This window comes from Phyllostomus hastatus, unplaced genomic scaffold (assembly GCF_019186645.2).
Source record: "Phyllostomus hastatus isolate PE091 unplaced genomic scaffold, TTU_PhHast_1.1 phas_contig_36, whole genome shotgun sequence".
NCBI lineage: Eukaryota > Metazoa > Chordata > Mammalia > Chiroptera > Phyllostomidae > Phyllostomus > Phyllostomus hastatus.
In genome coordinates this window covers 4,477,877-4,709,433 of record NW_025333862.1, presented here as the reverse complement: position 1 = coordinate 4,709,433, position 231,557 = coordinate 4,477,877, and the positions used below count along the sequence as shown (strand labels likewise).

Genomic DNA, 231,557 nt, shown 5'->3' with positions numbered 1-231,557 from the left:
CCCTGGGCCACCAGGAAAAGGAACAGGTGGGTCCCAGAGCAAACGAAGCCTGAAACATTGCTGGGAGCAAAGCTGGCGAAACTGCAGCCGGCCCGCTCCAGGTGCAGCACGAGAAGGCAGGCTCTTTGGGAAAGACCAAGATGCTGGAAACCAAATAGAAGGCAGCAGGAAAAGAGGAAGAGCAAAAATGAGATGGATTGACTGCACCACAGAGGCCACAGGCGTGTGTCTGCAGGAGCTGAGCAGGGCTGCTAAGAACAGGACTCTGTGGACGTCACTCACTCACAGGGTCACCACGAGCCAGAGTTGACTTGATGGCACATACATAACCAAAACGAATTGTGCCAGACAATTTGGACATCTCAGTTAATCCCCAGACAGGTCCTCGATGTTGTCCTCACTTCATAGATGAGGAAGCGGGGCTCGGACAGGTGAAGTGACTAGTGAGCCACTTGGATAAGCCGGTCAGCGCACACTCCAGAGCCCACGCTCTTGACCACCGCAGCAGCACAGACGGCCGTGAAAGGCAGGTCAGGAAGTTTGGAAGTTATGTTGAATACAATTTAGGTCCACTGAGACTTTTTAATAAAAAAAAGTAACATTGTTAAAATTTAAAATCTGTGTTTTAGGAATATTTGTATGTGAGAGAAAGGTAGAAAATGTTCTCATTGGTTAATCTTAGGTGGGTGGTTTATAGATATTTATTGTATTATTTATTCTCAATGTCATTTTTTTGTATACAAGAACTTCATGATTTTTTAAATTAGAGAAAAATATATTCTTGGGGTTTTGTGGAAGTGGAGTGTGTGGACTGTTAAAGAACTCTGAGAGGGCCACAGAGACCAGGGCAGTGGGGATGAGGAGAGCTAGATGCATTCAGAAGATGAGGCTGACACCCAGGTTTCTTCTGGCTGGATGGTGGGGCTAGAGGGTCTCTGGGATAAAGTGGGAAGTAGAATTCTCCTATCGAGATGCAGCAGAGGCAGTTGTCCCTCTGGATTTGAAGCTCACTAAGCTGGGGGGTAGCTTTGGGGAGGCCCTGGGGAGAAAGGGAGTGTGTTGTGAGAAGAAGCCTAACAGTAGACCCTTGAGGAACTGAAAAGATGGGCAGAGACAAAGTAACCTGGGGCCAGAGAGGCCGGAGGGGCAGTGAGACAATCAGGAGTTTATGTTCCCTTGGAAGCGAAGGAAGGAGTAGTTGTAGGAAGTCCGTGCAGCATCTCTATCCCATTAGAGTCCCTTTCTAACACCTACTCTTCTTTCTCCGTCATCTGGTCCCAGTCCCTGTCTGTTAACTTCATGTATACCCTCAGCCTCCCTCAACTACATGAAGGGAAACACAGTATGAAGCTGCAAGGAGACCTCCTTCCCCCGCCTGCCAGCAGCAGCAGGGCCTCTGGTGGCCTGAGACTGGACTGGGGGTGGGAGGTGAGAGAGCAGGCGAGGCATGGGCCAGGGCTTTCCTGCAGAGCGAGGTCCTCAGTGAGTGTGGAACTGAACCATCTTCTTGCTGTTTCCTCTGCATTTTTCTACCCTTAAATTCTGCTACTTGAATAGACTTTCTACATGCCTCCTGGTAATGAGGTTCTTTTTCAATTTGTTATTATTTCTGTAACTATCTGAATTTAGGGAATTTATAATTGTTCTGACTATAAAATAATACATACTCATTGTAGGAAATTTGAAAAAGGCAGGAAATTACTAAGAAAATGAAATCCACCCATCATTCCACCATCATTATTCACATCTTGCTATATTTCATTCCATTTTTTATATGTACCTATGTGTGTTACAAAGTTTTTGGAAGTGCATAATAATCAGCATGTATTATGTAGGGTGGGCTATACTACCACAGCAAAGGTGACTCAAAACTTCCATGGCTTACCACATCAGGTGTTTATTTGCTGCTAATGAAGCAGTGTGGGCCATTATTCAGGTTGGCAGGTCAGCCCTACTCTGGAAAGCCATTCACAGACCTGATCTCCTTCCTTTTGTGGCTCCACTGTCTCCTAGAGCCTTGTCATTGTTCTGCCCAGTTCTCACAAAAGGGAAAGAGGACACAAAAAGGCATACCTACACTTTTTAAAAGTTAAATTTATTGGGGTGACATTGGTTAATAAGATCATGTAGGTGGCACATCTCCTCTTAGAAAGCCCTGCTCAAACGCCACTTCTGCTCAAGGTCCATTGGTGGTAACTTAGCCACATGTTCCCACCTAACACCAGGGGAAGCTGGGAAATGCAGTCCAGCTTGGCTGCAATCTCATTTCTGGTAAAAGAGAATGGTGGACAGCTTGGGGCTTGGTCAATGCATCCTGTGATGCTTGCATCCTGCAATGCTTGCATCCTGCATCCTGTGGCAATTTTCATAGGTTCCCTAAGCTCCCCCCATCTACACTGTTCACTGTAAATGCCTTGCTCACCCCCACATTACTTTACACTGGCATTCACACTCCTTGGCTTGTGCTGTTCCAGTGCTCAGAGCTCCTTTACTGGTCCCCCTCCCCCTAAGCGGACTTGAGTGTTTCTCCTCTCACATATTGCACTGTGATGACTACAGATGACTCAGTTGACTCACCAGCTGTACCAGGGCATCATATGACCTAAACCTCATGTCAATAAATTTTGGTGTTGAGTTCTGTTGCACAATAGGTACTCTGCTTGTGTTTCAGGAATCAGTAGAAGGAGAGAGTGTTGGCACTGACCAGCATTGCAGGGGCATCAGGAAAGGCAAGCCCCAAACATCCACTTGAGGACGCAGGCATGTAAAGTTAAAGGGCTGGGGAAGTAGTCCGACTCAGAGTGCAGGCCAGGGGAGGTCACCCTAATCAAGTGCTAGCCAAAGGGAACTCCTGATGGATCATTTTTAAGGAGTGTTGGTGTGACAATTATTTAGACAGTAACACAAAGACATTAGAGGAAACTAAGAGAGAGAAAGACTCTGAAACACCATGAGAAAGTAGTCAACAGGCTTCCCAATCTCTACCCATTAACTATACAGGCCCCTCCTCCACCGGGCCCTGCTCCACAGTCCTCCCTCTGAAATTGAGGGTGGTAACATTTGTACAAACTTGCTTCCCTGGACCTTAGAACCTGTGGTGCTGCGGGTTCCATGACTCAGAGGTTTCACAGTGGAATGGGGAGAGGGGGTTGAAGAGAGTTTGGGTTTTAGAAGATGTCGATACAGTAAATAAACACTGATTTGTTGTTCCACTTATTCACGCATTCATTGGTTGCTTCTTGTGTGTATCGTGACTGGGGATCAAACCTGCAACCTTGGGGTGTGGGGATGACGCTCTAACCAACTGAGCTAACCAGCTGGGGCTACATGTAGTATTTTTATAAAAGATATACTTATGTCCTTATAAGTTGTAAGAATTATAAGAGGGTCACAACTCAATAATAAGAGAAAAAAATGGGCAAAAGGTTTGAATGGATGGTTCACAAAAGAAGATACAAATGATCAATGAGCACCTGAAAACAGGCTTGACATGGTGCGTATGAGGCAAGCAGTCTCCCCACATAATTCTGGCAGAATTATGTGAAATTGTATAGTCACTTTTGTCATTGGCTATCAACCAGAAGACCCTAATTTTTCTCGATACCTGAACCAGGTCATGAGCTATTGCCTGCTTATAGGAACTAAAAAGGACCCCAGGACACAAAATGCAGAGGGCAGAGTACAAAGACCAAGATGAAGATGGAGTATCGTGTGCAGAAAGGATCATGTTCAAATGAGCCAAGTGCAAATAAAGAATACGCATGCCTAGAAGTATTTAATCACTCCACAGCCCAGCCTATAGATACAGAAAGTTCCTCCCAGTTGGGGAAAAGGTGCCATTAGAGTATGAGCTCACCCTTCCCCATTCCTTTATCTGAGAATGAAGTTCCCCAGAGAGATGCAAATGAAAACCACAATCAGATATCACCTTACCCCTGTCAGAATGGCTATCACCAATAAATCAACAAACAGCAAGTGTTGGTAAATTAACAAACGAGTGTTGGTGAGAAAAGGGAACCCTCATGCATGGTTGGTGGGAATGCAGACTGCTGCAGCCACTGTGGAAAACAGTATGGAGGTTCCTCAAAAAATTAAAAATGAAACTGCCTTATGACTCAGCAATTCCACCTCTGGGAATTTATCCAAAGAAACCCAAAACACTAATTCAAAAGAATATAATCCCTCCTATGTTCATTGCAGCATTGGGAAGCAGCCCAGATGTCCACCAGATGAGTGGATTAAAAAGCTGTGGTACATTTACACAATGGAATACTACTCAGCCATAAAAAAGGAAATTTTACCTTTTGAAATAGCATGGATGGACCTGGAGAGTATTACGCTATGTGAAATAAGCCAGCCAGAGAAAGACAAATATCATATGCTTTCACTTACATATGGAATCTAATGAACAAAATAAACTAAAAAACAGAATAGAAACAGACTCATACAGAGAACAGACTAAGAGCTGTCAGCGGGTTGGGGGGTGGGCTGGGTGCCAAAGGTGAAAGAATTAAGGGGAAAGAAACCTCATAGGCACAGACAACAGTATGGTGATTACTAGAGGGAAAGGGGGAGGTAGAAGAGGGTAAAAGGCAGGTAAATGGTGGTGGAGGAGCCTTGACTTTGGGTGGTGAACACAATATAATATACAGATGATATGCTATAGAATTTTACACTTTACAGATTTTATGTATTTATTTTTTAGAGAGGGGGAAGGGAGGGAAAAAGAGAGGGATAAAGAGAGGGAGAGAAACATCCATGTGAGAGAGAAATATTGATCCGTTTCCTCTCTTATGTGCCCCAACCAGGGACCAAACCCATAAGCAGGCATGTGCCCTGACCAGGAATCAAACCAAGTAACTTCCACCTTTCAGGACGACACCTAACTAACTGAGCCACACCAGTAAGGGCTAGGATTGCACATTTTAAACCCATGTGATTTTGCTAACTAATTTCACCCCAATAAATGCAATACAAATTAAAAAAAAAGAATAAAGTTTCTAAGTTCAGTCTGGTTCTGTTGGCAAGAACAGCTCCAGGCAGAAGGCCTGGGTTCCCAGCCCAGAAGGGTTGGTGACACTTTAGAAAAAAGTTGGTCAGTTTTTCAGAGACATACATTTACCATACAACCAAAAATTCTACTTCTACTTCCGACCAAGATAGAGGTGTAGGTAGACACACTGTGCCTCCTTGCACAACCAAAATAAGGACAACAACAATTTAGAAATAAAATAACAATCAGAACTGACAGAAAATTGAACTATATGAAAGTCCGACAACCAAGGAGTTAAAATAGACATATTCATCCAGACCAGTAGGTGGGGAGGAGTCGGATGGCCAGGTGGAGAGGGGTTGAGGCACAAAAAGTGGTGGCACCGGGCATGCAAGGTACCCCAGGCACGCAAGATGGCAGTAGTCAGACCCTGGGCACGCAGGCGGCTGGCAGACCCCAGGTGCAGGGTGGCAACAGGCAGACCCAGTAAGGCGGCAATTGTGAAGCGAGGCACGGCACACAAGGTGACTGGCTGACCAGGTCCCACATTCACATACAGATAAACCGGGAGAAACTGGGGAGCGAGACAGACCACGCAACCCAGGGCTCCAGCTTGGGGAAATAAAGCCTCAAAACACTGATTGAAAACACCTGTGGGGGTTGAGGTGCTGGGAGAGGCTCCCAGCCTCACAGGAGAGTTCATTGGAGAGACCCACAGGGTCCTGGAATGTACACAAACCCATCCACATGGAAATCAGCACCAGAAGGGCCCAGTTTGCTTGGGGGAAGTGGCGGAAGGGACTGAAAGCTGACAGAGAGCGGAGCAAGCACCATTGTTCCCTCTTGGACCCCACCCCCTCATATAACATCACAATGCAGCAATGTGGGTTGCCTTGCCCTGGTGAACACCTAAGGCTTCACTCCTCACTACATAACAAGTGCGACCAAAAAAAAAAAAAAGGCCCAAACAAAAGAACAGATCAAAGCTCCACAGCAAATACAACTAAGTGATGAACAGATAGCCAGCCTATCAGATGCACAGTTCAAAACACAGGTAATCAGGATGCTCACAGAATTGGTTGATTTTGGTTGCAAATTAGATAAGAAGATGAAGGCTACAATAAATGAAATGAAGGATAATGCACAGGGAACCAATAGTGATGGGAAGAAAACTGGGACTCAAATCAATGGAGTGGACCAGAAGGAAAAAAGAAACAACCAAACAAAAAAGAATGAAAAAATGAGAATTCAAAAAAATGAGGAGAGACTTAGGAACTTCCAGGACATCTTTAAATGTTCCAACATTTGAATTATAGGGGTACCAGAAGGGGAAGAGGAAGAGCAACAAGTGGAAAAGTTATTTGAACAAATAATAAAGGAGAACTCCCCCAATTTGGCAAAGGAAATAGACTTTCAGGAAGTCCAGGAAGCTCAGAGAGTCCCAAAGAAGTTGGGCCCAAGGAGGAACACATAAAGGCACATCATAATTACATTAGCCAAGGTAAAAATGAAGGAGAGAATCCTAGAAGCAGCAAGAGATAAGGAGACAGTTACCTACAAAGGAATTCCCATCAGACTGTCAGCTGATTTCTCAAAAGAGACCTTACAGGCAAGAAGGGGCTGGAAAGAAGTATTCCAAGCCATGAAAGGCAAGGATCTACATCCCAGATTGCTCTATCCAGCAAAGCTTTCATTTAGAATGGAAGGGTAGATAAAGTGCTTCTCAGATAAGGTCAAGTTAAAGGAGTTCATCATCACCAAACCCTTATTTTATGAAATGTTAAAGGGATTTATCTAAGAAAAAGAAGATAAAAAACACATATAGTAAAATGACAGCAAATTCACAATTATTAACAACTACACCTAAAACAAAAACAAAAACAAACTAAGCAAACAACTAGAACAGGAACAGAACCACAGAAATGGAGATCACATGGAGGGTTAGCAACAGGGGAGTGGGAGGAGGAGAGAGGGGGGAAAGGTACAGAGAATAAGTAGCATAGATGGTAGGTAGAATATAGATGGGGAGGGCAAGAATAGTAATGGGAAATGTAGAAGCTAAAGAACTTATGACACATGGACTTGAACTAAAGGGGGGAATGTGGGTGGGAGAGGGTGTGCAGGGTAGAGGGGAATGAAGAGGGGAAAATGGGACAACTGTAATAGCATAATCAATAAAATATATTTAAAAAAATTCTACTTCTAGGTATTTAACTAAGAGAAATAAAAATACATCCACACAAAGATTGTATAGGGATGTTCCTAGCAATTTTATTCATAGTAGCTCCAACCTGAAAACAAACTAAATGCACACCAAATGGTAAGTGGGTAAAGATATCGCACTCTCTACATACTGGAATACTACTCAGCAGTAATAAGGGTGAACTGTTGATATGCACAATGTGATTTTCAATCTCAAAAATACTATGTTGAGCAAAAGAAGTCAAACATAAAAGATTGTGTTCTTTTATGATTCCATTTACATGAAATTCTATTACACCCAAAACTAATGTAGAGTGACAGAAAGATCCGTCACTTCTCGGTGTGGGTGGCTGGGGAGGGGGTGGATCTGGGAGGGGGCTGACCGAGGGGCAGCTCTGTGGGGGGACAGAACTGCTCCACATCTTCACCGCAGCACTAGAGCTTACTTGGGTGTGTTCGTTTGTCAGAACTCACCCAGTTATTAAAAAGATGGCATTTTACTATATGTAAAGTATACTTCAATAAGGCTGATTAATTGAATTTTTAAAAATATGAGAGTGCCCTGGCCAGTGTGGATCAGTTGGTTGGAGCACTGTCTTGCAAGCCAAGAAGGCTGCGGGTTCGATTCCTGGTCAGGGCACATGCCCAGGTTGCAAGTTCGATCCCTGGTCGGGGAGCATACGGGAGGCAGCCGGTTGATGTTTCCCTCTGTCTCTCTCTCTATCAAAGCAATGAAATAAAATCCTTGGGTGAGGATAAAATATATATACATGAGAGAGAGAGAAAAGAGAATAGCTGCAACTAAATTCTAAGTGCAAAATGAGATCAAAACAATAGATGGAAGGGCTAATCTTAGATAAAACGAGATCTACTTTTTCCTTTGAGCTTTACCTGGAAGACAGTGAGAGTGCAGGAGAACAGTAGAGAGACTCCTGGAGTAGAGAGACTCCTGGGAGTACGCGTTGGGGTGGGGAGTAGTGGAGGCGGAGCAGGAAGTCTCAGGGCCACAGTGAAACGTAACCTTGTGACCGCCACAGCCGGATAGCTCCATCTCCCGGAGGAAGATGGTAATGGCCTGCATTATTTTTTGGTTGTAAAGGTTGACCAGATGGATTTCGAAGGTGCTCCAAGGACACTACATAGGAACGCAGGAGTTCATGTTGTTAAGCTGGGCTTACTTCATTAGCCCACATTATATTTGCATAAATCCATTTCCTAGCTGCGGGGAAGCCTATGGCCCTGCGAGCCAGCGGGCGTGTTGGCGGCCTCAGGAAGCCTCTGACCGGATGTCGTTGTGCCGCAGGAGCTGCAAGGGTTCCTTGTTGTTCCTGCCTTGGGTCTCAAGGAGGAGAAAGCCCAGGAAGTCTCACACGTGTTGTTTGGAATTATTGTGACAGCCAAGAAATTGGGCTGGTGTCAAAAGAAACCACAGTGGCTGTTTCCCTTTTGTTATATTTTTAAAAGCAATTTTGATCTTTCAAGCCCTGTGAAAATAAAAAATTTACTAAATACACCTCTGTGGGGCTGTGCTGACTCAAGTGCCTATCTTGTCTCTGATCTCACAGTGTTACAGAACAGACCCCGGGAGGGGGTGGTGAACGATATACTAATACCGAATGGACCCCTCCTTGTGCTCCGGGGGTGCCCCCTTGTACTTTGTTCACCTTGCCTGCCACTAGGGAAAGGTGTCTTTTAATGCCAGAAATTGGTAAAAAGGAAAGGAATTATTTATTAAAAAAGTTATATAGACTGAGAGTAATGACTTAATGTCTTCATAAAAATACTAAAGTCCTTTAGGATAACCACAAATGCACACAGTCCTTCCTTTTCCCTCTGCCCAGTCTGGGGTACCGTATTTCAGGAAAAGAAGTAGGAGTCCGTGGCTCAGGTAGCTTCTTGGTTCTCAGCACCATAAGCTGTGTCGCTGCCTCGATCTCCAGTTAATCCAAAACCATGTGGTACCTTCTCATGGCCCACCTGCAAGAATCTGCTCACCTCTTTCCTTCCCAGCAAGGTCTCTCCTGCTTCCTAAGCCTCGTGGCAAAAGGGAGCAACCCAAAGCCTCGTGGTCCCAACCCTCCAGCATGGCTGCCGTGCCTGGGTTTTAATCCCTGTGCCAATCTTCCTCTGCAATCCCATTTCCAACTCTTCCCACAATCAGTCACACCTGCAAGCATTCCCATATTTTTCCAGCCTTTCCTGGTGGCCATAGTAAGTCTAGGCAGGCCTGGCAACATGGTGTGGAGCCAATCACCTACAAGCTGTCATGCAGGTGCTGTAACCAGGGGGAGTTGCCTCCCAGTTACATCCTGGGTGGAAGTCACTCTCATCCCTTTGGCTCAAAGCAAGGCCACAGCTATTTGACATATCCATGAAACCAGTAAAAAGCTATTGATATGTTAAATGGCCATGCCTGAGGTTATTTGAAGAACTGTTGCTACTCTCAGTGGCCCTGCTCCATGTGTCCCATCCCCTAGTTTAAACCTGTGGTGGGGGGGTTGGTGAGGACATCCTGTATTTTTTTAATATTTCCTGGACATCCTGAGTTCTTGACCCCATTACAAATTCCTATTTGGGGTCCCCCTGGCTGCACCCTGTTCTAGAGGATACATTCCTCTTCCCTGGGCCTGTCACCCTCAGCTATCACACCGGTCTCTTCCCAGGTCCCCTCCCCAGGCTTCTAAAAACCTATGGGATAGGGGCAAAGGTTGGCATTCTTTCTGGAGGAGGTAGGGCCAGCCCCTCACCTTGGCACATTTGTCTCATGATTACAAAAGACAGAGCCTGTATTAAGCAAAACAGGTGAATTTGTGGCTTACATGGCACAAATCCAGGGATGGGCTGGCTGTGGCTGTGGCTGGGTTCAGGTCTCAAACCTGTCACAAGGACATGACTTCACTCGACTTTCCATTTGCCTTCCTCTCTGCTGGCTTTGGTCTTTGTGGAAATCTGGAAACAAAAGCTGTGCTCCCAATTCCTCTCAGGTTCTTGCTCCTCTAGTGAAATCCCAGGAAGTTGCTTTTGTTGGTTCCTTTTGGCTTTTAACTGATGATTGTTACTTAGGAAATGCAATATTTTGGCTTGCTTAGGACCTCAACCCAAAACACATGGTCTGAGAGACATGGAAAGAAGGTTTCCCCGAAGCTTTATGGCAGAATAAGTCATCCACAAAAGGAAATGGAGAGTGGGAGGCCAAATAGCTGGGAGCACGAGGCAGGCTCTTCAAGGCTCTGGTTCAGGCTTCCCAGAAGAGGAAGCAAATGTCACTGGATTTCCTAACTCCCACAGGGCCAGACAAAGTGCAGCAGGAGACCTGGTACCTGCTAGCACGTGGAGAGAAGGCTGAAGAATTCCTTAGGGTAGATTTCAAGGTTTTCCATGCTTTGGCGGCAACCTTTGTCTCTACTTCTCTAAATGAGCCCTCTACCTGCTTCATCCAAACTACTGTCATTTGGCATGATATAAAACTCAAGTTAAAATGGCCCAGGCTCTAACCGCAGTCCCACCACTTACTCTGAATAATGGAGCAAGCTTGTGTCATCATCTGTAAGAGGGAGATAATGATCGGACACACCTTACTGGTACTAGGTAAAAGGATGAAGGAAGAATGTTTGTAAATATAAAGTGTGACATCTGCAGGGCTCTTATTCTCCATTTGCCTTCTTCCCCGAAATCCCTTCTCAGCCCTCCTTTGCCTGGTTTGAGGGGTATTCACCCTTTTTAGGCTGCAACACCTGGGCTGCTTTGTCCTCTGGCTTCCTAATGGGTTCGACAGTGGGGTTGGAGTCTTTCTTACCTGCCCGTTCCTGCATCTGTATCATATCTATCACAGTGGCTGTGACCCTTCATGGACTGCTGCTGCTGTCACCTGTCGTCTCCTCCACGACTCTACCTCCCACTTTTTTCTTTGGTGACATGGTTTCTTCCATTGTCTTTTCAGCCCTGGAGAGTGACAACTTGCATGGTGGCTAAGCCCCAAGTTCCTCAGCATCCTTCATTCAGTGTCTTAACCTTGCTTGTACCTCTGCCATATCTCTTCATTAAGCTATCTTTGTCTAACCCATCTGGCATAGGGGGTGTTTCCTGCTGCAACTCTGACTAATACAATAGTTGGTAACAGGAGTGGTCCCAGGAAACAACCTTCCAAATGAGGTTATGGGACCAGGTCTCTCACTTATTTAATGAATGCATAAATGACCTTATTGCTGGGAAAAATGGGATACTAGCAATCTGTGGCATGAAGTAGCATGAAGATATGCAGATTGTCACTAAGAGTGATGGAGGATGGAGAATCAGTGGAAGGCAAGGTTTTAAGTGATCAAGTGGCTGCTGCACTTGATTGCTATGGCAACAGTGATAATTACAATAATTGCAGGACAAGCTGGCTACTTCTGGCTGTGCTCAAGAGTTTATGACAGAGAATTTACAAGAGGGAGGGAGGGAGACAGAGAGTTAGACGGAGGGAGGGAGCGGGGGGAGAGAGAGAGAGAGGCATTGATTGAGGAGCTCTAAAATTTGAACTTCCAACTCAAGACATGATGTAGAACCAGAACCAGAGAAAGAATCCTTATTTCATGTAGCCTCAGAGAAGACAGGGCTTTGGGTCAAGCCTGAAGTCTAACTGTGTGGCTTGAAGTCTAAATGTGTGGCATTTGCAATGTCTGTTAGATGTAGAACTTTTCCAAGTCTCTATGCTAATGTTCGGGTACAGAGGAGTTGGACATTGAGATGGGGATAAGAAAATTTACTGTGACGCAACTAAAACTGAGTGAGATGAACCCCAGTCCTCCTCGAATCTCCCTTGCTGGAGAAAGCAGTCCTTTGCATAAAGACTGTCTTATGATTTCACACAGGGCAGTTGCCTAGCAAGAGGTGTATCTGTTGTCCTCAAGACCTAGCCCCACCTTATCTCATTGCCGCCAGGCCCATAGTGAGAGTTATATCTCGTGATAGTGCGAAGGAAAATTGGAAAGATCTTCTTCAGGAGGAGCTAGTTAAACTCCAAAGGAATTGCAATACCTTTCTATATGTATTGTCAGGAACCCTGGGAACATGCATATGTAAATAGATTCCAAGAGTATTAAGCCAACAAGGACAAAATATAGTTGGACTGGATCAAATTTATCAATATGAGTGAATTCACTAAGGATTCAAAATGTAATACAGTAGTTTAAGCAGCTGGGAGTGACTCTAATAGTTTGCTTGGTTGAGTATTTAAATACTAGTAATATTCATAATATAAGATTATATCTAATAAGGCTGAATATTGCAGAAATTCCCTAGCATATTGTAGGAAGAAACCCAAAGCTTAGGGTGTTGGGAAATTAAAGTGTATCTATTGTATGTAACCTGATTAATCCCTTCTCTAAGGCCCAGAGGGTACTCTTGTCACAAAAACATTTAAAAACTCATCACCAGCATCCTTGAAAAGCTGTGGTGGTGGTCCCATACCTGTCAGAGATGACAGTGGAAGATGCTGCCATTGAACTGGGATCTCTACTCCTAATTGTAAAAATAGGAACCCCCAGTGACAGACTATCAGAGACAAGCTGAGCTCAATTACTCCAACAAGCCACAGGATAGAATGGTTGTCGGATTGCTCTGGCCCACATGGATTTATGGTGGTGGCCTCAAAGGAAAGAAATAGATGTGCATCCTACTACAATATTGCTTGATCTATATCAGCACAATTTCATATAAATATAATAATGTGAGCCATACCTGTGATTTAAAATGTTCTACTATCTACATATTTAAAAAGTAAAAAGAAACTGTGCTAATAATTTTAATAATATATTTTATTTAATTAATATCTAAAGAGTTATCATTTCAACATGTGACCAATACAAAACATTATTAATGTGATATTTTACATTTTTGTACTAGACTTTGAAATCCAGAGGCTATTCTTATTTTGCACATAAGCACATCTCAAGTAATCACAGATGACTAGTAGCTACCACATTAGATACCGTAGCTCCATATATTGGGGAAAGTATTGCTGTGGTGGGTAGAAACCTGGTTCAAAAAGGCAAAGGGGTAGTTCTTACTTTCCCCTCCTATTTTCTGAGATAAGGTAGTTCTTGAACTCAGAAACCTTTGACTGAGGGAGAGGCCAGCTCCCTTTAAGGAAGAAGCCTGAAGTGTGACTGAATGTATATTCTGTAAATTTCTCCCAAGCCTTCCTCAAACATACCAGAAGAGTCATTTGCTAGGGTGACTGGGCACAAGAGAAAGGGAAATGCACAGACTTTGTAGTGCTTACTGGATACTGACTCTGAAGTGGTGCTAATTTCTGGGAACCCTAAAAACTGCCATGGTCCATCAGCCAGAGTAGGGACTCATGAAGAGTTGATGGTAAATGAAATCTTGGCTTATGCTCTCTTACTGTAATTCTAACAGTCCCATGGGTAGACCTAAATGGCAGCTGGGAGCATCCCCTTGTTGGTTCTCTGGTTCACGGAATAAGAACTGCTAGGTAGAGGAAGCTTCTGGAAAGCAAACCATCACCTGTCCTTCTGCCTGCCAGAAGAGTAAACCAAAAGCAGTACGACATGCCTGGGATACTGCAGAGGTTAGAGTCACCACCAAAGTCTTGAAAGATGAAGGATGGTGGTGCCAGTCCAATCCCTCTTGAATAGCTACCTGGTCAGGGAAAGTGTCATGTGGGATGTGGAGAATGACTATGGATTGTGCTCCACTTGATTAGGTAGTTGCTGCTGACTGCAGCTGCTGTTCTGGATGTGGTATCTTTATTAGAACGATGGCACCTGAAAGATTATTATTGACTCGGCAAATTATATTTTTTCTTTATCTTAATTAGCAACAGAGTCTGCTTTCACCTGCCTGGGGCAGTGGTGTACATGCATGGTCTTCAGGGCTGTGTCAGCTTTCCTGCTTTCCTATAACCCAAAAGAGCCCTGAAATCTCACAGAACTTCATTCCAGTCCATTATGTTAAGAACATTATGTCAGTTGAACCTGGTGAGCAGGATGCAGCAAAAACCCTTGAAACATCTGTAAGATACAGGTCTGACAGAGGATAGGAAGAGAAACCTCACAAAATTTGCAAGCTTGACACATTGATGAAATGCCTAGGAATCCAGTGGTCAAGAACATCTTGGGATGATAGTCTTTCTAAAGTTAAAGTTAAATTGTTCCACTTTGCACTGTGTACCACAAAGAAAAAAGCCCAATGTTTGATGGGGCTCTGAATTTTGGAAGGAGTATTTGGGTATTCCACCCTAGCCCATTCATTCAGCAACCCTTTTGCTGCCATTTTCGCTGGGTCCCAGAGCAGCCGAGGACTCTGCATGGAGCCCAGCCTGAGGCACAACTGCTCCACCACTTAGGCCTTCTGACCCCTCAGATTCAATTATACTCGAAGTGTCTGAGCTTTCGATGGAAGGATACCAAAGGATGATGTGACCAGAGCTGTTCACTATGAATAGGGCATTCTCTCATTTACAAAGTCATAAAGTTAGGTGTGTAACATCATTCCATTATTAAATGGAGATACTGTATGTGAAACTAGGCTGGAGTAGTTCTGGGCAGCACAGGGGAATTGACTGACATTCCACTGGATCAACTCCTGCCATTTTGACATCTCCTCCTCAAACCACATAAGTGGTTTCATGAGAACTTCCCTTTGCCAGTTAAGAGAAGGTCAAACTATAGGCCTGGCTTATAGATAAGTCTGTCTGTATATTGGCACCAGCCAGAAGTGGATGGCATTACAGCCCCCTTCAGGGATGGTTCTGAAAGACCGTGATGAAGAAAAACTTTCTGGTGGGAAGAAAGTCAGACAAAATATCCCATATGCTTGGAAAGAAAGCTAGGCCAAAATACAAACCTATGCAGTCTCATGGGCAGTGGCTAAAAGGTTAGTTTCACTGGTCGGGGGCTTGGAAAGATGAAGAGCAGAGGACTGACGTGACAAAGAGACTTGGGAAGAAATATGTGGAGGAAATTCTTGGAATGATCACCAGTGTCATTTGTCCCAGAGGAAGCTTCTAAAAATAAGGTAGACAAGAAGACCCACCCTGTGGCTCTAGTCGTCTTCCTCCCCAGCCACCTTCTCCATGGACCCAAGCATGGAATGGCCATAGCACCAGAAATGGTCACAACAACAGGGATTTCCCTTCACCAAGTTTTCTCTGCTGATCCCACCTCTGAGTGCCCACCTAGCCAATAGCAAAGGACCACACAGAGCTTTGGGAAGGGTATCAGTTCCTTGGGAACTAGCCAATCACCTAATTTTGTTGAATTCTTTTCACTTGAAAGGTGCAGTGCTTTGCTTTCATGGGACTAGATGCATTTCTGTATGCAGATTTACCTTCTCTGCCTGAAACTCTGCTGCCAATGCTACCATCAGTGGAGTTATTGAATCTTTTTCATCATTATGTTGCTTTATACAACATTACCTCTGACAAAGGGACTCATATCAACACAAAACTGTGTAGTAACAGGCTCATGCCTGTGGCATCCAGTGATCCTACCTTGTACCCCATCACCTGAAGGCAGCTGGTCTGATAAAAGAGTAGAGTAGGAAATAGAGGCTCACTTAATACTCTAGCTGAGTGACTACACCCTGAGAAATCGGTGTGTTGTCCTATAGGATGTCAGATATGCTTTAAACCTGTGACCAAACAATGGTGCAATTTCCTTCAAAGCCAAAACATAAAGATCTGAAAACCAAGTGGAAGAGTTGAAATGACATCTCTCACTGGAATACCTAATAAGACATTCCAGAATTTTTTCTTGATGTGCACACACACAGCCATGTTTCCTTTAAGTTGGAAGCTGACATTCCTCCCTGGACTTCTGGGTCCAGAAAAAGAGGTTCCATAACTAGTTAAGACGACTAGTTCTGGTTACCAGGAGGAAATCAGGATGCTGCTCTACCCCAGGATGACTGCCTGTCTTGGGTCCTGTGGGGATTGCCCTAGATAAATGCTGCCTGCCAGGACCTTGCCGATGGCAGAGGGCAACCCCTCCCTGCAGGCCCAGGGAGCACAGGCTGCAGGCCCTGGCTGTGTTCCCTCCTTCCTCTTTCTCTAGCTCTAGTGAGTGAGAAGACAGGGCCTGTGGGGTTCAATCCAGTTCAACAGCATTTATTGGGAAGCTTTTGGAGGTAACAATGCAGCATAACTGACTAACCAGAACATTCACAAAATGAATTGTTCTGGGAAATTGAGTTTCCTAAGTAACTAAGTTTTATTCTGAAAACTCTTGTTAAATGTCTTCCTGAAGTGTCTGGTTCTACTTTCTTCCCACCATCAGCACAGCCTAGTGAGCATGGTTGATGCTTTCTTTGATGAAAAGGGATCTTAAAGGCCCTCAAGGTGATTATTTCCAGAAGACCAAGTCTCAAGGTGATAATGTAGATAAAGAAAGGGAAGGCGATAGGGCTGAATGAACCGCACAGGACAGAAGTTACTTTATCAAAAGATAAATTCCTGATATCAGCTTGATTTGCTATCACTTGTCTTCTGAAAAAGGAGTCCTCAAGGAGCTCTGGGCAGTGGAAAGCTCAGGGACCCGAGGATTTACTGTTGTAATGATAGTGGCTGTTAACCTTTGATGCTGGTGTTTATATGGTGCTGTACATTTTCATGCCTCTTTCATATTCATGCTCTCGTTTGCATCTCACGTAGGCCCTTTGAGGTGGCAAAGGCATGTTTTGTTATTCTCATTGAAAAGTTGGAACAACTGAGGCACACAGAGGTGGTGGCAGAATAGGACACAAATACCTAGAATTGCTGCTCTTTACTTATTTGATCTCTGTTCTGGGATAGTCTCTTAGGCCTGGATAATGGGGAGAAGGCAATACATTTTCATGAATCTCATGGATCTTGAGAAGAAGGAAAAAGGAAGAAAAAACTCAATGTGGTGGTTACATTGCAATGGGAAAGCTGGGCTACAGGAAGACTGGAGGGTCAAGGGATTTTCTCCAAATTTCTGTACATAGAACTAAAAGTGTCACGCTCTTGTCACATGGCCAGAACCCCAAGCAACACAGCATAAGAGCCATTCTCCTCCCATGGTGTCAATCTCCTGCCATTACTCTGACATTCTTGGCCAGGTACCTGGCATCTGCCATGGGGAGAGAGTCAGGAGATACCTCCACATTGGGAGAAGAACTCTGGACAATGAAATATGCCTTTTGCTGCCTATGTCTTCCCCAAGTGGAGGGAAACTGCCTCCACTTGGGCTGACAAAGTGACTCTTCACAGTGGAGCAACTGGGGATGCAAAGAGCATGGGGGTGGTAGTCAGGGACCTGGGTTCAAAGTCTTGGCTGTGCAGCCATGGGCAAATCAAATGAGTTTGCTGTGGCTCAGCTGATTTCTCGTGTATGCAGGAGGGAGAATTATCACGCTGCCTTCAAATTCCAAGACTACTCTGAAAGTAAACGTGATCCTAGGGAGAGAAAGGCATTCTGCACTTCTTAGAAACAGGAGGACTCAACACAGCCCGCTAAGTCCCTCTTAGAGATCTGCTGCCTCAGTGGTCTGCAGTTTCTGAGGTTGCCTTTTCTTCTCCCCAAATTCCTGCTCCTAGTCTGCACGCATGCACTTCTGCCTTGGGCCTAACTGGCATTGAGGATGAGGTGCACGTTAATGTTTAACTGTAATCTGAATGAACACAATGAGCCACATTTTTCTCTGTACATTAGCTTTTTCATCTGTAAAATGGAGAGGAGAAGGTTGAGGCAGGGTAGTCAGTTCTATTAGATGATTTCTAAAGTCCTTTATCTTCATAGTCTAACATAAATGGATTGAAAAAGTCCTTTTCCCTAGAGAGAAACATGTATGTTGAGGACCATGTCTGTGGAAAGCTAAGGACCAGTGGACACAAGGAAGTGGGTAATGTATTTAGGAACAGCAAAGTGTGAAGAGGAGAGACAGGACTGGGATTTCCAAGCAGCTGAGAAAGGGTTGCCCCAGACTGAAGAATGGACTAGGTGCAGGAAATCCTCAGGACTGAGGATTTCATTCAAACAGCGTGGGAACCCAGGTCCCTCAGCACCTGGACTCCAGGCCTCTGTGTATCGCACTGGTGCTGGTCTTTCTGTAAACTGGTAGGCAGGTCATAGGTCAATGCATGGGATCCTTCAGGGTTTCTTAGACTTGAGGAGCCTGGCTTCATCCTGTCTCTGCAGTCCAGTGGAGCCAAGATGCAGAATTGTTGGGAACCACCCTGACTGGTTTCAGGAGCTGTAATCCGCCCCCACCATGGCTAAGGCTGAGTGAGTGAACTTCAGACCATAAGCCACTAAGGAGACAAAGCTTATCTCCCTGGCAGGGGTGCCACCTATGCTCCTTTTACTTCACCCTGCCTGGCCCCCAGTGCTTGATTGCTTAGCCAATGACAGGTAAGGTTTCTCAAGGGAGGGACAACCTAAGACAGGCACGATCATGGGGCCCCCAGGGAAGGACTTAGGGGGCTATAGAAAAAGGGGGTGATGGACCCTCACCCCTGGGCTTTGACATAGCCTGAGTCCTTATTCTGCCTGTAAGAAGTCTCCTAATCTCTTGGCTGCTTTACTTCTCCTGCCTGACTTAAGCCTGAAACAGTGCTGGAGGTGGGTGCAGCCCTGTGCTGGAAAGGGTGGGCTCCCTAGGGCAATCAGGCCTAAGAAAGATACATAAAATCCTATGAAACCTACTTTGCTAATACCTTCAATTTAAATAATAAGGGACCAAGCAGGAAGCGAGTTTGTTCCTCAGCATTTTATGGCCATTTAACTATTTGACGCTGACTCAGAATAGGCCCTCAGATTTCTTTGAATGTTACCTATTGTTTAATCATTTCTGCCTCACAATGATTGATGAGCTTTGCATATACAACCTGTATTTCTATGCAAATTGAATCCAATAAAAGCTTGTAAAGTCTAGGGTTGGGGTGCTCTACTCTTTAGAGAGTGGCTGAGGCACTCTGAGGCTTGCTCTCCCTTTGAGAGAGAAGCCATGCCATCCTTTTTCCTCCACAAGACTCGGTAGTCCTTGTGAATTTGTCTCATAGCTCATCCATAATGCAGTGGACACTGTGGGCAGGTATCCAAGTCACAGAACTGCTGATCTCTTCAGAGTATGGTGAAGGCAGACTCTCACAATGCAGGCAGCCCAGGGTCAGATGCTGAGTTCACAGGGCTGGAGACATTATGCCTGAGCAGGGTGGACAAGAATATCAAGAGTCCATTTGCACAGCCAGCCAAAACAGGCTCAAAGAACAAGTGTAGCTGGTGACCCCATAGGATGTCTGGGGCCCTCTCATTACAAACACCTTTCACAAGTACTTGTCCTAAGGACAAGGCCCTCCACCCAGGGTCTGTCAGGCCCCAGTCTGTTAGTCTGATTTCCTCTGAGGAGGAAGGTGAGAGGTCAAGGAGCCCACATGTCAGGGGACAAAGCCACTCCCTTTCTCTGGGCTCTGTAGTTTCAACAGAAAGCCTGGGTGAGTGAAGACTTCAGCAGGCACAGAGAGGATGAATGGTGAGCCCCTCTGATTCCCAGGAAGAACAAGGCCAGCATTTCTTTCATTTATATTTTATTTTGTTTTTTAAAATCCTTACTCCAGTACATGCTTATTGATTTTAGAATGAGGGGAGAGGCGGGACAGAGAGTGTGAGAAACATCAATGTGAGAGAAAACATCGATTGGCACCTCTCAGGCAACCCAGGCATGTGCCTCAGGTTTGACTGGGAATCAAACCTGAAACCTTTTGGCCTGTGGGACAAACGCTCCTGCCAACTGAGTCACACTGGCCTGCGCAAGGCCAGCGTTTTTAAAAGTGTGAGCCAAGAATCATTCATGTCAGAATAAGATGACACGCTGGTTTAAAAATGCATGTTCCTAAAATCCTCACAACTGCTTCTGAATCTTTGGGGCAACAGGCATTTTTTATTTTTTTATTTTTAAGTATATTTTATTGATCCTGCTATTATGCTTTTCCCAGTTTTTTCCCCTTTGTCCCCCTCTGCCCAGTACCCCTCTTCCCTCCAGCAACCCCCCTTTAGTTCATGTCCATGGGTTGTACATATAAGTTCTTTGGCTTCTCCATTTCCCATACTGTTCTTAATCTCCCTGTATCTATTTTATAACTACCAATTATGCTTCTTATTCCCTGTACCTTTCCTCCCACTCTTCCCCTTCTCCCTCCCAGCTGCCAACCCTCCAAATGATCTCCGTATCTATGGTTCTGTTCCTGTTCTAGTTATTTGCGTAGGTTTTTTGTTTTTTTTTTTAGATTCAGTTGTTGATAGTTGTGAATTTGTTGTCATTTTAATGTTCATAGTTTTGATCTTCTTCTTTTTCTTAGATAAGCCCTATTAACATTTCCTATAATAAGGGTTTGGTGATGATGAACTCCTTGAGCTTTACCTTGTCTGGAAAACACTTTATCTGCCCTTCCATTCTAAGTGATAGCTTTGCTAGAAAGAGTAATCTTGGGTGTTGGTCTTTGTTTTTAGTCACTTTGAATACTTCTTGCCAGCCCTTTCTTGCCTGCAAAGTTTCTTTTGAGAAGTCAGCTGACTGTCTTATGAGAACTCCTTAGTAGGTAACTGTCTCCTTTTCTCTTGCTGCTTTTAAGATTCTCTCCTTATCTTTAACCTTTGGCACTTTAATATGATGTGTCTTGGCATGGTTCTCTTTGAGCCCAACTTCTTGGGGACTCTCTGTGCTTCCTGGACTTGTATATCTATTCCCTTCACCAAATTAGGGAAGTTTTCTTTCATTATTTTTTCAAATAAGTTTTCAATTTCTTCCTCTTCCTCTTTTCCTTTTGACGTCCCTGATTCAGATGTTGGCACATTTGGATATGTCTCAGAGTTTTCTTATTCTCTTGTCATTGTTTTGAATTCTTATTTCTTCATTCTGTTCCTGTTGATTGTTTATTTCTTCCTTGTGTTGATTTGAACCCTGTCTTCCTTCTCTTCACTGTTGGTTCTCTGTGAATTTTTCTTTATTGCATTTAGTGTAGCCTTCATTTCTGCCCTTATGCTTTTGCCATACTCAATGAGTTCTCTGAGCATCCTTATCACCAGCATTTTGAACTCTTCGTCTGATAGGTTGGCTACCTCTGTTTTGATTTGTTCTTTTTCAGGGGTTTTGTTCTGTTCTTTCACTTGGACCATATTTTTTGTCTCCCTGATTTGGCAGCCTTCTTGTGTTTGTTTCTGTGTATTAGGTAGAGCTGCTTTGACTCTCTGTCTTAGTGTACCTGTTAAGATATATGGGGAGGAGCCTTATGTATTCACCAGGATTGGGCTACCCACTTCACCGCTTTGTGGCTCTGTCTGTGGGGGAGGCACTGGAGAGGGAACAATGCTGCTGTCTGGCTGCAGGAGGCTTGCTCGTCACTCTCCCTGTTTCCAGTCACTTCACTCCCTTCCCATATGTGACTGGCGCCCCTCTAACTGCTGCCCTGGTGGTGGTTCCCAGAGTAGGCATCTTTAAAACCAGTGTTTTGAACTCTGCATCTAGTAGAGTGCTTGTCTTCATTTTGTTTAGTTCTTTTTCTGGAGATTTGTTTTGTTCTTTCTTTTGGGACATGTTTGTTTGCCTCCTCATTTTGGCAGCCTCCCTGTGTATGTTTCTATAAATTAAGTAGAGCTGCTATGTCTCCCAGTCCTGGTACAGTGGCCCTATGTAGCAGGTGTTCGGTGGGGTCCAGTGGCAAAACCTCCCAGATGACCCAAGCTGGGCACTCCAGGTGAATCCCCCCCACACACATGTAGGTTGTACACACACTCCTACTGTAGTTGAGCCTTGATTGCTGTTGGCATGTCAGTGGAAGAGATTTACCCTCAGGCTGATCAGTTACAAGGACTGGTTGTAACCACCATGGAGGTTCAGCTGTGCAGGGGCCCATTCCACAGAGCAGGAATTACTTCAGTGGGGCTCTACTGTCTGCTTAGTCTGCCCTTTGAGTGTGTCTACTTGTGGAGGTGGTTGGGTGGTGCTTGGTGTGGTCTTTAGTTGTCTACCAGATGTGCTAGCTCTGGGGCCTCCAAGAGATACAGGTCAAGGTCAGCCCCCAACTCACCCTGAAGCCACCAAGCATGAGCTACAAAGCAATCTGCAGATGGCTGCTACTTGTGCTAGGCTTGGTGGTGCCCAGGAGAGGCCATGCTCTGAATAAAGACTGGATGCTGCTAGTGCTAGGCCTGGGGAAAATTAGCAAGAGGTATGGGGTATGCTGAGGCCAGATGCTTCTTTTTTTTTTTTTTAAGATTTTATTTATTTATTTTTAGAGAAGGAAGGGAGGGAGAAAGAGAGAGAGAGAGAGAAACATCAATGTGTGGTTGCTGGGGGCCATGACCTGCAACCCAGACATGTGCCCTGACTGGGAATCGAACCTGCGACACAGATGCTTCTTTTTTTAAGATATTTTAGGAAACTCTGCAGCATGAGCCAAGATAAGCCATTCATATGGAAAAGCCACTAAAAAGAGCTTGTTGGGGCCCACAAGTTGGGTGGGGTGGGGTCTCAGGGAATCATCAGGGCAGGATTTACATTGTGAGCTGGGTTGATGGAGACTCAGATACAGTGCCTGCCTTCTGGCTTTGTTGGGGGAGGACTCAGAAAAGGAAAAAGGTCTCTGCTAGAACTTTTGTCTAGCAAAAAGCTGTCCCCCAACTATTGCCCCAATGCCAGACAGTTCAGTTATTCCCTGTATATCCCTGGTGCCTTTCAAGCTGCTGTCTCAGCACTGGAGCTCAGAGGGAGTGAGCCCAAATAAGTCTGTGTTCGGGCCCTTGAAGAGAAATTGCCTGGGACTCAAAAGTCCTTCATCTCAGCCACAGTCCCCACTGATTTTTACAGCCAAAAGTTATAGGGCTGTTTCTTCCTGGCACTAGAACCCTGGACTTGGGGGCCTGGTATGGGATTGAGACCCCTCACTCATTAGGGGGACCTCTGCAGCCAAGATATTCTTCCCAATTTTTTTATATCACATGTGGGTATGGTTCCAGCCTCTTCTTCATCTCTGTCCCTCCTACCAGTCTCTATATGGTTTCTTCTAAATTACTAGTTGTAGGACTTCCATTCAGCTAGGTTTCAGGCAGCTCTGACTGAGAGTTGTTCTGTAGGTTAGTTGTAATTTTGATGTGGCTGCGGGAGGATGCATGTATTGCTTTTACCTATGCTGCCATCTTGACCAGAAGTCACATTCATTCTTGTATGAGAGTTGAACTGGGTATAGAATTCTAGGTTGGCAGTTCTTCATCCTAAGCATTTTGTCTTTTCCCCTTTCTCTCTTTCATTACTTTTATGAAATATATGTCTAACTTTCTCATTATATCCTGGTTTTTATTTCTCTATTTTTCAGTGCTGCCTTCTAGGTTATTACCTCAGATCTAGCTTTTTAAAAATTTATTGATGCTCTCCTTGGTCTTGAAAAGGCTACTTATTCAAACTTCTACTAAATTTTTAAGTTTTGACTGTTATATTTTTTATTTCTAGAATTTTCACATGTTCTTTTTGACACATTTTTTGTTATATGGTCTAATTCATATTGTCCTAATGTTGAGTCCTTCTTTAATATTTTAATACTTGAAAGACATTTATTAAAGTTTCTTTCAAGTTGTTTAATTATATCCAGATACTGGGGTGTAAATTCTTTGATTTGATGTATCTGCTACCTTATGGTGAATTGTTTTCATTTGTGATTATAATATTTGACTGTGGGCTTCTCTTCAGTGGTGATTCCTTCCCATAGGATTCCCGTGTACCCTGGGCTGTGAAGGTGTCTCTTCCCACAAGGTATCTTCAGGGCCCCACAGGTTTTAGTAGTTTCTGGCTGGCTTTTATGTTAATTTCTTAGCTGGGGCCCCTGTACCAGGTGAGTAGCAGAAATTTAGAACCCAGGCCTGTCAGATTGGCTTAGGATGCCAGTTTCTTGGGAATGGCTCTTTGTACACCCATGGCCAGTGTGGACATCAAGCTTCCGTCATAAATTTCCAGGGTGGTTGGTGAAGTTTTTCCTATTCTTGTTCCACCGACAGGCTAGCTCTTCATAATCTCTACCTTTATGACAGTTCAGCTTCACTAGACGGGGCCTGCAGCCAAGACTCCTGCCCCAGTCAGGCGTCAGAACTTCAGCCCCCAGCTGATCTGATGATCCTGTAAAGCCATCTTGTGCGGCAGCCACTAACCACTCTGACTTTAAGTCTCCTCTTTATTAATCTAGCATTAGGGATTTCTGTCTTTTAACTTGGAGCTTCGCTATGCTTTTGAATAGTCTTTTATTATATTTTATCCAGCCTTCCCATGTGTTTGCAGGGGCAGGCTGTGGAGGTAGTTCTTTTTTGCTGGCTGGTGCACCACAGCGACCAGAGGGGCCCTGTCCTTGCTTTTACAACACACAGCTCCTTCTTTGGCAGGGGAAGGACTCAATTCATGTTCTATTTTGTCTGATGGCTGTTCAGAGGAATAAAAGCTCAATTCCCATAGAAGTCAGATGATAAAACGACGATTTCTTTCATGAGAGGGAAGGAAGTGAACAGGTTAGAAAAAGCCAAGGGAAGAAACTGGCGAGAGTACCATTTTAAAAAGAATTTCAGGGCGACTTGGGAGAAGTTGGAGATTGGGAATATGAGGCTTGGAGCCCGAAGAAAGAGGCAGAGGTGTGAGGAGATAATTAACATCAGTAATCTGAGCAGAAACCGCATACAAGCTGCATCAGACCTGTGGAAAGACCAGAGGCTGCCTGGAGGTAGGGAAAAAAGATAAACAAGCAAATGTTCGGAGAAAAAAAATTATAACAGTTTTGTTAATGACACAGCATTTACTTTGTCCTATGGAGATTTTATTCCTTTCAGCACTCCTCTAACTAACTGGAGTATTTCAGAGCTTCATGGAACAGTTTCCATGGCACTAGCTAATTAAATGCATGTTTTAAAAAGGAAAACAAGAGGCTGTATCCAGTGTTATATTTCTTTTTTCTGTCACCCCTGCACTAAGTAGTTCAACCGCTGCTCTCATGCTTATTTCAACCAGGTGACGCTGATCATGTGGGAGTCTCTAGAAACCTGTGGGGGTCAAAGAGCCCCCTTCAGTGGTGGAGCGTCACAGACAGGACACTGGAGATGAAAGTCAGTAGGCCTGGGGTCCAGGGTGTCCAACCTTTTAGTATCTCTCTGGGCCCCACTGGCAGAAGAGTTGTCTTAGGCTACACATTAAATACATTGTGACATGTAATCATGAAGAAATCTTATAATGTTTTAAGTAAATTTACGGTTTTCTGTCGGGCCACATTCATAGCCATCCTGAGCCACATGCGGCCCATGGGCTGTGGGTTGCACACCCTTGATGCAATATAAACAAGGGTAAAGGAGGCAGTTTTCTGGCTACTTAATGCTAACAGGGGTGAACTACTCCAGCAGGTGCTGGAATGTCAGCAGAAGGGTGAACCCCATCTCCCTGCCCTCCCATCCCCCACCTGCCAGGCTGTGAGCAGTGGTAATGAGTATGGTCTCTACTGGAGTGAATGACTGTGAATTCTATTCTTACCCAGTTTGTATGACGCCAATCACCACAGAACAAGCAGACTGATTGTGGGAGCTAAATAAATACCCGGGACACAAATATCCTCGGAGAAGGGGTGAGGGGAGGAGAAGGGGAGAGGAGGGTCCTCACCCTCTAGCTTAAAGCAGGCAGAAAAGTTGAAGATGTTTTCTTGGGAATTAAGAGAATGACAGAAGTGTTTGAATCCTGCACTGCAAGGGGTGCGGGTTCAGACTCTGTCAAAGCAGGGAGGAGGGTCTTCTTACTTTTCATGCTGGGGTGCCTTAGGTTGAGCAACGAGCATGATACCTGTATACTAGGGATGCTGAAGGTCAGGGAATGCTGGGACTCTGTCCTGGACCCAGTGAGGGTGATGATAATGATAATGATGATGATAACACTTGCACAGAGCTCACTATTTGCCAGACACTCTTGCCATAAGTACTATTTGCCGTAGGTACTTCACATGTAACTCATTTCATTCTCACAACTGTGCAAGTTAGGTAAACTGAGGCACTTCCCCAGGGTCAAATAGTAAGTGATGGAGTTGGGATTCAAACCATGTCGGAATAATTCAGGTGCCCATGTTCTTAAACTGGAAGCTCTGCTGCATTTATGTATATGTGGAGATACATATCAATATATAATAGTAGAACATGAATGCTAACAATAACTGCTGTTGATCACTTGCTCTATGCCAGGCACTGTACTAATCATTTCAGATATATGATCCCTTAGGCCAACTCCATAAGGGAAGTAGCAATACTACTCCAGTTCTGTAAATGAGACAAGAGAGATTCTAAGTGGTTAAGGAACTGGGAAAATGTTGCCCAGGTAATAAGTGGTAGTGCTGTGTCACCAGCTTGTGCTGGTGGATACCTGTGCTTTTTGTAAACAAAGGGTGATGTGAGAAACCTGTCCAAAGGCCAGGAGAAGAGCTTAGCTGATCTGGCAAAAGGAGGCCCACCTCTGTGTATAATTGTGCACACAACCACATAAATCTGCACTAGTATTTCTCAAGTTACATCTGGAAGAGTATAGAAGGCACCAAGGATGACTCTTTTTTTTTCAGTATTAAAGAATAGTTTTTAGATATATTTTTGAGCAAGTTTCTGCAAACTGAGCCAAATCCCGTCCACATTTGTTTTTGTAAATAAAGCTTTATTATAACATAGCCGCACCCATTCATTTATGTGAGGTTTACAGCTGCTCTCATACCAATATGGTAGAGTTGAGTAGTTACAATAGAAACCATATGGCCCATACACCTGCAATATTTACTATCTGACCTTTTACAAAAATGTTTGCTGCTCTCTACCATAGAGGTAAGAACTAAAGGCACCTACTAGTGGACTGGATGTGGCAAGAGCAGGAAAAGGAAAAATCCAGAGTGACTTTTAGGGTTGGGGGCATGTAACCATTTGTCACCTTTTACTGAATACCATTTATGCATGAAGCAATGTGCTGTTACTCACTGAGGAGTCAGACTTGTGAAGTATAACCTTCTCGGTAAAGCACACACAAACACGAGTGACAGGTGGAAATGAGACTGACATGAGCCTGGGAGGGTGGGCTCAGCACTACATCCATGAAGAATGAAGACAGCGAGGATTTCGTGCTTATTTACTATTGCAGATGCTTCAGCCAATGTCATGGGCTCTTCCCCTTCAGAAGGGCATGAACAATGAAGACGGACCTGACAGATCAGGAAAGGATGGATATGCATGCATTCATCATCAGTTTTGCCAGGCACTGTGCTAAGGGCTGAGGACAAAACAGGCCTGGGCCATTAGCTCATAGAGCTTTCTTGATTCTAACCAGAGGGCAGTAGAGAAGAAAAGGAAAGGAGGAAAATTTGTAGGAAGATGAGGGAGTGCATGTCAGATGGTTTCTATTCTCCCAAAAAAGTAAGAGGCGAAGGATCAGGTGTGAGAGGCTTGAGGCAAGAAGAAAAGCTATCAAAATAGGCAAACATTTTCCCCAGAAAAAAAAACATATTGGAGTGGCCAGGCAGAACTGGGTGCTGGCTGGAGGGCTGAGGTCACGGCTTTTAGGTAAAGCAGGTTCAGCAGTGGGTTTTCTTCCAGCAACACTGAGTTGCCTGAGCAGGCACAGAGATGGCACAGAGATGGACACGTGTGGGGGAGCCGTGTGGGAGGCAGCCTCCAGCAGGGACAGCCATTCGAAATGCGGGACTGTGAAGTCTATTATGAAATGTAAGCATTTGTTAACCGGAGTAAGGTCATGGGTCATGATATTGGAAGTATTGATTAAGTCCGGGTCTGCTGAGTAAAACACCCTGCTTCCTTGTGGAAATCTGAAGACTTTATCTCTCACTGACAGGCTCTAATGATCCCAGTGCAGCTAGGACACTTCAGTTCCAAGAGATGATTAGTGTTGTCAATTAGGCCTGGATACATTGATTTCCTAATTAGCCTTGGTGTGTGCCGTGGTTCTTCCCTTATTAGGCTCTATAAGCAAAGGCCACCCTCTACACAAGCGAAATCCTCGTTCCAGTGAGGACTCAGACCAAATATTTCCTACCTTAAACAATACTTTATCTTGAAAATTATAAATGAACATTGGCTAATTTTCTGCTGTAACAACATGACCTTTTTTGTAAATATAGGTCTACTGTTCTTTTCTCCTCATCTTTCTCCCATGAGTCACAGCCATGGGGCATCAGTGAAGATTTCTGTTTCACCCAAAGACTTGGAAACATTTGTGTAGCAACCTGAATGCAGAGTCCTTGGGATTCCTCCCATCCCCCTTCCCAACCCTCTTCCTGCTAATCTTTTACCGACAGCTCAAGCTTTCTTATTCTCTCTTTTTTTAAAAAGTAAATTGCTTTTATGGACTCTTTCCAACTTAATTTTCATAGATACAACTCTTTTTTTGTTCAGTTTATATAATATTTAATTAAAAGTATGTAATTACAAAAGAGTATGACTGGCGTGAACAGATTTTGGACCAAACACAGCTGGCTGTAGGGAAGCGGAGAACGTGAGGGGAGGGCGAAGGTGCGGAGGACTAGGGAGAGGCCCACCTCTATGGACACCAGCTACGTGCCTTTTCAGAGGGAGGCAGCGGGCTGAGGGGCTTCTGGCCAGACTCCCTCCACACCAAGGAGCCCGAACTCTCAGAGGCCAGGCTGGTGGTTGACTCTACACTGCCCACAGTGGTGCCTCAGTGGTGACAACATGATAAAGTCCTCTCAACAGGCTTGGAGTTGCCCCTTTTCTTGATCATCTTTCAGACTACAAAGGGTCTTCAGCGAGAGAGGGGCTGATTAAGTCTCCATTATACAGGAAGGGCTTTTTCCTTTTGGAGAGAGCCGAGAGTATGCAGTGTCTAGAAACACAGCCTGGGCTGAATGACCAGCTTTTGTCCAGGGGTGCCCTTCAGAGGCTGGTGTGGGTGTGAAGCTGCCCCCTTCCCACCTCTCTCCCCTCCCTGGGCCGAATCAGCTTTCCAGGTGTGGAGCCTGGGGCTCTGCGCCCACCACTTGGGGCCGCAGGGCTCAAGAGAAAGGCTTCCTGCCTCCCTGGCATCCACTGCTCTGAGGGAGGAGACAGGAGAGGGGAGCGTGTGCAGAGGCGTTTGGATGGATGAGTAAGAGACAATCTGGCCTTCATCGCAATTGACCTTGACAGCAGCTGCTACCAGAACTGAAGACCTCACAGACCATGTTACATGTGACCCTGGTATCTATTAAGGGGTTTGGAGACCTGGGAGCTCTGGGTAAAGAGCGGTGGCTGGTTTCTGGCTCCTGTTTTTAGGATTCTGGAGATTCAAACATGCCTTCTGTGAGAGGGGAGGGAACATGGGCCCAAGTGCTGCTTTCCTTTGAAGAGACTGTGGCCCCCCGGTTTCTGCAGCTTGGAGACCCCCAGCTCCATGCAGAAAATTGAGAGATGTCCTGGTGCCATGGAGGCAGCAGGACAGATATAATTCCAGAAGCCAGACATCCGGGATTTGGGAGAATATAGGGATTCAGAGCACTAGTTTTGGAGTCTGGCTGAGTTAGCACCACAGTACCTGTTAGTAGCTGGGTAACCTTGGGCTACTTCTTCTACAGCATACAATTTTGTGCCTGTGCCTCAGGTTCCTCATCATTAAAATGGGGGAAGCCATACTCAGTAGGCAGGAGGAGGAGAAAGCAGCATAAAAACATTTGCACACGTTGGCATGTCGGGGAGCTGCCCAACAACGCTAGCTTCCTGTGGCGTCAGGAGGGCGATGGTGTGGCGGGGAGCAGTGGGAATAGAGGTCAGACCTTTCTCAGAATCCTTCCCACCACGGTCCGTACCTCACTGGGGGTCTAGAAGTCAGATTGGACAACCTCTTCTGCCTCAGTCTCCCTTCCCATACCACCAGAAGGTGCTTTCTGGGGAAGAGCCAATGGACCTTGACAGCAATGCCAGTGTGCAGTTTGGTGCCTCCTGGGCATCAGCACAAACTGGAGGCATTTCTGAGACAACATCAGAGCCAGCTGGCGTTTGGAAATTACTGGGTTAGATCACAGGATCCTCCAGTGGCAACCTAACCCAATGTAATTTTCCGCAGTTGTCTTTAAATTTCTAGAAGCTTGAGGGTGAGGTTCATAAGTCTCCCTCTGATTCTACCTCTGGCCTCCTTCTCAGGCTCCCCAGGGCCTAAACCCTATGTTATGGTTTTAAAATATCCCTGCAAATTCTTTGATCTCTTTTCTTCAAAAGGCAGAGCCTAATTCCCCTCCCCATGACTGTGAGCCAAACTTAATTACTCAGTTCTAAGCAACAGAGCATGGTGGAAGCCGGGCAAGGTGAACCTGAGGCTGGGCCATCCAAGGGACAGCCTCTGCCTGCTCCCTTTCCCCTGACGCTCTCGCTCTGGGGGTGCCAGTTGCCCATGTCTTGAGGACACTCAAGCTTTCCCAGGAGAGGCCCACGGGCAGAGGAGCTGAGGTTTCCGGCCAAGGGCCAGGGCTATCTGACTATCCTATGGGTGAGCCGTTTTAGAAGCAGCTCCTCTGACCCCAGTCAAGCCTTCGGATGCCCGCAGCCCAGCCGACATCTTCGCTGCAACTGCGGGGAGACCTGGAGCCTAGCCTGCCAGGCCAAGTCTCCCCCAGCAGCCTGATCCACAGAATCCACCATGTTGATTGTCTTTGTTTTTATTATGTTGTGATTTTATTATTATTGTGTTATGCCACTAACTTTGGGGGTAAACAGACATGCAGCAAGAGATACCAAATGCACTCCACCTCCCTGAAGTTCAGGGCACCCTGCTTTCGTCATCCTGCCAGTCTGTCCGCGGTCCTGGGTACAGGCAGCAGGGGCTGGCAGGTCAGGAGCAGTGCTCTGAGGACCAACGATTCTGGCTCCTGGAGAGAAACTGGTCTAATCTTGTATCCTGCAAGGAGCTCAGCAGAGAGGCTGCCTCTCCTCCCAGGGTGGGAAGGGTCCTGGGACCCGGAGCATGAGAGCAGAGCTTCTGAAGCAGGTCTGGCTTCCATGAGCGTCTCCATTCGGATGCTCCGCCACCAACCACGGTTGGGATGAACACTGGAATGCACGTTTGAGCCCTTCCTTTCCAGGAGAAACTACCTGGCACACTTCACCCCTTTGCTTGGCACATTCATTTATGAAGAAGAGTAGAGGTTTGTTCAATAACAGTGAGCAGTAAGATAGTTACTTACTGGACTCCTAACCGGAGACCTGGACTCTGCTTCTTCCTCTTCCTCTTCCCCAGATGCTGGTGTTCTCCTTGGTTCTCTCTGCAGTGCGGGCAGGAGTGCAGATAAGCACATTCCTGAACCTGGCACCTTTCATTTTTCAAGGTGACAATTGTAAAGACTGATGAAACTGTTGGAAGAGGAAGCAGAGTGAAAATAGCACCATGAGATGAGATGTGGACAGAGGTTTTCAAAGGTGGCACCTCTTCAGCTTTCTGACTTGCCCTCACCCAACAACCAGTCTGATCCCTGTCCCCAGGCCGACATGATGGGAGACCCTGAATTTGCCTCTTTCCTCACCCCTCTTCTCGCTCTATTTGCGATGCTAAGAGACTTCAAACTCCCCATTGCTCCAAATACCGCCTGTATTCTGATTACTCCCAGAAAATACCTCCAACCCCCGCTCCCAACGGAGGTTTAGATCTCATGCATTTAACCAGCAGTCGGTAGGGCAGCCAGGGATGTCCACAGGTTGGTCCAAGCCTCGTCTTCTGTGACCTCACCCTGAACACCTGTGTTAGAGCTCACCTGCTAGAACTTTCCTATTATTTCCTGGGGTGGTAGCTGTAAGTTGCCAATTAAAATCTTTATTCTTTCTTTCTGTCTTTTTCTTTTCTTTTCTTTTCTTTTCTTTTCTTTTCTTTTCTTTTCTTTTCTTTTCAAGACAACCTAGCTAAAAGATCAGAGTTCCAAGCCTTCTTTGCAACTATATGAGGCCATTTGACCAAGTTCAGGCTAGTGACATATAAGCAGAAGCAATGTATAGGAATTCTGGAGGGTTACTTAAGGAAGTAAACTCAGCTGGAGGAAAGAGCCTTTGTTCTCCTCCCCTTTCTTATTTCTGCTCCCTGGAATTAGAATGTGCTGGCTGGAGTTCCAGCAGCCATTCTGGACCTTGAAGTGACCTTGAGAATAAAAGCCATGTGCTAAAAAAGGTGAAGCAGAAAAATAGAATATTAAAATAGATATGGTATCATTATGCACTAGGCTCTGTCCAAAACACATTTCTTACATAAAATCATTTAATCCTCATTGCAATCCTATGAGATAGGTACTTGTTCTATCCTGTTTTACAGATGAGGAAAGAGAGAGGAAAGGTAACTTTCTCCTAGTCTCATGGCTTGAGAAGGCATTAAAATCCAGACAGTGTGGCTCTTGAGCCCGTGGTCTCAGCAGCCTTGCACGGCCTGGGTTCCCGATGACCGAGGAGCTGCCACGTCAGCCCTGGGGTGCCGAGCCCTGCACTTCTTTAACTCGATTTTACTCATTAAACCCCAAGCTTGCTTAAGCCTCTACTATTTTGAGTTTTCTATTGTTGGCTGCCAAGCCCATGCCTACCTGATACATTCTCCAAATTGATTTCCATGCCTCCAGGCACTTGTTCAGACTGTCCCTTCTGCCTGGAATGGCCTTTCCCTGTACACTCCTCTGCTGGTCTCTGTCTCACACAGAACAACATCACAGTCACTTGTCCAGCCGTGTGTTGCCCAAGTTCCCCTTCTAGAACGTAGGGGACACTCTCCTACTATATTCTGTACCCACAAAACTTAATCTAGTCTGGCGCATAAGTGTTCAACAAATGTTTGTTGAATTTAATCAGATTGGGGGGAAAATCTCCAGTCTTATAAAAAAGCTGGATAAAGTGGTGTGACATCAGATACATTGGGGTGCACGCCTCTCCTCTCCTCCCCCCAGACCAGTGTTGTCAAAAATCTTCTTACTTACTGATTCTTCAACAAAGTTTGTCTTTTAATCCACAGTGAAATAAAACTTATTTTTAATCAGCATTCACTCTATGTTGGGCACTTTATATATTATTTGATTGGCTACAACACTGAGCGGTTTGTTACAGGTGAGGAAACTGAGGCTCAGAGAGGTCAGGCCAAGAATGCTCCCAAGGTCACACAGCTAGTGAGAGACTAATCTGGGTGAACCCAGGACTAGCTTATGTCATGTACTGCTGTTCTCGGAAAGGATAGACCGTTGTTTAAAGCACGTGCCATGGCGTCACCAGCATACTGAGCTGGGGTTCCACAGGCCCCCCTTCTAATCACGCCTCTTACCTTCGGTTGGGTCTCACTTTCCTCAGCTCTAAATTATGGGTAATTTCTAAGGACCTTTCTTTCTCTAATGGTGGATTGTTCTATGACTTAAACTAATAACAATTTAGGTAAGTCAGAGTCTTTAAAAAATTTTTAAGTTTATGTTTATTATTATTTTCTTTTGTTGAAGAGAGTCTTTTATACAGGAAAGTAAAGAGAGCAAGCGATATACAAAGGGAGTACCTGCAGGGCTCTGACTTAAAGGCAGGCTTGGTGTTAATTGTGCCAGCCACTAACCCTGCTCGGCCTGCCTGGATCTCAGAGTCACTAAGCCCATCGCCCCTTCTCACATCATGTCTGACGTGGTCACATGTCCGTGAAAGGACAGTGAAAAGAACATTTGCTGGGAGAAGCCTTGCGGTAAAGCAGAGGCCCTAGGGTGGAGGGGTTTGTCCGGGCTGGATGCTGCAGGCTCCCATGGACCTGTGCGAATTGACATTCACCAGCAAAGCTCCTGCTGCATCAGGAATTCCAGGGAGGCTGTCGCCTTGGGAGTGTGGGCAACGTGTAGTGAGTGTGAACAAGTACAGTGTGTGCTCTTGGCTGGAAAGACCCCTGAGGGCATTCCGAGAGCCGCAGGATGCTAAGTGTGCAAACAGTCTCATCAGATCCTCAGAACTCTGCCAGACTTCCTTGAGCTCCCCACTGCCTGGCCTGGGGACCCACGCAAGCCCATGGCCCTTCTACGCAGAGTCCTGAGTTCAAATCCAGATTGATGCCATCTGTGTGTGAATTTAAAATTACATTTGTTTCTCCCAATTCTATTTATTGCACAAACAGAATTCAATAAATGATTCTTCCACTCTAATATATCAACTCCAGTCTGCCACGCATGACTGATAATAACCAGTACCAAGGTGTGTATGGTACTTTTACAGCTTGTAAATCACTCTCACGTCCATGATCTCATTCGGGCTCCTTCAGCCCTAAGATGGAACAACTGTGTCAAAGCATATGAAGTTGCTGCCATTCAATTGTTTCGACCAACTAGATGGCTCTTTCCCATTATCCAGCTTAATATCTGTGCTCTTGTCCTCATTTTGCCAATGAGGAAACTGAAGCTTCTGCTCGCCACGTGACTTGTCCGTGGTTTTTCAGTACGTGGCAGAGCTGGGACTGGATCCCTAATTCTGATTCCGGACATCTGTAAGTATTTGCCGAGAACCAGGCCCTTGCTGGGTAGAAATACAGCAAGGGGGAAGCATACCCGACTGTCCGCTTGGGCACATGCACAGAACACGGGGAGCGGGAGAGTGCCGCAGAGCACTGAGAGCACACTGGGCGCTCACTCCGCACTGGGTCCGATTCTGCTTTCATATTTCTGCTTCTGTATTATTTACTTATCTATTGTGTCTTATTGTTTATAAACGTAATTACTATTTATTATTATTCATACCTGTATATTAATCTTCACACCAGCGTTGCCCATTTTACAGTCAGGAAAATTGAGGCATACAAAGGCAAAGTCACACGCCCCAGGTTAAGTGATGGAGCCAGGACTGAAGGCCAAGTGGTGTAGCTCCAGAGTCAACAATAGTGGCTGGCCTGAGTCTCCCAGGGGGCACCTAGGCAGCTTTCCTGTAGAAGGTGGTCTCTGAGCTGAGGCCTAGAGAGCAGAATCCTTCTGGGCCCAGGGAAAACCATGTGCAGAAGTACAGGAGCCTGCAAAAGAAGACAGGCTGTTGGAGATCAAGAAACTGATAAGAGATGAGCTTGGATAAATAATGGACAAGGCACGGGTTATATAATGGGCTGATATTTTATCTTGTAAGCAACATGGAGCCATCACAATTCTTGTTAGGGGAATGATATGATCAGATTGGCCTGCTAGAAAAATCACTTGGAGAACAGGGCGGGGAGGCACTGGAAGTGGGAGGGGACTAGAGGCATTGTGGTTTGGGGGTTTGGGTGCACTCACAGATCACTTCTCTAAACCTCCCTGTCCCTAATTCTCTCTGAGTCCTTCCACATGCCTGGCCGTCCGGCCAAACCTTTAGCTACTGCTCCTTAGTCACTGTGGATGCTTATCTCAGGTCCTCTCTTCTCCAGAGAAGAGTGGTCAAATGTACCACTGGAAGTTCTGTCCCTAGGGTGATCTGCCTTCTCGGATGTCCTTCAAGGCTGGCCCTGAGGGTAGTTCTAATGCCACAGCAGTCCCTTCCTGTGTGACGCCCACATAGTCTGCAGAGCTGCCTGTAAATCATACTCCGATTTTCCCTCCACCGTCAGCTGGTCACAGGGAACACCCCGTGAGGTCACAGGTGTGTCCTGAGGTTGGGGCGGCAGTGTAAGAGGAGCAGGCAGGTTGGGAGTGGGAGCCATGGGCAACCTGCTCATGTCTTCAGGCCCAGCTTGGCCCGGTCCCAAGGGTGCTGCTTCCACCTGAGGGCATGGTGGTGCTGGGCACACCCTTCTTGATTTGTTAGTCAGATCATACTCAGTTCCTGATGGACAATGTGGCTTGCATGGTCACTTCATGTCCCCTATCCCGGTGTTCAGTCTATGAGGTCTAGTAGAAAGAGCCGTTTCTCATATGAATAATTCCTGGGCACAGTGGTGACATTATTATTCCGAACCCCAGGGCACCGCTCTGATTGTTCAGTCAGTGCTCTCCAGTGGCTCCACGTGGAACCCTGCTCTACCACAGACATTGATCACCATCAGGTCTGCGAGATGCTGAGAGACACAGGGCAGAGCTGCTTGCTCTGCAACCTGGACTCCTTTTCTTGCTCTAGACCCCTCTTAATGGTGGAAGCTGCTGATGGTTGCAATAATTTCTGCAATTCCTGCATGGCTGTGGGAGGGGCCCAGAGACCACCCCCCAACTTGGTCCTTCCCATGGTAACTGCCCTTCCTCCCTGGAGCAGGAGCCAGGACAGGGGTTCTCACAGTTGCTGAGGTTATCTATTCCAATTGTTTAGTCTGGAACTGAGAAAATAACCAGGAGATGGGCAAAGTGCCATACTGGGTCTATCATGAGATAGACTTGGGTAAGGATCCATTTATCACCCAGACCCCCAAACTGCTCATTGAGCAGTGGATAGAGCAGTGTTCTGGGTCCCTAAGAACTAATGTTATACCAGAGCCACTGTCCAATAATCCTTGAAAAATCTGGGTAATCCCGTTACCTTGATTATTACATAATTGCCCTCCCTTTAGGAAAAAACGTTGTGGCAAGACCTTCTCTCAAGAGTACTTGACCTTCTATTGATCTTCTGTGCACTGATTCAGGAATAGGAAAGAGGTGAGGGGCCATGATCCTCCATTATAACTTAAATCAAGCCTCTATTTGCCAGTCTTGGAGTTTTCGGCAGTTACACAACTAGGCAAAGAGGAGCAAGAAGGGAGAAGGACAAACATCTCCCCTTTTCACTGTGTGAAGTTTCAGTCTCCTGTCTGGCAGGTCATCAAGCCCCTTGTGGGGCAGGTACTAAATGCTGGGCTCTGTCCCATATATGAGCTCTTGAGGGGACCCCACGGACATCTGCACTGCACATTTTCCTGACTCAGACTGACCCTGGCTTCCCTCATTTCCCACCACTCATCATCCCCAGCCAAATGCAATCACACTGGGCTACTAGCAGCCTGGTGGGCAGTCCTTGTGTGGAGTCACTGATAAGACAGTTCGGAGCTCCCTTCTGCTATGTCCGCCCAACCCTTGGGAAACTTGTGGGTCTTCACCATGCCAGATGGTAGGAGTATAGGCTTACTGCCCCCACCCCCACAACTCCCGCGACACACACGCCTTTCCCCACCAACTCTCTGCAAGTCTCCTTTCTGTTGCTCCGAACAGCTGAGAGACATCCAATCAGGATGTAAAATGGGAGTCTTCTCTGCTTCTTTCTTTATAAGTGACTCTCTTACAGGGGTGTCCAACCTTTTGGCATCTCTGGGACACACTGGAAGATGAAGAGTTGTCTTGGGTCACATATTAAATACATTGTGACATGTACTGTATTTTTCAGACCATAAGATGCACCTAGGTTTTAGAGGAGGAAAATAGGGAAAACTATTTTGAAGCAAAAAATGTGGTAAACTATTTAATAATAGAAATACCATAATATTTCACCAATGTAAATATAAACAGAACTCAACAGCAGCATTAACAACCATTATTTCTCCCAAATTTGGGGGTGTGTGTCTTATAGTCCAAAAATATGGTAATCTCAAAAAAATCTCAGAATGTTTTAAGTTACAATTTTGTGTCAGGCCACATTCACAGCCATCCTGGGCTGCATGTGGCCCGCAGCTGCAGGTCGGACACCCTCTCTCCTTTAGCTTCTCATCACGAACACTGCACCCAAAGGCCAGCAGATCTTCCTCAGGCATCGCTGCACACTGTGGGAGCTGGTGGTGGTGCCTACTCCTCAGTATGCCCTGCATGGAGGTGGGCTGATCACTCTGGAGTCAGCATCTTCCATTCTACCCTTTGGCCTTGGCCATTATTCCAGGGCAACAGATCATGTCCCATTAAACATCTTGATAAATATATATTTTTCAGGACCATGGCGGGAAAGAAATATCTTCTGGATCCTCTCTGAGCAAGTGAGTAGGTCTCACATCAACGCATTTCCACATTTCTACACCCTCCCTGCCCTGCTCTACTCATGCCTTCTCTGTGTGCACGGAATTTCTGGCATCTCAACTACATTTCATGGGAAGCAATGTGGAATCCATGCTTCAATCAACCAGACACAGAAGAAGAATTTAGGGTTAGTGACTTAAGCTAAACATTCAGCCTAGAACCTTCAAATTCAGACAATCTAATACTGTATTCCCCTCTCCCTTGGTCTCATTCTCTCGTAATTCATTCTCACATGAATTTCCCAGACTTCTGGTGATTCAAATTAATAATGTCATGTAATACTTTTGGTGTGTAAATTTTCCCCTTCAGAGTTTTATTATATAGTTAGTCCCCACCCCCACCCATCCTGCTGAGACCTGCCTTGAAACATTTTTTCCCCCTGGTGTAGAAATAACAAGGACAGTGACTCCTCCCCTTGCAAGGTAACTCTATAAAGTGGGTCCATGCAGGGACTCTGAACAAGGCAGGAACAGCTACATCAGACAGGGGGAGAGCTACCATTTCTGGCAAGAAAGGCTGAGCAGGGGTGAGAGGTTCAGAGTATTGTGAGTCCACAAAACCTTCTGGTGTATCCTCATTCCAATGGTTGGGGTTCCGTTCTTTACTGGCTAATGATTTTCACATTAGAAATGTAGAAAGCCTGTGATTTTTAACTAAAAATTTGTAGTTGGACCACTCACAGGATCAAACCTGATTGTTTTTTACTATCTCAGTCTGTGACTGGGAGCTCTAAGAAAGCCTTTTAGTACGGTCGTAGAAAGTCCCTGGGTTCCTGTCCATGCCTTGGGCTGAAATTTGTGAGTCTAAGTTCTCCATCTTGTCCTTAAGCTTCCAGGGTTGGCAGAAGCAACCCTGCAGCTACCCCTTCTACCTCGCCTCCCCCCTCCTGTTCTTTAACTCCTCTTCTCCTCACACTACTCCCCTGTCTTAGCTTGGGCTCTCCTATAAGCACACTCAAGACTCAGACTTGGGTGCAGGTTGTTTTTCTGGGGTTTCCTTCAGGAAGCAGATGAGGGAGCAGAGAGACTGAGTCAGGAAAGGGAGAAAAATCAACGAAGGATACATGATTGAGCTGCTAAACGGGATAGATTCACTCCTACTGGGGGTTTTCAGAATTGCCCTAGGAAGGAAAGGAATGGGAACTCTTATTCTCCAGCTCCCATCCCCTTTGGGTTTGCCCTCAAGAATGTTAATTTCCCCCACACTTCAGGGTTGACTGGAGAAAGCCTTGAGGCAGAAAAGCAGAGACAATGGCACGTGCTTGCATGTGATTGTCCCAGATGCAGTGACTCAGGAGGGCAGCATGTGCCTGCCACAGGCACCAAGAGCATCTACTACAGAGGCTCCAGATCCTTGCCTGCAGTAGGCACTTCAGCCCAGGGGCCAATGGTGATAATTTAGGAGCTGTTTTGCCATTTGAGCCACAGGCTACTAGAGTTCCTGGCTGGATTTCCACTGCCTTCAGCTTCAAGCAGGCAGATTACAAATCCCTCATTTCTCTGAAGGTTTGTTCTTTGTCTCCACTTAAGACACCAATTTCTATGTATGTTAGGGTTCCTCATCGTAAACGTCGTGACTGACTTAGACCAATATAATCTGAGAAGGGAGTTTATTGAAAAACACCAGATAGCTAATAAAATTGCTGAGAAGACTGGAGAAGCATGCTCAAGTAACAGGCAGGAGAGAAGGCAGCCAGACCTCAGCCAAGCCAGCCCTCCATTCAGCATTTACTACGGGTCTCCCAGGAATGCTCTACGGGATGCTCTGCTGAGGGCTTGGGTGGACACAGTCAGGAAGAGCTGAACCACTGAGTAAGAGAACAGATAGTTCTCTTGGTCCGGAGTCCTCAGGGATGGAGGCATGCCACCTGGATAGGTGGGGAGAAACCTCTCAGAGTCATAGCCATCAGAAGATACCCTGTACCTGTCATAGCTATGGGTATTGGGAGGAATTCCTTTCTCCTTGTACCTCAAAATACAGGCCTTAATTCCCATCCTCTCATATACTTCTGTTCTAGAGAGGGTTATTAGAAGTAGTAAACTCATTCAGACTGTAAATCTACTTTGCTATGGGGAAAGAAAATCTTTAAAATGTATACACATTAAATCCAGTGGAGTAATTTATAGGTATCCAGACTGATCACTGAATCCAGCTTGGCAACCACACACATCTGCTTCTCACAGGTTTAATTTTTAATGGCTTCTTGCTCCCAGAAGGCCTCCCTCCCCCACACTGTAGTGGGGACTGCAAGAAACTCTAGACCTCAGACTTGAGCACTTGAGTGCTGTCTGCAGGCTCGCTCCTGCCTCAGCCACCAAGACTCATCCTGGCCTCAGTCATGGGAGCTTAAGGAGCCCAGCCTACTTCAGGAGCTCAGGTGTAAGTCACCCAGTCCTGCTCTGAGCGCATGACCCACTCCTCCGGCCTCGTTCGTGTCCAGGTTCTCACCAAGTGCCCCTACCTAGGCCTGACTATCTGCCTCAGAAGCCTGGCAAGGACCCAGGTCCTCCGAAGCCAAGACCCAGCCTTAATCCCATCCATCCTCCCAAGATTCTTAATTTTATCATTCTATCCAGAAAACTTACCCAGAGCCCACCTGCTTCCAGTTCCCCTGGCTCATAGCACTTCCCCACCCCCACTCCTCACCATGGTCCAATAATGCTGGGGTCCTCTCTTTTACCCTTTGATAAGCTTCCCGAAGACCACCACCTACATCATCACCTCTGCCCATCTGCACACACTCAGAGTACACTGCCTGGCTGGATTCCCCCAAAGTCTCTGGCCCACCTTCCCCCAGGGAGTAGGACTGATTGCACTCTTCTGACCACTCCTGGTCTGCCCCCTTCCACTGTTTCCTGAGTTCTAGATTCCCATTTATAACACAGCTTATTTCTTTTCTTGAGCCTGCGTGCTTACAGCCCTAACTAAGTATTCTTTTTTGCTGGTCTCCAGGAGTAAACAATCCACTGATTTCAGGTAACAGCTGCTCTCTCTACGAGAGAGTAGCTTCAATCAAGTTGTTTATTCCTATGAGAAAACTATCTTTTTCTCATCTGTATGTTATTAAATTTTGTTCATTCACTTAATTTATATTTATTGAGCAATGGTACATACCAGGTGCTTAAATGTATAGCAGCAATTAAGGCATGGTTCTTACCCTCAAAGGGTTTACAGTCTAGAGGAATAAAAAGTCCTACATCAAAAAAAGTACAAAGCTACACGGTAAGTGCTATTTTGTTTGAAGCATAAGCAGAATATGATTAACTTTTTAAACTATTTTTATTATTTAAGGAATATTTGGTTAAGATCACACATGCAGAAAAGACCAGAGCTGGATCCTACAAAGGCTTGAAAATACCTAGGTCCCAACCTCCCAGATAGCACCCAGGGGACACAGGTAGAGGAGAAGCTACTGAATGAGGGCAGGCATGGTGTGCAGGAAGCTATGAAGCCCCAGAAGTGGGGGGAAGTGAGAATATTAACTAAGTAAAGATTAGTAAGTCCAGGGCACGTCAATCACCCATTGTTCAACAAATGATCTCTGACAGAGAATCACTCCATATCTTAAAAATGCATTTTCTATTATTAGAAACTATATACCCAAGGGGAAAGTCCAAGGAGTTAAGGAAAAACAAGTCAGTTAGTTCCTGGATGTCTTTAAAGGGAGTACAGGAGGCAGTAAATTGCTGGACCAGGCCAAGGTGATATGCACCATCTTATGTGATACAGACCAGAAAAATTAACAAAGAATAATAGATAAAAGCTGAGCTTCACTAAAATCAAAAATTTCAAAACCCATTCACTTGTTCTTTTTTTAGAATCATAAACATTTAATGAGGTGAAATTTACATAACTTAAAATCAACCATTCAAAAGTCAACAACCCAGTGGCATTTGGTACATTCATGATGTGTTGTCGCCACCCTGTCAACTCACAAAACATTTTCAATGAATGGAATCATGCAATATGTGACTTCTCATGTTTTTTTCACTTAGCATGCTTTTGAAGTTTATCCACATTGTAACATGTATCAGTATTTAATTCCTTTTTATGGATGAAAAATACAAATTATACAGACACACACACATCACAATTTGTTTATCCATCCATTCCACTGATGAACATTTGGTTGTTTGCACTTTTTGGCTGTTGCAAATGGTATTACTATGAATGTGCATGTGTAAATATATGTATGTGTACTGTTTTAAATTCTTTGGGGCATGTACCTAGGAATGGAATTGCAGGGTCACATGGTAACTCCATGTTTTATTTTTTGAAGAATGAACCATTTCTTCTTAACCAGGAACTTACTGTATACCAGCCAAACATGGTAGAGAAAGATGCCAAAAGAACTTCTGAAATTTCATACATGGAGAGATTTAAGCAGATCATCAAACCTAATTCCTTGCCTTCTGGGACACACGCCTAGCCTACCTTTCCCAGTTTCTCTTGCAGCTTGGAGAGATCATGTGTTTATTTCTGCCAGTAGAATATAAGCAGAAGTAACATGTGGCAATCCAGGTCTGGCCCGTGAAGACCACCCACAGGCAACCCTCCATGCTCTTCCTTCTTCTTTAGGCTTGATGAAGACAAGCATATATCAATCTTAGAAACCACATATTGAAGATGGAATAATCAACAGGGGGAAGGAGCCTAGGCTCCAGAATTACCACTTAGAGTAGGGTTGCTGCCAATCATAAATAGTTGCTTTAGATTTTGAGTAAGAAATAAACTTGTATTATGTTGTACCATGAGACTTTATGAGTACTTCATTACAACCACTAGCAGTGCTGTATCCTTGCCCTAAGAGGCAAAAGGGAAGACCACACCTTGCTCAGACAGACCTGATACTTAGGATTAGTGTAATGAACCACAGATTGGGAAGAGTCCAGGAGACCAGGGCAGCTTGAGACTGGTGTGGATTTGAGCCCACAGTCCTTCTGGGTCACACCTAGAGAAAGATCTGGGAATTGGCCTCTGGAAAGCTTAAACAGGACAGCATCTCGACCAGCCTGAACTATGACTGACTGCAGTGCTCTTAAAGGAAGGAGACAAATGAGGATTCCATACCTAGTAAATTGTTTCAATCAGGAAAACTGTGAGTTAAAAAAAAAGTGCTTCTGTGACTAAATAGGCTCAATCTTCCTTAGACTCAGAAATCTGTTAGTGCTCGTCTGTTTTTATGCTTTGTTGCTTTCTTTGATAATTTTCCATCTGTCTTCTCTTAGCTTCTTAAGAAAGTTCTATTTGAAAATTCCAAATCAGACTCAGTCTGAATAGGAATGGCAGAGTCAGGGCAAGCTGAGGCTAGCCCCTGGAGGCCAGGTGAGGTATCACAGGGACCCCAGTATCTTGGTATTTGGGACAAGTAATTCATTCATGTGCAAGAACACTATCTGAAGAACTTCAGGATTCTTAGTATCCCTTGCCCCATCCACTAATGGCAGTAAAGTCCCAATCACTGTGACCATCAAAACTCCCCCAGACATTTCCAAACATCGTAGGTAGGGAAGATCCTGTCCCCCAGGATGAGAAGCACCGAATGAAAATAGATTTAGAGACCTGGGGAAGAGACCCCTGAAGGCATCTCTGCCTTCTTCCCAGCAGGAGTCTTCTCTAACAACTTTGTAGAAACTCCTTCCTTCTCAGGTCTGTTCTTGACTGTCCTCTTCCCGAACTATCCCATCCTCCTTGTTCACTCAGCCTCTAGGTAGTTCCTCCCACCCTCCAGTGTGGATCAAAGTTTTCTGATTTTTGTTTTCTCACAGGTGTTTTTTATTTCCACACCACTTTTCCACACCTCAGACCTTCCAAGTCATCCCATAATTCAGTGTGTGTCTAAAACCCACTTTATTCCCTTTTCAAAGCAGTAAATTGGAGTGTTGATCAGGAACACACAAGGCCCTTCCAGGTTAGGGGAACAGCAGAGCAAATGCTGGGGTCAAGAGGAACCCTGGAGTACTACTAAGATAGTAGTACAGATAGTTTGGCTATAGGCTTTGGAGTGTCCTGGGAGAGAGAGGCTGGAGGCAAATGATAATGGCCTCAGTCCTCACCTGGACAGTGGGTGGAAGGAGAATGCCCAACCCTTTCTGATATAGCCAAAGACATGAGCCTTTCATGATGGTGACACCACAAGAGGGAGATCCCTGTGGACCTGAGGGGAGGAACTGAGCTCAGAGACAGTGCCAGATGAAAGGAGATGAAGGTACCTCCTTGTCTGTAATTCTGGAGCTACTCAGTTAGAATCAGATGCCTGACATGGCAGTGAATGTGAAGAGATACTCTCTGGGAAGGAAGAGCCCTTGAGAACCCACAGGGAGTGGGCACAATAATAGAACTCAAGGTGGCTGAGTCATTGTCCAGGGTGCCCACTGACACAAAAAAATCCTACATCTAAAAGGTTCTTTCTACTTCCAGCCAAGATGGAGGCTTAGATAGATACACTTTGTCTCCTTGCATGACTTAAAGAAGGATAACAACAAATTGAAAAACAAAAAAAATAATCAGAACTTCCAGAAAATTGAACTGTATGGAAGTCCAACAACTAAAAAGTTCAAGAAAAATTCGTCTTGACTGGTAGGAGGGGCAGAGATGAGTAGTTGGCATAGGAAGGACACACAGCAAGGTGGCACCTGGCAGACCAGGTAGTCCCACATTTATGTGCAGGTAAACCAGGAGGAACAACTGGGGAGTGAGACAGACCACGCAACCCAGAGTTCCAGCACAGGGAAATAAAGCCTCAAAACCTTTGACTGTAAAAATCTGTGGGGGTTACAGTGGCAGGAGAAATCTTAGCCTCACAGGAGAGTTTGTTGGAGAGACCCACAGAGTTCTAGAACATACACAAACCCATCCACCTGGGAATCAGCACCAGAAGGGCCCAATTTGCTTGTGGGTAACAGGGGAAGTGACTGAAAGCCAGCTGAGAGCCAAGCAAGAAGCATTGTTCCCTCTCTGACCCCTGCCCCACAGACAGCACCACAACACAGCTACCTGGGTTGCCCTGCCCTGGCAAACACCTAAGGCTCCGCCCCTTACTACATAACAGGCACACCAAGACAAAAAAACATGGCCCAAATGAAAGAACAGATCAAAGCTCCAAAAATAGAACTAAGTGATAAAGAGATAGCCAACCTATCAGATGCAGAGTTCAAAACACTGGTAATCAGGATGCTCACAGATGTGGCCCAGTGTGGTCACAAAATAGAGGAAAAGGTGAAGACTATGCAAAGTGAAATAAAGGAAAATGTACAGGGAACCGAGAGTGAAGGGAAGGAAACTGGGACTCAAATCAATGATTTGGAGCAGAAGGAAGAAATAAACATTCAACCAGAATAGAATGAAGAAACAAGAATTCAAAAAAATGAGGAGAGGCTTAAGAACCTCTGGGACAACTTTAGACATTCCAACATCTGAATCATAGGGGTGCCAGAAGGAGAAGAGGAAGAGCAAGAAACTGAAAGCTTATTTGAAAAAATAATGAGGGAGAACTTCCTTAATCTGGCAAAGGAAACAGACTCTAGGAAGTACAGGAAGCTCAGAGAGTCCCCAAAGAAGTTGGACCCAAGAAGGAACACACAAAAGCACGTCGTAATTACATTACCCAAGATTAAAGATAAGTAGAGAATCTTAAAAGCAGCAAGAGGAAAGGAGAGTGTTACCTACAAATGAGTTCCCCTAAGGCTATCAGCTGATTTCTCAAAAGAAACTTTGCAGGCAAGAAGGTGCTGGAGAGAAATATTCAAAGTCATGAAAGGCAAGGACCTCCACCCAAGATTGCTCTAGTCAGCAACGCTATCATTTAGAGTGGGAGGGCAGATAAAGTGCTTTCCAGATAAGGTCAAGTTAAAGGAGTTCATCATCACCAAACCCTTATTCTATGAAATCTTAAAGGGACTTTTCTAAAAAAAAAGGGAGATGATCAAAACTATGAACAGTAAATGACAATAAACTCACAACTATCAACAACTGAACCTAAAACAAAAAACAAAAACAAACTAAGCAAATAACTAGAACAAGAACAGAATTACAGAAATGGAGATCACATGGAGGGTTATCAGTGGGGAGGGAGTGGGAGTAGGGTGGAGGAAAAGGTACAGGGAATAAGAAGCATAAATGGTAGGTAAAAAATAGACAGGGGGAGGTTAAGAGTAGTATGGGAAATGGAGAAGCCAAAGAACTTTTATGTATGACCCATGGATATAAACTAGGTGGGGTAATGCTGGTGGAAGGGGGTGCGGGGTGGAGGGGGATAAAGGGGAGAAAGAAATGGGACAACCATAGTAGCATAATCAATAAAGTATATTTTAAAAATGTAAAAAACAAAAAAATTAAATGGTTCTTGTGAAAAAACCTTTCACATTTACTTGTGAATTCAAGCAGGCAGTTGGTTTGAATATCTCCCAATTACCATTTTTTCTTAATTATACTCTGCATCTCCCCCTGTCCTGTACACATATTTTAATGTTTCTGAAATAAGTATGTGTCTTAAAATAGATGTACATGTTTATTGCAATGTTTCTCCTTTTTTTGAAGCAGTTATTAAATCAATGGTGCATCTTATAATCAATGGCATATTAGAATCGAGGAAATAGGGTAATTACCAGAATTGATTTCCTGTTTTGATGTAGCAGAGACAAGATCGTTCAGCAGGCACCTGGAAGCACCTGTGCTTGCCCTTGAATGCAAAACTGTTTGTGGAAAGCCTCAGCAAGCCTACACACACACACATACACACATGCTCACCACCCACCCAACCTTTGAGGTGCCAGCTGGCTGTAGGTTTGGATGCTATCAGACCTTCAGAAAGCCCAGAGAAATGTGCAATGTGCTAAATCCTACCCTCCCTTGAAAATGTCATGAAGAAATTGCTTTTGGCCCACTCTGTTGCTGACTGTGCTGCTGATTGGTCTCAGTGAGGGGCAAAGACTCTGTTCCTGGCAGGAGACAAGGCCTGGCCAATGAGATTCTGGCAGGCAGAGTTGATGGTTGCTGCTGACACAGAAGCCTCCTGGGAGCAGAGGTGCTTCCCATCTGGCACAGCAGCTCTCAGCCCCTCCAGGCGTCAGCCACCCCACAGGAGCGCCCACTGCTTCACTGTCTGCTCTCACTTCCCAGTCTTTCCTAGAAGAAAGGAAGGGCATGGGTGATGAGGCAATCAAGGCTTGTCATGGGGAGCAAAGGTTGATGGATCACCATTAAATCCTGTTGGCTAGGCCAAGGTAGTGGAGAACATGAGTAAGTGGTCTGACAAGGCAGCAGGACCTCTGCTAGAGATTCCAAGAACTTTCCATCAGGCAGAGTCAAGAGCTATGATGAACGACATGCTAAAAGAGATGGGAAGTAACACTTCAGGTAACCAAACCTATGAGTCTCTAAGGCCCAGATGGGCTTCCTAGTAGGTTCTCTGCCCCAGAGCATGGCCTTGGAAGGAGAAGGGCTACCCAATGGATGAGGGCTCTCTCTTCTCCATCTGAGGCCTCTGGGATTCTCAGGGAACCTAGGCTTAGGGTATATTCAGAAAAAGGAAGTCCCACCTAACACCATTCCACAATGGGTTCTCTGCCCAGGACACTACTTCAACCTAAATTGTGTGTCCTTGGGAAAAGAGTATGAAGATTCCTCAAAAAATTAAAAAGAGTACTACCATATGGCCCAGCAATTCCATTTCTGGGTATTTATTTGAAGAAACCCAAAACATATGCACCCCTATGTTCATTGCAGTACAATAGCTGAGATATGGAAGCAACCTAAGGGCCCATCGATAGATGAATGGATACAGAAGATGTGGTACATATATTCAGTAGCATATTACTCAGCCATAAAAAAACCCAAAATCTTGTCACTTGCAACAACATTGATGGACTTAGAGGGTGTTATGCTAAATGAAATAACTCAGACAGAGAAAGATAAATACCACATGATTTCACTTATATGTGGAATCTAAAAAACAAAATAAATGAACAAACAAAACAGAAACAAATTTATAGATACAGAGAGCAAACTGATTGTTGCCAGATGGGAGGTGGGTTGGGAGAATGGGCAAAAAAGGTGAAAGGGATTAAGAAGTACAAATTGACAGTTATAAAAATATTCACTGGGGTATAAAGTGCAGCACAGAAAATATAGTCAATAATACTGTAGTAACTATGTATGGCATCAGATGGGTACTAAATTTACTGAGATCATTACTTTGTAAGATATAAAAATGTCTAATTACTATGTTGTACTCTCAAAACTAGCACAATGTTGTATGTCAATTATAACTAAAAATAAATTTGATAAACAAATAAATACATTTCATGTCCTCTACCTGGCTCCTCCTTGAAAGGTGGCATTGTGCTCTGGGGCGGGGTGTGTAGGATGGGATAAGGTGTAAGCTTTGACCATAACCAGGCCTACTTGTTTGGCTCCTGCCTCCAGACCCGAGGAGAGGAGACTGCCCAAGTAGACCAAGTGCTGCAGCTGCTGGCAGAGAGGCAGTAGCAGCTCCACTGAAGGATCATCCCCACCCCCCTGCACAGTGTCTGTAGAAAAACCCCAAGGAGATTGATCAGCCAGCATCTCTGATTTGTAATTTCATTTAATGCTATTAAGAGGGCATTTGGGGCCATTTTCTGGAGAGGGCTGGCAAGGTTTCAGAATCCTCAGCTAATGAATGTCAAGTATTAATCCCATTAGTCTCCTACTGTCTGCCACTTCTGACTAGGTCTGTCCCTCTCCTTCTCTTTCTCCTATTGTCCTTCCCTGGAGGAGGCTCCCTGATGCCCCAAGCTTCTGGTATGTTCCCATAAAAGCCAGGACTGGGTTGGCCTTGCTCACCAGACTAGTTTTACCAGAAATTGAAATAGCAACATATGCGGTGACTGGGGCAATTCCCTCAAGAGCATCATAGTCTCAGTTTGAGGAGCTCCACAGGTCATGGAATTTTCCCCAAGTTTTTCTCTGTAGCGGTGGTTAACAATTTTCAGGGGACATGCACACATACACAATCACCTCAGTATTTGTATTTCTAACAGATGAGGTCAACATTCTTATGTAAGTGGTCCATGAACCACACCTTTAGAGACCTTGTTTGATAGCACCTCTGATGAATAGTCTCTGCTATCTGATCGGACAGCTCTGCTCTCTGAATCCCTGAGTAGTAAGTCTAATCCTTATCTCATATGACCATCCTTATTATATTTGGATCCAGGCCCCATGGGCCTGTGTGACACAGGAGAGTACTAGTTATAGAGTCACATAAATGTGAGATCACATTCCAGTTCTGCTTTTTTACCTGCTGGGTGATATGGGGCACACGCCAGCCTGTGGTGAGTTGGGGCCTTTACTGTTGGCTCTTATAGGTCCTGGGGACCCTGGTTTCTGGGAGGAGGAGCAGCTGCACAGTAAGTATTCTGTATCATTCTTCAAATCTTGTGATTTGGGAGACACATTAATGAATCTGTTTCCTCATTTATGAAATGGAAAAAATAAGGTACTGGGGACTTCTGCCTCTGGAACAATGGAATAGACATACTTTTCCCTGTTCCTCCTGCTAAAGACATCTAAAAACCTTGGACATTGGGGAACCCTTGTGCACTGTTTGTAGGATTGCAGATTGGTGCAATCACTGTGGAAAGCAGTATGGAGATAACTAAAAAAATTAAAAATGGATCTGCCTTTTGACCCAGCAATCTCACTTCTGGGAATATATCCAAAGGAACACAAAACACTAATTTGAAAGAACATAAGCACCCCTATGTTCATTGCAGCTTTATTTACAATCACCAAGATATGGTTACAGCCCAACTGTTCATTAGTAGATGAGTGAATAAAACAACTATGGGACATTTGCACATTAGAATACTACTTGGCCATAAAAAAATAAAAACAACAAGAAAATTTTACCCTTGGCAACAGTATGGATGGACCTGGAGAACATTATGCTAAGTGAAATAAGCCAGTCAGAAAACAATAAATACCATATGATTTTACTCATATGTGGAATTTAATGAACAACATAAACTAACAAGGAAAATAGAGGCAGACTCATAGATGGAAAGCAGATGACAGCTAAGTGGGGTCAGGGGAGGTTAGGGGGTACAGGGATTGAGCAAAAAGGAAAAAGGATTCATGGACAACAGTGTGGTGATTGCTGGAGGGAATGGGATACAAGGGGACTAAATGATAATGGAAAAATACATACATACATACATACCCTGGACATCATAGACAACACAACCCTGAGAAGACTCTGAAATGTGGAGAGCTAAAGGCAGAGTGTCTAGGAACCTCAGGACCTGAGGAATGACATGGCAGTGAGGTCATTGGGTTTTATTTTGGCCTCATACATTCCAGACTTAGAGATGAAGAAGCTGTCAGCCCAGAATAACCAAAAGGCACAGAGAAACAAATACCCCACCCCATTCCAAAAAAAAAAATCTGATTGAGCTAAAGAACCAGGAAAGGGGCAGCCTAGAGACAGAAAATTTTTGGACAATAACTGCTCTACTCCCTCCAAATACCACAGATGAAAACATGGCCCCACTTCGGCCCAGGCCAGCGAAGGCTGAATGAGAAGCTTAGATTTTTACTCTCACAAACCAGCAATGAGGAGTCCCAAAATTCCTGCCAGGGTGTTATAGAGGAGGCCAAGTAGGAAGCTGAGACTTTCGTTCCAATGGCTAGTACCATGATAGCCCCATTTCAGTGTCAGTAGAGATGATATGAGAAGCCTGGACTTCCACCCCCACTTGTCAGTAAGGAAGCTCCGCTCCTTTTCTCCACTGGAGTATGTCAGAGGAGACCTTGTGGAAAGTCAGGAGTCTCACCATCAATGTGTGCTGACAAAGCCTCCCCACCAATGTGCCAGAGGAGACCGTGTGGGGAGCTGGAGTTTCTACCCTTGACCAGCATCATTGAAGAATGCCCTCCCTTGGCTGTCAACAGAGGCCAAGTGGAGAACCGACTTCTACCTTCAACTAGCAGTAATAAGGTGGTTAATTGCCCCACCCCATCCCATTCCCCTGCTGGATCTCTGTCAGAGAAAGCCTGATAAAATAAAGGTGTAGATAAGATCTAGTCTCATAACATAGTAGAAAAATGTTGAGGTTTAAATAAATCATTTGTCATATTAAGAACCAGGAAGATCTCAAGCTGAATGAAAAAAGAAAATGACAATCGATAGATGTCAACATTGTCCTGGCCAGGTAGCTCAGTTGGTTAGAGCGTCATTCCATAAGCTGACGTTGCAGATCTGATCCTTGGCCAGGGCACATACAAGAAGCAATTAATGAAAACAGAAATAAGTGGAACAACAAATTAATGTTTCTCTTTCTCCCTTCCTCTCTCTAAAATCAATAAATAACCAAAAAATAGATGTCAACACCAAGATGACAAAGATGTTACAATTACCTGAAATTTTAAGCAGCTATGATAAAAGTGCTTCAACGGACAATTACAAACATGGTTGAACAAGTGACAAAGAAGTCTCAGCAAAGTAACAGAAGATTTGAAGGAAAACTAAATGAAAATTTTATAGCTTAATAATACAATACTAAAAACAGAAAGCTCAGTGAATGGGGTTAACAACAGAATGGAGGAGACAGAAAAAAGAATCCCTGAACTTAAAGATGCAACAATAGGAATAATGGAAACTAAATAACTGCGAGAAAATAGACTGGAGAAAACTGAATGGAGCCTCAGGGATCTGTGACTCTGTAACAAAAGGTCTAACATCCATGTCGCCACAGTGCCAGAAAGAGAAGAGAAAGAGGGTAGGGCTGAAAAAGCATTTGAAGAAATAGTGATTGAAAACTCCCCAAATCTGACAAAACAGAAAAATATATAGATTTAAGAATCAGAGTTAACCCCAAAGAAGGTAAGCCAAAAGAAATCCACACCCAAACACATCATAACTAAACTTCCAAAAAATAAAGACAAACAAAAGTCTTGCTATAGTTCAGAGAAAAAAAATGTTACTACCTATAGAAAAAAAATAATTCGAATGACACCAGACTTCTCATCATCTGGTTGGAGGCCAATGGGAAGTGGCATAGTATTTTTCAAATGCTAAAAGAAAATAACTGTCGACTTAGAATCCTATACCCAGTGAAAATAGTCAGGTACGAAGGGAAGTTAAGACATTCTCAGATAAACGAAAAATAAGAGAATTTGTCACTAGCAGATCTGCCTTAAAAGAATGACTAAAGAAAAATTTTGAAACAAAAAGAAAGTAATAAAAGGTAAAATCTTGGATCTTTGGGGAGGAAAAAAATACAATAGGGAGAGTAAAAATATGGAGTAATAAAACAAACTCTCCTTAAGTTTCCTAAATTATATTTGACAGTTGAAAAAACTATAACATCATCTGACAAGGTTCTAAATGTTTGTAGATGAAATATATAAGAAAATTAAATTGCAAACAAGGAGAGTAAAGGGACATAAAGGGTACTGGGACTTCCATACTGCACTTGAAATGATAAAATGATGACACCAGGAGACTATAGTGAGTTATAGTATATAATGTAATGCCTAGAGCAACCTCTGGAAATGCTATACAAAGGGATATACTCAAGAACACTATTCATAAATCAAAATGGCATTCTAAAAAGTGTTTGAATAGTCAACAGGAAGGCATGAAAAAGAAAACAGAGAAATGAAAAACAGTCCTGACTGGTGTGGCTCAATTGTTTGGGAAATATCCCACAAAGCAGAGGGCTGTCAGTTCAATCTCTGGTCAGAGCACATGCCTAAGTTGTGGGTTCAGTCCCTGGTTGGGGAAAATACAGGAGACAACCGACCAATGTTTATCTCTCAATGAATATTTCTCTGCCCCTCTTTCTCCCTCTCTTCTTTTTTCTAAATAAATAAATACAAAGTTTTAAAAATAAAAAACAGACTTTCAGCCAAGATGGAGGCATAGGTAGGTACACTTTGCATCTTTGCACAACCAAAAGAAGGACAACAAATTGAAACACAAAAAAATAACCAGAACTTCCAGAAAATCAAGCCGTATGGAAATCCAACAACCAAGAAACATTCATCTAGACTGGTAGGAGGGACAGAGATGGGTAGCTGGCATAGGAAGGACACACAGCAAGGTGGCACCTGGCAGACCAGGTAGTCCCACATTTATGTGCAGGTAAACCAGGAGGAACAACTGGGGAGTGAGACAGACCACGCAACCCAGAGTTCCAGCACAGGGAAATAAAGCCTCAAAACCTTTGACTGTAAAAATCTGTGGGGGTTACAGTGGCAGGAGAAATCTTAGCCTCACAGGAGAGTTTGTTGGAGAGACCCACAGAGTTCTAGAACATACACAAACCCATCCACCTGGGAATCAGCACTAGAAGGGCCCAATTTGCTTGTGGGTAACAGGGGAAGTGACTGAAAGCCAGCTGAGAGCCAAGCAAGAAGCATTGTTCCCTCTCTGACCCCTGCCCCACAGACAGCACCACAACACAGCTACCTGGGTTGCCCTGCCCTGGCAAACACCTAAGGCTCCGCCCCTTACTACATAACAGGCACACCAAGACAAAAAACATGGCCCAAATGAAAGAACAGATCAAAGCTCCAAAAATAGAACTAAGTGATAAAGAGATAGCCAACCTATCAGATGCAGAGTTCAAAACACTGGTAATCAGGATGCTCACAGATGTGGCCCAGTGTGGTCACAAAATAGAGGAAAAGGTGAAGACTATGCAAAGTGAAATAAAGGAAAATGTACAGGGAACCAAGAGTGAAGGGAAGGAAACTGGGACTCAAATCAATGATTTGGAGCAGAAGGAAGAAATAAACATTCAACCAGAATAGAATGAAGAAACAAGAATTCAAAAAAATGAGGAGAGGCTTAAGAACCTCTGGGACAACTTTAGACATTCCAACATCTGAATCATAGGGGTGCCAGAAGGAGAAGAGGAAGAGCAAGAAACTGAAAGCTTATTTGAAAAAATAATGAGGGAGAACTTCCTTAATCTGGCAAAGGAAACAGACTCTAGGAAGTACAGGAAGCTCAGAGAGTCCCAAAGAAGTTGGACCCAAGAAGGAACACACAAAAGCACGTCGTAATTACATTACCCAAGATTAAAGATAAGTAGAGAATCTTAAAAGCAGCAAGAGGAAAGGAGAGAGTTACCTACAAAGGAGTTCCCCTAAGGCTATCAGCTAATTTCTCAAAAGGAACTTTGCAGGCAAGAAGGTGCTGGAGAGAAATATTCAAAGTCATGAAAGGCAAGGACCTCCACCCAAGATTGCTCTAGTCAGCAACGCTATCATTTAGAGTGGGAGGGCAGATAAAGTGCTTTCCAGATAAGGTCAAGTTAAAGGAGTTCATCATCACCAAACCCTTATTCTATGAAATCTTAAAGGGACTTTTCTAAGAAAAAGGAGATGATCAAAACTATGAACAGTAAATGACAATAAACTCACAACTATCAACAACTGAACCTAAAACAAAAACAAAAACAAACTAAGCAAATAACTAGAAAAGGAACAGAATCACAGAAATGGAGATCACATGGAGGGTTATCAGTGGGGAGGGAGTGGGAGTAGGGTGGAGGAAAAGGTACAGGGAATAAGAAGCATAAATGGTAGGTAAAACATAGACAGGGGGAGGTTAAGAGTAGTATGGGAAATGGAGAAGCCAAAGAACTTTTATGTATGACCCATGGACATGAACTAAGGAGGGGGAAATGCTGGTGAGAGGGGGTACAGGGAGGAGGGGAATAAAGGGGAGAAAACAATGGGATGACTATAATAGCATAACCAATAAAATATATTTAAAAATGAAAAACAGAGGAACTAAACAGAAAATAAATAAAATGGCAGACTTAAGCCCTAATATATCAGTAATTACATTTAATACACCAATTAAAAGACAGAGATATGCAGACTGGGTTTAAAACCATTGACAAACTATATGCTGTTTGTGAGAAACTCCTTTCAAATATAATGATGGAAAGTAAAAAGATAAAATATATATGTAAACGTTAAAGGAATCAAATGTGGCTACATTAGTATCAGATTAAATTACTAGAAAAAAGGGGTGTTACATGATGATAAAAGCTCAGTCCATGAGGAAGGCACAGCAATTTTAAATGTGTGCACACATAACAACAGAGCTGCAAGATGTGGAAAGCAAAACCTGCCAGAAAGGAGAGGAGAAATGGTTACACTCAATTTTTGTTGAAGACCATCAACATCCCTCTCTCAGCAACTGATAGGACAACTAGACAAAAAATCAGCAAGGGTGTAGGGCCATGGAGATTTCTTTTGGAGGAATGTTTTAATTATGAATTCAATTTCCTTGATAGTTAAAGAGCTATTCAAATTATCTGTTTCATAGTGAGTGAATTGTGGTGGTTTGTTTTTTCTGGGAAGTGGGTCATTCCATCTAAGTTGTCAAACATACACGTGTGAAGTTGTTTGTCACCTCCCCTTATCCTCTTCGTGTCCGCAGGGCTTTCAGTGCTATCCCCTGCTTCACCCCTGACACTGGCATTTGTGCTCTCTTTTTTCTCTGTCAGTCTTGTTAGAGGTTTGTCAATTTTACTGATCTGTCAAAGAATCAGATCATTGATCACCTGTATTATTTTACTGGTTTCAATTTTATTGATTTCCATTGTTATCTTTGTTATTTTATTCTTCCTGTTTGCTTTAGATTTATTTTGCTTCTGTTTTCTAGTTGTTGTTGGTTTTTTGTTTGTTTGTTTGTTTTTTGTTTTTAGCTAGGGGGAAGGGAGGAAGAAAGAGGGAGAGAAACATCGATGTGAGAAATGTTAATCAGTGGCTATTGTATGCACCAAACCTGCAGACCAAACCTGCAGCCTAGGCCTGTGCCCTGACCAGGAATCGAACCAGCGTCCTTTCACTTTGCAGGGGGATGCCCAACCAACTGGGGCACACCAGTCGGGGCTGTTTTCTAGTTTGTTTTTTTTTAATCATTGTTTGAGTACAGTTTTCTCCCTTTTACTCCCAATCAAGCCCACCCACTCAAAGTTTTCTATTTTTTTGAGGTAAGAAGTTGGATCACTCATTTGACAGTTCTTTTGTGGGGAGTCCAGAACCTGCAAGAACCAGCAGTGGGAGCCCCAACTGTCTATTCTACAGAAACAGGATATGACAAGGAGGGAGTAACTGCACCTCAGTGAGGATACAGCCAAAGGATGTGAGAGCACCTTTGAAAAGAAGATAATAATTCCCATTAAAACATGACAGATTGATTACACACACTTATCTGAGCTTCCTTCTAATACCTCAGTGAAGAGTAAAATAATCTGAAGTCATAACCCCTCAAGTTCAAAGAGGGTTAAGAGTCAAAGATAGAAGAAAAATGTTTAAAAAGATTCAGAAAGTGAAATGTTGTTCCGCAGATGATCACTGAGTTAGCAGACCAAAAGTGAATATTTAAACACCATTAAGAAGCCAATTAGCACTCCGGAGCTTTGTAAGGGTCTTAGAATCGAAGGCACCTGGCATTTCTGAAATGGGAGGTGTGGAGTCAGGCTGAAATAGGAGGATTGGCTGAAATCTGTTTTTTTTTGGTATGATGTAAATATATATACTTTCCAAAGTAGTTTTAATGTCATACAAGTAGCTTTGAAGTCTAAAGTGAGAGAAAACAGAGGTAGCTAAGGAAAGTCCCCCACAGGCCCCTCATCTCCCCAAGCTGGTGGAGGGCCCAGCCAAGCCCTGACCAGGTTTAGTAGCTGTGAGAAGCGACCTAGGTCCTCAGGAAGAGCCAGGGGGCCGTCCCTGCCCCTTGGAAAGGATAAACTGCCACCTCGTTTCCAGAGCAGTTTAGTCATCTTGGCCCAGGCCACTGCACCAGCGAAAATCCCCTCAGTCCCTGTTCATTTAACTCTGACTGCAGAGGGGGTGCCTCCCCTGACAGACCCAGAACCAGCTTGTCCTGCGGCAGGAAGGGCTCAGTCCGCAGGCTCATTTCGTTGGACAGTGGAAAACACTGGCCTCCCTCTCCCAAAAGGCCACGCACAGCACAGCATGGCACCAGCCAGGGCAGTCCCAGTGGCTCCTGTGTGCTCACCCAGGGGAGAAGTTCTGCCTTCGGGATCTTCTGCAGATAGATTTGCTGGTCCAGTGTGCCCACCTGCAGCCTGAGAGCTGCCAGGGTCTGCAGCTCCTGGGTGGGGGCCCCAGATGAGGCCCTGGGGAGTCTCTCCTCAGGCCATGGCGCCAGCTGCTGTTCTATCGCTGCCCGCAGCTCCTACATCTTGTGGAGACACTGTCCCACAATGGCCTGCAGCCCCTCTGTGGTGGGCAAGCAGTGGTACTTGGCCTCCAGCCCATGGGGCCTGTTGTGAGCTGGTCCCTCATTCTCCATCTCAGCAGCAAGCAGGCCTTCTGCAGGCGTCCCGCCTCTGCCTCCGCCTCTGGAGCCTGAAGTCATCTGCATTTTCTGGAGGAACTGGAATTCAGAGGATGGAGTGGCACCCATGGAGTCACTGGCCTGTGTAGAGCTGAGCTGGACACACAGGTGGGAGTTCTGAGAAGCCGCCTTCCTGAAGGCCATGGGCAGCTGCAACAGGGTCTCCTTCTCCCTGAGTGTGAAAGATTCTGGGGCCTGTGGGACAGCCAATGGAGCTATTTCTTGGTCCCAGAGACCTGGTCCAGACTTGGCAACTTGGGGCCCTCTCCCCTGACAGGTCTGATCCCTCGCTGATAGAAGCCTGAGTTAGGGCGGCCCTTGGCAGGCACAGTGGTCTGCCAGATGCCCCAGGGGGGTTTGTCTCAGAAGCCTGGGGCAGAAGCTGTGGTAGTTACAGAAGAAGAGGCAACAGACCCACACTTCAGGCCAGAGGCCTTGTTTCTTTCTCCAGCCTTAGAAATGCCTTTTCCAGTTCCTGGGTCAGAAGCTCCAGCTCCCTGAGGTGTAGGGACCTGGGTATGCGTAAGGGAGATGGGGGCCTCTTCGTTAGTTTCTGGCCCTGGGGTGGGCTCTGGAGCCAGGGTCTTGGCTGGTTTCCAGGTCCACAGCAGCCTCTGGAGGTTCACAGGCTCCTCCCCAGCCGCCCGCAGCACTGGTATCCAGGGTGTCCTGCAGCTTGACCACCAGCCTGGGAGGGACGTGCTGGGGGCTCATCCTTCCTAGGACCCAGCTCTCTCCCGCCCTGCTCCCTTGGCAGTAAGGGCCTCACTGGCGCCACCATGAAGGCGCAGCCGCCCTTCAGGATTTGCCACCACCAGTGAAAATCTTTACAAGAAGCATGCAGATCGCCTAGATCCAGACTCCCACCCCTGGAACTATGTACCTACCCCACTCCCACCCTAGCAAAAGAGAGGAGCTTATTCTCTCAAGAGACTGAACAAGAGAGGCTTTGTACCTGTGAATACTGACACAGGTGGAGAAAGTGAGCAAAGGGGGATTAAACCAGTGGATATCCTGAAACGGTTCCCTGCCATCCCCAGTCCTCCTCTCCCCTACCTGGCTCCCACACATTGGCAGCTCCTCCTACACGTACCTCTCACTCCTAGGCAGAACATTAGAGTGCTCTCATGGTGGAAAAGGGAAAAAAATAAACAAATTTGTATTTGTTTCTCTCTTCCTCCCCCCCACCCCACAAAAAAGAGGCAGGCTCCAGTGAAGCCCACTAGTTGACAAGCCTAACTGAATTTCTAATCAGATTATAAGTCTCTCTTTAATTTGAATAGGCTGTCAGGGTCAACAAACAAGAGGAAAGCATCTAGATAGGTCTGCCCCAGAGGGGGGGAAAAAAAAACAGGGAAAGAGAGAATGGGAAAATACACAAAGAAAAGCACAAAAGAAAATTTTTTAAAATCTAAAATAGCTTTAGATGTAGGGAAATATCACCTGTGAATAAAAAACAGGATTCTATAAAAGAGAGCAATAAAAAATAAGATAGAGCTCTTGGAAAATATACATATTTTATATATATATATATATATATATATATATATATATACATATATACACATATACATACACACACACGTTAGAAATTTCAAAATTAAAAAAACTTTGAAGGACTTCCAGTCAAGATTGAGGTGTGGGTAAACACAGCTCACCTCCTCTCACAACCACAACAAAAATTACAACTAGACTACAAAACAAGTAATACCCAGAATCGTCAGAAGATTGAGCTGTGTGGAAGTCTAACAACCAAGGAATTGAAGAAGCCACATTCATTCACATGGTTAGGAGGGGCAGAGATGTGGAGAGGCGCAGAGACATGGAATGGGTGGTCCCACACCCATGTGTGGCAAATAAAAATTGGGAGGGATACCTTGGGAGCGAGGGATCCCAGTCCCACACAAGATCACACAGCCAAGGGTTTTAGTGTCAGGAAGATTAGCTATAACTTCTGGCTGTAAAAACCAGTGGGAGTTGGGACGGTGGAAGAAACTGTAGGGTTTGTCTCCTTTTAAAGGGCCTGCAAAGGACTCAGGACATAAGCAGACTCACTCCCCTGGGTTTCAGCACCAGGACAACAGCTGGAAGGACACTAGTGGCCTATGGGGAGAAATTGGAGTGACTGGCATCAGGGCAAGTGGCAGGAGACAGCTCCCTCCCATACAAAACCCCAGAGGCCAGGCAACAGCATTATCCCTTCTCTGAGCCCTCCCAAGCACAGAGCTACAGAGCTACAACTCATGTTGCCCTGCCCTGGTGATTACCTAAGGCTCTGCCACATCCTACTTATAGGCATGCTTTTCTACAATAGCCATGCTTCTAAGATAGGAAATCCAAGCACCTCTACCTAATACACAGAAACAAACACAGGAAGGCTACCAAAATGAGGACACAATGAAACATGGCCCAAATGAAAGAACAGAACAAGAATCCAGAAAAAGAACTAAACAAAGTGGAGATAAGCAATCTATCAGATGCAGAGTTCAAAACACTGGTTATTACAGTGCCAAAGGAATTCACTGGGTAGTTCAACAGCATTAAAAATCAAAAACAAAAACCCAAGTGCAAATGAAGTTTACACAGAGTGAAATAAAGAAAAATTTACAGATAACCAGAAGTGGAGGGGATGAAGTCGAGAATCAAATCAATGATTTGGAACACAAAGAAGAAAAAAATATTGAATCAGAACAAGAAGAAGAACAAAGAATCCGAAAAAACAAGGGTAGGCTAAAGTGTCTCTGGGACATTGTCAAAAGTACGAACATTCGAATGATAGGGGTTCCAGAAGGAGAAGAGGAAGAGCAAGAAATTGAAAACTTATTTGAAAAAATAATGAAAGAAAACTTCCCTAATTTGGTGAAGCAAATAGATACACAAGTCCAGGGAGCACAGACAGTTGTAAACAAGATAGACTCCAAAAGGACCACACCAAGGCACATCATAATTAAAAAGCCAAAGGTTAAAGATAAAGAGAGAATCTTAAAAGCAGCAAGAGAAAAGCCACGAGTTACCTACAAAAAAGTTCCCATAAGACTGTCAGCTGACTTATCAAAATAATCTTTGCAGGCAAGAAGGGGCTGGCAAGAAGTATTCAAAGTGATGGAAAACAAGGACCTACAACCTAGATTACTCTACCCAGCAAAGCCATCACTTAGAATGGAAGGGCAGATCAAGTGCTTCCCAGACAAGGTAAAGCTAAAGGAGTTCATTATCACCAAGCCATTATAACATGAAATGTTAAAGGGATTTATTTAAGAAAAAGAAGACAATCAAAACTATGAACATTAATAAATTCACAACTATTAACAACTAAATCTAAAAAACAAACAAAGCAAATAAGCAGAACAGAAATAGAATCATAGATATGGAGATCATTTGGAGGATTATCAGTTGGGAAGGGGAGGGAGAGAATGGGAGAAAGGTGCAGGGATTAAGAAGTATACATAGGTAGGTATGAAATATACAAGGGGATATTAAAAACTGTATAAGAAATGGAGTAGCTAAAGAATCTATATACATGACCCATGGACATGAACTAAGGGGAGATTACTAGAGGGAATGGGGTACCAGGTGAAGGGGGGAAAAAGGGGAAAAACTGGGACAACTGTAATACCATAATCAATAAAGTATATTTTAATAAGTTTAAAAAATTAAGTTGAGGAAATCTCCCAGGAGTCTGAATAAAAAGACAAATGTTAAGTGAAGGGGAAGAAGAAGAGAATGATGGAGGAGAATTAAGAAAACCAGAAAATTAATTTATGAATAACAGTAGTTCAGGAAGGAGAAAACAGCAAAATAAAGAAGAAATTAGCAAAGAAATAATACTAAAAAACTTTTTTAAATCTAAAGAGATATTTATTTCCGTGTTAACAGTATTCATATTGACAGATTTCCTAGTATAATGAATAAAAAAGACCTACATTAGAATACGTCCTCAAGATATTTCCAGAAACTAGAGATAAATAGAAGAAAACAAAGAGAAAAAAAACAAAGCAAAACAACAACAAAGTTTACATGGAAAAGATGAGAGAGACTAAAAGAGAATGGAGTGATACCATTAAAACTGTGAAGCAAGAATTGGCCAGCGATCGCCTGAGGGCTGAATCCAGGCCACGGCCCATTCTTCTATGGCCCCTGACCTGAGAATGGTTTTAAATGTCTAAGGAGTTATTAAAAGAAAAACATTTTAAAATACAAAAAAAAAAAGAATATGTGACAGAGACCATTTGTAGACTCTAAAATCTAAAATATTAACTATCTGTTCCTGTATAGAAATTTGCTATCCCCTATTTGAAAAAGAAATTCAGTTCAATCCAACCAAATTATTAAATGAGTATGAGAATACATAAAGCACACTTCCCAAATCGTACTACAAGACCAGTATTACCCTGATACCAAAGCCAAAGACACACAAGAAAACTATAGACTAATATCTGTCATGACCGTAAATGCAAAAATGCTGAACAAATGCTAGCAAATCAAATTCAGCAACATATAAAAAGAATTATACACTGACAAAATGAAATTTGTCCCAGGAACACAAGGTTAATTTAACTTACTATAATCAATCAATATAATATGCCATAATAATAGAATAAAGGATAAAAACCACATGATCATCTCAACAAACAGAGAAAAAGCATTTCTGCCCTGACCCATGAGGCTCAGTTGGTTGGGCATCGTCCCACAAAGCGAAAGGTCGTGGGTTTTGTTATGGGACTGGGGCCTGGCCCTGAGGGGGTCTGCTGAGAGCCAACTGTAGAGCATGGGTTCTTGACTTCGTGCAGGAAAGATTTCACAACACCAGTGCAGGTAACTGTGAGGGTACCTGTATCTAAGCTGGAGACAGTGAAACAAGGAAGGGCTTTGCACAGAGGAGGCAGCAGGAGAGCCTGGGCTGGGCTACCTGGGCTCACTGGGAAGTCGGAGGCAAGGGGTCTCTGGTGACAGGGTCAGGGGCTTAACCTGGGACAAGCTGCCAGATGCCCATCACCTTAGAATTCTGGAGATGGTGCCTACGAAGAAAGGAATGGGGGCTGGAGAAGGAAGGAAAGGGAATGGAGCAGGCTGCTCTGGAAGAGCACCTGTGTGCATGCTGGGTCCTTTGTCTTGAGGCTTTTATCTCTATCTTGCAGGCAGGAATCTTAGGGAATCTTGGGGACCTCTCAGGGGAGGGTTTCAGCAGAATGCTCATCTGTTCTCCAGATACACCCTTTCAGGGTCATGGTCTCCACTGATTGGTCAGTGCCAGGCCAGGGGGTCTTTAGTCAGTGCAGTTGGTCTTGGAGTCTTCCACCTGGTTTTGCTGTTTCTCGGCCTGGAGCTGAATACAACTGAAGCCTAGATGTAATCTCCAGGGAGGAAAGGCCAGGGGAGAAGAGGTCACCTGGAGGTGAGGCTCTTGTTTCCCCCCATGCCAGGAACGTGGACCTTTGGCCCTGGTAAATTGCTTGGCCATTGGGCTCAGCTGTCTGTCTGAGTTTCCCTATTCCACTCGCCAAGGAATTTTCCCAGCTTCTCACTATCCTGTCTCTGTTTGGTCAGGGTGCATGCCTGGATTTCCCAGTTCCTCTCCACACCCCCTCCCTCCACAACCCCCCGCCCTGCATTGGAGAGGCAACCGGCGTTTCTCTCTCACACCCATGTTTCTCTCCCTCGCTTTCTCCCTCTCCTCCCCTCTCTCTAAATATGAAATAAATAAATTTTTTAAAAGCATTTGATAAATGCTATATTCTTTTGTGATAAAAACGCTCAACAACCTAGGAATAGAAGGGATGTTCCTTAACCAGATAAAGGGCCATGGAAACCACATGTTTAATGGGGAACCATTGGATGCTTCCCCCCACAAATCAGAAACAAGACAAGCAAGTCTGCTCTCATCACTTCTACTCAATATTAACTACTGGAGGTTCTTGTCAGGGTAATTAGTCGAGAAAAAGAAAGTCTTCCAGAATTGCCAAAACAATATTGAAAAAGAGGAATAAATTGGAGGACTTATACTTCCCAATTCAAAACCGACTACAAAGATACAGTAACCAGAATGATGTCATACAAGGATGCCAAGACATTTCAGTGAGGAAAACAATCAGGTTTGCATATACTGAGATGACTGTTATTGTTCTGCCAGAGAATCTGAAGTGAACTTGTGATAGGCATATGGAAAATTAAGCAAGCAAGCAAGCAAATACCGAGGTAACTACTAACATCAGGCAAACATAAAGTTATCCAAAAAATATATAGTTTTATTGGATCCCCCAGGTCATTAGTGAATTACATTTCCATGACACCATGAATACTGAACACAGAAAGAACTCATGGATGTGGGCAACAGTGTAGTGATTGCAGGGGGAGGGGAGAGGCAAGTGGGCGAAGGTGGCAGAGGGCATGGAGGGTTAAACAGTGGTGAGGGGAAAAAGAAAGAGAATTTCATCCTATCTCCAACACAGTTAAGACACAACAACAACAAACCAACCAACCAACAAAAAAAAACCCAAAAATCACTGAACACTGGTGTAACCCACGAGGTGACAACACCACAATGCGAGGGTAAGAAGAAGTGCTTGTGTGAGTGCCCTGGGTGGCCAGAGTACAGGAAACGATGGTGCAAGAGAATGCAGTCTTCATCTTCCACGCAGGATCCAAAAACCCAGAACTGCAAAGCTCAGAAATAGCAGTATAACCCTGATATTTAGAAACAAGGGGGAAAATAAAAGAACAGAGGAAAGAGTTAAAGAAGTTTATTCTAGAACGCAGGAATTTTAAAAAGTGGGGGAAAGAATTGCAATATTTTCATTGTACACTCAGTGGTACTATTGATTTTTTAAAATGTCCTTATGCATTGGTATGATTTTTTAAAAGAGTACATAGTTTTTAAAGTAAGATAGGTGGCAGTCCACGAACTTCCCCAAAGCAACTACCCTTCCCAGAGGAGCTCCTCAGCTCTTCCTCGGTCCCGTCGGCTGCCCTCCTCAGGAATCAGTTTAGCCCCTAACCACCTGCTGCTGTCCGCTCTGGCTTCTCTGCCTGGTTGTCTCCCAGTCAGTCAGGCCCATTTCCTCTCTCTCTCAACCCTGTCTTCTGCGTTAGAATCCTCAACATGAGCCTGGGTGGGCTTGACCCTGAATCTGTCAGCCTCACCCAGTTAGTCCGCTCCAGTCTGGTTCTCTGGGCTGCTCCGCTAGCCTTGTAAGGGTTCTGCCTGAACGTTGGCAGCCAGCAGCCCTGCCTCTCCCTGGGCCAAGAGTGGGCAGCACTAAGCACAGTTGTCAAGGGGTGGGCTGGCAAGGCGGGCTCAGTGTCCTCTCCTGAAATCCAGATACGGCATCTGCCCATAAAGCCGCAGACCACACAGGCTTTTCAGCCGCCAGGTCATTCCCCTCACTCATTCTGAGTCCACTAAACTCATGGGTAGCTCTCAAGCTGTGATGCCAGCCTCCCCATTTGTGGACTTATATAATTGATCTTTTTAGCCTACATGCAGCATATTTACTTATATAACATTTTATCTTTTTTTAAAATCTCATTTTAACTCATCTGTGAAGTAAAAGGCAAGGAACACTACAAATGACATACAATATAGATTCAAAATAGAGGTTCTCTGCTCTGGCCGGTGAGGCTCAGTTGGTTGGAGCCTTGTCTTGTAACCACGGGGTCACAGGTTCGATTCCCAGTCAGGTCACAAGCCTAGGTTGTGGGTTTGTTCCCCAGTCCAGGTACTTCCGGGAAAACAACCAATTGTTGCTTCTCTCTCACACTGATGTTTCTCTCTCCATTCCCCTCTCTCTAAAAGCAATGAAAAACAATCGAAGTAGAGGCTCTCAGGCACATGGCTTTAGGATAGACACGTTCCTCCCAGACCCTTGCCTTGCCCCGTGAAGTGCTGTGCTTGGGCCGAATTGGCTCCTATACGACCCAAGAGAGGGAACCTGGAGCCTCACTGCCTTGCATATTAATGATGAAGGTGGGAGGGAATAGATCCTGAGCTTTACAACCTGGATTACTGTCAGCCTGGTTGGCATGAGAAGTATCCTGTTCCCCAGTGCAAGTCACGTGAGGGGTTCACCCTGAGCTCTCGAAGCCCTCCCCTAGAGCCTGCATTCGGCTGGAACGCTGCTGCGCACGGGAGCTTCCAGGGCGTCCAGCGTGCAGCCTGGTTTCCCTCTTCTCATCTAGCCTTTGGATATCTGAGTTTGCTAATTTTTGTGTTATCTTTTTCTCTGAGATTGATGCCATTCAGTCTTTACCCAAGCCACTGATTGAAATACAGAGAAGTCAAGGTCAATGAAAAAGCCCTGTGTGTACATCTATGATGACAGTAACCAACACTCTTTTTGGCTATTAAACCAATAAAATCTTCATCTAATATACTAACACTCAACTTATTCCTCTAATTTGTCCACAAAGGTCATTATAGGAGCCCTTGTCCAATTCCTGCTAAAATCAAGAAGCCCTACACCCCTCAGGACTTATCTACAGTGAAGTCGTGGCAGGTAGGGGCTGGCCTCTGAGGCAGAGAGTGAGGAAGGGGTTCAGGCAGCCACAGGCAGCTGCCAGCAGACGGAACTTTTAATTGCCCCCGGGGGGTGCTGCAGAGGAGAGAAGAAAGCAGAGCTATGAGGAGAGCCCAGATCAGGAGCCTATTAGGGTAAATGTGTTAATTAATGTGTTTATCAAACCTTTACTTCTAGGATTAGAGAGAACAACCCCCCCCCACCACCCCAGCCTGAAAGCTCTGACACTTAGAAATGGCACCAGTGAAGGTGGAGAAGGGACAGAGAACTGGGAAAGAGGGTCCCTCACCCACTCCATTCTCTCTGTCAGCCCTTCTTGCACGGCACCTGGTCTCCTCACGTGTAGGAAGGTAATGACACGCATTGTGTGGCCTGTCAGTTCCTCTGTGGGAGTATTAGTATGTAGAGGCCAACAGGAAAGGACAGTACTCAACCCACACACTGAATTCCAAACCAAACTACTTCCACATCACTCACTTCCAGTTCCACGCAGGCGCCGCTCCTGTGTGGGACCTTCCTCATGCCTCTGTATACACCGTCATTGTGCTGATCACGACGGATCTGCAAATCAGTGTTTATACGTCTCTCATATCTGCTAGATTGTCAGCAGCTTGACTGACGGGGGTACTGTGTTCATCTTCACTTTCCCAGGGCCTGCCTGTGTGCCTGGCAGACTCTATCCATTTGCACAATGAAGGCTGGCCTTGGGGGTCCTGGTGGGTACAGAATGTCGACATTTCAACTAACCTTCTCTCCTTCCCCCAACCAAAGTTAGTAAGCTCAGTGCTTGGCATATCGTAGGTGTCCAACAAATAATTGTTGAAAAAATCAAGTAAAAATATTTTCATGCCCATGAGGAAGGTCTCAGAACAACACTTACAGGGTGTTCTCTGTCTGCCCTGCTCTCCTCTGCTCTCAGTCAGTCAAGGCCAAGGGAAGAGCCCTGTGGCTTGCCCCTGTGCACTGCTCCTCCGCATGACAGCAATCATCGTGCGTCAGAAAGTGCCCTTCCATGCAGGGAACGAAGGGCCGCCTTTGCGGCCCCTCAGCAGTTTCTTGGGTGGAAGGCATCCTGTTCTCTTCACACCGACTAACAGTTCTGACAGGGGGCAGACACCGATGGAGCACCTACTGTGTGCCAGGCCCTGGGGACAGAGCAGTGACACTAGGTTAAGTTCCTGCCTTGATGAAGCTGGCAGCCTTTGTTAGGGAGGCAGGCAGTGCAAACAAGTCCATAACATGTGGGTGAGGGTGGGAGAAAGGAAGAAAATGAAGCAGGGTGAGGGGACGTAGCCATCAAGGACGGCCTTGGCAGTGGGTGACATCTACTCCGAGGCCTGAACTGAGTTTTCCATTCCCAGACCGGTCAGCACGCTCTGCCCAGCCCTGCTCCTCCGCACTCCTTGCAGTCTCTCCGAAGGTGGTTGTTTCCACTGCCTGCAATGCTACCCCTCCCCCAGGTCTTTAAGCTGTTGTTTAAATATCACCTTTCTGAACAGGCCTGCCCTGACCCCCTACTTAAAATCGCAGCACCTTCCCCCTCTCCATTCCTTCCATGACACTCTGTATTTTCCCGTAACACTTTCCACCTTCTAAAATACTACATGATTTACTTGTTTATGATGCTTGTGACCATTGTCCTCCCCTCCCTAGAATGTAAGCTTACTGTCGCAGGAATTCTCATCACTGTGGTTCACTAACATACCCCAAGTGCCAGGAATGACACCTGGTACAGGGCAAGCACTCAGTAAGTACTTCAAGCATCTACCCATCCATCCGAGCCTGAAATGCCTACCCTGTGCCAGGAACTGCCCTCGAATATAAAGAAGACCCTTTATAATGTGTGTGGAGAGGGGGTAGGAGCCACGCCCCCACTTCCCCATGGGCTGACCTGGTTGAACGCTGCTGGCAGGTTGTATGGTTGTTTTGGGATTCTCTCTAGGCCCCAATCCCTGCCACCAGCCCCTCTGTCCTCTTCTCCAAAGAGCCTGGGGCACATGACCTTTTTCAGATTAGGAACCTGAATAGGACCCAGAAAGGGCGGGCACGGCCAGAGACCTGGCACAGAGCCGAAGGAAGGCTGGGAGGGACCCAGGGTGGGCCTGCTGGGTGGGCTGAGGTTGAGGCAGAGAGGCACAGGACCTCCTGCAGCGGCCCAGGGAGGGGAAATCCCTGCCCTCACGGCTCTCTCTGGCATCCTATAATGAGCCTTGCAACGCCATCCCATTTTCAACTCAACAAGGCTCCTGGTGCTCTCAGCAGTGTGTCTGGGTGAACTAACTGCCTGAATGCCTAATGACAGACGTGGGGAGCAGAGCGTGTGCATGAGTATGCATGCGCACACACGTGTGCACTAGTGGGGAAGAGGCAGTGCCTTCTCTCTTCAGAATCTGTACTACAGATTCCCACTTTCAGAGCTTCCACCGTCCGCCAGTCTCGCCACCCCTCCCTGCACAACCATGGCCACTGTCCCTATGTCTTTGCCCAGGGGAGAGACTTCTCTATTTTCCCAACCAGGGCTTTTCAAATGCCTTTCCTCAAGTTTAGCTCGAATACTTGCCATGCCAGGGTGACCTTGCCTGTGGTGACCTACTCCAAGCTGACATAGTCACTTTCTCCAAGGGCCGAGGTCACTTGATTGCCAACAAGTATCCCCTGGGGCTTGTCAGAGTTAAGTCCAGAGCAGTGCATTTCTTCCCTGCTTCCTCCACTTCTGAGCTATGAAATTATCCATTGGAATGAATCAATAATTCATCAGATTATCCACATTTAGTCTAAATTAGAGCTCATTGCCTCAGGCTACACTCTGAAGTCCTGCTTCACCTGACTCTATCACCTAGCCAGCTGCCCAGTAGAGTCCAGACAGCCCATTCCCATGCTGGACTTCCTCCCGCCACATATGCCCACCCTGCTGCCCCTGCCCACTGAGTCTCAGCCCAGTCTGACCGCTTGTCCAGAGGTCCATCCTTCTCTCTTTGCTGTACCCCAGCTTGCCCTTCCACGTCCTGTCTCAAACCCAGCCTTCACTGCGAGCTTCCCTGGGCTTCTGCAGCAAACAGAAGTATTTCATCATTAGCAGCACACAGCCTTGCATTTAATTACACTGCATTCATTTCGCATTTGCAAACTCTGTCTTCCCCTGGAGTTGCTGAACAACACAAGGGCAGGACCCAACAGTGACAGACCCCTTATGACACCAAGCACACTATGCTTTTCTACCCTCGCCCCAGCTCTATCTCCTTCTCCTAATCTAAACCACACTTAGCCCCTCAACCCTCAATCCCACTTTTCCCTCCAGTCTGCAGGGATTCGACAACCCCGGGCACGTGACCTGACTTTGGGTTTTAGAAGATCATGCCAGCTGAGAGAGTAGAGATGGAGTAGAGTGGACACATGCCAGTTACAAGGGGCCGTTGCGGCAGACCAGATGAGAGAGGGTGGGAGCTGCCTTAAGGAGCCCCTGGTAGAGACAGAGAGATGTGGGTGGATTTGAGAGATAATCAGAAGGTAAAAAGATGATTCATTGTCTAACGCTAGTTTCCCCAGCACTTTGAGTCTATTACATCCTTCCAGATGTATGACCCTGAGCAACTCATGGCAGATGCTGAGAAGCTATACAGTTGTGTAGGTGCTGAAACAGAGACTAGGAAGGGTGGGGACCATCGCCCGTTTGACACAGCTGCTTAGGACAAGCTTGGGGCCCACATCCAGATCCTCAGACCTCACTTCCAGGCTGGTGCCAGTCTCCAGCTGGGGACTCACACTGGACCTGCCGAGGGAGGGGAGGGTCACATAAAGCTGAAGGACCTGGCTTGGCGGCCTGCCTGAGGCTATTTACACAGTGCCTATCGATTTGTTGTAAACTGTAATTATTTTTGCTGAATTTTTTCATGGTCCATTTGTCTTGGACTCCCCAGCAGACCAGCTACAGCAAAAAACAGAGTGGGAGATAAGTGGGAGCAGGAGGACCTGCCTCTGGTCCTGGGATTAAAGGTCAGCAGAGTCCAGAGGCCAGCTTCCTGGCTTGCTCCCCGCTGCTGCCTTTGGCCCTTTCCTCCAGCTCCCTTCCTCCCCCCAGGAGGGAGGGGGGACTCCAGCCAGACCTCTCTTCACAGTGCCTCAGGTCTGTATCTGGCCAGAAACCTACCAGAAGGAAAGACACCTCTCCAGAGTCCCTAGCTTCTTCTCTGCCGTGTAACCATTTCCCACGGGCACATCTCTCAAGACACTGACTCGTTGGAAGAAAAAAGAATGAGGGAGACACTCCAAGCTTGGATTGTTAATTTTCTAAATTAAATCTGACTCTGAGATGCCAGCTGCCTAGCTGGTGAGACGCTCACTGTGCTCCGGGAAACCCCTTCCCCTCTCAGGCGGTTTGAGTGTTCGGGATAGTTGCCGAATTCAGAAAGCTTGGGGAAAGGCTTCTGCCCACCACCCAAACCTGTAGGGTCCCTCCAAAAAGGTGAGGGCTGCTCACAGGGTTTAGTCCTCCGTGCCGACTTGGCCCTAGTGCCCCAGACCCCAAAAGAGGTTCGGATGTGTCCTAAATAGCTCATGGCTGTGGGGGGCAGGTCTCCACTCACAGAGCCTGAGTCGCCCTCTCCATCCTCCCTCTCCCCTGGGGTTCAAGCCACTCCCCAGTTCCAGTCCCAGCAGCAGCCCTCTCTCCCCTACTGCTGGAGCCCAGCAAAGGCTTTGCTAAGATGGGTTTTTCTTTGTTTTGTCTTTTAAAATCAGAGTGGAAACATAATGAAGGTATTAACTAGCCTCAGGAGGAGGAAGGGCTTGAACGCTGGTGCTCAGTTTGGATGGCCCTCCTGGGTGAGCCGGGAGAAAGTGGTATTCTTTTGTGTTGTACCTGCTGAGTTAGGAAAACAGACAGTAAATTGCTCAACCTCCCACCAGGTAGGTCACCAAGACGGTTTATGCTCCTCATTACTATAATTTCAGAATAGTTATTATTAACCACATTTTACATGTGAGGAGGCACAGAGAGATTTTTAAACATTAACAACAACAGCACAACAATAGCAAGATTTGTGTAAGGACACACAACTACTATGTGACAGAGAAGGTTTCAAACCCAGGCCTGGCCAAAGGCTGTTTCCACCACTCCAGCCACCACCAGCGGGATGTGAATTCTCTCTCCAAAGGCATTCGCACTATCAAAGCCTCAGAGAAGCAAGAGAAACACATGCCCAAGTAAGGCCTTTGAGGACCAGAGTACTGGGGAGCCACTTTTTGGAGGCAGCTTCTAGAGCCTCTCAAATTTATTCCAGGTCAAAAAATAAATACATTTTAAAAAAGCATAAGCAGATATTCAATGCTAGTTAACGATAAGGTGCTGGAGTGTTTAGAAGGTTAAGTGTGCTGGTGTCTGCAGCTTGCAACGAAATGCGTCAAACCTGAGAATGGACGGACCATGGATAGGTGGACAGATATGTGATAAATCAAATACAGCAAAATGTTAGTTATATAATCTAGGTGGTGGGCATATGGATGTTCTCTATGCAATTCTTTAAACTCTTCAGGAGGTTTAAATTTTTCGTAGTAATATATTGGAGGGAAAATAAGTCACACAGGCGGGTCACACTCACCTCTTATCCACACGTCACTGTGGCTTGAGGCAGCTTAGCCTTTAGCTACCGAGTCCTTCCTACAGAGGAGTCCTGGACTAGACACTTGAGAATACAGAATGATGACAGGCAGTCTCTACTTTGTGAAAATGTAGGACACCTGGAGAAAATAGGACAGAGTCATAAAACCACCAGTCATAAAGATAGTGGGCACTTGATTTTCTGCCTTAGAGGAAGAGGAGCAGGGTGACAAACTGCTTGTCACTATACATCGTCCAAAAGCCTCTTCTCATTGGCTTGGATGCATCGGAAGGCCCACTACCGTTACAGAGCCAGAAATGAGCGGTTAGGGAAGGGGACCCCCAAGCGCTTGGGATTACAGAGGGCGTGCAGTGAGGAATTCACCTGTGAGTCCCTCAGCTCACCTGTGTGTTAAAGAGCAGGAGCCGCTCCTTCTGAGGGCAGGTTGGTATAGTAGAAAGTTCAATGGTGTAGGAACCAACCAGTTCCAACTCTGTCCGTTCATATCAACTTAAGTCATTGTTCGCTTTGAAGCTTAATTTCCTCTTCTGCAAGGTCACTAAACTATTTCCTGGGGGTCCAATTCTGCCTACAGTTTGTTTTTATGTGGCCTGCAAGTTGAGAGTAATTCTTGTATTTTTAAATATAAGAAGTATTTAAAAAGTCAAAACAAGAGTAATATTTTGTGATATGTGAAAACTATATGAAATTCATATTTCATTGTCCATAAATATTGGAACACAGTTGTGCTATTTTTCACACATTGTCTTTGGCTGCTTTTAACCCACAGTAGCAGAATCATCCTTCCAAGAGATACCATAAGGCCTGCAAAGACTAAAATTGTGGCTGTTTGGTCCTCTGCAGAAAAAGTTTGCTGGCCTGGGGTGAAGTGGTCCACCCAGTAACTTCACTGCTCCATCAACCTCACTGCAAAGAGTTGCTGTGAGAACTAATATGAGATCTGGGCGTAGAGAACTGTAGGGTCCCATAAGAAGCAAAGGTGCTACTGGCCTCTTCTTATCTCCGTCAGCTCCGTTCTAACAAAGGAGGAAGAATCTGAGAGGAACATTTTCCACAACAGATGGGGAAACTGAGGTTAAAGAGGGAGCTAAAACAGGCATGCAGAGATCAATGCCCCATTTAACCCACAAGGCTCTCACAGCAAGGACCTCGACTGAGTACCTCTGCAAATTTTGGCTTTTGTCTGAGAAGGATTTAATGGGAAAGAACATGCATTTTTCAGGAATTTTTGTGAGAGAGTTGTTAAGCACCATCATTATTAAAAAGGAAGTTACGTAAGCTATACTTAAATAAATTATAAAAGCAAAGCAAGGAAGGAAATTTATCACTTCCTAGTTATTTTACTACATTTTTATCATTATCTATGCTGTTGTGTCTGTAGGTGATACCACTACACATTGGTGTGCTATGAATCTCTTCCTGGCTTTGCACGCAATAATGCCACATTGGGTATCTTAAAGTTAGCTATGGCGGGAGTGTTTACACCTTGGCAATTGACAAATTCTACATATCAGGCATTTCCTTCACCTCCAAACTTGTGGTTAAACATTTACCTGTGCACTGCTGAGACCAGGGCTCCGAGTTAATGGAGATTCATGAGCCAGAGAGTGGGCAAGTGAGTGGAGAATGACAGAGAACAGAGAATGGACATCTTGGGTGCAGAAGAAGAAGAGTTTCACAGCCACTTTGTTCTTGTCCAAGAGGCCTTCCAACCACAAGAGGGGCATTTGGGGACTAAGGCTTCAGCACTTTTCCTGGGAAATCGTAGAGCCTTCGTTTCTGCAACGCTGTGATCTGTCCTCTCTGGTTACATCTTCAGAACAGGGAGGCCTGAAAGAGCCTGGCTGCATAGAGACAGGGACACTGAGGCTCAGAGAGGTGCCAGGCTGACCTGGAGTGAACCAGTGCTCAGAGCCGGGTCTAGCCCCCTGACCTCCCAGACCAGCTCTTTGCATAACAGTGATGCTGTTTTACCCAGCGCCTGGCGAAGGTGGGAAATGGCTGCGTGGACTGACCTGCCTGGCCGTCTTCCTGTCAGTCAGGATCCATCTCCCTCCCTTCCTGTCAACAGGTATCTGGAGGCCTTTTTAACCCAGAGGAGTCTGACCACCCATGTCCTCGGCTCATCTGTCCCTGCAGCCCTCTTTCCCAAAGCCCTTCTGCCAGCTTCCTGGATTTTTCCCCCAAGGCAGACTCTTTGAGAGCACGGACAGTGTTTGGCTCAGGAAATGTTTGGCACGTGGCTGGGGTGACTGACAGTGGCTTGGGAAGCTCCTGGTAGCCCTCTTGTCAGGCAAGCTGCCGCAGTGCCTTTGTTCTCCAACGACAGGGCCTTGCACCTCGACTTGTTTCTTTTTCCTATTTATTTATCTACATCACAATTTTTATTGAGGTATAGTTGACATAGGTCATTATAGGAGTTTCAGGTGTATGGCATTATGATTTGATATTTGCATACATTGTGAAATGATCACCACAATAAATCTAGTTAACATATAGTTACTTGTTTTTTTCATCTTGACTTTTTGGGTTTCTTCAGGAATAAACTGACAAAGATGCAACAAGAGCAGGTGAGAGTCGGTGTTCAGGGAGTGGCCTGCTCTGTGAGCACAGGAAGTGCTTTCGGTCATCACTTCCGTTCTGTACCATGGGACACAGGGGCTCTGGGAACCCAAGGGGTCGTCACAGGCAGTACTTCATTTTCCAGATGTGAAAACTGAGACCAGAGAAAGGAAATGAGAAGAGGAAAGTTATATTGCCAGTTAGCAGTGGTGCTGGATTCAGATCCAGGCCTCTTTCTGAAGTCTGTTCTTTTCTAAGAACAGAGTTAGAACTTGGTCTCTTGTCTTCAGACACAATTCGAAATTTACGAAACCATTACTTTTTCAAAAAAGTAATGTCTACTCTACTTTCCTGGAAGTATGCTGAGTACTAGGAAATGAATTCAGTAAACACAGTTCCTGCCATTCATTCATAGTCTGGTTACAGTTTAAGGCTGATGGATGGAATAGACAGAAAAGGGGGTTAGGCTTAGACAATGGGTGTAAGAACAGAGTTCTCATTCTATGCCTGGTGACCATACATGTAAGCTTGGTATACAGGGGAAGACAGGGGCTTGAGAAACCAAGACCTGAGTTGAAATCCTGTCTTCGCTGTTTATTAGCAGGGTGAACTTGAGCAAGATCCTTGGCCTCTCAAGACTCAGACTCCCTGACTATACAATCGGGGCAGTAATGTCTTTTAACAGGTATGTAGTGAGGGTAAAATGAGATGTTCATACAGTACTTAGTATAGTACCTGGAGCATAACAGGTGTTCAAATAAGGGCAACTCATCTTATTAGGTAGAGACAGACAAAGCAAGGTACGGGGAGTGGGTAGGGCCACAAACACATGTGAAATGCAGAAGGACATGATTTATCTCCCTGGCATTGATCACAGCAGCAGCAAAAATTCTTCAGTTTTATGCCTCATTATAATGCACAGAGGTGCCTGAGAGACAACGAAGTGTGGGTCCTGCCTCACAGGAAAGAACACACTCATGTTTTTCCAGTTAAAAGTAATTGTTCCAGGCACGTTCCCGATTGTGGGGCTATAGTGATGCCCAAGAAAAGGCTAAGTAGTCCAGACCACAACTCTGAGTTCACTCATTCTTCAGTTTGGGAACAGCCTGGAACACCCAAAGTGTCCAGGATTCTGAGGAGGAGAACGGAGGGATGGAAAAGGATGCCACGTGCAGACTCAGCCCACGGCTCTCCAGAGCACTGGTGAGGGGTGGGGGGGCCAACCATTAGGCCTCTTTTCCTCGATGGCCTTTCCAGAGTTGGCATGCACCTGTCTGGGCTCGTGGAAGTTCATTCCCACAGGATATTGGCTTCTCGGTTGCTGCTCTGGGCTCTGTGCCAGGCAGACTCTGGCATTCAACCCAGTCGAAGCCAGAGTGCAAAGAACTGAAGGCGGGACAGGTGCTGCATGTCAACAACAGGAGGAAGGTGGAAAGTGCTTCTGTGCTGCTGGGCTGTGTGGACACTGGCCGGCCAGCCGAGCACCTGTGGGGCGAGGGGGTGGGCGTGAGTGCGCAGGTGTGACAGGCAGAGCGCAGGCAGCACTGCGGTGACCAGGTCCGGGCAGGAGCTGTCTGCGTGGTGCAAATGGAAGAGGCACGTATGTTTGTGTGTGTGTGTGTGAATGTGTTTGTGGCATGGGTGTTTGAGTGTGGGCTATGTGTTGTGAGAATGGTGGGTGGGTGCGAATGTGTGTGTGAGCTGTATATATCTAAGATGTAAATAGATGGCAGAAAGGCCGATGCCATAGCCACAGACAAAAACTTTGTCGACGAACGCTTTCAGCGTGAACCTGTATGTGTTGAATAGATGTGTCATTGGTAATCTGCGTTTAGTCCAGGGTTCTGTGTGTTCAAACATGTGTGTCAGTAGATGAGGGAGTGTCGTGTGTACTTGTACATGAGGTTCTGTGTGTGCGTGCCGGGTGTGTTCTGTGTGTCTCTATGTAAGTCTGGGTGTACCTCTGGCCAGGGCTGGGGACAGGATACCGGTGCAAGACGACGACAGACTCCTATTTCTCTACAGGCCAAGGGTTGTCTCCCACGGTCTGTTAAAATGTACCCATCCTGAGTGAAATCCTAAAAGCCTAGATAAATCAAATAAGGGTTTGCGCTCCAACACTATCCACTTGCTGCTCACATCCCAGCCACCCAGAGACATCACTGTGATGGGTCCCACCACCAGAAGGAGCCTAGGACCCGAGAGCTAGGCAATTCAAGCTCCTGCCTCCCCTCACTCTGCCACTCGGTGAGCAGCAGGGCCTGCTGCCGAGCCTGAGCAGGCGCCGCTCCACAGAGCTGTGTCACGAACACCCCAGTTTCCCACCCAGGGCCTGGAGGGCAGGGTGGAAGGCCCAGATGTTCCCTGCTCCCTTGTCATCTCCCGAAGGCTGCCTACTCTAACAGGCCCCCTCTGCTCTGGAGCTGACATTCCTTCCTTGCTCATTTCTCTCTGCTTTTATCTAATGAGGTGCAGGAGGCTGCTGAAACTGACAATAGAATTACCTGGAATGCTGGATACTGTCGATCTCCATTAGGGGCCCAGGGAGACAACAATCAAAGCAGCAGGACACCTTGGTGCTCCTATTGCAACAGGGCTCACTGTCAGAGCAAACAAACAACCTGTGCCCTGGGCTCTCACCCCGGGCTGGGGAGCATGCCCAGCCCCCCGACCCAGCTGCGGCATCTGCCTCACCCAGCCACACTGAGGAGCTAGAACTGGGGAGAGAAAAGCACCTCGCTCTGGGAGGTGCTTGGCCATCAGCTAGTGTTGCCCTTCCCCAAAGACCTGCCTCATGGCTTAATAACCCTCACATCAATGGTTTGTACAAAGTTCAAAGCCTTTCTATAATTTCCTGGGTTACTTCCTATAAATTCCAGTTCTGTGAGCTGCTCTGACTAATTAATGGAACCCAGGTAGGGGGTCAGGAGTCACGGAACCTCTGATTTATTGCCAGTCAGAAGAAGAGGTGACAGCCTGAACTTGTGATTGGTATCAGAAGGGAAGAGGGCAGCCTTGTGGGACCGAGAGTTTTACCCGTGGAATCTGATACTGTCTCCAGGTAGATGGTGTCAAAGTTGAGTTAATTGCTTGGTGGTATAGGAAAAAACACACATCAGCATCAATATCAGAACTGGACCACCATTTGCAACCCATTTGAAACTCAGTCTTTTTCCTCAGTTGACTGCAAAAAAGACTAACCAAAGGTTAATCTTTTCAATGGTGGTGCTAGAGCAACTGGACAAACATGCAGAAAAATTCATCTCAACCTATGCTTCACACCTTATACAAAAATTAACTCAAAATTATGTTTTAGATAGATCACTTGGATCGTTTTACACATGGGTCATAGTAAAACATACAACTAAAACTTCTGGGGGAAGTATAAGAGAAAATCTTTGTGACCTTGATTAGGCAAGGTGTGTTTTTTAAAGATTTTATTTATTTACTTTTAGAGAGAGGGGAAGTGAGGGAGAAAGAGAGGAAGAGGAATGTCACTGTACAAGAGAGACATTGATTGGTTGCCTCTCTCACGCACCTGGACCCACCACCTAGGCATGTGCCCTTGTTACCAGACTAAAGTGGGATTTGGCTGCCCGTTGCCACCAAAAGGCAAACTTCAGAGGCAGAGGTTAGTGAGAAAGGAAAAAGGGTTTTGTTCAAAAGCTGAACAATCTGGGAGAATAGTGAACTCCCTGACTCAAAGTTCGTCTCCTCCGCAAAACCCAGACAAAACCCAACAGTCCTCAGCAATGCCAAACAAAAGGCAGCGCCCAGAATTCCTGCTCCACTTCAAGGTGCCATCCTTTGAGGCCCGAGGCAGCTTCTAAGCGGTTGCCCAGGTAGCTTAGCTTGTTCCCGGGTGCTGCCCAGCTTCAGGCTCCCTCCTGGAGGCTGCACGTGGAGCCAGTGCTGCCATTGGCCATGGGGTTCTAGGGCCACAAGGTCCCATGCTCCTGGGCCAGAGAGCATGGAAAAGCCCTGGCACACGCTCCACCAGGTCAGCAAGAGAGAGACTCCCTCCTGGAGGCCATGGGCCACATGATGGCTAAGGTCACATGGCCCATGGAGAGGACAGGCCACTACCTTATCCCAGAGCAGGTCTTGAGCAGCAAGCCAAGGGCAAGAGAGAGATTTCTTTGTTCCCCTGGGTTTATATTAGCTTTGGATATGGGATGGGCCAGGTGCTTTCTCAGAATGACCAAATAACCTCCTAAACTTTCACACACTTTAGGTGGGTCCACCTCCCAACCGATCTCTTCTTTCCCTTGGCTACACTAAAAGGCCTCTTTGGTCCAGCACTTCCTCCGGCTGCCATTTTAACTTCTATTGCACACATGCCTTCCTCCCCTAGTCCCGCCCCCAATCTGGTGCTGGAAGTGAGTATAAGGGCTTTTTTCTCTCATCCAATTATCTTGCTAGCCTTGTGCTCACTCGCTGTAAGATCTTCCTTCTGCTGCCTTCTTGCCCCAGGGGCAGGGGGGAATGCACTCAGCTCAACACAAGTGCCGTGAGACTCAGTGTCCTGGCTCTGGCCCCTGGCAGTTCGAAAAGCTGTTGTCTGGCTGCTCACCACGCCCTCAGGGTGCCCCACGGAGCCGGCTCAGTGCAGAAGCGGCTCCCAGGTTCCATCCCTGTGGCTTAACCCCGTCTCCCCTGACAGTCCCTCCTATTTCCCAGCCCTCAGCTGCTCCCAGTGGTCCGGAAAGAATGCCTATCAGTATCATCCGGACCAGGAATCAAACCCATGACCTTTTAGCTTAGGGGATGACACTCCGACCCACTGAGCCACACCAGCCAGGGCACTGTGCACAAATTTTTCAAAAATAACGAGAATGTTAGAGGAATCTAAAATGGAATACAAGCTGAGAAATAAACCAAAATGTATTATAAAAGAATCATATACCACCACTGAAGAGGATGGGAAATAAAAGAACTAACCTAAGTAACTTTGGAAAACAGTTGGACTGAATACTGTAAGACTAAAGACAAAAAAATAGACATGAACACAAGTACTATATTCTAGTCAGTAAAATTTCTTCTCACAGGGATACATATATGGGTTATCAGTTCTGAAATGACTTCACGTGTGTGCATACTAGGGTTTAACAAACAACTAAATACACTGGTTTTTTGTTATTCCCAGTAGTTACTGAAACAGGCCAGTAAGCCAGGGCCAGTGGAATAGGAAAACTGAGACAGATAGTTAAATGGCCAAGTAGTTTTCAGCCATCTAGTACATCACAAAATCCTATTTTAACAAGAACTTGGCCTTGGAACACCAGATGTCCCCAGACAGCAAATTCTTTGCTTCTGAAATGGTTTTGGTGTTCAAGGACACTCAAGAGTAAAGGGTTTAGACTTTTCCCCAACAGAGGATAAATAGCTCAAATCACCCCACTCAGGGAGATAGATAACAGATACGCCATTAGTGCCATTTGTGCCAGGCATACCCAAGAACTGACGAAGTCAGGAGAATAAATCTCATTTTGGCGCATCAGCATAAAGCTGACGAATATTCTATTGAGATCTTCCCCTGAGACCTCCCCTAAAATTCCCGTGTTTAGAAAACAAATAAGAGCCCTCAAGTCGAAGACCAGCTCGGGCTGTCTCAGGAGCATGCCCACGCCTTTCTCCCCTCTCAGGGTGTATCTTTACTTTTCTCTCCTGAACTCTAAGGGTCCCCATGAGACTTGCAATGAGGGGAGCAGTGGGCAGTGGCGGCTCATCCCAGGCTAACCCCTTGAACCTGTCTCCAGGGCCCCTTTTCTCTGAGTTTTCACAGAAACACCACCAGCCCTGTTGCGCCTCATTCCTCTCCTGTGACACCTCCAGAGAGCCGAAGCAGAGCACCATCTGGGCTCTCTCCTGTCGCTTCCTCTCTCCTAAGCCCTTCCTTGTTTCACTGGCCCCAGCTTTAATAAACATACTCTCAAAATCGCCTGGACTTGTGTTATAAAATATGTCCTGCACTAAGTCAAGAACACACACACTACAAGCTAACCCAGGGCACACCCACTCTGGGCCCAACTGCTGTCCAGTAACAATTACTGTCTATGAAACGTTGAAAACACAAATTGGCAACTATTGAACCATTGCTTCTAGGGGAAATACGGGGTTAGGTTCTTGCAAGCTCCTGGTCATAATGTTTGTGTCAATCTATCAACACATAACCTTTTTCTATGTGAATTTTTCAGACACCTAATTTAATAGATATTGTTGATTCATTAACACTGAACTCACAGCCAACAGCACTATAACTCATGCCTGAACAAGGCTTTCCTAATCACATTTTCTCCATAAGGTACTTCACAGCCTTCTTGCACTTCAGCACTACACGTGGGGGCCACGTTAAGTAGTGAAATCACCAATAAAAAAAACAAGAAGGCAGAGAGTCACCTCATCGGACTATTACCAGGCCAAAGTTTGTGTGCCTGAGGCTTCAAAAGGCCAAAACTCAAAATGTGAGGGTTTGGAGTAAGGAAAGTTTAACTGACCTAAAAGGTGTGAACTGAGCGGATGGGAGACTTAATGGTGCCTCAGATCCATCTTGCTCACTGGACTAAGTTAAAGGCTTTAAGAGGCTGGGGGAAGTGCTGGCGGGGCAAGTTTTAACCGGAGGACCCTAGAACTTGGCCTTGGAACACCAGATCTTCCTGGACAACAAATTCTTTGCTTCTGGAATGGTTCTGGTATTCAAGTTCTGGTTATGTCCTGGTCCTTTGTTTGGGCGGGGAGGAGAGATTTTGGTTCCTGGTGCAGCTGCAGGTCAAAGTTCTCTCCTCTGCACATGCTTCGGCTGCGTGCCTGGTGGTTTGGGGCTGCTGTCTCTGGGAGGCAACTCAGTATCTTGTTAAACAGCATAGGACCATTTTGAGCTGGTTCTGCATTTATGTGACCTCAGCTGGGAATGTGAGCCTCAGGCACTCAAATCTTTCACTATTCTCTACATGTCTGCAAATGACCCCCAGAGTCCCCTGAGTATTGATTTTGGTATTACAAATAAATTTTAGTGAGTAGGGAAATTTGCAAATATACAATTCACAAATAACAAGGCTCATCTATATATTGTAGACCAACGATTTTCGACCTTTTCACCTCATGGCACACAAAACTAATTACTAAGATTCTGTGGTACACCAAAAAATATGTTTTGCCGATCTGACAAGAAAAATAGATATAATTTTGATTCATTCACACTGGATGGCTACTGTGTGTTGTGTTGGCTGTTGTCATTTTTAATTTGACAATCGAAGGGAAAAGAGGTCAGAGTCCCTGACTAAATTAAATAGTGAGGCACTGCATGGTATACAAACTCTTGTGGCACACCAGCGTACCATGGCACACCAGCTGAAAACTCCTGCTATAGACGCCAAGAACCAGATGAGAGGAGCGAGGTATCAACTCAGCTGTCTCCCTGAGGTCACTTACGTCTCTTGAGCGCACTAGACTTTCTGGAGCTAAACCCAGAGTTCAAGCTGGAGGGGTACTATCCGACCAAGCACCTTCCCTTCCTGTCACAGAGGAGAAAGCTGAGGCCTAGAAAAAGGAAGGGACTTGTCCAAGTCGTAATTAGCTCTGTCCTCTAGCTCAACCTTCCTTGCTGACACTGGGCTGCCCCAGTTCTCATCTTCAGGCTCTGAGGCTGGAGAGTTTTTGTGCAAAGGCCTGGGTGCTTGAAATCTTGACCTCAGTTTACCCAGACTGACGTTCTTCTATCTCGCTCTCCTCCAGAAAGAGCTTCTAAACATTTCCAGCCTCAGGCTCATTCGCAGACCTGCTTTCCTCCCTATCAGCACTTGCTCCCTAGGTGATCTCATCCACTCTCATTACTTTAAGTGCCATCTATATGCAAATTTATAGCTCCCACCTAGGCCTCTTCCCCTGAACTCCAGACTCCAGTTTCCAACTGCTTTCTCAATATCTCCACCTGGAGATTTAACAGGCTCACACCCAACAGCTCCAAAACAGAACTTTTATTCCCTCCCCATTCATTCCCACCTTAGAAAATGGTAACCCCAATTGCTCAGGCTAAAACCTTGGTCACCGTAGTTGAATCTTTTCTTTCTCTTTTTTATTCTACATCTGATGCAGTGGACAATTCTGCTGGCTCCAAGCCCTTGCAGCAACCTCTATGGCCACCAGCTGGGCTCTCTGACTACCGCATTGTCTCCTGAATTAGGTTCTCTGGGTCTAGCCTTGCCTTTACAGTCTGCCAAACAGCAAGTCCCTGCTCGGTGCTACACCCTCCAGTGGTCTCTCTCTCACTGGAGTAAATGCCAGGAGCACCACTGAAACCCGAGATATTCGCCAGCTCTGAGGTCTCCTCTTACTCCCCCTCTGCTCACTGCCCTGCTCCAGCTACAAGGCCCCCAGCCTTTCCTATGCACTCAGGTGTTCTTCAGCTGGATCTGAGCTCTTCCTGGTCCTTCTGCCTGGGAAAATCATTTCCCAGAAAGCAGGTGTCTTCAACACCTTCCGCCTGGAACAAGGAGAAGGTCTGGGTTGCAAACCTTGCTTGGCGATCTTCACTTCTGTACATTTTTTCCACTTTAAGGTTGGATTTCCATTTTCTCTCCCCAGGTTGGAAACTGTCCCTGATCACCGGAGAATCTAATTACTACTTCTTCTAAGTGAGCTCTCAGTCTCTGTTATGCAAATGTGGCTATAATTGAGTCAGGCAGGTTTTGTGGCCATTTTATCTTCCCTCCAACCTCCTCCCTCTCTACCCCCTTTCAAACTGGAGTTGCAGTCCCATTTTTTTTATTGTGAAGTCTCTGGAGGTCCCCAGCTCCTGAACCACTGAAACCACCCAGATTACCCCTCCAGATCTCAGGAGCCACAACAGTCCGCCTTGGGGTGAACAGAAGGAAAAGTAAGCAGCATTTAGTGCCATTTATTTTATTTCTTTGGGGATGCAAATCAAATGGATGGTTCCGTTTGCACTCTGGGAGTGGCTGTGTGGGGTGGGAGGAAGTTGGGGCTGGGATTTCAGAACAGGCTGAGAGGTGATTCAATGTGGGGTCGGGGGAGTGGGAAACAGCACCAAACCCCAAACCCTTACATTTGTCATTTTGTCTTATTGAAAGTTTCAGGTCCTCTCTGGCAGCCTCGGGGGCAGATCGTGTGCTTCCCAGGTCCCCAAGAAGGGGACAGCTCATGCCCATGGCATCCAGCACAGCTTCCTCAGTGGCCAGCTCCTGGTGACCTGCAGTGGCTTCCTCAAAAGGGGCAGAGCAGAAGACAGGTTCTGTCTGAGGTCTGTTTGTTCATTCATTCACTCATTCAAATGACACATTGAGCAGATACTTTGTGCCAGGCAATATTCTATGTACGGGGAATATAGCAGTGAACAAATTAGACAGAAGCTTCCAATCCAACAAGGGGAGATAGACTGTACACAGACAAATACATCAGGTCCTGTGGCAATGAGTATTAAAGGGGGTAAACAGATGAAGAGAACAGAGAGTGATAGGAACAGCACAATTTGGAGAATGCAGACAGAGAAGGACTCTGATGCATGTGCATTCGAATAAAGCCACCATGTAACAGAACAGATGGGGGGAACATATACTATTACTGAAAGGAATCCCCCAGGTTTGTTATGTCTGCTGCCTTATAGGAAAGACATCTCTCAATGCCAGAGATTCATGAAAAGGAAATGTTTATTTAATTCTACACAGACTTAAAGTAGTGACCTAATGTCTTCATCAAAATCCCAAAGTCCCTTAAAACACCCACGAACACACACAGTCCTTCCTTCCCCCCTTTGCCCAGTCTGGGTTACCGTATCTCAGGAAAGGAAATAGAAGCCCGTGGCTCAAGCAGCCCCCTGTTCTTCCCAGTAATCTGTGTTCGTCTGGTAGGCCTCCCTCAGTTCCCGACACCATCAGCTGTGTCGCTGGGATCTCTGCTAAAGCCGGGTGGTGGTTCCCCCTACTAACACTGCAGGGGTCCCCACTCTGGTAAAGCCGCATGGCTCTCCTTTCTATTGCCACAGCCACATGGTCCTCTCTGCACAATGGCCGTGGGAGTCCCCACTCTGGCAAAGCCATGTGGTTCTCCCTTCTATTCCCACAACTGCATGGTTCTCTCTCCGCAATGGCTGCAAAGTCACCACTCTGCCAAAGCCGCTCTCACAGGGCTGCGGGAGTCCCCACTCTGCTAAAGACTGAGTGGTTCTCTCCTCTCCTGCACTGGTTGTAATCCTCCCTCTGCAATGGCTGCCGAGGCTGGGTTTAAATCCCCGTGCCAAACTTCCTCTGTAGCCCCATTTCCGACTCCTCCCACAATTGGCTACACTTGCCAGCACTCTCATATCCTTCCAGCTTTACTGGGCTGCCATTGTGAGTCTGGGCAGGGGTGGCCCCATGTCATGGAGCCAATCTGCTCCAAGCTCCCACACAGGTGCTGTAACTCAGGGACCTGCCTCCCAGTTACATCTTGGTGGGGAAGTTACTTCCATTCCCCTGGCTCAGAGCAAGACCACAGCTATTTAACATATCTATGTAACCAGTTAAAGGTTATAGATGTGTTAAATGACCACACTAGAGGTTAGCTGCAAAGCTGTTGCTATGCAAAACAGCTTTCAAAGGCCCTGCTCCATTTGTCCCTTCCCCCAACTCACACCTGTGGTGGGGAGGGGTGAGGACATCCTAATATTTCCTGGACACCTTGAGTTCTGGACCCCATTCCAAATCCCTATTTGGGGCCCCCCTCTTGGCTGCACCCTGTAACAAGCAGACCCATTTGTCCAGACCCAGCAGACAAAGCACTGGAAAGTTACAAACTGCCTGGGAGAGCTCAGGCCCTGCCTCAACCCAGCTGTGCAATCTGGTGCGAGTTTGACCTCTCTGAGGTCCACGGCTTACCTGTTAAATGAGACACCATGTAAGAGTGTGTGGAGCTTAACCTCGAGGGCAGTATATACCTTCCCTGGGGGTCTCATGACACCTGTGTCGCTTCCGTGGGGCACAATGTTGACCCCTTTCCCAAGGAGTCAGCTCCGAGTTGGGAGGGCAGATAACTCTGGGAAGGGAAGAGAGGTGGCAGCCGTGCAGCTGGAATGTGTGACAGAGTGACTGAAGATGGTCCCAATTCTCACTTTCTCCCCTCGAGAATGCATGACATCGTAGGAGTCACCTTGAATGCAATATTTCTGCATATGTAAAAATCATTTGCAAATATGGATCCCTTATTATTAGTAACAGATAATTTTTGTTACACCTCCCACTGCCTGAGCTGTGAGCTTTGTGATGACAGGGACCAGATTTTTATTATTACCTATAATTCCTGGCGCTTGATGCATAATGGGTGATCAGGAAATGTCTAATGAATAACCAGCCATTTCTGACACTCTCCTCTACCCAGTGCTGTGGCATTGGCTAAAGGCAGGGGACTCTTTGAAATTTTATTTATTTATTTTCAGAGAGAAGGGAAGGGAGGGAGAAAGAAAGGGAGAGAAGCATTAATATATGAGTGATACATCCATCAGTTGCCTCTCACACGCCCCCAACCGGGGACCTGGCCTGCAACCCAGACATGGGCCCTGACTGGGAATCAAACTGGTTTCACCTCATGATTCGTAGGTGGGCATTCAATCCACTGAGCCACAGCAGTCAGGGCAAGGTAGGGGACTGTTTGAAACCTAAGTTTGAACTTGGGTCTTGAACTCGAATGGCTCAGCAAAGGATTAGGGACTTTGGGAATCCTCCTTTTATGTGACTCCTAGGCAATGCTGGGACTGATGTCCCAGGTTTCCAAGAAAGGAGCGAATTGCAAGGGTCTTCTCTAAAGGGGATCAGAGTCCTCTCCTCCTCACCTTTCGTCTGGACTCCAACATTGGAACCTAACTGCTATGATGACAGAGAAATAAATCAATAATTATTCTTCTTTTACAAAAGGGCATGTGTTTGTGTGTGTTCATTTACTTTGTGATTATGGGAGTATTTCTGTAAGTCAAGTATTAGCAGAAGCTAAGAGTTTGTGTTCAGCTGGTTTCCGTGGTAACACATCAGATTTTTTTTGCTTCATCAGTTGTGGGGAAACTCCTTTCCTAAAGAGAGGAGGGGCATGATTAGTGAAAGAGAGAAGGGGCCACCGTGTGCATGGGCCTCAACTGCTCCCAGACAAGGCAGTGCGGTGGTGTTGGTGTAAACCCGTCAGGTCCGTTTGCCTGTGGCTGGGCTCAGAGCTGGTGGATGGGCAGATGGATTCTCCCCCTCCCCCAGATTCCCGCTGAGCCCCAGCTCCACCCTGACAGCCAGGCTGGTGCTGTAGGCACAGCTGTGCCCAGGGACTTAATTACACGCTTGGGATAAGGTTCTCTCCAAGACCAGGTATTAGTTTTTAAAATAGAGGGATGGCAAGGGGTTGAAATAAAGACAGAAGCTGGGGAGAGGCAAGGAGAAAAGGACAAACAGACAGAATCAGAAAAAGACGCAACAACCTTTTGACTTTTTGCTATTTTGAGTGAACAATAGCAGTCCCCAGAGACAGCTAGCAGAGGAACAGGCAGAAAAGGACGACTCAGGCCCAAAACAAATGTAGCCTTAGCCCAAACACTTCCCAGTTGCAGGCTACCCATTTGATGATACAAAGCATGGGAACCCATGAAACCTCCCCCTTCTTCCTTCAATTATATAAAGAGGGCCCCACCCTCTTATTGAATACTTTCCAATACAGTTACCTCCGTAGAGCAAGGGGACACATCCAAAGAATCATAGACTTGTGGTTTCGTTTAAACTGTATGACCACGGACCTGGCACTGTTCTCATGCAGTCACATGTAGTGATTAATGCATTTCATATCTACAAAAAGCCTTTGATGTAGTTACTACTAAGAGCCCCGTTTTACAGAGAGGGAAAGGGAGGCACGGAGAGGTTGAGTAAATCGTCTAAGGTCGCCCAGTCAGCAAGTGGCAGAGCCAGGCTTCAGGCTCCAGGGCTCGTGTCTGTGGCCTCTCCACCGTGGAAGCTGGAAGAGAACTTGGAAAACATCTGTCCAACCACCTACCTCGCTTTACCCAGAGTGACTTGCCTGAGGTCATACACCTTGTGAGTGGCAGGTGCCGAGGGCAAGGGCCCAGATACTTAAGCCACAGCTACTCCCTCCCCTCCGGAAAAAGGTCAACAGGAGCAAAGTTCTGCCCTCCAACCCAGTTGCCTCCCCACCCCAAGATTTGTTGACCTTGCTCCCTTCCCTTTAAGGTGACCTTTCCCAGATGCCTCTGTCAACCGTGCCTGAGACTTACCCCCCGGGTGAAGGGGGGACACTGCCCAGCAGTCCTGCTAAGAGTGGTAGGACCGCCCACCACCCTGTCATCTCTGCCTCGCTCATCCCTGTCAGCCGCCTCCCGGCTCCCAGCTGTCTGTCAGCAGCTGCTCCGGGATATAAATAACCAGCCCTTGGCACAGGCGCCCTGGCAGAGAGGGGTGGGTGGCGAGAGGAGACAGAGTGGGGCTGGTGACAAGCAGGGAAGACACTCGGGGTCTCCACTGGGCTCTGGGTGCCGACATTCTGAGCTGCTCCTCAGAGGGGCGAGTGGCCGCCTGCCTGAAAGGGGAAGGGCAACTGAGTTTTAGCAGGAGGCCGCTGAGCAGATGTCTGAGGCCTTCAGGGGGTGCAGCCCCAGCTCTTCCCTCCGTCACCTGAGTCTTGAGGAAGTGTATGGGGGACCCCGTCCCCACAACGTTCGTGGGCTGCAGGGAGCTAATTCTGTAAAGAGAAGACCGTCGTGAAGCGGAGAGGGCCCCTGAGGCCTGGTGAAAGCACAGAGTGGAGGCAGAAATAAAAATTAAAAGGAAGGTTTGGCAAAACTGGGGGTACAAGAGAATGATTTCAAATTCAACTAACATTACCAAGCCTCTACCGCATGCTGGGCGTGTCCACACACATCACCACGTCGCAGCTCTGGAGCACAGGGCTGAGCACAGCCTCCGCTTTCCAGGGAAGAGCGTGGGGCATGATGAGGAGACTCAAGGAAAGGCAGGGCTGGGAGAAACTTCGAGGCCATTATGTTCCGTCCCCACGTTCTGCTGGAGACTCGCAAGAAAGAAGGTGACAAACCCGAGACCAGGTGGGGGCAGGACTGACTAGAAACTGCCCCCCCAGCCTGCAGCTGTCCTTCCCTTGGGCTCTGGGGCCGATTCAGCAGGTCCCGTTAGGAAAGTCATGTGAAAAGCCCCTCCTGCTCGGGAAGAGCTAGGGGCAGGGGTCCCACGTGGAAACATTAAGGGGCCTATTTTACAGCTTGATAAAGGCCGCCCTCCCAGCGGCTCCATCAGGTACGTGTGAGTCGGAATCCCCGGGAGGGGGTGTTGAAACAGGGTGAGGTGCCTCGCTCACCCCCAGAGTTTCTGAATCGGTATGTGTTGTGCTCACATTTTTATTCTCTGAGTATCATGATGTGTTGAATCTCAAACACATTTCTGGCCGGGGAGAGAGACTGCCCTTCGCAGGGCCAACCAATTCTTAGAGATCGAAAAGGACCGGGCTGGCAGCACGCCTCTGATACACAAGCCAACCAGTCCAGGGCCAAACCTCCCCTCTCTGGCCTGCTCTCCCGTGGGCGCGCCCTGGGAGGCAGTAGTCCTCGGCCCTAATCATACTCACACTAGACAGCCCTGAACTGCTCACCCTGCCCCGCCTCACCTTTCCCGGGGAAACCCCGGGTGCAGGCCCCGACCTGGGCTCTTCCCTCCCTCCAGTTCCTTCTGCCTCCTGGCAGTGCTGGCGCTCCCCACATGGCCCTCTGGGATGTGCCTCCTGTTTCTGGAAGCTGTGAGTATTAATAAACGTTGTTTTCCTGAGCCTTCCTATGTCTCTTCTTGTGGCCACACCTGACTGACCATCATATTAAAGAACACACAGTACGTAGGTCTGAGGTGAGGCCCAAGAATTTAAAGTTCTAACAAGCTGCCAGGTGATGCTGATGTTGCTGGTCCCAGGGAACCCACTATCCGAATCGAGGGTCCAAAGGCACCTGGGGAAAGGAACAGAGCAGTTTGCATGGGGCCCAAGGGGCCTCTTGAAAGGAAAAGGATCAAGACCCCGATCTCTTATTTGCTCACATTCAGTAAGTCCTGATGGACTGAGACAGTGACGGCCTCAAGCACTGCTGAGAGAATGGGTACCAGGGGCCACGGGGAGAATTTGCCCCGAGGGGAGGGGGTGCAGACAGGGCTGTGCAGTGTGGCCCCCAGCCTGGCAGTGTCAGTCGGCGTCCGCATCCCGGGGAGGGGGTGCTCGCTGGAAGCGCACGTTGTAGAGCCCACCCAAGGCCTGCTGAACCCGAATCTCTGAGGGTGTGGCCCTAGATGTGCACTTGAACAGGCCCTACAGGTAATTCTAACACACAATGAAACTTGAAGAACACTGGTCTAGACTCACCATCTGGCCTTAATGCTGGAGCCTAGATTATGTTGGCGCAAGAGTGACTGGTTCTGGCAGAGGGCGGGGCTGTGGCCATTGTTAAAGAGAAAACCCCAGGCCCCAAATGGTCACACTTATGCTAAAAGTCCATGATACCAAATCTGGATTCAATACTTGGTCAAACTGCAATTTCAACCTCCCCTAGAAACATAATGTTAATCGACAAGTATGAAGTTTTCTGGTCAACACCAATGAGGTAATTAAGCTGTTGCCTGGACACTTTCCACCCCACCCTACCCTACCCCACCCCACCCCAGAAAGAAGAGGCATTCTGCTGGAAAACCGCCCCCCCGGCCCCAAATAATTTCTTCTTTTCTCTTTTTGTTTCTTAATAGCCCCCTTCCCCACCCCTTTTCCTATAAAAACCTTCCATTTTCTATAGCCCTTTAGACCACCTTCTACTTGGTGGACAGGGTGCTGCCCTATTCATGAATCATTTAATAAAGCCAATTAGATGTTCACATTTACTTGGTTGAATTTTGTTTAACACTAGAAACTCTCCCCGACCCAGCTACTTAGCTGGTGGGCTTTGGGGACAGTGGCTGACCACGTAAGCATACACCTGTTCGCAGGATGTCTGGGGACCAAGAGTGGAACATCCCTGTGCTGATCCGTTCCAGAGCCTGCTCAGCAAGGGTATCGAGGCAGCAATGGAGAAGCCCCACAGGACTGCAGAGACCACTGTCAGAGCGTCATTCATGAGGTAGTGACGGAAGCAGAGAGTGGCCAAGCCCTCCTACTATCTACTTGCTGGTCCCACCCACTTCACAAACCCTGGGACTTTTCTAGCAGTTATAAGGGGCAAGAGTTGGGGAAGAGGAGAGGGGCATCGAGAAAGAGATACCGGACTTCCTGCTAAATTGAGCTGATGAATGTTTAAAGGATTTACTGGTACCTGCAACTGAGAGTTTCTGACTAAGGGTAACCCAGGGCTGGGGCTCAGGAAGGAGGTCATTTTAAGCACAGTGCGTGGCTCAGGATCTTTACCTGCCCTGAAAGACTGTAGCGTTCATGCAGCTGAGGGTGATTCCATGAAGGCCTGCCACCAGGGAGGGCCCAGGAAAGGAGGGAAAGGGAATATGTCCCCGAGCTCTAGGCGGACTCCAGCCCCGTCCTCCTGCCGTGCCTGGCACACACCCGCAGCTCCCCAGCCCGAAGGCTGGTTCCCACATCCTGCCTCTTCTGTGGCTGATCCTTGGTCTGGAATGCCATTCCCCACGCTGCCCACTCGACAAGCTCCTGTGCTTCCTTTGGGAGTTGGCATGGGGCCCTTTTCTCAGAAGATTTTCCAGACCTGCCCTCTCACGGTATGTCGCCATTTCTTCACACACCCCCACTGGATGCTACACGCACTTCTGTCGTGGCACAGACCAGCTTTTCTGCCGGATTGTAAACTGCCAAGAGCAGAATGGCCTTGCCTTTCTCTCTCCACTCAGCACCTCCCATGCTGAGCAAGACAGAGCTTACAGTCAGGCGTGAGTTTTATAAAGTTATTCAAGTAAGGAATTAAGCCTTGGTGATGAGCCTTAAATGCCTGAGAATTTGCCAACTAAACTACCAAGACTTTTGCCCCTAATCTGCTTAAGAAACCGTCTTAACCTGGGGAGCTCCGGCCTGATGGGGGAACCAAGCTCCTGCCCCTGGGGAGCTCCAGCCTGGAGGGGTGACCCCTCGTCTGCTCTCAGAAAGTTCCCAGAATGGCGGGCAAATATAACATAGTCTCCTGACACTGCTTCCTGGCCTTACCGGTTCTTTTTCATATAGTGGGGAAAGTGGCCCCGGGAAGCCCAAGGCTAAACTGTTCTACAGTTTATGGTCCCAAGGAAGAGTCCCGTGTCCTAACAGCAGGTCTCAGAGAAGGCGCTACGTGGCCCCGCCAGGTGCCCATCCCGTGGGCAGGGTGAAGGAGAGGGAGCTGGTTAACCCTTCTGATCTACACAGAATGGGTTTGTCATAGGAAAGAGTTCTAGTACAGGAGCAGGGGGGTGGCAAGTTGTGTTGAAAATTTTTTTAAAAATACTGCCTCAGGCTGCTGAGGAGGCCGAACACAAAAATCCAGCCCAGAATGGAGACATGGGGCACGTGCGACAGAAGCCAGTGCAAGTCAGTCCTCCAGAGTCGCCAGGCACTGAGAGGCCGAGGGTGTCCTGGGGTTTGAGGTGGAGCTAAACACAAGAGGTTCCAGCAGGAGTTGAAGCTTGACCGGGAACTGGAAGAAAGAGAGCAACAGGTGTTTGGGGCAGAGGAGGCTGAGCGGTCCTGGGGGTGCCTGGGGGTGCCTGGGGGCTGGGACGGGATGTTGAGAGGTGCTCTAAGAAAGGAGAGGCATCTTCTCAGAGGAGGCTCCAGACCTGAGACCCTACCACGCCCACAGACCTCACCCAGTCCTCAGGCACAACATAGGCCACCCCTCCGCCCTCAGTGCTTGGAACCAGCTCCTGGGAACCTACATTCTTAGAACTGAAGAGAAATAAGTGCAGCTTTACTCCTGCAGAGGGGGAGCTGGAGGGTACTCAAGTCCTGTGGAATTAGGAGTAGGGTTGTGTACAGGGTGGGGAAGAATGGAGAGACAGACAGGTTTTTAGCCTGTGAAAGGAGTGGAGTATGGGGTGGGCGAGAGAACAGAGCAGCCCTCACTGTTGTCATGGCAACACAGACACATCCAACTGTGCCTGTAAACACCACTATGTGAGTCTTCCTAAGCCAAGCCCCAGGACTGAACAGAATGGAGACAGCTGAGCCCCGGGTGCAGAGATCACCCACCCAGAGAGCCTGCACTGGGCATGGCTGGCCCCTGCGTGGGGCAGAACCCCCTGCCAGAGGCGGGATTAGGGGCTCCTTTCAGAGGTCACCTCTCCCCTTGGAACAGACAAGAAAGCCCCACATGCGAAGTGCTTCATCTACAGAAAGGAATCTGGATGGTGCAGCGTGTACACCAGCACTAGTGGGAATGTGGGGAGCAGGGGAGGGTCTCCTGTCAGGTGGGCACAGAGTGGGGCACAGCTCTGCCCACGAATATCCCACGAAGCCCAGGGTTCCTGGCCAGGACCGGGCATCTGGTGAGGCAGGCTCTGTCGCAGGGTGGGGGATGGGCTGTGCTGGGCGCTCATGGATCCCGAGCAGCAGGTCCCTTCAGCTGGCTGGGTGGGGGAGAGGTGGCCTGGAAGGAATTTTCCCTTCGCTCTCCTCTCCTTGTCTCCCTCCCTTTTGATTTTCTTGCTCCCACGTCCTCTGCTTATCTTCTCCTTCAGCTCTCGTTCTCTTTCCTCCTCACCTCCCTCTCTCCCGCACACCATGCTGCTCGTCCCTCTTCCTCTTCCCCACTCTGCTTCAGTCCGCCTCTTATTCTCTCAGTTGCTCCCTTCTCCCCCCACCTGCCTTCTCTCTATTTAAATCGATACAAAGCCAGAGGAGTAGGTGGAAAAATACGGCACTGGGGACAGCAGGGAGGAAGGTCTTTTTCTTCCTGCTCTGGTAGAACCAGAGCAGAGATCGGAGAGACATCACCCTGGGGGTATAGGCACTGGCAGCCCCCCACCCCAACACTGCCCCTCGCTGTTGGCACCCTCGGGAGACTGAACTCAGGGAGGAGAGAAGGTCTTGCCCCAGTCCCCTCTTGTGTGCCAGGGCTCTGCAGCTAATTGTGATTCCAGACCCATGGAGACGCTGGAACTTTCTTAGTGTAGCTCATCTTAAATCCAGCCCCACAGAAATCCAAGGCAATCTATATTTGTAGTTTGGCCAAAGCCAACCAAAAGCCCCTGGGTGAAGAGTCATCACGGACCAATGAAGGCAGAGCGTGGGAGGAGGCCTGGGCCACAGTTCTGGGAGCTCCCAGAGGTGCAGGAACACCCACGGCAGGCCTCTGCTCTGGGTGGGCCCACAACTGGGGCTCATAGGCCCTGGCCAGGTAGCCCACTGGATTAGAGCGTCCTCCCAATACACCAAGTCTGTGGGTTCCATCCCTGGTCAGAAAACATACAAGAATCAACCAGTGAATGCAAAAACAAGTGGAACCACAAGTCGATGTTTCTATCTCTGTCTCTCTGTCTCCCTAAAATCAATAAATAAAAATTAAAAAAAGAAAAATAGAGCTGGCCTGGGAGGGAGGGCGTGGGTCGGCCTGAACATCTGGTGTGGACTCCGGTTGGCCAGGAAGACTTTCTCCGGAGTTGAAACTAGGGTTCAGTCATAAGAAAGGTGCTTTGATTTCCATTCTGCTCAAACAGAAATACACCTTAAATTGTGAACCCGCCCAGCAGGATGGGAGCTGTTCCTAATGGCCCCTAACACATCTCCTGGGGCTTACAGACCCCTATCAGTGGGGGGTGACTGCCCACTGAGGAGCCCCCCATATGGGGGACAACTACACTAGCCATAGGCTAGCCAAAGAGTATCCTGGGATGCCACCCTGACCCCCCAAAGGAACTCTTGGCCCAGGAGACCCCACTCCCCCACAACTGATCCAGATTTATAACCAGAGTCATCTTCAAGGCTCCTGGGTCAGAGTGTGGGCTAAGGGTGGTGAGTAGGGCCGTCACACTGAGAGCCTTCTCTCCTGGTCCAGGGCCCCACCCTTTGGGGAAATATCCCAGGTGGCTGGGGTGGTCAACCTTAGTGGTTGCGTGTGTGTGCAAAATGACTGAACACACACAGCACAGGAAAAGAGAGAGGGTCAGGCTGGCACAGGCAGGTGGCAACAGTGCAGGTGTGTGCGAGTCCTCAGCTTCCTCAGGAACCTACCACAGTCCACACCTGCTGATCCTGGTGGCTGATGCTGCTGTTGTAGAATTCTAGACACTCCAGAGCGCTCCGAGTTTTCAGAGCTCCTTCTCATCTATTATCTCATTTCATCTTCAGAGCCATTTCACAGAGATCACTTCCCTAACTTCCAAGAAAAAAACTCTGAATTCAGAGAGGTTAAGTGGCTTGCCTAAGGTCACTCAGCTAATTAGACTTGATAGAGTGCTTCCCAGATGTTTCCAGTGGGTCCGAAATGCCTTCTTTTTCGAGAAGAGATGGCACATTGCTTTGTAGCTCACTGGTCTAAAACACGTTGGATCTAACATTGGTCTAATACAGCCTAGGAACTTGCCCCTCCAGACCTCTTGTGCTCTGGCCAGAGTGGGATGAGTGGGCAGCTGCCCTGCAAGGTAAGGGAACAAGTTAACAACTAAAACGCCTTAAAAAACAGCAATCCCCACAAGACTTGTGACCGGCACCTCAGTGTCAATTTGTTTTCTCACTCGCGTGCATGTGTGAGCGTGCACACATAGGCTGCCTGGGCGCCCGCTCCCTGGGTGCCCTGGGTGTCCTCTCTCTGCCTACTGGCATTCATACTGCCTGGCCCTCTCCCAGAGCTGAATTCCCGATCTAGAAGCGGGCCAGCTCCCATTCTTGCCCTCCAAGCTGTCCTCTTGTGGGCAGGGCACACACACGATGACCTGACACAGGCAAAGAAAACACACTAGCAAATGCAGAGTGATGCCCCAGCTGTCCGAGTATACTCGGCCATGCCAGGGGGCAGAGGGAAGGAGCAGAGAAACAAAATTGGGCGAGCTGAATCCAAACAGCTGTGTTCTGTGTTCAGAAACTAACTCTCATAAGGGAAAGCGCTCATTGGTATGTAAGTCCTGAGGTCCCTCCGCATATAGCATGCATTAAACACAATTGGATGGATGCTTAAACCCTCTAAGCTCTGGCCCCAGTCCTGAGGATCCCACAGGGTCTGCGGCAGGAAGGTGAAGTGGCAGGACACCAGATTTTGTTCCTGCCAAGGGCTAGAAGGGAAGGGCTTCGTGGAGGGCTGGGCCAGCCACCTCCTGCGGCCAGAGAAGCAGTCTGCATAGCTGCCAGGAGGCGAGGTCTCTCCTGGCAGTGCCCCAAAGCGGCACAGAGACCCCGAGACCCTATCCCCATTCCACGGGGTTCCTCCTCCCTTAGAATAACTGGCTCTGTAAACGAGCTGGGAGAGAGAGGCCCTCGCTCCAAGGAGGAGACATGAAGGTTGCATGCATCAGGTCACACCGAGCCCCTGACAGCCAGCCCTGCCTGCCTCCTTCCTGCAGCTCTTCCTCCCCGCGGGCCTCCTTTGAGATCTTCTGGAGGTTGATTTAAATCAAGCTTTTTGAAAAAAATCTCTACCTTGTATCCTTTGGTTTACGTTCCCTGGGCTCCAGTTTTCTGCTTGTAATGTGGACTGTGCTGAAAAGAAATAAACATCTCTGTTTGAAGAGCCTCTGAGGGACAACAGCAGCTCCCTGCCTTTCTGCCAGCAGGGGAAGCACTGGGGGTGAGAGGCCGGCCCTCTCACCCCTGCCCTGCCCCGGGCCTGGGGGCCTGTCTGCCTGCGGGGGCAGCAGGCAGGGAAGAGGGGAGGAGAGCGCGCCTGCTCCCCGCACCGCACCCGCTGTGTCTGCAGTTTACAGCCGGGCACCTAATTTATAAGCTGTTTTTACTGCTGTTGTCAAACAGCCACAAACCAAAGAAATAAAGTAGCCAGAGGAACAATATACCTCCTCTGCCTGGGCCCTCCCAGCCTGTCTGCTGTGTCAGGGCCTCTGTCTGAGGGCTGGGAGCTGCGGTCCTCTGACACAGACCCTCAAAGTCACCCTCCCAGAGCCCGTGAGGGGGAAGACACACATTTGAGGAGACCTGTGGAGAAATCAAAGTTGGCTCACTATGCTGGGACCCCTCAGCAGAAAGCCTCCCATCCCCCATCCCCCACCCACCCCCAGAGCAATGAGGACTTGTCCACACCTGCTGCCTTCTGGCTGAGCACACCCCGCAGCTGCCCTCTGGCCCTGCACGCGGCCCCCTCAGCAGCTCCTCCCTGGGGCTGCCGAGCAGAGCAGCGTGGGGCCAAGGATAATGTTTGGCAGAAGGAAAGCAGTGACAATTCCCTCGCAGCAAACAGTGTCTTCTACGAAATGCTTTGGTGTCCCCTTGTCACCAAATGCTTGTCACCTCTGGGCTGGGCCCAGAGTGGGTAGGTGACCCATACATAAGTGAGGGATTAAACAGTGTGATTCTGGGAGGAAGAGGGAACGAGAGCACATGAAGGAGGCAGCAGGCAGGCACGAAGCAGCGGAGGGTTGAGACTGCCAGGGAGGACTGGGAGTCACTCTGCACAGCCCCGCTGATCAGATGTTAAGGGCCCCAAAAGGTCTTCTCAGCAGTGATAAATGTTGCTTCTCCCAGGGTGTCCAGGGTCTGTCCCAGAGCTGAGTGTTGAGGACTGACTTTCTGGGCTAGAGAAGAGGAGGCAGCGATTTCAAGGCACGGGAAGCTGGGTGGGTCATGGTTACTCAGTTGCTGAATTCTGTGCGCTCTGGTTCAGCATGGATAACCAAGTCTGGCCACAGTTCTGAGCCAAGACCCCCTCTCTCCACAGCCACCGAAAGCAGAAGCTCAGAAATCCCTGTCCTCAGCACCTCTGCTGTCCGCATGCTATAACCCAGACACAGACAGAGCCGCACTCTGTGAGAAGGAGGGACATGGAACCCTCCTTCTCCCTCTCACCCAGGCCAGGTGTCCTACCGTGGACAGCAGCAGCACTGGGTTCTGCGGCCTTGGTTCATCACAGCCCTTCAAGCTCAGCCAGCATGGCTCCAGCACTCTTCCTACTCGCCCCCACAGTCTCTGTTAGCCTAACACCCATCCACAACCTGTAAGGGCCTTGTCTATGTAAGGAGAAGGAGCGATGCAATGGGAGGGACCTCCACTGCTGTCCAGTTCCTGCCCTCGAGGAGCTCATAGTCACGTGGAAAACCATAATATGATAGGCAGCCATCGTGCCAAAGACCACCTAGCTGGACCACCTCATTGTGAAGAAATTGGGAAGGGCTTAGTGACTTGCTCAATGTCGCCGAGCAAATCAGTGCAGAGCAGGAGCTAGACTTCAGTACTATTTCCACAAGTCATGGCAGTCGTATGGATTTCGTGCCACGTAGACCTGAACTTGACTCCCGGTGCTGACATTTCCCAGCCACACAACCTTTGCAAAGTCACCCACCATGTATGAAACTTAGTTTCCTTGTGTTTAAAACAAAGAGACCAACACACACACACACACACACACACACACACACACACACACACACACGGGGACCAATACCTTGTTCATAGAGTTCTCATAAAGATCAGGGTGAGACGACGGAAAGTGTGGGGCAGTGGAGTGAGTTCGGTAGATGGTGACCACAGAAATGGAAGTGGTTGTAGAAGAAGAAGTGATGGTGGCTACTGTAACTTGTGCCGGGGACTCTGCATTCACTTCCTTATCCACCCTCCGGAACAGGCGCTTTTACCTTTTGTGCAGTTGAAAAAAATGAGATGTTGGAAAGCAAGGAACAGGCCCAAGGTAACTGAGCTAAAGGTGGGAGAAGCACCACTGTGTGTCCACCCTATATCCCACCCGGGGCTCTCCTGGACCCTCTGCCTTATAGCAATTCATTTGACTTTCACCCTACAAACATTGATTGAGTCCCCGAGGCTTACAAAGCACTCCAAAGATATAGAACAGTATAAGGTTAAGTCCTTGCCCTCAAGAACTTACAGTTTGAGGAGGAAGAACATAAATATAAAAAAGATAACATAATCCAAATCAATGCTACATAATTCCCATGTGAGTTCCAACCCAGGAGGAATCACAGCAGATAGGAGAGATCAGGGAAGGCTTCCCAGAGAGGGCAGGGACTCTAGACGGGCCCTAGAGGCTGGGTGTGCTCAAGAAAAATGGGGAGGTAGAGATAGACTTGCCAGAAGGTAGAAAGAAGTGCAGTGAACAAAGTTCCAGGGGAAGGAGAGTCTCAGTATGAGGGGATATGGAGTCCCACGTATATTGAATGCGTGTCATCTTTTCGTTCACTCATTCACCTGTTTGCTCATCCATTCATTCAGCAAAGATACCTTGAGTTCTGAATTTTTTGGACTGTAAGATGCACCAGACCATAAGACACACCTAGGTTTTAGAGGAGGAAAATAGGAAAAAAAATTTGAAGCAAAAAATGTGGTAAAATATTTAATAACATAAATAACATAGGCTACCACCCCCACCCCCAGCAAGCCAGATAAGCTACATTCAGACTATAAAACACACCCTCTTTTCCTCCCAAATTTGGGGGGAAAGTGTGTCTTATAGTCCAAAAAATATGGTAGCTACTATTTGTCAGGCTTTGTGCTAACATTGGGGACAGAGGGATGAACAGGGTGTGGATGCTGTTCTAAAATAACTCAGTCTAGTTAGCAAGGCCAATGGTGCAATGTGAAAATATTAAGATAGAGAAATTTGGATGCTAAGAGACCCAGGGGAGGGGTCCTCCATCTATTCCTGTGCAGCCAGGGAAGATTTTCTAGAGGAAGTGCTGCCAACACTAAAACATGAAGGATACAAATATGGAATGATCCTAAAACATTCATACTCACTATCGTCATGATCAGCATTGTCAAAATAACTTACGTTTATTGAGCCCTCACTAAGTACCAACGGCTGGATTGGATACTTTACATATATTCTCTCTGTACTGGTGACATTCCTATGAGATCACTGCCATTCATTACCTCTATTTAGAGACGAAGAAGTGGAGGCTGAGCGTATTTATAAGACTCACATGGCCAGGAGGTGCCAGAGTCAGGATTCAAACCAGGTCAGATGGGTCATATTCTTTGTGCCATTAGCCATTCGCCATACTAGAGGTCAGGAATAAGTATGTTTAAATCCTGTGGGGAATGTGTGTGTGTGCATGCATACACACATGTGTACGTGTGTGCACATGTGCGTGTGTGTGTGTGCGCATGGGAGGGTGTGTTGGTTGATGGGGTTTTGCTTGACCCGTGGAAGGATGCCATCCCAGCCTGCCCACAGGACTCCCCAGCATCACTCCAACCGCCCACACCTTCAGGCTCAACCTCTCGTCCCTGGAAAGGACAACCCTTCAGAATGAACCTGATGCTCCGGAAGGCCAGAGCACCAATAAGCAAAGGAGCTCCCAGAAGAGGCAGAGGCCGCTCCTCCTTTTCCCTGAGATTTACCCCCTCCTTCCTGGGGGAGTAAGGGCTGAGGCACAGAGACACCAAGGCCAACTCTAAGTTATTACCAGGGCAGCGCAGGTGAAGTCTTGCCTCTGTTGTCACCAAACTCTCCAATGGACAAAACACAACTATCAACCAAAACACAGAACGGAGCTCATTCTTCAAGAGTGGCAGCCCGAAGTACCATGGCGGGCTGTAGACCAGCTCTGCCATGAACAACACTGGGGTCTCAGGGTCTTCACCACGAAATAGGAAAAAGGGTGAGATACACTTCTGGATGACCGTGTGCCTTCCTGAGAACCCCACCAGATCAGGATGCACAGGATGGGGGTGGGCCTAGATGAGCAGCAGGGAGATGAGGTGGGACTGGGCAGGAGGAGGACTGCATCTTTCTCCTCCAGAGATTTAGGGTAAGGAGAGAGGGCAGAGCTCCTGGGGTTGTTCATGTGGGGGATGGGAAGGTTAAATGAATCAAGTCTTAGAACGGCTCTTCATGCCCTCTGCCTTGGACCCCCCAGGGCAGGCAGCCCTGGGCACCCCATGACATCTGCGGGGTGGAGCCTTGGACCACTGGGAATGAAACAGGAGCTCAGAGAATACAGACTTAGCCCCAAAGTAAAGTAGCAGTAGAATGCAAGTTCTATGGTAATTTAATTAAGGATCCTCCTTAAACTCAAAGGTGAAGCTGATTAGGCTTAGAATAATCAAATAAACAAAATAAGTTTGTAGTTCTCCTTCACAGGGTAGATAATCCACTTAGAACACAATACCCCAAGAAAAGGCATAAGCTGGAAATATGTAGAACTCCCAAAAGAGATTATGATGATTCTGGGAAAATGTATTCACTGTAGGCTAGAAAAAGAACTAGAGTATTTTAGTTGTATCCCTACCATCTGAGACTGCCAGGGGAGTCTGGCCCTTCTAAACCCGCCTGGAGATTGTGCTTAAGACCAGAGGCAGACCAGGGGCTGACAAACCGTGTGAACAAACGCTGGAGGTTCTCTCTCTTTTCTTTCTTCCTTTCTTTCCTTCTTCCTTTCTTTCCTTCTTCCTTTCTTTCCTTTTTTCCTTCTTTCTTTCTTTCTTTCTCTCTTTCTCCTCCTCCTCCTCTCCTTTTCCTCCTCCTCCTCCTCCTTCTTCTTCTTCTTCTCTCTCTCTCTCTCAATGGACATTGGTACAATCCATGGACCTGATTCAAATTTCATTAATTTTACACACACTTGTGTGTGTGTGTTCTATGCAATGTTATCAGGTGTAACCACCACTATAATCAAGATACAGAATTATTCGCTTCACAAAGCTCCCCCGAGCTGCCCCTTTTCAGTGGTACCACCCCCTCTCCCCTCTAACGGCCCCTCCTCCCCAAACCCTGGCAACCACTAATCCATTCTCCATCTGCGAAGTTTCATCATTTTGAGAATGTCATATAAATGGAATCATGAAGTATATAACCTTCTGAAACTGGCTTCTTTTCACTCAGCACGAGGCCCTGAGCTGTTGTGTATCAATAGTCTACTCCTTTTCGTTGTTGAGTTGAACTGTGCAGCACGGATGGACCACAGGTTGTCTAACCATTCACCCTTCAGAGACATTTGGATCGCTTCCAGTCTGGGACTGTTACAAATAAAACTGCTGTGAACACTCAGGCACAAGACTTTAAGTGGACGTAAGTTTTCATTTCTTTGGGACGCATGTCTAGAAGGTGATCGCAGGATCACACTACAATATTTTGTTCTTAAGAAATGGCAGGTCTGGGCGAATGGACAGATAGGCATGTCTAAGGCACCCGGGCTGGGGCCCGGCTGGGCAAGGAGCTTATCACACTGCAGAGACTGACACTGCTGCAGACACAGCCGGGAAATGGCCAAAAGCAATTGGAAGAAGAAGCTATCCTAACTCCAGCGCCATTCAAAGCAATCCAGGGAGAACTCAGAAATAAATTTTAAACAGCAGAGTGATCTTGGCCTCCAATAAACCCCTAAACACACTAGAAAGATGAGCTACCCAGAATGCTTTTCAAGCCATGAGGGTGTGCTGGTCGACCAGAGCCCTGTCCGTAAAGAGCACAGTCGGAGGCTTCACTGTTCACTGAGCAGCCGTGTGGTCCAGCCGCAGTTTCCCCCAGGCCCTGCCTCGCCTGACTGGATGGCTGCCATGTAGAAGGCGTAAGACCGTTCACCCCTCCCTCAACAAATGGCCCTATTATGTGCACAGCACTGCGCTTGGCTTCCAACTTGACCGAAAGAAGCCAGCGTCTGAACGGGTGGTCAGTGTTTGGGGGTGAAATGTGAGCTGCACAGAGCGAGAGGATGTTGAGGGCCACCCCGGGTGCCTTAAGAAAACCGGCATTTCCACCAGTGGGAGCCTCTGAACAGAGGGCAGATAGCAGGACATGTGCAGGAGGGAGGGTGTCGGGGGCCGGAGGAACAACAGCTAGTACTCATTGAGCACCTTGTCAGGTGCCAGGCACCAACACCGTGCCAAGCACTTGGTAATGATTTAATACTGTAAGATGCATGCAACACGTACTTACTGAATGCCCCGCTATGTGCCGTAAGGACCAACGAAGACACTGACTTCACAGGATGGGGAGAGCAACTTGGACAAGAGACACAAGGGTCCTTAAACAGCCCCCATCTGGTGTGGTGAGCGCTTTTCTGATTTCCCTCCTGGGTACTCAGGTAGTGATGTGCTGATTCTCCAATGGGGAGGGGTGGAGGGGCTTAATCCCCAATTTGGGACTTACATAGAGATTGAAAAAGCATAGTCTAGATGATACTCTAATTCTATATTTGGAAAAAGAAAATTATTTTATTTGTATAATAAAAACTACAGGCAGGCTTGATAACATGGTCTTAGCTAGTATAGATACACAGGAAAACAGTAATTTTCAAAGAGGGCAAAGTTCTAGGGCAAAATGCAGCAGAATCTCTGAAGGTGTGGGTGCTATTTTTATGTGTTTCACAGAGAGAGTTTGAGTGGAAGAAAATTAAAAACATAGCATTTGAGAGTTAGCATATTCACCCGGACCCTAGCCACTTTCTTAAATGATAGATCCTCTTCTAACCGAAGTCAGGAAACACGAGCCTCAGGGGCCTTGGTTGTCTCCTCACCCTTCTTCTTTGATTAACCCTATGTCCTTCCTCCAAGAAGGACTCTGTTGCCCTCTTCTCTGAAGGCTGTGGAAGGAAGAAATCACCTCTCATTTTGGAAACTGACTGGAGCCAGCCCTGAATGGAAATTCCCCCCCGGTGGTGGATTTATCAGGGGAACTGTCTGGATAGTAAAGGTTCTCTGTCCTCCAGCACTCCCTTGGGCAAATCTGGTAGCTGGTGGGAGGGCAGGGGGCCTAGGGAGTGGGAAACCTGAGGGTCTCCATCCTGAAGCACCCATTGAACAGCATCTGGCAGCCCCTAGAATGTTCTAAACCTCAATCAGTGGAAAAGGAGCAAGATCAGCTTCTTCTCTTTGTCCTTAAGAAAAAAAGATACATTCCAGATAATTTCATCGTGATGAAAGAGGAAGAACCGCTGAAGTAGCAAAGGAAATAAATTAACGCCATCTCAGCTAAAATCACACACAATTAAAACCTGGATCTGAATGTACTTTCCTGTGCAGAGAGAGCATCTTGAACATGGCACGCATTAGTCATCCGCTGCAGCCACCCTACTCAGCATATGGGAGATCATCTCTGAATTGCAGGGGGACAGGGAAGGAAAGGGCCTGGGTGTCTGACCCCTGTCCTCAGCTTTTTGTTCTCCCATGTGCAGTCTGATAATCCCACTTGTCTGTGACTGAGGCATCCAGGTGAGCCACACTGGAAGAGGCCCCTCCCAGAGGCCAGCTCACCCATCTCCCCTGCCAGAGCAGGGGCCTGGGGTCTGGGAAGGGATTTGGGCCAGTGGCCATTTGTGCAGAAGCACACTGAAGCGGCCCTAGCTCCTGGCCTCTCTGCCCAGGGTCCTGGCCCACAAGGAGCCCATCATTTGCGGGCTCATCCTTCATGTCCTGTCTTTAGGCAGGTCAGCCTTTCTCAGCTCGGGACGAGATAATGGCATCAAGTTATTCCTCAGCTCCCTTCTTCCCCTACCTTTCCCCCTTACAATTTTTCTTTTCCAGAAAAGAACCTCCCCCCACCACCCCCAGCAAACGAGGTGGGTTTATAGTGCCTGAAGAAAAGAAGACAGCAGAGACATCATGAACCGAAAGGCCTTGGGTCCCACGTACAGAGGCCGGTGACCAGGGACAGGCTGTTTTTCAACTCCCCTGAGATTAAAATAGGAAGAAATGTGACTCATAGCAGAAGGAGCAGCAAGGGTAAAACATAAGGGTGAGCTTTCTCACAGAGAAGAGTTGAATCCCTTTGACAATTGGCTCTCAGGGGCTGTGGGGCCTCTTTTCCACGAGAGCCAGGGGAGTTTGGAGAGAGAAAAGGAGGGGGAACAAGTGGACTTAGACCAGAGGACGTGGTGCTGAGTGCAGTCCAGGCCTCTTCTGGCTGGGAGACTAGCCGCTGCGAACCTCCTGAGGACTGAGTGAGCCAGCGCACTGAAGGCTCCCAGCACAGAATCGGGGCTCAGTGTCAGTTTTACCTGAATCACTTACCATGCAGGACAGCTCCTCAAGGTATGCGAAGGGACCAGGCAGGCCTCTGCCTGAAGAAGCCTTTCTCCCTCTGTCCACTTTAAGGCCTAAGTGTCAGGCTGAATGGCTCAGAATGCTTGCTTCAGGCTGCTGTTGGCTAGCTTGCCTCATTCTGGTTCCAGCCTTGTTGCTCAGCCCTCTGCCTTTGCTGTTGGGTGTGTTTCTGAACAGGAAGAATAAGAGAGCCCTTGATAAAGCTGCAGTCCCAGGGGTCATCTGGACTCATTAGTGTTTACCAGTCCACATCTCTCCAACTCTATGGAGGTTAGATGGAAAGGACAAAGTCAGGCGGAGCTGAAATCAGCCAATCAATACAGTTGTTCGACCCAGGGCACAGCACAGACACTTACCCCTGCCTTTAGCACTCTGGGTGGGGACTCCCAACCGTGGGAGAAGCTGGAAGAGGCAGGGGGTGTATGGGAGGTTCTGTCCTGCGCACAGAGGGCTTCGGCAAAGCCTGCCGTGAGCGAGGTTCTCTGCTGGACACTCTGGGGAAATAGCAATGAATCACACAGTTCTTTGGGGCAGTTTATAATTTACGTAGGAAGGCAAGCTACCCAGACAAAGTAACTTTAAACGAAGTGCAAATGATGGCAAGTAAATATAAAGTGGCCTAAACCAAGGCTACTCCTGCAGAAGGGAAAGAGTGATGTGATCGGAATAGGGAGTGAGCCAGGAAAGCTTCTGGAAGCAGCTAAATTTTCTCCATGGTTTGTAACTGGTCCTCCAGGTGTGGTTCTCAGAATCCTTTGGGTAGCTGGTCAAAAGCGCAGTGTGGGAGCCCCACTTCAGATCTGCTGGGTGGGATCCAGGGACTGCATTTCGCTCAGTTCCCCAGGGGTTCTTTTGGTCGGGTCTAAAAAGCAGAAACAGACCGAGGTGGTGGCCGCTAGAAGAGACTTTAGGAGTGACCTCTGCAGAGCCCTGGGAGCTCTAGGGTTCAGGTTGGAATAAATTAAAATATTGGAAGTGAGGCTATAAAGAGTTCCTTCTTTGTAAAAAATAAGAAAAATATAGGGGTCGCAGACAGTACAAAGAGAAAATGATGAAATTAGGGTACTGGGAACCCTTTTTTTTTTTTTTTGCCCCATGAACCATTTCCAAAGTGAAATGTTCAGACATGAATAGACTCTGATTGGAAAAGAAGACAATCAACAGAATTCATGCCAGAAAGAAAGGCTGGATTTGGACAAACCCTTCATCCCTCGTGTGTGAGATGGCCCTTGCGTCGCCTCTTCGCAGGCTCTGGGAACAAGCAGCCGAGGTGTGATGAGGGACCCACAGCAAGAAATACACCGAACACCACAGCTCAGTACATCATGTGTTTACATGAAAATGGAACAAAAATATTAACGAAATATGTTCTGCCCTGTTCTATTTCATTTTTAAAAAAGTCCTTATTATAACCCACTCACGGGCCTCCACCTGCAGTGTGAAAAACACTGAGGTAGAAGTAAGGTGAGTGATGAGCACTTACGGACAAAGGCTTCTTGTCAGAGGTGGGTCAGAAGGCAAATGGAAAGGTCCTTGAGGATCCCTGGGACTGACCTTTCAGGAAGCCTAACCGTTTGCCTCCTCTGTCTTCAAGTACCTTCTCAAAACTTTCCTCCTCCAGGAAGCCACCCCAGATCAGCCGCATCCAACCCCCAAGCCCTCCAAGCACCCTGCGATGGCTCCATGCCTGGTGTGCAGACCCCCCCAGACTCCAGAGACGACGAGCACTTCAGACTCGGCCGCTGGCACACACACGTGGTGCCGCCTGGGTCACGTGTCTTCCGGTGAGCCGTGGGCACAGACCCTGCTCTCCCAGCTCAGGCCTAAGGGGGTCTCCTTCTTGACCACACAGGTTTTTGTATGGAGAGAAGTGGGCATCTCCACTCACTCCCCAAAATAGCGTCTTTCCCAGGAACCTTTTGAATACCTTTTAAATTAAACAGAATGGGATTTGGTGACCATATTGCCCAGTTTACCTGTTTTATATACTCAAATTCAATTTAACAAATAAAGAGTGCAGGTGTATCATTCCAGTTGGATAAATACGGTGTTTAGACTTGTTCCCATAAAAATCTGGGCACTAGGATCTTGGTGAGGAACATAATTTCTATCATCATATTGTTTCTGGGCAAAAACAGATTCAACCTGCATCACTTTTACCTGCAGTGCCTTTTTCAGGAATGTGAAGACTCCCTGCTGTTCCCTGCAGCTCTGCCATCTGCAGTGTCCTCCTGCTTTTCTCATTTCTCTGTGATCCAGGGGTGTCTGTGGACCCTGAGAGCTCTCCGAGGTCAGAGGCCAGGGGAAGATCCAGGCTTTGTGTGGCCCTCTGAAGGAAAAGAGTAAATGGAAAATGAGGTCCAATGATAATGTTTCTCTAGAACTGGAAAAATCACAATAATTTACACGAGCCTTGGAAACTCACACCCCTTTCTTGTGACATTTCTTCATCCAGTGTACTAGAGTGCTTACATAAAAATGCCTCCTGCCTGTAAACTGGCCTCCCCTTCTCATAGAGAACACTCTGTGACTCCGGTCCCCAAAGGGAGCAACCCTACAGCTGAAGCTTCATCAGCTTCACCATGAATCTGCCTCTGGCGAGGTCCCTGTGTCCTTTTACTATTGTCCCCTAATAGTGAGGGTACAGGCCTCTGCTGTCACTGAGCCCAGACAGGGAGAGGTCAGAGAGCAAAGGTCACTGCAGGCCAGTGTGTTCAAAGAAGGACCCTTCTAGGCATCTGAACCGGAATCACCTGGAGAGTTTGCCAAAAGGCAGATTTCAAGAACCACGGGATCTGATTCTGGAGCAAGAAGGATGAATCTGCATTTGTACACCCACTCTAGGTGTGCTTAAGCCGGAGGACCGCTGCCCTAGGGCCATACTCTCTACTTAGCTGGGTCACTGGGGGGACAACAGTCCACAGTGACTCCAAAGGTCTCATCCAAAGCCTCCTAGGTTGGGGGGTGGGGGCAAGCAGAGGCTGCATCCAGCAGTAGCGGGTCTACTGAGAGAGGTGGCACCACACTCCCTGCCTCCCTCTCTGCCTTGGCTCATCTGCCAGGCTCCAGAAGCCTCCTTCCCTCACTGCCCCCCACCACACAAACAGCGCAGTGTCTGACACTACATTAAAGAACCAAGTGGGACTGAGCCGAGGAGCATTTGTAGGGGTGCGTAATCCCAGCATCCTTCTCCAGAGACTCTCGGCTCTTACAGAACCACACACACACACACACACACACACCCTCCACAGCTCCCCGTCAGGAAGTTATGCATGGCTAACCCTAGAGGATGAACTTGGAAGGAGAAAGGTCAGTGGCAGGGTCACTAAGTCCTCTGGGTAACTACCTAAGAGCTTCCAAAGGACTGAATGGAGCCCCCATCTTTTCCCAGGAAAGTGTCTGGCTCAGAAGGACAGCCCTGCTTTGAGAGAGAAGACTACCATTTACCAAGAAGGGCGATGGGCCAGACACCGTGCACGCTGCTAGACACTGGCAACCCTGCCTCCTCTCACAACCATCCATGAGTGTGAATCAACACCTGATTGCTACCCTCAGCTTAAGGAAGTGTTTCAGGGTAGTGCAGCGCTTCAGACTCTTCTCAGCTCTATCGTGTACCACTTACGTAAATGGTGAACTTTGTTTTCTCCTATCAGAGTCCTAGGGTGGGTGAAATTTTTTCTTTTAGATTTTATTTATTTACTTTTAGACAGAGGGGAAAGGAGGGAGAGAGGGAGAGAAATATCAATGTGTAAGAGATACATCAGTCATTTGCCTCTCACACACCCCAAACTGCGGACCCAGCCAGCAACCCACGCATGTGCCCTGACTGGGAATCAAACTGGCAACCCCCTGGTTCACAGCCTGGCACTCAATCCACTATGCTACACCAACCAGGGCAGGTTAGTGAATTTTTTAATGAGCTCTTGCTTAAATGTGATTAGCACCATGTCTTACATGTGGTAGATGTTCAACAAGTATTAACCACTATTACTTGAATTAATATTCTTACATGGGAAAGAACTGGAGCTCAGAGAAATTAAGCACTTCTCCTGAAGCAGCACAGAGGAAGTGTAAGCAGAGCTTCAAATCTCTGGCTCTCAAATCTATATACTCTTTCCTCAGTCCCACTGGGTTGTAAATAGATTTGGAGTCAGCTCAAGAGAAGGCTTTCCTTTTCTCTCCCCATGGGCAATGCAATTCCCTGAGCTCTTACCCAGCATGTGACTTACAAGGTCTGTCACGTAGGAACCAGCCACTTGGCAAATATCACTTGCTTTTACCCCATTTATTCTTCAATAATCAGGTACGGAGTACTTCCTGTAAGGCACTAGTCTTGACTGAATGCCGTGTGGGACAGTCTTAGCCCTCCAGAAGCCTGCTGCCTGGGAGCTAACATACACTAAGACACACACTAGGCCACGCACAGGTGCTGGGATGCGGAGGCACTGGAGTAAGAGAGAGTTCGGGCTCCTGAGCTGGTAAAGGGCTGGTAACATTCTCTCCTTTTCACGATCAGTCTGTATACAGTCACACTGGCCCTCAGGATGCTGAGGTGGCTCCACTGAACTGACCAGGGACCCAAACACACTCAAAAGCAAAAGCTTGGAGTCAAGTTTTGACCCCCTTCAGTGTCAAAGTTCTGGTAGGTCTTCCTTACGAAGGCCCATTGCTGTCTATTTTCACCGCTCCCCTCCCCTTCCTTCCTACAACAGCCTCCTCACTGGCCTCACATTTTCCTGACTCTTTCATCCCCGATCACGTGTGCACAGGCGAGCCAAACTGCTCGGCCTGGCAATCCAGACTCTCCATCAGCTGCTCCACTCTGCATATCCAATGTGGTGTCAGAGCAAGGACACTGTGAGTTCAAAGAGAGTTCAAATTCTGACAGCAGGTTTTGAACTCTTTGAACCTCCATCCTTTTGTCTATTCAGTGGGGTAAGAGTCAGCTCAGAGGATAAAATGAGAGCTGCGAAAAAGCACAGCATCCAGCAGTAGCTCTGTACATTCCCTGCCTGCTGTACCCCAGACAACCCATTCTGCTCTGCTTGTCTCCACTTTCCTGCCTTTGCTGGTCCGTGTTTTCTCTGCCAGTTCAAATCCTATCCCTCCATCCGGACTCAGCTTGAATCTCAACTCCTCCATAAAACCTTCCATGAATAACCCTAGGTCAGGATGGCTTTATACTCCACAGCAGGGGTGGAGGGTGGTGGCATGGGGGTGGCTTCAGAGGTACAATGGGCACATAATGCATGCTTATTGAATACATGAAGTGAGAACCCCCTCTGTGCATACAGAACAGACTTCCAAGGCAACTTTATAAAAGCCTCCAGGCATGGAGTTACCACTGGCTGTGCCCTTGGAAAAGACAGAGCCAGAAAACTCTGTCCTCGTTCCATCCAGGGCTTACCTCACAGAAGGCACTGACTCAAGCCCTGGACGGAGGAAGACATCCAGGGTGACCTCCTCAAAGGACTCCGAGTACCTTGGACTCCACCCCACTCACTTCCCGATCGTGTTCTGCCACCTGTGGTCAAGCAAGACCCATCAGCGGGTGTGTTCTGTCTTGGAGGTGAGCTTGTTATGTCCGTTCTGAGTGGTCCAGGCAGTAGGCCCACTTAGGCCTGGGCCTTCAGCCTTTGCTCCAGCAGGAGACCCACTCTCCTAAGTCCAGACTAGTGGCAGGGATCCAGCCTTTCTTTTTCTTTTTCCTATTTAAATTTTTTTTTAGTTTTTTAATTCTTGTTTATTCTGTTAACAGTTGTCCCAGTTTCCCCCCCTTTCTTTGCTCTCCTCTGCCCATCCCAGCCCACCCCCCACTCCCACAGTTAACCCCTACATTGTTGTCCATGTCCTTGGGTCATTCACACATTTTCTTTGACTAATCCCCTCCCCTTCTTTCCACCATTCCCTCCCACCCCACTTTCCTCTGGCAGCTGTCAGTCTGTTCCATGTTTCCATGTCTCTGGTTCTGTTTTGCTTGTTAGTTTATTTTGTTCATTATATTCCTCTTATAAGTGAGATCATATGGTATTTGTCTTTCACCGCCTGGCTTATTTCACTTAGCATAATGCTCTCCAGTTCCATCCATGCTGTCACAAAGGGTAAGAGTTCCTTCTTCTTTCTTTCTTTCTGCTCCACTGTGTAAATGGAATTCCATTGTGTAAAAAATCAGTTTTTTAATCCACTCATCTACCGATGGGCACTTAGGCCATTTTCAACATTTGGCTATTGTACCTAGCACTGCTAGGAGCATAGAGGTGCATAAACTCTTTTAAATTGGTATTTCTGGATTCTTGGGATATAGTCCCAGCAACGGAATCGCTGGGTATCCAGCCTTTCTAAGCCACCAGGAAGCAGCCCAGAGCTCACCTTTATCACGGTTCAGCTCTCACTCTCTTTCCCAGTGTCCACAACATCCAGCCTGCAAGGTGGGCACTCCCCGAAGCCCAGGGCCTAAGTGGGCTTGTCAGCTCCTGACACTCAGCAGATGACATCCTTTGCTAAGGGCCAGGGTGGGGTGTTCCAAGATGTCGGAACCTGCTCAGGGGGCAATGCTGGAGAAGCGCGAGCAGAGCTCGGGGTATTGACTCCATTCTTTAAGAGGCGCCTGTGTCCACTGAACAAATTCTAACCCACCCTTTGGATTCCTTGGTCCCCTTTTGACTTCGGAAGGGTAGACTCCATTGGCCGTTGCAAGAGAAATCAGAAGAACCACCTCCTGCTCCTCTCAGACCCAGGCCCCGTGCCAACTTCTCTCGGCCGAGCCTTTCATCTAAGGCACAAGACCACCACCGGCCCCAGACGCTCGCTTTAGCATCTGGCCCCACCCAGCTCCTCCTCCGGGGTGTGAACGTGTGTTTAGGGAGAAGGTGCGTCTGGCCACTCAGGAGTTAAAATGGCAGCGGGACTGAAAGGGGGTGGCGTGGCTTGCAGACGGGGAGGCGGCGACCGGAGTGGGCAGGGGAGGTTGGGAGAACAGCAGAAAAGCGAGTGAGGAGGGCGAGCGAGCAGCCGGGAGGAGGGGCGTGGGGCGCCACCGGAGCCTGCTGGGTGTACTTGGCCGCGCGGCGCGCCGTGGGAGCCCGGGACTCAAGCCCGCAGCCTCCAGCCACAATCGCGAAGGGCCGCGCACAGCCCCGGGCGCGGGGCGCGGGCGCGGATGCGCGGAGCGGATCGCTGTTTAGCGGTCGCCCTCCCTAACTCTGCCCAAGCACCACTCCCAGGACAACTCCTCGGCGGGAAGGCGCCCTCGAGCCTCTTCGGCCTGGGCGGGCGGCACAAGGAAGAAGAGCGCAGATCAGGTTCCCCAGCTCAGCCTGGGCTGCAGCCGAACCGCGCGGCGGCCCCGGGACCCGGACGGCGGCCCCAGGGTGAGTGTGCGGCTCAGGGCTAATCCCGGCCGCGCTGGGCCCGCTGGCTTGGGGGTGGGGACCTGGCGGGAGCTGCGGGAGGACGGCCGCAGGCGCAGCTGAGCTGCCTGCAGGGGAGCTGGTGACTCGGGGAGGGAGGCAGCCTCGAGCGCCAAGGGAGGGGGTGCTGGAGAATGTAAAGAAGGTGGCCAACTGCGCGGGCTGCACCCGAGGCGGAGGGCGAGGCGGTGTCTGGGCAGTAATCTACCCCGAGGGGCCCGCCCCGCCCCAAACTGTTGCTGGGGAGAGCGGGTCCTGAGATGTCGGGGAGCCCAGAGGTGGCAGAGAGGTTAGGGAGGGTGTGACAGGGGCGGACGGCGGGGTGGCAGCGCTCCAGAACCGCGGAGACTTTCCTTCCTTGGAGCTCGGGTGTCCGTGCGGAGGGACAGGGTGGCCTTGGTGTCTGTGAGAAGTATCTGGAACCGTGAGCCAGGCGCCTCCCGGGCCGGCAAGGGTCCGTCCGCAGCCTGGGATGGGACATTTGGGTTGGGGGATGGACTGGCCTTGGGCTCAGCCTGGGGGCTCTGAGAGTGGAAGCCGCGTCGGGAGAACAGCTCTGCGCCCACCGCAGCACCCGGGAGACAGGAGGGGTTGGCCAGCCACAGGTGGTCCGTCTGTCCTGCAGCCAAGGGCGGCGCAGGGTCTGGCTGCTGAGCCAGCGAGTAGCTGCCCGTGACGGGGGCTGAGCTGAGAAGCTAAAGGTGCAAGAGACCCGACCCCTGGGGGTGTTGCTGTGCTTCCCCCCTTTTCTTCCACCCCCACCCAACGAAAGGAAGGAAAATGTCAGCTGGGCTTTGTGCTCTGTTCCTCAGGCTGCCGCAGCTCCCATCTGTTGGAGCCAACGCAGCTTCAAATGGCAGGGCTGGGTCGGAGCGGGTGGGCTGGGTGCAGCGCTCAGTGGCAGGGGAGAACTGGACAGACCCTCTGCTTGAAGATCCCAGGAGGTCGGTGGTAGAAAGAACTGCCTCCCCAGGTCCGGAGGTAGAGGAGGCTCCCTGCCAGCTTGTTCACCGTCATTGGGAGCTCTGGGTCTTTTCACGCACCCAGGCACAAGGCAGGCTCCCCCTTCCCCGCCAGCCTGGGGTCGGCTCTGGCCCAATGTCCTCTTCACGCAGGAGAGGGCCAGCATCCCCTTCCACTGCCCACTGCTCCTTAAAGGTCCCTCCAGCAAGGAGCACTGGGCATGGGCTGGGCAAAGCTGTGTGCAAGGCCCTGAGGCCCCTTGCCTTTGGGTCCTGTTGTTATCAGAAAAAAGTCACATGTGGGTGGCCTGACCCACTTTCCTGGCTGACCAGGTGCTCCTGTGGGGAAAAGATGGAAGGAGAAGGGCACAGCTAGGGCTCTGAGCCTTCCAGGCCCTTTGCCTCCCCGGAGCTGGCTCACACCGAGTCTCCCCCTTTCTGCCTAGGGAGGCCCTCTGGAAAGCGGGAATTAAAGGCCACAGTGCTCCAGGGATTGAGACTGGTCTAGGGTCGGCGGGCACCTGGCGTCCAGGAGTACCCCCAGACCCACACCGACCCCCAGCACAGCCTAACCCAAAGGAGACACCGAATGGCGATGAGAACTCAGAGGTCTGCTAAGACAAATTCCACTCAGACTGAGACAAGTTTTCTCTGTAACTCACTGCAGTTCCTCCCCCCACCTCCCCACCTCCCTCCTCCTTCTCCTCCTTTACTCTTCACTCTTTCCTCCAGCGTTTGCTCCTCTCCTTTCCTCCTCACAGCACTTTCCCTCTCTTTCACCCTCCTCCTTCTCCCTAAGATTTCTGTCTCCCTTCCTCTCTCCCTCTCCCCCTCCAACCCTCCCGGGTCTCCTTGGTCACCTTAGCCCCCCTTCTCTTCTGTAAACTGCAGCCAGGCATGCACTCTGCTCCAGATACCCCTATGGTGGATACACACACACACACTGTTGGCTTTGCTGAATACCCTTTGCAGAGGAGGGGCCAGGGCTGGTGGGCCTGGCAGCTGCATTTCCCTGGCATGTCTCCTGTACCCTACCCTGCCCTCTACCCCTGCTACCCCCTTTTTTCATTTGAAAGGAAAACTAAAATCCATTGCTTTTTTTTTAAAGAAATTCCTTTATTTAACAACTTATTGAGCACCTACCATGTGCCTAGCACTATTTCAGGAGCTGAGGATACAGTAATTAAACAACCTCCCACGTCTCAGGACAGGAGTCAACTTGTCTCTGGACTTCCCAGCTGATCAGTCCGTGCCCACAGGCTCTTTCAAAGACCCACTGCTTGGTGGCAGGGATGGGAACATGAACAGTCCTAGTGAGTTACCTTCACCATGTTGAGGAACCTCTAACAGGACGGGCCCACCTCCTTACCAAATACCAGGTACCACACAGTTTACAGACCAGGGCCCTCCTGTGCTTAAGACATTTCTGACCTGAAAGGGTGGGTCAGCTCACATCTCACCACTTCTCGGGAAGGGCTGAGTAGAAGTCCAGGGCTTTGGACACAGCAGGGAGAAAGATGCAGGTTTGTTATTGAGTACCTGCTAAGCACCAGTCTGTCCAGAGCCGTGCAACAATGATCTCATTCAGTCCTCCTGACAACATTTTAAGGCCTGGATTACCACCCCCTGCTTCGTAGCTGAGGGAACTGAGGGCCAGAGAGGATCGACCACTTGCCTCAGGTCACATAGGTCTACGTTTTGAAGTCACTGCTTGTCTGTGGTTCATCTTGCCCCTGTGATATCTGTGACACCCAGTAAGTTGTATAGTTATCTGAAGATTACATTTTAATCGAATTTTTCAGAAGCATGCCTTACCTTCTCACTTAGAATATGAGGATATATAAGGATTTGCTGAACGTTTGCATGAATAAGCTTTCCCAAGTGATCAGGGAAGGCTTCCTGGAGGAGATGGGACCCTGAGAGGGAAGGCGGGGAGGGTATTGGTCTTTCTGATGTTACACAGATGTGCCACAAGCTGTAGGCAGGTAACTCCTGCTCCACACCACCACCCTGCATCCAGGTAGAGTTGATGGGAAATTGCTCTTTTCACTGAGGGTCAGGAGGTAGGAGCTTGTCTATGGCCAGTCTAATGAGTTAGTGCCTCCTCGGCTAGCCTGGACTCTATAAACAACTCCAAGACAAAGAATGGGATGGGAAGCATTCAAGCCTGCAAGAACTAAAGGGAAGGGCAAGAGCAAGGGCAATGGCTGGAAGATGGATGGGGCAGGAAAGGGGGAGAGTGCCCAGGAACAAGAGGGGTGGAGGGCAAAGACAGAAGATAAACTGAGAAACAAAAAACAGAAGGCAAGAGGCATGCAAGAAAAGACATAACCAGACAGCACAGACAGCAGCGTGCTGTGGGTTTGCTAAGAGAGGGTGAGTGAGAACGGTGTGTATATCCTGTACTTCCTCGGGGGCCTTGATCTCTCAGTCCTCCGTTTCGGAGGCTAGAATAGTCACCAGATTGGCCTTACAGAGGCATTTGCTTACTCAACCAACCCATCTTTTCTAAGCACCTACTGTGTGCTCAGACCTGTGCTAGAGGCTAGAGACAGAGACAAATCAGATGTTGCCCCTGCCTTCCAGGAATTCGCAGTGAGAGTAGAGATTCTGGAACGGCACACCTGGGGTTCGGGCCCAGGCTTCACCACTGACAGCTGAGTGACGCTGGCCAAGTGTCTGAGCCATCTGTGCCTCAGTTTACTACTCCAGAGAGCTGTTTTAAGGATTAAGCCAGTTAATACACGTAACAAGCTTAGAACAGTGCCTGGCATAGTAAGTACTATGTAAGCGTATTATTATTGTTATTATTCAGTGGGAGAGTCAGTCTCACAATAATGAAACAAGTGCTATAGTACAGGGACGAGCAGATAGGAGGTGACTGCCTCTGCCTGCAGATGAGGGAATGGTTCTCAAAGCACATAATATTGGGGGCAAGGCTCGAAAAGGAGTCAAGCTGGCAGAGGTGGTGGGTCCGGGGTCACTGGTGCCACTTGGCACCAGTATCTGGGGCACAGGGATTGCATGTGAAAAGGTGCCACATTGTGTATCTGTTGCCTTCTGTAAATTTCAGGAACACCTTGGCCATATCCCACCTCAGCCTCCATTTCCAGTGCTTGGAGCTGAGCTTCCAGTGGGGCCGACAGGTCACCCAGAACATCCCTACACTCCCCAGCATAGAACAGTTGTCCTTGGGCCAGGGGACCTGAAGCATCCCTGCTGGGGTTGGTCTTATGATCATGGCTTCCTTAATGTTCTGAGCCAGCAAGCAGTCTCTGCTGCAAACCCAGGGCAGCCACGGCCCTGTCCTCTGGCTTCTTGTACTTCCTAGGGACCTAGCAGTCACCTGGGGCGAAGGGAGCTGCCTGTTCAGAGGTGAGTTGAACCAGGTTTGGTTCAGAATTTAGTTTGTCTCCACACACTTCTCCCACCCACACCTTCCCTGCTGTTCAGCATTTGATGGACTTGAAATGAGTTCCAAGATGAAGAGCAGGCACAGAGCTCCTAGGGCAATAACCATTTCTCACCCTCCATCTCTCACATTGTAATGGCACTAATTATAGCAGCCAGCATTTATTGAGCACTTACTATGTGGTAGACACTGTGCCAAGAGCTTTACCTACATTATCCCATTAAATCCTAAAAAATACCCCTATTAGGTAGGTGTTCTTATTATCTCTAATTTAAACTCAAGGGAACTGAGACTTAGAGAGGTTCAGTAACTTACTCAAAGACATATTACTAGAAAAAAAATTAGAGGATTTAACCTGCTTTCTGATCAAGTGTTCCTGCTCCTTAACCACCCATAGCATCCAGGAGTCCTTGGGCCTAGGGGGTACTCTGGGGCCATCCAGCCCGCTCTCTTCCCTCCCTGCAGTGAGAAGCTCCCGAAGTCCTGTCCAAACCAGGGGCTGCCTGTCCACTTTTGGGGACCTTCAGAAAGGGCATCCCCTCTTCTTCCTGCTCCCCTAGGTCATGGCTCCTTGAGAATTAACATTGTTTCCTTCTGCCTCAGCTAAGTGCCTCGGGGGCCACTCGGAGCTGGAGGCCTCCAGAGGAGCTGGACCGTAAGAGTTGGTCACCGTGGTCACAGTGGTGGGACTAGTGCAGGGGTGACCTCTGAGAGATGTGAGGATGGGCACAGACCCTGATTCAGGACATTAGGTGGGACGGCTCGAGAATGGTGCTGTCGGTGGGGTGTCCCTGACAAGGCAGCCTCCTGTCTTGGGAAGAACAAGTACAATTGTTCCTATTTACAAACTCACAAGGCAGATCCTTCAAGAAAAAGCATATGGAAGAAGGGACAGCAATGGTGAGGCAACCAGCTTGGTTTCTCCTATAAAAGTGGGTCTGTCTCACGTGATCCTTTCAGCGGGGAACACGGAAGGAAGAGATGAGAAAGGCAGGAGAGGCTATGTTCCTCTGTAAAGTGTTCCCAGAATGAGCATTGAAAGGCGGGGGATGAAAGCGTCTGTCTTTGGCCCAGGCAGGCAGAGGTAGCGATGCCAGGCAATGGAGTGCTCACAGTGGGGCAGCTGGTGGGCAAACTGTGCAGGGGGAGGAGAGGGCCTTGACACTCCACCTCGACACCCAACCCCTCCCTCTCCTGCTTCTGGACAGACCTGCCAATGGGATGAAGGTAGCTGGGACTCACACAGCTCCAGGCCCCTGAGCTTCAGAAGGTGTGCTGGACCAGGGGTGGGAGGATACAATCCCACATCCGGGAGGGAGCTACAGGATTTTCCTGTCCACTGCTCATCTCTGCAGAACCATGCCTCAGCTGTCAGGCACAGAGTGGGGCCGAAATCTCTTCATTTACCAAGCATTTTTTTAAGCATCAGTACCTGGCTTCTGGTGTAGACAAGAGTGTGCAAGCAACCAGCAGCCAGAGATTTCTGCCCTCGTGGACTTTATACCTGATTCGAGAGATGGTACAATTAAACATATATTAGGAAACGGCATGTGCTAAAGAGAAAAACAAGGAAAGGGGACAGCAGAGGATATGTTGGGAAGAGGAGAGTTTGTAATGTTGCACTGGGTGGTCCAGGAAGACCTCACTGAGAAGGTGACCTGAGTAAAGATGAGGTGGCTTCAAAGTGGCAAAGGGAATGGTAGGCATAAGGGCTCCGAGGCAGGGCCGTGCCTGGTGGGTCCGAGGAGGCCAGATCTTGGAAAGCCCTGGAGCTGAAGTGAGGAGTTTGGTCTTTCCTCAGAGTGAGCTGGAGACTTTGCAGGGTTTGGGGTGGGACATCGGGATTTTGGCCATCCGTTTCAGCATCGTACCAGGCAGCTAGTCAGGAGGTTCTCCAGCCCGTGAAGCTGAGTTAGTTAGTTAGTACTCACAGCCCCCATCCTTGGCTACTTTTTTGAGCACTGTCCTAGCGTGGGGTGTGGGGTCAGGGAGAATACGAAGAAACACAGGTCATAGTCTTTATTAGTAAGGAAATGTACAGATTCGTTGGGGAGGCAAAACTTATACTCCCAAGAAATAACAAGGGAATAATACCAGACAGTATTTAAAACCAAGTGCTAAACTGTGTGGTTTAGACTATAAATGTTATCAGAACTGCGAGCTGTGTGGGAGTTCAGAGGGAACGCTGCCTCGAAGGGGTGCTGCTGGCTGGGGCCTGGAAGCGGGATGGGGTTTGGATCTGCGGAGGGGAGGGCTCTGCAGAGGGGAGCTGGCAGCTCCTGGGGGTGGGGATGGGAGAAGGGCAGCCAAATGGAGGGGGCACATGGGTGGGGAGCAATTTTTGTCTCTGGAGTAGTCCCCACCTTCAGGTTTCTCATGTCCCCTCTGTTCTCTCTGGACAGGAGAGCAGCCCTTTCTTTAGAGCACAGGTGGCAGACATAAGGCCCTCAGGCCGAATCTGGCCCTCCGCCTGGTTTTATCTGCCCAGCACCTTGTTTCTACCTGGTTGCAGCGCTGAGCTCTTGGTTAACTGTTAAGTAGTTACATTTATACAGCCCTAAAATTGTATTCGGCCCTTTGAAGGCAACTGCGAGGCTGATGTGGCCCCCGGTGAAAATGAGCTTGACATGCCTGCTTTAGAGGATGAAAACCCACTGTCCTGCATGCTTGCCTTCTCAGGGGCTCGCTGATCTCTGTTCTTTGACTTCGTCTTGCTTTGGGAAGGTCCCCTGCCCAGCTCTCAAGTGGTTTCTGAGATCTGCATTCCCCTGATCCGTTGCTGTCCACCAGCCCCTGGGCCCGCTGATGTTGGGCCCGATTCTCTGCTGCCCCGTAAGCTCCGCTCCCTACCCAGCCTGCGGCTGGCTTCTGTTCTTCCTTCCTCTCGCCGATCTGGCTTCTGTCTGGTAGGTTACTCCTACAGCAGCGGCCCCCTACATTTTGGCACCAGGGACCAGTCTCGTGGAAGACAGTTTTCCCACGGACCAGGGTGGTGGGGTGGTTTTGGGATGATTCAAGTGCATTGCATTCAGGCTCACCTGCTGCTGTGAGGCCTGGCTCCCAACAGGCCTGGACCGGCGCCAGTCCATGGCCTGGGGGTTGAGGACCCCTGTCCTACAACATTCCAATGTGTTTCATAGACAGTGAACTGGAAATACCGTATTTTGCTGTGTATGATGCGCACTTTTGTGCCCAAATTTTTGAGGGAAAAATAAGGACGTGCATTATACGTGGATAATACTAATTCTGTAGCTATATAAAATTTTTTAATTCTTTTATTTATGCTTATGTGTTAAAAGTGTAACTCTAGAAAGCAATGATATCCATATGCAAAATAATACCCTGAGTGTACAATAATCGATTTTGTTTCTAAATATAAATAAATAAATAATTGAATTAAAAAGTTGAAAAGATTTTTTTTCCTGTAAGTTTGGACTTACATGGTAAGGTGGACCAAAAACATGGGTGCACATTATATACTGCAAAATATGGTAACATTGTGTCAAAGTGAGCAGACATCTCCCCATGTGGGCTGAGTCTGTTCTTTCCCTGGAGAGAGGCTGTCTGGGTCTTGGGTGTCGGGGTTTGGCTTACTTCTGACCTGTAGCGAGAGTGCCCTGGAGTGGGTGGAGTGGGGTTTCTCAGTGGCACCTCACTCTCCCCACCCCCACCCTGCCTCCGCCCCGTGCCCAGCCCAAGAGCAGGAGCCAAGACTCTCACGTGCAACCCTTTTTGCTAAACAGATTCTTCCTTCGTCTGGGCCCTGGCAGCCCTGGAAAGGAGGGCCACCAACTCTACCTAGAGGCTGTGGGCATGGTCTCTAAGACGCAGCCCTAAGCTCACCATCCGGAGGAACTGGAGTCAGTTGAGAGTGGGTTAGAGTCCCTGTTCCTCACCCACACTCCAACGGGCATTTTACTTAAAGTCTCTGAGCCTCAGTTTTCCCATCTACAAACTCACGTCAGGGTTAACAATACCCGCTTCACTGACTTGTTAACAATAAGAGTTAACATTGAGTTGAGCGCTTATGATGTGCTGAAAGCTCCACTACATTTATCTCATTTAATCCAGGTAACCCTGTGGAGTGGATATGATTTCCCTCCATTCTGCAGTTAAGGAAACTAAAGCTGGGAAAGATTAAGTAACTTGCCCACGGCCACACACAGCTGGCAAGTGGCAGCACCGGAGTTGAGCCTCAAATCTTACTGACACCAGAGCCCTGGTTCTCAACCACCACATTAAAGGAGCTAATCTGTGTAAAGTGCCTGCTATAAAGTAGAAGCTCAAAAATTGTTAATTCCTTTCCCCCTCAGTTTCCCCAGGGCCTATCCTCCAAAGAATAGCTCTCTCCTACTCATCACATTTCTCTTTTGGGATCCCTTGGGACACATGATAGAGGTAGGAGCCAGAGTGAGCTGCCATGTATACCAAGGAAAAAAGAGGGTGAGTAATTTGCATAAAATCATAAAACATAAGGGCTGTGATTAATACTCAGGAAACCTTTCTCATAAGGGTTTTATTACCCAACCCCGTTGGGCCCAAGACAGTTGGCAGAGGGTATCTCACAGAGGTTCTGGTGTGTGGGAAGGCAAGGGGAGGCCACCATCTCCCTCAGGGCAAGTCAGAGCCTGTCTCAGCTGCAAGTGCTAGACTTGATCCCCATGGTCCTGGAAAGGCACTAGCAGGAAGATTCTAAGACCTATGCTTCTGAACTTGATACTGTTTCTGGAGTTTGTTACAAATAACCTGGGGACTCTTCTGGATGGATCTAGGAAGAGGGCAGTGTTGAAGGTCAAGGTATGGGAGGAAAGGATGACATCTCAATTTTATAAGTGTTAGTTAAATCAGTGTGACTTCCGCACCAGGTGCAGTGCCAGCAGATGGGGATGGGTAATGGGGGGGGGGGGGCGGCAAAGAAAAACAGAGTCATGGCCTCAGCAATCATCCTGCCTAATGGGAGAGGTCATTCACTTGCACACATGGAGACACACGCACACACACACACACACACACACACAGCTTCGCCTGACTTTGGGAGCCCTCATTCTTTCCTCCCTGGAGATCTCCCTTCTGGTCGACAGAAACCATCCCTGTGCACACCCCACTGGGACAGCCTAAGGCCGCAGCATTCACACTTGATGCTCAGGCCCCACGGTGGCTGCCGAATTCCAGGTAATGATCTCCCAGGGAGAAAAGGAGAGGTCCTGGTCATATCACTTTAAAACCGATGGCACCTGTGAGCCCTCGGTCATGTGGCTTTCAAACATTTATAGAAATTGATCCATTTTTCAAAGCACACGTGTGGTAGGCAGAATAATGCCCTCCCCTAAAGATGTCTGTGCACTCGTCCCTGAAACCATGAAAATGTCCGGTTATGTGGCCAGGGGAATTAAGGTGGCAGATGGAATTAAGTTTGCTAATTAGCTGACCTTAAAGTGAACAGATTGTCCTGGATCATCCTGTAGACCCAGTGTAATCACAAGGGTTCTTTAAATGTGGAAGCGGGAGGCAGAAGTCAGCGTCAGAGGGATGGGATGTGAGAAAGACTCAGTGGGCCACTGGTGGCTTTGAAGACTGAAGGGGCCATGAGCCAAAAATCTTGGGTGACCTCTGGAAGGCAGAAAAACCAAGAAACAGATTCTCCCCTAGATCCTTTGCAAAGGAACACAGGCCTGCTGACACCTTGGTTTTAGCCCAGCGAGACTCGTTTTTGCACCAGAAGATAAATCCGTGTTGTTTTAAGTCACTAAATTTGTGGTAATATGAGGTCTGCCCAGAAGGTGTCCAGACATGTACTGTGAGAAACAGAGACATTTATTGAAGATACAAGATACAGGAGACATTGTACATAGGACAATGACTCCTCAGTCCCCTTCAAAGTAGGCACCTTGGGACCTCACACGGTTCTCCCAATTGTCATCAGCTGCCCTGTCGTATTTTACTGAATCTCATTGATGGTCTGAAATCTCTTCCCTTTCAAAAGCGATTTCAGTTTGGGGAAAAACCAGAAGTTGCAGGGCACCAATTCTGGACTGTAGTGGGGCTGAGTCACCTGGGTGATTTGATGTTTCTCAAAAACACTCTGCATGAGATGTGATGCCTGAGCAGATGCACTGTCGTGATGAAGTTGCCAGTCACCACTTGTCCACAGCTGCGGCCTTCTGAATCATCCAAATAGTTTCCATGGAGGAACGTTTAAGCTTAATATAAAATTTGATGCAGATTCCTCATTCTACCTGCTCAGTCATTTTGAGTGCAATAGGCACGCAGCACACATACTCATCCAACAGCGTCTACCGCCCCCACGGACTAGTACAGTGAAGTTGTCATTGTTCATGCATGCGCACTCCAGTCCACTTTCTTTGGCTTAGGTTACATTGATGCCACGTATACTGTTCTCCTTATATTAACAATGGCTGGAATTTTCCCAGACAGACCTCGTATGTTACACCAGCAACAGGAAATTAATAGGCTTTTGTAGCTGGGGCAAAGCAAATGGACCAGAACCCCACTGACTCGGCCTCCTCCTGACCCCTGACCCTGAGGAGTTGCTTCATAACTTTGAAGAGCCCAATTAGGAATATACTGTGCCTGAAACACATCCCAGTTGTTTTCCAGATGACAAAACCGAGGCCCAGAGAGAAATGGCTTAGTGGGAGGTCACACTGAGTAGACAGAAGAGCTGGAACTCCCATCAGGGCTTGCTGCTCTCTTGTCAGAAATTCCAGTTGCTTGAATGCCTTCTCTCGGCCATTTCCAGCAAGTGGATGTATGAGTTTTGACCTACAGGGCCCAGGCACTGTGCTCAGTGCTGGGCAGAAGCAAAGTGAGTTCCAGGCTCAGGAAGCTGAGAGAGTGTTGCTGGAGTGCTATGCTGCCCTCAGCCCCTCACTGGGCCTCAGTTTCCTCCAAACATAGGCAACCAGCTCAGGTTGCTAAAGGCTGTCATTGGTCCTTGACCTCTGGGGGTTGGTCCCTAAAGCTAGTCCCCAGGTGGACAGTATCCAAGCCACCTTCTCTGTGGTGAAGGGAGTGGGCTAGGCCCCCTGGCCCAGGCTGCACCTGTCCTTCCACAGCCTAACATGCTTCAAGTGGGTTGGACCAGAGCCTTGGGGAGGGCAGGGAGAGGAGGCAGCAGAGCCGGGTGCCCATAGCGTATAGTGTATCTCCCCTTGGCCAGGTGTTTTGGCCTTCCCAGCTCCCACACAGCACACCTGAGCCACAGGCTGGCCCCCAGGGCTGCCAGCTCCTGGTGTTGGTCTCCATAGCAACCTCACTTTTGCCGGGTCTGGTTTCTAATGACTTATTGGCATGTGTGGTGATTTGCAGCACTTGGCAGGCAGAGCTAGGGGAGTGGTGGGGAGGGGAGGAGGTGGTGAGAGGGGCTGGGAAGTGGGGAGGGGGATTGAGTTTTGGATGAAGAGAGAGGTACAATTGTCTTCCTGCTCCACCCTTCCTCTTCCCTGCTGATTAATATCTGGAGAAAGGTTGCTGCTTTGGGTTCAGGTCCTTCCTCTCATGAGAGACAGATGGACAGACAGCTGCAGAGCACAGCTGCTCACCTGTCAGAGGCAAACAGATGTGGAGGTGCTGGCAGCCATGTTCATTTGTGGCAGATCAGACCACTCGTGTTTTTCTGCCACTCCTGCCTGCTCCTGTGGCCCTGAGAACAAGGCTAGTCCCCAGATGGACATTATCCAAGCCACCTTCTCTGTGGTGAAGGGAGGGGGCTAGGCTGGGCCTCCTGGGCCCAGTAGTCGCTCTGCTTCATGGGGAGCAGGGGTCATGTATCCACAGGAGAGGTTCTTGCAGCGTTGTGGCCCCTTGCAGGCTGAGAAAACCAAGGAGGGTGGCACTGCATGAAACCCCAGATTGCAGAGGTAGTAGGTGAGCCAGCCAAGCAATCAAAGGGAGAGAGGTGAGCGAGGGCCTGACTCTCCTCCTCTTTTCTTTGGCAAAGCTTTCCCAACCTCAAAACTACTTCCGCAGGGCAAGGGAGTGGGGAGCCTCAGCCAGTCTGTGTTGCTGCAGCCTTCCTGAACACTTTGCTTCGGTCTCAGTTACTTCTGTTCCATGTATGCCCTTGTAAGAGGCAGCCTGGTGCTGAAAAGAACCCCGGCTTTAAAGTTGGAGACATCTGGGTTAGAATCCTGTGGTCACTGCTTTACCAGCTCTATGACCTTGGACATGTCTCTCAAACCTCTTTTTGAGCCTCAGTTTGCCCATCTATAAAATGGGGTGAACATACCCCATCTCATAGGCTTGCGAAAATGAAACCAGCTCACCCTTCCAAAATGCTTGGCACATAGTAGGCATCAATAAGTGTGAAAGAATTTTGAAAGTACTCTTTTAATTATCTACTCCAATAAATGCAAGCAATGTGATAAATCATTTTAAAAATTCTGGTGGGCTTGATAGGGTTATCTTTTTTAAATATTGAAGAATAGTCTTCATTTATTCAGCAAATATTTATTGCCTTTCTACTAATGTACAAAGTACTGAGCCAGGTGCTGGGTCTTTCCTGGTTATTCATGATTATGGTGAAATTAGGTTATCTGTGCATTCTCTAAGCACAGAGTCTGACAGGAGACAGAGGGAGAGGGAGGTCAAGGAGGGCTAGTGGCAGAGAGGGTGGTCCGAGGTCGCCCATGTAAGTGGATCTTCCATGGATTTCTGAGAAGTGGCTAATCCCAAGAGAAACCTCTGCATTGTGAACCTCTGTCTGGGTGTTGTGCAGTGAGACACGCTGCCTGACTCCTCAGAGATGGTGAGCCTGTTTTTAAGACTGGCTAGTGGAAGAAGGAGCCAGTGGGTGGCTGCTCCTCCATGTTTATAAGCTGCTGTTGAGGCTTGAAGAGGCTGCCAGTAACGACCAGCCAACAGGCAGAAGAGGAACAGAGGCACCTGCCTTTACCTGAGCATCTGAGCAGGTCACAGCCCCCTCGGCTGGTGCTGAGAGGGAGGCAAGGGGAGCCAGTGGCAACTTCTGCCAGCAGAAGTCCATCTACCCGCCTCCCCACCCTTCCCCAGGACGGAGCGCCAGAGATGGGCAAACAGAACTTCCGCCATGTCTGGGTCCCTGGAGAGTGTCTGGCCCACTGCTTTCCCACCTTCTCATTCACATCACAGCACACAAAAGCCATGACAATGGCTCGGGGACTCCGACCTGGGACAAAGGGGACCTTGATCTTGGCACACCTGTAACCCATGTGTGGCTCCCTAATATCAGCTGGGAAGCTCTAGCTTAACCAATTCTTCCAACTTATTTTTATTGATGAGACAATTCTGGCCCAGAGGAGGGGAAAGGACTTGCCCAAGGTCACACACATGTTAGTGTCATTAGGATTAAGTATAAAGCTCCTAACTTCTGGCTCTATGCTGTATCTGTTACCTCTTCTCAAGGCTCCTTCCACTTTCTTTCCTGACCTTTCACTCTGGAGCATGTACTTCAGATGAAATGGAATATAATTTCTCTAAGAGATTATCATTTGCCATCTCTCATAAAACCAGACTATATTTCCCCACCCCCTTATCATCACCAGCCACCTTCCTGGTTTGGTGAAGCCTTTGGGGTCTGCTCATAGACATCCTCCCCTTTCATGTCCATCCATTGTCCCGGGTGAGACCAGAGACCACAGACCACGTGGGCAACCCATCCTGCCCGCAGACCTGCAGCCGCTTCACCAGCTTCCCCACCTCAACCACTCGCTCCCTAGATCTTGCCATCACCTGGGAATCACCTAGTAGAGGTCCCTGCTTTCTGGTCGCCCCCTGGTCTGTCGGCTTGCTGTCCGTGGACTCCCACACAGCCACTCTTGAACCCCATCAGGATCTTTAGGCCACTGGCGCCTCTGCTTTCTTGCCATTCATTACCTTCCCCTGTCTTCCTTCTCTGTGTCCAGATGGAGTCCATGTTCTGTCATTTTAAGAGCTCTCCTGCAAATATCCTAAACTCTCCTGACCCTCTGTCTTTTTATTGCCTGAGGCTGGCAAAGTCCCAGTTTGGATTAATCACCCTATCTGCTTCTTTCTGCCTTCATCCAGATAACTCAACCTCTTAAAAAAAAGACAAAATGAGGCAGATGGGTACCTCTAAAAATTCACCATCACCAACTCCAGTTGTTTTTCCAAAGTGCCTGGTGTTCCTACCACATCCCTCTGCTTAGCTCTCTCCTGGATCTCCACGCCCTCCTCCCCTAACCTCCACCTGCACCCTCCCTCTCAGCTGCAACCACACCTGCTGCACAGAGAAATAGAAGCCGTGAGGCAGAATTCCCTCAGTTCATCTCCACCGGACCCTCGCACATACCGTCTCTGCACCGGCCCCTCCTCCTTCCCTCCTGCTCCGCAGAGGAGGCATTCCCATGGCTGTCCATCTTCCACCACCTCCGTCCTAGCTCCTGTCCTCTGGGCTTCTTAGGAACATCCTTCCTACCACGCTCAAGGTCCTCCCATCTTCAACAACAGCAGCAACTGAAACCTTCCTCCAGCCCAACTCCCCTTTCTGCCACCACCTTGTCTCTTTTCCCCTTCAAGCCAAATTTCTGGAAAGAATTGGCTACACTACTTGAGCTCTCTTGGTTTCTGCACCTCCCACACCTTCCTCTGCCCCACTTCGGTCGGCTTCCTCCCCCATCATTCTGCTGAGACAGCTCCCCATACCGCTAAGTGCAGGAACATTATTTTAGTTCTCAGAAGTATTTTTCCCTCCTTTCTGACACTTTCTTCTCCCTTGGCTTCTCTTAATCCTGGCTTTTCTGGTAATTCCCAAGTGTTCTTTGCTGAGTCACCCTTCTCTTCTCCATCTTTAAACCTTGGAGTTCCTTATGTTCTGGTTCGAGGTATCCTCTTCTGACTGGGCTCATGTCCTGAGGCCATCTCATGGGTGGCTTCCCGTACCAAACACATTCAGGTGACACCCAGGTGAAAGTCTGTAGCCTGCACCTCTGCATCTGAGCTCCATGTCTTCATACCCATCTGCCTCGCAGACTGAGATGGATGTCTCCAAAAACCTCAGGCTGCGGCCCTGGCCAGCATGGCTCAGTTGCTTGGAGTGTCGTCCCGTAACCAAAAGGTCAAAGGTTCCATCCCCAGTCATGGCCCATACGGGAGGCGACCAGTCAATGTTTCTCTCTCACGTTGATGTTTCTCTGTTTCTCTCCCCTCCTCTCTCTCTAAAATCAACAACCATATCCTCAGGTGAGCACTTTTATAAAAAAGCTGAAGGAAAAAGCTACCTGCTGAGTGTGACCTGATGACCACTGCCTCACCAGTGTTCTCCTATATAAAGACACTGGACTCCTGCTCCTGTCCCCTTTCCTTTCCCTTCGCCATCCCTCGGCAGCTGAAGACCTTGCCCGGACTCAGAGGAGATGTATTCTGATTTTCCAGCCAGGGATGTAGGCTCCTCTTCACCAACAGTTCTTTCAAGAGCAATAGCAGCCATGTTTCACCTCTGAACAGCCGTCCTTTACGGCCTACCGTATGGTGTTTGCTTGTCCAGGGTCCTTTGAGCCACCCCTGTGAGGAAGCTTGCCGTGTGTTGTGGTCACTGCTTCACACTGGGGCAAGTACAGCTAAGAAAGGGGTCGTGGCATATATGCAGCCATGGGAATGGTCACTGAAGAGTTAGGCTGAGCCCAGTGCTGTGGCCCCACTGCCGTGCTGTCTGCACTGCTTCATGTACGGCTTGTAGAAAAGAAGCTGCTGTGAGTTCTGGATTATTCCACAGGATGGAATGAGTAGGGCCCCCTCTATCCTCCAACACCCATGGGGTAGGAGAAGGTGTGACTGGAACGTGGCATGCAGTTTGCTTTGCAGTAAGTTTACCTTCTGTCTAGTTAAGGCCAGTCCAAGTTGGCTTTTGCAGAGCCCCCTGTGGGTCTGTTTCCTGCCTCGTATACTCACTCAGTAGCCCCTCATTTAGTGCTGGGGACAGAGTGACTGACAGTGTTGGCTCTGGGGTCCCAGGAGCAGGAGTGCCCAGAGAATCCACAGAGTGCAGAGTTCGGGGGCTGAGGCTGCGTCAGGACTCCTGAGATCCCTCAGCTGCCTCCTGAAGGGTGCCACCTGGGCGCCTGGGGCACACACGGCCTCCCTGGCTTGGCTTCTGCCTGCTTTGCCAGCCTCTTCCCCTCCACCCTCTGCCTCCTAATGCTCAAGTAAATCCAACTGCCACTGGTTCCCCAGCCACCCAGCCGCTGCACACCTCTGAGCTTTGCTTGACTGTTCCTTCTGCCTGGTGCCCTTCCTCCTCACCAGCTTGACTCCCCCATACTTCAGTCCTCAGCCTTGTGCCATCTTTTCCAGGAAAGCTTCCCCAGAGCCCAGAGGCCTCCCCTGGGTGCCAAGCACCCTCAACATACTCTTAAAAATCTTTTTGCTGCATCTACCTCTTCGGCTGGGTTGGAAGCTTCTTAAGGACAGAGACTGTGACTTACTCATTTTGGAATTCCCAGGGAATGGCACACAGAAATAACAACAATGACATAACGAGGCCCACTACATGCTAGATGCTATGTTAAGTGCTTTATATGAACTTGCTGAATCATAAAATGATGTTACGCTGTAGCTACTACACCCTATTTTTAAAATGACTTTTGATTTTAAAATAAGTATAGATTCATTGGAAGTGCAAAGAAACATACAGGCAAGTCCTGACTCCATTCAGCCTCCCCCAATATTAATATTCACATCTTTTGTAACTGTCATGCAACATCAAAACCAGGAAGCTGACATTGATATAATTCATGGAGCTTTCCTGAATTTTACCAGTTAAACATGCACATGTGCATCAATGTGTGTGTGTGTGTGTGTAGTTTTGTGTAACCTCCCCAACGACCCAACAACCAGCATACTTAACTGTATCAACACGAGGCTTCCTCTGTAGCCACACCCCCACCCCTGACAGCCACTAATCTGTTCCCTGTCTCTGTCACTGTGTGTCACCACACATGTTACACACATGGAATAATACAGTCTATAATTTTTTTATTGGCTTCTTAAAATCAGCATAATTTCCTTGAGGTTCATCCAAGACATGGCTTGTCTCAATAGTCTGTGCCTGTTGGTTGCTGAGGCATGTCCCGTGGCAGGCACGGGCCACAGTCCAACCACTCACCCTGTGAAGAACACGTGTCACCCCGTGTTACAAGTGAGACAACCAACTTGCCCTGGGTCATACGACTAGTAAGTAGCACTTAATAAATGTTTGGGAATAGATACTTAGTAGGTGTTTGATGTGCCAAGTTCAATGGAATGAGGGCACGTCGTGTCCTCTTGGCACCCAGCATCGTGTTTGTATGTGGAGAAGGGGCTCGGCAACCGTTTGCCAGTGAGGACGTGCATGAAACAGCATCTGTGTTTACACAGGTAGCAGTAATGTCCACCCTACCCGTGCGCCTAGACATTTGCAAGGGAGAAATCCATGCCTCTCAGTGCCTCACGTAACTGCACCGTCTGTTGTGCTTGGAATTTCAGAAAAGGATAATTGGGGAAATAAAAGTGATCACCTACAGAGCTGGCATTTTATTGACTAAAATGCCCAAAGCTAATTGTTCCAAATTAATATGTGTCATATTTGCATGGAATCTTGCATCTAATTTGTAGGTTGCTCATTTTAGCACAACGCAGAGAAACCCTCCCAGCTCCTGCTTCCTGCCACTGCCACCCTCCCCGCTGTCCCCAGGTTGGGCTGTGCTGCAGAAACAGTGGGTTGGGTCCTGAAAGTGCCCACCCTAAGCTGGAAAGTCCAGCCAGGGCATTTTTACCTGTAGAAGAGAAGCCAAGTTACTGCCACTGGGCATAAGCCTCGGGAGGTTTAATTAAGGAGGATTTGTGGAGCAGTCAGAAATCTTTAGCCTCCGGTGTGGAGAGCCAAGTACAATTAAATGATCGGAAAGGAACTGCGCGTTGAGCTAGTCTTGACCCTGGGCACAGCACCTGGGAGAGGGGCTTCCTCAAGCACCTCTGTCATTGCTCCATCTGGAGAGGTAAGGTGACAAGAAAGCCAACCCCAGCCACCCCAACCCCAGGATCTGTCCCTGGACACAACCCCAGTGTCCAGGGACACACTGGAGATAAGTGGGGCCTCCGGGGTGGGATTTTCACCCAGGGTGTTTGGAAATGTCTCCTATGACACCAAAAGGGAACCTGTGGTTTTAGTCCAGTCAAGGCCTTACCAAGAGCCACAGGTCATGGGGACAGATTAAAGGGGTGAGACTCTGAGCCCTGCCCTCAAAGAATTGCAACAGTGCCAACCCACCCTTTAGCAATCAAGAATTATTAAATGCCAGAGTAAATTGTCCAGGCTCTAAAGCCAGAGATATTCAGCAGAAAAGAGAGACTGGAGGCGTCCTGAGGAGTGAGGCTCGCACTGGAGACTGCCAGACCAGGGACGCGCCTCTTGGCCGTGGCACCGCACCGACTCAGAGGCTCAGGGAGCAAACGCTAGGGGGAAGCCAACACAGGTCTGGTATGAAGTTCACAAAGAGGTTCAAAACAGGACCTCAAAGTAACATTGGCCTTTTGGCAGACCATCTGGGATGTGCCCTCCGACGCCCGGGCATACACGGCCACTCTATCGTCAGGGGCACCTCAAAGGAAGAGTTGAAGCACCATCTCCCTAAAGAGAATGGAGCAATAGTTGGGGTTTTGGAATGGAGCAATAGTGGACAATTGGGAGAATGGGCTAGTTAGGAAGTGGGGCCAATATTGGGGCAGAGGGTGGGACATGTCTGATTTAGGACCAATATTCTAAGGACTCAAGTGGAAGTTTGGTACTCTAGGGAACTGAATGCAGAGAAAAGGTGACAGCATGCGATGGTCACTAGGGGAGAGCTGCCCATGTGGCAAGAGACTGCTGACCCCATGGGGAGTGAGAGCACAGGAAAGCACCAAGACTGGGAGAGGGTTGCAGGAAGGAAGGGTCTGCAGCCACGCTAGTTGGTGTCAGCAGCATGTGGAGGCTGAAAGCTGAGGAGATGCTCCTGGATCAGAAGAGCTGAGAGACTGACAGCAGCTCACAGGGATATAGGCAGGCAGGGTCTGCGTTCAGAGGGGATAAAGACAAGAGCGGCATTTTTATTGTTTTTAAAGGTGAAGAGAGGGTAAGTAAAGGACTAAATTTCCTGCAGAGGAGGGAAGAGATGAGGGTGGTTTTGAAAAGGCAGAAATCTCTCTCCTAAGCCAGAGGGAAGCAGGAGAGAATGGGCAGCTGGGGGAACGTGTAGGGATGGAGGCAGAGTGGTAGAGCACAAAGGAGGTCATGCCTGTTCATCCCACTGGTCCCATCAGGTCAGCAAGGTCGCCTTTCTCGAGGTCAAGTGCAGATGGGAGCACAGTAAGCAGCAGAGTGTGCCAGGGCAGCAGCGAGAAGCTGCAATCACGAATCTATGATAGGGCTGGACCGTTGGCTTCCGCTTTCTCTTCCTGTGATGCTTTCGGGGGAGAGGAACAGGGGCAAGGCAAAGGGAATTGCTCTTTTTTTTTTTTCATTGAGACAGGGGCAGCAATGACCTTTGTAACCTTTTCCTGGGTTCCTAGGCTGTCCAGCCTTCTGCAGAGAGACTCCCAGCCTGGCTGCTTCCTGTGAACCACCCAGTGAGGAGGTCCATTCACCTGGTCTTGCTGTCTGGGGAACTCTCTGCTTTTCAAAGCTCGAGGCCATTCTTACTTGGCCTGACTTATCAATGGACCTGTTCTAAGAGAATCCCATTTGCCCTCCGCTGCTCTCTGTGCACTGTTTTCATTTTTCTCCTCTCCTCGATCTTGCAACAGCAGCTTAATAGCCTGCAAGAGGGTCAGGCTGGGAAGATGAATGCCAGCCTGTGGGGGACTGCGTCCTGCCTCTCCATCAGGGAGTCGATGGGAGGCAGGGAGCAGAGAATGGATAATCCAGGGAAACACAAACAGACACAACAAGCAGCTTGCAGGAGGATCCAAACAGCATTTGCACTTGTGCTTGGGGCATGCTGTGATAACTTGAGTGCCACCGATTTGCTGGTCTGATTAGGTCTGATTTGGATAATTCTGGTTGCATTTCCCGGAGTAGAGCAGGCAGCAAGGAGAAACCAGAATGGGCAAGGAGTGTTTGCTGGGAAGAAGCCACCAAGCGAGTGATCCCCAAGTGCAGAGAGCAGAATGGAGGGTCTGGAATGGCTGCCACTGTTTGAAGAACTGGCACATCAGAGCAGTCCAGGTATTGGCAGGCCACCCAGAGCACAGCTGCCTCATCGACGTTTTCCTCACATGTTGTGTGGGGACTCCATAATGGCCAGCTTAACCAGGGAGAAGGCCTTGAGGTAGTGTCAGGGCAGCAATACAGTATGACCTATCCCTGTCCCTACCTATCCCTTGATGATGTGCCCCAGGTCCATGAGCACTTTGTCATGAATTCCCCCAGGGGCTACCACCCTGCCCTTCCCTCCCACCCCACCCCCAGCACTGGCTTCCTTCTCATCTTTGGCATCAGTTCATGGTCCAAGTGAAGGATGGAGGCGAGGGACCCTGGGCCAGAGACCATGAAATGGAAGGAATTTCCCAGAAGGCCTCTGGAGATGGTCCATTTTAGGAAACACAGGTTCTAGTCTCAGCTCCAGCCTCAGTGTCCTGTATAATTGTGAGTTACTCACCAGAGCTTTCTGGACCTCCATGCCCCTGAAGATGCCATATTTCCATCTCAGTCCCTGAAGGGGTCATGCAAGATCAGTTTCCAGTCGTCGTGAAACCAGAGTGTGCCCGAGCAGCGGTGTCCTCAGATTCTCTGACCCGTACGATGGGGCTGGATTGTGTTTCTCTGTGTCCAGACAAGGGATGGTGGCCAGTTTAGAGCCATATGGCTTGTGTTTAGGGTCCAGTCCCTAGCCACTTATCATCTCTTTGAGCTCAGACAGGTTATTCTTTATCTCAGCAGTCCTCGGCCTTTTTGGCACCAGGGACCGGTTTCATGGAAGACAATTTTTCCACAGACAGGGGCAGGTGGGGCAGGATGGTTTCAAGATGATTCAAGCACATTACGTCCACCCTTGCCTCCTGTTGTGTGGCCTGGTTCCTAACAGGCCCAGACTGGTACTGGTCCATAGCCTGGAAGTACGGGAAGGTCAAATTTTCATCCATAGAAGGGGACCCATAGCTGCCCAACACAAGGTGTGCAAATCAAATAAGACAGTGTGTGAGAAAGCTTTCTGCAGTTCTTCTACGCCCAATCATTGTTAGAGGTTGAGAGGGAGAGAAAGCAGAGGATATGGAAAGATTGTGCGGCTTGAGTCATAAGGACCTGAGTTCAAATTCCAAATGTTTGTGAGTTTGTAGCCTTGGACAATTTAGTGAATGTCTCTCAGTCTTGGTTGCATCGTCTATAAAGTGCACATAAGTAAGCCATGTCAGAGAACTCTCGTGAGGAACAGACGGCATGGTTTCTGGAAGGGTCCAACATGTGATAAATGCTGCTCCCTTTCCTTTCCCCCTGCCCTGTGTCTAGTTCCCTGTTCCTGCAGCCCAGCCTTCCCAGGCCTTCAAGTCAAGGATGGTTCAGAAGACATAATGTGCACACATTTTCAGACTCATTCTCTGAGCTGAAGTTCAGCCTGGCATTTGTGGGACCGCCACCTTGCCTACACCCTCCCCAGAGCCTCCTCTCTGGGCGTGTGCCTTCAGTCTTGGGTCTCTCTGTGAACAGCAGGCCCTTGCTGAGGACTACACAACTGACCAGACCCAGTGCCCAGTCCCTGTGATGTCTTTAAGTCATTCCATGGCGCTCCACCTCTGCTGAGGACAAGCTCTCCGCAGCCACTCCTGCTCCATAATGTTTGCCCAGCCGCCCTGGGCAGGAGGCCTCCTTGCTTGGAGTAATTCTCTTCCCTGATGAGGGGGCCCACTCCCTAACCTGATCCTAGTGAACCCCTCAGCGCCCACTACCACATCTGCTTTCTGACAGTGCTTCCTCTGCCACAGGGTGGCCAACCTCTAACCCTCCTGGCCAAGGGCATCTGAAGGCCCTTAACCACCCAGCTGCCCCTCATGGCTCCCAGAAGGATGGCACTTATGCCATTTGACTGGGCAGATGTCCAAGCCCCTATGTAGCCTTGTCTTGTCTGTGACCACCCTCGGGGCAGAGGGGGCTGTTAACAGTGCAGGTTCCCAGGCAGCTCCACAGACCAACTAAATAGATTCCAGGGTGGGCATCTAGAAATCTCCACTTTTCAATAAGCTCCCATGTGATTTTTATGCACTGTAAAGTCTGGAAACCATTGGTGTGGCTCCCCCCCGCCCCCACTCATTTTTATTGAGGTAGAACTCATACAGGGCCGCACACAGATCCTAAGTGTGCAGTTTGGTGAGTTTGTTCCCAGATGTACAGTGCCCCCACCACGATACTGCAGCCTGGGTAAAAATGTGGAACCTTCCAGCCCCTGAAGACTCCCTAATGCACCCTCATCCTCAATAACACCTGAAGGGGTGACCACTGGTCAGACTTCTAGCAACTGGATTAGTTCTACCTGTTTTTGACTTTCATCCAATCAGAGCATTTGGCTTCTTTCACTCAACAGTGTGTCGATGCTGCATACAAACACCTATCTTCCATTCCTGCACTTGACACTCTCCCTCCATATAGGTAGGTGGGGAGGTCGATAGGAACAAATATAAGAAAAGAAAGAAAGCAGGGGTTTCCAGGGCCTCTCCCTCCTCAGGCCTGTGGGTAGCAGGGCTGGTCACCATCCTTCAAGCTCTGGTACTTCCGGAGGCTCAGCACCGTCACTGTGCTGCCCTGGGCGGCCTGGGCCCGTTCCCCTGCCAGTCTCTCTGTCATAGCTGCTGGGCCACTCATTTGTTACGTGTGGATTGCCAGAGTCCAAGCACATTCCAGATGAAATTGGCCAATTTAAGCTACAAATGAAAAGACAAATGAGTTGGAAATTGCACAGAACAAGCCGGCTCTTCATCAGCAGGTATCAGTCCTGACATGCTGAGCTGGGCAGCTCATTTAGGCCTTTCCTGTGGCTGAGGTCAGAAAGGCTTTCCCGGGGAAAGGGGAACACCCGCGCTTTCACACCCAGCCAGGCCGAGGAGCAGCCCCAGAGGCTTTGAGGGGAAGGTAGCAAGGGTGTGTGTGTGAGCGTGCGCGTGTGTGGGGGTGTACACGCAGGAGGGAACAGGCAGAGGACGCAAAGCAGATACAAAAACAAGGCAACACAAAAAGAGGATTCTGTCATCCCAAAAAGAAAAAAAAAGATATCTCAACCATCTGTTATGTGCCAGGGCCTGTGCTAGGTGTTCAGACTAAGGACAGACAAGACCCGCCCTTAAGGGGGTCATAGCCCAAGGGAAGAAAAAAGATAAAGTGAGATGATGGTGATGATGCCAGAAAAGGCAGGGAGCGGTGGAGACACGCCTGTGAAAGGCAGAAGGAGCAGCTGGAAGGGAGAAGCGAGGATGTGTGGGAGGCCTGGGGGTGGGTGTGCACAGCTGGAAAGGAGGAGCAAGAGCCCCACGGGCCAGCCACGGCCATTTCAGGACCTGGGCTGTCCTGGAGCAGCAGACATGAAGCAGGGAGGAAGGAACTGGCAGGAGGAGGAGTGAGGCCAGCTCCTCACCCCTGGGCCAGGGATAGGCAGCCATAAGCACAGCCCCAAAAGAGAGAGTTTTCAGATTGGTTCTTGGTGAAGTGTGGGAGAGTAGGGCTGATGGGGAGTGAGTTCACCAGTCTAGTGAGTGGGCCAAACCAACCAGCAACATATTTGGATGGTGGTTTATTGCCTGTTGTGTAAAGAGGAGCTGAAGACCCAGGAGTTAATCTCTGGGTCTCTAGCTCATCCATTTTCTGAGCTGAGGGAGCTGCAAAGAGGCAGGGCATGCAAATTGGTTTTCATATGGACCCAAGCTAAATACAACTTTTGTGCTAATAATAATAGCAAACACTTATAAAGCACTTACCATGAGTCAGGCTGTTCTAAGCACTTAACATGTATTAATTCATTTGTGCAGTAAAGATGTCAGGGATGAAAAGTACTAATGCATTTCAAAGCCAAACACACATGACTTTTGACCTAGCCATCTCCTCCTCCCACTCATGCTCTGAGAGTTGATTTGGACTGTTCACCCCTGAAGGAGCTCTGAGCCAACTCTCCCTCACTCAGGTGACTCTGGAGCAGAAGTCCTGGGGGGCTGGATTTGGAAGCAGTTCCAGGAGCGCCTGAAGGATTCCAGATCTTGGTGGGCCAGACAGGCTTACCCTCTCCCTCCTCATCTTCTGAGCTGAGGTGCTCCAGGCCAGGCCCCATGCTAGGTGCTCAGAGGGAGAGGAGACTCAGGAGACATCCTGAAGGAGATGGCTGCTCCTTCTCTCCCTTCTGCCTCCCAACTGATAACTCTCCAGATGATCTCCATATCTATGATTCTGTTGCTGTTCTACTTGTTTGCTTAGTTTGTTCTTTAGATTCAATTGTTGATAGTTGTAAATGTATTGCTATTTTAATGTTCATAGTTTTGATCTTTTTCTTTTTCTTAAATAAGTCCCTTTAACATTTCATATAATAAGCACTTGGTGATGATAAACTCTTTTTGCTTTATCTTGTCTGGGAAGCACTTTTTCTGCCCTTCGATTCAAAATGATAGTCCCTCTCTCCAGGGACTGCTCTCTGCCCATTAGCAGAGCCAGAATCCATGTGCATTGCACCAATGTGGATGTCGCTAAGCCCAATTGTCACCAGGAAACTAGTTTCCATAGCAACAGAGGTACACTAGACCCTTGACATTCTCAAGGGATACATCATAGCCCTTCATGAATCCATGGATTAGAGACTACCATGTAATTTTCCCCATAAAATTCAGTAAAGTATGACTGAGAAATGGAGTGATGGCCAGCGAGGGCAGCCCCTCGCTCTCAGCTTGCCCGGAGCCGTCCCTCAACCGCTCTCACAGCGCTTGCAAGTCAGCACTCCACACTATTTCCTGTCGTGTCAGGGCTGGTTGTCGCAAGAAGCCACTTTATGATAAAGCTGAGAATGCCAAGTGTCTGCTGCTTTTCAAACGACAGCAAAGAGGGATTTTGACTAAGCATGGTAGACTGAACACATCCACGTGTCTCCCCGCTGCCACATTAAAACAAAAGGAAAGGAGTAAAAAGGTCTAAGACCACGAGGGCAAGGGAGGGGAGACCAGAGTGGGTCAGGGATATCTATACAGTTTGGGAAGCTGAGAAGCTAACTGACTTGGCTGGATAAAGAAAAACCTGGAGACCCCCAAAGAAGGAGCCAGTGAGAAATGGACAGACTCCTGCCATAGAACCACAGAAAGCTCAGAAACTGGTGCCATCTGAAGCCAGGATATGGAGCAGGCCCCAAATCAGAAGAGTGATGCCCCAGAGTGATTCCTCACCCCATCTCAGCACAGAGCTGTCCCTGCTTTGCTCACCCAGCATCCTGGGGACACCTTTATTCGCCAGAGGCTGAACCCAACCAACAAGTGCTGGTCTGCGGACATGGGAACAAGTATGGGTGGAGAGAGGCAATATATCGAAAAATAGGTATTTGCGGAAAGTTTACAAACCATATGGGAAGCTCCTTGCCCTTTTCCTTTTGTCAGCTCTAGGAATGCTGGTAGCTGGGCAAATGGTGACATTTGGGTGACTTCACTAAAACCTCCCATGGTAGTAAGACTGACCAGTGAGCAAGCTCTGTCCATGCACAGAGCTTCCAGTCAACTTTTAATGCCTCACTCTTAAATATGAGCCATCAGCCAAGGATTAGTAGATTTTTAAGGAAAGTATCCAATATAAAAAAGCGTAAGCCAAAATAAACAGAAAACAAGAACTTGCAGAAAAAAAAATTATTCAGGGAGTGAATAATTTATTCACAATTAAAATTATGTTTTAATAAAACATAAAATCCATTGCCACTACTGCCGCAATGGATATTCTCAGAGAAGTAGAGAGGGTTTTATTCCCACACAACAAGAACAGGGGCCTTTTTAAAGTACACAGTTTAGTGGGTTTTTAGTATATTCACAAGGTTGTGTGACCATCACCACAATCCAATTCTGAAACATTTTCCGCTTCCCAAAATAAAACCTCAGACCCATAAGCAGTTACTCCATTCTTTCCTCCCTCAGGCTTTGGCAACCACTAATCTGCTTTCTGTCTCTATAGATTTGCCTGTTGTGGACATTTCATAAGTAGAATCATACAACCTGAGGCCTTTGTGTCTGGCTTATTTCATTTCACGTGATGTTTTTAAGGTTTACCCGTGTAGCAGGTATCAGTACTTCACTTCTTTCTATGGGTGAATAATATTGCATTGTACGGCTATTTTACATTTTATTTATCCATTTACCAGTTGATGGACATTTGGGTGATTTTTGCGTAAGGAAAATGCGGAGAACAGGAATGAGTTCTTAGAATTGAAACTATATTCCGTTTCCTCAAATGAAAATGATCACTTTTCAGTTTGCAAGAACCCACTAGGTGCCCAGCACAATTGTTTCACAAAGGTACAAAATTTTAAAATTTCAAATTGTCAGGGATAAAGTGAAGAGTCTACAAGTATCTAGAAAGAAAAAGACAGTTTAGGATAACAGCAGATTTTTCAAAAGAATCCTGTAGGCAAGTAGGTAATGGAAAAATGCCCTCAAACACATGAAGAAAAGTTATTTCTTTTCTTTAATTTTTTTTTTAATCTCCAGCCAAGATGGAGGCAAGGTAGAAATACTTTGCTTCCTTGCACAACCACAGATGAACAACAACCAACTTAAAAACAAAAAACAATCAGAACTGCCAGAATATTGAGCTGTATGGAAGTTTGACAACCAAGGAGTTAAAGAAGAAACATTTATCCAGACTGAGAGGAGGGGCAGAGACAGTCAGCCAGGGCAAGAGGATGCACGTCAAGGTGGTTGACTGGGTGGGCAAGGCGGCGGCTGGCAGGCTGGGTGGTCCCACGTTCGTGTTTGGATAAGCTGGAAGGAACAACTGGCGAGTGAGACAGACTGCACAACCCCGGGTTCCAGTGTGGGAAACTAATGCTTCAAAACTCTGGCTGTAAAAACCTGTGGGGGTTGCAGTGGTGGGAAGGAACTCCCAGCCTTACAGGAGAGTTCATTGGAGAGACACACAGAGTCCTAGAACATACAAAAGCCCACCTACCTAAAAATCAGCACCAGAAGGGCCCATTTTGCTTGTGGGTAGCAGGGGAAGTGACTGAAAGTGGGGTGAGAGCTGAACAAGCAGCATTGTTCTCTCTTGGACCATCCCCCCACAAACAGCACCACAAGGCAGCAAATGGGCTGCCCCACCATGGTGAATACATAAGGCTCTGCCCCTTATAATGTGACAAGTGTGCTGAGACAAAGAACTATGGCCCAAATGAAAAAACAGACCTAAACTCCAGAAAAAGAATTAAATGACAACGAGATAGCCAACCTAACGAATGCAGAGTTCAAAACACTGGTAATCAGGAAGTTCACAGAAATGGTTGAGTATGGTCACAAAACAGAGGAAGAAGTGAAGGCTATACAAAGTGAAATAAAGAAAAATATACAAGGAACCAACAGTGAAGGGAAAGAAACAGGGACTCAAATCAGTGGTTTGGAACATAATGAAGAAAGAATAATTCAAAATAAAAGAGTATAGGCTAAGGAATTTCCAGGACAACTTTACACATTCCAACATCTGAGTCACAGGGGTGTCAGAAGGAGAAGAGGAAGAGCAAGAAATTGAAAACTTATTTGAAAAAATAGCCCTGGCTGGTGTAGCTCAGTGGATTGAGTGTGGGCTGAGAACCAAAGCATTGCAGGTTTGATTCCCAGTCAGGACACATGCCTGGGTTGCAGGCCATGGCCCCCAGCAACCGCACATTGATGTTTCTCTCTCTTTCTCCCTCCCTTCCCTCTCTAAAAATAAATAAATAAAATCTTAAAAAAAAAAGAAAAAATAATGGAGAACATCCCCAGTCTGGCAAAGGAAATAGATTTCCAGGAAGCTCAGAGAGTCTCAAAAAAGTTGAATCCAAGGAAGCACACACCAAGGCACATCATAATTATATTACCCAAGATTAAAGATAAGGAGAGAATTAGTTTTTATTTTTTATTATTGTTCAAGTACAGTTGTCTCCATTTTCCCACCACCACTCTCCCCCACCCCGCTGATCCCCAAATCCTACCCTCAATCAGGAGAGAATCTTAAAAGCAGCAGGAGAAAAGGAGACAGTTACATACAAAGGAGTTCCCATCAGACTATCAACTGATTTCTCAAAAGAAACCTTGCAGGCAAGAAGGGGCTGGAAAGAAGTATTCAAAGTCATGAAAGGCAAGGACCTATATCCAATATTACTCTATCCAGCAAAGCTATCATTTAGAGTGGAAGGGCAGATAAAGTGCTTCCCAGATAAGGTCAAGTTAAAGGAGTTCATCATCACCAAGCCTTTATTATATGAAATGTTAAAAGGACTTATCTAAGAAAAAAAGATTGAAACTATAAACAGTAAAATAACAACAAACTCACAACTGTCAACAACTGAGCCTAAAAAACAAAAACAAAGTAATCAAACAAGTAGAACAGGAACAGAAACACAGAAATGGAGATCACGTGGAGGGTTATCAGTGGGGAAGGAGAGGGGGAGAATGAGGGGAAAGGTACAGGGAATAAGAAGCATAATTGGTAGGTACAAAATAAAGGGAGATTAAGAACAGTGTGGAAAATGGAGAAGCCAAAGAACTTATATGTACGACCCATGGACATGAACTAAGAGAGGTGGGGGAATGCTGGTAGGGGGTTGCAGGGTGGAGGGGGGAAAAGGGGAGAAAAATATGGGGCAACTGTTATAGCATAATCAGTAAAATAAACTATAAAAATAAAAATTACAAAAATTTTTGCAGTTACAACTGACATTCAATATCATATTAGTTTCAAGTGTATAGCATAGTGATTAGACATTGATATAACTTAAAAAGGGATTCCCCCAACAAGTCTGGCACCAACCTGACACCATACAGTTCTTACAATATTATTGACTATGTTCCCCCCGCTGTACGTTATATCCCATGACTGTAATTGCCAACTGTACTTCTTAATCCCTTCACCTGTTTTACCCACTCCCCAACCCCTTCCATTTGGCAACCATCAGTCTGTTTTCTGAATCTATGAGTTTGCTTCTGTTTTTACTGTTATTATTTATTTTGTTTTTAGATTCCACGTAAGTGAAAGTATATGGCATTGGTCAAGGGAAAGTTAGTTGCAGTCTAAAATTATACTCCCAGTCTATCATTAATTAAGGTGATCGAATAAAGATATTTTCAAATATGCAAATTTTCAAGAGACTTACCACTTTTCCAAAAGTAACTTAACAATGTCCTCCACCCAAACCAGAAAGATGACATGAAACCCAGGGAGAAAGGCACACAGTAAGAATGGTTACCACCAGAGAAAAAAGCCTAAAAGGGTGTGCACCAAAATGACAGTGGTTGACATTAGGAGGTGGAAGAGGAGTTTGTTAAATTTTCTGCATGTGTTTTTCCATATTTTCTAACTTTTCAATAATAGTACCCTATCATACCTAAATCACTAGGGTTTTTTTAAAAGATTTTATTTACTTTTAGACAGAGGGGCAGGGAGGGAGAAACAGAGGGAAAGAAACATCAATGTGTGGTTGCCTCTTGTGCACCCCCTACTGAGGACCTGGTCTGCAACCCAAGCATGTGCCCTGACTAGGAGTCGAACTGGCAACCTTTTGGTTCGCAGGCCAGGGCTCAATCCACTGAGCCACACTAGTCAGGGAAAATCACTAGGTTTTTGTGTGCAGATAGCCAGAGACAGGAGAGAGGTACAGAGGAAAGCTAGGACACTCTGAGGGCCACTGGGCAGCTCTTTAATTCCATTATCTGGCATGGCTAGTGCCCATGTCACATGTCACAGCCCTTGGGCCACATCGGCCCTGTGAGTGTCTGTCTGCCCTGCCAGGCTGACAGCTTCCCTAGGACAGCCGGGCCTTGTTCATCTTGTGGATTCCCAGTGGCTGGCAGGGAGCAGGCAGGGAGTCAGTGCCTCAGTGAATGTGTAGAGAGAGAGAGAGTAAAGGAGGAGGAAAAGAGAAAAAAAGGAAAAATGATAAAGTCCTCCAAATGTAGACAATAAACAGAATAAGACCTGGAGCAGGAAGGTCTTGCAGACCTCCTGGCTAGAAAATCAGGTTAATTAGTGATCAAGGAAGCCAGTCAGCCTTGGGCCTCCCTGAGGCTTCCCCCACCTGGGCCCAGCTGCGCCTACTCCTAAGTAACTCCCCAAACCTAGAACTTCAGAAGTGGGAGGGGCTGGCAGTCAGGCAGCCAAGTACTTTCACCTTGCAGGTCAGAGTCACAAGTCATCTCCCCACTCTGGGCCTCAGTTTCCTCCATTAAACAACAAGGAAACAAAATGAGGTGGGTGCACAGGTGCCTTCCAGCTCTGACCTTCAGAGGATTCAGAACATCCTAGGAGGCAGAGCACCAACTCACCTTACTTAGGTGTGGAGACTGCCCACGGCACAGACCCGGTGGGGGGAAGGGGCCACCTTCCAGCCAACTGTTTCTGCTTGAGGAGGCAGCTTCTAAAATGGGTACAAGCACAGAACAGCCTTGGGCCAGCTCTTCTTTTTCCCAGGAGACAGATGCTGGCCTGGGACAGCAAGTGTGGCCTCAGCTGCCCACACCAGAATTATCTGCTTGGGAGCTAGTTCTACCCACGCACCTGCAGAATGCTGACCGGAGAAGCAGGATGGGTATTTGCATGTTGATGAGCACCACAGGTGATCCTTGGGCCCACTCTGATTTGAGAAACATAGGATTAAGGGGGCTGGGATTCAGGATGGGAGGCTCAGTGCTCGTAATTGAAATAGCTACCATTTATCCAGTACCTACTCCGTGTGGGGCACTTTTTGACATCTCTAATCTTTGCAACAACCACCCTGTAAAGTAGGTATTATTACTTTAATTGTACAGAAGAGAAATCTGAGACCCAGAGCAATTAACTTGCCAGACATCACACAGCTAACGAGACAAAGCCAAAAATTTAACTCAGGTCCTTTGTTGCCCTTCCCAGCACACAACCCCTTGCTTTGGGCTTGAACAGCTGCGTCCTGCCTACCTTGCGTTTTGGAAGTCACCAGCTGTCCTGGGCCAGGGATGGGTTCACCCAAAGGTGGATCCTCGGTGGGCAGAGTATGAGGGGCCCGCCACCCATCTCTGTTGTTCCCTTGTCCTCTGCTCTGCCTCTCAGGCATTCTTTAGGCTCAAAGGTGCCATTCTGATAGGGCATGGAGCTGAGCCCAACCTCTGCCACCTCTGCCTCCCCTGCCTCCCCTGCCTCCCCTCCTCCCCTGCCTCCTGTTGTCAAATTTAAAATGCCTTACATAAACCCCTGCTCTGTGCTGCTGGCCCTGCACCAATATCCCACTGGGAAACCAGCAGCACCTGGTACCCTGGCCTGTGGAGAAACCTGGGCCTTGGCCGATGCCAGCTGGGGAAGGGAGGCAGAACAGGGAGAAAAGAGATAACCCTGGGGTGGAATTGGGAAGGCAGTGGTTCTTCCTAAGCCCCATGGCTGGGAGGAAATTCTAGAAGGTTCTAGATAGGGGAATTCTCACCTATCTCCCACACCTGAGCCAGACTTGCCCAGTCTCCGTTCTGAAGAGTTTTCTGAGAAGCTTCCCCAGCAGCCCTGCCAGCTGCTCCTGCCCCCGACGGCACTCCCTTCAGGAGGCGTTCTGTGGCGTTTCTCCTGGAAGCCCCCACCCTACCGCCACTGCCTGTTCCCTCCGCCTCACAGTGACCAACCACTTGGTTCGCTCAAGACTGCGAAGGCTGGGATGGGGGGCAGTTGGGGACTCAGGACTCCTCATCATTCAGGTCTCCGTCCTCAGGGGCCTCCCCGGCCACCCAGAGTAATCCCCCTGTTTAGTTCCTGAAGTTGTTTTCTATCACTGCTGTAACAAAGCACCAGCAATGCAGCTGCTTGAAACAGCACACACTTTCTGTCTCACTGTCCTGTGGGTCAAGTCCATCTGCGTTGGCTCAGTTCTCAGCTCCAGGTTTCAAAAGGCCAAAATCAAGGTGTCAGCTTTGGAGGCTCCGGGGAGAGTGCACTTCCGAGCTTCTTCAGGTGGTTGGTGGAGTGCTGGTCCCTGTGCTTGTAGGGCAGAGGCGTCCGTTTCCTCGCCGGCTGTCAGCTCCAGAGGCCTCTCTTCAGCCCTGTGCCTGACCCCCTACGTCGCAGAGCCAGCAACAGGACACCGAGTCCTCTCCAGCTTGGAATCTCTCTTCTGCTTCTAGCTCAGAAAGTTCTCTGCTCTTCAGGACTCTTGTGATTAGATTTGTCCCACCCAGACAATCTGAGACCCTCTCCTAATCTAAAGGTCTATCACCTTAATTGTATCTTCACTGTCCCTTTTGCCCTCTAAGGTAACAGATTCAACAGGTTGCAGGGATTAGGGTGTGGACATCTTTAACTCTACTTGCCACATTCCTTCCTAGCCCTTGTTACCATCTGATGTCTTATCTACTTACAAGTTTATCCTCCATCCTTTCCCCCTCCCCCCCTACACCTGTAAGCTTCACAAGAAAAGAAATAGTGTCTGTAATGTTCACCGCAGGGTCCCTAGGCCTCCTTAAACAGTACTTGGCACAGAGTAAGCCACTGGTGTTTGATGAATGAATGAATGAATGAATGAACGAACGAACAAACAAATGTTACAATGATTGTCAGATGCTCTGTGGAAATGGGAATTCCTGGCAAATCCAAGGAGGCTTCCCAGAGCCCACCTCTCCACTGAGCAGATGGGAGGCTGTCAGGCAGGGACACCTGCAGGCTAGAGCGCCCCCTCCTGGCAGCATCATTGCTGGCTTCTAAACAGCTGCACCTTCTGGCCAGCTGCTTCCTCAGCCCTGCCTCTGCAAATGCTCTCCCTTCCTTCCACCTGGGATCTTCAGACCCTCGGTCTCTCCCTGCCTGAAGATCCCAAAGGACAGAATCGTGAGGCTAGAGAGCTGGCCTGAGGGATGCTGAAGAGGTGGAGGACCAGTCCAGGAGGAGGCAGAGGCTGCCTTGCCTTGCCTCAGCTGGGCTCAAAGCTAATCCACCTGGGACTTGAAACAATTAATTTCCCCAATCTGCAAAATGATCAGCTTCTGAGGGAAAACAATTAGTCCACTGCAAATTGTAATTGTCATCTCACTCCTGATTTTAATTTGGACTAATGAAGGCTAAGTGATTCTGGCTCCCTCCTCCTCCCACTGCCCGGTGGCCTAGGCCTCACCTGCCAGGGGGCATGTAACCCTTGGCTGCCCACCTCCCAGCAGAAGCTGAGGGACATCTCCAGGTTGTCAAGGGGCTGCACTGGCCAGGGCAAAGCAGGTGCCGGCAGGAGAGAGGGAAGCAGAGTGCACTCAGGCCCACAGGGAAGCTTGCTGTTTATAGGGCTCCTAGGCAATCAGAGTTTTATTGAATGGAATTGACTACTGGCTCGCTCCTCTGTCACAGCCAGTTACCTCTCGCTGCACAGACTCTGGGGACCCAGCTTCCAGGAGTGTCTGTCTGCCTCCCTTGGGCCAGGTTACCTCTGCCTGTCCTTGCTCTTTCCCACCCACCCCATAATTTTCTGCAGCGGGGAGGGGGCTGCATGCCCACCATGTGCCCGCCATGGAGGGCAGTGTGGGAAGTGAGCTCAGATAATTTCCTCTAACCCCAGCTCCTACTCCTAAACCAACTGAGGCCTAGAGAGGGCAGGGACTTGCTCTGGGCCACACAATAGTCTGGGTCCAGCAGGAGCATGCAACCTCATGCTTCCTTATTATTGTTCAGTTGTCCCTTCTCTCCTGGGATACTCTCTTGTCCATGGTTTGCATTCACCACAATGCCTGGTACACTCAATGATGCAGGAGAGAAGGAGAAGGCAGAGTTCTGAGTCCCAATCCCTGTTCTTCTACCACAGCACCCCCACCCCCACTTAGCCTCATTTCCAATTGGTTTGGTTTGACTCATTCATGCACACATCATTCATGTATTCACCACTGCAGCTGTTGTGCTGGGAACCATGCAGAGTGCTAGAATACAGAGATAAGGACCCCATAGCTTAGAGGCTTCCAAGGGCAAAGCTGTTCAGCCCTGGGTCCCCAACCTCCAACAGGTCACTTCAGTGGCAACCACCCTAAATACCGAGTGGCAGTAGGTAAGAGAATGGACCCTGGCTCCTGGCTTCTGCCCCCACATCTCTGTGTTACCTCTTAGGAGGAGTTAAGTTTGGAATCAGGAATCCAGAGCTCTTGTCCTGGCTTTGCCACTGATTCATTCTGTGACCTTCTGCAAATCCCTTCACCTGGTCCCTCTGTCCTGAGGCCTTGGGGCTGGTGCCTCCGTCTTTGCCTTTTGTGACTCTGGCAGGACCTTGTCCCAGCTCCAAGTGCTGCCTCCTCGCATGCTTGTGGAGGCAGCACAGCTGGTGGAAAGGCCCCCACATGGTCGGGGGCAGCCTAGTCCAGGCCTGCCACCACCACCGGTAACTCGTAACTCATAGGCCCTGAGCCTCCTATTCCTCATCTGCAGAGTGAGGAAGGTGGTGACCAACTATGTGGTATGAGGCTGTGAGGTGAAGGTGTTTGCAAATCAGCAGACAAGTGCTGAATGCCCCCACAGGACGCCTTGAATAAAACCTGCATTTGTGCATAGGCAGGTGTTGTTGATACACCCTTGTTGTCTCTGTTGCATCTCACCTCTGCTGCCATCCTTCAGTTCCGTGGAAGCACCAACCAGAGGCACCTGGGGAGGTGGAAAGCACAGGGAACTGGGAGTCATGGAGGAAAGGATTTCCCCTCTGAGAGCCTCAGCTTCCTGGGCTGCTGGACTGGGTCATCTCAGACTACCAGGTCTGACATGTGGGATCCAGCCACTGAGACTTACCCAACAGCGAGGACAACTGTGGGAGAGGCCCAGCGTCACCTGCGTCCTGCCCAAACCCTTGTTTCATCATCTCCTGAAAAGAGACCCACCTGGCCACTCCTCTCCAACCTTCTCTCCACATTTCCCCCATTGTCTGCCCACCCACAGCCCATCCCCGAGCCCTACCCAACCTGGTACAGCCCTATATTGTTTCCCCACTGCTGCCTTGCCTGCAGTGGCAAGCCGGGCCAGCTGCCTGGAGTTCCTCCTCTCCCTACACTGCTCCTACATGCATGTGTGCCTCCACTGACAGCCACACCTCCACTCTTCAGCCTGACCTGAAGGAAGGGTGTTGGAAAGTTGGGTCTACAGCCTCAGTAGTACCTGTTCCCCTCAGAGAGGGCCAGAGCTCATTGTTATGTAGTGATACTTGCCTCTTGTCACTAAAGAAGAGAAACCAGCCATTCCATTGTGGCTGGCTCCTCATCACCAGACATTCTTATCACAACCCCTGCTGCTTTCCCAGGTATCTGGGAACCTTCTGCTTATAGGGCTTCATGGATGTGAGAAGCATGCGGTAATCCCCGCTTTCCCTTCCTCTGATAAAGATTCTTTTTTAATTCTATTTTATTGTTTATGCTGTTACAGTTGTCCCAAATTTTCTGCCTTTGTCCCCCTCCACCTATCTCCCCCACACACACACTCCCTCAGGCAATCCCCACACCATTGTCCCTGTCCATGTGTTCTGCATATATATTCTTTGGCTACTCCATTTCCTAGGCTGTACTTTACATCCCTGTGACTTTTCTGTAACTACCAATTTGTACTTCTTAATCCCGTCACCTCTTCACCCTTCCCCCTCACCTCCTCCCATCTGGCAACCATCAAAACATTCTCTGTATCTATGATCCTGTTATGCTTGTTTGTTTATTTTGTTTTTTCAGATTCAGTTTTTGATTGTTCAGTTTCTGAACAATAAAATAGCCATTTTATTGTTCAGATTTTTCTGCTGCTTCTTAATGAAGACCCTTTAACATTTCATATAATACTTGTTTGGTGATAATGAACCCCTTTAGTTTTTTTCTTGTCTGGGAATCTCTTTGTCTGCCCTTTGATTCTAAATGATAACTTTGCTGGATAGAGTAATCTTTGTGCTAGGTCCTTGCTTTTTATCACTTTGAATATTTCTTGCCAATCCCTTCTAGCCTGCAAATTTTATTTTGAGAAATCAGCTGACAGTCTTATGGGGACTCCCTTGTGATAACTAACTGCTTTTCTCTTGCTGCTTTTAAGATTCTCTCTTTAACTTTCAACATTTTAATTATGATGTGTCTTGGAGTGGGCCTCTTTGCATCCATCTTGTTTGGGACTCTGTGCTTCCTGGGTTTGTATGTCTATATCCTTCACTAAATTAGGGAAGGGTTTTTTTTTTTTTTCATTATTTTTTCCAATAGGTTTCCAATAGGTTTTCAATTTCTTGCTCCTTCACTTTTCCTTCTGGTACTCCTGTGATGCAAATGTTGGTATGCTTCAAGTTGTCCCAGAGGCTCCTTACACTATCCTCATGTTTTTAGATTCTTTTTTCTTCTTTCCATTCTGATTGGTTGTTTTGTTCCAAATCATTGATTCAATTCTCAGTTTCATCCACTCTTCTGTTGATTCCCTGTAAATTGTTTATTTCAATTAGTGTATCCTTCATTTCTGACTGGATCTTTTTTATGCTGTTGAGGTTCTCACTCAGTTCCTTGAGCATCCTTATAACCAGAGTTTTAAACTTTGCATCTGATAGATTGCTTATCTCCATTTTGTTTAGTTCTTTTTTCTGGAGTTTTGATCTGTCCTTTCATTTGGGCTGTATTTCTTTGTCTCATTTTGGCAGCCTCCTTGTGTTTGTTTTTATGTATTGGGTAGAGCTACTACATCTCCCAGGCTTGATAGAGTGGCTTAATGTAGTAGGTGTTCTGTGGGTTCAAGTGGCACAGCCTCCCCTATTACCCAAGCTGGGTACTCAAGGTGCACCCACTGTGTGGGCTGTGTACAACTTCCTCTTATAGTTGAGCCTTGATTGTTCTTGGCTCATCCGAGGTTAGCCACTGCCTGTGTTCTGTCTGCAGTCACACAGCATTAGCTACAAAGCAATCTGCAGATGGCTGCTACTTGTGCTGGTCTTGAAGGTGCCCAGGAGAGGCCAAACTGTGAACCAAGGCTGGCTGCTGCTAGTGCCAGGTCCCAGAAACTTAGCAAGAGGTACAGAGCTCACTAAAGCCAGGCACTACTTCTTTGAGAGAATTTAAGAAAACTGAAGCATTGGCCAAAACAAACCATTTATATGGGAAAGCCACTGGAAACAGCTTGGGTGGGTTTGAACTTTGGGTGGGGCAGAGCCTTAGGGAATCACCAGGGTGGGGACAACAGTGTGAGTCAGGTTGATCAAGTCTTAGATATGGTGCCTGCCTGTTGGCACTGTGGGGCCAGGGCTTAGAAAAGGAACAGTGGCTTCTGCTGGCACTTCTGTCTGGGATAAAGCTGCTGCCCAGCTCTCACCTTGATGCCAGACAATTCAGTTCCTCCTCATATTGTCTCTGATGCCTTTAAATCTGCTACCCCCATGCCAGAGCTCAGAGGGAGTGCATACGAGTAAGTCTGTGCCCAGGCCCTTTAAGGAGAACACCAGGAACTTCAGAACTTTCTGTCTTCCATAGCCCCAATGCCCACTGGTTATTACAGCCAGAAGTTACAGAGACTTATCTTCCTGGCACTGGAACCCTGGACTTGGGGGCCTGGTGTAGGGCTGGGACCCCTTGCTCCTGAGATATCCCTCCCAATTTTTATCCACCACACGTGGGTATGGGACCAGCCCATTTAGCATCTCTGCCTCTCCTACCAGTTTTGATATTGTTTCTTTAACTCTGTAGTTGTAGGACGTCCATTCGGCTCAATTTCTGATGATTCTGAATGATGATTGTTCTGTATTTTAGTTGTAATTTTGATGTGGTTGTGCAAGGAGGCAAACTGTGTTTACCTATGCTGCCATCTTAACTGGAAGTCCCTCATAAAGATTCTTTTTTAAAAAATGTATTTTATTGTGTTATTACAGTTGTCCAAATTTTCCCCCTTTGCCACCCTCCGTCTCATACCCCTATTCTCTCCAGCAATCCTCCCCTCCTTAGTTCATGTCCCTAGGTTGTGCATATAAGTTCTTTGGCTTCTCCATTTCCTATACTATTCTTAACATCGCCCCTGTCTATTTTGTACCTACCAATTGTGCTTCTTAATCCCTGCACCTTTTCCTTCATTCTCCCCCTAACCCTTTCCTCCTGATAACCCTCCAAATGATCTCCATGTTTATGATTCTCTTCCTGTTCTGGTTGTTTGCTTTGTTTGCTTTTTATATTCAATTGTTGATAGTTGTGAATTTATTGTCATTTTAATGTTCATAGTTTTTATCTTTTTTTTCTTAAATAAATCCCTTTAATGTATCATGTAATAATGGCATGGTGATGATGAACTCCTTTAGCTTTACCTTCTCTGGGAAGCACTTTATCTGCCCTTCCATTCTAAATGATGGCTTTGCTGGGTAAAGTAATCTAGGCTATAGGTCCTTGCTTTACATCACTTTGAATACTTCTTGCCAGTCCCTTCTTACCTGTAGTTTATGTTGAGAAATCAACTGATACTCTTACAGGAACTCCTTTGTAGGTAATTCTCTGCTTTTCTCTTGCTGCTTTTAAGATTCTCTCTTTATCTTTAACCTGTGGCATTTTAATTAGGATGTGTCTTTGCATGGTTCTCTTTGAATCCAACTTGTTTGGGACTCTCTGTGCTTCCTGGACTTGTATATCTGTTTCCTTCACCAAATTAGGGAAGTTTTCTTTCATTATTTTTTGAAATAAGTTTTGTTTCTTGCTCTTCCTCTTCTCCTTCTGGCATCCCTATGATTCGGATGTTGGTATGTTTGGAGATGTCTCAAAGACTTCTACTATCCTAATTTTCTTAGAATTCTTTTTTCTTCTTGCCCTTCTGGTTGAATGCTTATTTCTTCCTTATGCTCCAAAACGTTGATTTGAATCTTGGCATCATCTCCTCCATTGTTGGTTCCCTATAGATTTTCTTTATTTTACCTAATGTAACTGTCAAATTTTCCTGGGTCTTTTTTTATGCTGTTGCCATACTCAATGAGTTCTTTGAGCATTCTGATAACCAGTGTTTCAAACTCTGCATCTGCTAGATTGGTTATCTCCTTTTCATTTATCTCTTTTTCTGGGGTTTTGTTCTGTTCTTTCATTTGGGCCATATTTCTTTGTCTCCTCAATTTGGCAGCCTCCCTGTGTTTGTTTCTGTGTAGTGGGTGGAGCTGCTTTGATTCCCTGTCATAGTATTGTGGCCTATTGTAGAAAAGGCACCTGTAAATTGTGGGGCAGAGCTTTAGGTAATTCCCAGGGTGGAGCAACCCACTTCACTGCTTTGTCACTCTGTGTAGGGGAGTGTTTGGAGAGAGGCCAATGCTGCTACCTAGCTTCTGGAGGTTTGCCTGGCACTCGCCCTGTTTCCAGCCACTTCATTTACTCACTGTATGTGACTGGTGCCCTTCCAGCTGTTGCCCTGGTGCTGAATCCCAGAGTGGGTGGTTCTGCCTAAGTTCTAAGTCCATGCAGTCCATTTAAGTGGGATCTCCTGAAAAGCCTGCAGTTTCTGGGCATTCTTTTGAGGTCTTGTTGTAATTTTTTCTGTAGTTGTGCAAGAAGGTGAAGCATGTTTACCTATGCCCCCATCTTGACCAGAAGTACTCTTCTCATAACGGTTCTTCAGTTTCTGCTCAAACATCTCATGTTCTCCCTGCCAATGGGGCTCACAGAAATGAAGGCTGCTCAGTAGAGAAGTAGATGTTGGGCTAGGGATGGAGAGTTGAGAATTCCTTCCCACCTCAATGTCACTAGACTAATCCTCACCTGGGATCTCCATCAGTACTTATCAGAGATCACCTCCAGCATGTATTTAGCATAAAGTTCCTGGGTCTCACCTCTGAAGAATTCCATTCCAGAAGTCTGGGGTGGAGTCCAGGAATCTTTGTGATTAACAAGCACCCTAGCCGGATGAATTTGGTTCAAGGAAGCCATGGACCACCATCTGAAATGTTGTTTTTCTGGATCAACCAAGAGGAGCTCTTGTGTCCTGATATTTAAGGCCTTGGCATGCAGGGTCAGAGAGAAAAACAATTATCCCTCTCCTGGCCTTGGTCAGAGGCCTTGAGGACTGGCTGATCTGAGGTCTTCAGGTTGCTATCAGCACCCTCTTCCTGCCTTGGTCCTCCTGGTTATCCTGACCTCCATTCCCACTGCACTGGCCTGGAAAGGCGGGAGCCTCTAGAGAGGAGATGGGTTTGTTGGGGGCAAGACCTGGAAACAGGGACTAGCTCTGTAAAATACTGAGAAAAGATTCTAATTTTCCCAGGAATCAGACAGTGCTGTGATGCTCCTGGCTAAAGGTTTTAAGGTCTTCTCCACCTTCTCTAGACCCAATTTGTGATCAGGCACTTTGATTTCCTCACCTGGGCTCACTCAGCTGCTCACAGTCCCAGGCTTTGGACACTAATGGTGTGGGGCCTTCAGCAAAGCCCCTCACTGGTTCCAGACCCCAGCCCAGAGGGCAGTGGTGTCTTCACCATGAGGCACAAGCCCATCATGTTACCTAGGAGGGCAGGAGCCCCAGTGGTGCATGCTCTCCCTTCAGGCCAGTACTGCCACTTGTCCCCTCGCCATGATTCAGGTGAGGAAACCAAGGCCTGCCAAAGTTAGGTAGTTCAGATTAAGGGCCATATAGCTTTGGGGGGAACTCAGAAGTCATCTGACCCACACCCTTCATTTTACAGTTGAGGGAACCACGTTCTGCAAAGGGGCAATAGTTTCCCAAATTCTCTTGGAGGGCTGATAGAAAAACTAAGCACGAAGCTAATTGGTGACGAGTCCAGCGATGGCTCCCAGGAATGAGGGGGAGGAAGTGGGGCTGACTGACGGTTGCTGATTGTGCACATAGCTGGGGTCATGCCAGGTGTTTCCCACGCATCATATTGTTCAGTCCTCACAGAAACCTCACAAGGACGCACCGTATTTTCACATTTGTCAAGATGAGGAGATTGAGGCTTGGAGAGGTTAAGTGATTCGATAAAGAGCCCTTGAGTAAGTTGTGGAGGTGGGAGTTGAACCTATGTCTTTCTGATCCATAGTCTATACTAGCACTGTTGAATAGAAATGTAATGTAAACCATATATATGATTTTAATATTTGAGTAGTCACATTTAAAAAATAAAAAGTAGGTGAAATTAATAACATTATTTAACGCAGTATATCCAGAATATTGTTATTTCAAATGTAATCAGCATAACAGATTTACTAATAAGATATTTTGCATTCTTTTCCCACATTAAATATTCATTAGCTGGTGTGTATTCACATTACAGCACGTGTCAGTTTGGACTGGCCACAGTTCAAATGCTCAGTGGCCACATACAGAGCTACCACACTGGACAGCACAGCCTTTCTTCTTGCTGCTGCTCCATTCTGCTGAGTCACTCCTAAGGGCCACCTGGCTTCTGCTGCCCCTGACTTCCTACTGTTCTAGGGAGCCCTTCCCTTCCCTCTCACCTGTCCATCTTCCAGTGCATCTCTCCCTCCCTCCCTTTCCCCCTCCTCAGCATTCTCCTGGAGAAGGCCTTGCTGTCAGACAAGACCCCCTTAAATGGGTGAGACAAAGGTTCCTCATTTACATTCAGGGTCTATTAGGCTTTTCTGGCCCTGTTGAATGGCACCTCTGTCAAAACAACTCATTTGGAAATGTCAGAGTGGATTTTGATAAGTCATCAGTCACCCTGATGGTGGCTGACAGAGGGGTAACAGGGTGGTGGTACCTAATACTCTGTAGAGTGGTTCTTTTACAATTGTATAGTGTTTTATTTTATCCCAGGTGGCATGGCATCTCTCTTGAAGGAAAGGAACTATTAACCCTAGGCTCCTCAAGACCTTTTCCCCTCAACTTCCCAACCTCTTTTTTTGCCTCCTTGCTCCTTTCCTACTTGGAGCCAGAATCTTCCTCACTGCAGGCCAGCCCGGGCACCTCCTCTCCCACTCCTGCCGGACCAGACTAGCCACCCTTGTGGCACTGGCACGGGGAGCTGTGACAGCTGCAGCAGAAACACTGACTCAAAATGTAGGTGCTTGGGGTTGCCCAGAAATCTCCCCTGAGGCCCGAAACAGCTCCCATTTGGGGAGGAAACCCAGCCTTCTTCACAGCCATCATCCCCTTCTCAACCTGAATGCTGGGTCCTCCCTCCCATTCCCGCCCCTCCCTGCCCTCCCTCCTCCCCCACCCACCATCCCTCCAGAGTCTGCTGCTAGTTGCTATTCCTGAGGGGCTGCACTGCAGGTGCCTGCTATCCCTGTTTTTCTCTGTTTCAACAGAAGCGAGAACAGGTGTTTTTTGGGGGGGAAACATTTACTAAAAATGAAAGAAAAACAATAATACACATTTTTTAAAAACCCAAAAGCATAAAAATAAGTCCCAAGTTTTGGGGGGTCACATATTTCTGATCAAAAATAAAGTCACCCAAGTCCCTGATGAGATGGGCTGCTTCAGTCCAAGCAGCCTGCCTCCCCCCCTTCCCCTCATTTCCCCTTTCTGTCTGGAGTGTCCCCCACCGCCACTGTTCTCACCATGGAGGGCTTCCTCCTCCCCTCCTCTCACTCTTTCCATCTGCCTTCTCACCCTTTTGGACTTCAGACTTTGGCCAAGTAGTGCAAGTTACCAAACACGGTGGGACAGAAGCATGGGTGGGATGAGGCCCCGGTTGTTCTTGGGCTGGAGGAAGAAACTGCTGTGCTGGAATCACCACTCCTCAGACAGGGACGCCTGCTCAGAGGGCTGCCTTGTAAACCTAAAACCTCAACCCCAGTGTGCAATCTTCTGGCAACATCCGGCTGGCTGGAAGAAAGGCTGTCCAAAGCCACCTTGGCAACTGATCAAATCTACCCTTCATTCGTCCTCCATCTTTATTGTCAGTGAGGAAAATATCACACACACACACACACACACACACACACACACACACACACACACACACAGAGTTTCTCTGTGTGAGTCGTTCCCCATGCCTGTCTCCTTTGGGTGTTGTGTTATAATTTCTGCAGAAGGCAGCATCTTGTGAAGAAAAGGGAAAAAATCTCTCACTCTGGAGCTGGAGGTCAGGGCAAGTAAGTCAGCTCAGAGCCTCAGTGTCCCCATCTGTGGAATGTGTTGAGGATGCCAGTGTCGCAGAGCTAACCTAACACAGCCAGTGCTCACAGCTGTTAATTCCCTTCCTCGACCCCTCCCATCCCCTCCCCCTTCCTCCCTGTGCAGGTGCAAGGTAGAGAAGGTTCCAGGGTGACTGGCAGAATCCCTCAGCCCCAGCCCCATGGCTGGGAGTGGATGGGAGTGGAATCCAGATGGGATGAGTGTATTAGGTCTCTAACATCACCAACCTGCTCAGCTAGACTAGACAAGGTTGTACCTAACTCCAGCAGAACCCAAGTTAGCCACCCATGCTGGAGGACTGCCACCTTTATAAGAAGCCCCTGCTAAAGGGGACCTCACTGCCAGCCACAGGCAACCATGTTCTTTTACCCCAACCCACGTCTACTAAGCACCTGCTATGTGCCAGACGCTGTGCAAGGCAGAGGGGCAGCCAGGATGGGGCGGGCTCAGCCCCTGCTCTGGGCAAGCTCAGTCTAGGGCACAGGTGGCGAACACAAGGCCCACGGCCGAATCCTGCCTCCACCTTATGTTATCCGGCCAGCACTTTGTTTCTGCCCAGTGGCAGCACTGAGCTCCTTGACCCTAGTTAAGGAGTAGTTACCTTTATACAGGCCTAAAATTACATTCGGTCCTTTGAAGGCAACCTTGAGGCTGATGTGGTCCCCGGTGAAAATGAGTTTGGCACCCCTGGTCCAGGGAGACAGACGGTCACTCCACGGCTCCTGCTAAGCTAGTGTGGGTGCCGTGGGAGCGAGAGGGAGGAAAGGTGTCACGAAGGAGATGACAATTGAACTGACACTTGGAGGATAATTAAAAGCTCCTGAAGCAGAGAATGGAAGCATATTCCAGCACAACAAGCTCAAAGACCTGAAAGTGCACAAGAGAACAACCAGTTCCTACATGGGGCGGGGGGTGCGGTGGAGAAGAGGAGGTGAGGACTGCAAAGGTGAGCACCGATGGGACTGAGATGGGGTTGGGCGGTTGGGGCTGCTGCTGGAGCAGCTGAGGGATCTGCTCTTTGGTCAAGGTGAGCCAGCGATCCCTGTCATCACAGAGACAGATGGAGTGCAGCCCGCAGGAGACAGATGAGAAGCCCTGACGGGAACTGTGGGGCGTCAGGAAAGAGCAGTGGAAGGAGCTTCGTGGAGGAGAAGAGGCCCGCGGTGAGCCAGGAAGAACTTGGATCCCCAGTGCAGGGGAGGTGGCTTCTGACTGCATTCGCATCCTACCAAGCAACGTTTTCTCTGATATTGGAGAGGTGTGGCCAATAGCTAGAGGGGTACATTTTCCCCTCATGCCTGCTGGGAAAGAGGACTCATCTATTGAGCTCCTGCTGAGTGCCAGCCTGATGCCGGAATCTCCATCAGCATGACCTCATTTAACCCTTAGCGTAGCCCTGCGAGACACTCCCATTTTACAGATAGTGTACCTGGCATTCAGCAAGATGATCTGTTTGAGGTCACATGGCTAGTAAGAGACAGAAGCAGGATTTGAACCCAGGTCTTTCATATTCTAAAGGTTTGTTCTTTCCACTCTGCCGTGCAGGCCATTTAGTTCCCAGCTTCCTGACCCTGACCTCTTCCTAGCCCCCGGGCTTCTGGAAGAATTCATATGGCATCGATGCCACCTTCATCATTAGAAGGCTGTCACTGGGGTGACAGGGAACAGCAGATACGGAGCTGTCACAATAGAGAAAATGGGGGCATGAGGAAGGCACGTTATTACCACCTCTGGATCAGAGGCAGCCGCAGTTCTGCTGGCAAGTCTCTGTCATAGTTCTGTGTCAGCGTGTCCCCAAACTCATCCTAACCCCCCTTCCAGCAGATGGAATCCAGTCCTCCAAATCCACCTCTGGGTTCTGAAAGATAAAGTCACCTTTATGGAAGGTGACAAGCCATCATCCTCAGGACTGCTTGAGGAATAGAGTCATAGACCCCATTGAAAATTTGATGCAGGCTTTGGGCCTTCTCTCCAGAAAAACACCTGTGCGCGTGCACACACACAGATGTGTTTATATACAACTGGTGGTATTTCCAGACTCTTCAGTCCATCTGTGGGCTGAAGATTAAATAGGCTTCCTCTCTGGAGATGCTGAGAGAATACGTTTGTAATAAACACAGTTCCTGACCGTGTCTCCTCTCCTGCCTCCTTCCTTGTCCTACAGCTACAGGAGAAAGCAGAGGAATATAAAACTCAGACCCAGTCACTGCTTTTCAAGAGTGTGTACGGGGAGATTGCAGCCAGTGGCCATGCAACAGACAGCCTTGGCTTCTGTGTCCATTTAAATTGCTTAAGGTCCTTCATGTCAGAGTGTGCGTGGGCTGCCCGGACAATTGGGAGTGGGCTCTGTGTCTGAACATCTATCTGCTTCAAGCCACTCAGGATGCTGGCTGGGCATCTGGGCGCTCCACCTTACTACACTGAGCTCTCTGGGACCTGCTTTAGATGAGAAGATGTCATTGCTGCAAGGCCTTGAGGTCCTCCTCCCTCCTGCCTTGGCCGCCCCCCTGTCCTTCCTGGTGGGAAGCACGTGGGCTCTTAATAGAGCTGCCTAATCACTTGTTTAAACTAGACATTTGGTGCGTAATGATTCCTGGCTGGGGCCAGAGAAAGCCACCAGCTGTCCTCTGCAGGGACCAGACAAGTGCCGGATGGACAAGTGCCCTCTGGTTGCAGGAGCAGGGGCAGCCCTCCCTGAGGCAGAACTGGCCAGGTGGGGGAGCCAGAGGTTGATGGGCAAAGGCAGCTGACCCCTCGCTCCCTCCCTTACCTATTCTGCTGCTCCTGGGCACAGGGTAACCCCAGAATGTGAGGGGAAACTCGGTGGGGAAGCAGGAAGAAATGAGCTGGGATAGCTTCCAGTGGCACTGGAATCTGCCACTGGCACTCAGAGGGCAGCTCCTGGCGTAGGTTAGTCTCGAGTGCGCAGCTGCACTCGCCTCCCAGCTGGAGGAGACAGCAAATCCGGCAGTTCCCAAGCTTCCCAGGCCCTGGGATATGGCTGGAAAGCCAGTAGATTTGCTGTTTGCCCGGAGTTTTGAGGTCTGGAGAGAGGCGCTAGAGAACTATTAGCTAGAGCCCTGTTGATTATTATTGTTTTTATCATTATTACAGAGGAGAGTGTTCCCCTGTTAATTCTCTGGGAAAATGGCTGTGAAACAAGCTGGCACCACCCAGGCCTTGTGCCCAGGAGAGCAAGCACTGGCAAATGCAGTCTCGAGATTCGCTCCCCTCCAAGCTGGTTCACCTGGCCAGGCACAGCACCTCTCTGCCTGCCACGCCCCCTAACACACACATTCATACACAGATACACACTCACATGCTTGCTCCTGTACAAATACTCACATGCTACACACACATGCTCCTGCAGGGACACAGACATTCACACACACACGTGTGCTGACCAAACTGCTCCAGCAAAGGGGAGGGAGGGTGCAGAGCCCCCGGAGCACCCACTTGTTCTTACCTCACTGGAAGAAGACCGGCCAGGCGCTGGCAGGGGAGCGTGAGGGTCTGGGGCAGGTGGCTCAGCCCCACTGGAGCCCATTTGCACACACACATCCCAGAGGCTCCCTCATGGGCCTTCAACGTCCTACTGCATGAGACTTCAACTATGGCTTCTACACCTGATCGCTGGGGCACCTTGGGCAAATCACGGAACTTCTCTGAGCCTCCATTCAGTGTAACACGCGTGCTATCATGGGGTTGTTGTGTGGATTAAGTAAGAAAATAAGCTTTGTGAAAGGCTCGGTGCACAGCAAGCAGTGAGTGGTGCCTATTAAATTTGAAGGCACATACTCTTATCCTCACCTTATAGAGAAGAGACCGGGGCTCCGTGAGACTGTCCCATAGATGGTAGCGGCAGAGCTGAGGTTAGAGCCTCTGGCTTTCCACTCAGACCGGTTCCCTTGCCACCAGATCCATCCAAAGCTGCTGTTTCCCTGGGAGACTTACCTGGTGGCAGTGTGGGACTCAGCATCCCTCCGGTTGGCCCTTTGGCCCTCCCCTGCAGCCAGCTCTGTTCTCCCTGGCCTGCCCCATACCCATGGGCCCCCTCTGGGGACTTCTCCAGGGGATCACCTGGAGGGTACCCACAGTGGCTGTTTCTTCTAGGTGAGGTGAGGGAGTGAGGGCCAATAGAACAGACCTCAGGGCAAGGTGGAAGCCTCAGGTGGGGGCTGGGAGAGGACAGTGTTGGAAGCAGAGCATGGTGGGGGAGGGGCAGAGAGGACACAGGCCTCACAGTCGCCCCCTCTGGAGGAGCTGCTGGCTGCGGCTCTGAAGGCCCTTCCAAAAGCAGGAGCCCTGGGCTCACAAACACTTTTACCCTATCAGAGAGCAACACGTCCTTAAGCTTGGTGGCAAACCCTGCTATTAAATTTATATTGTGATATATTTGTGATTATATATATGCCATAATGTGATTGTGAACTTACATGAATTATAGGTCAAAGCTATTATTAATACATGCATATATACAGACATAATACATATACATACATATACATGTATACATACATGTGTGTGTGTGTGTGTGTGTGTGTGTGAGAGAACGAAAGGGAATGGGATTGTTAAGAGCACTGGTTCTTGCCCCTTACTAGCTGTCTGACCTTAGGCCAGAGGCTTAACTTCTTTTAGCCTCAGTTTCCTCATCTGCACAGTGGGGATAATATAATAAAGCTGTTGTGAGGATGAAAAGAGTTAATTTGTGGCAAGCCCCTGGCAGAGAATAAGCCCTCAATGAAATCAGCTATTTTTTGCATCTATTTTAGCTATATAAGTCATACGTCATTGCCTCCATTTTATTTCTTTTCATTTATGTTTATTCAGCTGACAGCCCCATTTTAGAATTGAGGAAACTGAGCCCAAGAGGACAGTCCCAGCACAGGTCTGGGGGGCAGGCACCCTGTGTCACTCATCTGTAAGGCCGGGCACCGTGTGAGGCCAGTGACTGTTTGCAGGGTGGAAGGTGTTCGCCCCTCGCTGGCACCGCCCCTGAGCCTGGGCTCTCCCACCAGGCCAGGCTGACGCCCTGGGGAGACTGTGGAGGCCCTGGTGGCCCAGGAGCAGACTGCAGCCCCAGAGGACAGTGGGCCTCTCCACAACTGTCTGGGGGGCTTTGCTGGACTTCCCTGCACTTGCTCAGAAAGGAGGGAATCACAGAGACTCCTCCTGGCCTGAGGCTGGGAGCCGGGCCCCCAGAGGCCAGCCCAAAGCCCCGCGCCATTGAGGGCAACTTAGGTATCAGATGGTTTCTTGGCAAGTCATGCTTTCGGCTTCACCCTCTCTCTTACCCAAGAGGTTCTTCCCCACGTGCAACCACAGTGCGCTAAGGTTTTGCATCTGGTTTCCTGACTTTTGGTCCTCAGAGGAGACGGACTGAGCTTCAAGTCCCAGACAGATACTGCCCTATGGAGGCCAAGAAGAGGGGTTGGGCCCCCTGAGAATGTTGGCAAATTCTTGGGGCCTGGTTGCGGCTTCGAAAAGGCACATTCCAGGCCTGGTGGGTCAGGAGGTCAGGGTCCCAGAGAGCCCCGCTCCCTCTCCAGCTTCACCCCAGAATTGTTTTCCTGGCTGGGTGATGGGAGTGGAACCCATTCCGCAAGGTGAGATAAGAGAAGGTCACAAACCTGAAGAGGTAGCAGTGAGCTGTGGTGTGACCCATGGCTCTGCACTCAGCCTCTCTGCTGCACACCACCTGCGAGGTCTTGGACAGGTTACTTCTCACCTCTAAGCCTCGGTTTCCCTGTCTCTGGCGTGGGAATGCCAAGGGGGAGGGAGGGTTCCATGAGATCGTGCCTGGGAAACGCTGAGCTTGGTGCCGACGACACAAAACACGCTGTTGCGAATGCTGGAGCTGGGGCTGGAGGCCGGGCTCAAGATAATAATGCTCTGTGAACCGCGATACGTGGGATCAATGCTGGTGATTATATCCCCAGACTGCTGCCAAGGCCTAATGCTTGGGCTGGGGGAGCAGGCCATCACAATTGGGGTCCCCCTGCACTCAGGGAGTGCTTTCATGAAGCAGAAGAGAAGCCCAGCAAAGCGGAAAAGAGAATAGAAAACCCCAGCCATTTCTCCTCTGTCCTCCCCAGCTCCTCAGCTCCTGGGGAACTGAGCTGCATAATACAAAGGGATTTAATAAAATGCCTTTAACTCACAAAGTTTGTCTGCTGCCAGCTCCTTAATTAAATCGCCTAATGCTGCTTTGCAATGGCAGCACAAACTCCTGTGTTTCGAGAGCGCGGTGTTGCCATGGCAGTCCCCGGCAGGGCCAGCGGGTGTGGAGGAGCATACAGATGAGGCGTGGGGGCGGCCCCTGCCCACGGTGTCCCCCACACCCTGCACACACACATGCACACACGCCACAACAGTCAGGCTCTGGCCTGGTTTCCTGGGAGATGATTTAATCCTTGCTCAGACTCCTGAGCTGAGCCTTTAGAAAGGGGAGATTCGGGTGGTGATGGGGTGGGGGGCATTTGGGCAGAGCTGGCCTACTAGTAAGGCTGTGGCGGGTCCTGGGCCCAGCCCTGCAGCCCTGTGGGGCCCCGGGCAGCAGTGTGTCTCTCATCTCCCCAGCCAGGCTGCTGTTGCGAGCAGCCCCCTCCGCTTCCCCAGGCGCACCCTACAAATACACTGTGTGTGCCACCGCTTGAGAAGGGTGGGGAGCCCGGGGCGGGAGTCTGACTAGTTTGTAGAAGAGGGGGTTTGTTCTTTTACACATGGAGGATGGAAGAAAGAGAAATTCACTTGTTTATGGATTTTTCCTTCAGATGCAGTAACTCTTAGTCCAGGCTTCACATTAAAACCAGTTGGGAATTTTTTGCCAATATTTTATGAAAATTTCAAATATACAGAAAAGTTGAAGGAATTTTACAGTGAGCCATGATACACCCACCATCTACCAGATTCTACCATTAACCTTTTCCTAGACTTGCTTTATCACATCTCCCTCCATCTGTCCCTCAATCCATCTTATTTTGGATGCATTTCAAAGTAAATTGCAGACATTGGTACACTTTTCCCTAAATTCTTCAGTATGAACAACTATGGGCTTTAATTTTGTTTTACAGATTTTTTTTCTTTTGATATAAAAGTTACATACAAAGAAATCCTGGAGAGTTTTGTTTTTTTCCAATTCCAAGTCCCCAGAGATTGACTTAATAGGTCTGGAGTGGGACCGGAGACAAGGGATCCTTGTTTTTATCACCTTCAAGCAGAGTGGGGAGCTCTCTGGGCCACACCAAGGCCTACCCGCCATGTGCCCTTTCATCCCCACCCCTACCTCCAAGTGCTCGCCACGTGCGCCTCCCACCTCCAGTGCATGCTTTGTTTAGCATGGACCTCAGTGTACATGCCAGTCTGCTGGTTCTCGTGTTAGCATTCGAGAAGGTCTCACTGTGTTGTGTATATTTCCCAAGGGCGGAAACCATATCAGTTCCAGATTCTGTACATGTTGCAGCGGTGAAACCATATGAATTTACTTTGGCTGTCAGGGTAGTTATGATGACTTGGACTATGGCAGTGGACGGGGATGATGACGATCCTAGTGGAGGGTATTCAGAGCGGTGTGGCGATGACAGTGAGCATGGGGGGCCTGGTGGTCACGGCTGAGGAGAATGGCAATGACGGGTCTGGTAACAGAGCTGACAGGCTGCAGGTGGGGCAACCAGGTGATGACATTGTGCAGGTGGTTGTTGTGGCAACCGGGCTGTTGTCACCCTGTGAGGGCAATGTGCTAGGGTGATGTGCAGACAGGTGCTCATTCACTCACTGATACCCATCTGGGAAGACTGCTGATTGTCACATAGCAGGAAGGTCAGTGGTCCCCTGGAGAACCTCACTGCTACAAGGTGCACCTCCTTCTGAAATTCTGAGAACGCCTGAGAACCTTCTTCACCCACCCCTCCCGGAGACCTAGAAGAGACCCAGACTGAGCAGCAGCAGCCCCGTGCTCGGCCACCCGTTCCACTGCACTTTAACAAGACATGGCTCCAGCATTAAGTACGAGTGGATCATTAGGAACGTTTATTTAAAATGAACAGTTCTGAAAGCCAGCTGGACTTGGGATGCCAGCCATCTCAAGATTGATAGAGATTTTATTTGCTGCCTGTGTGGTTTCCTATTCCTTCCATGCCTGGTGTCCTCTGGAGGGAGAACAGAGGAAAAGTGCTCTGGTCCCCGGCTCCATCAACCCTGGGCAATAGGGGACGGAGGGGAGCAAAGCCAGTGCTTAGCTGGTGTCCCTCTGGATTGTTCTGGCTGAGAAGAGAGGTATAAGGGTGAGAATGAGGTTGGGTTGCTAAGACACACTTTTTTTTTAGTATATAAATATTCCCAGAGAATGATGCTGAAAAAATACCTTTAAAATAATGTCCAACCCTTTCATTTTACAGATGAGAAAACTTGGGTGAAGTGGGCAGGAAATAAAATCCCCGTTGAGGAAAACAATAATATTCCCTTTGTGTATATATCTTTAACAATGCAAACACACCTCACACCTGTGATCTGATTGCATTTTAACCAGACCTGCAAACTGGCAGGGAACTTCCTGCCCACCTGACAGATGGCTCCTGAGTCCCTTCCCAGATTCTTTCCACTAGCAATGAGCCCCAGTGCTGTTTTTGTGTCATGTGCACCTCATAGTGCATATTTCACACTCGTGTTTTCATGTGATCTATGCCACATCTCTGTACAAAAAACCGAGGCTCCTAGAGATTAAGCATCTTGCCCAGTTCATACAGTTTAACTGTGCAGAGTGTGAACTAGAATCCAGGGTCCCTGTGTTAGCTTCCTAGGTTTGTCGTATCCAAGTACTACAGACCATGTGGCTTAAATGACAGAAATCTATTGTCCCAAAATTCTGGAGGTCAGGAGTCTGAAGCTAAGGTCGTCTGCAGGACCACACTCCCTCTGAAACCAGCAGGGAAGAATCCTTCCTTGCCTCCCCTAGCTCCTGGCAGGGGCCATCCATCGAGGTCCTTTCCCAGTTTGCTGCTGCCGCACTCCAATCTCCATCTCCATCACAACGTGGAATTCTCCTGGTGCCTCTGTGTCTGCATCCAAACTTCTCTCTTCTTATAAGGACATCAGTTGTTGAATTAGGGCTTACCATAACCCAGTATGACCTCATCTTCACTTGACCACATCTGCAAAGACCCTATTTCCAAATAAAGGTCACATTCACATGTGCTGGGAGTTAGGACTTCAATGTACCTGTTGGAGGGGGGAGTCACAGTTCAACCCATGATGGTCCCTGACCCACGCCAGTGGCCTTCCACACGTGCACTTGGCATCCTGTGCTCCATCCCACCCATTCTCTCCTCCCCACCTTTGACTGTTAAGGACGATGTGCTCCCGTCTCTGCAGGGCAGAAAGCTGGGAGCACTTTTCTGCTGCTGCTCTTCCCAAATCACTGCAAGCTACTAAGGTACAATCATGAAATATAGGAGGGCCTTTTGTCTTTTTATTGCCAGACAGTAAAAAATCATTAAAGCTTGCTCTTAATTAGTTTAATTTTGAAGCTTCTAAATATTGATTTAACCTCCACTCCTTTGTACTTGCTGCAGTTCCTGAATTATGCCTGTTATTGATCATGGATGGAAGCGTTTCCAGCCTCTGGGCTCCGGGGCCCTGGGAGCTGCTGATCCCCCAGGGGGTGTGCTGGTCTCAGAAGGCCCGGACAACTGGTGGGGAGAGAGAGACTAGATTGGGAAGGGCCTTCCCTTACAGAAAGGCTACTCAGATTAGGCCAGGGGCCAGTTTCTTTCTCTTGGGTCAGCCCAGGCTCAAGGAAGTTTCAATAAGGAGAAGTCAACTGGAAATTCCCAATACCATTCCAGGCTCAAGGAGAGCTGGGCAGTGGGGTCTGGAGGAGGGTGATGTGGGGTCAAGATTTAGAGCACAGGCTCTGGCATCAGCCACAACCAAGTTGGAGTCCTGGCTTGAACAGCTGAGCATCTTTGAGCATTTCACGTCTGAGAAATGGGACAGTCATCTCATATCATAATGGTGTTAAGAGCATTCAGAGTGGCCACTCATGTCAGGCCCCCAGCCCAAGGCCTGGCTCATAGCGAGTCCTCAGTCAATGACTACATGATCACTGTTGATGTCCCACTAGGAAAAGAAGGCTTAGAGGTGGCAGCACACTGTACCTTCTAGCCCTGGCTCTATTACTTATTTGTTGTATGATCTTGGGCAAGTCACTTAATATCTTCTCCATTAAAATAGGAATAATAGCACTATGACCTTGCAGGACTATGGTGAGAATTATATAGGATGGTGGATATGGAAACTAAAATTGCAAGGTGCATCCACACCTAAGGGACTATGGTCATCGATAGCTAGTGGTAACCGCCTTACATGCCCCCATTGGCAGCCCTCTGCTGCACTATCGTATCCAGACCACTGTGACTCTGGTGTGCTGCTCCAGCCTCTTCCATACATCACCCACACTCTTGGGACCTCGGGGGAGCCACTCCTTAGAGTACGTTTCATACATTTTTATCCCAAGTCCTATGCTCCTGCTGTCCCCGGTATTCGCACAATGCCTTCCACCATCCGTGCACCTGCTGACCTACTGATTCAGGCAACATGCACCTTATGTTTTTTTAATTTATTTATTTTTAGAGAAAGGGGAATGGAGGGAGAAAGAGAGGGAGAGAAACATCAATGTGTGGTTGCCTCTCATATGCTCACCACTGGCGACCCAGCCTGCAACCCAGGCATATGCGCTGACTGGGAATCGAACTGGTGACCCTTTGGTTCACAGGCCGGCACTCAATCCACTGAGCTACACCAGCCAGGGCAATTTTTTTAATTATATTTTACTGATTATGCTCTTTGAGTTATCCCAATTTAATCCCCTTTTGCTCCCCTCCACCATGCACCCCTCACTCCCTCAGGCCATCTCCACACCATTGTTCATGTCCACAGGCCATGCATATAGTTCTTTGGCTACTCTATTTCCTATACAGTACTTTACATCCACATGACTATTCTGTAACTACATATTTGTACTTCTTAGTCCCCTCACCTCTTCACATATTCCCCCACATTCTCCTCCCATATGGCAACCATCAAAATGCTCACCTTATCCATTATTCTTGTCTCTGTTCTTCTTGTTTGTTAGATTCAATTGTTGATAGATATGTATTGCCATTTTATTATTCATAGTGTTGATCTTTTTCTTAAGTAAGTTCCTTTACAATTTCATATAATAATTGTTTGGTGATGATAAACTCCTTTAGTTTTTCTTGTCTGGGAAGCTTTTTATCTGCCCTTTGATCCTAAATGATATCTTTGCTGGGTAGAGCAATTAGGCTGTAGGTCCTTGCTTTTCATCACTTTGAATACTTCTTGCCAGTCCCTTATAGCCTACACAGTTTCTTTTGAGAAATCAGCTGACCATCTTTCAGAACTCTCCTGTAGGTAACTAACTTCTTTTCTCTTGCTGCTTTTAAGATTCTCTCATTATCTTCAAACTTTCGAGTTTTAATTATGATGTGTCTTGGAGTGGGTCTCTTTGCATCCATCATGTTTGGGACTCTTTGTGCTTCCTGGGTTTGTATGTCTATTTCCTTTAGCAAATTAGAAAGTTTTCTTTCATTATTTTTTCAAATAGATTTTCAATTTCTTGCTCTTTCTCTTCCCCTTCTGGCACTCCCATGATGCGAATGTTAGAATTCTTGAAGTTGTTCTAGAGGCTCGTTACACTATCTTGTTTTTTTTTTATTTTTTTTCTTCTTGTTCTGACTGGTTATTTTTTACTTCCTTATGTTCCAAATCATTGATTCAAGTCTCAGTTTCATTCACTATACTGTTGTTTCCCTATAAACTGTTCTTCATTTCAATTAGTATATCCTTTGTTTCTGACTGATCTGTTTTATGCTGCTGAGGTCCTCACTAATTTCCTTAAGCATCTTATAACCAATGTTTAGAACTCTTATTTGATAGATTGCTTATCTCCATTTTGTTTAGCTCTTTTTCTGAAGTTTTGATCTGCTCTTTCATTTGGGCCATGTTCTTTGTTTCCTTCTTTTGGCAGCCTCCCTGTGTTTGTTTCTATGTAGTAGGTAGATCTGCTTTGACCCCATGTCTAGGTAGTGTGGCCTAATGTAGTAGGTGTCCTGTAGGGTGCAGTGGCACCGCCTCCCCAGTCACCCAAGCTGGATATTAGAGGTGTGCCCTTCATGTACACCCTCCTCTTGTGGTTGAACTTTGATTGCTGTTGGCAGGTCAATGGGAGGCATTAGCCCAGCCAATAAGCTGCAAAGACTGGTTCTGACCACTGGCCACCAACCTCTGCCCATTGTGAAGAATCAGCTATGCAGGAGCAGGGTGATAGTTCTCTGACATGGTCATTAGCTGCCCACTGGGTGTGCTGGCTCTGGGGTTTCCCAGGTGGTGCAGGCCAAGGTCAGCTCCCACCTGTGTTTTGCCTGGAGCCACCCTATATGAGCTATAAAGCAGTCTGAGATGGCTGCTACTTGTGGTAGGCTTGGAGATTCCCAGGTGAAGCCAAGCTGTGAATGTAGGCTGGTGCTGCTAGTGCCGGGCCTGGGTCACTTAGCAAGAGGTACAGGGGCTGGGGCCTCACTGAGGCCAGCTGTTGCTTGTTTGATAGGATTTAGGAAGTTGTGAAGCATGACTCAAGACCAACCATTCATATGAAAAAGTCACAGTTAACAGTTGGGTGGGCCCATTAATTGGGTGGGACAGAGTCTCAGATTATCTCCAGGGCAGGGCAAATGGCTTTAGCCAGGTTAATGGAATCTCAGGTGTGGCACCTGCCTGCCAACTCTGCGACTCTGTGGGGGTAAGGCTCAGCAAAGTGAATGGCCTCTGCCCACCTTTCTGAGCGAAAGTTGTCCTCCAGCTCCTGCCTTGATGCCAGACACTTCAGTTCCTCCCTTTATGCCACTGATGCCTCTCAAGCCACCACCCTGGTGCCGGAGCTCAAAGAGGGTGAGTCTGAATAAGTCTGTATGTGTGTTCTTTAAAGGAAACTGCTTGAGACTCCAGAAGTTTCTTCCACTGATTCAATCTCCATAGGCTTTTGCAGCCTCAAGTTGTGGAGACTTATCTTCCTGGCACTGGAACACTTGGCTGGGGGCCTGGTGTGAGGCTGGGACTCCTCACTCCAGAGATATCCCTCCCAAATTTTTATCCACCACATATGGGTGCGAGACCAACCTGTTCTGCATCTCTGCCCCTCCTACTATTCTGAATAGATGTGGGTTCTTTAATTCCATAGTTGTCAGACTTCCATTCAACTCAATTTCCAATGGTTCTGAGTGACGGTTGTTCTATATTTTAGTTGTAATTTTGATGTGGTTGTGCCAGGAGGCGAGCCATGTTTACCTAGTCTGCCAGCTTGACTGAAAGTCCATTCCCTTGTGATGTTTTAAACAACTTTATTGAAGTTGTGAATTTGCATTCCATCAAATTCACTCTTCTTCAGTGTATGATTCAATGACTTTTAGTAAAGGGACTCTGATACTTTTTTGTCCAGCTTCCCACATGAAGCAGAATTGTGTTCTCTCCTCCAGGCTGTGCCCCTATTGCCCTTGGTAAATGCTCTGTGACCTTTTACTGTACCATAGTAGAGTGCTTTTTTTAGATGTGACTTCCTGCCTGCCCTCCTCATAACCTTGTACTCCACCCCCTCACAGCACCAACATACAGTCAGGGCTCTGTGAATGCTGATTGGGTAGAGAGTTTCCTTGTGGCCAAGACAGGAAGATGAGGGGCATTCTGGAAACGCTTATCTGTCAGGATAAGGATAAGAAGTTCATCATATGTATATACATATATATACATACATATAGGCACATACATGTACATATACATTTCTAATCTCTGTTGGAGGGACCTTACCCATTATCTAGCCCAGCAATTCCCAAATAGTAGTGTTCATCAGAAGCGGCTGGAGGGCTTATGCAGACATGGGCAACTCTGCCCCACCCACAGAGATTCTGAGTGGGAGGGCTGGGTTAGGCATGAGAACCTGCATTTCTGATAAATTTCCAGGCGATGCTGATACTGCTGGTCCAGGGACCACATTCTTAGAATTGCTCCTTGCTCTGGCCCAACGCCCTCATTCCATGGATGAGAAGCCCAAGGCCTAGAGAAATGAGAGGCCATGTTCCAGGGTCTGTCCCCAACTGGGGGCTAAAACCCAGCCCTGTATCCTCCACCACTGGTTCCTGTGCCCTGACCTCTGTCTGCTTCCCCCTCTGGATTTGGAGAAGCGAGATGAGGGGTGCAGACAGTCAGAGCTTCTCCACAGGCCCGGCCCCAGCTGAGAAGAGGCTGCTGAGGGAGAGGAGAGCGGAATGGGGAGGGACCGAAGGGAGGAGACCAGGTGAAGGGATGGCCAGGGCAGGCCTGCAGGAGGTGGTGAGGACTGACAGGCTATTCTCACTGCAGTTGGGGGGAGGGGGGGACCCGCTGCAGGCTCAGCTGCAGCCATTTATCTCACAGGCTTGCCTGAGACAGCTGACAGAGGGAGCAGGCAGTGAGCCCCGCCAGAGACCCAGGCTCCTTCCGCCGAGTGATTTATCTCTCAGCTTCATCTGGCAAACCTGCTGATGAAACGAGTCTCCTTTTCTCTCCGCCTCATCAATTTTCATTCTCATTTCATTTTCCTTTTCTGTTAGAAGAGGTTTGGCCTTTCTCCTTGTTTAACCATTCTTCCCGTTGGATCCACCGCTCTTTCTCCTCAGCCATCCAGACCCCAAACCCTCTCCCCAGCACCTGCCCTCATCCCACCCCCATGTCCTGGGGATCCCTCCCCCTGTGCACCAAAGCTCCCCCCACTCACCTCAAACAAGACTAGAAGACCTATTGGTGCTTCCCTTTAGTTCTGGGACCACAGAGTCACCGAGCTGTTCTGGAGTGGCTCACAGGCTGAGAAAAGAGATGGCCCTCTTGCTGGATGTGGATTCTTAGAGGACACCAGGCGGGGCAAGGGGTTGATTAGTTGGGGTGGGGAGGGGGTGGCTGTGATAAGGGACAACTTCAGAGAGGTGCAGTGTGAACTGAGACTTCAGAGATGGGAAGACATTCCTGAGATACACAGATGAGGAAAGGCACTTCTGGGCAAGGACCCTGTGTGTGCAAAGGCACTGGGGCAGCAAAGAGTATTGCTTGCATTTCCCTGAAGTCTTCCCCCTCCTCCTCCTGCGCTTATGCTTTGTTCCCAAGGATCCACTGTGTCTAAAGGGATATCCTGGGGTCCTGGCTTTAGGAGGGAGCCTTTCAAGAATGCTCTAGGGCCTGCCCAGCACCTGCACTTGATTCTAGAAAGAATAGGAGGTGTTACCAGTACAGGGAGGGAGGCTGGAGAGGCTCATGGATCAGCAGGTGGGCTTGGCTGCCCCTCAGACTTGTGACTGTGGCCAATGTGGAATGACTGGGCTGCCATCAAGCTGGGACATTTGGAACTCTGCGGGAGGGGGCCTCTCCACCCTTCCAGGAGCGAGCCCCTGGGGAAACAAGGAGCTACTGAGCTAAGCCAGGAGGAGCTGGGTTGTGCACTGCGTGAGGGTTGTATCAGACATCCATGAGCCATAAATGAACTGAGCTGCCCTGGAGACTAGAAATTAGACCCCAGCTGGAGGGCTTATATTTGACCCAGCAGAGGGCAGCTACGTCGGGAAGGAGTGTCAGCCGTGATGGAAGGGGTCCTAGGACAGGCTGCCTGCCTCAGAGGCCACACGGCCCTCTGGTGCTGACCTGGTGCCAAGGTGGCCTAGAAGCCAGGAACTGTGCCTCAGATAAATTGAGGGGGATAGAAAGGGAAGGAGAGTCTGCTTCTAGAGCACCAGGCGCTTTCCATATACTCTCCCATGAGGTACGAGAACCTAAGAGGGGATGCTCAAGGTCACGCAGCCAGCCCCAAGATTCAGGTACAGAGCTGCCTCTCATAGGCCCCGAGTCTTAACCCTCGGACAACTCAGTGGAGTCCCCAAGATTTCTAGAGCGGGAGCTGGAGAGAGTTCCAGCAGGGTCAGGATCAATATTGGATCATGTCGAATCCAGAGGCAGAAACCTGAGCCAGACAGGAGTGCCTTCTCCACCCAAGGGAAGGGTTAAAGTGGCTGTGCAGCGGCCAGGGGCAGGGGAGTTGGGCCCGTGCCTGAGGAGGGCGGGCTCTGGGAGCCGCGTGGGTCTGCTTCCAGCAGGCCAGAAAGGGGGTGCCAGGGGCCTGGGCCTAGACTCTGATCCGCCCGGTCTTCTGGAGTTCTGAAATACCAGCCCCCTTCCTCTCTCTCTGCTCTGCCTTTTGCTTTTCTTCCCTTCCTTCCACAGATGTCTTCTGAGCTCCTACTATGCACCAGACAGTTGGAGAAACTGGCACCTTGGAGCAGAGTTCCTTCCCCTGAGGGTCTCACAGTCTGATGGGAGAGACAGACAGACAAGTAAACAGATAGTTTCTGATGGAGGGATGCTGGGGAGGAGCCCAGGGGAGGGCAGGGTGGAGGGGGTCAGGCAGCACGTGCGGTGGGACTCAGCCTGGCACTGCTCTCTGCGCCTGGCAGGCTGGCTCCACTCCCCTGCAGTCCTTTTGGTGCTGCAACCAGACAGAAATGACCTTGTGTGCTCCATCTCAGCGCCTTTTACTCTTAATTGTGAAGTAACCAAGCAGGCTTCCTTCCAGGCAACAGAGCCCACACCCCGTGCCTGGGCCAGCCGGGGGACCTGGGGACAAGTCCCTTCCCTCCCGGGCCCAGGAAGGGGTTTGTACCGGAGCACTGGCGCCTCTCCCTCCAGAGAGGAGGGGAAGGGAAGGGTGGACATGGGACTCCTTGCCATTCCCCAGGGGGTGTCCTGCAGGTTCCTTCCCTGCTCTCCTCCAGGACCCCCTCAATCATCCACACCTGGATGTCAGCTTCTGGCACTGGAGTCACAAATAGAGAAGGCTCACAAATGAAACACACCTGGGCTCAAATCCTGGCCCGGCCACATTTTGCTGTGGGACCTTCATCTGATTGCTTGGCTCCCCTGACCTCAGGGTTTCTCAGGTAAAAAGTTCCCCCTCCCAAGGTTGTCAGGAGGATGGGGTGGGGTATCCAGCGCAGCCAGCAAATAGAGACTCTGGCACAGAGGAGGAATGTCATACCTTTCCTCTGGGATTCTGGTTTCTGTCATCTTCCCAGTGGTGTCAACTGGAGTAAAAGGGACCCACCTGCCTAAGGGACTGAGGAGAAGAGTGGTTTTCAGAGCTTTTGTGCCTGCAACCGAGGCAAAAAATACATGACTTTCCTCATGTCCCTGTTCACTGTGTGTGAATGTGTGTGTAAAATAAGGGGAAAATAACATCTCAAAAGAAGGTTTAGTCCAGCTATATACAATGTATTCTGATACTTTCTATTTTCTTTTTTTTTTTGAAAATGTGGATTGTGATCCACTTTTAATTTTTTATTTATTTAGAGAGAGGAAGGGGAGGGAGTGGGGAGAGAGAAAGAGACAGAAAGAGAAACATCAATTTGTGGTTCCACTTATTTATGCATTCCCTGGTTAATTCTTGTACGTGCCCCGACCAGGGATGGAACCTGCAACCTGACGTATTGAGATGAAGCTTTAACCAACTGAGCCACTGGCCAGGGCTTGTGACCCACTTTACATTATTTTCATGACCCACTAATGGGTTGCCCTTCACAGTTCACCGCAGTAGAGCGCCCCCCCGAGACCCTGCAAGGGAAGCCTGCGCTGCACTAGGCTCTCGGGGTAGAGAAATCAATAGCAAATCATCCTGCCCTTGAAGAGCCCCCGGCCTGGCTGGGAAGACAGACCTGCAGCCTGACGGCCAGATGGAGATCTGTTCAAAGTCTCTGGGATCTCGAGGGCAGGGGGAGTGACGGCCCTTCTCGAAGGAGTCGGGGAAAGCCTCACGGAGGTGGCATCTGGGATGGGTATTCATGGCTGAAGAGGAGTTTGGTAGTTGAGGCTGCTTCTCAGGCAGCACGAGATGCCCCAGGTGTAGCAAGTCTGGGAGTGAGAGGGGCACTTAAGGGTGGGGAAGAGGGACCAAAGAGCACGGGGTGCAGGGTGAGGGAGCAGAGGGACAGGTCGGGATGGGGTCGGTTTGCAGTCCTGGAGAGGGGTTAGCCGGACAGCGATGGGACTGGGGAAGCAAGAGCAGGCTTGGTGGGAGAAGATGGAGACGTTGAGTTTAGGGCAAGTGGAGTGAATGTGAGGAGCCTTTGGGACAGCAGGTAGAGAGGCTGGGACTGTTAGAAGTGAGTCTGGGTCCCTCCGTCCTGACTATCTGTCCATTTGTCTGCTTGCCTAGTGCCCCAGAGCTGTGTGATGAGAAGACCTCGGGGCCTGCTGCAGAAAGGGCGGTGAGCAAAGCCGCCCCAGGTGGTGGCCAGGTCCCTGCAGGGCTTCGGGGAAGAGAGGCTGGCGGAGAGCACAGGGCGGCCAGGGCACTTGGGCCAGGAGGTCATTCTGCCCTCTCCCAAGGCAGCCGGGCACTCGCAGGCCGTAGGATTCCAGCCAGAGCAGGACCCTAAAGCGCAGAGCAGTCTCTAGAAATGGGGATTACGGCACGAGTAAGAGGACTCAGTCTCCCTTTCTGGAGACGGCTGATTAAGTTTGAGACCCTGAGAAGCTATAGCCCTCAGGAAACAGGATGGATTGAGTGAATTTCAAGTCTGAAGTTCTGGCGTTCCCTAGTTTCCAAACACCGGGGTCCCAAGTTGTGATGGGAAAGGAAGGGGAGGTCTGGGTTAACGAAATGAAACTGATTGATGGCAATTGAAGTCAGGACAGTGGCTAACTGCAGATGGGCCTGGACATTGGGAAGGCACTTTCCTGAGAACCTTCCAGAATGCTGGGAATGTTTACATCTTGATCTGAGTGGTGTTATACTGCTACCCACAAACACAGAAATTCATCCAGCTGTATACTTAGAATTAGGGCTATTTATGCACTCTCCTGTAAAATGCTATACCTCAGTAATATTTTTTAAAGTTTATTACAAAAGGTGAGAGATGGGAAGTAGGCGGTAAGATGGAATGAGAGGCAGCACAGCGTAAAGGGGAGGATAAAGCGGACTAAAAGCACTGCCTAACCCTCCCGCCCACAGCTGTTCTGTGAGCAGCAGTGTCTGATCCCACTTCCCAGCATGGACACTCGTGGTTCAGAGGGCTACCCGCTGTGCCCAAGGTCACACAGGGAGAGGCAGAGCCAGGCTCAAACTGATTGCAAAGCCCAGGCTCCTTGCTCCCTACCTTTGCATAAGTTATGCATGGAATTCAGGCTCTGGAAGACTAGATAAACGCACAGCCTGTCGGAGGTCTCCTCAGCATGGAGGTCCTAGTTGTGTGTGATTAAACGAGAGGTGGGTGTAAGGGGACATGCTCACCTCCCTGGAGGAGCAGAGGCCAGGTGTACAGATGGAGGGCTGGCCTCCCTCCCTCTGCATCCCTTCCACCCAGCGCTTATCTGCTGGTGAGGAGGCCGGAGTTTATCAACGCTACACTCAATTATGCTGCCCATCTATCTCCGCAGCTCTGGGGGACCTGGCACTGAAGCAGCGAGGCCAGGCAATCCATCACCGCCTGCCCGCTCCTCCCTACAGACCCCGGGCTCCCAGGGCTGGGGTGGAGGTGCCAGGGAGGGGAGAGGAGGGTGGAGGAGGATAGCAGAGGCTGGAGGAGCAGCAATTTAGATGTGGCAGAGCACTGTGACTGTGCTGGGGGCAGGGCTGGCTCCTGACAACAGCTTCTCCAAATCTCTTCATTTAGAGCTTTGCCAAGGGTCTTAGCTGAATAATCAACTCCACATTTTCTGCTAAATCCAGAGCAGCTTCCTGAAGGAGGTGAGTCCAATGGGGCTTGCAAGAGAAAACCTTCCAAGAGAAAACTTGCCCCTGGAGTAGGCCACCTTGCTTCCCTGACTGTGGCCCCTGGGCTTTCTGATTCCTGTCACTGAAGGCTGTGGCCAGCGGTGCTGGCAAAGAAAGCCACCCCCAGCCCCTAGTCAGAAGGTGGGCTGGGGTCTGTGTGAGGCCTGCCAGCTCTGTTTGCCCCCGACGTTCCTGGCCCAGCCACACACACACACAGGAACAGTGTCTCCCCTGTGTTGTCCCACTGGTAAGTCACATTAGAGTTTAGAAATAGTGTCTTAGGGGCCTGGCAGGTAGCCAGGGAGGAGGAGCTGAGGACCCAGGTCATCTCTGAAGGGATTTCCACAGGAGCCTGGCACGCTGAGCCAGCCCTGCACTTTGCCCCTATAAGGCAGGCCTTGATCCTCCAGGTAGTGAGCATTGGCTGGGCTAGAGGCTCTGGTTATAGAGTCAAAGACCTGAGTTTGAATCCTGACCCCGCCATGCAGAAGCTGTGCAACCTCTCTGACAAGTCACTGAACCTCTCAGAGCCTCAGTTGCTTCCCTGCAAAAGGAGATGAAATCCCTCCTCTGCCCACACGCAGGGCTGTGGGAAGACTACCCATTTCACTATTTGTATCCCCTCACAAGCACCCTCTCATGCTCAGTCCTACATACCACGCTGTGGGGACACAAAAGGCACATAAGACATGCCCTGCTGCTGGGGATAATGCACACGTGATAGTCTGAACTCCCGCTCACCCGGGAGATTGTGGATGAAAGACAATTAGCTTTCTCTGAGCTCTCAGCAGAAATTGCTAATCAGCCTGCATGAGTGGGCCGTGTGCAAGACAACCTTAAATGGCGATGGCAGGTGAGTGGGCAGCTCTGAGTTGCACCCTGGGAGGGGCTCATGCTCGGTAGTGAGGGGGAGGACTTGTCCGGGCCTTTGCGGAGTCTCGGGATCAAAGGTACATGAACATGAGTCACTAAGCCACTGCCGCTCTCTGGGCGCTGAACCCCAAGCCTGGCCTCCTGGCGAGGGGCAGGAGCATTGCCTATCACCCGTTCTAGCCGGAGGCAGCAAGGAGGAGGGTGCTGCCTGGGGTGCAAGGAAAGGCCAGTCTCTGGAGGGTTTTATGAAGTTTTAAAGAGTTTCTTTATCGAAAACGTGTTAGAGCGAAGGTGTTGGAGGGGAGGTGCCTGGGACTCAGGCAGGGTCTGATATGCCTGGGGCCCAGCTGAGGACCCCTCTCCACCCACTTCAGCCTTGTCTCTGCTTACAAATGGCCTTGGGCTCTTCTAAGCACTTTGCATTTTGGATCCTGCCAGAGAGGCTCTTACTCTTTAAAGGTGAGACATGTGTATTGTCCATTTCCGCACACGGCTTCCCACCCCATGACTTGGGGGCAACAGTGAGCCCACAGTGAGCAAGCTTCACAGAGGCTGGTCAAGCGCCAGGATCCAGCTTCTGTTCCCCCTCAGAAGTCCTAGCTGAAGGGCCTCCCAACCCCAGGGGATGAATCGAGCTGGGAGGAAAGTAACATTTATTGAGCTTTTTCTGTGTGCAACATACTCAGTTCCTTTCATCCTAATGACAACTTCATTTCTGCATACGGAACAGATGCTCAGAGAAGTCAATGGCTGTTCCCAGGGTGCTCTGGTAGGAAGCTGCAAGTCCATAATAGTAAGATCTCCCTGCGGATAGGTTCTGCTCTTTTGTGCCAGGTCTAGGCGAGAAGCAGGACCACTGGCCCTTCAGGAACTCAGCTTGTCCCTGCTGCCTCTCCACCCACATACCATGCGACAGAGTTCCCTTCCCTGTTCCTGACCGCCAGTCATGGACTTAGGCAGCTGGGCGTGCACGGGTGCATGTGTGTGCGCATGGGTTTGTTTGCCCTGAGTTTTGTGCCAGTGCACACTCCTACCCAAGACCTCTGTGCGCTTTAGGTCATGATTGTTTCTCCCACCTTCAGAAGTAGCTACAAAAGAAGGTGGGAGGTAGTCAGATGTAGACAGGCATGCTGCTCTCCTGTTCAGGGAGGTTCTACGCCTCCCATGGCTGCCCTCCCCAGCCCTAGGGCCCCAGAAGCAGGATGAAGTGGGCAAGGGCTCCTCGGGCCAGCTGAGAGGTACCTGCCTATGAGGTGGTAGGAGACATGGCCCCCAGCTTCCCAAAGTTCCCTAAGAAGGAGTCATTGCCCCAGGAAACCAGAATGGGTACCCACTCTGCTGCTGTCACCACCAGTGTACCCCAGGGTGCCAGGGTAGGCTCTGACCAGACCTGGGGACCAACAAGCATGGCGTGACTGGCACAAGCTCTGGACTTGGGTGGATTCCCATCTCCTGTCACTGACCAGCTATGTGTCTTCAGCCAAATTCTTTTATCTCTCCCAAACCTCAATTTCTTCATCTGCAAACTAGAGGTATTAGTGTTTATCTTGTAGACTAGTTATGAAGGTTAAATCTGAAGAAGACATTCAGAGTCTTCGAACAGTCCTGGCAGATTGCAGGTACTCGGCAAGTGTGTGTGCGCTTCCCCGCTGCGGGCAGGTGGGGAGCTGCCCAAACCAAACCTTCCCAGAGGACTCAGGCCAAGCCCAGGAAGCCCCCCGTCTTTCCCCATCTTGGTTCCGGGCGAAGGCTGGACTTGCCTCCACGGTGATGCAGCCCGGCTGTGGGGTTGGAGAGAACCTGGGTTGGTCCCCTGGACTGGGAGAGAGGGAGCAGCAAGACCAATGATGACAAGATCTCCCCTGGATGGGGAGGAATTTCCACGCGATGTTGTCAGGGCTGGGATCAGGACCGTGACGAGAGGAAGCATGGGGCCCTGTAAGATCGTAAAGCAGGCCCCTCAGCCAGCCAGGTGAGGGAGGCTTGGGAGGAACTTTCTGTAGGAGGTGACTGACCGTAAGTTGTGTGTTGAAGAACAACTAGAAGTTGCTTGGGAGACAGTGAGAATGGGGACATGTCAGGGTGACCTCAACCTGAAAGCACTGTGCACAGTGGGCAAGGGGGATGGCCGCAGGAGGAGCCAGGAGAGGTGGCTGGGGCCAGGTCACAGGAGGTCTTATCTGCGGGACTAAGGAGCTCAGACGCAGACTTCTTAATCTTGGCAACAGGCAGCTTGGCCGGGCTGTTGGGGAAGGGAAGCCCCTGCAGGGAAGGTGGCAAAAACCCAAGCTGTGCCCACCCCAGGAGAACTGCAGCAGACCCCGGGGAGGGCCAGGCCCTTCCCCAGATGCCTTTCAGCTTCCAGGGTCCTCCAGCCCACCCTGGAAGTTAGAAGTTACGCTTGTTTTCACCATTCCCTGCCCACACCACGCAGAGACATGTCTGGAAACTCACTTTATTTTCCATTTACTGAGGGAGCCAAGGAGCTGGGGAGGAGAGATGTAGAAAGCGTGGAAAATCTACTCCGCATCTCCCTGGGCTCAGAAGGACTCAGAAAATGACATAATCACAGCCAACCCCCACTTCTGCACACACACACACACACACCTTTTTCGAGTATTCTGGAAACTTCTCAGGCCAATCTCTTCCTCCTTCTATGGAGACTCAGATCACTCGTGTCCCGTGTCAGGGCCTAGAAAAGGACACTAAAGCCCAGGGCCTGTGGGACAGAACCAGGAGACCCACTGCGCTCAGCTTGGTTCGCCTCTTGAGTCAGACGGGGCAAACAGGAGGACGGACTAGGTTCAGCTTCTCTGCCACCTGCTCACCTCTGCCTTCTCTTCCTCAGGGCTGCCCCACTGGGGCATGGCAATGAGTGAGCAGGCCCAGTGGACAAGGATGAAGAGCCACACCCAGGAAGGCAAGAAGTGATGCCCACCTGGCCCCCATGACTGCCCTAGGAGAGGGGGTCCCCAGGCCCTGGCAGGCTGCTGACCCTCAGCCTGCAAACCGCTAAGAGCTGGACTTCAGACTTTTCCTGTGGATGGTCCCCTCCCCTGTGGCTCCACTATGAGGCTCCTCGTGGCCCCCCTCTTGCTAGCGTGGGTGGCTGGTGCCACTGCTGCTGTGCCCGTGGTCCCCTGGCGTGTTCCCTGCCCCCCTCAGTGTGCCTGCCAGATCCGGCCCTGGTATACACCCCGCTCATCCTACCGTGAGGCCACCACCGTGGACTGCAATGACTTGTTCCTGACAGCTGTGCCCCCAGCGCTGCCTGTGGGCACGCAGACCCTGCTACTGCAGAGCAATGGCATCGTTCGCGTAGACCGGAGTGAGCTTGGCTATCTGGCCAACCTCACTGAGCTGGACCTGTCCCAGAACAGCTTCTCAGACACCCGAGACTGTGATTTCCATGCCCTGCCCCAGCTGCTGAGCCTCCACCTGGAGGAGAACCAGCTGACCCGGCTGGAGGACCACAGCTTTGCAGGGCTGGCCAGCCTGCAGGAGCTCTATCTCAACCACAACCAGCTGCACCGCATCGCTCCCCGGGCCTTCGCCGGCCTTGGCAACCTGCTGCGGCTGCACCTCAACTCCAACCTGCTCAGGGCCGTGGACAGCCGCTGGTTCGAGATGCTGCCCAACCTGGAGATCCTCATGATCGGGGGCAACAAGGTGGATGCCATCCTGGACATGAACTTCCGGCCCCTGGCCAACCTGCGCAGCCTGGTGCTAGCAGGCATGAACCTTCGGGACATCTCCGACTATGCCCTGGAGGGGCTACAAAGCCTGGAGAGCCTCTCCTTCTATGACAACCAGCTGGTTCGGGTGCCCAGGCGGGCACTGGAGCAGGTGCCTGGCCTCAAGTTCCTGGACCTGAACAAGAACCCACTCCAGCAGGTGGGGCCGGGAGACTTTGCCAATATGCTGCACCTCAAGGAGCTGGGGCTGAACAACATGGAGGAGCTGGTCTCCATCGACAAGTTTGCCCTAGTCAACCTCCCCGAGCTGACGAAGCTGGACATCACCAACAACCCCCGGCTGTCCTTCATCCACCCCCGCGCCTTCCACCACCTGCCCCAGATGGAGACCCTCATGCTCAACAACAACGCGCTCAGTGCCTTGCACCGACAGACAGTGGAGTCCCTGCCCAGCCTACAGGAGGTGGGTCTTCATGGCAATCCCATCCGCTGTGACTGTGTCATCCGCTGGGCCAATGCCACTGGCACCCGTGTGCGCTTCATCGAGCCGCAGTCCACCCTGTGCGCTGAGCCACCAGACCTCCAGCGCCGCCCAGTCCGAGAGGTACCCTTCCGAGAGATGACAGACCACTGCCTGCCCCTCATCTCCCCCCGAAGCTTCCCCCCTGTCCTCCATGTGGCCAGTGGAGAGAGCCTGGTGCTGCATTGCCGGGCACTGGCTGAACCGGAACCTGAGATCTACTGGGTCACTCCAGCTGGGGTTCGACTGACAGCTGCCCGTGCAGGCAGGAGATACCGGGTACACCCCGAAGGGACCCTGGAGTTGCGGAGGGTGACAGTGGAAGAGGCGGGACTTTACACCTGTGTGGCCCAGAACCTGGTGGGGGCCGATACGAAGACCGTTAGTGTGGTGGTTGGCCGGGCTCCCCTGCAGCTAGGCAGGGATAAGGGGTGGGGGCTAGAGCTCCGGGTACAAGAGACCCACCCCTATCACATCCTGCTGTCTTGGGTCCCCCCACCCAACACCATCTCCACCAACCTCACCTGGTCCAGCGCCTCCTCCCTCCGGGGACAGAGGGCAACCGCTCTGGCCCGCCTGCCTCGGGGCACCCACAGCTACAACATCACCCGCCTGCTTCAGGCCACGGAGTACTGGGCCTGCCTGCAAGTGGCCTTTGCTGATGCCCACACCCAATTGGCTTGTGTTTGGGCCAGGACTAAAGAGGCCACTCCTTGCCACAGGGCCTTAGGGGACCGACCTGGGCTCATAGCCGCCCTGGCAGTGGCCGTCCTCCTGCTGGCAGCCGGGCTAGCAGCCCACTGTGGCTCTGGCCAGCCCAGGCAGGGGGTGGGTGGGCGGCCTCTTCTTCCAGCCTGGGCTTTCTGGGGCTGGGGTCCCCCCTCAGTCCGAGTTGTATCTGCACCCCTTGTCCTGCCCTGGAATCTGGGAAGGAAGCTGTCCACATCCTTAGAAGGGGAGACACTATCACCACCATTGTCTCAAAATTCCTGGAGCTCAGCCTGTTCTCAGCAGTAGAGAAATAACTAGGACTACTTTTTTAAAAAAGGGAAGCAATCTGGGCCGATGCCCTCCCTGCCAAGAAAGTGACATGGACCCACGTGCTTGAGGCCTGACAGCTGGACCAAGACAGATGGGGCTTTGTGGCCCCAGGGGCTGTTCCTGCAGCCTCCGAAATGAGGCCCTTACCTTCTGAGGACTCCTCTGCTGCCTTTTTGAGGAGTATCTCTGCAAGGGACAGAAGGACTCTGGCTAGAGCCTTCCACCTCCCAAGGGCCGACATGACCTGAGGCTCCTGGGCTGCCACCTGGATGTCCCCTGCCTGTGTCCCCAGGCCCTTGGCCCACAGGATATGCCCCCTCCTCTTCTGTTCCTCTGTACAGTCTCAGTTGCTTGCTCTTTCCCCTCCTGGGCAAGGGCTGAAGGAGGCCTGTCCTCCCATCTTGGGGACCGCTCCCAGAGTGGACCCCAGCCTGCTCTGAAGGACTTTTGGGAAGAGGCTGCCCAGCTGGCACTCTGAGGTGGACTTTCCAAAGGCAATTTTGTACCTTTGTGGAGAAATGTGTCACCTCCCCCCAACCCAATTCACTCTTTTCTCCTGTTTTCTAAAAAATAAAACTAAATAAGAAAAACATAACAAGGGGGAAAGGAAACAAAAGGAAAATTTTCCTTTGAGTACTATCAGCTCAGCTCTCTGCTCTGGGATCCCTTTAACGCCCAGAGAGGGGGACAGAGGGAGGGGCAGGGTGGAAGAGGAGAAAGGAGGAGGGGGAAATGGCAAAGGAAAGCACGGGTTTTTCGCTGCAGGTTTGAATTCTGGCCTATCCCAGACAGTCCCTGGAACTGGGGTGGGGGGGTGGGCCACAAAGAGCAAGAGAAGCGGAAAAGAAAGGGAGAGAGCACAGGAGGCAAGGAGAAGGGTGGGGGAGAAAAAGCCAGAGAGGAAGGGAGTGGAAATTTCCATCACCAAACATTGTCACCCCTTCTCATTCTCTGATAAGCAATTAACATGCCAGTGCATAAGAAGCACTTTCCAGGCCTATTTCTAATTAAACAAACCCAAGAGGCAGAGTCATGCAGAGAATTGCAAATCATCAAGACAGCAAGAACTTGGGCTCACTGGGGCAGGAGGAGTGTGGGGTGATAGAGGATTTGGGGAGGGGAGGGCTGTGGGACAAAGAAACTGCTGCATTTATTTTTCAGGTCCATTTCAGTATAATTTACAATAAGCCTGGTTTGCTTTTACAGTGTTGTTTTTTGTTTGTTTGTTTGTTTGTTTGTATTGTGTTTTGTTTTGTTTTGTTTAAAAAAAAAAACAGATTGACTTCGAGGCCCGAGTGTATAGAGGATATCTGTTGGAAAGGCAACAGAGGCCGGTGGGGTGGGGGCGGGGGCGGCTGCTGTGGCCAACAAATGGGGCGGCTCCATTGCAAGAGGCCCCTGGCCACAGCGCTTGTTTCTGAGGCAGGCTGGGGGAAGTCACAGGCTCCTGAAAGTGAAAAGAAGCAACACGTAAGCCCGAGGACCCCTGTGCTACAGACACATTGAGCAGACTATAAGCTGCCTTCAAGAGTCAAATGTATACACTGGTAGGAGCCAGACTAGGAGACAGAGCATGAGGCTCCACGGGACCCAGAAAGCACACACTCGCCCAAGGCAGAGGCAGTGCTCCTCTCTCATGAACACAGGAGAGCAGGGTTCTTCCCAAACACTAGTTTGGAAGCCTTCTTCCTCTTAGGCAGCTCAGCCTGCCTCAGGACCACCCCACAGCTTGCTACACAAGGATGGCTGGGCCCGCCCCCAGAGTTCAGATCTAGATCCAGGCAGGACCTGAGAATTTGCATTTCTAACTCATCTTCAGGTGATACTGTTGCTGCTAGCCTGGGGACCACACTCTGAGAACCTCAGAGCTGCAGCCTGTGGTGGCCAGAATGTTTCGCTCCTGCCCCAGGACCCCAGGGGAGAGCTGAGGGAGGGGCTGGAGGATGGTCCCAGTGCTCCTCCCCACTGCACTGGCGGGCTGCTCGGGTCAGCAGGCTCTCTTCTCGTTCTCGTGCTCTCTTTCCCATGGGCAGGTGATGTGTTCTTTGGTGGACGGGGCTGGCCGAGCAGAGACGCTCCCTTCCCCTTCCAGCACTGCGGCTGACACTCCAAACACCTGCAGTGCTCTTTCCTGGTGAACTTTGGGACCACCATGGCTGCGTGCTGGGCAGCTCCACCAACTGACCGGAGCTGGCCTGGGGATCTGGCCCACTGGCCATCTGTGAGGGTTGGATCCACCCTCCGTGGTCCAGGAGGTCTGTGGAGAAGAGGCAGGCAGGGAAACTGGCTAGAAATGGTGGAAAACTGGAGCCAGAGGTCAATGACTCTTCTCCCCTCTAGGACTACAGGTGGCGGCTGCCTTTCCTACAGGCACACATGGCACAGAGATTTGAGGTGCTATTCCCTTAAATAAGCACCCAGGGTCGTAGAAAGCCTGTGGAGCCCTGTGGCCCTCCCCCATAAGCACCCCCATCACCACCCCCACAGCCCCCTAGGAGCCTGGGCCCGTCACAGCAATCCAGAAAGGGAGCAGCAGCACAGCTAGAGGCCCAGGGCCTCAGACCCGCTAGCTCAAAAGACTCCAAATGTGCCTGAGCCTAGAAGGTCGGAGGCCCCTTCCCTCCCTTCCTTTCCCTCAGACTCCCCAGCTGTAGACAGGATGCCCTCGGTGGGCATGGGGGAGGCCCTGGGAGAGGGGATGCCATTCTGGTGGCACTGGAGCTTTCAGCTGCTTGAGGCCTTGAAAATGAGTCCCTTGTTCCAGGGAGAAGAAGCAGTTATGGTGATGTAACTGGTTCTTAACTGAGTCCCCACGTCCTCAGCACCTTGGCCACCCTGAGAAGTTAGGCAAGCTGGAGGGAGGATGTGAACGAGTGGCCTTATTTCTCCTGGAAGGGGATGACGTTGCAGGGGCATGGATAGTTAGGGAGAAGGAGAAAAAGGCACCTTGTGGGTTGCTGTGCCCTAGAATAGCTAGAAACGGAGCCAATGCAAGTGAGCAGCCTCTGCCTGGTACAGAGCTGGGCGTGTGGCTCAGGTGCGTCCTGCCCAGGAGGGAGGACAGTGGGACTGTGCCCTGTGTGGCTGTTAACAGGCCTACGTGACATCCGAAATTCAGCTTTCACACTAGACTGAGTGTGTAGGCAACTGAACATGCTGGGTTTAAAACAAACAAAATCACTATTTACCTGGTCTCTTCTGTACATCGAAGATTGCTTTTTTTTTAACCCTAAGTAGAAAGCAATATTTATTTCTGTTTAAATTTTAAGTTGTTATATGAGACCTGCCATGTCACTCTATCAAGATGATTTCCAAACCCAGCCTAACTGTTGAACGGATTAGCTTCCCTCCCTGGTGCGTGCCACTGCTCGGCTCTCCTGCCCTCTGTGTCCTCGTCCTTGGCTCAGACAGGCTGCGGAGCAGACCTGGGCAGACATGTTCTGTGGCTCATAGCAACAGCCTTCCCACTGGCCTGGCATGAGTCTATCAATCAGCACATCCGGTGTGGCCACTCAGACGACTGCAAACCACTTCAATATAATGTCCTGCAGCTATCATTTCTACGTTCTCCCACAAGGCTGGCTCTGTGGGAGTCGGTGTCAAAGCGAGGTAATAGTGAGTTTGTGGCATCCCCAGGAGCTATCAGTCTCGTCCCTGTGTCACAGAAGTAAGTGAGGTTGGCTGATCCATTGTAGGATGGCCGATCAGGATGTTCCTGGTCTTAGCACTGGGCAAACTGGGATGGCTGGTCACCCTAGTCTGCTGAACTCTTTCTAAACACAGCAAGCCATCTTCCTCCCTACCTCCCAATGACAAATATTTCATGAACGTGACTATGTGGCAGGCATAGTTGCAGGAACTGGGTGTGCAGGCAAAACTCTCCCAGCCAGGCCTTGCATTTTTGTGAGGGGAGCAAGTTGATGAACAGTATCGATAAGTAAGAATACATAGTGTGTGGGATGGTAATGAATGCTGTGGAGAAAAACAGAAGTCAAGGGGGGAAGAGGATGAGAGCAGGCATGAGGGCTTATACAGGGTGCTCAGCACCTTGTTGAGAAGGTGACATTTGGGGGAAGAGTGATCAAGGCAAAGAGAATAGCGTGGGTGAAGGCCAAGAGCAAGAGGCTAGTGTGCAGTGGAGCAAGAGAGGGAGGGGGTAGAATAACCATGAGACCTGAGGTCAGAGAAAAAGCTGGGCAATTGCATTGAGCTTTGTGGGCCATTGGAAGGACTTGGGCTTTTCTTTCCATTAAGAGGAAGAGCCACTGACGGGTGCTGAGCAGACATGGCATGATCTGACTTAGGGGCATCCGTCTGGATGCTACACCGAGAATAGCATGGGGGTGTGGAGCCAGCAGGGCAGAAGCAGAGAGGCCAGTTAGGAGTCCCCTGCAGTAATCATCTCAGTTAAAACATTGCTTCTAGAACTGTGCCAGAGATGGATACCAAGTACATCTGTACCAAATACTTTGTATTTTCTAAATCTATCCTTTCCCCCCATTTTTGAAAAAGCCACATTTACTCTTTCACAGGCCCCTGACCTCTCTGCCTTTCTCCCACGAATCTTCAAAAGTAGCTCACTTAGATCAAGGCCTGTCAGTGCCCTGCCCCATAGCTGAGCGACTGGAACTCATTCAAGGTAGGGAGGAATGAGCTTCTCTGGCCTTCAGTCCCATCTTAGTTGTGTTTGTCATTCAAGCACGTCATTCCAAGGGAGAGACAGCAGTGCCAGCAGTGTCCCTATCCTGCCCTTCCTCTGTCACCATTGACAGTACTTTGGCTGTGCTGGGCCCGATGTCTACCTTCCTTCTTGACAATTTCACCAAAAGGACCCCTGTGCATTCCTCAGGGGGTTCACAACTGTCAGGTCGCCTGTCTTTAACCTTCCCGGTATGGTTCTTCCCCATTTGTGCTTTCCTTTTGCATTTGCCCTTTGATCAACACCCTTTCCATGTATTTTCTGTTTAATTTGTTTTACCCGCACCTGAGTACATTTTTCATTGCTTTTAGAAAGACAGGAAGGGGGAGAAAGAGAGAGAAGCACCAATGTGAGAGAGAAACATCGACTGGTTGCCTCTGATAGGCTCTCCCACCGGGGATCAAACCTGCAACCCAGGCATGTGCCCTGACCAGGAATGGAACCTGAGACCTTTTGGTGTGATGCTCCAACCAACTGAGCCACATTGGCCAGGGATCCTTGTATTTTTATGGAATCGTAAGAATGACTAACACTGAGCACTTACTGTGTGTGCTAAACATTCTAGTACAGATTTCACATACTGTTTCTTTTCATCAGTAGCCACCTTATAAAGCAGATACTATTACCCCCATTTACAAATAAGATAACAGAGCTCAGAAAGGCTAAATGAGTTATCCAAGGTCACACAGCTAGTTGGTGGCAGAGTCAGGATTCAAATGCTCCCTGATTCCAAAGGCTGTGTCTTAACCACCCTGCTCCACTAGATTCAAATTCATATTCTTTAAAAGTATGTCAGTAGTTTTTTAAGAACATGAGAACTTCTAAAATCTGTGTGCAGATTTTAGAGAGCTCCCTGTGTGGCCGCTTCTATTTTTAGATGCTGCCCTCTTTTTTTATTCAGGATAATTTATGACTTTATTGTCAGGACTCGGTTTTAAAACCTCTTGAATTATATTGTCTTGAGAATCACAGCTTCTGATACTTTTCTCTGAATTTTTGAAATGTGCTTTTTAGAAGTCTGGGTGTGCCTCATTTTGCCCCCTTGTCCTTTCCTTCCTTAGATATACTATGAACTCTAAAATTCCACAGTGGCTTCCTATGGAGGTTTGATGTCTCCCCTCACCAATCAGCTCTTTTTCTGTCGGTCAGAATAATGTCCTGAGCAGCCTTTGCCCATGGGCTCCCTTTGACCCTGAGCTCAGACATCAGCTGGCAAGTCAGGAGCTCATCAAAGCTTGACACTGAGCTAAGCAATGCACCAAGGAAGTGCCTAGGTGACAGGAGTCCCCACCACTGCTTTATCTGGCCTCCATGCCTATTTCTTGGCATTGATTAGGAAACACAGTCCCTATGGCCTCCTTCTGGCCAAGTGGCCCCTGTCGTTCTCATGTCTCAGTGGCCTCCTGAGCCATTCTCCGTTTGTCTTCTTCGTCCAAAGCTGGTTCCACTTCTTATGACCTTCCATTGCCCAGCTACAGTCAGAAATCAGCATCCCACCCTTGGCCTCCGCACACCTGAATCTTTGTGCCCCTCCAGGTTTCCTTTTCTACAGCCCCCAGCAAGGAACCTAGAACTCTCCTCTGCCTTGTTTGTAGAAATTTCCAGTCGCCACAGTCCTTCACCCCCATCTGCAGCACCACTGTATGCAAAGGGGCCTACAGGTCTTGCTCATGGATGTCTGAGACCTCAGAGGAGCCACAGTTGGAAAATGGCAGCTCTCTTGGCAACAAGAGATCACAGTAGGTTGAAGGAGTAGTGAAGAGCTATTCCTCATCCCCTCGTTGCCACCTCAGGAATCTAAAAGGGCCAGGCTGTCAGTCTATGAGGAGGGAAGGAGCCCAGGCTCAACCTACATGATAATAATAACATATGGTACATTGTGGCACACGACTGAGCTCACTGATTACCTACTTTCTCATTTGCTCTCAGTAATAACACAGTGAGATAAGCCACACAGATATGGTTGTAATCCCCATTTTACAAGCAAGGAAGCTGAGGCTTGGAAATTTTATAGAACTTACTCAAGGTTACACAACCAATAAGGGTAGAACTGGAATTTGAACCCAGGTCTCCTAATTCCGAATCCTCACACTGTATTCACCTACCCACACTAAAACACCTTCTACCTAAAAACAAGGACTGGAGGGCAGTGCACTTCTCTCAGGGATGTGCAATGCTAGCCAGACAATCAGGTACTACTAACTACAGAGTATCAAGAGGAGATAGTTATCATTTGCACCAAAAGGATCATAGGAGCTTGGTGTGTGGTGGGTGGGTCCCAGGGCTCATGCAGGCAGAGCTGACCGAGGCCATGGAGCCCTCAGGAGACAAGTGCGTGGCTCACCAGCGCAAGGGCCACTACTTGGAAAAATTCCTCACAGCCAAAGCCTGCCTGCTGTGAGGGATCGTCTGGTTCAGCCCTGCCCCCTAATGGCCTCCATATCATTGTCTCCATTCATTTTACAGTGAGGGTGGAGGGGAACAAGATCCTGGTCTCTGGGCTCAGGGCAGGCTGGACTGACGGTCCCTGGCCATACTTTTCAGTGGTTCAAAATGGACTTAGAGAGTCAATGGACCTCTGGGAATTGGTGACTAATTTTTCTGCTTATATGCATATATGAAATTTAGTGGAGGGAGGCCACCTGGATTTGATTAGATTCTGAAATGGGTCCAAGCCCCAGAAAAATCAATAATTTTTACTTTAGAGGGCCTGAGAGTCACACCCACGACTACAGGACTCCAGACTACAGTTGGGACTTGCCGCCCACACTTGGTGGTCAGGGAGGATTAGATCGATGAGCATCCACCATCTCTGCACCTAAATGGGATTCAGATTTATGTATATAGACTACTCCTTTAAAATAAGGAAAATGAAGTAAATTCCCAGTGTTTTCATTAACAAAGTAAGGGATCCTACGTCTGCCCCTAACCTTCAACCAATACTTTGAGTTTTCAGCCCATCAAGCTTTCCAGAACTCCACTGCACCCCCTCCTTTGTGAGCTCTGTGGGTCCCCCAACCCTGAGAGCCACATTAGAGCTCACTCAGTCAGTCGACAACATCTGTCTGACAGCCCTGTGCCCAAGAGGGGCACAGGCTTTGCCCAAGTGCCTTGGGAAACCCAGTCACAAGGCCTTCTTTTCAATCGTGGGTAGATTTGAATCACCCATCCTGTTCTCATTCTCCTTTATGCCCCCTTCCCCAATTCCTCAAATTTCCTGATACCCCCCACACACACACGTGCTGTGTTCACATGTGCTTATACATGTGCTTGCACAAATATGCACAATTTTGTAAATGTCATTTGCAGTTCTGCTCCAGTCCGAATTTTACACACCATCTGCCAGGAGCTATTTTAAGCACCTAATAAAACTGATTTAGAATGAATCCTGGGGTGTTCTGCCCTTTGTTTCCCTAGGGCAAGAGCATTTGGGCTCCAGATGGAGCTACATGTTGGCACCAAGTGAAGAGAAGGAGAAAGAATGAACCCAGGGCTAGCAAGAGACCCCATTTTCCTCCCACAAGCAATGCGGTACACCTCAGCTTTGATGGGAACCATAAGTAAGAAGGGAGGACATTCCAATCTGGACAGAGGCATATACCTAAATTCAAATCCCCTGCTGAGATTCTTGTTATTTCTGAGATGGTGGGCTATTACCATACCTGTCCACCTTACCTGTGAATGAGGGCTGCTGCTACTGAACTCCATGGTTCTCAAACTGGAGCATGCACCAGAATCACCTGGGGTGGGGGGGGGGGGTGGAGAGGAGGACAAAACACAGATTCCTGGCTCAACCCAGGAATGGGGCTTGAAAATTCACATTTCTCACACAAGTTCCTAATGTGATCCTCTGGTTCAAGACAATGCTCTGAGAAGCTGTGATATAACTCATGATTTGTTGGGAGCATTAAGTGAGAAAATGTATGTAAAGCACCTAGTACTTAGTAAGACGGTGGTTCACAAACTTGGCTGTTCATTAGAATCACCTGGGGAGCTTTAACAACTCCTGATGCCCAGCATCACAGGCCAATTAAATCAGAGGCTGATATAGACACTACAACTTTTTTTAAAAAGCTCCCCATTGACTTAAATATAGTCAAGGTCAACAGCCACTGTAGTAGAAGCTCAAGACATTTAAAGCACCCTTTATGAGCTACCCAGCTGCCCCTCTTCTCAGACCTGTCTCCTTTCTTTCCCATGGGTCCCACCTCTCACTCTGGTTCCCATGGGAAGGGCTGTCAGGCAGCTTAACCTTGGACTTAGCTTCTAGAGTGGCCAGGCACTGAAGACCATGTGGAAGATGAGAGCTGGTTCATTCAGTCCACGGCTTATTCAGACAGTCAGACACTCATTCACTCATTAATCATCAACAAGGCTGCTATCACTGGATTTAAGAGGTACTTGGGCAATGAGAAAAATCTAGTCCTGTCCTCAGAAGTTTGTACCATAGCACAAAAGATGTAAACTAATCGATGCTAGGATTTAGAAGAGTCCTCTAGCCCCACTCCCACCCACCATGCACCTTCTCTCTACAACTGCCCCATCACCTCCTCCCAGCTTTAATTCTGTGAGAGAGAGCTCTTTACCTCAGGAGGAAGCCCAGCCAGTTCAACAATTCTACATGTTAAAAGTTCTTCCTGCATGTCATAAGTTCTTCAGGAAGAACTTTTAACACGTAGAATTGTTGAGGGGGGGAATGTGGGTGGGAGAGGGTGTGCAGGGTGGAGGGGAATGAAGAGGGGGAAATGGGACAATTGCAATAACATAATCAATAAAATATACTTTTTAAAAAGAATGATGAAGACAGTGTGGCAAATGTTAATGCTAGTAATCAATAAAGTGGGGTAACAGATTAAAAAAAAGTTCTTCCTGAAAACCAGGAAGTTGAAACTTAGTGGATAGGCATTTTGTACTCATTCAGCCCTGTTGCAGCCCTCAATAAGCTCTTTATAAGATTGCTGGAAACACTCTCTGCTAGGGTTAAGTTGCTAACAATTGCATGCTGAATGCAGCTGCAATGACCAGACAAAGAACTGGGATAGAGTTACTTTCAGGCCTATTTCTAAATACTCTCTTCAAAGCAATTTGGAATTCTGGCACAGCTACCACTTCTAAATTTAAAGTTTCATCTGTAAAGCTCTTGTAGTTCTGGGCTGTCATCACCTGTCACAGTCTCTCAGATGGGACACGTTGTTCTAATGTATCATAGAAAATAGAAATGGAAGTATTTGTGCCAGTGTTCTGAAATCTCACTGTTGTGTCTAGACTGCATATTTCAGTTTTTCCACAATGTGGAATGGTACGTAGAAGGATTATTGGAGAAAATTAAGTCTTTTTAAAAAAGTTCTTCCTTAGACTGAAGTGAACCCATGGCCTTGTGACTCCCACTTACTAGCTCTAAACTCTGGAAACAACTCAACCCAGGCCTCCCCTCCTCCATGACAGAACCGCAGCTCTGTTCTCATATACTCCTTCTACCACAGGAGAAAACTACAACTTGAAAATTGAGAGTACATTCTCAACTACCATCAAAGTGTCAGAAGGGCAATACAGAAGTTCTTGCTTTCTGAGTATTAATTATTCAGCTCTCACAGGATTTGCCGGGACTCAAAAGTCAACATAACACAAAAGCATTCACTAGTGAACTGACCACACTCTAATCTTAACCCCTCACTCAATGGTTCCTACTTAACTGCAACCTCAGCCTGACCCGGCCCATAGGTCAAAGGTCTTTGTCAGGATCTGCTGATGATTATGGGTGGTTACGAGGACACAAACAAATATGATATGAACCCATTGCAAAGTGAAATTAATATTTTATCCCCCAAAACTCAGATTGTAGTGATGTTGATGAAATCAACATTAGAAAAGCATGTAAATCATCCACAAAGCCACTGAAAAAAATAAGGTCCATACCAGGAACTTCTAGTCAAGATGGTGGCATAGGCAGACATGCTTCACTTCTCTGTACAACCGCATCAAAATTACAACTAAAATATAGAAAAACCATCACTCAGAACTGTGAGAAATTGAGTTGAATGGAAGTCTGACAACTACAGAATTAAAGAAACCACATCCATCCAGACTGGTAGGAGGGGCACAGACGTGGAATGGGCAGGTCCCACATCCATGTGTGGTAGATAAAAATTTGGGAGGAATATCTTGGGACGAGGAATACCAGCCCCACACCAGGCTCCCCAACCCAGGGTTCCAGTGCCAGGAAGATAAGTCCCCACAACTTCTGGCTACAAAACCCAGTGGGGATTGAGTCAGTGGAAGAAACTCTGGTGTCCCAAGCAGTTCCCTTTATAGAACCTACACGTGGACTCACCTACTCAGATTCCCTCCCTCTGAGCTCCAGCAGCAGGGTAGCTGCTTGGAAGGCACGAGTTGCATACAGGAAGGAACTAAAGTGTCTGCCATCAAGGTAAATAGAGGCCATTTCCCTTTTCTACACCCTCCCACCACAGAGCCAGCAAGCTGATGCCATATGTGAAACTCCATCAACATGGCTAACACTGTTGACCCACCTTGGAGATCCCCAGAGATTCCATCCCACCCAACTTACTGGCCCACCCAAACTGCTTTTTCATATAAATTTTTGTCTTGGCTTATGCTGCACAACTTTCTAAATCCTCTCCATCAAGCAACAGCAGGCCTCAGTGAGCCCCAGGCCCAGCACTAGCAGCAGCCAACTTACATTCACAGCTTGGCCTCACCTGGGAATCCCAAGCCAAGCATAAGTAGCAGCCATCTCAGATTGCTTTATAGCTCAGACAGGGTGGCTCCAGAAAAACGCAGATGGGGACTGACCCTGGCCTGCACCACCCAGGGAAACCCTAGGGCCAATGCACCCAGTGGAAGGCTACAGAACATGTTGGAGCATTACCCCCCTGTCCCTGCACAACTGATCCACCACAGAAGGCAGAGATTTGTGGTAAGTAGTCACAGCCAAACCTTGCCCATGACTGGTCTGGGTAAATCCCTCCCATTGATCTGCCAACAGCATCCAAGCCTCAACTACAAGAGGAGGGTATTCTCAGCCCACATGAAGGATGTACCTCAAGGACCCAGCTTGGGTAATAGGGGAAGCTGTGCCACTGCACCCTATAGGACACCTACTACATTAGGCCACACTACCAAGACATAGAGTCAAAGCAGCTCTACCCAATACCTTAGAAATTAACACAGGGAGGTTGCCAAAAGAAGGAAACAAAAAAACATGGTCCAAATGAAAGAACAGATCAAAACTCAAGAAAAAGAGCTAAACAAAATGGAGATAAGCAATCTATCAGATGCAAAATTCAAAACACTGTTTATAAGGATGCTCAAGGAACTTAGTGAGGATATCAGCAGCATAAAAAAAAAAATCCAGCCAGCCAGAAACAAAGGATACACTAATTGAAATGAAGAACAATTTACAGGGAAACAACAGTAGAGTGGCTAAAGCCTAGAATCAAATCAATGATTTGGAACATAAGGTAGAAAAAAACAAATCAGAACAAGAAGAAAAAAGAATCCAAAAAAATGAGGATAGTATAAGCAGCCTCTGGGACAACTTCAAGTGCTAAACATTTGCATCATAGGGGTGCCAGAAGGAGGAGAGAAAGATAAAGAAATTGGAAATCTGTTTGAAAAAATAACGAAAGAAAACTTCCCTAATTTGGTGAAAGAAATAGACATACAACTCAGAAAGAACAAAGAGTCCCAAACAAGATGTATGCAAAGAGGCCCACTCCAAAATCCATCATAATTAAAATGCCAAAGGTTAAAGATAAAGAGAGAATCTTAAAGGCAGCAAAAGAAAAGAAATTAGTTGGCTACAGGGCAGTTCCCATAAAACTGTCAGCTGATTTCTCAAAACAAACTTTGCAGGCTGAAGGGATTGGCAAGAAATATTCAAAGTCATGAAAAGCAGGGACCTACAGCCAAGACTGCTCTACCCAGCAAAGCTATCATTTAGAATCAAAGGGCAGATAAAGAGCTCCCCAGACAAGAATAAACAAAAGGAGTTCATCATCACCAAACCATTATTACATAAGATGTTAAGAGACTTATTTAAGAAAAAGCAGATCAAAGCTATGAACAATAAAATGGCAATAAATACATATCTATCAACAATTGAATCTAAAAAACAAACTAAGCAAACAAGAAGAAAGAGATAGAATCATTAATATGGAGAGCATTTTGATGGTTGCCACGTGGGCAATGGGGTAAGAGAGAATGGGTGAAGAGGTAAAGGGATTAAGAAGTACAAATAGATGGTTACAGGGCAGCCATGAGAATATAAGCTACAGTATAGAAACTGGAGTAGCCGAAGAACTTATACAGAGATCCTTGGACATGAACAATGGTGGGGGTGTTGCCCGAAAGAGTGATGAGTGCTGGGTTGTGGGGTCAAAGGGGGAAAAAATCAGGACAATTGTAATAGTATAATCAATAAAATATAAATTAAAGAGGCTCTGGGAAAGACCTATTAATAGCTGAAGAACAGAAAATTAACAATGAAACACAATAGTCACCTCAAAAACAAATGATTTGAATATCAAAGTCAAAAAGAAAATAAGTAACAACAAGAAAAATGATTTGGATATCAAAAATTTAAGAGAGGCCCATGGGAAATGGATGAAACACTACAATATTTTTGTCAAACAAAGACCCTCTTTAAGATCCTGCCACAAAAGGCTAACAAGAAATGAAGATCTTTCCCCAAGGAGTCTATTTGTCTAAGGGGTAAAGTCTTACCCAATAAAATAATTTCTATTTACGCCAATAATACAAGATAGCAGTGATCAAGAGTTAGATTAAGGTCACCACAAATTAAGAGTTCAGAAAAGGAGAACCAGTGAAGACAAGAAAGGCTAATGATGGCTTTGCCAAGAAAATCTTGCTGCTGTTGTTTTTTTAAGACAGATGTATACATACTATTACTATCACTCGTCTTCCTTCCTGTCTCACCTATGGAACTAACCACATCCTAGTCAAGAGAGGCCTAACCCTGGCTGGGTGGCTCAGTTGGTTTGGTGTACTGGATGCAGTACACCAAAAATGTTGCAGGTTCGATTCCCAGCCAGAGTATACAGGAGGCAACCGATCGATATTTCTTTCACATAAGTGTTTCTCCCTCTTTCTCTCTTCCTCTCTCTCTAAAAGCAATAAACGCATCCTCAGGCGAGGATTTAAGATGAGTAAGAGAGAGAGACCTAAAAGCTTAGGAAAACCTACCCAGCACACTGAGGAATTCAGCCGCAGTGTTCATGGTCAAGGTCCTGGGAACACAGACAAATAATGGACCATGCCAAATGGTGGACAAAGGCCAAGGGCTGGAGGAACCCTCTGAGGTGTAGAGAGGGGCATGTCTGAACTCAGTCAAGCCCAGATGGGTGTGCCCATGCCTGGGACCCCCAGTGGCTCTGGCTGCTTTAGACAGAAGGGGAATGAGAAAGGGCAACATCACATTTGAGCAAAGGGAAATCAATGGTGGCCTTCCCCTCCAGGCTGACTTCTCCTCTTAGAAGCAAAAGGGGCTTCCCACCTATCACCTCATCCACCCCTGCCTCCAGCGAACCTCAGCTATAGTTTTCTGGAGAGAGGACACAGGTAGGATAAACAGGATGGCAGAGACACCCCTAGATGGGTGTTTACATCATGTTTCTCACCTCTCAGCCTACCCTCTACATTTACAGAGAAAAGATAGGCTAAGACTAATATTGAGGGGAAAGTAAGTTGTAAATATGTGTTCAGAGCGGGCAGTGCAGTTAGGGGAAATGGCATCTGTGATCCTTGGCCATTTGGGTACCAGCTAAATGTTCAGGGCTTCTCCTCCTTCTGCCCCTCCATCTGCCTCTTGGTCCTCACTAGTCCCCAGTAAGGGCACGGGGATGTCCTTACCTGGGGCAGCTCAGGTGAGAGGAGTTGGAACCTGAGTTGACCTCTCATTTCCTCCTGCCCTCAGAAAGGAAGAAACGCTAATACCCTCCACCACCACCCCTTGACCTCGCTTTGCTGGTTGGTTTTATTTTCTTTTTTAAGTTTAAGTCATCTGGTTTTTTAAAAGTTTTTTAAAGATTGATTTTATTTATTTATTTATTTATTTATTTATTTATTTATTTATAGGGGAAGGGAAAGAGAAAGAGAGGGGGAGAAATGTCAATGTGTGGTTGCCTCTTGTACACCCCTGACTGGGGAGCCGGCCTGCAATTCAGGCATGTGCCCTGACTGGGAATCAAACTGGCGATCCTTAGCTTCACGGGCCAGTGCTCAAACCAGCCAGGGCAGGTTTTTTAAATCTTTCATTGTAGTTAAACAAATACAACAAAAAATGTACCGTCTTAACCATTTCTAAGTGTATGGCCCATTTGTGTTTAGTATATTCACATTGTTGTGCAAACAGTCTGCAGAATTTTATTTTTATTTTGCAACATTGAAACTCTGTACTCCTTAAGCAATATCCCTTCTTCCTCCAGCCCCTGACAACCACCATTCTATTTTCTGTTTCTATGAATTCGACTAAAGATACTTCAAAAAAGTGGAGTGAAAAAGTGGTTGTTTTTTGTGTCTGGCTTACTTCATTTAGCATAATGTCCTCAAGATTCATCCAGGCTGCAGTGTGTGTTGGAACTTATTTTCCTTTTAAGGCTGAATAATTTTCCATTGTATGTATAGCACATTAGTTTATTCATTCATCTGCTGATGGGCACTTGTGTTGCTTCCACCTCTTGGTTGTTGTGAATAATGCTGCCGTGAACATGGGTGCGCAAGCACCTGTTTGAGACCCTGCTTTCAATTCTTTTGGATATGAACCCACAAGTGGAATTACAGGATCATATGGTGATTCTATGTTTAATTTTTCTCAGGAATTGCCATGCTGTTTTCCACAGTGGCTGCTCCACTTTACATTCCCACAAGCGATGTACAAGGGTTCCCATTTCTCTGCCCTGCTTTGCTTTTAAAGAAGTCATTGAGAATGGGGGCTTCTCCAGCACCTCTGGGCTTGAAATGGGAACCCGGGGCCTCTCTCCAGTTTAGAATGACTACAGTCCTGCCTTGTCCTGCCTTTACCTCAGAGGCCTCCCCACCCTCCAACCCCGCATCCATTTCTAGTGGAATCACATGGCTGTTACTCAGCCCCTGAGGAATCCTGCCCTCCAGTGGGCCTGGGAGGAACAGAAAACACAAGGACTTCCAAGGCCCTGAGTAAAGCAAACAAATACTCAAGAGTCGTGGTGCTCCTCCCACTGCAGGAGCACTCAGCAGTGAGACAGATTTGGGGCAACAAGAACACACCCTCCTGACTTCGTCATGTGGGACAAGGGTTCAGAACCCAGGGCAAGGGGGTGGGAGGCCAGGAAAGCTTGGGAGAGCAGGTGTGAAAGTCCAAACCACCTCACCTCTTCACCACGGCAGCCTCCAACCTGGCCTCCCTGCCTCCCTCCTTCTGTGCTGGGGGATCAGCAGCCAGAGCACTCACTCTAAAACTCAGGTTGGATCCTGCCTCTTCCCTGCCAAAAATGTTTCATGGCTCCCCACTGCCCTCGAACTTTGCCCTCCCACTCTGAGATCCAGCCACACACTGTTTCAATTGCTAGGACATACCACACACTGGCCATCTCTGTTGGGCCTTTGTACACAATGTTCTCTTAGCTTGGAACATGCTCCCCCACACCACCCAGCTTCCTCTCTTCAACTAACTAGTTCTAGTCAACCTTTGGGGCTCATCCTAGATATCACTTCTTCCAGGAGGCCTTCCATGACCTCCCCAGTTCTAAGTCAGGGCTCCTTCTCAGTATTATCATGAGAGCATCACAGGGCTCTCACTCTGGGGGTGTCCCTGGTGACGCACTTGTGTTTCTCTCTTTTTTCTTTAATTTTATTTTTTTATCATTGTTCAAGTACAGTTGTCTCCATTTTCCTGCCACCATTTCTCCAACCCTGTGCACCCCCAACCCCCACCCTCAATCCTACCCACCTTTGGCTTTGTCCATGGGTCCTTCATACATGTTCCTTGACGACCCTTCCCCTTCTTTCATATCATGTTCTGTCAGCGGAGCAGAGTCTTCACTTTTTATCCCTAGCACCTACAGCACAGCCAGGCTCGATGGAAATGCCCATTACAAGTTTCGTGATGAAGGAATGTGTGAGTGAATGCACAAAGATCTAAATCAGGAGGCTGGTGAGACACGAGGAGTGGAGGGGCTAACCGACTCCTACCTTCTCCCCCTGCCCCCACATAACCATCAAGTACTCTAATGTGCAACCACAAATGCCAAGTTAAAAAACTAGCCAGCCCTGGCTGGTGTGGCTCAGTGGTTGAGTGCCAGCCTGTGAATTTCAGGGGTCATCCGGTTCGATTCCCAGTCAGAGCACATGCCTGGGTCTCAGGCCAGATCCCTAGTAGGGGCACACGGCATGAGAGGCAACCACACATTGATGTTTCTCTCCCTCTCTTTCTCCCTCCCTTCCCCTCTGCCTAAAATAAATAAATAAATAAATATTTAAAAAATTAAAAACTAGCCACACCTTTTAGCTTCCCTTCCTTCTCTCCTCCCTCTGTCCCTCCCTCCCTCCCTCCCTTCCTTCCTTTTCTTTTCTTCTTTTTGCTTTTTGGGCTTTTTGTTGCTGTTGTTGTTTCTTGGTTGTCAGATGATCTTTGCAGTTTTTAACCAGCCGGGCATCCCACTGCACCACTGCAGATGTCATCTACGGTGTCATGAGGTGGCGGCCATCAGCACTGCAGCCCATGAACTGTGCCCTCCCCAGGATCTGTTTAATGGTTCCAAAGAGTTTCCTAGCTAAAGACCGGCACTGCATCTCTCAGTCTCATCACAAGTGAGGTTTCCACTGTGCTTAATGGTTTTTTGCTTCTTTCTGTCTTGACTGTTCTTTGAGAGCTTTGACCATCAGGGCAGAGACAGAAGGTACTGCCTCAGTCTGGGCCTGTCTGTCCTGCACGGTCAGTTTCACTGTGATTCTCAGACCCTTCCAACCACCAGTTGCTTTGGCAATGTCATCACCATTGTTTTTGGAGACAGACCCAGGGGGCTGATCTTGGGGGCCTGGGCAGAGGTTTCAAGGCCTTTCCCACTGGTGGCATGGTTCAGGTGGGTGGTGTCAGATGAATCTGGGTTCAGGAGGAAGTTGCACTCGCCTCCTCCAAGCCAAAAGCTCAAAGAAGTCAGCTTCTTTCTAGTCTTTTGATCTTCCGTGTTTCCCCAAAATTAAAGGGAAATGAGGATAGGTGGGGAAAGGGGCGAGGCCATGCAAATGAGACACAATCCCCGCCCTTCCTTCGGGAGTTGTTCCAAAACCCTAGATTATCGGCATATTTGAATGTATCTGGCTGTCCCCTGCCCTGTGACACTGAGTGGTGAAGGGTTTATGGTTTCTTCCAGACCTCCCTGGTTTCCTAGCTTTTATCCAATGGCCAACCTGCCCCTTCCAGACCTCCCCACCTTTGTTAGGAGAAGGCTGTGATCCAGGGCCTTCACCCAGGAGCCAGTCAGGGTGAGAGCCCCAGGAGCCAGGTGTGACAGTGATGCACCTCCGAGAGCTGGGCTCTAATTGCCCATTCCCCTTGGAGCGTAGAGACTCAGCAAGACAAAAATCTCCCCTACAGCATCCTGAATCTTTCCCTGCAGCTGATGAACAGTGAGTCCCTGAGCTAGGGACATTCAGAAGAACAATGTTTCGGGGGGAGGAGCACAGAAAGGGATGCACCCGAACTGCCAGTACCCTCCCCAGAGCCCTCAGAACTGCACATTCTGGAAACACAAAGTATTAGGGAATTTTATGTAAATACTGCTGTTGTTATCACTCTGGCTAATAACAGCCTGTGGAACTCCCAAAGAACTGCCATATCAATTAGCCCTGTCTCTCCTGTGCTATCCACAGAGGGTGGGAGGGGCAGTCAGGGTCTCATTACAGGAGCCACTACCGTTCTCGATTAGTGTCCCCTGCGAGACAGGTGTTTTGTACACATGATCTCCAACCCTCTCAGCAATCCCAGAGAGTGGAGAGTATTAACCTCATTTAAAAGATGGAGAAACTAAAGTCTAGAAAGTTGATGTGACTTATCCAATACCAGGCCCAGAATTCAAACCAGAGTCTGTTGGATTCCAATGCCCACACCCTCCCTGCTCTCCAGTGCCTGCCTCAGCCAGTGTGGCAGGTAGGTGAAGTGTGGCCCTTCCTCACACAGCTAGCCACGGGCAACATCAGGATGGAAGCCATGATGTGGCGGGGAAGGGAGAGCAGAGCCCCACCAGCCCTCTCTCTCCTCTCGCACATTTGGGGACTCCGGAAGGTCAGACAGAGTATCCAAGACCTCTCACTATCATCATCCTCTGTGCATCAGAAGCCATGCTACATCCTAATTAAGAGGAAGTCCAAGGTAATTAGGGGCCACATGCAAGGGTGAGCAACAGCCAACCCACACATGAGAGGCCTAGGAGGACTCTACCCGGGCTCAGGTGAAGTGCACACATCAATTCCTTGCAACCTTGGCACAGGTTACCAGAACTGGGCTTCTGGACCTCCTGGGCTTCCACGCAAGCACAGCCTCCTTAGTTACCTCTGCACTGGGGCTGGAGGGACAAGGGGAAGGTCCAGAGGCCAGCTCACAGGCAGAACTCAGCACAGTCCGTAAAGCTATTTTCCCAGTGAAACAAGATTCAGTTATACCCAAAGTGAGAATGAAAAGCTCAGATAGATGAGGCTGAGGCAGACACTCAACAGCTGCTCTAAAAGATTCCCTGTTACATCACCCACACATGGATGTGGACACACACACACCCCCCTCACAGCTCCACTCCAGCGGAGGTAGTTGCCAAGCATCACCCCACAAACCAGGAATGATTCCCCCAGCTCCTGGGCAGCCTCTCTGCCCTCCCTCTCCGCTCAGTACTTAGACCCAGAAACCAGAATCACAGATGACTCAGGCCAGACCCAGGGGAGCTTGCTGTTCTTGACCTCTCATATTATTTCCTGCTTTGAGCTAAGTCCCACGCTAATTCAACCAAGCAGGCCAGAGCTGTGGAAGAACTTCTCTTGCCAAAAAAGTTAACATGAGGTGAGATGCCATTAATAACGTATAGTGTCTAGACAGGAGGCAATGGTCCCGAAACTCTCTGTACTCATTAGGCTGCACTTTGCTCAACTTGAGAGCTAATGCTAAGAGCCTTGGGAAACTTAGGCCCGGTCAGTGAGGGCACCAGCCAGGGGTCCAGATGAGACCTTTCCCCACTTGCAGCCAATGAGAGCCATCTCACAGAGCTGTGGGGCACTTGTGTGGGAGCAGAGTGGCTCTCAGAAGTTTCAGAAATGGCACTCAGACAGTGTGCATGGAGTCATGAGAAGGCAGGTTTCATCTCGGTGTAAAAAACTTTCCAACAACTAAAGCTGGCTAATGAGAGCACAAATTATTTTGTGAGGTGGTGAGAACTCTGTCACAATATGTATTCCAACAGTGCATCACAGTGTTCACAGGCTTAGGCTGCGGAGTCAGACTCATCTGGCTTCCATCCCTGACTCTGTCATCTACTAATTCTATGACTTTGAAGAAGTTGCTTGAAACTATTTCTTCATTGGTACATAAGCATAATAATTACCTCCTTGGGTTTAGAGGCTTGTAAGAGGTCAATGAATACAAAATAGAATGGTAAGCCCTCGATGCATTTTAGATGGAACCATTATTCTATGTAACAACAAAGTCTCACAGTGGTTGGGGAAGGGACTAGATCATCTCTGCAATCCCGTCCAACCCCAAGGATCTGCAGACCCATTCACTCACTTGTTTTCTTTTTCGTTTTTCTCATTCAACAAATGAAGCTACCCTGTGACAGAAACCATGTTAGACCCTGAATAAACAAGGGATCAGAGACTTCCTCACACTCTTGCCTTCTGTCTAAGACCTCTTTAATCATTCCTTGCCTTAAAACCCTCCCAGCTGATCAGAAAGATGAGATGCTGCATGCAACACACACACATACACACTGCCACGCTGTCATGCCCTCATCAACCTGACAATTACTGAGCCCTGAGTTACGCAGGGATGTTTCAAGATGTGGCTATTTATTCATCCCTGTGGTCATCTCTGGCTCTTATACCACCTCATAGGCTCTCTCTGGACCCTCTTAATGATCCATTCATGGCAGCCAGCTCTGTTTGCCACTGACAGGTCTATTCCAGTATCTATTACTTTGGCAAACAAATAAACAGACCTCTCCATTGTCACAGAAGGACCCTGTTGGCAAGGACCCTCATTCTACTAGAATAAGGGTATGTTTCCAGAGAATGAATCATAACCCCTCCGTGGATGGGATCTGAAATAACAAACCTGCCCAAAGCAGCTGACTGGTGGCCCCACTAGGTTCGGCACCAAGTCAGGAGCTCAGGATTGGTTTCCACTTTGGGGATATTGGACATTTAATAATGGCTGTAGTCAGGTTACTCTTGCTGATAATACATAATTGAGTCTATGCCAAGCCTTCAACGTGGCCATCATGGCCACATTGTTCATGAGCTCACTGAGCAAACCCGGAGATTCCTGAGGGAAAATTGTACCGAACATCCACAAAGGGAACCATCTTGTCAACCTGATTACTAGTAAGGGCTTGGTGGATGCACATGGAAGACAAATACTCACATGTTCTATACCCATTCCAAAAGGCCCATCACATATCTTATTTTTTTAGAGAGACAGAGAGGGCCTGAGAGGTCAAAAGACAGGGAGAGAAACATTGATGTGACAGAGAAACATCAATCAGTTGCTTCTTGCATGTGTCCCAACTAGGGACCAAACCTGTAACCTAGGCATGTGGCCTGACCAGCAATCAAATCAGTGACCTTTTGCTTTATAGGACTATCCCCAACCAACTGAGCCACACTGGTCAGGGCACATATCTCTTTTTCAAACTTTCTTGTCACCAGTTCTTGAATCTTACCCCTTCCAAATTCTTGACCACCTGGCCAAATCATTAGCAAAGCATATGAACTAGAGAGAACCTTACATTAAACCGTCTCTCCTTTCAAGCAAAATAGTCAGTGTTGTAATGCTCCAAGTACTCCACTGGAGAACTTCTGTTCTCTACTTTCGGTGCACTCCCAAATGAAGGTATAATGCTAAGATAGTTTACTTTGGGTGGATATACCAACATATCATAAATTGTTTTGCAAAGCAGTCTTGGTTTTTCTCCTCCTCAGTCAACTCTCCATGAGGCCATGGGTGTAGGTTGAGGAGGAGGTGGAGAGCAGCAGAAATGAGTACACAGAGAAAGTGACTGACTTGCTCCTATATCTTAGAGGAGCCATCAGCATCTGCTTGGTCCAGACCCACTGATGTCACTTGCTCTTGATTATGGAGTGCTGCTTGGGCATGCCTGAATTTATGAGTCAGTCAGTCATGATGAGTAAGTACCTTTGGTTGCATGCTCATGTGGTGTCGAGTGGTCAGGGGTTTAGTCTATCAGGCCAGCAACAAACCAAACTATTTCTCAAAAGAGCAGTGACCTGCCAAAGACAGCATCTGTTTGCTCCCAAAGTCAGAGGACTTCCTGGGATTCCCTCACTGAGTTTGCCACAGGTTCCAAGTAGCATCTCAATAAGATTGGTCTCCAAAATCCAAAGAGGCTGGTTTTCAGCCAAAATGGAATATAAAAGAAACAGGATTTACCTTTCCACCTTAAACAACCAAAAACCACTCAAAATATATGAAGCAACTATTTATAAGACAATGACTGTTTATAAGACATTTACAAGACCAAGCAATGAGGGCAATGATCCCTTTGAAATGGGAAATAAATAAAGTCATCCCTCTGATTGCCCCAGCTTACTACTGTAAGAAGTTTCCAGGCTACATGTAGGAAGGGAATCCAGGTCGGGCCTGTTGGACTCCCTGAGTTAAGGAGCTAATGTTGAGAATACAAGCCAGGTAGAATTTACAGGAAAGAAAAGTAGAAAAAAGAGAGTTACACAGAGAGCGAACTCTGGAGATCCAAAGTGAATCCCCCTCAAGTATTCAACTGAGAAATGGTCAGCACATACACATGAGGAATCCGTGAGGCTGGAGTGAGAATAACTTGAATAGGTTAAAGAGCGAAGGATACCGTGCTCAACACTCACACAAGCTGGGAATAGTACCTGCCCCTACCTGCCAGGCTGGAAAAGCCCACCATTCCTGGGACGTTGAATACATGAAGCAAAAGCTGATAGAATTGCAAGAAGAAATTGACAAATCCCACAATTATAGTCAGAGATTTTAATGCCCCCTCTCAATAACCAATAGAACAAGCTGTTAGAATATTTTGATACAGAATATTTGAATAACACCATCAACCAACTTGATCGAGTCAACATTTACAGAACACTCTACATACCAACAGCCGAAGACACATTTTTTCAAGTAAACGAAACTTTTATCAAGAGAGATCATCTTCTGAGACATAAATAAAACTCAATAAATTTAAAGTTATTTAAGTCATATCAAGTATCTTCTCTGACCACAATGGGAAAAAAATTAGAAATCCATACAAAAAGACAGCTAGGAAATCCCTAAATATTTGGAAACTAAACATTTCTAAATAATCCATCGGCCAAAGAAAAGAGAAATTAGGAAGTACTGTGAATTGAATAAAAGTAAAAACACAAATCAAGATCGTTGAGTGCCACTAAAACAGTGCTGGGGGTGGTTTACAACACTCACCACAGAGTCAGGAAAGGAGACAGGTTTCCAGTCAGCACTCCAAACTGGCTTCTGTCACCTCCCTGCCGTCACCTTCTGTTGGCCTCTCCCGACAAAAGCATCAGCGCTGGTTATATTTCAGTGTCTTTGGTTATATTTTGCTTGTTTGTTTGTTTTGTTGATTAGCTTCCTGTTAAAGGTGAGATTATATGGTATTTGTGAAATTGAGAACTGGCTGATAGTGACCAGATGGGAGAGGGGAGGGAATTTCAGGAGAAAAGGGGGAGGGTTTGCAGGAGCGAGTATAAAGGAGGCATGGACAATAACAAGGGGGGAGTGGAAATGGGAGGGAGGAGGCCAGGGCTGGGGGGTGGTTTGGGATGGGGGTAACAGGCAGAAAACTGTACTTGAACAACAATTAAAATGAAATATAAAAAAAAGAGCATCAGTGCTCTCAGCAGTGCCTGCGTATCTCATCCATCCTGAGTCTACCCAACAGAAGGCAATGCTGGATCCACCACAGGCCTCCAGAAACACGGCTTAAGTGAACTTGAATTCCACCATCACTGGTTTCCCTGTCCCAGGAGCTAGGAGAATGCCCTCAGAATCTGGGCCTTTTATTTTACTCTATTTGGAATTTTTTTAAAAATCTGGGATCGTAACATAGTCCAATCCGTGAGGTGAGACAGAACCAGCCACCTGCTTTTGCATTTCCTGTCCCCTCCTCATGCAGCTCTTCATGTGTCTGGCTTCTCAGCATTTGGTTTGAGCTCGGACAGGCTCAGAAAGGCCTTCTGTGTCATCTTCGCCTGATGTTTCAGCATGCCCACTACCCAGAGCCCTTCTGGTAGCAACATGCGGAGTTTGCTATGGATAACTTCCCCTCCCCCAATAGATCCAGTTCTGGTAAAACCATCAGTCAAGGTGCCCTGGTCTCCCCTGGCTTCCCCTGGCCCAAGAGTGAGAACCTTTTGCCCCTGGGTTGTGACTCTGGGACAGTGTCACAAAAACAGAACACTTCGGGAGACATTTGTCCCAAAGGCCACACCCTCTGCCACAAAATAATCCTTACTGTGCTTTCTCATGTTCTTTCTCTCTTCTATTCTTTCCTTCCATTGGTGAACTTCCCTTATCCTTCTAGAAATTTCTTCTTGGCTAAGTTTTCTTGAGTCAGTTTCTATCGTTTGCAATAAAGAGCACTGATACTGATACCCCATCTTCAGTCATTATCTGTTTACTCCCTTTATAGCATTTTCAAAATCCAAAATTATTTTTTAAAATGTGTTGATGTGTTTATTGTCTGTCTGGAGACAGACACTACAATGTAAGCTTTATGTCGGGAGGGACCTTTTCTGTCTTGCTCCCCGACGTCCCCCAGCTCCCAGACTGAGGCTGGCAGGCAGCGGGGCTGCAGCAGAAGGCCAGCCACACTCTGCCTGTGTCTGGCTTACTGGGAACTGCGTGAAAGGGGGAAAGGAGACAGCCACGGGAACCAGTGGGTGAGTGTCCACCTTTCCTGGGGGAGGGCGAAATCCAGATTTGGGAGGGAATCCAAATCCAGATTTTTCCAAGAACAGATCTCTCCTCTCCTCCCCTTTTGATCTCTACCAAACCTTCCTAAATCTCAAGTAGTGTCTTGTAAATCTTTAATTACAAAAAAAAATTGCAACCCAACCAGCAAATACATGAACAGTGTTGATAAATATTTAAAATTGCTACAGCAGCAGATCTGAAGGGATTAAGAAAAGATATATTGGAGTGACAGTTATTAAACACTAAATCCCAGTAAATGTTACAGAGCAGATAAATAATGCAGACTCCTGACAGCTACTCTGTTGCTGACAAGACAGGAGAGACATCTGCTCCGGGACATGGCACTGGCAGAGGCAGCGGGCCCTCGCCGTCTGCAGCAGGGATGTCAGGAGAGAGGACAGCCATCGACTAGCACTCTCCTCCAGGAGGCATGCCCTGCCTTGAGCTGCCTCAGCACCACTGCGGACGGGTAGTGAACAGTGGCCAGAAGGAAGGAGAGAGAAGTCTCCAGAAAGGTTGTTTTTGGAGGCCTGTGACAGCTGAACTTTCCCTCTGGGCTGTCCCTTTAGCTGTCCCAGCGCTGACTCTTCCCAAGTCCCTGCATCTGAGCCATTTGGGCTGCCACCACCACAAGACCCTTCGGAAGGGAGGCAATTGGCACTCCTTCACTCATTCGATTCTCTATCTCTACTCATCCATTTATTCACATATTCATTAGTTAATGCACTCTTTCACGCATTTATTCACTCAATTACTCATGCATGCACTAATTTACTTATTAGTGACTCACTGGTGAAACAAAAATCAGCGAGCACTCCTTTTAAATATTTTATTTATTTATTTTTAGACAGAGGGGTTGGGAGGGAAGAAGAGAGAAAGAGAAACATCAATGTGTGGTTGACTCTCATGTGCCCTGCACTGGGGACCTGGCCCGCAACCCAGGCAGGTGCCCTGACTGGGGATCAAACTGGCGACCTTTTGGTTCACAGGATGGCACTCAATCTGCTGAGTCACACCAGCTAGGGCTAGCAAGTACTCTTTATAGCGGGGAAGATACAAAGCTGAGCAATACCCAGCCCTCACCTTCGTGATCTGAGAGCCTAAGGTAGGTGATCGTGGGGTGCAGACCAGAGAGATAAAAATGCTACAATACAGTAGACTTTTGGCATTTACAGATTCCATATTTGCAGTTATTCAATAAACAACCACAAAAGTCTGTGACTGTCAGAGATGTGTGCCGTGGCTGAAACACAGATTTGAATTGCACGTGCACCAAGGCTGGTGTATGCAAAAGAAAAAGGCACCTGACATGGTCTGGAGAAGGCAGGAAAGCTTCCTGTAGGAGGTGGTATTTGAGCACCATCTATTTGCCAAGCAATATGCTGTATAACTCATTTACCAGGTCCATTTTAAAGATTAGAAAGTAAGAGATCAGCTTGCCCACGGTCACAGTGAGAGGGGCAGAATAGAATTAGAACCAGAGACTATCTGACTCCAAAGCTGCTCACTGCTCCCTAGGGACCCAGCCAGCTGCCTCTCCACAGTGAAGAACAGCAGCAAAATCTCTTCCCCTCAGAACAGTAAGACAAGGTCATTTTATTTATATGAGACATAATGTACATTCAGTAAAATGAACAGATCTTAAGTGCATAGTTCAATAAGCTTAGACAAATATATACACCTGTATAACCAACATGTAAATCAGGATCTAGAATATTCCCTTTGCCCAGATAGGTCCCACCAGAGGCCATCACTGTTCTCATTTCTATCACCATAAGTTGGTTTTGCCAGTTTTTGAACTTCATGTAAATGGACTTACACATATAAATGGCTTCTTTCCCTTAACATAATAAGAGAAGGTTTTAAGAAGGAACTTTATAAAATGATAAGGGCAATCCTTCAGAAATTTCTAACATGATAAAGTGACACATAACTAGGTTTTGACTGAATTCTAGGCAGGGGTAGATTGGTCAGCACTGCCAGGCCACCCAACCCTCTGGGAGGTAGGTGTCACCCACAGGAGCTTCCAGGTCGGGCCCCCAGCATCTTGGGCCTGGGGAGCCTTGGACCCTCTTACCTTTTCTCACGGTGTGAGCACGCGGGTGTCCTTGGACCACGGTAGCCCCAGGCCTCTTAAGTCACCCCAGACTCCTGGGTAAGGAAGTCTTATTCCTTTCTGGCTTCCAGATGCACCCCTGACTTTCTGGCTACCCTGTACTCGCCTGGCACAACTTTCTTAGGTCTCCAGAAGCAGGAAGACTGGCTCAAGGAGGCTCATCCTCTCCATGGAGGTCCTGGCCACCCTCTCGGTCTGGTCTTCTAGGAGTTCACAGCCTCTATGGTGGATACAGTCACTTCAGGGGCTTTCTGGCTTCATGTCAGCTTCTCTGTGCTTCACACCTCCTGTCTCTGTCAAAGCCACGTTCCCTTCTGGAGGCCCACCAAGTCCCTGTTTGCTGCATGAAAAATGCCTCTTGTCCCCTGTAAAGAGCAGGCACCACAGAAATGGCTTGACTCCCTGGATGAACAAGCGAGCTCAGGGGGCCACCCCTGCTGACTGAGGATGCCACGTCTAGGTGTTTCCCAGGGAGGGCAGAACACCCCCCCAGTGTTGCTCAACTGTATTTTTGCCACCTAGGAAAGTTACTTTTACACATGAAAACTGTAAAAAGTGGAAAAAAGTTTCTACTTTTACATGGAAACATGTAAACTGTAGCAAAATTTCCTGAATCTACAACAACAGAGGTCCCCAATGTGGCCAGAGCAGATGCAGGAATGGAGCCATGACCTTGGGACTCTCTGGATATTCCCATGTTGCCCCTAAAAGTGCCTATAGCTGGGCCAGAGCTACAAGGATGACTGGCTGAATTTTTAAACTGATGTCCTAGACATCTCAGCAGTAATTGTCTGAGACGCAGCCTGTCTCTACCGAGGCAGCTCAGTACTAATGTGCCCTGGGCATCCTTCCAACATGCCCCTCAAAATGAACTAGAGCTTTGTCCTACTAATTATCTACCTGTGCTGCTCATCCCAGAAGGAAGGAGGGGCTGTGACAGGATAGTGTTCCTATTCTGGAGTCTGTCCATTAGTCAGTCAACACAACTAAGGAGCCCTTCTGAGTCAAATGCCTATTTGATTCACTGCCATCTTTAGCAACCTGCTCTCTCATACTATTTCCTAATTGTCTCTATCTCCGTCTTTCCTCTAATGTAGTCACTCACTCAACAAAGATGTAATGAGCTTGAGAGGCAATTCAGTATGATAAAAACCACTGACTCTAGGGCCAGACTTTCCAGGTTTGCACCCCAGCTACCCCACTTACTACTTCTGTGGTCTTGGGCAAACTGTACCTCTGACACTTCATCTGCAAACTGGAAATAATCGAATACAGAGTGATTGCAGAGAGCAGATGAGTTAAATATGTCACCTGCTTTGGAGGGTTTCTGGCACAGAGCACTGTAGATGTGTGTATTGGCTATTAAAATAATTACTGTGTGCAAAGCACAGTGCCAGACTCTAAAGATAAACAGTAACCAGTGTAGGAACTCCACTTGCCTTCATGGACCTTACATCTTAGCAGGGAGCTGTATCTCACAATCACAATGAGTGGAAAGGAGTAGAAGCACAGGGGCTGGGAGAGATGTAACGGGGTGGGGGCACCTGGGCTGGACCGAGACACCAGGGAAGGCTCCTTAAGGAAGCAGCTTTGAGTTGAGTTCCAGTGGGTGGGTGGGAGAAGGACGGGCAACCAGCTGGGGGCGAAGGGACGTCGGGTGAGACCATTGCTAGCGGAGCTCACAGAGATCCTCAACGTGAAGCCAGGGAGGGTGGGGGGTGGCCTAGGGGAGTAAAGAGACTTTTGGTGTGGTCCACGTAAACGTAGATACAACACCAAAGGCACAGTCCACGAAAGAAATAATTGATAAGCTGGAGCTCATTAAAAATGCCTGCTCTATGAAAGACAAATCACGAGAATGAGAAGACAAGCCACAGACCGGGAGAAAATACCGGCAAAGGACATACTTGGTAAAGCACTGTTATCGGAAATATGTGAATAACTCTTACAATTCAAAATAAGAAAGCAAACAACTTGATTTAAAAATTGGCAAATAATCTGAGCAAACATCTTACGAAATAAGATACACAGATAGCAAATAAGCATATGGAAAGATGCTCCATGTTACAGGTTGCCAGGGAAATGCAAATTAAAACAACAAGGGACACCACCACACACCTATTAGACTGGCCAAAACCCGGGGCACTGACAACACCAAGTGCTGTCAAGGATGTGGATCGACAGAAACTCTCATTCATTGCTGGTGGGAATGCAGAATGCACAGCCATTTGGATGACAGCTTGGAGGTTCCTTACAAAACTACACACACCCTACCATACAATCAATCACGCTACTTGGTATTTACTCAAAGGACTAAAAACCTACGTTTACACAACAACCTGATGTGAATGGTTATAGCAGCTTTATTAGTATTTGCCAAAACTTGGAAACAAACAAGACGTCCTTCTGTAGACAAACGGATGTTTGTTCTTACTTCCTTATATGTCATCCTTATGCCTATACACATGATATAGTGATTTTACCTCACTATAATCTTAATGAAGATGGAATTCCGCATTCCACCCTCCCCCCACCTCACCACCTCCCACACATACTTGGGAGACAAGCCACTCTGCAGTCCCTGCCTTGGAAGCCAAGTCCTAGACCACAGACAGCAAATGCCTTACTAGTCGTCTCTCCTCCTGGCAATCCCCGCCCTTTCACAGACAGGCCCCACCTCTCCACCCTTCCCTCCCCACCCCACCACGCCCCCACCCCGGCCCAGTTCTCTGCACTCGTCCTCGCATCTGCTTTGAGTTTCCTGACCCTGGTCCTCTGAGGGCCTCGCTGTCCCATTCTGGTCTAGTCACTGGCTCCTGGGCTCTGGGCACAGCCTCCTCCCAGGATACAGTATCCTCACCTTCTCTAAGAAGTGCCCCCCTCACCTCTCTCCATGGTCCCAGGTGGCTGCAGGTCCCCGCACAGCTGACAGCCCCCAAGCACTCCCCACTGTTCCCATCTGATCTGAGGGGTTGGGAAAGCTGGGGGCCAGCATCGCCACCATGTAGCATGTGAGTGCTTTTCCATGTCTGTGAGGTATCGGTTTGACTGACTGTATCATAAAAACCCATCCACAAGATATCCTCTACCTAACCATTGCCTAGGGTTGGAGCTGTGGGGCAATTACTTTAAAAGGGGGAAGGGGGTCCTCCCACCCGAAAGTGCTCCTATGAGCCTGAGGAGTGCATGCCTCCAGACCCTTGGGTAGTTAAGTCCTAGAACTGTCTGCTCTGTGGAGAGCCTGGGACTGTGGTGTTTCCTGGACCCTGCCTTACCTGCCCCACCTCCCTGTAGCCCCAGGGAGGCATGGGGGGAGGGGTGGTCCCAATGCCAGGGCAGATGGGTCAGTCATTGGATTTGCCACATTGCTTTATAACCCACCATGGGCACCTACCCCACCCCTGGTAACCCACAAGGATCCTAAGGGCTGGGTCACACTCTGGTCACCTCTCTCTGCCACCTCTCACCTGGCTTGGCACCTGGCACATTGTGGTGTGAATAAGCAGAGAAACCACCGAGGGAGCACAGGCCCTCTGCCAGGCACAGTGCTCTACGTGTATTAATAACCTGAGAGGTCAATGCCACAAAGTATTCCCGTTTTACAGGGGTCGAGCCTGAAGCCCAGAGAGGTTAAGTCATGTGCCCATGGTCATACAGGTAAGAGAGACTCATTTTCTGGCTCCTGGATCTCCTTCCAGATGAAACATCCCTGAAGTGTTCCTACAGCAGCAGAAATCTGGAACCAGCTTCAGGCCTGGGAGGGATGACTCAGAAGAAACATCGCCCCCAGCTCTGTTCTGTTGAGCAACAGGCGGCCTTAAAGGATTTAGAGATTTTTCCCCCCTGGAGGTGAAATAATGATCATAAACACCTATATCACCATTAGACTTGTGCTGCTTTTATATAAAGTTTTGAAAGCACTTTCCTAGCAAATACCCTTTCAGGGCAAGTATCATTCCTGTTTCTGATCAAGAAACTGAGGCTCTGAGGGAAGTGACTTGTCCAAGGTCACCACATGGTGAGGACAGAACAGGGTAGAGCTTGTTTTTTTTAAAAGATTTTATTTACTTATTTTTTAGAGAGGGAAGGGAGGGAGAAAGAGAGAGAGAGAGAGAGAGAGACATCAATGTGCAGTTGCTGGGGGTCATGGCCTGCAACCCAAGCATATACCCTTACTGGGAATCAAACCTGCGACACTTTGGTTCGAAGCCCATGCTCAATCCACTGAGCTACGCCAGCCAGGGCTTGAGCTTGTCTTTCCTGTGTGTTTGGGGACAGCTTTCCTCTGCACCTCCCAGTAGCCAAGGCCATGCGTGGGTGGGCAGGTCTCTGTGTCCAGGGGCTGCCCCCACACCAGCCTCCTCCCTCCCAGGAGGCAGGGCTGAAAGGCCAGCACTGGGTGCGCAGGGCGGCACAGGGCCCTCTGCCACGGTGGCTGCACTCTCCACAGCCGGCTTTATGGGGGCGGCCCAGCAGTTGTTGCCCACAGGACACAGCTTTGTGGGTTTACAAACGCCCGGCTCTAGCGTGGGCTCGCTGAGTTGGACCTGCCCGAGGAAGCCTGTCAGTCAGTCACACAGAAGCTGGCTCCTCCACCCAGCAAGTCCCCTGAGCCAAAGCTTGGGGGGCCCAGCAGTCTCCCTACCACACCTGTAAGTCCAGGCTGGGCAGGGTGGGAACGCCAACTGGCTCTCCCTGCCCCTCAGGTGAAGTGTGCTGCAAGGATCTCCCCGGCTGTACACACACACTTGATAACCCTCCCCCAGATGCAAGGCCGTGTAGGGGACTCCGAGGGCATCAGCTTCCCAACAGCCCCTTCCCCAGAAACTGCACGGCCACGTGGTACACGCAAGACTCCCAGGGGCTTTCTCCTCCCCCACAGCCACACGGTTGGACCAGCACCAACCCAAGCTGGGCCCGTCAGATTTCTCCCTTCAGAACGTGGATTTGGAATTGAGAGATTCCAGTGAGGTCTGGCTTTCTCATAAGCAAGGCAAATGGAAACTTCAGAAACGTTAGTGGTGACCGTTTCTTCTATGGAGGCAGGGATATGGAGGAAGCCAGCCCGCAGGAAGAGGAGAAAATGGTCAGACCTGAGAAGAAAAGGCCAGCGGCATCTCGGCCCCTGGTTTCGTGATACCCAGGATTCTTCTTCTTCTTCTTCTTTTTCATTTTTCTTATTCTTTTTTTATTTTCTTTTTTAAAATATATTTTATTGATTATGCTATTACAGTTGTCCCATTTTTCCCCTTCACTCCCCTCCACCCTGCACACCCTCTCCCACCCACATTCCCCCCTTCAGTTCATGTCCATGTGTCATAAGTTCCTTAGCTTCTACACTTCCCATACTATTCTTGCCCTCCCCCATCTATTTTCTACCTACCATCTATGCTACTTATTCTCTGTACCTTTTCCCCCTCTCTCCTCCTCCCACTCCCCTGTTGCTAACCCTCCATGGGATCTCCATTTCTGTGTTTCTGTTCCTGTTCTAGTTGTTTGCTTAGTTTCTTTTGGTTTTAGTTTTAGGTGTGGTTGTTAATAATTGTGAGTTTGCTGTCATTTTACTATACATGTTTTTTATCTTCTTTTTCTTAGACAAGTCCCTTTAACATTTCATATAATAAGGGACAGGTGATGATGAACTCCTTTAACTTGACCTTATCTGTGAAGCACTTTATCTGCCCTTCCATTCTAAAAGAAAGCTTTGCTGGATAGAGCAATCTAGGATGTAGGTCTTTGCCTTTCATGACTTGGAATACTTTTTTCCAACCCCTTCTTGCCTATAAGGTCTCTTTTGAGAAATCAGCTGACAATCTTATAGGAACTACTTTGTAGGTAACTGTCCCCTTATCTCTTGCAGCTTCTAGGATTCTCTCCTTCATTTTTACCTTGGCTAATGTAATTATGATGTGCCTTGGTGTGTTCCTCCTTGGGGGAAGTCCAACTTCTTTGGGACTCTCTGAGCTTCCTGGACTTCCTGGAAGTCTCTTTCCTTTGCCAGAATGGGGAAGTTCTTTATTATTTGTTCTAATAAGTTTTCCACTTTTTGCACTTCCTCTTCTCCTTCTGGTCCCCCTATAATTCACATGTTGGAACGTTTAAAGATGTTCTGGAGGTTCCTAAGCTTCTCCTTATTTTTTTGAACTCTTGTTTCTTCATTCTTTTCTGATTGTATGTTTTTTTCCTTCCTTCTGGTCCACTCCATTGATGTGAGACCCAGCTTTCATTCCATTACTATTGGTTTCATTCCATCACTAAATGCACATCACCTGTGCATTTTTCATTTCACTTATTGTAGCCTTCATTGTTTCATCTAATTTGCAACCAAAATCCACCAATTCTGTGAGCATCCTGATCACCAATGCTTTGAACTGTGCATCTGATAGGTTGGCTATGTCTCGGTCACTTAAAAGTACTGGCTGTGGAGCTTTTAATTCTGTTTGAGCTATCTCCCCCCACCCCCCTGCCTTCTTTGCTCTGGTTGCACCTGTTACGTAAGAGGGGCAGAGCCTTAGGTGTTTACCAGGGTGGGGCACCCAGTTGCTGGATTGTGATGCTGTATGCGGCGGCGGGGTCCAAGGGGCAACAATGGTGCTTGCTCCACTCTCTGTCATACCTCAGTCCCTTCTGCTGCTTCCCCCAAGCAAACTGGGCCCCTCTGGTGCCAATTCCCGTGTGGGTAGGCTTGTGCACCCCGTGGAACTTTCCAACAACCTCTCCTGTGAGGCTGGGAGTCTCTCCCTGTGCCTTAACCCCCCCCCCCAGGTATTTTCAATCAGTGCCCCAAGGCTCTATTTCTCACGCTGTGATCCTGGGTTGCACGCAATGTCTTGCTTCACAATCGCCACCTTGCTGGGTCTGCTGGTTGCCACCTCTTGGCCGGGGTCTGCCAGCTGCCGCCTGTGTGTTCAGGGTCCACCCGCTGCGGTCTTGCACCTCTGGATGCCTTATGCGCCCGGTCCCAACGCTCTCTGCTCTCCGTGATGTGACCCATGCCCAGCTGCCCAACTCCTCCCCGCCTGCTGGTCTGGATGAACGTGTCTATTTTAACTCCTTGGTTGTCCAACTTCCATACAGTTCAATTTTCTGTCAGTTCTGGTTGTTATTCTATTTCTAAATTGTTGTTGTCCCTATCTTGGTTATGCGAGAAGGCACAGTGTGTCTACCTATACCTCCATCTTGGCCAGAAGTCTCAGATTCTTCTAATAAAGTTTCCATTTTTGCTTAGAGTTAGTGTCTGTTACTTGGGACCAATAAAAAGTTAATACAGTGTAACTGAGCTGTTCTCAACCAGGGCACATTTTGTTCCCCAGGGGATATTTGGCAATGTCTGGAGACATTTTTGGTCATAGCGGAGGGGCAGGGAAGGCTACCAGCAGCCGCATTGGGTGGATAGAGCCCAGGGATGCTGCTAAGCCCCCTGCAATGCACAGGACGGCCCCCACCACAGAACCATCCAGCCCAAAGGCCGGTAGTGCCAAAGCAGAGAAGCCCTGGCGTAACTGAGTGCACCGTGCATGTCCACGGCAGGAACGGCATTGTACACAAGCAGGTTCTGTGTTCTCCATTCAGCAAAGACTTTTTTATGTTAAATGATACTATTCTGGCGGTGAGAATTCTTATAATTTGGTAGTGGGAGGAGGGTTCATCAGCACACCCTCTCTGAAGGATCATTCAACCATAACAGAGGTCTTCAAATGTTAACTCTTAGATCTAGTAATTGACTTTGTAGAATTTATTCCTGGTAGAAAATCTTAATGAGAGACATACACATTGTTCATTGCAGCTTTATTTATATGGTGAAAAATGAAAACAACTTAAGTATTCAATCACTCATTGTCTATTGGTTACATAAGTTAGAATACATTCATATTATAGAGGAATATACACAGCACTTAAAATTATGTCTGTGAAGATTATTTAATAACACAGGAAAATGCTCGTTTTGTTAACTGAAAGATAAGAGTATAACAATTTTGAAATAGGTATATAAGTACAGAAAAAAAGGCTGCAGGGAAACATATCAAAACTTCACCTGTGGCCCTGATCGGCGGGGCTTGGTTGTTTGGGCATCATCCCAAAAACTGAAAGGTCGCCCATTCGGTTCTCGGTCAGGACACAGGCCTGGGCTGCGGGCTCAGTCCTCTGTCAGTCAGGGCGCATACAGGAGACAACCAATGGAAGTTTCTCTCTCGCACAGATGCTTCTCTCCCTCCCTCCCCCTCTCTCCAATAAATAAATAAATAAATAAATAAAATGTTAACTGTGACTGTCTCTAGGCAGCAAGATGACAGCTGGTTTTGTTTTCCTAGTTTTTAAAAGTTTTGTCCAATTTGTCTATAATGAAACATGTATTACTTCAATAATTAGGAAAAGTTCACACTAAAAAGTAATCTTAAAATCAGAATTGAGGACACTGTAGGTTTATTCATTCATCCAAAAGTAAATACACTCGCATGTATCAAGAGCCTCCCTGTACCAGACATCATGAACAAAAATTTCCTCTCCTGCCCTCAGAGTGCTTCTGGTCATGGAAGGGAAACCCCGTACAGTTGCCAACCACTTTCAAATTCATTATCCCAGAAATCTTTTGAGAAGGCTTTATTATTAACAGTTAAATAGCTACTATTTGCTGAAAGCTGAATACAACACCCCCCAAAAATACGGTCAAGGGCACATGGCTGCTGGCAGTGGCCAGGGTGCAAACCAGACCCACAAACCCTCAGACCAGTTACCTGTCTGCTCCTCTCCCTCCTTCAGTGATTGAGGATTTGTGAGCATGAGAAGCAGGGAGACAGGGGTCATTCCAGAACCATGTGAGGTGGCACACAGAGGTCACCAAGGAATATTTTAGGGTTGAGGGAGCCAGACAGTAGAAGGGAACATGCTGGAGGCAAAGTAGACAGACTGGACATCTGGCTGGAGGGCCAAGGTGAAGCTGTTTCTGGTGTCAGGGAAGGTGCTGGGGCCCGGGCAGTGCTCTGAACGCCCCAAGGGAAGGAAGGGCAGAGAGGTGAGGCAGAGAGGAAAAGATAAAACTGTTTCAGCCATTGGGGATTGGACAGGAGAGTGCTTTGGTGCGGGTTGGAACAGCTGCAGCTTTGGCCAGAAAGGAACACGGGCCTCCCCAGAGGTAAGTCCATTGGAGAAGGTTCGAAAAGCCAGAGGTAAGGACAGAGTAGGCTGTGTTTGTGCTGCAGACCACAGCCCAGGGAGGACAGGGGAGATCAGGGGTCTCAGGGCTCAAGCAGGGCCTGGCCGGAGGAAACCAACAGAAAGGCCCCTGCTTCCTTGGTGATGGAGAAACTGGGACAGGTGGGCGTGGAGGCATGGGCATCCCCAAGAGGGACACTGGAACCTGTTAGGAACTCAGGAGAGCTGGCTGGCTGTGCAAACTGAGTGAGGTAACAGGACTGGATGCCTGGAGTGGAGCTCCGTGGGCAGCCTGTGCCCCAGAGACAGGGGATGGACTCTGCACTTCCAGCAGCTGGCTAACAAGTAGAATGCTCCCCTCACAGCCCGGGTTGCTGCTCCCGGTGGGTTACTGCTCTGGCCCCTTCAGTGGTATTCAGAAATACCAGGGCAGCCCAGACCTATGTCCACTCACAGTCTGGTTGTTTGCTCTGCTCCAGGCACTTTGTCCCAAAGGGCAGAGAGACTTCTAGGGGAATGCACCAGGCCAGAGTCCAGAGGCCTGAGTTCGAGCACCAGGTCTACTATACATCACAAGACTAGACACCTGTCACGTAAGCCCCAAGCTTCCACGTCCTCAACTGCAGGGTGAGGGCGACAGAGCCCAACACTCCTCTCAGTGCCTCAGGGTCCCCTGCCACACAGCCGAGGGTGACAGTGCCTGCTTCTCAGGCCGTGGTGACGACAGTCCAACAAGACACACACAAACCCCTGAAAGAAAGCCTGGCGTAGACTGAACCCTCAGAGCTGCGGCTGCTGCTGAATTTAGGCTGATTTGAGATAACCCACATTATTGAGAAGTACAAAGCACTCCATGTTCAAATCAAAGGTGTTCGTTCTTCCTTCTCCTCCCTTGCTGACTTTCAAAACACTCCCCACCCCAGCAGCTGCCGTACTGAACTACTGACCATGTGCAATCACCCCAAAAACCTGCTGCCCACACCCCCTCTCCCACAGGCCCTGCCGCATCTGACTCCGCCTCGCCTGCCTGGCTGGCTCCTGCCCACTCTGAAGCCGTCCCTGACCCCCTAGACTGGGCTGGAGCTCCTCCCAGAGCTTCACCAGCTCCTGTACTGACACCCAGCTGCACATACTGCCGTTTTTGTTTTGTTTCATCTCCCCGGCTCCGAGCTCCTTGTACAAGGACAGGGTGTGTGATTTGTCTAATGAAGTCTCAGCTTGTTGCTGTCAGCCCAGTAAATGTGTATGAATTCGAGTGGGTGGGCAAATGGGATAATACATATGAAATCATTTTTGACAGTCTTAAGCAATGATCATCATTAACAGTCCATTCTGCAAACATTCCTGGCTCACCCGCTACCCTTCACAAGGCTCCACCAGGTGCCTGAGGCAATGCGTCATGGTGCCCCTGCCCTGGAGGACTGTGCAGGGGAACACAGGAGAAGTCCTAGGATGACTGCGTTTACTGCTAACAACAATAATATACACATGCTAACATAAAGATGTTCTACAAAAAAGGTCTAGGTGCCCAGCCCACGTCGTTGTGGAAGTGCAGGTGGAAACAGCACCCCCGCGGGATCCCTGAAGGAGGGGGCAGCTTGAGCACTGCCTCATCAGGGAGCTTTGGCAAAGCCTGTGGCAGGACCCAACCCGGGCCCATTCAGCCTATTCTCCTCCTTCTAGGAAGGGAGCCCTGGCCACCCTGCCTGCCTCCCTGAGAGCACATCTCGGGACCACCGCAGCACCCTCTCTGGCCAGGGTCTCAAGGCCAGCAGAGGCAGAGTACGGTAGAGTAAGGCTTTGGTACCCACCAAACCTGGTTTGAGTCCCGGCTGTCACTTACCTGCTGTGTGACTTGACATATTTCCTGTCCCTGAGCCTCAACCTCCTCATGCATACACCAAGGGCGACAATAGGTGGTGATGCCTGAGTGGAAGAATACACGTGGAGAAGGCAGAACACGAAAAAGTAAAAGTGACCTCTTTTACCTCTCAGATCCGCAAAGCTGCAGTGCTCCTCAGCCAGGCGTGGGCACTCTGGGCCCCACAGTACATCACTCAGACACCTCGAAGCCCCGCCCCTGCCCTCTGGTCTTGGGGTCCCCCCTGGTGTCCCAGAAAAATGATGCGGCTCAGTGAAGCCCAAGTCCCCTACATTTCACAGGCACATTTAAGAATCTCCTCCCATCAGGCTGGGTCAAGAATTAGCATGTTATTAAATTGTAGATGTCTGAAAAGAGAGAATGGCCACATTTTTGCCTCTGACCCTGTGAAGTACAAGAGGGCAGGTGGAATGAATGACCCCAGGTGAGGAAACCCGGCCTGGAGAAGAAAAAAGATTTGGGACTTCCAGCAAGATGGAGGCATAGGTGGACACACCGGACACACAACCAAGATTAGAATAACAATTTAGAGGCTGAATAACACCCAGAACTGATAGAGAATTTATCTGAATGGAAGTCAAACAGCCAAGAAGTTGAAGTAGACCCATTCATCCAGACCAGTAGGAGGGGCAGAGAGGAGCAGCCCGGCGTAGGTCACAGCGCGCGGAGAGCAGGGAGAACTGGGCGCATAAGGCAACCGGGAGCACGTAAGGCATCCAGAGCGCACAAGATCGCAGTGGGTGGACCCTGAATACGCAAGAGGCAGCTGGCAGACCCAGTGAGGTGGCGATTGTGGACCAGGGCAGAGCCCGCAACCCAGGATCCCAGAGAAGGGACTGAGGTCCCAGGAAAATGGAGCTACCACCATTGTTCCCTCCCACCCCCACCCCCACATACAATGTCACAATCTAGTGACTGGGGTGCCCAGCCCCAGTGAACACCTAAGGCTCCTCCCCTCACTGTAACAGTTGCGACCAGACCAAAAAAAAAAAAAGAGAGAGAGAGACATGTCTCAAACAGAAGAACAGATCAATGCCACAGGACTCATCCTTTTGAGCAACTAAGAGATAGCCAACCTATCAGATGCACAGTTCAAAACCCTGGTGATCAGGAAGCTTACAGAATTGGTTGATTTTGGGCACAAATTAGATGAAAAAATGCAGGTTACCATAAAAGAGTTGAAGGAAGATGCACGGAGAACCAATAGTGATGGGAAGGAAACTGGGACTCAAAAAAATAGAGTGGACCAGAAGGAAGAAAAAAACAACCAAACAGGAAAGAATGGAGACATAAGAATTCAAAAAAACGAGGAGAAGCTTAGGAACCTCCAGGACATCTTTAAACGTTCCAACATCCAAATTATAGGAGTAACAGAAAGGGAAGAGGAAAAGCAACAGATTGAACACGTATTTGAACAAATAATAAAGGAGAACTTCCCCATTCTGGCAAAGGAAAGAGACTTCCAGGAAGTCCAGGAAGCTCAGAGAGTCCCAAAGAAGTTGGACTTCCCCCAAGGAGGAACACACCAAGGCACATCATAATTACATTAGCCAAGGTAAAAATGAAAGAGAGAATCCTAGAAGCAGCAAGAGATAAGGGGACAGTTACCTACAAAGTAGTTCCCATAAGATTGTCAGCTGATTTCTCAAAAGAGACCTTATAGGCAAGAAGTGGCTGGAAAAAAGTATTCCAAGTCATGAAAGGCAAGGACCTACATCCCAGATTGCTCTATCCAGCAAAGCTTTCTTTTAGAATGGAAGGGCAGATAAAGCGCTTCTCAGATAAGGTCAAGTTAAAGGAGTTCATCATCACCAAGCCCTTATTTTGTGAAATGTTCAAGGGACTTATCTAAGAAAAGAAGATAAAGAAAAAACATGTATGGTAAAAGGACAGCAAACTCACAATTATTAACAACCACACCTAAAGCAAAAACAAAAGAAACTAAGCAAACAACTAGAACAGGAACAGAACCACAGAAATGGAGATCACATGGAGGGTTAGCAAGAGGGGAGTGGGAGGAGGAGAGAGGGGGAAAAGGTACAGAGAATAAGTAGCATAGAATGTAGGTTGAAAATAGATAGGGGGAGGGCAAGAATAGTACGGGAAATGTAGAAGCTAAAGAACTTATAAGTATGACAGACACATGGACATGACTAAAGCAGGGGATATGGGTGGGAGAGGGTGTACAGGGTGGAGGGGAGTGAAGGGGAAAAATGGGACAACTGTCATAGCATAATCAATACAATATATTTAAAAAAAAATTTTTGGCCAAAGTCAAACAGGGAGTTTGCTCTGGCCTGTACCACATAGAGCTAACGCCACGGTCGAAGGCCCAGTGGCCAGAAGTCATGCTAGAGCCACCCTGGTTTATTCAGGTGTTAGTTAGGTTTAGGAGAAATACTTCTGGGAGACGATCGGAATCTGAAACCCTCAGCAAGCATATGTAGTTCTTAACTCTGCAACTTAGAAGTTCTAAACCTCGAGCACATCCCTCCCCCTGCTGGTCTCCCCCTTCTCACTGGGGAGCAAAGCAGTTGTCCTTGAGGCCTTCAAGACCCCACCTCCCCTGATTCTCAGGGCTCCCACGCATTCAGCAGAGGGGCTGTAAGGAGAAATCTCAAGCCAGGACCTCATTGTCGTTCATAGGACCCAGGTTCCAGGGATATCTGGCTGGTCAAGCTATTCCCTGCACCCCTGCCCCCCGCCATCCCCTCTGCTTCCTAGCTCTCAAAATGGACTTGCCCCCCTCTGTGCACCCCTGGGGTCAGCATGGCAGCAGTCTGCAGGGGAGGGAAGGGAGAGGCTGTGTTCATGGCAGCTTTGCCCATCTCTACCGAGTGTGCCAACCCACAGCACTCGCCCCCACCCACTGCACTCCCTCTGCCACTGTATCATCTCTGGTCTCTCTCCTCCTCCCTGCATCCCTTGCCCCAAATGCAGCAGCCCAGCAGATTCCAAGGTAAACAGGGAAAGTTCCCTGCAGCTTAACTCTTTGCTGGGGGCGAGGGGGATGGGAGCCCTCTGACCCGGGCATCTCAGGAGGAAGACAACTGGGGCCTCTGCTGACTGGGTCTCCTCTGTTCCTGTTGTGCTTTAGCTGCTCCCTGCATACAAGGTTGGGAGGAGCAGTCACAAGTCACTTGGCTGACACATCAGGGATGATACAAAAGACCAGGAAGGTTCAATGGCTTGCTCAAGTTCACGCCAGGAGCAGCAGAGGAGAATCACTCACTCACTGGTAGGAGCTTAGCCAGGTTACCAGGCTGCCCTTTCCCCCTCTGACCCCCAGCTCCATCCAGTATGGTGGTTGGGTAAATGTGGGGGACAGTGACTCTGTCTTCTAAGTCAGTTTGCTGTGTGAATTCAGGGAGAACTCAAACTTTTTAAAAAATTTTACTTATTGAATTTTTAGAGCGAGAGGAAGGGAGAGAGAACCATCGATTTGTTGTTTCCACGTATTTATGCATTCATTGGTTGATTCTTCTATGTGCCCAGACTGAGGATCGTACCTGCAACCTTGGCATGCTGGGATGATGCTCTATCCAACTTGAGCTACACAGACAGGGTGAGAACTCAAACTTCAAGACCAGCAGGGGTGGCAGTGAGGGGTGGCAGTGAGGAATGGCCCAGCGGAGAAAGATCAATCAGAGACCACACCCCCTGAAGAAAGGAGGCTTCCATCCGATGATCCACTCCCGCAGCCCCTGCCGGCCCCCGTGTCCAGCACAGCACCCCCTCCGAGTGAATCTTTAATTAAAGAATCAGTCTTATAAGGGCACAGGTGTCAAGCTACACACTTAATCTGCACCACAGACCGCCCCTCTCAGAGAACCCAGACAGATCGAAGTCCCTGACTCCATGGAGCACTGACTCTCCCGGGGAGTCGGAAGCAGGAGATTTGGGGAACCACTTGAAAATAGACGAGGAAAGAGCACTGGGAGGAAGGGAGCGCCTGGAGACTTCAGGCTGCGGAGGGCACGGGGTGGTAGGCCCTGCGCGGTGTCCACGTCTCTCCCACCTGCAGCCTCAGGGACAGACAGCTGCTGCCACTGCGGTGAGCCCCGGCCTTCACGCGCCTGGACGACTGGAGATGCCTCCTGTGACTTCCCTCCATTCCTGTCCCTGGTGACTCCCGGCCCTCACTAACCACACACCTTCCCTTTTGGGCCTCCAGGCCTTTGCCACTGCTGCTGGCTGCAGTATCCTTGGGTTGGGTTTCTGTCACTTGGAGTCAAATGAGTCTGACATGCAAGAATGCTCAGCAAGGAGGCCAGAAAAGATACTGTTCACTGTGTGGATTCTGGAGGCAAACTGCCCACATCTGAGTCCCCATACCACCATTTGTGAGCCCTATGACCCAGGGCAAGTCATTTAAGTTCTCTGTAAGTCAGTTTACTCATATGCCAAATTGGGTCGTAACAGTGCCTGACTCACAGGGTTGCTGTTTGAGAGTTAATCTCTGTAAACATCTGATTAGAAGAATGCACTGTGTACGTGCAGGCCATTATCTCTGCTATGGCCTCGTCCCACTGGAGCAGCCGGTGAGGGTTCCTTTCCACGGTAGAGGTGTGAGTTCCCCATGCAGCCCGACGGGTCCCACCTAGCTTTGCCACCAGAGTGTGCCCTGTGTGTTGTCCTCCAAGCCTTATCTGAGGGTGGGAGGATTAGACCGAGAACGGGGGAGGGGAGGAGTGGAGAGCTGGGGAATGAGGGAGCCTGCTGGTAGGACACCCTCAGCAGCCTTTGTCCTTGTGTAGTGCCAGGAAAGGCAGGGCCGAACTCCAGTCCCCCTACGCCTCGCAGGAGGGGACTTCCAGCCCTCTGAGTGCAGGCTCCTCATCCTCACGGCAGCTGGCTCCCTCCTGGGAAGGCTTATTAAGTCTTTGCCACCAGAAGGTCCATTTCCATTGGAAGCCCCCATCTGGCCCGCTGGCGGAGCCCACATTCCCCCAACCATCACAGCATCCTCTCTCGGGAACTCAGAGCCCGGGCCTTCCTCTGCACAGGGAACACTTGTCCCCCACCCTCACTTTCCAAGGCTTCCTCAGACTGAGCAAAACCTTGTCATCTGCCCTGTAGAGGAAGGCGGGGTGGCAGTGGGGGACGCAGTAGGGTGGGGGCTAATTAAATTCTGCTGCAGCGTGAAAGAACGCACAGCACAAAGCATTATTAATGGCACGCTCTTCCCGATGAATTAACACAAACAACCCCTCTCTCCTGTCTGGTACTCAGTAAACATTTGTTGAACGAATGAGTGTTAACAGCATGTCGTTCTGTCTTTTCTGCTCTGGTAAGTTACAAAGTCCATGCAGCCAAATCGGCATCCAATCTAGTTTATATAGTCTCTGGGTTAGAATCTCAGGCCAAGGGGAGGAAAATACGTGTTGAAAAACAAGGGAAGTGTTCGTTTGGGACCACTTGTTTTCTTACCCGACAGGCACAGGGCTACCTGGCTTGAGCCGGGGACTGGAGAGAGGTCACCCCCTCCTCCAAATGCAGTCCTCTGGTTCTACAGTCTAGGCTTAGGCTGCGAGTGCCACCTGGAACTCTGACGGGACCCCACGGCAGGCCCAGGGACTGGCTACCCCTTGGGAACTCACAGTTCTACTGCTGAGCCCCAAAGTGGGCAGCAAAGAAGGGGAGACTCTTGCAGGACTGATTCTGGCCTCCGCTGGGCCCTGCTTTACTCGTGGCAGGTACTTCATCTCTCCCTAATGCTGACTCATCCACCCGTCCTTGGGCAGAGCTCCACTGGGGAAGCCCACGCAGACTGGTCACTGCCTGCACGCCGAGAGATTCTAGGGACAATAATTTCTGAGTAAATTGCCTGTGTGCAGAAGGGTCCACCATGGGAGCTGGCGGAGCATGGAGCAGGGAAAGAAGGTGGGAATAAGTGACTTATGCATTAATCACAAAGCAATCAGTGGATGACTAGGGGCCCTAGAGTCACTGGGTCAACAGAGGGACTCCCATCCATCACCAAGACACCCACTTACCCGACTTCCACATGCCCAGCCACCTGCACTCCCGCTGGGCAGAGATGCTGTACTGGCCTGGCCCGCTCGCTGTCCTCCCTCCTCCAGGCCACCCCAGCATCCGTGTGCCCTGTCACATCTGGTCCCAGACATGGCGACTCCTTGGCCCAGACAGTGAGAGAGGAGGGCGTGGCTGTGGCTGGTCAACCTTCAGGAAGCCTTTGCTCCACTTATAGCCCGTGAGGCCTGCAAACTCCTCTTCCCTGGTTGTTCAGGGTCTGAGACCATAAATGCTCATTTTTCTCCCCTTACTTACTCGATTCAGTCCTGTGACCCTCCCCAGCTTCTTCCTGCTCCTGTCAGTCCTCCCCTGCCCCCCCCCCCCCCGCAACCCTGAGAGCACAGAGCACAGAGGCCCCGACTGCAGGGAGCTCCGCTCTCACCTCCCCCTGCTCCTCTCTGGCTGGGCCCCAAGCCTTGGGTCAAAACCTGTTTCCCAGTTCAGATGAATTTGTTTCTGATCCTGTTTTCATTGCAAGTGCATTATGCCTGCCAGGTCATTTCCATTTTAAGAGAACCAATATCTTTGCACAGATGTAAACACTTGGCAGTGGGTTTCAGCATGGGGATGAGTTTGGGGAGGGAGGAGAGTCTTGACCAGAAGGGCTGTCTCACGGCTCAGACCCACAATTCTGGATTCAGACCCTGGGTTCAGGCGACTTGCCCGCTGTGTAACCTTGGGCAAGCCATTTAACCTCTCCTAGTTCCTCGTCAGTAACGGAGAAAAACAGATCCAGCTCACACATCAGGAGCGCAGATTTAACAAGCATGTATTTTAAGATGCTGGTACAAGGTTGAAACTATTCTTCTCAGCATGGGAAGCCTGGTGCTTCCAGCACTGGGGAGAGGGGGGAGGGGAGGGGACTCAAAAGTGCTTACAACTAAATACCAGCAGAGGCGGTTATCTTAAAGGGACATGGCCCCAAATATCTACAACACCTGTGTAACTGCACCCTCTGGATTTCCACCATTACACCTGTTCCTCTGGGATAGCATTATTTTTCCCTGAAGAGTCTGCTTTACCATGAGAAAACTGGGAAGTCAAGGTCACCAATACTGTAATGTGAAAAGTTTCATCAGAAGATTTTGCTTGGTGGGCCCTGGCTGCACAGCCAACTCGGTTAAGAGCATTGTCCTGATAGGTTAAGGCTGCGGGTTGGATTCCCACTCAGGGCACGTACCAGAAGCAACCGATGAATGCATAAATAAATGGAACAACAAATTGATGTTTCTCCCTCTCAAATAAATAAATAAATAAATTTTTAAACATTTTTGTCTGCTTGTTTGTGAACAGACAGAGTACCCTGGGCTCAGAAGCCAGGGAAAAGCAAGGACTGTCCAGCTACGACAGGCACGTGGCTGCCAGGCCCTGCACCGGGCGCTGGCTTTTCCATGACCTCGTTCCCTCCTCACCACAGCCCTCAGGGGAGGCCACTGTGAAAGGATGTTTTTGAGTGGTAAAATCAAGACCCTTGTACAAATGTAAAATTAACACATGTCAATGACTTAATTGAACACACCCGATGCTGAGGGAACTAGTAAGATGTTACAGTTGCTCAAAAGGCAGTCCAAGGGCAGACACACACAGAAGCCGTCAGGAACGTGGCACGTAACTCGCTCAGGACTGGTCACTACCCACACTGCAGGAATCAACTGAATCTCCACTGGGAACAATTCACATTTCTAAGGGCCAACTCATTTGCATTATTCTCAGCTTTCTACAATTTACAGATTTGTAAAACAGGCCAAAGACAACAAATGAAAGGCAAAGATAATCCAAGCAGAAACTAGACAGGACACCCAATGATCTTTTTTTGCCCATTGCCAAGTCTCTGACAACTTTTCCTCACGCACAGTCACACACCTTCCATGGGCAGGCCCCCAAGCAGGAAAGACCGGGAAGGGCGCAGCGTGGGAGGGAAGTTGTTCCGTCCAGGGGCCCCGGGCACCAGTCCCGTCTGAGGGCCGTGGGGGCTCGTGGTTCAGATGTTGCATCTGGGATGAAACAAGGAACCTAAGAATGAGGTAAGTTCCTCCACAGAGCTTTATGATTTCAGAGGACTTTTGTTTATGAGACATTATGTCCTTCATACACTTGTGACATCATATGTTTTTCCTTTAGGAAAGGATGCTGGTGATACTCGGTAGTAGTAGTTGTTGCTGTCTTTTTGATGTGCTTATTTGGTGAAATAAAAGCTGGCAACCCTATGAAAGTCCCCATCTTGAAAAACATATATATACACATATATACATATACACACACGTGCACACACATATGTGGTCTTCATTGTTGTTTTGTTTTGTTATTTTTTATTTTATTCATATGTGACAGCCAAAAGTCTGCAAACACTGCTGCTGTTCACAGCTCTGGAAATCTGTGTTACAGGTGAGCTGGTTAAAGGGTGCTCCCTCAGCAATACTGCCTCGGTCCTCCAGCCCATCAGGGTTCTCCTGCCCTCGTGGAGGGGGGAAGCTGACTTGGACAGGGAGGGCGCCCAGGTACAAGGCTGAACAGAGAAGGGAGAAGAAAGTGACGACTTTGGACTGACTCCCGAGGACGCTGGGAGAAGTCCCAGGGGAGGTGGAGCCGGATCATCGCCTCTGCTGGTGCGGGTCTCGGACTCCATTCTGCGCATCGTGCTGCCTGCCTGTCAGCAGCCTTCACCTGCATCATCCCCTCCCCGTCTGCGGCAGGTAAGTTTCAGAGGCGCAGAGAAGAACTGGCACCTGCGGGCACGGGGCTCAGGAAGGACGGGCAGCGGAGTTGGGACCTCCCCCGCCCTGCGAGCTGCCCCGGTGCCCAGGCGTGGGGATGCGGGCAAAGCCAGGACAGAGAGCAGCTTTCAACTTCAGCTCAGCTTGGAGACCTGAACAGAGATTTCCTAGCGTGTAGATTGTAACCTGGCGGGCTGGTTTTTTAATTCCTCCACGTCAAGAGTTGGGGTGGCAAAACCCTGCTGCCTCCCATCTGACTCCCACTGCTAGGAGTCGGAAAACAACAAAGGCACTGCTTTGAAAGCGCTGCTACCCTCCCAGAGAGCAAGAGGCCCTGGCAGGCCCTTCCCCAAACAACAGGAGAGCAAGTGCCCTGGGGTGTGGGTTTCATTCCAAATAAGTTGAGCATCCATCCCATCAGGGGCCCAGAGCAGAAAGTGGCTGGAGCCCCGTGGAGGATCTTCAGCGTTCCATGTGTTCAGAATCGCTTTCCTGAGAACCTGCTCCCCACCACCCCATGCCCCCCATTAGTGGGAGAGGAAGAGCATGGGGGAAGGAGATAGTTCCCAATGGGTTTTAAAGAAAAGTGAGTTTAAGCTTAACTCATGGAGTAGCTGAACAGCTGGGTTGGAAAATTGGTTGTTTAGTTCTGCGGTGAGTGTCAGGGACCCACTAGCTGAGAGAGAATAAAGCAGCTTGGGTTTGTAGACTGCAGGGACCTCTCGGGAGCAGGGGCTCTGAAACCTCTTTCCCCCACTCCTACCCATCAGGGCATATGACAGGGCCAAGTGACGAAGCCACTGCCAGGGGCCTGAGCTGGGATCAGTCCATGGGCTCTGGAGTTTTCATGTCCCCAGCCCTGCTTTCAGGGAAGGATAGCCCCAGAATCCCAGAATCTCAGGTCCAGAAGGGACCGGAGCTCCCCTGACAGGGTCCACCGGCCTCTGCAGCCCAGTGCCCCAAGGAAAGCTCACAATGCCTCTGCCAACCTGCCACACTGTCTGCCAGCCCAGACAGGTGGTAAACGTCCTGTGTGTGCTGGAACCGGCATCCCTTCTGTCCCCGTGTGGTGGGCATACCTTGTGACACCTTAGATGAGAATGGCCCTCACAGAGGAGCTGCCCGCAGGTCCCAGACTACCCACATTCACCTGTAGGCTTTTTTCTTTGGCCTGCCTAATGTTTCAAACTGTTTTTTTAATCCTGTATTCACAGTAAAGATTTCCTATAAAAATCTGGCCTGGCGGAGTCTCTTGAAATATTAGAAAAGCTGGCAGCCATGACCCCACATTACCACCTGAAAACACCAGCTGGACTTGGGAATGGCGACCCCCAATGTGGGTGTGGCTCTCCAGCTTACCACAGCCCGGGTCCTCCCTGCTGTCCCCTGACGCAGCTGGTCTCAAAGGTATGAGTTTGTGAGGCCAGACCTTGCCCACGCTCCAGAGTCCAGCAGAACCATGTACGAAGCTCCTCCGTCTAGGGTTCATTCCCTTCCTTTATAATTTAGCCTCCTGCCTTCTGGAACTGTGCCCACCTCCCAGGATCTCCTTTCTCTTGTCCTGCTCTTATCTCTACATTGTGACCTTCATTAATATAAAAATAACCAAGCCAGCAAAGCGCTTTTGTTTAATACTTCTTTTCCTGTGCTCATGCATGTAAGTCAGTGGTGAACCAGAAGACCGCCTCCAGTCTACTTTGGGAGGGAGGGGGGAGTTGGAAATTTTTGATGTTATAATGACTGGCTGGGCCCATTCATGCTTAGAGCCAGAGATGCTAAGTATCCTGCTATCAAGGGGTAGTCAGAAAAATAAACCAAAAAAAAAAAAACACCTCATGGAGAAACTCTGAAACAAAATACTGGCTAATCTTTTCCTATGTTTTTTATTTAACTTCTCCACACCTTTGTAACACAGGGATCACATGTCTCACTCACACAACACTACATTTCTCTCGTAGGGGTGCTGTGACGAGTACATGACATAACACACAACAGGTACTTGATACACACTAAGCACGCAATGAATGTAAATGATGACGACTGACTCATAAAACAGCGAGACAAGAATGAGTGTGCCCACCCACAGAGCCGCGCTCAAGCTCTGCTGGAACAGCTAGTGTGCCACCGACCGCTCACGTAGCCCTGACCATGTCGCTTCTCCTCTCTGAACGAGGAGGACGGCTCTAGGTTTCTGGAGTCCAGTCTGTCCCAAGTATTCTACGGCCCTGTGCCCTTACTAGGGTGTGTGACATGCCCTTTGGATGTTCCTCCAGGCCTCTCTTGTCTGGGCCAGCATTCCCAGGAACAGTGCCGAAAGCTGACCTAAGGCTGTGTTTCTTTCCCCATCAGATTAAAAACAAGAAGACAGGTAAAGAATAAAGTGTGTATAAGATAGATAGACACTGATATCATTGCTCCCCTGAAGTTTGTCGGGGGGGTCGGTTATTTATTGATTTTAGGAAGAGAGAGGGAGGGAGAAAGAGAGAAACACTGATTTGTTTTTCTACTTTTTTATGCATTCACTCATTGATTCTTGTATGTGCTCTGACTGGGGATCGAACTCACAACTTTGGTGTCTTGGGATGACACTCTAACCAACTGAGCTACCTGGCCCAGCCAAGTCTGTGATGTTTTGATGGAGGCTGTGGTGTCCAGTGGCCTATGCTTTTCCTAGTTGTCCCTGTTCCTCAGATGCAGAAAGAGCTTTCTCCCAAGACACAGCCTCTAGTGATAGGTACCTGTCGATGAGTAGACTCTCACCACAAAGGGATTCAGGGAAATAGCTTCTGAGGTGCAGCGGTGAGGCAGAAGCTCAGAAATAGATCCTCCCCTACCCACCCCTTTTCCCCCTCGGGAAGGAAGGCTGGCCATGACTGGGGGCATGAGTAGGGAGGCTGTGCATCAAAGGAAAAACGAGCAATTCAGTTCATTTGAATAAACCAGGAAGAAAGGAACTACAATGGCTTATTATAGAATAATTTGTAACTAGGTTACAGGTAGTCTGAAGAGACAGAGAATGGATAGTGGAAATGGACAATATCAAAAATGGAAATGTGATTCTCTCTGTGGCCACTTTGGAGTTACAGTGCTGTTTCCACTAACCTTCTCAATTCAGACTTCCCTCCGGGCCTTGAGAGGAGTCTTACACATGACCCCTCCAAGCACCAGCTGGTAAGAATATTTAAATAAAGACATGAACCTAGGGCAGCGATTTTCTACTGGAGCACCACAAGAATTTTTTTTCCACAAGAATTTTTAAAATATGCAATACCTGCCTACTTATTCAGGGGCACTGACCAGTTTTCCCTTACATTGTCAAACAAAAAAAATGACACGGCCAACACAACAATAGCCGTCTGGTATGAGTGAATCAAAATTATACCTTTTTTGTCGGATTGGCAAAAAATAGTTTAAAAATAACATATTTTGGGCTGTGCCACAGAATGTTAGTAAATAGTTTATGTTGCATGAGATGAAAAAAAGTTAAAAATCGCTGACCTAGGGGATTATCCTAGGGCAGATTCA

General features: G+C 48.4%; 1 protein-coding gene and 1 pseudogene across 5 annotated transcripts; one reads left to right on the top strand and one right to left on the bottom strand.

Moving 5' to 3' along the window:
* Positions 1-56,895: 56,895 nt before the first annotated feature.
* Positions 56,896-112,698, bottom strand: LOC123820583 (annotated as a pseudogene).
* On the top strand, positions 111,248-181,806 carry LRRN2 (leucine rich repeat neuronal 2). Of its 5 annotated transcripts, XM_045841315.1 has the most exons (3): positions 111,248-111,642; positions 113,090-113,252; positions 178,816-181,806. In XM_045841315.1, exon 3 carries the CDS (start codon positions 179,037-179,039, stop codon positions 181,197-181,199), a length of 2,163 nt encoding a protein of 720 aa, XP_045697271.1. In that variant the 5' UTR covers positions 111,248-111,642; positions 113,090-113,252; positions 178,816-179,036; the 3' UTR covers positions 181,200-181,806. The 5 variants fall into 5 exon arrangements, with proteins under 5 accessions (XP_045697271.1, XP_045697269.1, XP_045697270.1 ...); XM_045841313.1 differs by lacking the exon at positions 113,090-113,252; XM_045841314.1 differs by lacking the exons at positions 111,248-111,642; positions 113,090-113,252 and adding an exon at positions 168,060-168,202.
* Positions 181,807-231,557: the final 49,751 nt, after the last annotated feature.

Excerpts from the sequence above, each read along its gene's own strand:
- LRRN2 (XM_045841313.1), top strand. The coding sequence starts at position 179,037 with ATGAGGCTCCTCGTGGCCCCCCTCTTGCTAGCGTGGGTGGCTGGTGCC.